This window comes from Salvelinus namaycush, chromosome 4 (assembly GCF_016432855.1).
Source record: "Salvelinus namaycush isolate Seneca chromosome 4, SaNama_1.0, whole genome shotgun sequence".
NCBI classification, from domain to species: domain Eukaryota; kingdom Metazoa; phylum Chordata; class Actinopteri; order Salmoniformes; family Salmonidae; genus Salvelinus; species Salvelinus namaycush.
Genome location: NC_052310.1, coordinates 39,456,711 through 39,738,003, shown reverse-complemented (window position 1 = coordinate 39,738,003; position 281,293 = coordinate 39,456,711). Strand labels below are relative to the sequence as shown.

The following is a 281,293-nucleotide window of genomic DNA, read 5'->3' as shown; positions in this document are numbered from 1 at the left end:
GGGCTAGGGCCATTACCCCCCAGAAATGTCTGGGAACTTGCAGGTGTCTTGGTGGAAGAGTGGGGTAACATCTCACAGCAAGAACTGGCACAACTGGTGCAGTCCATGAGGAGGAGATGCACTGCAGTACTTAATGCCGCTTGTGGCCCCACCAGATACTGACTGTTACTTTTGATTTTGTCCCCCCCCCCCTTTGTTAAGGGACGCATTATTCCATTGCTGTTAGTCACATGTCTCAGTTGTATGAACATAACAAGATTCAACAAATATTTTCACATGTTAAGTTTGCTGAAAATAAATGCAGTTGACAGTGATAGGACATTTCTTTTTTTGCTGAGTTTATATATACTATTTTTTTGCCTGTTATTTTGGCATTCATTTGTGTCACATCAATTTGCTAACAATGTAAAAAAAAAAAATGACAATAATAATTTTCCTTGCGTTAATAAAGCCGCATACAAACATGGTCTCTTTCTTAAGGCAGCTCCAAAATGCAGGTGTTTCAGGCTAGCTCAGTGCTTTCTGTGGTGGTGGTGGGGCAGCCAGCGAAATATACGGAGCGTAGGGGTTGGTAATGTTCTCTAGTTGCGCTGTGATTGGCTCAGTGTTCTGTCGCTCATGTGGACACCACATCACTGCCAAATCTACAAGGAGAGCTAGGCAGTTCAAGACCCTGTGGCTGCTGCCATAGATTTACATTAAAAGTGCCCATCCAAGAAGGCTCAAGTTCATTGGCCACAGATAAAATGAGGGCAAATCACGTTGTAGCTTTGATTGGACTGATCATGTCAACGTCATACTTTCACAAGCTCAGCTAGCAAGCCAGACAAGCAGTCATCATCATGAATCACTTTGACAATCTACTGGCAAATGCTTTTCAATCCTTGTCATTTTGAAGATAAATTCTAGATAAAACGTATAGGTGCTCATCGGCCATTGGACATAAACATTACACAACAAGTCAGAAATCGCTAATTCAACAATGAGTGGTTTGGAAGGAATCGATGACTACCTGCAAGCCGCAAAGCAATCACTATTTTTCTTCCCCTGCCTGCTATTCGGTGGAGAAGCAGTGTGGTCCAAGTCTGGGTTTAAGGATTTAAACCATCTGTCTGAAGGGGTCTCTCTTTTTCAAGCTTAAAAGTATAAACATTTACACATAACACCATGGGCCAGAAAATATTTTATACATTGGCCATGCTGTCAATCCAGCATGACTTCTGCTGTGTTCCAAACAACTGGAAACTCGGAACTGGGAAATCTCAGACTTCAGTGAGTTCAAGATAACTGGGAACTTGGGAAAAAACAAGCTCGTACTGAACGGTTAGAACGGTCATCCAACTCGGAATTCCAGGTTGGGAACTCGGGCCTCTTTTCTAGAGCGCCGACATGAAGATCGCTGATGTCATGATTCGATCTTGTTTTTTTACAAGTTCCCAGTTGTCTTGAAAGCACCATCAATCCAGAGAATGCCAGGTTAATTACAAAGTTTGCCCACAATTTGCGATACAGGCATTTGGAATATAGGACAAAAACATAAATTAGAATGAATTCGATATATCGCCCAGCCCTAGTTACAGACTGAATTTAAAATAGATTTATATTAAGATTTTGGCATATAGACAATAGCCCCTAATTTCAAAGTGAAATTGTTTTAGAATTGTCTTGCTTCAATAAGTATTCAACCCCTTTGTTATGGCAAGCCTAAATAAGTTCAGGGGTAATAATTGGCTTAACAAGTCACATAATACGTTGCATGGACTCACTCTGTGTAATAATTTAGTTTAACATTCTTTCCATCTCTGTATCCCAGACATGCAATTATCTATAAGGTCCCTCAGTCGAGCAGTGAATTTCAAACACAGATTCAACCACAAAGACCAGGCAGATTTTCAATGCCTCGCAAAGAAGGGCAACTATTAATAGATCGTGGGAGAAAACAAAATAAAAAAACAGACATTGAATATCCCTTTGAGCATTGTGAAATTATTAATTACACATTGAATGGTGTAAAAATACACCCAGCCACTACAAAGATACAGGTGTCCTTCCTAAATCAGAAGGACACCGCTTAGGGATTTCACCATGAGGCCAATGGTGACTTTAAAAACGGAGGATAAATCAACAACATTGTAATTACTAACCTAATTGACAGAGAAAAGAAGGAAGCCTGTACAGAATAAAAATATTCTAAAACATGCATCCTGTTTGCAATAAGGCACTAAAGTAATACTGCAAAAAAAATGGCTAAAAAAGTATTTTATGTGCTGAATACAAAGCGTTATGTTTGGGGAAAATCCAACACATCACTGAATACCACTCTTCGTATTTTCAAGCATGGTTATGGCTGCATCATGTTATGGGTATGCTTGTCATCGGCAAGAACTACAGCATTTTTTGGGGGGGGATAAAAATAAATGGAAAAGAGCTAAGCACAAACAAAATCCTAGAGGAAAACCTGGTTCTGTCTGCTTTCCAACAGAGACTGGGAGACAAATTCACCTTTCAGCAGGACAATAACCTAAAACAGAAGTCCAAATATACACTGGTGTTGCTTACCAAGACATTGAATGTTTCTGAGTGGCCTAGTTACTGTTTTGACCGCTTTAAAATTGTTGTATAGCAATGATCAACTATCAGCTGGAAGAATATTTAAAAGAATGTGCAAATATTGTACAATCCAGGTGTACAAAGCCCTTGGAGACGTACTCAGAAAGACTCACAGCTGTAAATCGCTAACATGTATTGACTCAGGTCTATTGTATTGACTCAAACCAGAAACCATGGATAGATGGCAGCATTCACCCAAAACTGAAAGCGCAAACTACCGCATTTAACCAGGGCAAGGTGACAGGGAATATGGCCGAATACAAACGGTGTAGTTATTCCCCCCATAAGGCAACCAAAAAGGCAAAGCGTCAGTACAGAGACAAAGTAGAGTCGCAATTCAACAGCTCAGACACGAGACGCATGTGGCAGGGTCTACAGACAATCACAAAGGGAAAACCAGCCACGTCGCGGACACTGATGTCTTGCTTCCGGACAAGCTAAACACCTTCTTTGAGGATAACACAGTGCCACCGATGTGGCACGCTACCAAGAACTGTGGGCTCTCCTTCTCTGTGGCTGATGTAAGTAAGACGTTTAAGCGTGTTAACCCTCGCAAGGCTGCTGGCCTAGACGGCATCCCTAGTCGCGTCCTCAGAGCATGTGCAGACCAGCTGGCTGGAGTATTTACCGACATATTCAATCTCTCCCTATCCCACTCTGCTGTCCCCACTTGCTTCAAGATGTCCACCATTGTTCCTGTACACAAGAAAGCAAAGGTAACTGAACTAAATGACTATCGCCCTGTAGCACTCACTTTTGTCATCATGAAGTGCTTTGAGAGGCTAGTTAAGGATCATATCACCTCTACCTTACCTGACAGCCTAGGTCCACTTCAATTTGTTTACCGCCCCAATAGATCCACAGACGATGCAATCGCCATCGCACTGCACACTGCTCTATCCCATCTGTACAAGAGGAAAACCTATGTAAGAATGCTGTTCATTGACTATAGCTTAGCTTAGCATTCAACACCATAGTACCCTTCAAGCTCATCATTAAGCTTGGGGCCCTGGATCTGAACCCCACCATGTGCAACTGGGTCCTGGACTTCCTGATGGGCTGCCACCAGGTGGTGAAAGTAGGAAATAACATCTCCACTTCGCTGACCCTCAACACTGGGGCCCCACAAGGGTGCGTGCTCAGCCTCCTCCAGGACTCCCTGTTCACCCATGACTGCGTGGACACGCACACCTCCAACTCAATCATCAAGTGTGCAGACGACACAACAGTAGTAGGCCTGATGACCAACAATGACCAGACAGCCTACATGGAGGAGATGAGGGCCCAGGGAGAATGGTGCCAGGAAAATAACCTCTCACTCAACGTCAACAAAACAAAAGGAGCTGATCGTGGACTTCAGGAAACAGCAGAGGGAGCACGCCCCTATCCACATCGACGGGACCGCAGTGGAGAAGGTGGAAAGCTTAAGTTCCTCAGCGTAGACATCACTGACAATCTGAAAGGGTCCACCCACACAGACAGTGAGGTGAAGAAGGTGCAACAGCGCTTTTTCAACTTTAGGAGGCTAAAGAAATTTGTCTTGGCCCCTAAAACCCTCACAAACTTTTACAGATGCACAATTGAGAGCATCCTGTGGGGCTGTATCACCGCCTGATACAACAACTGCATCGCCCGCAACCGCAGGGCTCACCAGAGGGTAGTGCAGTCTGCCAAACGCATCACAGGGGGTAAACTACCTGCCCTCCGGGACACCTACAGCATCCGATGTCACAGGAAGGCCAAAAGGATCATCAAGGACATCAACCACCCGAGCCACGGCCTGTTCACCCCGCTATCATCCAGAAGGCGAGGTCAGTACAGGTGCATCAAAGCTGGGACCGAGAGACTGAAAAACAGCTTCTATCTCAAGGCCATCAGACTGTTAAATAGCCATCACTAGCACATTAGAGGCTGCTGCCCTATATACATATAATTAGAATCACTGGCCACTTTAATAATGGAACACTAGTCACTTGAATAATGGTTACATACTGCTTTAGTCATCTCATATGTATATACTGTATTCTATTCTACTGCATTTGTCAATGCCATTCCGACATTGAGCAATCTAATATTTATATATTTACTTTTAGATTTGTGTGAATTGTTAGATACTGCTTCACTGTTGGAGCTATGAACACAAGCATTTCGCTACACCTGCAAAAACGTCTGCTAAATGTGTGTGTGACCAATACAATTTGATTTGATTTTGTGTGAATACTTATGTAAATGAGATGGGGTTTTTTGCAAAAATTTCTAAAAACATGCCTTCACCTTTTAACTATGAGGTATTGTGTGTAAATGGGTGAGACAAAATCTATGTAATCCATTTTGAATTCAGGCTGTAACACAACAAAATTTGGAATAAATCAAGGGCTATGAATACTTTCGGAAGACACTGTACTTCTACTGGTAACCATTTCACTGTTTGTTTAATTTGTCACCAGGGAGGTTGGACTTTCTTCGTGAAATGTTTAGTATAAAATTGAAACGGCTATGCCACTAATAAGAAAAAGGATTGCTTCCTTTTCTAGCCTATTAAATACATATGTAGGCCTACATCACAATGATATAGCTGTGAAGGTGGACATATGTGAGTAAAGTGTGGTGTCAGACTATCGATCATGGTTATGCCGTTCAGGACACCCCTTATGTTCCTGAACACAACTACACTGTGATGGAATCACCCAGAACACTCAAGTGTAACTTGAGGTCAGTAGGAGACAAACTGGAAACATTTGATTTGGTGAATCGCTTTAACGCATCAATGTTCTTAACACAGGAGGCCGGTGGCACCTTTAATTGGGAGGATGGGCTCCTCGTAATGGCTGGAGTTAAATGAATGGAATGGTATCAAACACATCACACACTTGGTTTCCATGTGTTCGATACCATTCCATTACTCCATTCCAGCCATTATTTTGAGCCGTCCTCCCCTCACCAACCTCCTGTGGTTCTTAACTAACATTTTGTTTTTGTCTACTACCTTGACGTGGTGAGTGGGCTTCAAACCAAGAAAGACCATTCTTTTATCATCTCTTTAAAATGCTCAGATAACCACCTGTGTGTGTGTGTGTGTGTGTGCCCTTTCCCTCTCCCTTCTGCAGGACTACTTACTGTATTGTGTGACTGTCGCAGCTGCAACATAACTATTCAACATGAGTAGTAATTGGACATTGAGTGTGAATTGAACTATGAATACTGCTCCAGTGTTAATGTTATTGTGTGGCACTGGGTGTGCTGCGGTTTGATATGTATTCAGGTGATCTGACTCAGACGCAGCATGTCAGCCCTACCCACCTGGCGACCTTTAATTGGTTGGTATCTTATCTGCAATAAGAATGGAGGAAACAAAGACAACGGTAGGATGCCGCCCAGGAGGAAGCCCTGCAAAGAAGGATGATTTTTACCATACTTCCTCATTGGCGTGAGTGTCATGTCCTCTCTCTCTCTCGCTCCTCTCCTCTCTGTCACTCCTCTCCTGTCTCTTCTGTCCTCTCTTCTCTGTCTCTTCGACAGCACATGGCCTCCTGATCAAGTTCAACAAATGTGTGAATGCCACAGACATGTCAGCCTTCAACCCTCTCCACAAGGCAGCTCAGAAGGTAAACAGAGTGAATGTATGCATGTGTTATATCTCTCTAGTTGCACAAGTGTTTGACTTACAATGGCGTAGTCTGGTCATAATTCCCATCCAATATATTTTGACACAATTGGCTAGGGAAACCCCTTTTCACCCAGTAACTCTCCCTCTGACCATATTCTCCTCCTACCTCAGGCTGATGATATGTGCCCTGTTTACACCATGCCCCCAGATGCAGAGAAGAGGGATCACCAGCTCAGCTCATCAAACTGTCCAATTTCTGCAGGGGACAACAGACTAGATAGAGGTCTTCACGGTACAAAAAGCCTGATAAATGACCTGATAAATCCTACCCCCACAAACCTATGTGAACTTTTAAGTTTGTGGCATATTTCAGAGATAAAATAACAAACATTAGGCAGGTTATCAGTCAGGCAAGACCTGATGAGAAGTTTGATATGTGCCCTAGCCTACCACGCAAAGGCACTATGGATTTATTTTCCCTGGTTGATACAGACATGCTCAGGAAAGTGATATCATAACTTGAGCTTTCAACCTGCCTTCTCAATCCTATCCCCACCACCTTCTTCAAAACAGTTTTTAATTGCATATCTGAAAAAGTCCAAGCTATTTTTAATCACTTCCTAAAAACTGCTATGGTGAAACCCCTTCTGAAGAAAAGAAACCTAGATTCTTCAGCTCTTGTCAATTTTCATCTCCAACCTTACATTCTTAAGCAAAATTCTGGAGAAATTTGTTTTCGAAGTGCAAAATGATTTAAGTGCCAACTGTATTTGAATTTTTTGTTGTTGAAAAATTCCAATATGGTTTTCTGGCCCACCACAGCACAGAGACAGCCTTAGTTAAAGTGGTAAATGATCTTAGAGCCAACACAGATGCCAAACAAATCTCTGTTCATGTACTCTTGGATTTAAGTGCCGCATTCAACACTGTTGACCATGATGTCCTTCTAGACAGACTGAAGTGATGGGTTGGCCTCTGCGGTCCAGTTCTAAATTGGTTTAGGACCTATTTAACTGGTCGAGAGTTTTTTTTATCACCCTTTGTGACAAAAAATGGCGCCGAAGGAGATGGCTGCCGTTTTACGATCCCGTAACCAATTGTGCGGTTGTGTATGTTTTTTTGCAAGTTATTTTGTACATAATGTTTCTGCCACTGTGTCTTATGACCAAAAAGAGCTTCTAGATATCAAAACAGCGATTACTCACCCCGTACTGGAGGAATACTTTTTCTTCAACAAGTCTGACGAGAATGATTTACTTCAGATGCCCCACAAGGCCCTCATCCCCGTAATTCGCAGGAGAAAGAGACGGAGGTATCGTGGACGAAGATCCAGGTGCCTTGTTAGTATCCGCCGCCGAGATGGTAATCTACCTTCACCATCCGTCCTATTAGCCAATGTACAATCAATCGATAATAAAATAGACGAACTATGATCACGTGTATATACTACCAACAGGACATTAAAAAACTGTATCTTATGTTTCACCAAGTCGTGGCTGAAAGACGACAACAAAAACATACGGCTAGCGGGTTTTAAGCTTTTTCGGCAGTGTCACGTTCCTGACCTGTTTTCTGTTGTTTGGTATGTGTTTATTGGTCAGGGCGTGAGTTTTGGGTGGGCAGTCTATGTTTTCTGTTTCTATGTTGGTTTTGGGTTGCCTGGTATGGCTCTCAATTAGAGGCAGGTGTTTGACGTTTCCTCTGATTGAGAGTCATATTAAGGTAGGTTGTTCTCACTGTTTGTTTGTGGGTGATTGTTCCTGTGTCTGTGTAATCCACATGGGACTGTTTCGTTTGTTCGTTCGTGTTAGGTAGTCTGTTCCTGTTCTTGCGTCCTTCGTCTATATGTAAGTTCGTTTGTTTCAGGTCTGTTGCCTTCGTTTATTGTTTTGTAGTTTGTTCTAGTGTTTTGTCAGTGTTTCGTCTTGTAAATAAATTCAGTTATGTATTCATCACCCGCTGCGCCTTGGTCCGTTCATACACCACCAGACGAACGTTACAGAATCACCCACCAAACCCAGATCAAGCAGCGGGTTAACGGACAGCAACGACAGCAGCAGTGGGTCAAGGAGGATTGGACATGGGAAGAGATTCTGGACGGAGAAGGACCCTGGGCAGAGCCAGAGGAGTGTCGCCGTCCCAAGGCGGAGCTGGAGGCATCTAAAGCGGAGAGGCGACGATATGAGGAGGCAGCACGGAAGCAAGGCTGGAAGCCCGCAAGTACAACCCAAAAATTTCTTGGGGGGGGGGGGGGCTAAAGGGTAGTGTGGCGAAGTCAGGTAGGAGACCTGCGCCAACTTCCCGGGCTTACCGTGGAGAGCGAGAGTACGGGCAGACACCGTGTTACGCAGTAGAGCGCATGGTGTCTCCTGTACGTGTTCATAGCCCGGTGCGGGTTATTCCACCTCCCCGCACTAGCCGGGCTAGAGTGAGCATTGAGCCAAGTGCCATGAAGCCGGCTCAACATATCTGGCCTCCAGTACGTCTCCTCGGGCCGGTGTACATGGCACCAGCCTTACGCATGGTGTCCCCGGTTCGCCAACACAGCCCAGTGCGGGTTATTCCACCTCCCCGCACTGGACGGGCTACGGGGAGCATGCAACCAGGTAAGGTTGGGCAGGCTCAGTGCTCAAGGGAGCCAGTACGCCTGCACGGTCCGGTATATCCGGCGCCACCTTCCCGCCCCAGCTCAGTACCACCAGTGCCTACACCACGCACCAGGCTTCCAGTGCGTCTCCAGAGTCCTGTTCCTCCTCCACGCACTCTTCCTGTGGTGCGTGTCTCAAGCTCAGTGCCTCCAGTTTCGGCACCACGCAGCAAGCCTCCTGTGCGTCTCCAGAGCCCTGTACGCACTGTTCCTTCTCCCCGCACTCGCCCTGAGGTGCGTGCCCTCAGCCCGGTACCTCCAGTTCCGGTACCACGCACCAGGCCTATAGTGCTCATCGAGAGTCCAGTGTGCCCTGTTCCTGCTCCCCGCACTAGCCTTGAGGTGCGTGTCTCCAGTCCGGTACCACTAGTTCCGGCACCACGCACCAGGCCTACTGTGCGCCTCAGCGGGTCAGAGTCGGCCGTCTCCCCAACGCCTTCTGCACTGCCTGTCTGCCCAGCTCCGTCTGAGCCATCCGTCTGTCCAGTGCCATCTGAGCCATCTGTCTGCCCAGCGCCGTCTGAGCCATCTGTCTGCCCAGCGCCTTCTGAGCCATCCGTCTGCCCAGCGCCTTCTGAGCCATCCGTCTGCCCAGCGCCTTCTGAGCCATCCGTCTGCCCAGCGCCTTCTGAGCCATCCGTCTGCCCAGCGCCTTCTGAGCCATCCGTCTGCCACGAGCCATTAGAGCCGCCCGTCTGTCCCGAGCCATTAGAGCCGTCCGTCAGTCAGGAGCCGCTAGAGCCGTCCGTCAGTCAGGAGCTGCCAGAGCCGCCAGCCAGTCAGGAGCTGCCAGAGCCGCCAGCCAGTCAGGAGCTGCCAGAGCCGCCAGCCAGTCAGGAGCTGCCAGATCCGCCAGCCAGTCAGGAGCTGCCAGATCCGCCAGCCAGTCAGGAGCTGCCAGAACCGCCAGCCAGTCAGGAGCTGCGAGAGCTGCCCTTCAGTCAGGGGCTGCCCTCCAGTCATGAGCTGCCCTCCAGTCATGAGCTGCCCTCCAGTCATGAGCTGCCCTCCAGTCATGAGCTGCCCTCCAGTCAGGAGCTGCCACTCAGTCATGAGCTGCCACTCAGTCATGAGCTGCCACTCAGTCATGAGCTGCCACCCAGTCCGGAGCTGCCACCCAGTCCGGAGCTACCACTCAGTCCGGAGCTGCCACTCAGTCTGGAGCTGCCACTCAGTCCGGAGCTGCCATTAGTACAGAGTTGTCCCTCTGTCCTAAGCTACCTCTCTGTCCGGAGCTACCTCTCTGTCCTGAGCTACCTCTCTGTCCTGAGCTACCTCTCTGTCCTGAGCTACCTCTCTGTCCTGAGCTACCTCTCTGTCCTGAGCTGTCTCCTCTATGTAGGAGGGGCCTTAGTGAAGGTTCCTGGACCATGGTCGGGGGCGAGGGTCGCCACTCAAAGGACGCTAAGGAGGGGGACAAAGACAGTGGTGGAGTGGTGTCCTCGTCCACCGCCGGAGCCGCCACCGCGGACAGATGCCCACCCAGACCCTCCCCTTGAGTTGTAGGGGTGCGCCCGGAGTTCGCACCTTGAGGGGGGGGTTCTGTCACGTTCCTGACCTGTTTTCTGTTGTTTGGTATGTGTTTATTGGTCAGGGCGTGAGTTTTGGGTGGGCAGTCTATGTTTTCTGTTTCTATGTTGGTTTTGGGTTGCCTGGTATGGCTCTCAATTAGAGGCAGGTGTTTGACGTTTCCTCTGATTGAGAGTCATATTAAGGTAGGTTGTTCTCACTGTTTGTTTGTGGGTGATTGTTCCTGTGTCTGTGTAATCCACATGGGACTGTTTCGTTTGTTCGTTCGTTTTAGGTAGTCTGTTCCTGTTCTTGCGTCCTTCGTCTATATGTAAGTTCGTTTGTTTCAGGTCTGTTGCCTTCGTTTATTGTTTTGTAGTTTGTTCTAGTGTTTTGTCAGTGTTTCGTCTTGTAAATAAATTCAGTTATGTATTCATCACCCGCTGCGCCTTGGTCCGTTCATACACCACCAGACGAACGTTACAGGCAGGACAGAACAGCGGCCTCTGGTAAGACAAGGGGTGGCGGTCTATGTATATTTGTAAACAACAGCAGGTGCACAAAATCTAAGGAAGTCTCAAGGCTTTGCTCGCCTGAGGTAGAGTATCTCATGATAAGCTGTAGACCACATTATTTACCAAGAGAGTTTTCATCTGTATTTTTCTGAGCTGTCTACATACCACCACAAACCGATGCTGGCACTAAGACCGCACTCAATGAGCAGTATATGGCCATAAGTAAACAGAAAAATGCTCACCTAGAGGCGGCACTCCTAGTGCCTGGGGACTTTAATGCAGGAAAACTCATCTGTTTTACTTAATTTCTACCAGCATGTTAAATGTGCAACCAGAGGGAAAACAACTCTAGACCATCTTTACTCCACACACAGAGACGCGTACAAAACTCTCCCTCACCCTCCATTTGACAAATCTGACCATAATTATATCCTCCTGATTCCTGCTTACAAACAAACAACTAAAGCAGGAAGCACCAGTGGCTCGGTCAATAAGAAAGTGGTCAGGTGAAGCAGATGTTAAGCTACAGGACTGTTTTGTTAGCACAGACTGGAATATGTTCCGGGATTCTTCTGATGGAGGAGTACACCACATCAGTCACTGGCTTCATCAATAAGTGCATCGAGGACGTCGTCCCCACAGTGACCGTACGTACTTACCCCAACCAGAAGCCATGGATTACAGGCAACATACGCACTGAGCTAAAGGGTAGAGCTGCCGCTTTCAAGGAGCGGGACTCTAACCTGGAAGATTATAAGAAATTGCGCTATGCCCGCCGACGGACAATCAAACAGGCAAAGCGTCAATACAGGACTAAGATTGAATCGTACTACATCGGCTCTAACGCTCGTCAGATGTGGCAGGGCTTGCAAACCATTAGACTACACAGGGAAACCCAGCTGCGAGCTGCCCAGTGACGCGAGCCTACCAGATGAGCTAAATGCCTTTTATGCTCGCTTCGAGGCTCTCGGTAGTCGATGTCAGCTAGACCTTTAAACAGGTCAACATTCACAAAGCCGCGGTGCCAGAAGGGTTTATCAGGACGTGGACTCAAAGCATGCGCAGACCAACTGGCAAGTGTCTTCACTGACATTTTCAACCTCTCCCTGACCGAGTCTGTAGTACCTACATGTTTCAAGCAGACCACCATAGTCCCTGTGCCCAAGGAGGTGAAGGTAACCCGCCTAAATGATTACCGCCCGTAGCACTCACGTCGGTAGTCATGAAGTGCTTTGAAAAGCTGGTCATGGCTCACATCAACAGCATCATCCTGGATGCCCGAGACCCACTCCAATTAGCATACTGCACCAACAGATCCACAGATGACCGAATCTCAATCGCACTCCACACTGCCCTTTCCCACCTGGACAAAAGAAACACCTATGTGAGAATGCTGTTCATTGACTACAGCTCAGCGTTCAACACCATAGTGCCCACAAAGCTCATCCGTAAGCTAAGGACCCTGGGACTCAACACCTCCCTCTGCAACTGGATCCTGGACTTCCTGACGGGCTGCCCCCCAGGTGGTAAGAGTAGGCAACAACACGTGTGCCACGCTGATCCTCAACACTGGGGCCCCTCAGGGGTGTGTGTTTAGTCCCCTCCTGTACCCGCTGTTCACCCACGACTGCGTGGCCAAACACGACTCCAACACCATCATTAAGTTTGCAGACGACACAACAGTTGTAGGCCTGATCACCAACAACGATGAGACAGCCTATAGGGAGTAGGTCAGAGACATGGCAAGTGGTGCAAGGACAACAACCTCTCCCTCAATGTGGACAAGACAAAGGAGCTGATCGTGGACTACAGGAAAAGGCAGGGCCGAACAGGCCCCCATTTAACATCGACGGGGTTGTGCTTCTGATTATGCTTCTGGTTCCGACAGTGCAGCAGTATCTAACAAGTAATCTAACAATTCCACAACAGAACTCTAATACACACAAATCTAAGTAAAGGAATGGAATAAGAATATATAAATATAAGGATGAGATAAAAATACACTATCCCAGGATAGGTGCAACATCCGAGATGACGTACAATGGTTCCAGACACTCCCCCACACATCTTGTCTCAGAATTTATCTCTATGGTAGAAAATTGCAAAATTATGTTATAATACTTTTATTGCATCAAATGGTTGCTTTATGCAACAGAATAAGGGGTTGTTAGAACGCTCATCTGTGTGTGTGCTCTACTGAGGATGGGCCTCTGGGAGATAACACTGACAGGAGATTTACAATGTCTTTTGGGTGATAAAACCTAAAGAGACCGCATTCCAGAGCATGAGTTACTGTTTCTGTTCTCTATGGTACCAGGGAGAGATGACCCCAGGGCCATACCCTGGTCTGAACAATGAAAGAAAACTGTTGACACAGCAGATACTGTCTGCTGTGAATTATAAGTATCTTTCATACAAATCTTAACCTTGTGACCCATTCTATACATCTGTTGTTCGTCATGTAGGTTGAAAGAGGTGTATCTTGGCTATAAAATGCCTTTCTACTTTTGTCTCGGGGCTAACTCTGACTTGTGTGATAAGTTTGTCTCTCCTATTTTGATAGTAAAGAAATTAACCACCACTTCTCCCCCAAGTCCAAAGGAGGGAGTGAATGGCGCACAGACATTGTGGAGACAAGTAATTGGTTCCCCATGAATCACATGGTTTAAAATAGGTAAAGACACATTCACATATGAAGACAATGTTCCCTCCTGTCCTCTTCTCTTTCTGATATTCTGCATAGCACCAGGGACATGTGATAGACAAGCCTGACTTCTCCCCTCTCTGGGCCCCAGGTGACTGAGGCCCATATGAGGGAGGAAGTGCAACTGCCAACGCCAGAGTCCGAAGGGATACGTTCTAATAACAAGAGTTCAACAGTTCAATCATATAAGCATATTATGTAGATAAGACATCTTAATTATCTATGCCACAAATGTCTCACAGAAATGTGTTCTTTATTTTCCTGTAAGAATTTGTGTAGTTTGCTACCAGCTTGAGCTCAACTTGCTTGTTGTTTTCTGGACAGTTAAGTATTTTTTGACTAATTCTTTTTTTTTTTTTTTTTTTTTTTTTTTTTTTTGTTGGGGTGACTAATTTATTGCATTATGACTAAACTGTGTACTGTGGTGGTTATGAACTTGTCAACATTGGTTTGAACCTTGCGCCCAGATTGTCCTAACTGAGGATGCTGTGTAGGACGGAGAGAAGTTGATCCACAACAAGATATGGAATGGCTTGTGATGTCTGGTGGTGAGGACAAGTTTGCCTAAAATGAAAATGATTCAATGTCTTGTCTTTTTTTTTAAATTGAATGTGCATTTTAGTGATCTACTCTTGTCAGTATTAATTTCAAGAGATTTATTTCAGAATAGCGAAGTTTGGCTCTATCATTCAGTTACAAGTAAATGGTTCAAAGCTAGCTAAACTTCACTCTTCTCTGATGTGAGTGATAATAGCTGAAGTGACACAGCCTTCTCTTGGAGTCGGGTACGAGCTGGGAAGGGCACTGGACATGCACAAGAAGATCCTCTTTCTTCTGGAAAATGTAAGATTACAGTAAGACTTTGAGAAAAAATACCTAGTAACCAGTAACGATTAGTATTTGGTGCGTCATTGATTTTAAAATTAGTATCATAAGTGTAATTTAATTCCATATTAAATATCACGGCAAGCTGTAAACAGTTAAACAATCACACATTTGAAACAGTCACAACTTTATGTTGATTTGACCTTGTATGATATGTCTTCTATCTTCATGTCCAGCGGCATGATCAGAGGGGCCGATGACGGGTCCCTGTTCCGGGTGCGAGACTACAATGAGGAGGAGGTGCAAGGCACCCTGGACGAGTACTTAAACACACTCGCCAAAGTCTGAGACGGTCAAACTGCACATCTAAGGTGCCGTCAAAGTATAAGAAAATATATAGTTATGATTCCCACTTTGCTGTCTCTCAATGGTTTCTCAAAAATGGTTATGAATCAAGGTTTTTGTAGAGATTTCATACATATGACGTATTATGAATACATGTTCTACATACTGTAAGTACATGTTTTGTCTTTTTACTGATTTCATGTCACTTTGTTGAAGGCTTGTAAACCTAAATCATAAAGCTCACTTCCATGGCGCATGGGCTATTTTGCTCATTGTAGTTTGCTTCATGTGGTAATCAGTAGATGCGAGTACCTCTTTTTTCCACTGGGTGTCACTTGCTCCCTTTTAAAAACCAAGCAGGGCTCTTTCATATAAAGATTCATGATATCCTAAAATGGACAGATGGTTGACACATTGAGTTTGTGAGCTATATCTCACTGACACAACAAGAAAATGTGCTTAGTACCAGAACAGGTGAATGATTCATTCAGTATTTCAAGCTTGGGCTCTATTTAGACTACTACCTTAGAGCTCTGTATTCCTATAAGGATAGATTTAATCGTGGAGTGGTGGCAGCTTGACTTGAATGTTAACAGGCAGCGGAGCTGTGGAAGGATGGCAGTGGCCTTTTTACACAGGGGAATACATTTCTGCCATATGTCCCTAAAGAGGCAGCTGCCATTGTGGCACAAGCGTTGTTGCCCACACAGACTGAGTTGTCAGTACTCTGCACTCCCATCACCTCTGAAACTGTATCATAATCCTCTCCCAAGTCCTTGTTTCATTCCTAAACTGTGACAGGTGACCAAGGAACCAGCCGGGCTTTAGAGAAAGAAGAAATAGTTTTTGGTTCACACTAGGCCCGTCTCTGGCAGTCTTGAGTATCATAACCGTCTGTGTTTATTACAAAGTTAAGACATTCATTGTCATTGCTGCCAATAACAGGCCTTAGAAGAGTAATATCAGCCAAGGAGGGATGTTGCACCTCTCTCCTAAAAAAAACTTGATTGGTCTTCTCAAGTTCACTCGCTCATATTTTATGGGATCTGAATGCCATGGCTGTTTATGGACCATCAGTAAACAGTTCCCATTTGTTTCACATCAGTACCAGTTGACAGAGCACAGTGATGAGGCTGTACCCAGTTGGAGGCACACCATTAGGCTCGCGTAGCAAACCATCTGCTTCAGGGATAAATCCTCATCAGCGGTGATTAGGCATAGAATATCTGGCCTTTGGTCAGTGAAAACCTCAATGATAGTAAGGACAACTCCACTACCCTGTGCGGCTGCTAGTTTAGGGATTCTCATGTTGTTCCATTTTTTAAAATATAATTTTTGTATGGTCCGATCCCTGACTTTTCAATTGGTAAAATTATATTCATTTTGGTGTGTTGCAACAATGCTATCTTACAGTAACTTGTGTTGCAATGACATGCATGTTACAGAGTAGCTCTCACTCTCTTGTGTGGTGAACCTGAGGAGGGAAACTGTCTGGAGCTCTTTCCTACAGGAAGTGAGGACTCTAGTTTCAGGTTATTCTTGGGATCTCCATAACTTCCTCTGTTGGATATTATGCCAGGGTGGGGTCAGGTCACATTTCACCTCCGCCAGTCATGATTTGGCAAATTAAGGGTTTTGAGAGTTGAGGAAATGTTGATGGTGGGATAAGAGCGCTGAGATTCAGGGAAGCTACACGGGTAAGTCGTGAAAATTATGTAAAAACGACTGCAGGTCACCTATTACAGTAGTGGCATGAAGAGCTGAGTCTGCACAATTGGTGGTTGTCTCCTGGAAAATAGAGTTTCAGAATTCAGTTTTTATATTTGACACTTCGTAGCAAAGGGACAGTAGCTAGATTTCCATCCAATTGGCGACAGATTTTCATGTGAATATTCTAAAATCGACAAAAACAGAATGCACATTTTCCCACCAGAAATGTTTCCATCAAATTGACTTGTGTATATCAAAGGCTGTGCGTTAATAATGTAGTGGACATAAAATACGTTTTGCGCTTAAATTCCCATGTACTGAATAAAAAGCATAAGTTAAATCGCATTTTCAACTCTACTGATGGTTTTGTCACAAAAAAATGTTATGATATATAGTGAATGTGCCCGCGCGCTCTAGCCACAGCGCGCTCTAGCCAACAGCTCGCAGAAACAGTGCGGGTATAACCTACACATGATGAGATCGTTGTGGACAAATTGAGCGAGATTTTTATTTGTCAAACCGCAGCCAAGCATCTATCATCATGTCACCAGAATAAGACCATAGGTATTTATTGGAAAGGAGCATCGAGCTCACCACCGTGCACTTTCACCACCCTGTGAAGTTCATTTTAACTTGTTTAATCTGTAACCTAATAAACTGCAAGCTTTCCTGAGTCGTAGTGGGCGGACCACACAGCATCCCACTTTGTCTAGCGTATTTAGTTTAGTCGACATTTGGAAAGTTTACCGATAAAATTAGCTGTTTCCATCAGGACTGTCGTGACATTTTTTCATCCTACATGTACTTTACTCGCATAAAAGGGTTGGATAGAAACCTGGTTTGTGTCAAAGGTAAATGGACAATACATTTGTGGTTTTCAGTTGCTTGATAGAATTGAGCTGTCACGCTGTGGTCATGTAATTTAGGGATAAAGACAGGTATGGTACGTGTTCTTAGATCTTCTGTAACTGTTACCTGTTGTCTGTATCATATCTACACTGAAGTGGAAGCATTTGGGCAGTTATACCAGCACTGTGTACAGGAAATAGTTCACAACTTTATTGCACACAATTCAGTATAAAAAAATAAGACTCATTGCAAAAAAGAACACATACACATTCCACAAATAAATTGCAGACAATAAATTACATTTACAACTTCAAAATACAGTTGCGCAAATCCATATTCTTATTCGCTATTACAGATTTAGGATCTTAATTTAGGAAATGGAAGGGAATTTGATTACACTGTTTTTGGGGAACTTTGCTGCAACGTAGAACATGTAAAACGTGTGTATTTTAAGTTTAAATAGGCGTCTGAAGTTTAATTTCCATTTAGTAATTTCAGACTTGATTTTCCCTCACAAAAATGTCCATTAATTATAATCCACATAATAATTCACATTTCTTTGTTGCTGCAAGATTATTTTCCTACTGTAGCAAACTGGCTCAAATTAAGATCCTACATCTGTAACCATCATACAGCAATAGCAGATCTCAATTAGGTTTCAATGTTGACATAATAGACATTACTTTTTACAAAATAATACAATTATAATTTAACAAAGTATATGTTGCAGTTCTTTAGCCAATCATATAAAAAGTACAGTGTTGAAACATGACACGAACTCAGGTAATATTTGTTTCTGTCTGAATTCTGTACACTGCAGAGCTGTAAGCAGGGAATTTGTTCAGGCTGTGATGTCTGAGCCCATTTGGAAATATATGGGCGGATTGCACATCTGCATTCAAGCCTAACATTTTGGCCTAATATTGTGACTACAACAGCATTGACAAATACCGGTACACCAATTTGGTTGACATGGCAAGGGCATTGTCTCGGCTAACATTCCAAAGCTGTCTGTCAGTACGCCTATCTCACATGCAGTTCATGCCAAGTAACCGCAACAGCAGATTTTGAGAATGGACAAATTACACATTAATTGTCCGTGACAAAAGTCACCAAAAAACTTGAGTATATTTTATCGTTATGCACCTCTTACCCCTGTGGTCAAGCAATAATCCGTCATATTAGGACTATGCTCTTTTTGTTAGGAGTGTCAAACACATTCCCCTACCATTTCTCCTTGAACATACCCACTGGTCTCTTCTTGGTCCTGCGTCTTTCTAGGTATCGATACCTAGATTGGTATGTTGTCTGTATTTTGACTGTCAGTACTGAAGACAATCAGTCATGGAGGCAGGATTGGGATTTAGAACATGGCTTTCCCTCTGCTGAAAGCAGTCTGTTCTCTGCTCCTGTCCTGTGTTCAGTGCTATGGAGATGGTAAATCTAGCCTAAATCAACTCAGTGTTCAGTTTCTTCTTCTCCAGTTCGGGGGCCGTGGGCGTGTGCAGGAAGCTGATCTTACACTCCTGCTCCACTGTGACTAGGTGGCTCTGCGGGGTCGGCTGGCAGTCTCTGTGTCTCAGCGGGTGCAGGCGGGGGTTGGGACCGCACCGGCAGCTGGCACAGCGGTCCTGCCAATACCCCCTCAGCACCAGGCTAGCTGTGAGAGCCACCACGCCCAGCGTCATACCCCCCAGCACCAGCAAGGTGATGAGCTGCACCTCCGACAGGCCAGACGACCCCCACTGGGTCACCACCTCCTTCACAGAGATCTTCAGCAGCCTGTCTCCACTATTACTGTTACTGCTGCCCTGAGAATGGTTCCCCCCTGTTGTGATCTGGTCTGGCCTGGCCTGAGTCACCCTGCCCCAGCCCTCTCCTCCCCCAGCCCAGCCATGGGAGCTCCTGATGGGTGATTGGCTCTCTGGGCTCCGTAGGGGAACCTCGCAGGTCTTGCCAGTGAACCCAGCTTTGCAGAGGCAGTGGAAGGTGCTGGCACGGTCCAGGCAGCGCCCTCCGTTGAGGCAGGGCTGACTGGCACAGTCATCGAGGTTGATGGTGCAGAACCGGCCCGTGAAGCCCTCGGGACAGAGGCAGGAGAAGCGGTTGATGCCATCCAGGCAGGTGGCACCATTGGCACAGGGACGCATTAGGCAGTCGTCCATGTTGGTCTCGCAACGCGGCCCACTGAAGCCTGCCAGGCAGCGGCAGGAGAGTTCTGGTGCATAGCCGCTACTGTCCTCACATTGCCCTCTATTCTTACATGGAGACCTGAAAAATAAAAACAGAAGCACTAAAAACCCAGAGGGAATGTTCTGAATAGATTTTCGATGCTGAATTGATTCCTCAACCCAAGCCTTTTCATATGGACCTGGGCCTCCAACTGATTTGTAAGTAAATGTGTGGCGCTTACTCTGTGATGATCACTGTTTACATTCAATCAGGCATTGATTTGGCACCTTAAGACAAATCTACCCCAGAGTCTGTCCCTTTGGCCTGCATGGTTTCCCTGGTAACAGCCAGTGATTTGGGGACTCCATGGAGGCTGTAGTGTAGATAACTTGCTACAATGTGTTTGTTAGTACTAGAGGCCACTCACTTGGCCGACAATGAGCCCATTAACTCACATGATTGCTCTCCAGTGGATACAAATTGAACAGGCTGCTACACGGCCAGTGCCAGTCTGCATGTGTTTGACTGCCATCAGGGGACCGGCTGGGATGCCAGAGTCAAAACACACACACTAACACACACACTGAAACACACTCATCGAACAGGCTCTGAGAGAAATACTGATTATCGAAATTCACACACTAGTTTCCCGTGTGATAGTCTGAGATGTCCACTCATTCCTATACACGTGTGTTTTGAGCCACTGGTTGGGATTGAACTTGTTGTTCACAGTGATTTGTTTTGATTAAGACAGAAGCAGTAGGCCTGAGAGAAAATTGTTCCATAGATTGTTTTCTGGTGTGTTGGTAATTGACCTCACCTGCCGATCTTATGACAGGGTCCTGTCTTGTGCTCACAGTTCCTCCCGTAAAATCCATTGGGGCAGAGGCAGGAGTATTCCCCTGAAATGTTTGTGTAACAAGTGGCGCCGTTCTGGCAAGGTGCCTCATTTGTACACACATGGATATCTGAAGCAGAGGAGAGAAGTGGTGAATAAGTACTGCGCTACCACTCACTCAACAAATAAGATTAGGATTGTCGGATACATACAAATGTTTTCTGTCACCTTTGTCGCAGAAGCGTCCCGTCCATCCAGGCTCGCATGTGCATTGCCAGGGTTGGTGACATGATCCATGGACACAGCCTGGCATTCTAACACAGACGTCGCACTGCTGCCCCTCCCAACCCGGGTCACAGCTGGAATACAGCACAGCCAATTAGATCAGCTCTCAACTCTGTAGCCGACACACCCTCATGATCAGGGAGATATACTCTTATATACAGTGGCATTGTCAAATAATGCGGAGCCGCTCCACGATGGACACAGGAGGGCGCCCATACTTAACAAAATAACTTCTGCAATGCCCTGCTCTGTACGGTACTTTATCTGTTATTTCGTAGAAACACTCATATATTTTGAGTGTGACCTTCTCTAGAGAGTGATAAGGATATAGGCTTGACACCAGACAATTGTGGGCCTGAATGATGGCTTTATAGGTTTGGCATATATGCTTGAGAAAGAAAAAGAGAACCGTACACTCTAGGAACTCGGATGCAATAATTGAATAACAACGTCTCGACAGCCAAGCTGTCTACAGCAGGGTATTGTCATATACTGTATGCTTGACATAGTTAACATATTCATATCTGAAATACGATGGAGTCATCACTACCAGTGTACCATCTTTTACCCTGTCAACATATTCAAATATATATTTTTAGAAACATGCTTTAGTAAGATACATATCACTGTTCAGATGCTGTTCAGCGTCGTGTTTCACCTCACCTGCACACCGCATTCTCCTCACACCGACTGTTGGTCACATTACACGTGCAATTTAGAACTGTAAGAGAAAGCAAACACTTGCTTCAGAGACAGATCCAAGATTTACCCTGACATTCAGACTTAATAGTTGTCATTAATTAGATATGCCTATTCATTGAACAGATGAATGTTCCTTATCTGTAATATTTCAACTTTTTGTAAGCATTTACCCCACAGCTGTATTCCTCCAGCAGCAAGCTGGAAACAACAAAATGTTATGCACTATAAAGCTTAATTGAGATCATGACAGTGCTGTATTTCAAACAGTATTTGTGATGTAGGCAGGTCGACAGAATGTTTTAATTCAGGGAGTTTATTCCTCACAATTCTACCACAATTGCTGAGAAGTATACTGGTGGTTCAGTAATTGTCAAGTCAGAATATAAGCATGTCTGTATGACAGCCGTTTGTGTATTTGAGGGATTTCAGGGCTCGATCGGATGTTAATGGCACTATGACCTCTAACCCAAGACAGATGGTCGTCCACGTGTGTGGTGTTTCCTTACAACATCATGGATTTTTTCTGCCGTTGAAATCCTTAGCCGGGCCGCCTAAGCATTTTTTTAAACATTTTTTGTTGTGTGTGTGTGTATGTACAGTACCAGTCAAAAGTTTGGACACACCTACTCATTCAAGTGTTTTTCTTTATTTTTACTATTTTCTACATTGTAGAATAATAGTGAAGACATCAACACTATGAAATAACGCATATGGTATCATGTAGTAACCAAAAAAGTGTTAAACAAATCAAAATATATTTTATATGTGAGATTCTTCAAAGTAGCCACCCTTTGCCTTGATGACCGCTTTGCACACTCTTGGCATTCTCTCAACCAGCTTCACCTGGAATTATTTTCCAACACTCTTGAAGGAGTTCCCACATGTGCTGAGCACATTTTGGTTGCTTTTCCTTCACTCTGCGGTCCAACTCATCCCAAAACATCTCAATTGGGTTGAGGTCGGGTGATTGTGGAGGCCAGGTCATCTGATGCAGCACTCCATCACTCTCCTTCTTGGTCAAATAGCCCTTACACAGCCTGGAGGTGTGTTGGGTCATTGTCCTGTTGAAAAATATATATAGTCCCACTAAGTGCAAACCAGATGGGATGGCGTATCGCTGCAGAATGCTCTGATAGCCATGCTGGTTAAGTGTGCCTTGAATTCTAAATAAATCACTGACAGTGTCACCAGAAAAGCACCATCACACCTCCTCCTCCATGCTTCACGTTGGGAACCGCACATGCAGAGATCATCCGTTCACCTACTCTGCGTCTCACAAAGACACGGCGGTTGGAACCAAAACTCTCCAATTTGGACTCCAGACCAAAGGACTCTTGTTTCTTGTCCCAAACAAGTCTCTTCTTATTGGTGTCCTTTAGTAGTGCTTTCTTTGCAGCAATTCGACCATGAAGGCCTGATTCACGCAGTCTCCTCTGAACAGTTGATGTTGAGATGTGTCTGTTACTTGAACTCTGTGAAGCATTTATTTGGACTGCAATTTCTGAGACTGGTAACTCTAATGAACTTATCCTCTGCAGCAGAGGTAACTAGGTCTTCCTTTCCTGTGGCAGTCCTCATGAGAGCCAGTTTCATCATAGTGCTTGATGGTTTTTGCGACTGCACTTGAGGAAACTTTCAAAGTTCTTGAAATGTTCCGGATTGACTGACCTTCATGTCTTAAAGTATTGATGGACTGTAGTTTCTCTTTGCTTATTTGAGCTGTTCTTGCCATAACATGGACTTGGTCTTTTACCAAATAGTCCGATCTTCTGTATTTTTTTACCCTTTATTTAACTAGGCAAGTCAGTTAAGAACAAATTCTTATTTACAATGACAGCCTAGGAACAGTGGGTTAGCTGAGGGGGCAGAACAACAGATTTTTACCTTGTCAGCTCGGGGATTCGATCTTGCAACCATTCGGTTACCAGTCCAACGCTCTAACCACTAGGCTACATGCCCCCGCACTGTATTTCTGATCAATTTGATGTCATTTTAATAGACAAAAAAAAGTGCTTTTCTTTCAAAAACAAGGACATTTCTAAGTGACCCCAAAGTTTTGAACGATATTGTATACATTGAACTGGGTTTACATTGAACTGGGTGAAACAGTCATCCAATATGCTGTGATAGAAATAAGGCCATGTTCATGAGGGGAAAAAATGGTCCTCCATCTTAAATGGCACCGACTGTGTGTGTGTGTGTGTGTGTAATAATATCACTTAGAAATGTCCTTGTTTTTGAAAGAAAAGCCATTTCTTTTGTCTATTAAAATCAAATTGATCAGAAATACAGTGTAGACATTGTTCATGTTGTAAATGACTATTGTAGCTGGAAATAGTACCCGCAAAACACCAGTCTCAACGTCAACAGTGAAGAGGCGACTCCGGGATGCTGGCCTTCTAGGCAGTTGCAAAGATAAATCCATATCTCAGACTGGCCCATAAAAATAAAAGATTAAGATGGGCAAAAGAACACAGACACTGGACATAGGAACTCTGCCTAGAGGGCCAGCATCCCGGAGTCGCCTCTTCACTATTGATGTTGAGACTGGTGTTTTGCAGGTACTATTTAATGAAGCTGCCAGTTGAGGACTTGTGAGGCGTCTGTTTCTCAAACTAGACACTCTAATGTACTTGTCCTCTTGCTCAGTTGTGCAGCGGGGCCTCCCACTCCTCTTTCTATTCTGGTTAGAGCCAGTTTGTGCTGTTCTGTGAAGGGAATAGTACACAGCGTTGTACGAGCTCTTCAGTTTCTTGGCAATTTCTCACATGGAATAGCCTTCATTTCTCAGAACAAGAATAGACTGACGAGTTTCAGAAAAAAGTTATTTGTTTCTGTTGCTGATGCTCCAAATACTCAACTAGTCTAAAGAAGGCACGTTTTATTGCTTCTTTAATCAGAACAACAGTTTTCAGCTGTGCTAACATAATTGCAAAAGGGTTTTCTAATGATCAATTAGCCTTTTAAAATGATAAACTTGGATAAGCTAACACAACGTGCCATTGGAACACAGCAGTGATGGTTGCTGATAATGGGCCTCTGTATGCCTATGTAGATTTTTTATAAAAAATCTGCCGTTTCCAGCTACAATAGTCATTTACAACATTAACAATGTCTACACTGTATTCATGATCAATTTTATCTTATTTTAATGGACAAAAGAATTTGCTTTTCTTTCAAGAACAAGGACATTTCTAAGTGACCCCAAAGTTTTGAACAGTAGTGTGTGGGTGTGTGTATATATGTGTGTGTATATATATATATATATATATATACACATACAGTGGGGAGAACAAGTATTTGATACACTGCCGATTTTGCAGGTTTTCCTACTTACAAAGCATGTAGAGGTCTGTAATTTCTATCATAGGTACACTTCAACTGTGAGAGACGGAATCTAAAACAAAAATCCAGAAAATCATATTGTATGATTTTTAAGTAATTCATTTGCATTTTATTGCATGACATAAGTATTTGATCACCACAAACCAGTAAGAATTCCGGCTCTCACAGACCTGTTCGTTTTTCTTTAAGAAGCCCTCCTGTTCTCCACTCATTACCTGTATTAACTGCACCTGTTTGAACTCGTTACCTGTATAAAAGACACCTGTCCACACACTCAATCAAACAGACTCCAACCTCTCCACAATGGCCAAGACCAGAGAGCTGTGTAAGGACATCAGGGATACAATTGTAGACCTGCACAAGGCTGGGATGGGCTACAGGACAATAGGCAAGCAGCTTGGTGAGAAGGCAACAACTGTTGGCGCAATTATTAGAAAATGGAAGAAGTTCAAGATGACGGTCAATCACCCTCGGTCTGGGGCTCCACGGTCTGGGACCACAGTCTCAAAGAAAACCATTAGTAGCACACTACGCCGTCATGGATTAAAATCCTGCAGCGCACGCAAGGTCCCCCTGCTCAAGCCAGCGCATGTCCAGGCCCGTCTGAAGTTTGCCAATGACCATCTGGATGGTCCAGAGGAGGAATGGGAGAAGGTCATGTGGTCTGATGAGACAAAAATAGAGCTTTTTGGTCTGAACTCCACTCGCCGTGTTTGGAGGAAGAAGAAGGATGAGTACAACCCCAAGAACACCATCCCAACCGTGAAGCAAGGAGGTGGAAACATCATTCTTTGGGGATGCTTTTCTGCAAAGGGGACAGGACGACTGCACCGTATTGAGGGGAGGATGGATGGGGCCATGTATCGCGAGATCTTGGCCAACAACCTCCTTCCCTCAGTAAGAGCATTGAAGATGGGTCGTGGCTGGGTCTTCCAGCATGACAACGACCCGAAACACATAGCCAGGGCAACTAAGGAGTGGCTCCGTAAGAAGCATCTTAAGGTCCTGGAGTGGCCTAGCCAGTCTCCAGACCTGAACCCAATAGAAAATCTTTGGAGGGAGCTGAAAGTCCGTATTGCCCAGCGACAGCCCCGAAACCTGAAGGATCTGGAGAAGGTCTGTATGGAGGAGTGGGCCAAAATCCCTGCTACAGTGTGTGCAAACCTGGTCAAGAACTACAGGAAACGTATGATCTCTGTAATTGCAAACAAAGGTTTCTGTACCAAATATTAAGTTCTGCTTTTCAGATGTATCAAATACTTAAGTCATGCAATAAGATGCAAATTAATTACTTAAAAATCATACAATGTGATTTTCTGGATTTTTTTTTAGATTCCGTCTCTCACAGTTGAAGTGTACCTATGATAGAAATTACAGACCTCTACATGCTTTGTAAGTAGGAAAACCTGCAAAATCGGCAGTGTATCAAATACTTGTTCTCCCCACTGTATATACACACACACACTGGTGTACAAAATATTAGGAACACCTGCTATTTCCATGACATAGACTGACCAGGTGAATCCAGGTGAAAGCTATGATCCCTTATTGATGTCACTTCTTAAATCCACTTCAATCAGTGTAGATGAAGTGGAGGAGACAGGTTAATGAAGGATTTTTAAAAAACTTGGGACAAATGAGACATGGATTGTGTATGGGTACCATTCAGAGGGTGAATGGGCAAGACAAAAGATTTGCCTTTCAATGAGGTATGGTAGTAGGTACCAGGTGCACCAGTTTGAGTGTGTCAAGAACTGCAACGCTGCTAGGTTTTTCACAATGAACAGTTTCTGGTCCACCACCAAAGGACATCCAGCCAACTTGACACAACTGTGGGAAGTATTGGAGTCAACATGGGCCAGCATCCCTGTGGAACGCTTTCGACACTTTCTGGAGTCCATGCCCCAACGAATTGAGGCTGTTCTGAGGGCAAAAGGGGTGCAACAAAATATTGTGTATATTTAAGCAATAAGACACAAGTGGGTGTGATATATGGCCAATATACCACGGCTTAGGGCTGTTCTTATGCACCACACGACGCAACGCGGAGTGCCTGGATACAGCCCTTAGCTGTGGTATATTGGCCGTATTACATACTGCCCCAACAGATCCACAGATGATACTATCTCTATTGCACTCCACAATGCCCTTTCCCACCTGGACAAAAGGAACACCTATGTGAGAAGTGGGCCTGGGGGCTTTCCTGTCCAAACGACAAGGTAATCCACAAAAATTGTATCCATGTGCATATTACTCAAAGAAACTGTCTCCTGCAGAGGGGAACTAGCGATCGGGAGCTCCTGGCGTTGAAGTTGGCATTAGAGGAGTGTAGACACTGGCTGGAGGGCGCCAAGGACCCATTTCTCAAGTCGGATTTGAAGTCAAAATCGAGTTTAGTAACTGTCAATCTGATGTCCAGAAGTGCTTGGCGTCATATTTGATAATAGTATGAACTTTCTGCACAAAAAAACATAAATATTAACATGAAAAAGTCACTAAATAGCATCGATGGGTTGGAACTCGTAAGATGTCGGCCTTCTCTACGTTGGCGCCATCCTGACAATACCTTCTTCTCATTGACTCTCCAGGGTTGTGTCCTCAGTCCTCTGCTGTACTCCCTGTTCACCCACGGCTGTGTGGCTTTGCACGACGCCAACTCCATCATCAAGTTTGCTGACGACGCCACGGTTGTAGGCCTGATAACCGACAACGACGAGCTGGGGGAGGTAAGTGAACTAGCATTGTGGTGCCAGGACATCAACCTCTTCCTCAACATCAGCAAAACAAAGGAATATATTTTTGCCTTCAGGAAGCAGAGGAGGGAACACGCCCGATCCACATCCACGGGACTGCATTAGAGAGAGTCAGCAGTTTTAAGATCCTTGGTGTCCACGTCACCGATGACTTGACATGGACCATCAACACCACCACTCTAGTCAAGAGGGCGCAACAGCACCTCTGCTTCCTCAGACTGCTGAAGATATTCGGAATTCCACCCTGGGTCCTCTCCAAATATTACCCGCTGCACTATCCAGAGCCTCCTCACCAATTGCATCACGGCCTGGTACAGGAATTGCTTCGTCCACGACCGCAAGGACCTCCAGCGAGTAGTGAAGACAGCCCAGTACATCACTGGGGCCGTGTACCCACCCATCCAGGACAGATACTTGAAACAGTGCCTGAGGAAGTCCTGCAGCATCATCCCAGCTATGAGCTGTTCACTCCCTTACCGTCGGGCAGATGGTATTGGAGCATGAGGTCTGATATCAACAGGCTCAGAGACGGTTTCTATCTACAAACCATCACTGCTGAACACTTAATTAAACTGGACTAACAACCTGCACTGACTCTCCTCACCTTAGCACACATGCACTCACACACGCACACACCCACTCATTTACTCTTTCTAATACTGTTCAATTTAAACACTTTCCCCCCAATCCCTGATACATGTACATATTGCACTGTAAATTGTGCCTTCCTGTATTATACTTATGGTAAAATGTTTCTTCTTTTCTACTGAGCCGTTTACTTCATGTTTGTATTCTTATCTTTTATTATTTCTTATTGTCGTTGCATTGTGGAGAAGGAACCTACAATAAGCACTTTGTTGGACATTGTCTACCATGTGTATCCTGTACATTCGACTAATAAAACTTGAAACTTGAAACCTTGGGAGTGGGGACGAGGATAGACGAATGCCCACATGATGAGTCACACACTTTGATTTCACTTGGGGTTTTATATGATTCTGACTGAATTATATGCTATTGGTTTCAGAAAGGTAACTCAAGCTGCATTGCTGAGTTATTAAACATCCCCATGAACTGGCAAGCATTTACTACTAAAGGGATATGTGATTAATCTCTTATTGTCATCAGCTGTTGTTACTAGTTGATTTGGCTGGCCTTAGGCATACCTATGTACTGTCTGTACTTGGCTATAGTAAATAATGGGGGCTTGCCAGGTAGGGTGTGTGGGGTGCGTGTGGTAGCGGTGAGCCGCACGAGGGGAGCGCGTGCAGTGGGAGGAGAGGAATGCCGTACAGTCATGTCTCCGCCCGCACAAACTCTGCCCAAACACCACTGGAATTCACAATCACTCCTTGTCTCACCTCCCACACTGTAGTACTGTACCCGAACCCTGTCACTATATAGAGAGATTTGTAGAGCAGAGTTCTTGCAGTAAAACATTTATTCTCTTTGTTACCTGAGCAGTAATTTATACAAATTCTTTCTTTGATATACAATAGTACATTTTCTCGTATAGCCTAGTCTGTTAGCTTTAGTTTCTCAGCTCAACTGACTATTTTTCTTATCATTGTTGCGTCTTCACATCTCAACATTTAGAGTAGTGTAGCTTTGGCAATTATATGTACCGTAAGACAATAGAGATATCCTTCAGTTGTGAATGCATACAATGCTGCAGAAAGTCATTGGATTGATGTGGAATTGCAGGCATTTTCCATGAACAACACGACAGTTGGCTGCAGTAAGCCCCGTGTCCGTGGCAACAAAGCGGACCTTGAACAATGAAATGCGTTAGCTCATGTATTCTAAACAGGGAAGCTATAAAAATAAAAAATAAATCCCACAGACAATGGGAATATTGCAGTAAGCTGTTATTTTCAGAGACCTAATTTCTGTTTTTGACATGCAAAAATGAAACTGTGCTCTTTTAAAAGCACGTTTCGTTGAATATAACAACAGACTTGTCTCATCTTATATGACTTAAGGCTGAATTTAATTAAAACTGCCATTATATATCCGTGTCTATCTAGGAACGTTTTGCAATTTTATATGACCACCGGAAAGAAATATGTTAAAATGCTACTGTGTACGTAAAGCAAGTACAATTTAATTGAGCCGTGATCCAGCCATTTGCTTGTTCTGTTCGGCGTCATTAAATGGCATGGAGGATGTCACAGTAGACACCATCAACAATCCTTCAGGTGCAATTTACCCCATGCTGTCAGTGCCTCCGGTTTAGATGAGAGAATATTTCTGTAATTTCTCATCCCTAGTGGTAAAGTTGCGTGGAGGCCCTTTTCTTTCCAACTTTTTTCTGCATGGTTTATTAGAGTAAACTTCAAAGGCTCTTGAAGCGCTGTGTGAAGTGTGTTATATCTGGTAGGAAGAGAGACATATTGAGAAGTTAAGGGGATGGAAGTGGAACTAGCCTGCAGTTTGAGTTGGACCACAGTGAGCATCACAATGAGTGAGAAGAGTGAGAGGGACAGAGAGGAGAAGGAGTATGCAGGATGGGCGTGCGCCAAAGGCTTGGGTAGCCATACTGCACATATCATGCACATGTCCGTAGGGAGGGAATGAGCATGCCAGGGTAGACGGACAAACAGCCGTCTGATCACTGCAGAGTGTGGACAGACTGATGAGACAAGTCAGCCTGCTCTCAGAGGTCCAGGAAAGTACAGCAGCCCTCCCGTCTGCCTCTCATTCCTGCTGCTGGCCCTGCAGCAAGTCAGAGAAGACTAGTCCCAGCCACTGTCTGCCAGGGAAGCCTGTCTGGTCAGCCCCATTCCCTGTCCCTGTTGTGGGCTTTGTGTGTTTGTAGTAGGTTCCCTCCAGCTCTGCTAAGACTGGAACCATGAAGACACACATGCCCCAACTAGACCCAGGGCTCAGTATCAGCAACAGAATACATCCCGGAAGACTTGGAATCAGGAAAAATTGTCCTAAACTAATCAGTACGAAGTCCCCCAGCTGACTGATTATTGAGCAAGATAACAAAAAATTCTATACAGTATAAACATTGCCAGAATATTAACAATGACAACTGTGTATATGCAGTATACTGTAGTATTGTAGTAACTTATTCAGTTGTCAACTTGTCATTCGTAGAATGCTGGGTGGTGATATCGTATGTATCCAGGCTTTGGACCAGGGCCTTGTCACTAGCTTATGTATCACCAGATAATCATGGGAAATAATGACTGGACCACCAACTGTTAAACACACTGTCCTTTGTTTGGAGCAGTGTTCTTTAAGAGCTTCTGGTTTACCATCTAATCATGGGGGGACAGGTGCTGTTTTCTTCCCCAGTCTGGCCCTCAGGGCCTGCAAGCTGCCCAGTGCTTCTCTGGAGGGGTACTTTACACACCGGGCTTCACTGAGTCTCTTCATGTTAAAACCAGAGGGATCTAAATTTACTCCTGGCCATGAAACTTTATCCCCCCCTCCCATCCTCCCCTGCTCATGCCTCGGCAAGTGCTTTGGTGCCAGTTATACACGCAGCACAGGTTTTGGTTTCCTCCATTTTGATCCCAAGACGGGCCGCGTGCCGGCCGCCAGCCCACGCGCACGTGTGCCCTAAGTCCAGATTAAGGAGGAAGGGGGTGAGGAGGGACGTGCGAGGGGGCACCAGCGTCTGAAGGAGCTGAGAGAATCGTAACCAGATCCTTGAGAAATTAAGGATCATTCAATCTCTGTATCCACTCCAGCTGCTTGTGCCACTAGAAAAATATTTAGGTAGGACGGCCGAGCAGGGAGCATCAACTGCCTTATCCCATGGCTCCGAGGCTCTTGGCAAGGCTTGGAGACGTAGACAGGCCAGGATAGGCTCTATGATCCTTTATCCTTAAAGCAAACCCAATGGCTATTGACTACTGCTGTAACACAGAGGGCATTCCTGTCTTCTGACACGCGTGTCACACCTTTTGTCACAATGCCTCCTACCACATCACGGCTTCCCTTCTCACCCCAGGGGGCGACGCAAAAATGAATCACATTCTTTAACCAGACAGGAATTTCACAGCGAAGGGAGGAGAGAAAAAGCACCTCTGTTTGTGATATTGCACTCCGTACTGAGGGCAGATTATGACTGATTCAAGAACATGATTCTTCATGCACAGACAGCAATGTTCAAAGTTTAAATTGAATTGCGGTTAAGAATCTCTGTACTTCATGCTTTAAACGATGTTTTATTGAGTCTACACATTCGCTGTTTCACACAACGTTTTTCTTTTTTTTAAATGATGACGTGTCCTTGTTTCTTTTGATTGAAATGATGTATTTAATAATTCTATATCAAACTACTTCTGATGTATGTTTTGAACAGAGGTTTGTTTACTTTTATCAGCAGAAATCGTATTGATCCTTTGGCTTAAACCTGATAGTTACCCAGCATACAGTATCAGATGCACTCACATGCACAGTTGCCAGGGCTCTCTCTCTAGGAGTACATATTCCGTGGGATCCGAAATGATTGACATCCTTGATAAAGATGAGCAAAAAATGACTGGATAAAATAAATAATTCAAATACGGAGCTATATTGTATGCTAAAGAAATGGTTCATTGGCCACAAAATCAACATTTTGCAATGGCCATCCCAGGCTTCAAACCCATTGAAAACCTGTGGTTTGAATTGAAGAGGACAGTCCAGACGAAGGATATCAAGTATCTGGAAGGATTCTGTATGGAGGAATGGTCTAAGATCCCTCCCAGTGTGTTCTCAAACTCATAAAACATTTTACAAAAAGGCTCAGTGCCGTTATCCTCGCAAGGTGAGGTATTGAAAACGGGTGTGATTCATTTTGACCCCTATCTTTTTCAGATATATGTTTTTGTAATTTTTTGGACAAATGACAATCGATTTAGCATACAATCAATGTTCTCTCAAAAAAATGTTGTCACTGAGCTAATTTCAGGTCTGCTGAGTGCAAACTTGAACGTTGTGAATATTCTGTGCAACTTCCGGGCCCGTTTACTGTGAACACTGAGGTTGTACCTGCTTTAAGTTAGTTTAACAGTGGTCAAGTAGGCTACTGTGACTATTTGATCATAATGTAGGGCTACCAGAGTGGCCTACCATCAAAAACAATGGAAAAAATGCATCCCATAACATTTTAACATGGAAACAGCTGTTCTTTCATTCAGCCTACAGTGGCAGCCAATGTGTGGTGTTCAATGTAGGCCCATGAGATGTTTGAAAAAAAACATGCAGGGCTTGACATTAACCTGTTTATCCACTTGTCCTTCAGACAAGGAGGTGACTGAAAATGTTGTGTAGTTTGATGCAAGAAACCACTTCACAAAAAGTAAATGCATCATTATTCCAAATACACTTATTACAGAGAATCAGTCAACTTATGCTACCCTCTACGTATTGGCTACTTAGCTTATTCAAGGCTGTCTCAAAATGCAACACTACCCCTTTAAGACAAAATAAAATAAAAAATACAACTCTTTACCTGACTCACTTTTCAAAGCTGTCTAGAAATGTACACGTTTTATGCTCTTGTAGGAAACAATCACTCTCCCATTGAGGACTACAAATTATCTATAACTGGGCTAATAGCTCGCTAACTAGCAAAGGATATGAACATATGTACAAATGTGCACACGTCGCTACATTTAGCTCTCATTTTGATCTCAAAACAAGCGCATCTACTCATGACCGCTCACGCTGTAAAAACAGTCCAGTTCAAAGTGAATGGTACAGATCCATATATGGCAATGGTCTATTTGCATATAGGCCTACTGCAGCTCTGATTGGTTATGGCACTCTGGTCTGTGTAGAGTACAGGCCTGAGTTGTGCCTGTCAATGAAATAGAATCCTACTCCGATGCGTTCTGCCTACCAAATGTTTTCTTGCATAGTTAGTTTTGCATACTACTGTAAGTCTTGCATTGTTCGTTTTGTTTTTGGTATGTTGCATTGAATGTTGATTCAATCACAATTCCCACAGTAAATGATTTATTTTATACAGTCATTTTTGCTCATCTTCATCAAGGGTGTCAATAATTTCGGAACCCACTGTATGTACTATAGGATGTAGGGCACCGATTGACATGCAGCAAATGCCTTACCTTGACCCTCGCATTGGTGGACAAGCAGTAGTACGCAGCAACTCCAGAGCAGCAGCGTGACTGAGTCTCTCAGAGGCATGGTGCAAAGGGGATCTGAAATGGAGCACAGAAGATTCCTCCTTAGGCTTTAGGAGGTTAACCTTGTGCCGATACACAGGACTCGAATGATGGGACATCTATCTTTGGCATGCCATAAATCTCTACCATAAGGTAGAGCTTGGCGATATGGACAAAAATACATATTGCAATAAATTGTCTGAATTGATGCGATAACGATAAATAGAACGATACGTTTATAACATTAATGTGCACCAAATGTCCTTTAAACTACTACTTCTAGTTTGATGATTGTAGCCACCAATTGTCCCATTAACAATCACCCATATTAGCAAACTTGTTTCCTTTCAAAAGTTCACATTTCTGTAGTATAGTTCACATTTCTCTAGTTTAGGCTACTTATCGTAATGAACGATATCAGCAAAATGCCTGCAAAAAGTGATCCGTATGGTCGGTGTCGGTTTATCGTCCCAGCTCTACCATAAGGTGAACATGCTTTGTGGCCACAAAGGGGTCTCCAAAGGTTACAGAACAGGAGTGAGACATTCCGTCGCAGAGGCCTGCAGGTTTATTACATCTTGGCTCATAACTCTTATTCTGCTGTCATCGTTTCGATAAAGGACACTTAACCAGGTGTCCCAGTTATAAATCAGCTCAGACATGATGGCATTCAAGGACAAGGGTTGGTCCTGGAGAGAAACAGCTACAACTGTTGATGCCAACAAAACCTAGTATCATCTCCTTCCCCATACTACTTAGCTTTATTTCTCAGTAGTTCCAGAACTCAGAAGAGGGGCTTTGCTTACTCAGTCTTTGCTTACTCAGTATCATGCTGTTAGTCAGGAGTAAGTCAGGAGTGCTGAAACACTCCTCCAACTCCTCCAAAGATCAAACTGAAAGAAACCCGATCACCTCGACAGGCAACTGACACTCACTCAATAATTCACAACATTGTGTGAATCTTTAATACTGGACATTTACAACAAGACCACACCACTCCAGTGCCACCTCTCTCTCTCTCTCTCTCTCTCTCTCAGCACCACCCAACATACAAATCTACCCACTTACCATTATGTCTTCTTGAGATTATTGCAGTGATACTGCATCCAAGGTTACTGCATAAACCTGCTCCTCCAACCGTGTTGCATCGTTGCTATTAGTTACCTATCTGACATGTGACCGTGTTCTCTTTGCTTACAGCAGTCTGCTAAACCATTTAAATGGCTAGAGTATGCAGTGACTCAGGTATATCACATTTGCATAGCCGCCACACAGCACTTGAACTTACATTTTTGATATCCACTTGGCAGTCAGCCGACTCGACCCTATCCAGGTCCATCTAAATGTCTTATCCAGATGAAGGTGCTGTTCTCACTTTTCTATGCAATGGCAAGTTGACCTTTCCAGCTATCCCTGGAATGGAGCAAACTAAGAGCAAGGGGTCTGGAGCAATAGCTTTCAGCCTTACACTTGGCTCGAGTTTTCATTTACTTCTCAGTAATCTCCCAATTGTCATTCTGGGATTCCATTGAATTGCCGTTGTGAATGTGGCTGCTGGGCAACAACTGGCCCCTTCCCTGTTCCCGCTATAGCCTAATGGAACTTTGTGAGCTGCTAATGAGAGCCAACATGGGCCCTATTATTTTTTGTTACATTTTTTACCCATTTCTCTCCCCAATTTCGTGATATCCAATTGGTAGTTACAGTCTTGCCCACCACTGCAACTCCTGTACGGACTCGGGAGAGGTGAAGGTTGAGAGCCATACTTCCTCTGAAACACGACCCTGCCAAGCCGCACTGCTTCTTGACGCACTGCCCGCTTAACCCGGAAGCCAGCCGCACCATTCGCCCGGCCCACCACAGGAGCCGCTAGAGCGCGATGGGACAAGGACATCCAAACCCTCCCCTAACCCGGACGACGCTGGGCCAATTCTGCGCCACCTCATGGGTCTCCCGGTCGCTACCGGCTGCAATACAGCCCGGGATCGAACCCGGGTCTGTAGTGACGCCTCAAGCGCTGCGGTGCAGTGCCTTAGACGGCTGCGCCACTCGGAAGGCCGAGCCCTGCTTTGAACTGGAAACCCAAGAGGAGTTTTAATTCCATAATAGGAGGGCTATTTCCCCATGCCACATTAAATAGCCGCAGTCCATTGTCTTTGATGCGCTAGATTTCATGTAAATGATGAAGTACGCTGTCTCTTCTGGCTCAAGTGTTGACAAGAATGTGATAAATGTAAATATAAACCCAACAACTGAATCGTATGGATTTGTTTCCCACAAATCTCACCCACTAAACTAACGGTCAAAAGTTTTAGAACACCTACTCTTTCAAGTATTTTTCTGTATTTTGACTATTTTATACGTTGTAGAATAATAGTGAAGACATAAAAACTATGAAATAACACATATGGAATCATGTAGTAACCAAAAAAGTGTTAAACAAATCAAAATATATTTTATATTTGAGATTCTTCAAAGTTGCCACCTTTTGCATTGATGACAGCTTTGCACACTCTTGGCATTCTCTCAATCAGCTTCACCTGGAATGCTTTTCCAACAGTCTTGAAGAAGTTCCCACATATGCTGAGCACTTGTTGGCTGCTTTTCCTTCACTCTGTGGTCAGACTCATCCCAAACCATTTCAATTTGGTTGAGGTTGGGGGATTGTGGAGGCCAGGCCATCTGATGCAGCACTCCATCACTCTCCTTCTTGGTAAAATAGCCCTTACACAGCCTGGAGGTGTGTGGGGGTCATTGTCCTGTTGAAAAACTAATTATAGTCCAACTAAGCCCAAACCAGATGGGATGGCGTATCGCTGCAGAATGCTGTGGTAGCCATGCTGGTTAAGTGTGCCTTGAATTCTAAATAAATCACAGACAGTGTAACTCTAATTAACTTATCCTCTGCAGCAGAGGTAACTCTGGGTCTTCCTTTCTTGTGGTGGTCCTCATGAGAGCCAGTTTCATCATAGCACTTGATGGTTTTTGCAACTGCACTTGAAGAAACTTTCAAAGTTCTTGAAATGTTCCGTATTGACTGACCTTCAAGTCTTAAAGTAATGATGGACTGTCGTTTCTCTTTGCTTATTTGAGCTGTTCTTGCCATAATATGGACTTGGTCTTTTACCAAATAGGGCTATCTTCTGTATATCCCCCTATCTTGTCACATCACAACTGATTGGCTCAAACGCATTAAGAAGAAAATAAATTCCACAAATTAACTTTTAAGAAGGCACACCTGTTAATTTAAATGCATTCCAGGTGACTACCTCATAAATCTGGTTGAGAGAATGCCAATAGTGTGCAAAGCGGTCATCAAGGCAAAGGGTGGCTATTTGAAGAATCTCAAATATAAAATATATTTTGATTTGTTTAACACTTTTTTGGTTACTACATGATTCCGTATGTGTTATTTCATAGTTTTGATGTCTTCACTATTATTCTACAATGTAGAAAATAGTAAAAATAAAGAAAAACCCTTGAATGAGTAGGTGTGTCCAAACCTTTGAACGGTAGTGTACGTCAAATGTAACATGTACTGGCCTTTCTGACACAAAATCTACATCTATGACAATTAGATCCTTCCATCCTTCCATTTCTCACTTGTTCTCCTTTCTGAAGATACATTTTCCATGTCCCCTATGTGTTTCCCACAGGGATTTGGATAGGGACCATCTCTCTCAGTACATTGATAGAGTCTGGCAGAGAGATGTGAGGGTATTTCCTGTGGGCTCACAGCTAGAGCAGGGGACACATTCTAACATCAGGCAGCACGTCTCAGCCTGGCTCTTCATCAATCAGATACAGGTCCGACTTCAATAGACCTTCCACAAGATTACTCTGTTAGCTACTTTAAGTAGATACTTGAGTGCAGCTATCTTGATTAGGACCTACCTTCTGTCCCTTTTCTCCTTTTGGCTATAACATAAATGTTTTGTGATCAACGGCTGAATTAAAATCTGTTTTTCCGATCACAGTAATCAAAAACACTTTACCTGTACTTCACCTCACCTGCTCCTGTTCTCACTATATAGTAGTCTTAGGTAAATGTTGCTCTATCGCTGTGGTGACTGTAAATGACTGATTGTCTTTACGCTGCGTGTGTAGGAAATAGCCGAGGTGTGAGTTTAGGATCTCCTCTGATATTCTTGGCACCATCATATTCTTTCTTCACAATTAACCCTTTATTGGAAGTGCTATTTGTGTTAGGCTATTTGGAAGTGCGTCCTTATGTCACTGAACCACCAAATGGAGTGTCTAGGATAAAACATCCAGAAAGAACCTCCCTCACAGAATTCAGAATACTGACCGTAATCCATATTGCGTACATGGAAAATTAAATCATAACAAGACCACCGAGGTTGATTTTCAAATGCTAACAGTCATTGATTACTCCACCACTTTGTGTCGAATTCCATCAAACCCACACTGTGTAGGCGTCGAATCAAAATAAGGATGCACTTGGTTTTGTTTCATTCAGTCACTGCGATCTTACTTAATTACATTACTGTACTTGAAATTTGCGTTTCCCATGTAGGTTTGTGGCAAACATGTTTTTAATTCAGTTTTAAGTACAACAAGAAGAGAACAAGATGTTCTTTAAATATGCAAATTGCAGGCCACAATTTAGCATAAACATAAAATCACCATCTAACCAAGATTAGATAACTCACCAAGATGCACACACACATTTTCATGTACTGTATGCCACAACCATAATCAGCAATTCTGATTCTGGTTTATTTGCTGAACGATACAATATATTGCCTAAAGAAGGTTAAAATTACCTAGAATTGTATAGACACACACACACACACACACACACACACACACACACACACACACACACACACACACACTGTACGTATGTTACACACCTGTGCTGAAGGTGGTCACCTCACCACTGAATAAGAGTCCTCGGATAGAGCGAGTAGGTACACGTGCTCTCACAAACAGTAAAAAACACATGTTAGAGCTACACAGACACACGTTCAGGAGCAGGCAGCACGTTCAGGAGCAGGCAGCACGTTCAGGAGCAGGCAGCACGGAGGAGTTTGTTGATCAAAAAGCCTGTCAGAGAAACAAGAGGCAGAATAAAGACAGGCAGGGATCCACCTCCTCACTTATCAGCACAGACCTGCCAAGGACCAACTCTTAAAGAGACAGGCACCATTAATGTCTACATCCATTAGACAGCCATCACGTCTAATAATCACCTTTCTTTCTACTCGACAATGGACTCACAAACATAGATTGAGTGATCGATTTCTGTCGCTGTTTCTCAGAATCTCAACCTCCCAGACTAGAGAAACACATTTGAGATGAGTATCGGGCAAGCTCCCTTGTGTGTGCTTCTTGGTATTCTGTACCTCCTAGAAATGGGGAGCTAGTCAGTGGATGCCTGTTGCTGTAGCGACAGATCAGGCTCCTGAGGTTGGACGGTTGCTGTGCCCACACGTTCCACTGCAGGTGATAGTAAGAAAGGATCATTTTTCAGAGGATTATCTCCACAATATCACAACTGTGTGCCTTAGAAAACAGGCACCTACATGCCTGGATGACTGCCTTCTGCTGACGTGTGTGTGTGTGTGTGTGTGTGTGTGTGTGTGTGTGTGTGTGTGTGTGTGTGTGTGTGTGTGTGTGTGTGTGTGTGTGTGTGTGTGTGTGTGTGTGTGTGTGTGTGTGTGTGTGCGTGCGTGCGTGCGTGTGCGTGTGCGTGTGTGCGTGCACGTAGTGTACGTCTGCGTGTGTTTACTGTAAATGTGTGGCTGCCTGTTGACAGTGTGTCTTTGTACTTGTGTTTTACTGCACATTGTGAAAGAAAGAACATTTACCCGAAATATGTATTTTATCTTCCATGTCAATCAGAATTCTGTTGCACCTTTCGTGTTAACTTTACTGTCTGGTTTAGTCCAGTTAACGACGGCAAATCATTGTTTTTAAGAGACAATGGTTACAGGCGCATGTTTTTACAAGTGGCTGTAGTCCCATTTCACTTGTAAGAAGCACTGAAAGCCTGATTATAAATGAAATAAACCACATTATAATGCCAGTCACCCTGGGTGTGTAGCTTGCACATCTGCTGTAAATGGAATTTGACTCCTGGTTCCCACAACAGCTCCTGTGACACATCAATGAATTTCATCCACTTCACTCAACCCAAACAGCCTTCCCACTTGGCAAAACGTTGTTGAATCAACATTGTTTCCACGTCATTCCAACCCCCAAAAATCTATGCAATGATGAAAATTGATTGGATTTGCAAAAACTTAGCAACTTAAGGTAATTGTTGTCTTTTTTTCACCCAACTTTTGACATAAATCCAATGACAACATTACATTTTTTGTTGAATTCACGTGAGTTGAAAACTCAAGCAAATGTAAATCAAAACTAGACGTTGAACTGACGTCTGTGCCCAGTGGGTTCGTGCTGTCCTGGCTCCCTCTCCGTGTAGAAATAATATCCCTCCAAATTCAGATGAATGGAGAATCGCACTCAACTGTTCTGGTTTCTGCTGCCTGCCTACATTGTGTTTATATTGGGATAATGGCTTGCCTATTGTTGTACCCATCCGACCAGGCAATTTGATATCTACAGTTGAGGGACTCTCTTTTCAGACTGCATGATTATGATGCATCTGCTCCACATGAAAAACAAAAGTAATTGCATTCACTCTGTAGCTCTCTTCAGAGAGTATATGGCTTCTGTTAGTCTTTTATTCTCTAATAAGCCTGCCAAACCCCCTCAATTCTAAATAGCCACATTTGATGTCAATGACTGCAATTTTGAAAATTGCTAAATGAACACTTGCATGCATTACACACAACAAAAAGAGAGATTACAAAAGTTTGTTGTCATTTGTTTTGTTTTTCTCAGTTGTAATGCCTCCAAATGAAAATATGGTCACTTTGTTGTCATTCCTAATCAGCTGAGATAGGAAAACACACGCATTATATGTGTCCAATATATTGTTACCTGCTTTAATTCGGACTGAAATCACATTGTTTTGCCCACATTTCTGGGACAAAATGTATCACTGAGAGAAGTACGAGCCTTCACATCGTCAAGGGATGAAATGTTAAGAGTTGAGCGGCTACTCTCTGTGTGCTTTTCCCATAGTTGTCTTGGAATTACAATTGTTATCATTCAGACTAGGCTGATAGAACACCAGTGGGAAAACTGGAACAGACCTTCACATGCTATTGTCCTGTTATGTAACTCGACTTCACCAGAATACTTGACTTTATTGAATACATTTTCCCGTATGTTCTTTATACATGATGAATGATCTTTCTGGTTTACTCTGGCTTTTAAAGTTTTACTATCTGCCCAGAGCTATTCCAATCAAGGTGTGCTCAGGTTACACATGGCGTCAAGCTCAGGAAAATGGAAAGACATTTGTCAGGCCTCTAAATCCTCTAGGCATTACAAAAGCAACAGTAATGTCAAAAAAAAAATACTGAATACAAATCAATGTTTATGGAGTTACAGTTGAAGTCGGAAGTTTACATACACCTTAGCCAAATACATTTAATCTCAGTTTTTCACAATTCCTGACATTTAATCCTAGTAAAAAATTCCCTGTCTTAGGTCAGTTAGGATCACCACTTTATTTTAAGAATGTGAAATGTCAGAATAATAGTAGAGAGAATGATTTATTTCAGCTTTTATTTCTTTCATCACATTCCCAGTGGGTCAGAAGTTTACATACACTCAATTAGTATTTGGTAGCATTGCCTTTAAATTGTTTAACTTTGGTCAAACATTTCGGGTAGCCTTCCACAAGCTTCCCACAATAAATTGGGTGAATTTTGCCCCATTCCTCCTAACAGAACTTTTGTAACCGAGTCAGGTTTGTAGGCCTCCTTGCTCGCACACTTTTTCACTTCTGCCCACACATTTTCTATGGGATTCAGGTCAGTGCTTTGTGATGGCCACTCCAATACCTTGACTTTGTTGTCCTCAAGCCATTTTGCCACAACTTTGGAAGTATGCTTGGGGTCATTGTCCATTTGGAAGACCCATTTGCGACCAAGCTTTAACATCCTGACTGATGTCTTGAGATGTTGCTTCAATATATCCACATAATTTTCCTACCTCATGATGCCATCTATTTTGTGAAGTGCGCCAGTCCCTCCTGCAGCAAAGCACCCCCACAACATGATGCTGCCATCCCTGTGCTTCACGGTTGGGATGGTGTTCTTAGGCTTGCAAGCCTCCCTCTTTTTCCTTCAAACATAACGATGGTCATTATGGCCAAACATTTCTATTTTTGTTTCATCAGACCAGAGGACATTTCTCCAAAAAGTACGATCTTGTCCCCATGTGCAATTGCAAACCATGGTCTGGCTTTTTTATGGCGGTTTCGGAGCAGTGGCTTCTTCCTTGCTGAGCGGCCTTTCAGGTTACGTCGATATAGAACTCGTTTTACTGTGGATATAGATACTTTTGTACCCGTTTCCTCCAGTATCTTCACAAGGTCCTTTGTTGTTGTTCTTGGATAGATTTGCACTTTTCGCACCAAAGTACGTTCATCTCTAGGAGACAGAACGCATCTCCTTCGTGAGCGGTATGATGGCTGCGTGGTCCCATGGTGTTTATACTTGCGTACTATTGTTTGTACAGTTGAACGTGGTACTTTCAGGGATTTAGAAATTTCTCCCAAGGATGAACCAGACTTGTGGAGGTATACAATATTTTTCTGAGGTCTTGGCTGATTTCTTTTGATTTTCCAATGATGTCAAGCAAAGAGGCACTGAGTTTGAAAGTAGGCCTTGAAATACATCCACAGGACACCTCCAATTGACTCAAATTATGCCAATTAGCCTAACAGAAGCTTCTAAAGCCATGACATCATTTTCTGGAATTTTCCAAGCTGTTTAATGGCACAGTCAACTTAGTGTATGTAAACTTCTGACCCACTGGAATTGCGATACAGTGAATTATAAGTGAGATAATCTGTCTGTAAACAATTGTTGGAAAAATGACTTGTATCATGCACAAAGTAGATGTCCTAACCGACTTGCCAACACTATAGTTTGTTAACAAGAAATTTGTGGAGTGGTTGAAAAACGAGTTTTAATGACTCCAACCTAAGTGTATGTAAACTTCTGACGTCAACTGTATATACTTTGTGACATGCTCTTGGAGCACTACCATTGGCCCAAGTGCCAATTTCCTCTACAAGGCAGAACGTGAAGAGTTTGCCACTCCTTTGTAATTTCTAACTCCATAGACCTGCCCTGTTACGCACAGGTTTGTTGTGAAAGGTAACTCTACTCAGCTTTATAGTATGAGTCACTGCACTGCCACCTTTTATCCCTTTATTTTGGATTTGGAGGGAGAATACAGCGTCTGAGGGAGGAAAAGGCTTCTTGTGTAAACTGAATATCTGTCTTTATTGTTTGGGCAGTGTGGCTCATTCTCCATTTATCAGAACAGGAGTGCCTTGAAAGGCCTCTCCACATGCTATGAGCCTTGGAAGCGGATAATCCAGTTACTAGGAACCCCACCAGAACACTGGTTGATCTTCACAGGGGTCAGTGGCTGCTATGGCAACAGAGGACCGATGCTGCTAACATTTGGGAGGCAGTGCGAAAGAGAGGCCTTTCTGGCCAATCTCCACAAGGGTCTTCGGCATATTGCCTCATCGCAGGGCATGTGGTGCACGATGAGTCAATTCATTTTCACCTGCTTAATTTTCATAAAGCTGTAAAAGTAATGTCCTACAGACTTGGAGTCTGACATGCAGTCAATGACTGAGCCCGAGAATCCTTTGGGCCTGATATTGCCAATAACAACCCCTAAGTGTGTTACATACTCCCTGCCTTGGGTTCTGTCAGCTCCTACAAATCACTAGGAAGCATCTGTAGAGCATGAGAGATAGAGAGATGGGATTGTGTGACTGTGAAGGAGGATAGAGGATATCCAGCCCTGCACTGTTTCCGCCAGCAAATAACATGATAGAGCCTTGGCAAATGAGTGTCCCTGATACAGGATTTCTGTTGATGTGCCCTGCATGTCTACATTGCTGTTAATTAAAGGACAATAAATCAAAAGCAAGTGGGCTTACACAAGATCTGTGAGAACAGGAATTGTCCTTACCTCACGTATGCTGTAGACCAGTGGTTACCAACCTGTGGGGGTTCTGCAGGTGGTCTGCATTTCTTTGCTGATAAAATAAATCAACTAAAATCGTCCAACAATAATAACAGTTGGTAGTAGGTATTATAAGGAGTTTTACATACTTTTCACAATGCAAATAGTTTATAATAATAATAAAAATATCCCTTTAATTTGTTACATTCACTGGAAAAATGTACTAAATTTGATCACCAAGATACAGTATTTTATGTTAAAATAATTTTGTCGTGATTTGGTTGTCCCTGGAACAGAAAAGGGAACCGCTGCTACAGACAACTATGAAGTAGTTTCTCAAAAATACAAACTCTTTCTCTCACCAGCGCAACTCACAAACCCCCAAACAGACACTCGCACGTGTAGGCTACACACACACCTGCCTACACTAAGCCGTGTCGCCCCCCCGACTCCTAGTCTGGTTTCAGAGAATGCATTATGAGGGCCAGTGAAAGCAGATTATAGACTCGTTGCCTTTTTATTAGGAAGTATTTATTAACTGATTTACTGGCCACTGAGGTCCCCTTGTTACGGACACCACATTTGTTTGCCTGTGGCTTTCGATCTGGACAATGGATCCCAAGTGAGCAGAGCAAGTCAGTGGGCTTCAAATATAACTCGACCCCAGGAACCAGAAGCATGTCTCAACAGGGTAAAATACCTGAAACATTAGCATTTTTGCGCTTCATGTCCAAATCATCTTCAAGTAACTTAATTGAGTTACACAATCAATTTCTAAATACTTTAGGATGATTTGGACATGAAGCCAAAGATGTTAATATACAGTTGAAGTCGGTAGTTTACATACACCTTAGCCAAATACATTTAAACTCAGTTTTTCACAATTCCTGACATTATATCCTAGTAAAACATCCCTGTCTTAGGTCAGTTAGGATCACCATTATATTTTAAGAATGTGAAATGTCAGAATAACAGTAGAGAGAATTATTTATTTCAGCTTTTATTGCTTTCATCACATTCCCAGTGGGTCAGAAGTTTACATACACTCAATTAGTATTTGGTAGCATTGCCTTTAAATTGTTTAACTTGGGTCAAACATTTCGGGTAGCCTTCCACAAGCTTCCCACAATAAGTTGGGTGAATTTTGGCCCATTCCTCCTAACAGAGCTGGTGTAACTGAGTCAGGTTTGTAGACCTCCTTGAACGCACGCGCTTTTTAAGTTCTGCCCACAAATTTTCTATAGGATTGAGGTCAGGGCTTTGTGATGGCCACTCCAGTACCTTGACTTTGTTGTCCTTAAGCCATTGTGTCACAACTTTGGAAGTATGCTTGGGGTCATTGTCCATTTGGAAGACCCATTTGCGACCAAGCTTTAACATCCTGACTGATGTCTTGAGATGTTGCTTCAATATATCCACATAATTTTCCTATCTCATGATGCCATCTATTTTGTGAAGTGCACCAGTCCCTCCTGCAGCAAAGCATCCCCACAACATGATGCTACCACCCCCGTGCTTCACGGTTGGGATGGTGTTCTTCGGCTTGCAAGCGTCCCCCTTTTTCCTCCAAACATAACGATGGTCATTATGGCCAAACAGTTCTATTTTTGTTTCATCAGAACAGAGGACATTTCTACAAAAAGTACGATCTTTGTCCCCATGTGCAGTTGCAAACCATAGTCTGGCTTTTTTATGGCTGTTTTGGAACAGTGGCTTCTTCCATGCTGAGCGGCCTTTCGGGTTATGTCGATATAGGACTCGTTTTACTGTGGATATAGATACTTTTGTACCCGTTTCCTCCAGCATCTTCACAAGGTCCTTTGCTGTTGTTCTTGGATAGATTTGCACTTTTCGTACCAAAGTACGTTCATCTCTAGGAGACAGAACGCGTCTCCTTCGTGAGCAGTATGACGGCTGTGTGGTCCCATGGTGTTTATACTTGCGTACTATTATTTGTACAGATGAACGTGGTAGGTCTACAATTTTTTTCTGGGGTCTTGGCTGATTTCTTTTTATTTTCCCAAGATGTCAAGCAAAGAGGTACTGAGTTTGAAGGTAGGCCTTCAGTCAACTTCAGTCAACTTAGTGTATGTAAACTTCTGACCCACTGGAATTGTGATAGTGAATTATAAGTGAAATAATCTGTTTGTAAACAATTGTTGGAAAAATTACTTGTGTCATGCACAAAGTAGATGTCCTAACCGACTTACCAAAACTATAGTTTGTTAACAAGAAATTTGTGGAGTGGTTAAAAAACAAGTTTTAATGACTCCAACATAAGTGTATGTAAACTTCCGACTTCAACTGTAGGTACCGTTGACATGCTTTTGATTGTTGTCACACATGCTAAAAGGTTAGCATTTAACACAGTGGCCAGGTAAACAAAACTTGGATTGTTGTCATACCTTGTCCATAGACTGCGTACAGAAAACCAATACGCCATTTTGTAATTTGGGTGAACTCTCCCTTTAATATACTTAGTCGGTTGCTCTCAACCTTTTGCCCACAGACACTTTTGCAAGCAAAACACAATGATCTACATTAAATGTGTCTTTGTATTCTATGTGAAATGATTTCAGTTCTTACCTTGTTTGGCAAATAAACTCCGCTCAGTCCTTCACTCTGTAAAAGTAGAGAAAAGCTCTCCCGTAGTGTGCTCTTACACTCCAATCTATCAGTCTGGTGGTGGGCTCCTCTCTTGAAGTGTGTCCAGTCCTCACACCCGCTGGGCAGCAGCCTCCCTCTGGTGGGTGTTGGGTTATTTTAATGTGTGGTGAGCTGCAGACAGGCTGGAGAAACCACTGCTCCCCCTCTAGCTGGACGACAAGGAGACACACGTCCACCCCACTTCACACCCTCTCTGGCTGCTCCACGCCTCACCCTCTCCTCTGGGTGCAGACCTGACTCTCCAGGCCACACACTCTTGTCACTTCCTCATTGAGCTGAGAGAGAGAGCGAGAGAGAGAGTGAGGGAGGGTCACAGCTTTCTTTCTATCGCCTTTGCCGGATATCTTGTTTGTGGCAGTGTTAAATTAAGTTCAGATTAGATGGCAGTTCCGCACACCTGTGGCTATTTATTGCCCCTCCAAGTGGAAGAAATTGAGAGGAGAAGGAGTGAGAGAAAACAGACTGCAGCCACCAGCTCTCGGGGTCTTTGAACAGAAGTTGTTGGATTGCGCTGGTGGAAAGTTTCTGTCCCCGAGGACGGACGATAAGTGCTCACTCACTGACTCCACTATTCGCTCTCCTGTAGCTCACTCACTCACTCACTCCACTATTCGCTCTCCTGTAGCTCACTCACTCACTCACTCACTCTTCCTTTCCAGTCCTCAAACTCTTGCCATCCACGTTCTCTGATTGATTCTGTGTCAGACTGCTCTGGCGGCTGTATGGAATATCAGATAGCTAAGCTGGTTGTGTGGATATTTTATTGTCCATAAAACACCCGGCAAGTGTTTTTCTGTCAGCGTCAAACCACAGAGAAACCTCAGTTTAAACCTCTAACATTTTCCAAAGCCAGGTCCAGTGTTCATTCAAGGAAAGGAAAAAGGTGCCCAGTATCACCTCAACAGAGAGACTCAAGCTTGTCTGACTGGCCTTGATGTCAGGAATCAATTTTTATTACACGGGTCACTCCCCCCCAAAAAAGCAGAGGTCCCGAAGCCCTCTTAATCTGCCAGACATCTGACTATCCGCTTTGTCCCGACCCCTCTGTAAGCCGTCCTGGATAGGTGCAACCACACCACTCTGTTAACTGAAACCGAATAGATGGAGAGAGAGCAGCTGAACTCACATTCGGTTGCCCCACAGAGCTCAGGTAAGGTCCTCTTCAGAGAGATGCACAGCCTGAAGTAGTCACCTGACTGTCTGAAAGACATTTGAGACACAATGGCCAACAACTTTGATGCAACAAGTCCGAGCGGCCAGTTTTTGTTCTTCTTTGCTCTTTCCAGATATTTGTTTTGAAAGGAGATATCACTCTAGTCATTAACACCCTCCGTCCCCCTGTGTGCTACACGCAGGGAGCGAGAATTAACGTTCCATTGCTGGGATGCTCCGCTCCTGTCACTTTGAGGTGGGCCGGACGTGCCAGTGTCCCCCTGCTGCATTCTGGCAAATGTGTTGCCCGTCCCCTGCTCGAGGCAGAGGCGGGATGGTGTCCCAGGGGATGTGGCCTGTTTGTTGTAACCTAATCCCAGGGCTCATTGTTACGTTGGCTGAGGAGCGCTAAATTTGCTCATGCCCAGTGGTGACTTTGAAATAGCCGCTCATTTAAGGAGGGTTGAAAGGTAACACATTGAACCAGGCGGTGCAGCTGTGTGATGCTTTCTCCCTTAACCGCTAGTAATCTGCACACAATGCGGGGCGCGAGGGGCTATCTGTCAGCATGGAGAGACCTTGATAGCGGAGCTATTGAATGACTCCCGAATATGAGGGGACGGATATGCCCCCCCTGTCTAAAGCCACCTGGCCCGAAACGCTTGTCTGTTTATCTTGGGATGAGAATGGGGCTGAATGGCGGGAGGAGCAAACCACAAACATTCCACACCAGCAGCAGCCTTGACCTGGGAGCAGCTGGGGCTTGGGAACAATATTGCAGGGCCAGCAGGCATCTAAACGCCCTCGGTCTCCGGATGGCCGACATACATTCCGACTTTTTTTTTTTAACATGGCATGTTTACATGCCATGGCTGTAGAAACCCAGAATCTCTTGACTGTATGGATTCAACTCAGATATCCAATAAGCACTAAAGTCCTCTTAAGCTCTTGTCCCAAGTGCCTCATGCATTATGTCTTTACAGTTTTCACCATTACCAGTTGGAGGGGTTTTGAAGAGCCTGCGTGTCTTTGCGTGTTGAGTAAATCCTGGTATCGAAGATGAGGGTGAAGGTTTGCTTCTGTTCAGTGTGTGTGTACGAACATGCCTAGTTGTATACAGTATGTGTGTGAAAAGGAAGGAGGATAATTTGGGGCCCTGAGTGACGGGCCAGAGAGCAGTCGGCGTGGTAACTGGAGACACCGCTCCCCAAACAAGGAGACAAACGATCTGATCATCGTGTGTTTGACCTCTTCACCTTGACATGCGCCATTCCACTCCCAGGACAAACAGTGCCTTGCATGATGGATGGCCTCTTAAGACTGCAACAGTTGAGCCCACAAACCCTCCCTTGAGGCAACAAGACTGAACAGCACTATATCCAATTAATGAAACGGAATCATTAGAACAAACTAGTCTTATCCCTCAAGAACCACCCATTCTGATGCTGTGTTTGAAATCATAATGATCGATCTTGACTTCTCCCGTCTTTTGATTTTCAATGTTCTTTACGTGTCATAAACAGTACTACGCACACTTGGCTAAGAACTGTCTCACAAGTACCTCAAACCACAATAAACTACGGTATGTAAAACACAGATTGCCAGCCTTTTGTTCGGAAAACACTTCACTTTCACTGTTCTCTGATACCGCTGTTTCTCCCCTAGGGCTGTATAACGACTAAAGAGTGAATAACATCAGCTTTCAATGCAGTCTTCAGCCATGATCAAATATAGATAACTTGTGTACGCTGGACACATAGCCACTAGGGCAGTGCACAGCGGGAGTAATGTATACACACACAGAAGAACAGCCTGCACCTTGTTGGCATCTACTATAAGGGGTCTCGAGTCGACACCCGATCCACCCCCAACGCCACAATGAGCACACTCCAAGCTGCATTATTAATACCTGCCCAAGAGGTGATAAGAAAAGTGCTTCATGGAATAAAACCAATAAGCCTGTTTGTACGGTGCTGAGCGGGTGTGTGGGAGAGAACTCTGCGTTTTATCTGGATTAGAAAACGCCACGCTGTGTTACTGCTGGTGCAAACAGGAGGAGCAACAGGACTTCCTTGCTCCCCAGCGGTGCAGAGGTCTTTCAACGTGCAATGTGTGTCTCAGTCCGCTATTACGCGTAATTCAAATTTAGTGAGATGGGTGCTGAGACAACAGTGACAGGATTGCATCATGCCAATATCAACTGTATTTAAATGGAGACTATATATACTGGTTTGCAAATTGAGCAGAGGGTTAAGTTATTGTGCGTCCATAACATTATTGTGAGTCCAAAGTTGTATGTAGGCCTTCATTTCTTGGATACATTTTAAAATGATCTTAGCTATTATTATGAATATTAAGGCATTGCTATAGGATACACAGAACATGTATTTCAGACCATTTCTCTAACTTGCTTATTAAGGGTGACATGTCTGTGATGCTGCCACCAGGCTGATCACTCACGCAGGGCAACAGTTTTTTCAACTGTGCTCTATGACCACTAGCGATTATTAACATAATTGCAATGGTGTGCAATTACTGAGAATTGTTTCACCAAAGATGCACACAGCTCCTTCCAGACCATTCAGGCATCACAGAGACCGGAGAGGCTAAGAGAGAACACTGCAGGTTAGGGACCCATTTCCATTCATTAAGTGTCCTCCTTACAGAGAGGCTAATTGTTTCTACGAAGGAAATTAATTGATAATAGACTGGCCTTGAGCATGATGCAGTGAGTGCATTGTTGAGCTTCTTGGAAATGCAGCCATTCTCCTGTTTGCTGGTCTAAGCAAATATCCTGGGTTGGCAATCAAAGTCCACATTAGATATTCCAAATGCATAACATACATGGTCAGTTTGGTTCTTTTTCAAATACTCACTTCGATGTCTCTCAGTGGGATTCGCTCAGCGGATCACTGACTGCTGGGAGAACCAATCACACATCGTCTGTTGAAGACATACATGTCGAGTGGCGAATGAGGTGAACCCCTTTCCTCTTTAAGGAAAGGGGAAAGGGGCCCACTGTGGAAGAGATTAAGCTCTCCTCAGCATGACTAGATCCCTTTCCTTCTACTGAATGTTCTCCATAGAACTGTGAGGTTAACGCTGCAGAACATAGGACCTCAGCTTGATAGTGTTGAGTACTGACCGAAACTAAAGTTTTGCTTCGAGTAGAATTAATGTTCTACTCCTCAGTCTCCGTTGGTAGCTCACTTTTGCCAAATAATTGTATGTTTATTTCTCTACATTAAGCTGCCTCCAATGTCCTTTTAGAGAATTTGGCAGTACGTCCAACCAGCCTCACAACCGCTGACCACGTGTATGGCTTCGCGTGGCCGAGCAGTTTGCTAATGTCAACGTTGTGAACAGCGTGCCCCATGATGGTGCTGGGGTTATAGTATGGGCAGGCATACGCTACGGACAATGAACACAATTGCATTTTATCGATGGCAATGTACAGAGATACCGTGACGAGATCCTGAGGCCCATTGTCGTGCCATTCATCCGTCACCATCACCTCATATTTCCGCATGATAATGCACAGCCCCATGTCGCAAGGATCTGTACACAATTCCTGGAAGCTTGACAAATGTCCCACTTGTTCCATGGCCTGCCTACTCACTAGACATGTCACCCACTGAGCATGTTTGGGATGCTCTGGATCGACGTGTGCGACAGCGTGTTCCATTTCCTGCCAATATCCAGCAACTTCGCACAGCCATTGAAGAGGAGTGGGACATCATTCCACAGGCCACAATAAACAGCCTGATCAACTCTATGCGAAGGAGAGCTGTGTCGCGCTGCATGAAGCAAATGATGGTCACACCAGATACGGACTGGTTTTCTGATCCATGCCCCTACCTTTTAATTGAGGTATCTGTGACCAACAGATGAATACCTGTATTCCCAGTCATGTGAAATCCATAGATTAGGGCCAAATGAATTCATTTCAATTGACTGACTTCCTTATATGAACTGTAACTCAGGTAAATCTTTGAAATTGTTGCATGTTTTGTTTATATTTTTGTTCAGTGGCTCATAATAGCAAGGGTTTACAGACCCTGGTGGGCCTGAGGGCTCATTCCAACAGAGGTATGGCTAAGAGATTTGCGAGGCAGCATGTTGGACCACCCCTCATACAAATAATATCAGGTTTTCCTGACTGGATGTCACTGCACCTTTGTTGGCGCATATTGACCTCAATGCCAGGGCCTCTGAGGGGTGATGCTGTTAGGACTACCCTGGCTTCGGAAAGCACGTCTGCGATACGGGAGTTGGCCATATTCCATCATGAGACATCGGAACTAGTATTTGAAATAGGACTTAGGGTTACTTGCGTAACGCCGGTTCTATGATAATATGAGTGAGATCTCTCACCGCGTTTCCCTGCTTGCAAGAGCGCAAGGAAGAGAGGCATGCTTGAGAATGACCAGTGGGTGGGCAAGTGGCGCCTTATAAGGAGAAGAGGGGCTCACCTCATTCGCCGCTCGACCTGTCCATCTGCAACAGACGTTGTGTGATTGGTTTTTCGAGCTGTCAGTGATCCGCTGAGCGAATCCCATTGTGAGACATCTCACTCATATTACCATAGACCAGGGGTTACGCAAGTAACCCTACATTTCTTGTCATCAAAGGGTTATCCCCTCCTTATGTTCGTTCCATCTGGAAGGAAAACGTCCCATTTTACCTCACTATACGGAGCACTATCTGCAGTGTCATGGGAATTTCAGCTAGTGAAATAGATATCAATAAAGTGAGAAGTCTAATCCCTACATTTGATGGTAGACCCTTTCTCTCTTTAATAATCTCCAGGCCTAATCCGTCTACTCTCTTTTATTCATTCTGAGGGGCATTTAGCAGTGCGGTCTTACTCTTAGCTGGAGCCTGTGGTTTGTACAAAGAATTATGGACCCAGCTTGAATTTGTTAGGAGGTGATATTAGAGTTACTTTACTTGTTGTTAATTAAATCTCTATAGACTTGCTATATGTACATGTCATTATTTAATTACCGTTATTAACAGAGAAGTAGACTCTCTTTATTTATGTTTATAGCTTACAGTTTAATCGCCGTTAGTCAGCACCTCCACACAAAATATTTTTTTCTGGGTGTGCGCCAGCTCATGTTTATTTATTTTTATTTATTTAGTATTTTTTTTATATATATATATTTTTAGACTTTTTTAACCCTTTTCTCCCCAATTTCGTGATATCTATTGGTAGTTACAATCTTGTCCCATCGCTGCAACTCCCCTATGGACTCGGGAGAGGCAAAGGTCGAGAGCCGTTGGCCCCCTCGAAACCCTGCCAAGCCGCACTGCTTCTTGACACACTGCTCGCTTAACCCGGAAGCCAGCCGCACCAATGTGTCAGAGGAAACACCGTCCAACTGGCGACCGGAAGTCAACTTGCAGGCGCCCGGCCCGCCACAAGGAGTCGTTAGAGCGCGATGGGACAAGGAAATCCCGTCCGGCCAAACCCTCCCCTAACCCCTAACCCAGACGACGCTGGGCCAACGCTGGGCCAATTGTGTGCCACCTCATGAGTGCCACCTCATGCTCATGCTTTTTTTTAACAGAGAAGGAGACAACTGTGCAGATGTTACGATCAATGAGGAAAATTGTGAGGAGTCAGGCGCAGAGAGCAAAGATATGGGGAAAAACCACTCTTTAATGTCCAACCAGAAAAACAACTGGTAACGTCAAAACATTGGCGTAATAATCCACTTGAATAAAGTACACACTGGAAAAAATAATCCAGACTGTGGAAAACCCCAAATAAAACGAACAACCTCATACAAAACAGAAAGACATAATTAAGTTTATTAAAGTAAAGACGAAAACCGAAAACACTTCAACAAACTACAAAATAACAAACGAACGTAGACAGACCTGAACTATGTGAACTTACATATAACACGAAGAACGCACGAACAGGTACAGACTACAACAAACGAACGAACAAACCGAAACAGTCCCGTGTGGTGCAACATACACAGACACAGAAGACAATCACCCACAAACAAACAGTGTGAACAGCCTACCTTTATATGGTTCTCAATCAGAGGAAACGTCAAACACCTGTCCCTGATTGAGAACCATATAAGGCTAATTACACCTGACCTAAACATACAAACACAAAACATAGAATGCCCACCCCAACTCACGCCCTGACCAACTAAACACATACAAAAATAACAGAAAACAGGTCAGGAACGTGACAGAACCCCCCCTCAAGGTGCGAACTCCGGACGCACCACCAAAAGTCTAGGGGAGGGTCTGGGTGGGCATCTGTCCACGGTGGCGGCTCAGGCTCTGGGCGTGGTCCCCATCCCACCATAATAAATCCGGACGGCAGCACCGGACTGGATGGCGGATCCTGGCTGGCTGGCTCTGGCGGATCCTGGCTGGATGACGGCTCTGGCTGGTCATGGCTGGATGACGGCTCTGGCTGGTCATGGCTGGATGACGGCTCTGGCTGGTCTCTGGCGGATCCTGGCTGGATGACGGCTCTGGCTGGTCATGGCTGGATGACGGCTCTGGCTGGTCATGGCTGGATGACGGCTCTGGCTGGTCATGGCTGGATGACGGCTCTGGCTGGTCATGGCTGGATGACGGCTCTGGCTGGTCATGGCTCGCTGACGGCTCTGGCTGATCCTGTCTGACGGAAGGCTCTGGCTGATCCTGTCTGGCGGAAGACTCTGGCTGAGCCTGTCTGGCGGAAGACTCTGGCTGATCCTGTCTGGCGGAAGGCTTTGGCTGCTCCTGTCTGGCGGAAGGCTCTAGCGGCTCCTGTCTGGCGGAAGGCTCTAGCGGCTCCTGTCTGGCGGAAGGCTCTAGCGGCTCCTGTCTGGCGGACGGCTCTGTAGGCTCATGGCAGACGGGTGGCTTTTCAGGCTCATGGCAGACGGGCGGCTTTGAAGGCTCAGTACCGACGGGCAGTTCATGCGACGCTTGGCAGACGGACAGTTCAGACGGCGTTGGGCAGACGGGCAGTTCAGGCACCGCTGGGCAGACGGGCAGATCAGGCGCCGCTTGGCAGACGGGCAGTTCAGGCGCCGCTTGGCAGACGGCAGACTCTGGCCGGCTGAGACGCACTGTAGGCCCATCAGGCTAGTGCGGGGAACCCCATCAGGCTAGTGCGGGGAACAACAACAGGGCACACTGGACTCTCAAGGCGTACTATAGGCCTGGTGCGTGGTACCGGCACTGGTGTTACTGGGTTGAGGGCACGCACATCAGGGCGAGTACGGGGAGAAGGAACAGTGCGTACAGGGCTCTGGAGACACACAGGAGGCTTGGTGCGTGGTGTAGGCACTGGTGGTACTGGGCTGGAGACACGCACCATAGGGCTAGTGCGTGGAGGAGGAACAGGGCTCTGGAGACGCACTGGAAGCCTGGTGCGTGGTGTAGGCACAGGTGGTACTGGGCTGGAGCGGGGAGGTGGCGCCGGAAATACCGGACCGTGCAGGCGTACTGGCTCCCTTGAGCACTGAGCCTGCCCAACCTTACCTGGTTGTATGCACCCCGTCGCCCGACCAGTGCGGGGAGGTGGAATAACCCGCACCGGGCTATGTAGGCGAACCGGGGACACCATGCGTAAGGCTGGTGCCATGTAAGCCGGCCCAAGGAGACGTACTGGTGGCCAGATATGTAGGGCCGGCTTCATGACATCCGGCTCAATACTCAATCTAGCCCTGCCAGTGCGGGGAGGTGGAATAACCCGCACCGGGCTATGCACACGTACAGGAGACACCATGCGCTCTACTGCGTAACACGGTGTCTGCCCGTACTCTCGCTCTCCACGGTAAGTACAGGGAGTGGGCGCAGGTCTCCTACCTGACCTCGCCACTCTCCCTCTTAGCCTCCCCCCAATACATTTTTGGGGTTTACTCACAGGCTTCCTACCGCGTCGTCGTGCTGCCTCCATTCGCCGGTATCCCTCCTCGCACTGCGCCAGAGAATCCCAGGCGGGCTCCGGCACTCGCCCTGGGTTGATCGCCCACCTGTCGATCTCCTCCCACGTAGTGTAGCCCAGATCCTTCTCCTGCCTCCGAGCTAGCTCCTCGAAACGCCGCCTCTCTGCTTTCGCTGCCTCCAGCTCAGCTTTGGGGCGGCGATATTCTCCTGGTTGAGCCCAGGGTCCCTTTCCGTCCAATATTTCCTCCCAAGTCCACGAGTCCTGGTTCTTTGGCCGCTGCTGTTGGTTCCTCTCACGCTGCTTGGTCCATGGTTGGTGGGTGATTCTGTAACGGCTGTCCTCCTCCTCTTCGGACGAAGAGGAGGAGTAGGGATTGGACCAAAGCGCAGCGTGGAATGTAGACATAATTAAGTTTATTAAAGTAAAGACGAAAACCGAAAACACTTCAACAAACTACAAAATAACAAACGAACGTAGACAGACCTGAACTATGTGAACTTACATATAACACGAAGAACGCACGAACAGGTACAGACTACAACAAACGAACGAACAAACCGAAACAGTCCCGTGTGGTGCAACATACACAGACACAGAAGACAATCACCCACAAACAAACAGTGTGAACAGCCTACCTTTATATGGTTCTCAATCAGAGGAAACGTCAAACACCTGTCCCTGATTGAGAACCATATAAGGCTAATTACACCTGACCTAAACATACAAACACAAAACATAGAATGCCCACCCCAACTCACGCCCTGACCAACTAAACACATACAAAAATAACAGAAAACAGGTCAGGAACGTGACAGCAGAGAATAAGAAGATGGAGTGAAACTGCAGTGTCCATGAAATAAAGGTTTCAAAACAGCATTTACTTTCAGTCATGTGCAATTGTAAATATGGGAGGTCTTCATTATATATAATTTGAGATATTGCACATCAATGTTACATGAGGCACTGTATATAGAGCTGAAACCCAATTACGAAGTGTTGCTTATTGACAGCTTTCCATACAACTATTCAATGCACTGCTTAGAAGTGAAAACAGGTTTCTCCGGAGGCCTAATGACTGATCCTTCATTACTCAGCCTTTGCCCTCCAAATCGTATTAATTGATAGCGTAGATCAGGGATTATCACTGTGTTGGTTAGGTTAGGAAAGTTATGAGGGGAAGGTTGTGACAACAGGTGGTCAATAATCTAATAAACAGTACAATCCCATGACTGGGACATGACAATAGTTAGTTGTTACCTCTATCCCTGTCCTTAACTCACTGTTCCCATTATAGCAGGGAACAATAGCCTACTAAACTGATTGGACTGGAGAATGTGTTAGACCTCATATAGGCGAAGGAGCAGGAGAGCGACAGTATATACATCAAGTGTCTGGTTTCATACACTGCCGAGTGCTGGCCACTTCAAACAAGAGAGAGCTGAGGGCTTTAAATGTGACTGGGAAGAGGATCCAGGAACTGTCTGAAAGAGAGTGTGTGACATAGAACACCATAGTTTGACATGACAGTACGAGGCATGTACCTTCTAAAACCATACAAAAGACCATTCTAGTAAGGGTTGTAGTGTGTTGTTTCTATATAGCGGGTACGGTAACTCACCTCTTAGACATGGGTTTAACTTTCATATGCTCCATGGCCTGGAACAGATAGCATCAGCCTAATATTAATTTACGGTCAGCTTATGAATTGATGGTCTACGGTATTGTAGTTACTGAGGTATTGATTTCGCATAGCACCAAAAGAGTATGTTTAAAGTGACATACAGTATTGCTTGATTCTTTTACCTTCCTTCAGCCATGTACAGTATAGGATGAGCCACTATCACCCTCCTGCCCAGCCACCATTACCTCAGACATTAAACCAAGGCCATTTTTCATGGAGATGCACTTGTCAGCCAGTTCACATGTCAGACCTCTGATGTTTCTCTTTATAAATACCCCTCCAGCTATTTAAAAGAGGTGCCCGATTTCAAGGTGGACAGGGTGGTGAGAGGTGCTGCTGTGCTTCTCATGCGTGTTTTCTCCCCATTGACACCACAGCAAGAAGCCTGCGTCACCATCAGACGATGAGTTCCTTTAATAACTGGACACCTGATACACGACTTCTGAAGGAGGGGGAAAAGATCGCCTGTAAGACTGGGTATCAGTCATGCAGATGGTAAAGGTTTGGAACAAGGGCAGGGTGACACTGTTGATACACAGAACATCAACCGAGTGAACTCTCCAGGTCTGTAACGGGTTTCGTCCTCGTCTGAAGAGGAGTATGAAATGTCGGACCAATGTGCAGCGTGGTCAGTGTCCATTTTAATTATTATAAAACTGAACACTAAACAATACAAAATAACAAAGTGCAAAATACTGAAAAAACCCGAAACAGTCCCGTATGGTGAAAACACTAACACAGGAAACAACCACCCACAAAACCCAAAGGAAAAACAGGCTACCTAAATATGGCTCCCAATCAGAGACAACGACTGACACCTGCCTCTGATTGGGAACCATACTAGGCCAAACACAGAAACAGACAACCTAGACATACAACATAGAATGGCCACCCACATCACACCCTGACCAAACAAAACATAGAAACATACAAAGCAAATTATGGTCAGGGCGTGACAGTACCCCCCCCCCCCCCCCCCCCTCCCAAAGGTGCAGACTCCGGCCGCAAAACCTGAACCTATAGGGGAGGGTCCGCGGTGGCGGCTCTGGTGCGGGACGTGGACCCCACTCCACCATAGTCTTAGCCCGCTTAAGTGGCGTCTTTGGCGCGGCGACCCTCGCCGCCGACCTAGGACTGGGGACCCTAATAAAGGGCACCACTGGACTGAGGAGCACCTCTGGACTGAGGGCCTGAGCCACCCTTCAGTCCAGAGGCGCCTGAGCTCCGGACTGAAGGGCAGCTCCGGACTGAAGGGCAGCTCCGGACTGAGGGGCAGCTCCGGACTGAGGGGCAGCTCCGGACTGAGGGGCAGCTCCGGACTGAAGGGCAGCTCCGGACTGAAGGGCAGCTCCGGACTGAAGGGCAGCTCCGGACTGAGGGGCAGCTACGGACTGAAGGGCAGCTCCGGACTGAAGGGCAGCTCCGGACTGAAGGGCAGCTCAGGTGGCTCCTGACTGAAGGGCGGCTCAGGCGCCTCTGGACTGAATGGCGGCTCAGGCCCTCAGTCCAGAGGTGCTCCTCAGTCCAGTGGCGCCATATACAGTAGACAGCTTGATCATCTCTCACGCCGATAATACTATGAATTGAGGATATTGAATCCTTGAATAAATAAATTCAGCCAAGTTATTCCTCATAGCTGCTTAACCACACAAATACAAAATATCCCTTCTAACATAAACATGTCCAAAACAAAGACAGTTCTTGATTGATCTGATGATATCATAGTTTAGATGATAGGGTCTATTGTTGCCTCCAATGAACGATGAAGCAGGTGTGACTCAGTCAGTGTTCGTCACACACTGAGCATTAGCTGTCACTTCATCCTCTAGTGAGAAAACCAATTTCCGTCTCCACTCCGATAAACACCTGACGTGTGAAAAACAACACAGCCCCAAAGCATACATGAACCACCAAATATCTCGGAAGTCATGAGGTTAAAAAAACATCAAACAGAGCTGGAGAACGGGGTGTTTATTGAATAATATTCTCTCAGTGAAAAAACGTAACTCGATCGTAAACACTTTTGAGACCTTTATATTTGTCGCGTAGACGTAGGACTGGAGTTGTGGTTTTCCTGACATAGAGTTCTCTGGCTCTCTTGCTCCTGACGCTGTCTCATGGGTCGGCTGCACTCTACAGCAGGGGAGGCACCCGCTCAGTCAGTGGTAGCAGGAGGTGATGAAATGTGTCGCTATTTCAAGTCAGACGTGGGACACTGCCTTTGAAGTCTGAACTTCCCTGAGATTACACTTCTACCCGCGCTGTCATCTTCCACCACTACACACACTGTGACACATGCAGCACCCTGGCCTGTACTACACCAATACTCCATGTAGTCTACTCCCTAGAGTGCTATTCCATCAATAACATGAGCATTAGACAGAAAACAGCACTGCAGACAATCTAAAATAACGGTGTCGTAGAAACCATAATGACAAGAGCAGCTGCTAAAGTCAGGAGTGATTCACTAAACTAATGCACATACTTGCCATCGCTCCCATTGCTCCAGAGAGTGGAGATGGGCTTCACATTGTTTCTAAAGCAGCTGGGGCTGGGGCTGGGCATTGTCTTTCTTCCCACACCAGGATAGTGGACATAATCTACAGCCCACCAGGTCAGGGGTGGGGTGGTAGGGGACTGTAAGGTCCTTGTCATCGTCATTTATAAAAATAGAGCATCACACCCAATCCAGGGGTCCTCACAAACCAGCTGCCTCAGAGCAGCAGATCCTTAATCAGACGGGACAATAAAGGGCAATTTAGGAGCAGATTGCTGATTAGCAGTGTGTTCTGATAACAGGCAAACAGTTGTGTAATGATTACTAATTACTCCCCCCCCACCATCGCTGTGTGGGTAATTGAGGCAAGGATAATGAGTTATTAAGGGGGATTGTGTCCTCAGGGCAATCAAAGATGTTATTGCACTGTCTGTGGGGTTTAGGGGTGACCTCTTTTTGGCTTTTTATGGTTTGGTTTGGCGCTCTGAGGGTATGGCACTTTGGCACACTCAAGAGAATGGTGTTAAGATGAAGAATCGTCAAGATCACTAAACAGAAACTTCGTGCAAATCTAATGATGCTCATCAAGAAATGGTATCAAGGTATGATGAGTATGTGATGTGTCAATGGTGGACATATGCACCCCCACACAAATGTGAACAGTTTCTGAGAGAACTGGGGGAAACATTTTCCCTTCATGCCAGAGCTGTCCAGCCCAATAGATGGGTTTTGAGTTGAGGAGGCATGGGTTTTGAGTTGAGGTTCTTCCACGTTTCAAGGTATTATCAAGGTCAAGATGAGGCCCTGATCACAGTAACAATTTAGTGTATTAAACTTTAGTGGTTAAGAGTAAGATTAGACAGTCTATTAACCTGGATCTTTTAAATGGCCTCCAATGGTGTATTCGGGACTGGTACAGAATCCAATAGCTTATCAGTGTACAAAACACAAGTTGTCTAATATACTATCCCATAAAACATTGAAATAATTAGACTTTCTTTTTTTCATCTGACATTCCCTGTTTCCAGCGCTAAGGTGGAAAGCGAGTCTTTTTTAAATCCTTTAAATCAGAGGGGCCAGTGGCGGTTTGCATGTCTGTATGTCTATGCTTGTTATTTTCACGTTGAGATTTACAACCATGTTTTTCAATGGCTGAGCAATTAAAGCAGAGAAGTGTTACTGAGGAGCAGCTGATAACCTCTAATTAGTGGCTGTGTCTGACAGAAAATCTGACTTGAAAGAGAGGCATGAAGGAACATAATGAGACAGGTCTCGTCAATGAAACATTTCCTCTTACTGCGTTTTCATTAACCGTTCACATCTGAAGTGCAACATGAAGCACTTCCATGTCTCCATAATGCTTAAAGACTCTCCTCAGTTTTCGTCAAGCGAAAATGTCAGCTGTTGTTTTTATATTAATCGCCGTATTTACAGTGGTGGAAAAAATATCCAATTGTCATACCTGATTAAAAGTAAAGATAACTTCATAGAAAATGACTCAAGTAAAAGTGAAAGTCACCCAGTAAAATACTACTTGAGTAAAAGTTTAAAAGTATTTGGTTTTAAATATACTTAAGTATCAAATGTAATTGCTATAACATACTTAAGTGTCAAAAGTAAAAGTATAAATCGTTTCACATTCCTTATATTAAGCAAACCATAAGGCACTATTTTATTGTTTTTTAAATTTACAGATAGCCAGGGGTACACTCCAACACTCAGACATAATTGACAAAACAAGCATTTGTGTTTAGTGAGCCAGATCAGGGATGAACAGGGATGTTCTCTTGATAAATGTGTGAATTGGACCATTTTCCTGTCCTGCTAAGCATTCAAAATGTAATAAGTACTTTTGGGTGTCAGGGAAAATGTATGGAGAAAAACTGCATTATTTTCTTCAGCAATGTAGTGGAGTAAAAGTTGAAGTTGTCAACAAAAAAAAAATAGTCAAGTAAAGTACAGAAACCCCCAAAAACGATTTAAGTAGTACTTTAAATTATTATTACTTAAGTACTTTACACCTCTGAGTATTTAAATGTCACTAGATCCAAATACTGATTTCTCCAATAAAAATGTCCTAGATACTGTAGATTTTTGAATTGGTATCATCTTTTGTAGAACCAAACTCTTCCCACTAAATGTCTACCATCCATCCAATGTGTCCAAGATTATAAATACTGCCTCAATCAGTAGACTGCCTAGATTGGTGTGTCAGATGAGCATATTGATCTTCAGGAGAGGAATCTCTGTCACCTATCCTCCCCTTGTGGTTCTGTCTGGTAATGCTAGATATAAAGACAAGATAGTGACTTACCTCTCATTTATTTGAAGGCTGCATACAACTGTTGTCTCATTTAATCCTATTACAGATGTCCAGGAGTTACTTTCATTTACATTTTAGTCATTTACAGTAGTTACTGCATACATTTTCATACTTGTCCCCCATGGGAATCAAACCCACTACCCTGGCATTGCAAGCACCGTGCTCTACAAACTGAGATACTCGGGACAACTTTCAATCACTCTTCAGTGAAATGTAATGTCTGAGAGCTCTGAAACTGCAATTCAACAATCCCTCTTAGTTTACATTGGTGAATAACACTTCAAAGAGTGAGGATTGTAAGTAGTGAGTGGCCTTGCCACCACTTAAGCGAAACGGGCATGTTGGTTTTGTGAGCAATATGACGCTCCATCAGAAGCCAACGGGGGAGAAGATCTGGCAGGCCCTATCACTCTGCCCACATTAGTGACATGAAGCTCTGCCACGCTACGCTACGCCCCAGCGGAAGAGGAGCAGATTTTCCCGCTGTGGCACGAATGGGTTTTCCAGCAGCCCAGAACACTCTCCAACCAAGGAAAACAAACATAGCCTGGGGCTGAACCTGCTGGTGTGAACAGGGGAAATGGTAGCTCGCTCTCGAGGTTCAAGTTGGCTCTTCAAAAAAACATTGTACATTTTTCATCATGAGAGTATTGGAATACAAATGTTTGTACTTTTATGTGTGGCACACTAATAGAACCCTTCCTATCCAGTTAACACAAATAACCATCATTGCCTATTGCAGAATGGCTCCTAGTTTAAGTTTGGTTATTATAAGTTTGATTAGAATTTGTATTCTCTTTTAAACATAAAGATAAATATATTGAAAGTGGATGTAAGAACTAAACCACCATTTTAGCAGCTTAGTGCAGGGTTTCCTAAACTCGGTCCTGTGGCCCTCCCTGGGTGCACGTTTTGGTTTTAGAAGTATGCACTACACAGCTGATTCAAATTATCAAAGCTTGATGATGAGTTAGTTGGTTATTTGAATCAGCTTGTGTTGTGCTCGGGCAAAAAACAAAACAAAACCGAAACCCTGGCTTAGTGTATTAACACATAATATGCTTTCACCGTCAATATATTCAAAAAGTTGTTGGAGTAAAGACATAAAGCCTTGATGATGGTTGCATTATACCAACACAATGGTTTCCTCTGATGTTTGTAACTCAAACGATTGAATGACCAAAATTAAAGGCTGCAGTGTCACCAACAGTGTGCTAAATGTGTGCAGAGTTTAGTTTTCAGTAATACTTTTACAGAGCTTTGTGAAAGGTTTTTGGGCAAGTTCTACCATCAAATTGCATATTGTATTTGAGAAAGGATTGATCTTTTCATGCAATTCTTTTAAATATTCCTACATAAACAATAGAGCAACTACAGTCATTGAAATGTCTAATCCGCTTCTCTCTGCTGCTCAGGCCTAGGATAGATAGGGCACCCCTCCCCCACCTGTGCAGATTTGAGAGGATTAAGTTTGACAAGGAGACGCACTGGCTACAACGCTCTGGTTTGATGGTTTTTGCATGTGTAGGGGGGAAATTATTCATGCTGACTGTGCTTTTAATTCATTAGATTTTTTGTAGCTCCTCCACCTAAAATGCAAATAACTCTCTCCCCAGCCAGCTCCCCGTCATGATGTGAGGCCTGCTGGAGTGCTGTGCCAGTGGACTCTGACCCCTCTGGCGTGAAATGTGTTCTCTACCTTCTGTTCTCAGGTCAGCTGTCTGCTCTTCTGACAGGCAGGTAGAGCATTAGTATGCAACCTCCTGCTGGTGAACAACTTCAACCACAGCTAGCGCATTAGAATATAGAGAGATATGTAACTGCAGGAGCATTGTTTTGTTCTGTTGAGAGATGAATGCAGATTAATACATTTTCTTACTGGAGGGTATGAGAATGTGTGGTTGACAACACTGTTTAAAACATTTCTCAACAATTACTTCTGAGAAAAAGCATAAGTGGGGGCCTTATATAATTTACCTACTTTAGTCCTATATAATCATAATGTGATTCATAACTCAAAAACTATTTGTATTTGTCCAAATATAGCCTATGCCATTTCCAATTCCTGTGTAACAATTGAGTCAGTGTAAAAAGGTGGGGCGCCTGGAGTGAGCAATCATTGATTAAGTTCACTGAACAGTTTGTTTTGCTCTGAGGAGTGCCCGGCTTTGCTCATGGAACCACAGATGTGTCAACTAGGATCTAAGACTGCCACCTGCTGCTCAGCCTCTCTCTGTAACACAGCCCAGAGGACCCGATGCACTTTTTTCTCCCAACGCTTTGTTCTGGCTCTCTGGCTCACTTTGTCCAAAAAACAAAGATGTCTTTCCTGCTGTATTACTTGAAATATTTGGGGTTTGCTCTGTGTACCCTATCTTTTTAACAAAAGGATGAATTATTGTTTTGTCGTCTACTCTGGATCAATTGTTTTCGATGAATGAACACTAGCAGATCTGAAAGGTTTGTTTTCATTGACTGAGCATCCCTATAGCAAAAATAGCCTATGTTGGGCTTGCCAGAAGATACCGATCCTACCGTTATGCTTGTTTACACTGAGCTGCACTGGGGTCTGAATGCAATCATGGTTACATTAAGACACCATGGAGCCGGTGCAAGACATGGGTCAGAAAATGTAGCTTTATCCACACTGCTCCATCGAAAAGATTGAAATACTGCTAGTTTTTCCAGAAAACTGCCCTTTTCCTCCTCATGCTAGCTAGCAGTAGCCACAGCAGCCATTATAGAATGGCACATTGTGTTGAACAACAAAAGAGCTAATTGGCTGACACTGCCATTCCAAAATGGCTGCGGTGGCTACTGCTAGCTAACATGAGGACAGGGCAGTGGTCCGGGAAAACTTGCAGTATTTCAATCTTCTCGATACATGTATCAGTGTGTGGCTAAAGGTCAAATTTGGACTACAGGTTTGTTATCCCATACCTGCATTGAGGTACGTTTTCCGATCCATTTCTGGCGCCGGCTCCAAGGTGTCTTTATGTAACCATGATTGCATTCCGACCTCAGTGCAGCTCAGTGTAAACGACCATGATGGTAGGGTCAGTATCTTCTGGCAGATGTTGGGCAGGCCTCATTTATTTGACATCATGAAGTAGACTATTGGGCACTTTGCTGTAAACATTTAACATTTAAACATGTTAGCCTACTATTAAATGAATGCACTTCAATTGATATCAAAGATAGCACCTTTACTAATAGTGTGTCTAGTACCATGACACCACGCCAGGGGAAATTTATTGAGGAGCCTCGAATGCACCACCAGCTTGATTTTGTTTTATTTGAGGGACCTACGATGTTTTTGTTTGTTTTGAAGCTAATTTCCTGCAATTTTACGTAGTTTAACAAAACTCTTGACATATTTTAGGTAGGCTGTTTAATAATAATAATAATAATAGTGGATAAGGAAAATTAATTCTATCCCCAAATGTTATTCCTCTACCAAAAATGTTTAATTATAATAATTTATATGAACTCTCAATTTAATTATACATATTCTCTTTTACAAAAAGTGAATAGATCAAATTCTTTCACTCCTTGACTTTAGAAGGTTGTAGCACAGCTTTTGAATGTCATATATATCATACAGTATATATCCCCCATGTGAATCAGAGTCGCTTCTTGCTCTGGCTTGACTAACCTAAAGCATCGCGGATGAATGCGTTGTTTTAGATCGGTAAAAAAAAAATATATATACTGCTCAAAAAAATAAAGGGAACACTTAAACAACACAATGTAACTCCAAGTCAATCACACTTCTGTGAAATCAAACTGTCCACTTAGGAAGCAACACTGATTGACAATACATTTCACATGCTGTTGTGCAAATGGAATAGACAAAAGGTGGAAATTATAGGCAATTAGCAAGACACCCCCAATAAAGGAATGGTTCTGCAGGTGGTGACCACAGACCACTTCTCAGTTCCTATGCTTCCTGGCTGATGTTTTGGTCACTTTTGAATGCTGGCGGTGCTTTCACTCTAGTGGTAGCATGAGACGGAGTCTACAACCCACACAAGTGGCTCAGGTAGTGCAGTTCATCCAGGATGGCACATCAATGCGAGCTGTGGCAAAAAGGTTTGCTGTGTCTGTCAGCGTAGTGTCCAGAGCATGGAGGCGCTACCAGGAGACAGGCCAGTACATCAGGAGACGTGGAGGAGGCCGTAGGAGGGCAACAACCCAGCAGCAGGACCGCTACCTCCGCCTTTGTGCAAGGAGGTGCACTGCCAGAGCCCTGCAAAATGACCTCCAGCAGGCCACAAATGGGCATGTGTCTGCTCAAACGGTCAGAAACAGACTCCATGAGGGTGGGATGAGGGCCCGACGTCCACAGGTGGGGGTTGTGCTTACAGCCCAACACCGTGCAGGACGTTTGGCATTTGCCAGAGAACACCAAGATTGGCAAATTCGCCACTGGCGCCCTGTGCTCTTCACAGATGAAAGCAGGTTCACACTGAGCACATGAGCACATGTGACAGACGTGACAGAGTCTGGAGACGCCGTGGCGAACGTTCTGCTGCCTGCAACATCCTCCAGCATGACCGGTTTGGCGGTGGGTCAGTCATGGTGTGGGGTGGCATTTCTTTGTGGGGCCGCACAGCCCTCCATGTGCTCGCCAGAGGTAGCCTGACTGCCATTAGGTACCGAGATGAGATCCTCAGACCCCTTGTGAGACCATATGCTGACACATGCCCATTTGTGGCCTGCTGGAGGTCATTTTGCAGGGCTCTGGCAGTGCACCTCCTTGCACAAAGGCGGAGGTAGCGGTCCTGCTGCTGGGTTGTTGCCCTCCTACGGCCTCCTCCACGTCTCCTGATGTACTGGCCTGTCTCCTGGTAGCGCCTCCATGCTCTGGACACTACGCTGACAGACACAGCAAACCTTTTTGCCACAGCTCGCATTGATGTGCCATCCTGGATGAACTGCACTACCTGAGCCACTTGTGTGGGTTGTAGACTCCGTCTCATGCTACCACTAGAGTGAAAGCACCGCCAGCATTCAAAAGTGACCAAAACATCAGCCAGGAAGCATAGGAACTGAGAAGTGGTCTGTGGTCACCACCTGCAGAACCATTCCTTTATTGGGGGTGTCTTGCTAATTGCCTATAATTTCCACCTTTTGTCTATTCCATTTGCACAACAGCATGTGAAATTTATTGTCAATCAGTGTTGCTTCCTAAGTGGACTGTTTGATTTCACAGAAGTGTGATTGACTTGGAGTTACATTGTGTTGTTTAAGTGTTCCCTTTATTTTTTTGAGCAGTGTATATAGAGTACCAGTCAAAAGTTTGGACACACCTACTCATTCAAGGGTTTTTCATTATTTTTGGAATTTTCTACATTGTAGAATAATAGTGAAGACATCAACACTATGAAATAACACATGGAATCATGTAGTAACCACCCAGCTAGCACATTCATACCAAATGTGATTTCATAGTGTTGATGTCTTCACTATTATTCTACAATGAATAACACTTTAATTGCCCAGCTAGCAACGAGGCATCGGCCCAGAAGCGGCCCTCTTCCATGGGGCCGGAACTGATTGAATCGGCCCGGACTCGGGTGTCGGATTTGGCCGGGAATCAAAATGAATGACTGCCCAGAATCAGCCCAAGTACATCGGGCCGTTTTCGTCTACCGAAATTCCGCCGACTTTGCCTACATCTTACCAGAATCCCCCCAGAAGCGGCCCGATGCAAATTTAAATAAATGTATACAAAATTACCCGATTTAGTCATTTTAAATATTGCTATTATAAATGTTATACATACAAATTATACCCATCCACAAAAATACTACACAGGATTCTTAAAGAATGGCATTTAAATGTTAATTGTATTTTTTGATCACAGAAACAATGAGAAAATATGGGGAAAATAAATAATGAAATGTTATATATATAAAGCAGCCCGTGTAATCATCTGCCAGAGTAGCCCCAATCGGCCCGAGCCCCAAGTAATACATTTGGGCCAGATAACTCTCAATGGAATTGGGCCGAGCCCCAACTAATACATTTGGGCCAGATACCTCACACCGGAATCGACCCGAGCTCAATCCCCGCATCCTAGCCATAAGTAATACTGCTGAAGGCGGCCCAGACTCGGGCCACATGACGTTGGACGAGTCTGACGCTCAGCCGAGTGCCCCGACTCTCAGCCGGAATCGGCCCAGATCCACTGTGCTAGCTGGGTGGTTACTACATGATTCCATATGTGTTATTTCATAGTGTTGATGTCTTCACTATTATTCTACAACGTAGAAAATAGTAAAAATAAAGAAAAACCCTTGAATGACTAGGTGTGTCCAAACTTTTGACCGGTACTGTAATCATTTTTATTTGTTATTTTTATCAAGGAAGGTCCCCCCCCACGAATCGTTGGCGCCCCCTAGGTTGGGAACCCCTGCACTAGGCTATAAAGTGCTGCAGCTAGTGCAATTAAGTTGTAAAAATCCACCTGCCAGTCCTTCCCTTAATAGCCTATTTTGAACGTCAGGACGCTCAGTACGTGGGGATTCCTAAGGATTACCCAGTGTACCCCGCGGGTAAAGATGGCGATAGAAGAGGGTAGGAGATCAACTTTATCCGTGAACAATCGTTGCTGAATGTCGGGTTGAGAGAGAATAAACCGTTAGTTACCGATTGTGTAGTTTAATGGCTAGCCACCTATTTCACTGTCATTCGTGAGTCCAGACTACGCAACGTGATCGAATAATCGAGTTGTGCCAGTGCACGAGCTTCCTTCCTTGCGACCAAACTGCAGAGTCCGTCCTGAGAAGAGCGGATAAAGTTTATTACGGATCTGACTCAACCCTCTGTTGACGCTGATTTTTTTGTTGTTGATTATTTGGCGTAACAGTCGGACACTAGCTAAACAGGTAAGATTGAAGTTTAACTGTCTGTTTCTAATAATGTAAACAAGCTATCGTTTTGTAGATATCTGTGAACAGAAGTCGATACAACCTTTGAAGTGGGCCACACAGAATCGAACTCGACAATGGATATTGACATTCGCTATCGCGTGACCGTCAATAATAACACCAAATCGACGATGGTATTTCTTAGCTAGCTAAATTGTTAACAGTGATATCAGAGAACATATTAGACATTTTGTTTTAACTGGATAAATCATTTGCAGCAGCTGAAAATCATTGAATGGGACATTATCGCAGGTTATGTCGTGTGTAACCCAGTATCGAGAGGTGCCTGTTTGCATACATATAGCCTACTGTTTTTATGATTTGACCGGATCCATAAATGCACCGTTTAATGATATTGATGACCCTGAGCTTGGTGTCATGCCAGTATGTTGTCAATGCATCGCTATCTCATTTGGTAAAATAATATGCCCTCAGATTTGCTGGCTCTGATTCGGCCAAATCGTTTGATCTAAGCACCTGTCATTTTTTTCACTTTGAAGAAAACCTCATGAAATGCGAGGTCTGGAGACAATTCATTATTTTAATGTTGAAATCAGAACTTTCATGTTCATGAACGCATAAAAAAAAAAAAATATTCCCGAAGAAGCAATAGAGGCGCATTTGTAATTTTTTCCAATGTTGCCTACAAAATGTCAAGCTGTTAGCTTCGGGATATAGGCTAATGGACAATCCTCGAAGCGCTTTAGTTTTGTTAGATTCTCCTACCCGAGGTATAACAAAGCACAACCATGTTTTTCAATATAAGGTCTCCCATATATGAAATGGATGGTTGCAGAAAAATGTTTTACAGTAAAAGTGATTAAATGTATAAATATTAGCTGTCCCCCCTTACATTTTTCAATCTTTACTAAAGACATGTTTTGAGTAAAGCCAGTGTGTCTGTATGCAGATGACTCAACACTGTACACACCAGCTACTACCAAAACTGAGGGACTTAAGACAATAGCAGTTGGCTCAGAACAGGGTAGCACCGCTTGCCCTTAAAAGTACATGGAGAGCTAACGTTAATGACATGCATGTCAATCTCTCATGGCTAAAAGTGGAAGAGAGATTGACTTCATCACTAGTTGTTTTTGTAAGAGGTATTGACATCCATGTATACCCCACAAGACATGCCACCAGAGGTCTCTTCACAGTCCCCAAGTCCAGAACAGACTAGGGACATTTTGAAGAGACTATATATATATATATCATTATTATTAATAATAATAATATATATTTTTTTAAATATAATAAATACATTTTTTATATATATATTTTTGGGGGTAATAATGACAATTACAACACTGAATGAACACATATTTTAACTTAATATAATACATCAATAAAATCAATTTAGCCTCAAATAAATAATGAAACATGTTCAATTTGGTTTAAATAATGCAAAAACAAAGTGTTGATGAAGAAAGTAAAAGTGCAATATGTGCCATGTAAGAAAGCTAACGTTTAAGTTCCTTGCTCAGAACATGAGAACATATGAAAGCTGGTGGTTCCTTTTAACATGAGTCTTCAATATTCCCAGGTAAGAAGTTTTAGGTTGTAGGAATTATAGGACTATTTCTGTCTCTACGATTTGTATTTCATATACCTTTGACTATTGGATGTTCTTATAGGCACTTTAGTGTAACAGTGTAGCTGTTTGAATGATGTCTGTGAGTATAACAGAACTCAAATGGCAGGCAAAACCTGAGAGAAAATCCAAACAGGAAGTGAGAATTCTGAGACTGGTCAATGTTCAGCTCATCGCCGATTCAATTCCCTGTAAGATATGGATCTGTTTGCACTTCCTACGCCTTCCACTAGATGTCAACAGTCTGTAGAACGTGGAATGAAGCCTCTAGTGTGATGTGGGGCCGGATGGGAGGTGTTTCAGTCATTGGTCTGGCAGAATGCCAGTTCCTGGTCACGCGCTTTCCTCATGATATCGCCTTGCGTTCCATAACTTCTACAGACATGAAGGAATGCTCCGGTTGGAACGTTATTGGATATATATGATAACAACATCCTGAAGATTGATTTTCTACTTAGTTTGACCAGTTTATTCGACCTGTTTATATAACTTTTTCAGAAGTTTTCGTCCGAGTTTGCCTGCATCTGCGCGAGCGTTTGGACATGTGCACTAAACATGCTAGCAAAAGTAGCTACTTAGACATAAGTAATGGACATTATCGAACAAAACAACGATTTATTGTGGAACTAGGATTCCTGGGAGTGCATTCTGATGAAGATGATCAAAGGTAAGGGAATATTTATGATGTAATTTCGTATTTCTGTTTACTCCAACATGGCGGAGAAATGTTGTTTTTATCTGAGCGCCGTCTCAGATTATTGCATGGTGTGCTTTTTACGTGAAGTTTTTTTGAAATCTGACACAGCGGTTGCATTAAGAACAAGTGTATCTTTAATTATATGTAAAACATGTATCTTTCATCAAAGTTTATGAGTATTTCTGTTATTTGACGTGGCTCTCTGCAATTTCTCCGGATATTTTGGAGGCGTTTCTGAACATGGCGCCAATGTAAACCGAGATTTGTGGATATAAATATGCACATTATCGAACAAAACATAAATGTATTGTGTAACATGATGTCCTATGAAGATCATCAAAGGTTAGTGATGAATTTTATCTCTATTTCTGCTTTTGCTGGGAAAATGGCTGTGTTTTTCTGTGGCTATGTACTGAGCTAACATAATTGTTTGGTGTGCTTTCCCCGTAAATCCTTTTTGAAATCAGACATGTTGGCTGGATTCACAACATGTGTAGCTTTAATTTGGTGTCTTTCATGTGTGATTTCATGAAAGATTGATTTTTATAGTAATATATTTGAATTTGGCGCGCTACATGTTTTTCTGGCGTTTGGCCAAGTGGGACGCTACCGTCCCACATATCCCAGAGAAGTTAACTTCTTGACGCTAGGAGGCAGAATTTTTATGTTTGGAAAAATAACGTTCCCAATGTAAACGGCCTATTTCTCAGGCCCAGATCCTAGAATATGCATATAATTGACAGATTAGGATAGAAAACACTCTAAAGCATTGTCTTGCATTAGGAGGAACCCAGGGCCAACCGCACCAGCATATGATCTCACAAGGGGTCTGAGGATCTCATCTCGGTACCTAATGGCAGTCAGGCTACCTCTGGCGAGCACATGGAGGGCTGTGCGGCCCCCCCCAAAGAAATGCCGACCCACCGCCAAACCGGTCATGCTGGAGGATGTTGCAGGCAGCAGAACGTTCGCCACGGCGTCTCCAGACTCTGTCACGTCTGTCACATGTGCTCATGTGCTCAGTGTGAACCTGCTTTCATCTGTGAAGAGCACAGGGCGCCAGTGGCGAATTTGCCAATCTTGGTGTTCTCTGGCAAATGCCAAACGTCCTGCACGGTGTTGGGCTGTAAGCACAACCCCCACCTGTGGACGTCGGGCCCTCATCCCACCCTCATGGAGTCTGTTTCTGACCGTTTGAGCAGACACATGCACATTTGTGGCCTGCTGGAGGTCATTTTGCAGGGCTCTGGCAGCGCTCCTCCTTGCACAAAGGCGGAGGTAGCGGTCCTGCTGCTGGGTTGTTGCCTTCCTACGGCCTCCTCCACGTCTCCTGATGTACTGGCCTGTCTCCTGGTAGCGCCTCCATGCTCTGGACACTACGCTGACAGACACAGCAAACCTTCTTGCCACAGCTCGCATTGATGTGCCATCCTGGATGAGCTGCACTACCTGAGCCACTTGTGTGGGTTGTAGACTCCGTCTCATGCTACCACTAGAGTGAAAGCACCGCCAGCATTCAAAAGTGACCAAAACATCAGCCAGGAAGCATAGGAACTGAGAAGTGGTCTGTGGTCACCACCTGCAGAACCACTCCTTTATTGGGGGTGTCTTGCTAATTGCCTATAATTTCCACCTTTTGTCTATTCCATTTGCACAACAGCATGTGAAATGTATTGTCAATCAGTGTTGCTTCCTAAGTGGACAGTTTGATTTCACAGAAGTGTGATTGACTTGGAGTTACATTGTGTTGTTTAAGTGTTCCCTTTATTTTTTTGAGCAGTGTATTATAGATTATTTATGTTAAAAACAACCTGAGGATTGATTATAAAAACGTTTGACATGTTTCTACGAACTTTACGGATACTATTTGGAATTTTCGTCTGCCTTCATGACCGGCACGAGCCTGTGGATTACTGAACATAACGCGCAAACCAAATGGAGGTTTTTGGATATAAAAATCATCTTTATCGAACAAAAGGAACATTTATTGTGTAACTGGGAGTCTCGTGAGTGCAAACATCTGAAGATCATCAAAGGTAAGTGATTAATTTTATTTTTTCACGAAAGTCAGAAAAGCAATCTACATTGCTGCTAGCTATTCGTAATGTTTTGACTAGTGATCGGTAAACTCACACAAACGCTTGGATTGCTTTCACTGTAAAGCATATTTTCAAAATCTGACACGACAGGTGGATTAACAACAAGCTAAGCTGTGTTTTGCTATATTGCACTTGTGATTTCATGAATATAAATATTTTTTGCAATTATTTTTGAATTTGGCGCTCTGCAATTCAGCGGTTGTTGATGACAATTAACCCGCTAAAGGGATCCGTGCGCCAAGAGGTTAATTAACTGACTTGCCTAGTTAAATAAAGGTGTAAAAAAAAAGAAATATCTGCAAAATCGGCGTCAAAAATGACCGATTTCCGATTGTTATGAAAACTTGAAATCGGCCCTAATTAATCGACCATTACGATTAATCGGTCGACCTATAATAAATACAAACTCAAACCATGAAGAAGAATGCCTGACAGGAGGGACTCATGTAAACGTCTGAAATATCAATTATTAATATTTATGCTGAATGTAAACTTCACTTTTTGGTAGCTGTTCAATAGACAACTTTCCAAGTCAAATATGCTCTCATTCAGTGCTGTATGGTCCTGCCTGACAGAAATGCATAGTCTCACATGTTTTTTTTGATGTTTTGGCTATTGTAATCAGGTCTATGGCAAGTGTGCTCATACTGAAAACTGTATATGCGTTATGTTTAGCCCCTACTTGCATTTACGTTAGGGGAACCCCCTAGATTTGAATCCAAATCCAATATGGTGTCTAAAATACAATATGGCTGCCATATTGCCATTAAATGGTGGTTTAATCACCTGTATATGTACACATTGTAAATGGGGTGGGGGGGATTTGTGTACTGTACTTATGACCTGTACTCACGGCTATTATTGTGTACTTCAACTATGTTAGAAATCCAATATGCCCACCATATACACTCAAACACCTTTGTCTGGATATATGTACACTGCTCAAAAAAATAAAGGGAACACTGAAACAACACAATGTAACTCCAAGTCAATCACACTTCTGTGAAATCAAACTGTCCACTTAGGAAGCAACACTGATTGACAATAAATTTCACATGCTGTTGTGCAAATGGAATAGACAAAAGGTGGAAATTATAGGCAATTAGCAAGACACCCCCAAAAAAGGAGTGATTCTGCAGGTGGTGACCACAGACCACTTCTCAGTTCCTATGCTTCCTGGCTGATGTTTTGGTCACTTTTGAATGCTGGCGGTGCTCTCACTCTAGTGGTAGCATGAGACGGAGTCTGCAACCCACACAAGTGGCTCAGGTAGTGCAGTTCATCCAGGATGGCACATCAATGCGAGCTGTGGCAAAAAGGTTTGCTGTGTCTGTCAGCGTAGTGTCCAGAGCATGGAGGCGCTACCAGGAGACAGGCCAGTACATCAGGAGACGTGGAGGAGGCCGTAGGAGGGCAACAACCCAGCAGCAGGACCGCTACCTCCGCCTTTGTGCAAGGAGGTGCACTGCCAGAGCCCTGCAAAATGACCTCCAGCAGGCCACAAATGTGCATGTGTCAGCATATGGTCTCACAAGGGGTCTGAGGATCTCATCTCGGTACCTAATGGCAGTCAGGCTACCTCTGGCGAGCACATGGAGGGCTGTGCGGCCCCACAAAGAGATGCCACCCCACACCATGACTGACCCATCGCCAAACCGGTCATGCTGGATGATGTTGCAGGCAGCAGAACGTTCTCCACGGCGTCTCCAGACTCTGTCACATGTGCTCATGTGCTCAGTGTGAACCTGCTTTCATCTGTGAAGAGCACAGGGCGCTAGTGGCGAATTTGCCAATCTTGGTGTTCTCTGGCAAATGCCAAACGTCCTGCACGGTGTTGGGCTGTAAGCACAACCCCCACCTGTGGACGTCGGGCCCTCATACCACCCTCATGGAGTCTGTTTCTGACCGTTTGAGCAGACACATGCACATTTGTGGCCTGCTGGAGGTCATTTTGCAGGGCGCTGGCAGTGCACCTCCTTGCACAAAGGCGGAGGTAGCGGTCCTGCTGCTGGGTTGTTGCCCTCCTACGGCCTCCTCCACGTCTCCTGATGTACTGGCCTGTCTCCTGGTAGCGTCTCCATGCTCTGGACACTACGCTGACAGACACAGCAAACCTTTTTGCCACAGCTCGCATTGATGTGCCATCCTGGATGAACTGCACTACCTGAGCCACTTGTGTGGGTTGTAGACTCCGTCTCATGCTACCACTAGAGTGAGAGCACCGCCAGCACTCAAAAGTGACCAAAACATCAGCCAGGAAGCATAGGAACTGAGAAGTGGTCTGTGGTCACCACCTGCAGAATCACTCCTTTTTTGGGGGTGTCTTGCTAATTGCCTATAATTTCCACCTTTTGTCTATTCCATTTGCACAACAGCATGTGAAATTTATTGTCAATCAGTGTTGCTTCCTAAGTGGACAGTTTGATTTCACAGAAGTGTGATTGACTTGGAGTTACATTGTGTTGTTTCAGTGTTCCCTTTATTTTTTTGAGCAGTGTATAAAAAGGCAGCAGACTGCTTGGCATGGCAACACCAAGTATTCTAAGTCACAAGCCTCTTTAGGGATCAACAATATAAACACAAAAATTATTTTACGGAGTTAGTTCATATAAGGAAATCAGTCACCTGAAATTAATTCATTATGCCCTAATCTATAGATTTCACATGATTGGGAATACAGATACCTTAAAGGTGGGGGCGTGGATCAGAAAACCAGTCAGTGTCTGGTGTGACCACCATTTGCTTCATGCAGCGCGACACAGCTCCTTTGCATAGAGTTGATCATGCTGTTGATTGTGGAATCTTGTCCCACTCCTCTTCAATGGCTGTGCGAAATTGCTGGATATTGGCGGGAACTGGAACACGCTGTCGTACACGTCGATCCAGAGGATCCCAAACATGCTCAATGGGTGACATGTCTGGTGAGTAGGCAGGCCATGGAAGAACTGGGACATTTTCAGCTTCCAGGAATTGTGTACAGATCTTTGCGACATGGGGCCGTGCGTTATCATGTTGAAACATGAGGTGATGGTGGCGGTTGACAATGGGCCTCAGGAGCTCAAATTTTATTGGTCACATACACATGGTTAGCAGATGTTAATACGAGTGTAGTGAAATGCTTGTGCTTCTAGTTCCGACCGTGTAGTAATATCTAACATGTAATCTAACCTAACAATTTCACAACAACTACCTTATACACACAAGTGTAAAGGAATGAACAAGAATATGTACGTAAAAATATATGAATGAGCAATGGCCGAACGGCATAGGCAAGATGCAGTAGATGGTATAGAGTACAGTATATACATATGAGATTGGTAATGTAAGGTATGTAAACATTATATAAAGTGGCATTGTTTAAAGTGGCTAGTGATACATTTATTACATCCATTTTTTTTCTTTATTAAAGTGGCTAGAGATGAGTCAGTATGTTGGCAGCAGCCACTCAATGTTAGTGATGGCTGTTTAACAGTCTGATGGCCTTGAGATAGAAGCTGTTTTTCAGTCTCCCGGTCCCTGCTTTGATGCACCTGTACTGACCTCGCCTTCTGGATGATAGCGGGGTGAACAGGCGGTGGCTCGGGTGGTTGTTGTCCTTGATGATCTTTTTGGCCTTCCTGTGAGATCGGGTGGTGTAGGTGTCCTGAAGGGCAGGTAGTTTGCCCCCGGTGATGCGTTGTGCAGACCTCACGACCCTCTGGAGAGCCTTACGGTTGTGGGCGGAGCAGTTGCCGTACCAGGTGGTGATACAGCCCGACAAGATGCTCTCGATGTAAAAGGTTGAGTGTTTTTGGTGACAAGCCTAATTTCTTCAGCCTCCTGAGGTTGAAGAGGCGCTTTCTTCACCACACTGCCTGTGTGGGTGGACCATTTCAGTTTGTCCGTGATGTGTACGCCAAGGAACTTAAAACTTTCCACCTTCTCCACTACTGTCCCGCCAATGTGGATAGGGCGCTCCCTTTGCTGTTTCCTGAAGTCCACAATCATCTCCTTTGTTTTGTTGACGTTGAGTGTGAGGTTATTTTCCTGACACCACACTCCGAGGGCCCTCACCGCCTCCCTGTAGGCCATCTCGTCGTTGTTGGTAATCAAGCCTCCCACTGTAGTATCCTCTGCAAACTTGATGATTGAGTTGGAGGTGTGCATGACCACGCAGTCATGGGTGAACAGGGAGTACAGGAGAGGGCTGAGAACGCACCCTTGTGGGGCACCAGTGTTGAGGATCAGCGGGGTGATGTTGTTTCCTACCCTCACCACCTGGGGGCGGCCCGTCAGAAAGACCAGGACCCAGTTGCACAGGGCGGGGTCGAGACCCAGGGTATCGAGCTTAATAACGAGTTTGGAGGGTACTATGGTGCTGAATGCTGAGCTGTAGTCGATGAACAGCATTCTTACATAGGTATTCCTCTTGTCCAGATAGGTTAGGGCAGTGTGATTGCGATTGCGTCGTCTGTGGACCTATTGGGGCGGTAAGCAAATTGGAGTGGGTGTGGGGTGTCAGGTAGGGTGGAGGTGATATGGTCCTTGACTAGACTCTCAAAGCACTTCATGATGACGGAAGTGAGTGCTACGGGACGATAATCATTTAGCTCAGTAACCTTCGCTTTCTTGGGAACAGGAACAATGGTGGCCCTCTTGAAGCAAGTGGGAACAGCAGACTGGGATAAGGATTGATTGAATATGTCCGTAAACACACCAGCCAGCTGGTCTGCGCATGCTCTGAGGATGCGGCTGGGGATGCCGTCTGGGCCGGCAGCCTTGCGAGGGTTAACACGTTTAAATGTTTTACTCACGTTGGCTGCAGTGAAGGAAAGCCCACAGGTTTTGGTAGCGGGCCTTGTCGGTGGCACTGTATTGTCCTGAAAGTGAGCAAAGAAGTTGTTTAGTTTGTCTGGGAGCAAGACATCGGGGTCCGCAACGGGGCTGGTTTTCTTTTTGTAGTCCGTGATTGACTGTAGACCCTGCCACATACCTCTCGTGTCTGAGCAATTGAATTGCGACTCTACTTTGTCTCTATACTGATGCTTAGCTTGTTTGATTGCTTTGCGTAGGGAATAGCTACACTGTTTGTATTTGGGCATGTTTCCGGTCGCCTTGCCCTGATTTAAAAGCAGTGGTTTGCGCTTTTAGTTTTGCGCGAATGCTTCCATCAATCCACTGTTTCTGGTTGGGGAAGGTTTTAATTGTCGCTGTGGGTACAACATCACCGATGCACTCGCTAATGAACTCGTTCACCCACTTTTTGCTTATGGAACATTTCAGGGATCTTTTATTTCTGCTTATGAAACATGGGACCAACACTTTACATGTTACGTTTTTATATTTTTGGTCAGTGTACATTGTTCGGTTCACTGTTATCCTGTTTGGGTTGAGCTGGCACATTTTCTTCCTCCAGACAATCATGTCCACCATCCTGGCTGTCTACCCTGGAGTTGCCATATATGTTGACTTGGTGACATTATGGTGTATGGGGAAGATGCAAGCACATAAGGCAGGTGTTCGCTACAATGAACCAACACAAGCACTCACTGACAAAAATGCCATCAACTTATTGGGCCTTCACATGGCATAGGAATTGCACATCTCCAATGTCAATTCCACTTTGAATCGCCCAAAATTGTCCTTGATCGGCCCACTTCACCATCAGGCTTCCCCTCAGCCAGTTACTAGAGACACCATGGAACTAGACATTTCTGGCGTGCATTGTACTCATGTACGTTTTTTGCTACCAACCATGGCTAGGGCTGTGGCGGTCAAGGTATTGATAACATTTAAAAGGGGGTGCTGGTCTTTGATCACTTTCTACCCTGAAGATGCTTTGTGAATACGGGACCAGGAAGAAAGCTGTTGCCCAATACCTTGCACAGCAGTCTTTCACCACATGACCCTAGTTATTACAGTCAATGCTTATAAACTGAGTATTTGTATGTGAATTTCCATATTTCAATGACACTAACAAAAGGGTTAAATTGTTTAAAAAAAAAGTATCTCTTGACCATAGCCTTATTTCTATTACAACATATTGGATGATTCTCATTCATATTCCCTTCACCCAGTTCAATATAACAGCGATATGTTTAGGCTACTACATGATACTAAAATCTTCCCTATGAGGTTGTTACAACTTAGCCTATGAATGAAGTTTACAACGTAGGTGCACACAGGTCGAGAGACAAATTTGAGGTAGCAGTGACACATTCATTATCGCTTTGCACACTCTTGCCTGCACCTGATATAGGGTGTATATTGTATTTTTTCCCAAGTCAAACAGTTTGCGATAGTTTGACTATGATTGGTGTTAAAACATTTCTAATTAAATTATTAAATGAAATCATACTCTACCTTAACCATAATGTATTTTAAAATGCATTGGTTTGTTATGAAAAAGAACGCTATTAAACATTTGCATTTAAAGTATAACTTTTGAATGTATATAAACAAAGTGCATATAAATATAACCATTCAAAACGAATACAATCTGAACAGCATAATAGAATATTGCACCATATCAAAGAATTAACAATAACAATGTGCAAAACTGGTTATAACCAGCAGCACACAGCAATGCTGACCATATTTTGCTTTTGAGAGATTAGCATTCAGAAATGCAAGCTGCCTCACTTTCGAGGGGCTGATGCGATTTCTTCTCTCAGTAATTATTTGTCCTGTTTTCGAGAAGACCCTTTCAGAGGGATCGGATGTGGCCACTATGCAGAGTCTCCCTGTCATGACTTTAACCGTGGGTAGCCTTGTTCTTCCACCAGCTCAGAGGATCTGCAAATCTTTGGAGGGGCTCCTCCAAATACGATCGGACCTCCATTATGGCATCTGCTGAGGGATTCCTTCATGCTGCATCCTCAGTTGCTCTCTCGTCAAACAGCATCCAAACAGCAGACGTTTGGGGCACTACTGCTGGTGCATCTGCTCATCTGATCCCTCTTCCTGGTGCCTGAGCCAGCTGACTGCTGGGGATGTCCCTCCCTGCTGCTGAGCTTATTCTTTGAAGAGCCTCATCAATCGCTCTGGCATCACTGAAGGCTAAATTCTTAAACCTGGGGTCAAATGCAGCGGTTTCTGATATTCCATTCTGTGGAACTTTCTGTCCATTGATGAGCATGGGGTGTCCAACTCTGTCACATGTCCTGTGGTTACATTTGCTTCTCTCTGGCGGCTGGCTGTGATTCGCTGCAGACCCTTACACAGGAGTGTCGTTTTTGAGGCTGTCACATAGCTGAAAAGAGAGAACAGTAACTTATTCGTTTTTTGTCTACTGATACTACGTTCTCATCTACTGCTCATATACATATATAATACTGGATTAAATAATGATGTAGTAAAAACTGCTTATTCTACCTCTCTCCACTGATCTCCACAGTGACCTGCTCAAAGGGTTCCAGGACTCTGCACACCACCACCTCCCATTCCTCTTGGGTCAGAGCATCAGCAGGTGCATTGACAATGGCCAGGGTAGAGATGATAGCATCCTTTGACTCACAAAACCGCTTCAACATATAAAATGTTGAATTCCACATTGTAGTACAGTCTTGTTTTAGGCCTCAGCTCAGGCATCCCCATCTGGTGTTGTGTAGACTTTTGTTTTTCAGCACCTACTGTGCTCCTGCGGAAGTATTCCACAGCTGCTTTCACTTTGTCCACAGTGGGCTTCATCACCTTCAGAGCATCTCTTACAATCAGGTTGATTGTGTGGGCTAGATTGATGATGGGTCCATTTCATTTTTGGGGGGGGTTATGTTAGCTGCATTGTCAGACCACTTTTCCATCTACTTGCAATTCTCTGGCCACTCTTAACAGTTCCTCTGCCAAGTTCTCTGAGGTGCGTCTGTCGCTGAACTCAAAGCAGTCCAGAAGACAGCTAGACATCGAAAAATCTTCAATGAAGTGACATGTAACCGACATGCAAGATGTGGTTACCCTTGATGTCCAGCAGTCAGTGGTAAGGCAAACTGCAGTAGCTTTTTGGAATCTTTCCCGCACTGATGCCTGTGTGCTCTCGTACAGTTGTGGAATAAGGGTTTTCCTGCTTGGAATTGTGTACATTGGATTTAGATTATTGCTATAATTTCTAAAACCTCTGTCCTCCGATCGAAAATGGCTGGAAATCAGTGGCAATAATTTTAGCCAATGCAATATCAATTTGGCCTTGTTTTGCTGCAGACATACACCTTAGCATAAACTGGTCCATAGAAGACTGCGTTACTGTGCGTCGCAGAGTAGGCCTACTTGACTGAGTGGATACATCGCCACGTGTGGAGGTGCTGGCTCTACCACTATGACTAGCTAGCTTCACAGTTGGGTGCACATTTCGCATATGCCGGTGTAGGTTGTGCGTAGAACCGGCTTTATAAAATGTTGTTTTGGCAAATTCTACGCTGTGCTCTAACATTGTCTACATTTATTAAAATGCATCCAAATGCTACTGTGCTTCCGACTCATTTTCCAGCTGTTGTTTTCACAGCTGTCCTTCCTCTCTCCTCGGATGCTAAGTGTGTGAGTGAGTTGGCATGGCCCTCCCTCACGCATCTTTGGTTCATTGGTTGAAACTGCGTGATTGACAGGAACAACAGGTGAGGCTGTTAGTCTGAGCAGACAGTCAGAACGAATGTGTGCGCTTGAGTATTTAGGCATATATATATATATATATATATTTTTTTTTTCTTTCATTCTTTAAATTAATTTTATTCATAAATCTTTTTGATTTATATCTTAATTGAAATATTTTTATAAATAGATTCGGCTCTTCTGATATGCGAGCCGGCTCCCAAAAGACTCGTTCGCGAACAACCCATCACTAAATGTAACTAAATCGTTAGTAAATCCACTACATTCATGCAGTAACGTTGGTGTACAATCAGTAAGCGGTTACACTGGCGGGCCCCGGTGGCAATAAATTAGTAATACCAAAAGCTTATCTTGACTTGGAAGAGTTCCAGTGTTGTGTTGGATAGTCATAGCCACCTAACTAACATAGCATCCCTCTGTTTGAGCAGGGTGTTTCAGTAGGCTAAACTAGCTAGCTGTATTTGCTAGCTAAGTAACTGAAAGTGTAAAAAAATGACACTCTTGCTTTTACTTCATTTTGGTAGAAATTAATTTGTTGAACTGTTCGTCTATTGTCTTTCTGAGTCAACTACTCGCTACATGTTGATACACTGCAGTGGTAGCTAGCTGTAGTTTATACTTTCAGATTAATTCTCTGATCCTTTGATTGTGTGGACAAAAAGTCAGCTCATGCTGCAAGAGCGCTGATCGGTTGGACGTTCTCTGGAAGTTTCATTGACTTACACTGTAATTATGACAAGGGGGTGAGAACCATGAGCCTCCTACAGTGGTTCCTCTTTTTAAAGTTGTGAGCTTGCACCGCGGGACTTAGAGGTACTCAGCGTCCCGGCTTCATTGCTCCAGACCACCACAAGGGGGAGTTAGAGTACTCTATGCATTTGGGTCCCAAGGTTTTTATATGACCAATCATATCGAGTGGTTCCAATGATGAATTTTGATGCGAGCCACCCTTGTGGCGTTCTTCAACAAAGATGGCTGACACAACATTATGGTGGAACCAGATGTAAGTTGTATTGTCATAATGAGTCGAGCAAAAAATGTACAATTGAGAGGAATATGTTAGTTAATGTAGAGACAAACGTTTGTGCATATTTATTTGTCAGTTAATTTACGAAAATCACTATTTTAGCAAGTTATCTGACTAGCTAACATTAGCCTGCTACCTAGTGTTAGGAGAATGAATTTGTAATTTGTGTTTTAATGTTTTAGTGACTCTTGAGAGAACCAGCAAACCAGGCTGTCGTCTTGTGAAACAGTGGATGTATAGAATCTAGCTAGCTAAAGCATTTACTGCAAATTGAATGTACAATTGTGTAAGCTTGCCTTGCAATGCAGCTGAAGTAACATAGCTAGCTAACTATTTACTTGCTTATTGTGTAGTGGAGGATAAAAATAACTAAGCCTATGGATGTGTAGCTAGCTACAGTATGTAGCTGATCTGTGTATGGACCCTAAAACGTTTGGTATGAATATTAGTTCAGAACCTATGAACCTCAGCTATCATAGTTGTTGTATCAACTTCAATTCTGAATGGCATAAATTAAGCATATGGATAGAGTAGAATATAATATCTTTATTGTTCCAAGGATGCAAGTCCTATTTACACATGTACTGTAGTTTACCACGCATGAGATTCCCACATTTTAGCCTGTACATTGAATATATTCATGTACTCTTCCTTGGCAACTAAAGGTGCGGTTCAGGTATGAATCTCAGACATTCTTTTTCAGTCATATCAAAATCCATTATTTGAATGCTGTGTCTGCATGTGTGTGTATTACAATTATACACTTCAACAGTGTTTACCGCTCCTGGAACATCTTACACATTGTAACTATGCAATAGACTAGAAACATGATTGATTTGTAATTCATATATACAGAAAAAAAAAAAACTACGCATATCTAACTCCCTTCACCTGCATTAATCTGAGGACACAGGATAGTATTTCAATGTGATACTTAATTTCAACCAATGTGAAACGCTTTATTGAAAGAAGTTCATTATCCAGTTGTTATAAATGCATTATAATTATGATAATTGTAATATTATAAATACAAGTTCAATCTGTACTTCAATGCACATATGGTGTGCATTATTAAACGAGGAAGAAAGACGAGGTGTATAAGACCGAAAGGGAAAGAGGTAAGAACAGCGGCAGACAGCATATGATTAATGAATTACAGTGCTACCCTAATATTCTCTCAGTTCATCACAATTGCGGTGTCTCCTGACCAGCCTTGGCCCAAAGGTTATCTTAAGAGCGGTTGAGGTGGCGATGATGGGACTGGCTTCCTCTCTCACATCAAAACATACCTGCAGATGAGAGAGCATGATTTAAGCCTTGTTTTTTAAAATTCTAACGCGGTCAGTCATCTTAAATCAGGAGGTGAAATGCAAAACTGACCTTGGATCATTAACTCTGGGACTACTACATCTGTCTGTATTTCTATGTAAAGCATCTCTTTAATAATACTTCCTGTTGACCCAACCAAGTGACATCTCACCTATGATCATGCTGTGCCCTCTGTCAGCCAGGACAGATGCGGGAGGGGTTCACCAAAACCGCTGGGATAACCTTGAGGGTTTAGGGAGAAGGAGGAGAGGGATGAAGTTAAGAAGAGACTGTTATTGTGTGTGTGTGTGGGGTCTCACCTGGTGTCCACACTAAGTGGCTACAGAGTACTTTATGCTGAAAAACAGACACATGAGGACAAACAATAGAAGATAATGTCAATAGGTGTCTGTGTCACATACAGTATCTTCTATCGGAGTGTACCTGAAACATTTTAAATATAGAGGGCTATGTGTCTCAGCACTTGGTTATTGCTAACTCCAGGGAAATTTTGACTTGGCAGCAACAGATAGTCCAGTGAAAATGGCTGTGTTTGTGGTGTAAATCTGAAAATTAGCAGCTGACATCTTAAGGGTTTTTAAATGAATGCAGGTGAGACAGGTTCCATGTACAACAAGACAGGCAGAGATGGAGAAAAAGAACACAGAATAGTTTAATTACCTCTGCTTATGGACACTTTTGCCAGCAATAATGCTTCCATGGCCTGTTCCTCGGACAGTGAACATCTGGCAAATCTACATTTTCGACCCCATGGTCAGCTCGCTTTCTGAAAGTAAAGAAAACAACTTATTTTTTATTGATAGGAAAACAATAACTGAGATATGACCGTTCAATCTAAAGCAGCAGATGTCATTTTTAGGATACGTTAATACAGCCCAGTGCGGCTTACCTGAGATGCCATCTTCGTAGTTGTCCGCTTTATTTTATTGAATATAAAGGTTTTTCTCTCGACCAAAAAGACACAAATGTACCTCCATAGCATAACAATTTGCCTGTGAATAACCACACCTTCATACAAACATGCTACTGTATGCAGAATTCTTGACGCACAACCGAAGATGCTGCCATATCCTGCCAGCACGCTCACAAGCGAGCCACTCACGAGCAGAATGATGACGCGTGGAAGAAGGAAAGGAATGAGATGAGAACAGCAATTTGTTGCAAGTTGGGGAGGAGAGCTAATAGCTGAACAATAGACTATTCAACCTTTACTAAAGAATAGTGTAATAGCTGAGCTAGGTGTGAAATGTAAAAAAAAAAAAAATCGCAGACCAGATTTGCCCTAACGACCAAGGGGTAGCTTGCTACTCAATGTAATAAAGTAATTACTTTTCAAATAAGTTACCTTACACTTTATGTTGGCTGACAATAGTTAGCTATGCTGTTCTTACGAACCACATAGAATATCATTACAGCAGTATGTACCGGTATGTTAGCTACCTAATGTTAGTAGTTATACAGTATATTAACTATAGGCTATTTAAATACCCAACGTTTATTGACTTGATTATTCTCGTCATTCTTAGCTTAGATAAATGGTATAGTCGTTGTGCTTTCTCAATGGACATTCGGGTGCTTTCGTATATTCACTCTGGCTATCTATAGGCTGGATAATAGAACGAGTCAAAATTCACCCAAGGCTGAAAAACGACTTCAGAATGTTGGCTAAACTGGAACACTAGCGTGAGCCCATAGCAAATGAATGAAATCGAATGTTCGCAGAGCCTGTTTTGACTGGAGTGATGCTTTAGAATTCCATAAATGTATCCCTTTTTATTTTACCACAATCTGTTCGTCGGACGACACTGGGAAAAAAATAACTTGTGTAGAAAGCAAACATCCACACCTCGATGGTGTCAACTGTGCTTATGTCTGCGTGGGGCAAAATAAAAACTTCTGACTATTTCTGGTCTAGCGATCGATGACAAACGAGCTCGCTGCCCAGACTTACATAATTACAAAGAGGAGATTATCCTGATTTTAAAATGGTGCACGTGTAACAGTTTTGCTTCCATTCCTCTCCTCATCCCTACCTGGGCTCGAACCAGGGACCCTCTGCACACAGACAACAGCCACCCTCGAAGCATCGTTATCCATCGCTCCACGAAAGTCGCGGCCCTTGCAGAGCATGGGGGACAACTACTTCAAGGTCTCAGAGTGAGTGACATCACCGATTGAAACGCTATTAGCGCACACCCGCTAACTAGCTAGTCATTTCACACCGGTTACACCTGACTTGAAAAAAATCTAAATATACACATTGCGAGATATTTGGCGAAATAGGCAGACGTGCCTATATTTCCCCCATAGGAAACAATGGGAAGACTGCAGAGTTCCAATGTTGTTTTTATAGTTAAAATGTAAACAAAAATAAAGTGAACATGTCTCATTGCCAGCAATAGCGAAGCAGGCATTGTGACATTGAACAATACGCTGGGAATAGAACGTTCGGAAGGCGAGTTGGTGCTCAATAGAACTAATAGGAGCTGTCAGGGTAAAAAATGCCCTAAAATAAGGCCTGCTTTTTTGCGATTACTTCAAAACGACGGCAAGCAGCTGGGAAATATGCTAATATTATGAAACTGAACTCTGCATTGAACTAGCTTTTATCAGAAAAAGTTCTTAAAAATTGTGTCCAGCCTACGATCTACACAGATTTCTGAGCACGCTCGTCTGAGTGTACCAGAGCGCAGAATAATTACTTTACGAGCGCTTGACACCCGTTGAATATGGCCGGTGTCAGTAATCGTCGGGAAAAAAGCGTAATTAAATTGTTTCCAGCAGCACATTTACAGTCACCAACGCTCTGGTTAAAACAAACTGCCTTACCAGCTCTGCTAGGGCGAGTAAAATGGTCAGAGTGGTCTCAGTTGTGTCTGGAAGTAGCTAGCCAACGTTAGCTTGGGTGCTTGACTGCCGTTGTAAGGCCAGAACACTCGAATCAACCCTACTTCTCGGCCCGAGCGTCCAGTGTGCGCTCCGAGAGCGAAACGGTCTGAATTTACAAACGGACAGTTTTTCTTCATAAACATTGATAAACGATACAAGTGTTAAGCATGTAATTATAGATAAACTTCTGCTTAATGCAACCGCTGAGTCAGATTTAAAAAATGCTTTACGGCGAAAGCACACTTTGCGATTATGTTAGGTCAGCTCCTAGCCACAGAAACCCATACAGCCATTTTCCAAACAAGAAGATGTGTCACAAAAGTCAGAAATAGCATTAAAATTAATCACTTACCTTTGATCTTCATCTGGTGGCACTCCCAGGTCTCCATGTTAGACAAATGTTTGTTTTGTTCGATAATGTCCCTCTTTATGACCAAAAACCTCCTTTTTTGTTTGCGCGTTTTGTCCAGTAATCCGAATGCAGAAGGCGCGAGCACTAATTCCAGACAAAGTTTTTAAAAAGTACAATAACAGTTAGTAGAAACATGCCAAATGATGTTTAAAATCAATCCTCCGGTTGTTTTTGTCATAAATAATCAATAATATTTCAACCGGACAAAAGCTTCGTCAATAGAAAAGGAGAAACAAGAAAGGCGCGTTCACGATCAGACGCATGGCTGATGAATGGAAATTTCCACTGGCCACTGATTGAAAGTGCTGTATGTCCCTCATTTTTCAGAGTAAAAACATGAAACAATGCCCAAAGACTGGTCACATGTTGAGGAAGCCACAGAGCTTGTGAACTGGGTCATAAGTCTTTGTATGGTGGATAGGCTTACAATGGAAAAACAGCCTTTCAAAATAATAGTACTTCCTGGTTGGATTTTCCTCTGGTTTTCGCCTGCTATATCAGTTCTGTTATGCTCACAGACATTATTTTAACAGTTTTGGAAACTTTAGAGTGTGTTCTATCAAAATCTACTAATTATATGCATATCCTATCTTCTGGGCATGAGTAGCAGGCAGTTTAATTTGGGCACGCTTTTCATCAAATTCCGAATGCTGCCCCCTACCTTAGTGAAGTTAAAGGAGGAACCACTGTAGGTTTTCTATTGAAGTCAATGTACCCAGAGGAGAACAGAAGCTAGATGGCCTCCGGCGACTACACCATGGTGCTACCCTGCAGAGTGCTGTTGAGGCTGCTGTAGACCTTTGCAAAATAGTGTTTTAATCAGTTATTTTGTGACGTGATTATATTTAGTATAATTTTATCTAAAAATTGTAACTTTATTTATACTATTTTTATTTTTATGAAATTCACTGAGGTGGATGTGCTCCCCTGTGCTTGAAAAAGAGCCCCTCAACTCTGACCTACCACTGGTCAAGGGCCTCCTGCCTAACCTTTTATCGCAGTCACTCTGACAGGGAGTTACTCCAGGAGTAGGTTGTTGTATGGTGCATAGGGCTTCTCCACTTCTTATGAAAGTAGTATTAGCTCTTAAAATGGTATAATGCAATCTAAAGGAAAACATTACATCATGGCTTACTGACATGGAGTGCTCCATGTTTCCTGCTGACAGTCATACATCCTGCCTATTTAAAAACATTTTTTGCGGCCTGTGATTGAGGCCGGGCTGATTTTGCAGGCCAACTGCTTCAAATAGGGTGATTAGCCAAGGTAGCCTAGCCAGCTAAATGATAACCACATTAATTCTAGAAGTATTGACTCTATTGCTTAATTCAGAAAGTAGGCTTCACCTCCGAGTTACGTCGGTAGGCATTAGTTCGCTAGCTAGCTAGTGTGATCTTTCTAACCAACATGCATTGTTTCTGACATGCCACCACCCTGCTTAACATCTGACAGATATTTCGCCACTGTAGCTAGTTAGATAAGGGTTTATGATAATTACAGTTCATTATTTAGCTAGCTAAGAGTAAAACAACTCCTTCTTGCCGACTCCAGTCTATAGGTCTTCTAGGTTCAAAACAATATGACTGTAGTTCGGTGCTTCATTATCAAAAGAAACCGCTCACACACTGACATCTGGTGCAGGCAGTCAATGGCTCAGCGTTCCAAAAGTATTCACCTGAATCTATGTCAAGCCAGGACAACGTTCAATGTTGAGTAAGGACGCTCACCTGACTACGCTTAGAAGTAGGCCTATAGGCTACCTGGCCTGCGTGCAAATGTAGGCATATCAATGTGCCCGTAGTATTTCTGATTGGCTTAACGCACCACCACTAATGAGCTGTGGAACTTCTCAAAGTAATATTTTCTTCACCCCAAACAGCAAGCAAACAAAGTCCTGTTTTAACACCCATTGAAAATGACAATAGTTCCTCAGTGTAATTAAAAAAAATATCTTTCCAGCTCTCCCTTTCGATAACCACTCGGCGTGAAAGGGAAAAATGTCATGCTCAGATCCAGTGGAAACATCATAAAATGGGCCTATCAGTGCTTGACTTGGACTGAAATAGGTTCCTGTACTCATTTTGGGTGCTGGTACTTTTTATATTTAAGTGCAGGAGCTCCACAATACTTCTGAGTTAATGTTCTATAAGAGGAACAGGAGCTCAAGCAGTAGAACAAGCACTTCTTCTTACGCAAACAGCCTACAGCTGTGTCTCTCCCGAGCTCACTTGCATGGGAAATGCTGAGGGCCAGGAATATTTTATAAGATGTTGCAAGTTAGCTAGCACAAGGTTCGGGCTGGACTCCTCGTGTAGCCCCTTACCGGCTACTTCAGGAGAGTAATGGCAGAATTGATTGGTCGAAAGAACAGACTACTTTCGGTCAACTAAAAATGTTTTTAGTATGGGACAGCCCTACACTGCCCCAATTTCTCACTTTCCCTTATGTGTTCTTATGTCAACATGCTGGAGGAAATTAACAATTTTAAGTACTATGTATTTTTCCTGAAATCTATTTAGGTGGTGCATTTATTCAAGCATGTCGCTGTAGAGAGCAGAAGTCTAGGAAAATCCTACTAGTGGCCAATGTATCTGTTGGCTAAGCATTCATCACATAGCTTTAAAAAAATGTTTTTATTATTATTTTACCCCTTTCTCTCCCCAATTTTGTGGTACCCAAATGGTAGTTAGTCTTGTCCCATCGCTGCAACTCTCGTACAGGCTCGGGAGAGGCGAAGGTGGAGAGCTGTGCGTCCTCCGAAACACAACCCAACCAAGCCGCACAGCTTCTTGACACAATGCCCCGCTTATCCCGGAAGCTAGCCACACCAATGCGCCGGAGGAAACACCGTACACTTGGCGACCGTGTCAGCGTGCATTGCGCATGTTATCTCGCTCTTCTCCATACTGCAGTGGAAAGGAACTGCAGCGAGAAGGCTGCTGTCCTTGCTGAAGCTGCAACAGAATTTCATCCGTTTAGTTGCTTTCTTGTTTCTTACTGAAAGGTTCTGTTACCGAAATCCCTAATTTGTTTATAAAAAAAACATTCCCTCAACCCTTGCTCTCTTTATGTGAAACATGTAAACATTGTATTCATGTGACCAATAGGACCTGACCTATAGCCTATCATAATCACATCAATAAATTGGTTATAACAAACTCTGAACACAGTAATGTCGACAGCAAAATAGACGTGGAGGAAGTGAAGAACTTGAAATGGGCGAATGTTTACTGGTTGCTAAGGAGGGAAAGGGGAAGTCAGATCTGTGGAAGACATTTGACTTAGTAGTGGAAGCTACTGGAGATCAAGATAAAGGTGGATATAGGAGAAAACGTTGCGTGAGTATTATGTGTGCCAAACAGTTGCTGTTAGATTACATATATTATTTTCGGACCATTTGGAGCAGTGTAAACAACACTAAATAAGTATACCAAATAGTATTTTCTAACGTAAAAAAACCATGCAGTACCAGTCAAAAGTTTGGACACCTACTCTTTCAAGGGTTTTTCTATTTAAATTTTTGTTACTTTTTTCTACGTTGTACAATAATAGTGAAGACATCAAAACTATGAAATAACACACACATGGAATCATTTAGTAACCAAAAAAAGTGTTAAACAAATAAAAATGTATGTTCAAATTGCCACTCTTTGCCTTGATGACAGCTTTACACACTCTTGGCATTCTCTCAACCTGCTTCAACTGGAATGCTTTTCCAACAGTCTTGAAGGAGTTCCCACATGCTGAGCACTTGTTGGCTGCTTTTCCTTCACTCTACGGTCCTACTCATCCTAAAACATCTCAATTAGGTTGAGGTTGGGTGATTGTGGAGGCCAGGTCATCTGATGCAGCACTCCATCACTCTCCTCCTTGGTTAAATAGCCCTTACACAGCCTAGAGGTGTGTTGGATCATTGTCTTGTTGAAAAACAAATGATAGTCTCACTAAGCGCAAACCAGATGAGATGGCGTATCGCTGCAGAATGCTGTGGTAGCCATGCTGGATAAGTGTGCCTTGAATTCTAAATAAATCACAGACCGTGTCACCAGCAAAGCACCCCCACACCATAACACCTCCTTCTCCATGCTTTACGGTGGGAACCACACATGCGGAGACCATCCGTTCACCTACTCTGCATCTCACAAAGACACGGTGGGTAGAGCCCAAAATCTCAAATTTGGACTCATCAGACCAAAGGACAAGTTTCCTCCGGTCTACTGTCTATTGGTCGTGTTTCTTTGCCCAAGTCAGTCTCTTCTTATTGGTGTCCTTTGGTAGTGGTTTCTTTGCAGCAATTTGACCATGAAGGCCATGAAGGTGTGTTACTTGAACTCTGAAGCATTTATTTGGGCTGGTAACTCTAATGAACTTAACCTCTGCAGCAGAGGTAACTAGTCCTTTCCTGTGGTGGTCCTCGTAAGAGCCAGTTCCATCATAACGCTTGATGGTTTTTGCAACTGCGCTTGAATAAACTTTCAAAGTTTTTGAAATTTTGAGGATTGACTGACCATGTCTTAAAGTAATAATGGACTGTCGTTTCTCTTTGCTTATTTAAGCTGTTCTTGCCATAATATGGACTTGGTCTTAGCCCTATTTGGTATATGTTCTGTATACCCACTAGAGGTTGACCGATTATGATTTTTCAATACCTATACCGTTTATTGGAGGACCAAAAAAAGCCGATACCGATTTAATCAGACTATTTTTATATATATATTTGTAATAATGACAATTCCAACAATACTGAATGAGCAATGAACACTTTTATTTTAACTTAATATAATGCATAAATAAAATCTATTTAGTGTAAAAAATAATAATAAATAGTTTAAATCATGCAAAAACAAAGTGTTGGAGAAGGAAGTAAAAGTGGAATATGTGCCATGTTGAGCGGTGGTAGCCGCAGCCTGCTGCTGCCTACCACCGCTCAGTCAGACTGCTCTATGAAATCATAGACTTAATTATAATATAATAACACACAGAAATACGAGCCTTAGGTCATTAATATGATCGAATCCGGAAACTATCATCTCGAAAACAAAACGTTTATTCTTTCAGTGAAATACGGAACCGTTCCGTATTTTATCGAACGGGTGGCATCCATAAGTCTAAATATTCTTGTTACATTGCACAACCTTCAATGTTATGTCATAAATATGTAAAATTCTGGCAAATTAGTTCGCAACGAGCCAGGCGTCCCAAACTGCTGCATATACCCGACTCTGTTGCACAGAACGCAAGAGAAGTGACACAATTTCCCTAGTTAAAAGAAAGTAATGTTAGCAGGCAATATTACCTAAATATGCAGGTTTAAAAATATATACTTGTGTATTGATTTTAAAGAAAGGCATTGATGATTATGGTTAGGTACACATTGGTGCAACGACAGTGCTTTTTTCGCGAATGCGCTTGTTAAATCACCCGTTTGGCGAACTAGGCTGTGATTCAATGATAAATTAACAGGCACCACATCGATTATATGCAACGCAGGACAAACTAGTAATATCATCAACCATGTGTAGTTAACTAGTGATTATGTTAAGATTGATTGTTTTTCGTAAGATAAGTTTAATGCTAGCTAGCACCTTACCTTGGCTCCTTGCTTCACTCGCATAACAGGTAATCAGCCTGCCACGCAGTCTCCTTGTGGAGTGCAATGTAATCGGCCATAATCGGTGTCCAAAAATGCCGATTACCGATTATGAACACTTGAAATTGGCCCTAATTAATTGGCCATTCCGATTAATCGGTCGACCTCTAATACCCATCCTACCTTGTCACAACATAACTGATTGGCTCAAACGCATTAAGAGGGAAAGAAATTCCAACAAATTAACTTTTAACAAATCACACTTTTTAATTCAAATCCATTCCAGGTGACTACCTCATGAAGCTGGTTGAGAAAATGCTAAAAGTGTGCACAGCTGTCATCAAGGCAAAGGATGGCTACTTTGAACAATCTAAAATTAGATTACAATATTATTTTTCTACCTGTTTTGAACAGTGTAAACACTAAATCAATTATAACTAATACCAGTCTGTTCTAACGCATTTTTTTTTGTTGTAAACCATTATTACAGCATAGCAAAGACCGATTTAAAAACAGCCAAGTCTGTAATTGCTTCATCCAAGATTTTGCCGTTGCATGAGTCTTGGTGCACACGGAATCAGTAGGATATTTAACAAACACTCAAACAGGCAACAGAATCCAGATCTGGATGATTTGTAAAGCCAGGCACATTTAAGTTAGGCTATTGATTATAGACCTAAATAAGTTGTTTTGCTCATTTTTTCCTCTTTCAAAATGGACCATTATGACAAGCCTGGAGGCTGTTGTAGGCGTGAAAATATTTCAAATGTCTAGGGATAGCCTAATGGCCTTAAATTCAGAGAAAGTTTAAATAATAATAATACATATCAATAAGAACCATGAACTGTAACCTATGGAGACATTTTAATTACCTGATGTATTTGGAAATGTATCAATTTATTGGCACTATCATCCACTTCATCTTTTACAAGAGATGTCACTAGGAATATTGATATTTGATAAAACACTTCATTCATCTGTTTTAAGTATACATTCCTTCCCATGTTCTGGGTGCAGCACCTGTTATTCTGTAATATCCCTCAACACAGGGATGACGATTCACAAGGGATACGTATTATCAGAGTAACGTTACCTGGGCGTTTTCAGAAAAGCAGTAGGTTTTTTAGGGCTGGGGGGATAACCTTCCTGCCAAGTAAAAATGACTGACGTGGCAGATTTGGATGGGACTAAAATTACGGATGTGGTGATTTGTGCTCGTGCAAGTAATTACGTTACTTGAGCTCCCCCAGTAAAACGTATCCCTTCCGAATAGGGCTTAAGACAATTAGGGTAAATCGTATTCGCACAGGACTAGTATTACTAGAGGACGCTGGTTATGTAATTTGTACCCTAGAATGTCCATTATTCCAGAGGACGATTCGGATGGGATTAGTTTTTCCGAACTGCCCCCTGTAATAAATAAAAAAATCCCAGTAAATTGACAGGAATGACGGAAGCCTGGAGTTTATTTTTCTAGGCGTGAAGATATTTAAACAAGTCCAGGCGATAACAAAACATCTTTGGTGTAGTGTTGCCATAATATTTGAATTGAGGAAGTGTGATCATTAGGCTATTTTAGCGATCCGCAGTAGACGTCCTAAATGGATGTGAAAGTGAATTTATCATTTCCAAAGGTTTAGGTCAGTTGTATGCTGCTTTGCGATCTATTAACAGCAAGAGTTACATATAAATATATTTTTTTACTGATGCATTTGGCAATATTAAATTAATACGCACAAAACCTATGAACAAAAGCATTCACTGTGAAAGTTGAGATATGAAGGGCCGAAATGTAAAGGCTACGCGCAGCACTTCGTTAAATTGATCGAATCTGTTTTCATGCTCAAACCGTGAGCAACACCTGTCAAACTCACACATGTCTATTAACACAGGGATGTCGATTCGCACGGGACTAGTGTTATCAGAGGACTTTGGAGTTTGCAAAAAAAAAAACAGGTTATTCTGGCTGGATTTGTTACTCTCCTGCCATGTACAAATTACTGACCTCGCAGATTTGGATGGGACTAAAATTACAGATGTGGTGTTTTGTGCTTGTGCACATAATTACATTACCTGGCCACCCCCAATAAAACTAATCCTGTCCGAATAGGGCTTAAGGTCAGGGCTGTTTCCTCATCTCTGCTGCTGGTGCTGCTTTATTGTCATAAATCCCAATATGCTGGTTCATTTTGCGATTTATTAGCAACATATGGAAAAGTGGCAATTCTAAGGCGCACTGAAGATTGTTTAAGAACTACGGTCAGCGACCATATCCATCGCGGGAGAAAGTGCATTTGTTATAAAATAATATTCGATTCATTAGTGTTTCACCATTATTTGTACATAATATAACCGTATACAGTTTCTGTATCATGTGTCTTTGAGTGATGGACTGTCATCTTAATGGCCTCGCAATGGATTAGTGCACTGAGACTGGCGCCAATCAGACGTGTCCTGTCCACCATGATTTTTTTTTTTCAATTGCGACTGCTCAACTAAAAAGGCTGTTGGTCAACCAAGATATCACCCAGTTGACTAAATGGGGTCTATAACATGGATCGGATGCACACTTCATGTGGTGTGCTGAAGGATGTATCTGACAGTGTGGTTTTGGCTGGCTATGCTAAGGCCATACACATTTTATTAAATGGTTAATGGATACAATTTTGTAAAAAGTGGACCTTGTTAAAGTAGTTTAGTGAACTTAGTACAACAACCTAGCGACATAATCAAGAGATTCTTGCTTCTTGGGACATTTGTATGGCCTAACAGGACGTTAGTGTGAATGCAAAGTGGGCAGCACTTCTGTTATCCTATGTGTCTGCTCCAGGAAAGAGAGGGGGGCTAAAGAGCTGTCAACACCGCTCGGTGTCTCTCCTGACCTCTCTCCCCTGAGAGGGAGCCTCTGCCACCAGTTCCAGAGAGCTGCAGCCGGGCTGAGTACTCCTCACTCTGGGGCCCACGTGGCAGGCACACACTCATGATTTGTGTGTGTAGTGGTGGAAGGATGAGCTTGGTAGTTCAATTGGATAAATCCAGCTTTGAGAGAAAGCAGAGTGGTTATTTTCAGGATGAGTGTGGTATGGTAATATAGAACTCTGTTTGGGTTTTGGAGAGAGGGAAGGACTTTTTAACTATGCAAGTCAGTTAAGAACTAATTATTATTTACAATGGCGGCCTAGTGCGAGTGAAAAGACGTTGGCCTATAGGCCTAGCCAAACACGGGATTGTTCTGCCTGTTCATTGTTAGACCTGAGCGATTCTTCAAATGAACATCAGAGTATAGCCGACACCTGGCAGCTGCTCGCTGACAACGCCACACTCGAGCTCATCTCCCGCCTTCTCTCATTTTTTATTTAAAGACTTAATTGGAGCTTGTAAAATAAAATGGTTCAACACTGCGTGGAAATGAAATCTGTTGCACGTGTGTGTGTTAGAGGAGAGCTGTGTCGGGAGCCTGTGCTCATCACCATGCCTCCTCTCCTGTTTTATTGAAAAATAATTGTTGCAGAAAAACAAAAGTCTGTGGGGGCAGGCTTTGTCATAAACCAGACATTCGAAGGCGAAGTCGTGGGTTGGACTTGGTAATAGAATTTGAGACTGATTTATATCCGCGATATTAATCATTTTCTGGAGACAGCGGAACTGGAATGTCTGGGGCAGTGGATTTCAGCTGAATTGGAGCCACCCTGACTACCGCACGATGGTTCATCATCCCTGCCGCTGGGCATTCAGAAAGCTGCTGCAAGCGCATGGAGGTGACGTGGACACTGGACAGTCCCTGCTGTTTACCAGAGAGCTCGGCAGACAATTGTTGATTTGTTGTGTGTGGAGGGGGAAGAGCCAGGGGGCTGGTGAAAGGGAGGCTATTCTCTGGGACACTCTTAGCCATGTGGAGCGAGTTGCCCCTCAGTGCCCCCATTTTGGTAGAATGCACTTCAGAAAGCAGCTCCAGGCGATTTATTGTGCAAATTTACCCTTCAGCCACATGCTCCTATTCTCATCCTGTCAGGACTCTCATTCTGTGTGTTTGCTTGAATCCAATTATCTGTGACGTGCCACATACTTTCCGGTTGGTCTGAGGTGAATATAAACAATATGCGCTATAGTGTTTGCAGGGCAGTTCAAGACAAATCGGCTCTAAGTCAGTGGTTCCCAAACTTTTATACAGTTGAAGTCGGAAGTTTACATACACTTAGGTTGGAGTCATTAAAACTCGTTTTTCAACCACTCCACAAATTTCTTGTTAACAACTGTAGTTTTGTCAAGTCGGTTAGGACATCTACTTTGTGCATGACACGTAATTCTTCCAACAATTGTTTGCAGACAGATTATTTCACTTATAAATTCACTGCATCACAATTCCAGTCGATCAGAAGTTTACAAACACAAAGTTGACTGAAGGCCTTTAAACAGCTTGGAAAATTCCAGAAAATTATGTCATGGCTTTAGAAGCTTCTGATATGCTAATTGACGTCAATTGGAGGTGTACCTGTGGATGTATTTCAAGGCCTACCTTCAAACTCAGTGCCTCTTTGCTTGACATCATGGGAAAATATAAAGAAATCAGCCAAGACCTCAGAAAATAAATTGTAGACCTCCACAAGTCTGGTTCATCCTTGGGAGCAATTTCCAAATGCCTGAAGGAACCACGTTCATCTGTACAAACAATTGTACGCAAGTATAAACACCAAGGGAGCACGCAGCCGTCATACCGCTCAGGAAGGGGACATGTTCTGTCTCCTAGAGATGAATGTTCTTTGGTGCGAAAAGTGCAAATCAATCCCAGAAGAACAGCAAAGGACCGTGTGAAGATGCTGGAGGAAGCAGGTACAAAAGTATCTATATCCACAGTAAAACGAGTCCTATATCGACATAACCTGAAAGGCTGCTCAACAAGGAAGAAGCCACTGTTCCAAAATCGCCATAAAAAAGCCAGACCTCGGTTTGCAACTGCACATGGGGACAAAGATCGTACTTATTGGAGAAATGTCCTCTGGTCTTATGAAACAAAAATAGAACTGTTTAGCCATAATGACCATTGTTATGTTTGGAGGAAAAAGGGGGATGCTTGCAAGCCAAAGAACACCATCCCAACCGTGACGCACGGGGGTAGCAGCATCATGTTGCGGGGGTGCTTTGCTGCAGGAGGGACTGGTGCATTTCACAAAATAGATGTCATGAGCAAGGAAAATTGTGGATATATTGAAGCGACATCAGTCAGGAAGTTAAAGCTTGGTTGCAATGGGGTCTTCCAAATGGACAATGACCCTAAGCATACTTCCAAAGTTGTGTTAAAATGGCTTAAGGACAACAAAGTCAAGGTAGTGGAGTGGCTATCGCAAAGCCCTGACCTCAAACATATAGAACATTTGTGGACAGAACTGAAAAAGCATGTGCGAGCAAGGAGGCCTTACAAACCTGACTCAGTTACACCAGCTCTGTCAGGAGGAATAGGCCAAAATTTACCCAATTTATTGTGGAAGGCTACCTGAAACGTTTGACCCAAGTTAAACAATTTAAAGGCAATGCTACCAAATACTAATTGAGTGTATGTAAACTTCTGACCCACTGGGAATTTGAAGAAATAAATAAAAGCTGAAATAAATCACTCTACTATTATTCTGACATTTCACATTCTTAAAATAAAGTGGTGATCCTAACTGACCTAAGACAGGGAATTCTTACTAGGATTAAATGTCAGGAATTGTAAAAAAATGTTTTTAAATGTATTTGGCTAAGGTGCATGTAAACTTCAGACTTCAACTTTAGTCCCGTACCCCTTCAAACATTCAACCTCCAGCTGCGTACCCCCTCTAGCACCAGGGTCAGCGCACTATCAAATGTTGTTTTTTGCCATCATTGTAAGCCTGCCACACACACACACACACACACACACACACACACACACACACACACACACACACACACACACACACACACACACACACACACACAGACTATACAATACATTTATTAAACATACAAATGAGTGAGTCTTTGTCACAACCTAACTTGTGGGAAGTGACAAAGAGCTCTTATAGAACCAGGGCACAAATAATAATTTTGCTCTTTATTTAACCATCTTTCATAAAACCTTAATCACAATTTTCAATGAACAAATAACTCACCACAGGTTAATGAGAAGGGTGTGCTTGAAAGGATGCACATAACTCTGCAATGTTGGGTTGTATTGGAGAGAGTCTCAGTCTTAAATAATTTTCCACACACAGTCTGTGCCTGTATTTAGTTTGCATGCTAGTGAGGGCCGAGAATCCACTCTCACGTAGGTACGTGGTTGCAAAGGGCATCAGTGTCCTAACAGCGCAATTTGCCAAGGCAGGATACTCTGAGCGCAGCCAATCCAGAAATCTGGCAGTGGCTTCTGATTTTAAATTATATTTTCACAGGAGCGCTTGTTGCAATTTTGATGAGGCTCTCTTGTTCAGATATCAGTAAGTGGACTGGAGGCAGGGCATGAAACGGATAATGAATTCAGTATTTTGTGTCATCCGTTTCGGGAAAGTACCTGCGTAATTGCATACCAACTCACTCAGGTGCTTCGCTCTATATCACATTTGATATTGTCCGTAAGCTTGTTCATTTGCACACAAAAAATCATACAACGATGGAAAGACCTGTGTGTTGTCCTTGTTAATGCAGACCGAGAAGAGCTCCAACTTCTTAGCCTCAATTTTGTCCCGCACATTGAATATAGTTGCGGAGAGTCCCTGTAATCCTAGATTCCGATCATTCAGGCGAGAAAAAACATCACCCAGATAGGCCAGTCGTGTGAAACTCGTCATCATGCAAGCGGTCAGACAAGTGAAAATTATGGTCATTAAAGAGAACTTTAAGCTCATCTCTCAATTTAAAATAACGTGTCAATACTTTGCCCCTTGATAACCAGCGCACTTCTGTGTGTTGTAAAAGCATTACATGGTCGCTGCCCATATCATTACATAGTGCAGAAAATACACGAGAGTTCAGGGTCCTTGCTTTAACAAAATTAACGTCTTTCAAGCTGTCAGGCATTCCTTTGGCAGCAAGGGCCTCTCGGTGGATGCTGCAGTGTACCCACGTGGCGTCGGGAGCAACTGCGTGTACGTGCGTTACCACTCTGTCTCCCTGTCATGGCTTTTGCGCCATCAGTACAGATACCAACATGAGCAGCAGCTACGTTTGGCTACATACAGACCGTTAGTGGAATTCCCGCGAGAGAGTAACGGTTACTGTGATTGGATGTTTAATTATTTGACTAGGCTACTAGAGGTCGACCGATTATGATTTTTCAACACCGATACCGATTATTGGAGGACCAAAAAAGCCGATACCGATTAATCTGCTGATTTTTTTTATTATTTTTTTATTTTTAATATTTAAAAAAAAAAAATAATAATAATTTTTTTTTTTTTTTTTGTAATAATGACAAATACAACAATACTGAATGAACACTTATTTTAACACATCAATAAAATCAATTTAGCCTCAAATAAATAATGAAACATGTTCAATTTGGTTTAAATAATGCAAAAACAAAGTGTTGGAGAAGAAAGTAAAAGTGCAATATGTGCCATGTAAGAAAGCTAACGTTCTGAGCAAGGAACTTAAACATGAGAACATATGAAAGCTGGTGGTTCCTTTTTAACATGCGTCTTCAATATTCCCAGGTAAGGAGTTTTAGGTTGTAGTTATTATAGGACTATTTCGCTCTATACGATTTGTATTTCATATACCTTTGACTATTGGATGTTCTTATAGGCACTTTAGTATTGCCAGTGTAACAGTATAGCTTCCGTCCCTCTCCTCGTTCCTACCTGGGCTCAAACCAGGAACACATCGACAACAGCCACCCTCGAAGCAGCGTTACCCATGCAGAGCAAGGGGAACAACTACTCCAAGTCTCAGAGCGAGTGACGTTTGAAACGCTATTAGCGCACACCCCGCTAACTAGCTAGCCATTTCACATCGGTTACACCAGCCTAATCTCGGGAGTTGATAGGCTTGAAGTCATAAACAGCGCAATGCTTGAAGCATTGCGAAGAGCTGCTGGTAAAACGCAGGAAAGTGCTGTTTGAATGAATGCTTACGAGCGTGCTGGTGCCTACCACCGCTCAGTCAGACTGCTCTATCAAATCAGACTTAATTATAATATAATAACACACAGAAATACGAGCCTTAGGTCATTAATATGGTCGAATCCGGAAACTATCATCTCGAAAACAAAACGTTTATTCTTTCAGTGAAATACGGAATCGTTCCGTATTTTATCTAACGGGTGGCATCCATAAGTCTAAATATTCCTGTTACATTGCACAACCTTCAATGTTATGTCATAATTACGTAAAATTCTGGCAAATTAGTTCCCAACGAGCCAGGTGGCCTAAACTGTTGCATATACCCTGACTCTACATGCAATGAAAGGAAGAGAAGTGACACAATTTCACCTGGTTAATATTGCCTGCTAACCTGGATTTCTTTTAGCTAAATATGCAGGTTTAAAAATATACACTTCTGTGTATTGATTTTAAGAAAGGCATTGGTGTTTATGGTTAGGTACAGTCGTGCAGCGATTGTGCTCTTTTCGCAAATGCGCCTTTGTTAAATCATCCCCCGTTTGGCGAATTTGGCTGTCTTTGTTAGGAAGAAATAGTCTTCACACAGTTCGCAACGAGCCAGGCGGCCCAAACTGCTGCATATACCCTGACTCTGTTGCAAGAGAAGTGACACAATTTTCCTAGTTAAAAGAAATTCATGTTAGCAGGCAATATTAACTAAATATGCAGGTTTAAAAATATATACTTGTGTATTGAGTTTAAGAAAGGCATTGATGTTTATGGTTAGGTACACGTTGGAGCAACGACAGTCCTTTTTCGCGAATGCGCACCGCATCGATTATATGCAACGCAGGACATGCTAGATAAACTAGTAATATCATCAACCATGTATAGTTAACTAGTGATTATGATTGATTGATTGTTTTTTATAAGATAAGTTTAATGCTAGCTAGCAACTTACCGTGGCTTCTTACTGCATTCGCATAACAGGCAGGCTCCTCGTGGAGTGCAAAGTAAGGCAGGTGGTTAGAGCATTGGACTAGTTAACCGTAAGGTTGCAAGATTGAATCCCCGAGCTGACAAGGTAATAATCTGTCGTTCTGCCCCCTAACCCACCGTTCCTAGGCTGTCATTGAAAATAAGAATGTGTTCTTAACTGACTTGCCTAGTTAAATAAAGGTGTAAAAAAACAATCGGCCAAATCGGTGTCCAAAAATACCGATTTTCATGAAAACTTGAAATCGGCCCTAATTAATCGGCCATTCTGATTAATCGGTCGACCTCTATAGGCTACCTGTATTTGACATTGTTTTGTTATTTCGCTGAACACTTGATGGTTTAATTTTATTTTTGGCAGTGAAACGGGGCTACTCAGGCAAGAAAAAAAACTCACCCAAATGTATAGCCCCATTGGAAAATATAAATGGAAATACCTGCTGTAAGTGATTGAATCTGGATCTTAACATCACCAAAGAATCAGCGACTTCTTTTAGAAGTCTCGAGGCTAGTTGTTTGTCCATCCTCTTACTATCCAGTGATTTGTTTTCTCCATGCTCATTATTGCTCTGTGATCACCTCTCCCTTCCTCATTCACATCTTGAATGCTTCTCAGGCATTATTAAAAGTTAGTTACTTGTTCCGTATTTATAACCTGTTGAAATGTCAGTGAAAGGTCATCACTTCAGTGGGGTCTCCTGATGTTGTTAAAGCATTGTTTTTCTATTAAAGTGTAAACCTGGAATAACTCTTTTATTTTGGGGAAAAACTGAACAGAAAAAGGCAAACACACACACTGTCTCTCTTAATCTGTTGATTACCTGGTAAGTCCAGTATTTCAAACTGAATGATTTATCTAGATGTTTTACAAATTTTGTGAGTATTTGAAATGGATTGTTGCCCTGCTGCAGTATTTTTACAATGACCTACAACCACAGCCATTCAAAATGCCCCACTTCTCCATACCCCCTCCATCAAGCCTTCCCTCTCTTATTCCTGCCTCTTACCTTCCCTTGAGTTGGTCCTGGCTGGCTGTGTCTCAGTGAGTCAGAGACTGGAAAGCCTTAATCCTCAGCACACAGTCACCTAAGCAGGCCTTAGCTAGCTAGGCTAACAGTGTACCTCTCTGTGCCTGCCTGCCTGCCACTGCTACCAGCTACCGGCATCCTGAGATCCTCCTTGAATGACTGCCTGTGTGGCCAGGCTGCTACTGCAGTATTGGCAGCTAGGACTGGTACAATTACTGTGTAACCGATGGGTTATGGATGAAGACCGTCATGATAACCGACTAACTGTTTGAATTTTTGTGTGTGTGTGTGGAACGAACAGCTGACTGATGACTGGACTGCTGGGCATTCATGCGGTTGAGTCCCTAAAGCCGTAACATGGACTCCCTAAAGCCGTAACATGGACTCTTAATAACGTGATTAAAATAGTTTTGCTTCTTGCTGAAACAAGCAAACGAGTCCTTGGTTGCCTAGGCAACACCCCCCACAATGCAGCAGTAGCACACTTCGAAATGTAATGAATAGAATGGGCTTGATTTTGTCCACCCACACCAGATGCGATCAGGACACGCAGATTGAAATATCAAAACAAACTCTGAACCAATTATATTAATTTGGGGACAGGTCGAAAAGCATTAAACATTTATGGCAATTTAGCTAGCTAGCTAAATATAAACATTGGGTTGTTATTTTACCTGAAATGCACAAGGTCCTCTACTCTGACAATTAATCCACAGCTAAAACAGTAAACCAAATTAATTTCTATTCATCTCTCCTCCTTCCTTCAGGCTTCTTCTTATTTTTGACTTTATATGGCAGTTGGCAACAAACTTTAGGTGCTTTACCACAACCGACAGGAGTGTTTACCTTAGTTCATCTTTCAATCACCCACGTGGGTATATGCTCCTAAAAACCAATGAGGAGATGGGAGAGGCCAGACTTGCAGTGCGTTGAGCATCACAAATAGAGCCAAATAATATTTTAGCGCACGGCCACGCAGACGCTCGCAAGCAGTGTGGGTGCAAAGATTGAATAACATGTATGTGTACATTTATTTTTTCAATGCTCGCGCACGCAACGTGAGTGGTGTAGTCAGCTTGTAACCCTGGCAATTTGACTGGTAAACTCATGGGTACATTCGCAACAGACGTTCCATTGACCAGATTGGCGCGCGTTCAACAAATATGATCTAATAAAGTGGATATTCGTCCGGTCCGTCATGCATTGTAACTTGTGCTTACTTAAGTCCGATTTTGATATATTTGGCTGTTTAGCATGTAGAAGTTGCTAAATGCTAACTCTCATTCGTATAAGCTGGTTAGCATAGCTAGCATACAGAAACCGTTGATGTTATTCAGTCGTTTTAACTGTAATGCAGTTGATTGGTAACGATGACATGAACGTGTTGGGGTTGACACCCATACAAGCATTATAGTGTGAAAATCAGTGGCGGTCAGTGCCGTAAGATGAGGACGATTTTGTTTTCAAGAGCATAGCCTTATTTCTATTACAGCATATTGGATGACTGTCATTCATATTCCATTCACCCAGTTCAATGTAACAGCGATAGGTTTAGGCTACTACGTGATACTCAAATTTTCCCTATACGCATCATGAGGTTGCTACAACCTAGCCTACGAATGAAAGTTTCAGATTTGAGGTGACACAGTGACATTTAATACCGCCTTGCACACTCTTGCCTGCATCTAGCTGATATAGAATGTTAACATTAGTTCAACAGTTGCAAACGAGAGTTTCTATTGGACAAATTCAGGTATGTTTATTATTGTTTTGTTCCATTTAAGAAACGTTTTTCAACAATCGGCGCAATGAATACACCCCTGATCACGCATAAACACACAGTCATGTTGTATTCCTTCTCGCATCTATGTGCTCTCCTCTCACCTCTTCCCTTTGCTTGTGGACTTCAATGCACATCAGCTGTATGTGACCGGGCGAAAAAACCTTTCCAAGCCAAACCGCTACACACAGCCTACATCGTCACCATCTTAGCTAAAGTAACGTCATAGTCAGCATAGCTAATATAACTAACACGTTAGTAAACCCACTACAGTAGGCTAAACTAGCTAGCTGCATTTGCTAGCTAAGTAAGTAAAACTTAAAGAAAAAAGACAATCTCTCTCTATATATACACAGTACCAGTCAAAAGGTTGGACACCTACTCATTCCAGGGTTTTTATTTTATTTTTACTATTTTATACATTGTAGAATAATAGTGACAACATCAAAACTATGACATAACACATGGAATCATGTAGTAACCAAAAAAGTGTTAATTTGTTTACCTTTTAACAAGGCACACCTGTTAATTGAAATGCATTACAGGTGACTACAGTACCTCATGAAGCTGGTTGAGAGAATGCCAAGAGTGTGCAAAGCTGTCATCTAGGCAAAGGGTGGCTACTTTGAAGAATCTAAAATATATTTTTAACACTTTTTTGTTGTTGTTGGTTACTACATGATTCCATATGTGTTATTTCATAGTGTTGATGTCTTCACTATTATTCTACAATGTAGAAAATAGTAAAATAAAGAAAAACCCTTGAATAAGTGTTCAAACCTTTGACTGTTACTGTATATAAGGTTTTGAATATTAATGCTCTGTATTTGCTTCATGAGTAGTGCATTTTAATGGTTCTTTCTCCATTGATTGTGATTCTTACATTTGTTGAAGTTGAACAGTATAGTATAGAACAAACTAATCTATAGACCGCTTGTGGATTAATATTAAGAAGCAAAGTGGAAACAACATTGTTGTCATGTGCTGCATTGACCATGCAGTCGCGAGTCTGTCGTGGTCAAGCAACAACAAATGCGCTCCTTGAGTGACGGGGCGGGGCTAGGTCTGTGTGGAAAGTGGCGGGGAGAGAAAGAGAGAGGAGAGCGTGTAAACTTTAAAAATGGACGTTACACACGGCATATCACATTTTAATAACCCAAACATTCAAATACCGTTGTAGAAGGTAAAGTAAAAACCCAAACCATTCGGTGCATGTATACCTGTGTGTGTGTGTGTAGTCAAATACAGTATACCGCCCAGCCCTGATCCCGTCTTAGAGCCCTCCTAGATGTCCCGATTTATTTTTCAAGCATGTTTGATTTTATCGGCACACAATCTGTGATGCACATCTCACACTACAGAAGCAATGACAAGTTTTGACAATGCTGATCAGCAATAGCCAATGAGAGAGCGCCATAGAAAAAGCCAGTGAGATGATTTTGTTCACCCACAATGTGTAGACTCTGGTGCAGTTGTAATGCCCAGTGACTCACTAGGGCTGAAACAGCCACCTGACCTCTCATGGATCCAGTGCAGTAAGACTGAGGTCAGTCATTCTAAAATAAATGTGAAGTGATTACCACTCACCCTTACAAGTGTATAGCAATGGGTTTTGTACACAGACACGCGCACACACAGTATCACTCTCCAGGGAATCTTCGTTTCCATAGTGAATAGCATATACTTCATTCTCCTCGCCTGCAGCAGTTGTTGGCCTTACATAGAGAAAATGAAAAATAATTTACAGGCACTCCTCTCTCTCTCTCTCTCGTGCAGAGTCTTTTCTTCAGTCCATCTCTTCCTCTACTACAGTCCTGTGTCCTGCCAGGCACTGTAGCCTCCGCAAGCTTTATTCAGACATCTTCATAGCTGAGTCATTTATAGCTCAATATTTTATGAATATTATTTGTTCTCCCTGCCACACATGTGGCTTTAACGATTTCCAGCTCCCTAGAGTGTTTGTGGGAGCACTTTGTCTGTGCAACCTGGTCTTTTCATTATGTCCACAGCTAATGCTCCAGAGAATATAGAGGAAGAGATGGCCAACATTAACTTTTTAATGAGACTCGGCGTGTTTGTTTTTCTTGAGCCTGCCTTGAAATGAAAAAGAATCCCACAATCAGAGGATGTTGTTTTTATCAGCCTTTTGTAGGCCAATTGGCAACTGTTTTACCCTTTATGATTTATCGAGAATTTTATACTGTTCTGTGTTCACTCGCTTGGTTGGTATTGCCTAGTGTGTGTGTGTGAGACTTGTTTTGTCAGTGCCTTGTGACGGGCAGAGGAGTGGGTCTGACTAGGGCTGGTACAATTTCCTCCCAACCGCCGGTTATGGATGAAATCCATTGTAAACGTAAAATAATATAAATTAATTGTGTGTGGAGCGAATCGGTCGGGCATTTTTGCGTCTGTTTGTTTTTGTGGTAATGTGGACTGTTAACAACGTTATGAAACTTTGTTGCTCCTTGCTGACACAAGCAAGATCTTGAAGCAAACTAGTTTTCGGTTGCCTAGGCACCCCCCCCTACAGCAGCACGCATAGAAATAGAATTAATAGGACGGGCTTGGAACCTCTAACAGTCAAACTCATGGGTACGCTGCTCGCAATGTCTGACTGGTATTGTGATTCAGTCATTTTCAGGGTAATATAGAATGTTCATTTGATTGATGTTAACTGGTGTGTGGCTGTTGCAATGGAATGTTTTTAACCGTCATCCAAAATGCCATGATCGTCACAGCCCTAGGTCTGACTCCAGAGTAGGAAAATAAAAGGAACTGCTTTAGCAATCTGCTCTGGATTAGAAGTGTCCATGTCCAATATTCTTGGTGGCCTCGAAGGGATTTTCAGACCCCTAGTTTTTATATGAAGTGGCGGTAAAGACTAGATGCCTCCTGGGGGTTTGTCTGTGATATTGGACTACTGATGAAAGGAGCTCAATCGTGTACTGCCCAGGCGGCTTTGTATCAGGAGTGTGGACTGGCATGCCTCAACAGAGCACCATTCCGATGGTACCGTGGGAGAGTTTCAGCTAGAGAGGGAGAGAGTCGGAGAGAGGGAGCCTGTAGCTGTCTTTGTCTGCTCTTCCACCAGTTTGCCCCCTGCAGCGTCTGTGAGTCCGGGACTGAGGATTTAAGATTCTGTCGGGTTTGTGGAATTCTGTGTTTATTTGGAAGAGCAGGGGCTTCATGTCGTTTGAGGCCATCATCTAAATTCCTTAAATCCTCTCGTACTAAGATACTCCAGGTCCAAGCCCTGTTCTCTTGGAAACCCAAAACAGAGTAAAACCCATTCAACATCAGTAATGAATGGTATATTTTTTTTGTAGCGGCTTCAGGGTGTTTAATTTAATTCTGAGGTGGATGAAAACAAACAAAGCAGAAACACATTTGCATTCCCTGATAATACGAATAACCTAATTTTGGAAGCTGTGTTTATAGGCCTACATACATAACTAAATAACCAAACGAACATGGTGTGTACCAGCAGGGGTTTGGCAGGCACAGCAAGCTGTCTGACAATGTTGTATTTTGCCTTCTATGTGGTCTCCACCCCCAGTATTCAAGCCCCTACAATCTTCTAGGGCTGGGCGGTTAAATGTATTTGACTATATACCGGTATTGATGCGCAGACCGGCTTGGATGTTTACTTAACCTCCTATAACGGTATTTTAATGTTTGCTTTGTTAAATGTGATAAGAGATGAAACTCGAAAAATGATGGCAATTGTCAGTTTTTTTTACCGCCAGTAAGAAACCTCTAACAGCTGAGAATGGCTAAGAGCTTCACGAGCACAGAGACAGATCCACGGAGGACGCAATCTCTATTGCACTCCACACTGCCCTTTCCCACCTGTACAAAAGGAACGCCTACGTGAGAATTCTGTTAATTGACTACAGCTCAGCGTTGGGACACCATGGTGCCCTCCAAGCTCATCACTAAGCTAAGGACCCTGGAACTGAACACCTCCCTCTGCAACTGGATCCTGGACTTCCTGACGGGCCGCCCCCCAGGTGGTGAGGGTAGGCAACAACACACCCGCCACACTGATCCTCAACATGGCTCCTTGGCTCCTTAAGTCCCCTCCTGTATTCCCTGTTCACCCACGACTGCGTGGCCATGCACGACTCCAACACCATCAAGTTTGCTGAAGACATGACGGTGGTAGGTTTGATCACTGACGACGATTAGAAAGCCTATAGGGAGGAGGTCAGAGACCTGGCAGTGTGGTGCCAGGACGACAACAACCTCTCCATCAATGTGGTCAAGACAAAGGAGCTGATCGTGGACTATTGGAAACGGGGGCCGGGCACGCCCACATTCTCATCGACGGGGCTGTAGTGGAGCGGCTCAAGGGCTTCAAGTTCCTTGGTGTCCACATCACTAAGGACCTATCATGGTCCAAACACACCAACGCAGTCATGAAGAGGGCACGACAGCGACTATTCTCCCTCAGGAGTCTGGAAAGATTTGGCATGGGACCTCAGATCCTCAAAATGTACTACAGCTGCAACGTCGAGAGCATCTTGACTGGTTGCATCACTTCTTGGTATGGCAACCGATTGGCATCCGACCGCAAGGTGCTACAGAGGGTAGTGCACTGACTCTCTTGCACAGGCTCGATGTACGCTCACTCGACAAACCACAGATTCACACATACGACACTGACACTCCAAAACACACACACATTCACATTTCTTCACACACTTCACACACGCTGCTGTTCCTCTCTTTATTAGCTATGCATAGTCACTTTCCCCCTACCTATATGTACATATTACCTTGACTAACCCGTACCCATGCACGTTGACTCGGTACCCCTTGTATATAGCCTTGTTATTGTAACTTTTTATTGTGTTACTGTTTTTCCTTTTTAGTTTATTTAGTACATGTTTCTATTTTAAAACTCTACATTGTTGCTTAAGGGCTCGAAAGCATTTCACGGTAAGGTCTACCTACGCCTGTTATGTGATGTAAAACAATATATATTTCCGTGAAGAGCTTGTTTTCATGTTTTCTTTTTGGTCTAGTCACAGTTTCTAAACCTTTTATCTTAAGTATAATTTCACAAGCCCTGAATTCATCAGATTATTGCTGACTGTTTGAAGTGCATTGTACAACAAAGCTTATTTGGAGAGAAAAAATAATATATAATTATATATATATTTTTAAAAGTAAGCTTTTAGCAGATGCTCTTATCCAGAGCAACTAGGGTTAAGTGCTTTGCTCAAGGGAAAATCGACAGAGATTTCACCTAGTTGGCTTGGGGATTTGAACCAGCCACCCTTACTGGCCCAACGCCTAGTTGAAGTTTTATTGAGGAGTATAAAATAAAAAACATTAAGATAAGTTAATGTAAAGAAAATGTAATGTAAAACGTTATATTTTTGAATGCGTCATTATCAGGTAAGTTTCACTTACCTACAAATGTGCAGAGCAGCAGCACTGCATACAGAAACAATCTTTGAAACTGGAAGTTAAAATGATATCGCACAGCCCAACTACACATACCTCTGGAAAATACAGAAATAATGTGAGATCACTCAAAGTAGTGTCAATCCTGTTGGATTGTGTTTATGGTTTACATACCAAATGTTATCGATTTCTTTGTAGAGAAGCCACTGCTGCTTTTATCACATGGGATGGCAGCAGCTTTCCATCAAAGTGTTTGTGTCCTGGGTGGCTTCCTGGTAATACTATTGCATTATCCTCTGCGTAGTTGTTGAAGTTCACCACTCGCTGCAAGTCCTCATGCTTCAGGTGTAACCTGTGCTTTCTTGGGCCAGCTCTCTTTTTGATGGGAGTCATTAGACCATTCTCCTTGTATGATTGGTGGAGTAGAGTCAGGCATGTTCTACTGATGCTGAAAGACAAATTCCGGATACAAATATTTTGGCATTATTATACAATAGATAGCCGTAATCACCTTCAGACACACCTGACTAACTTGATGGGTCATGTAATCATCTGGCGAAGTGGAGTCTTGTTTAGACATGCTAGCTAAACAATGAACTATAATCCTAATCCATAGAGTACTAGCTATGCAAACCGATTGTCATAGCTAGCTAAAGTTAACCAAATAGGTTCAATGTTAGTTAGCTAGCTAACATTAGGCTATAACTAGCACAGCGAAATGGCATTCTGAGTACATTACTACACACCGATCATAAATGTAATGTTAGCTAGCGAGCCAGTCATCTAACGTCAGCTAGTTAGCTAACAGCAAGCTTTAACTTGCAATGAAAACAACTTTCTGACAAAATTAGAAACGCATAATATCTGAAACTGTAGACTCTTACCCATAAACATGGATGAATGCTTCACATCAGACTGCAACCTCTTTCATTAAATAAGATGTCTTGTCGTTTCCGTTTTGTTTGACCCGTTGTTTGAAGTCACTCTGGTTCATACTGCCCGTGTGCAATTCCATAAGAATTATCTGAAGCTATAGCACCCACCCAAACTCTGACCATTTTACTCACCCTAGCAGAGCTGGAAAGGCTGTTTTCATGTTATCCAGAGTGTTGGTGACTAACTGGGCTCCTGGCAACAATTTATTTACGCTTTTATGCCGACGTTTACTGACACCGGCCATATTCAACCAGTGTTGAGCGTTCGTAAATTCATCAGTTACTCCGCGCTATGGTACACTCAGACGAGTGCTCAAACAGTTGTTGCAGTGATGTTCTATTGATATGGTTACTTGCATACTAAAGTCTTAAATTAATACGCAATACATTAAAAAAAAAAGCTGCGTTAGACAGGATTACCCTACACATACTGACCAGTTTAAATAGACAGAAGCGTGCTATATGGCAGACCAATCCAAACTCATCTCTCGGCATGTCTAGCCCACATCTCAGCCAAACATGGCCAGGTGGAAGGTTGCCCACTTTTTCTGTGGCTTAACCAACTAGGCTCGTAATTTAACAGTTGTATTCATATTTACAGATGGCATACAAGTTTGTTATTAAGGCACATGAAAGTTCACATGTTTGAGTAGTGAATCGCGACATACACCTAGTTTCCTGAAACGGGTCACATATGACAGTTGTGGTCTGCTATATATATATATATATTTATTTGAATGAAATAAGTAGGTGCTTCATCTGGCTCTCTCTCCTCAAACACTGAGCTAATGGCTAGACTGCCTAATGTTACTCCTCTAATTCTAAAACAAATAAAATAAAAATTCAACCGGTCTTTCACCTCTTCTGCTTCTCTTGCCCTGTGTCTTTCTCTCATTCTACTTCTTTGTTCTCTCACTTAATTTTTTGCCCACTTTCCTTCTTAATCTAAATGCTCATATTTTGGAAATTATACGTCTCCTTTAAACTCTGACATCACAAGCTGTTGTAACATCTGTTGAATGTCTTGATCAAAATACCGTCCTTAGAGCAGTCACTGTGAAGTTCCTCCTGTTTCCACTAAAGATTTAAGAGAGGCACTAGAAAGGACAAGACGGTGGAAGAGGGAAAGAGTGGGAGAGAAGTAGAAAAACTCAACATACTGTAAGCCTAATTGGGCTTAAGGCAGGTGTGTTTTGGTGTGTAGTTATAAAATGGTGCTGTGTGCCTATTTTCACTCAATTTTCTGATAAACGGCATGAGCCAGTGCAGGTAGGCAGTGTTTGTTTGCTCTTTCAGTGTCGGGTAATGAAAGAGAAACATGAGTTCACGCCTGGATGGGAGTCACTATCATGTCCTCGGGCTTTGGATGACATTGCTCAGGTAGATCAGCTTCCCTCCACTGCCTTTCTAAAAAGTGATACAGCCTTCTCCTTTTCTACCCCACTGCATTCCAGCAGAATGGTTCCTCTGGGCTGGTTGAATTGACCTGTAAATAAATATGTACTCTTCCATGCTATGAGTTTTTTGTTTTTTTCCCCTCTCTCTTTACAGACTAGCATGTTCACCAGGCTCTGATAGCCTTTGTTTATTTTTTGTGTTTATTTCCAATTCATAGGATACTGCTCTTTGTATAGTATGTTTAACATCTGGACAGACCGGTAATGTTGATACTGTGTTGAGCGATTGAGTGACAGACATGGTATTAGGCTACACTCAAATGCCCATTTTATAACATGGTATGTATGTATGTATTTTTCTTCAACCTTTTATATTCTGGTCTCACTGTTGGCCCTCACATGCAATGACGAGGGAGGTTTTTATTAATTATAGAAACCTTTTTACTTTGACATTTATGTACTTTATATTATTTCCATCGTAATGGCAGGGCACTTCGGGGCTGGTGATGGATTGCACACCAGGCCGGAGCTGGTGTCTCGGATAGGGCTGTTGCGATGACCGTATTATCAATCACATTTATTTATAAAGCCCTTTTTACATCAGCAGATGTCAAAAAGTGCTATACAGAAGCCCAGCCTAAAACCACAAACAGTAAGCAATGCATATGTAGAAGCACGGTGGCTAGGAAAAACTGCCTAAAAAGGCAGGAACCTAGGAAGAAACCTAGAGAGGAACCAGGCTCTGAGGGGTGGTCAGTCCTCTTCTGGCTGTGCCGGGTGGAGATTGTAAGAATACATGGCCGTTTAAGGCCAGATTACTCTTGTTCAAATGTTCATAGATGACCAGCAGGGTCAAATAATAATAATCAGTGGTTGTAGAGGGTGCAACATCTCAGTACCTCAGTTGGCTTTTCATAGCCAAGCATTCAGAGGTCGAGACAGCAGGTGCGGTAGAGAGTGAGTCGAAAACAGCAGGTCCAGGACAAGATAATAGGTCAGGGTTTCCTAGCCGCAGGCAGAACAGTTGAAACTGGAGCAGCAGCACGAGCAGGTGGACTGGGGACAGCCAGGAGTCATCAGGCCCAGTAGTCCTGAGGCCAGCCAGGCAGAGACGTCAAGGGCGGTTTGTCGCTCCAGTGCCTTGCCATTCACCTTCGCACTACTGGGACCTACTGAAGAGATGAGTCTTCAATAAAGACTTAAAGGTCAAGACTGCGTCTGCGTCTCTCACATGGATAGGCAGATCATTCCATAAAAATGTAGCTCTATAGGAGAAAGCCCTGCCTCCAGCTGTTTGCTTAGATATTCTAGTGACAATGAGGCCTGCGTCTTGTGACCGTAGCATACGTGTAGGTATGTACAGCAGTATGTACAAATCGGAGAGATAGGATCAAGCCCATGTAATGCTTTGTAGGTTAACAGTAAAACCTTAATCAGCCCTAGCCTTACCAGGAAGCCAATGTAGAGAGGCTAGCACATGAGTAATATAATGTGTTCTAGTCAGGATTTTTTGTTTTCTAGTCAGGATTCTAGCAGCCGTGTTTAGCACTAACTGAAGTTTATTTAGTGCTTTATCCGGGTAGCCAGAGAGTAGAGCATTGCAGTAGGCTAATCTAGTGACAAAAGCATGGAATACCTTTTCTGCATAAAAAGTTCTGCTTTTTGCAAAGTTACGATGATGGGGGGAAAAAAATCTGTCCTTGAAACAGTCTTGATATGTTTGTCAAAAGAGAGATCAGGGTCCAGAGTAACGCCGAGGTTCTTCAGTTTTATTTGAGACGACTGTACAACCAATCAGATTAATTGTCAGATCCAACAGCAGATCCTTTTGTTTTTTAGGATCTAGAACTAGCGTCTCTGTTTTGTCCGAGTTTATGAGTAAAACATTCGCTGCCATCCACTTCCTTATGTCTGAAGCACATGCTTCCAGGGTAGGCAATTTTGGGGCTTCACCATGTTTCATCGAAATGTACAGCTGTGTGTTGTCCGCATAGCAGTGGAAGTTGTCATTCGGAAACACAATGTCATCACCAAGAGGTAGAATATATAGTGAAAACAATAGTGGTCCTAAAATGGAACCTTGAGGAACTGCAAAACTTACAATTGATTTGTCAGAAACGTACAATTGATTTGTCATACTCGGAGATGAACTTATATCTTTCCGAAAGATAAGATCTAAACCAGGCTAGAACTTGTCCGTGTAGACCAATTAGGGTTTCTAATCTCTCCAAAAGAATATGGTGATCGGTGGTTTCAAATGCAGCACTAAGGTCTCGGCGCACGAGGACGGATGCAGAGCCTTGGTCTGATGTCATTTACCACCTTCAAGAGTGCTGTCTCAGTGCTATGAGGTCTAAAAACAGACTAAAGCATTTCATATATTTTTTGTCTTACCGCCACAACGGAGGTCATGAAGGCAGTCAAATTTCACGTGACCGTTTAGTCACGGTAATTAGGCTTCTCCAAGCTATGATGCTTCTGATGGTCATTCATAGCCTACCAAACTTGCTAACTGCCTGGTATTCAGCACTCTATTGTCCCTCTAATCACTCTGACATCAACGTAGTTGAAAATCTAATCAAACACTTCATCAGAGCCCATGAGCTCATGTTGCTCAACATTTCTATAGGCTATACAATTTCCTCGAAAACAGATATAAAAGGAGGCCTACTATATTTATTTTTCTATTTTCCTAATATTAAGCAAATATTAAGCACATTGCTTCTCTGTACAACAGGAGTATAGCCTACCTGGCTGGCATGAAAATGAACCACATGAGAAGCGTCCTCTATTCGGCCCTGTTTCGAGACACGTGCAGCATAATGGTCCATTCTAAATCAAAACGAATTTCGCACGTACTGTACAGTACCAGTCAAATTTGGACCCAGCTACTTATTCAAGGGTTTTTCTTTATTTGGACTATTTTCTGCATTGTACAATAATAGTGAAGACATCAAAACTATGAAATAACACACATGGAATCATGTAGTAACCAAAAAAGTGTTAAACAAATCAAAATATATTTGAGATTCTTCGAAGTTGCCACCTTTTGCCTTGATGACAGCTTTGCACACTCTTGGCATTCGCTCAATCAGATTCATGGAGTAGTCACCTGGAATGTATTTCAATTAACAGGTGTACCTTGTTAATTTGTGGAATTTCTTTACTTAATTTGTTTGAGCCAATCAGTTGTTGTGACAAGGTAGGGTGGGTATACAGAAGATATCCCTATTTGGTAAAAGACCAAGTCCATATTATGGCAAGAACAGCTCAAATAGGCAAAGAGAAATGACAGTCCGGAAAATTTCAAGAACTTTGAAAGTTTCTTCAAGTGCCGTTGCAAAAACCATCAAGCGTTATGATGAAACTGTCTCTCATGAGGACGCCACAGAAAAGGAAGACACAGAGTTACCTCTGCTGCAGAGGATGTGTTTATTAGAGTTACCAGTCTCAGAAATTGCAGCCCAAATAAATGCTTCAGAGTTAAAGTAACAGATGCATCTCAACATCAACTGATCTGAAGAGACTGTGAATCAGGCCTTCATGGTCGAGTTGCTGCAAAGAAACCACTACTAAAGAACACCAATAAGAAGACGAGACTTGCTTGGGCCAAGAAACACGAGCAATGGACATTAGACTGGTTGAAATTTGTCCTTTGTTCTGGATGAGTCCAAATTTGAGATTGTGTCCCCACGTGTAGTTACCACCGTGAGGCATGAAGGAGGTGTGATGGTGTGGGGGTGCTTTCTGGTGACACTCAGTGATTTATTTAGAATTCAAGGCACACTTAACCAGCATGGCTACCACAGCATTCTGCAGTGATACGCCATCCCATCTGGTTTGCGCTTTGTTGGACTGTCATTTGTTTTTCAACAGGACAATGACCCAACACACCTCCAGGCTGTGTAAGGGCTATTTGACCAAGAAGGAGAGTGATGGAGTGCTGCATCAGTTGACCTGGCCTCCACAATGACCCTACCTCAACCCAATTGAGATGGTTTGGGATGAGTTGGACCACAGAGTGATGGAAAAGCAGCCAGCAAGTTCTCAGCATATGTGGGACACTCCTTCAAGACTGTTGGAAAAGCATTCCAGGTGAGGCTGGTTGAGAGAATGCCAAGAGTGTGCAAAGCTGTCATCAAGGCAAACACTTTTTTTGGTTACTACATGATTCCATATGTGTTATTTCATAGTTTTGATGTCTTCACTATTATTCTACAATGTAGAACATTTTCAAAATAAAAACCTTTGAATGAATAGGTGTGTCCAAACTATTGACTGGTGCTGTATATTATTTAATATATGTAAAGACCAGATTAAGTCAAGAATGATTTGGGTGACAATATTAGCCTTTCACTGTGAATGATGCCCAGCTAAAGGCAATCAACAATGCTGTGAGTTTCAAGTTTGGGAAGATAATATTCACCTTTAAATACACCTTTTATAGTAAAAGCATTACATGCATTATTACATTTGCGGTCACTTTTGATAATGGTGTTTTCCCGCTAATGGAACATTCGTGCTTATAACCCACTGCCATGTGCGCATTGCTGCGCTTATGTGAATAAATAGCCTAATAGTTTATTTCCATTTTAAGCTAAACATTCTGAACTGTTGCGTCACCCTCATTGCATAAAAAAGTTTGATGCTAGTGGTTGTATTCATTTGGGATCTATCGCATCCCACAACTGTCCCAGACTGTTTGGTATATTTATTTCTCGCATAGAATAGGTCAACTTTTGTACTATGGGGATAGTAGCTTGACATACGCTTGTGCTTTTGCTGTTTGTTAGGCCTTCTCATCTTGTTGGCTGACGAAAAGTAAATGTGGACAAGTTCTTCCAATTTTTTTTATTTAACCTTTTATTTAACTAGGCAAATAAGTTAAGAACATTCTTATTTACAATGACAGCCAATCCCCAACCCGGACGACGCTGGGCCAATTGTGTGCCGCCCTATGGGACTCCAAATCACGGCTGGTTGTAATACAGCCTGGAATCAAACCAGGGTCTGTAGTGATGCCTCTAGTACTGAGATGCAGTGTTTTAGACCACTGCGCCACTCGGGAGCCCTTAAAGTAATTGAAGAATGTGGGCATCTTCAATTTGCACCTCGGAATTGCATAAGGATGTGATCAGTTGCATCCCCGATGTCTCTGTCTTCACTTGTAGCCTGTGATAAAATCCGATCATGTGATGTGGAGCCGTGTGAGTGAGATGAGAGGTGCTTCGGAGCAGGCATGGATTTTTTTTAGGGTTCGTTAAGGCCACAAAGAGGATGCCGCCGGGAAATTCAAGTCATTATCAAGTGCTTCTCAAATTGTGAATGAGAGACTGAAATTGTGTGTACAGCCTGTGCAAAAATCTAAGCAGAGCTCATGCCTTTCAAGTGACTTTTTTCAAAACATCATTAGTTGCATCATGCAGCCTTAGTGTATTAAAAATCAAAACATATAGCCCAACGTTTGTAGAACATCTAAAGTTACATTAATAACTCTAAATTAAGCAAATACGTGTACCTATTTCTTTGTTAACCGCTCAACACAGAATAGCTGCACGTGCGCACTCCCTCTAATTGTTTGGAGAAAATATCCTCTATTTTATTCAGCTTTGTTAAATTCTATTCTTCATACTATAGATTAATGCCACAAAATTCTAAGCGAATCTTGTCTGCTAAATGAACTAGTGTAGCCCACAGCAATATGGCATAGCCAGATCAGGAATTAACATAAGGACAACACAGAGTATTCTGTTCTTCTAAAATAGAAGTCTAAAACTGTCTACAATAAATTATGGATTTATTGTGAAGATGTAGGCTATAATACATGGATTTATTAGACTTTTTAAAATGTAGATGTTCCAATGGTCTGCATCAGTGGCGTGTAGGCTGTGTGGCAGCCAGGAGATGCTAATTGTTAATTAACCGTTAATTATCCGTCAATTACTGTGAGACCGACAGTTATTTGCATGACAATCACCAGTTGACGAAATTTTGTGACTGCCACAGTCTGACATTTATTTTTGCAGTCTTTTCCTCTCTGAGCCTATGCAAGACCACTAGCTTATGTTATTTGGTTAGCAGTTTACTGACACAGGACATGGTTAACTGTAAGGTTGCCAGTCTAAAAGCATTTAATTCAAAGGTCGGTGATGGAGAATAACCCCCCTTGGATGACAATACTGGAGGAAACCCTAGCTACATCAGAATAACAGACGGTTAACAGTAGAAAGTAACAAGCTGTCTGTGCGTGTCAAGGGGTGTGTGTGTGTGTGTGTGTGTTTTAAATGCTTTGTCTGCTTGTCTGTGCTGCCCATGACCACTGAGTCAAGTGCCCTCTAGATGCCAAGTCTCGACACAAATGGCGCAAGCTTCCGATTTGAAGACTCATCATGGAAGAAGAATCGCCTTTTAAGTCGGAGGACTGAAGCGTGCCGGTTTCAGCTCGCTGCTCACTGCTGCAGAAATTGATTTGGTCCATTTCAGTGGTTGTGTGAGAAGCATGCATTTTTCCCTTTCCATCCCTGTGGTTTCCTTCCAGTGTTTGAGCCTGTATAGCTCTGCACTCACCTTCTTTTAAGGCTCTGCTTTGGTACTTGGCTGCAGGTAAAGAGAAGGCAGAGCTGAGCCGCAGTATAGGGCGCACTGAAATGAGAATGGGAATACTCACTAATCCCAGGCTAGAGCCATCTCTTATGTCTGTTAGCCTTTTTTTTTTCTTTTTTTTCTGCTCACTGTAATCCCTGACTTCTCCTCCAGAGCCCAATATTATAGGTCTGAATCAGAATGAAGTATTTGAAGTGTATTGCCAAACATCTCATACCACAAACAACCCAGAGCCGCTACAGAAGGTACAGCTATCTGCCAATTTTGCCAAAGATATTATACCATCTACAAAGTTCCTAAACTCATCACAATGAAGCTAACGTATTGCTCCAAATGGAAATGTATGCAAACTACGTGTTGCGTCCATGTTTCTTGAAATGCATAATCAAGTTTCTTTTTTTTTTTTTTTTTTTTTTGGGGGGGGGGTGGATCAGCTTAATATTGCGGAAAGAATGTTGCTTCCAATGTAATTGTCTGCATCATTTCCAATCCCCCATATTTTTTTGGGTAAATATATATATCCATTCACGTATGCATACATATACACATATATACATACACATACCTACATAGACATACATACTTTTTTAAAGAGTATACCTTTATTATTATTCCCCGCAAACCCTACCACCGATCCCCCAATTGGAGTAAACTGATAAACATTTCTGTTTTTACCTTCAATTTATACATCTTATACACATTTTACAGACACAGTCTACTTTATAATAGTTCTCTCTTGTTTGTTCTTAGTCCTTCCTCTATTTCTGTTGTCCATCCAGTTTGATTTCCACTTGTAACTGTGCTATTTCACAATAGCTCCGCACCTATACACATTTCACAGATCCCGTATGCCCTACATTGTTTATCTTGTTATTAGTCCCACCCTTCAGCTCCACTCAACCTTTCCCATCTATCTTCCAACATCATCCATTTCGGATTTTTATTTGCCATATATTTTTCAACTGTGCTGTGATGCTTCACAAAAGATTTGAATCTTCCTATTCTCATAGCTTCCACGGATTGTAAATTAAAAATAAACATTTTTGCTAAAATAATTATTATATTATTGATTGATTGACTATGGCTTTTCAAATCCCCCAGTATTGCTATCTGTAGCGTTAGTTCTACGCAAATGTTGCAATTCTTCAACCATTCCTGGACCTGTGACCAAAAACGAGCTACATGCGGACAATACCAAAATAAATGGTCTAATGACTCTGCCTCCTCACAGCAGAATCTACAGAGCTGGGAAGATTGTATCCCCCATATATATAACATTCTATTAGTTGCAAGAATTTTGTACAATAATTTAAATTGAAAAATTCGAAGTTTTGAATCCGGCGTTGTTTTGCGTATCAATTCATAAACCATGTGCCATGGAATGGGTACATCGAAAATCTCTTCCCAACTATTTTGCAATTTATATGGCACAGCTGTAAGTTTTTTGGTCCTTAAATGAAATTGGTATATGTTTTTATTTATCACACTTTTCTTTAACCATTTATGTTCTTTAATATAAGGCCGACATACAAGTTCCTTACTTTTATCCCCTTCCACCTGCCTCTTCCATTTTTGTGGTAATGCCGCAATTAATTGGTTGTAATTTTGGGTAGAGCAGACATTTCCATATGTCTGTGTTAGCTGCATGTGTGACATTACTCCACCAGTCCTATTTATGATATCATTCACAAAAATTATACCTTTTTTAAACATTTCTTCGATAAATACAGTTTTTTTTATCAATTACTATATTTGAATTTAACCACAAGATTTGTTGTACTATTTGTTCCGTCCTTTCAGGTGGATTAAACTGAAATTGCAACCAACTTTCTAAGGCTTGTTTAAAAAATAAAGATATTTTGGAAATTATTTCCTTTTCAAGCAACCGAAAGTGAGCAGGTGTAATCTGAATAAAGGGAAAAAGGCCCTTCTTGAACATAGGATGAGACATTCGTACCAATCTACTAGAGAACCAGTTTGGATTTAAGTATAACTTTTGTATGACTGATGCCTTTAGTGAGAGGTCTAATGCTTTAATATTTAATAATTTCTGCCCTCCGAATTCATATTCGTTATATAAATAGGCCCTTTTAATTTTATCTGGCTTGCCGTTCCAAATAAAATTGAATATTTTTTGTTCATATAATTTAAAAAGCAGGTCACTAGGTGTAGGCAAAACCATAAGCAAATAGGTAAACTGTGATATGATTAAAGAGTTAATCAGGGTGATTTTCCCACAAATAGACAGGTATTTTCCTTTCCATGGTAGCAAGATCTTATCTATTTTTGCTAACTTTCTATAAAAATTTATTGGAGTGAGATCATTTCTTTCTTTTGGGATTTGTATACCGAGTATGTCCACATCACCGTCAGACCATTTAATTGGTAAACTACATGGCAATGTAAAATGTGTATTTTTTAGTGATCCAATACGTAATATGGTACATTTATCATAATTTGGTTTTAATCCAGAGAGGATAGCAAATGTATCTAGATCCTCTAAGAGGCCGTGGAGAGTTTCTAGTTGTGGTTTTAAAAGAAAACATGAATCATCAGCGTACAATGACACCTTAGTTTTTAGGCCCTGGATTTCTAATCCCTTAATATTAATGTTTGATCTAATTTTAACAGCTAACATTTCGATGGCAATAATAAATAGATATGCCGATAGTGGACAACCTTGTTTTACTCCTCTAGATAGTTTAAAACTTTCTGAGATGTAGCCATTATTTACTATTTTACACCTAGGGTTACTATACATAATTTTTACCCATTTTATAAGAGATTCCCCAAAATTGAAATATTCTAGGCATTTATATATAAACTCCAGTCGTACTTTATCAAAAGCCTTTTCAAAATCAGCTATGAAAACCAGGCCTGGTGTCCCCGATATTTCATAGTGTTCTATTGTTTCCAGTACTTGCCTTATATTATCTCCAATGTATCGTCCATGTAAAAAACCTGTCTGATTAGGATGAATAATATCTGACAAAACTTTTTTTATTCTATGCGCCAAGCATTTTGCTAGGATTTTTGCATCACAACACTGAAGTGTAAGAGGTCTCCAATTTTTTAAATGGACTGGATCTTTATATATACCACTTGGGTCCTGTTTCAGTAATAATGATATCACACCTTCTTGTTGCGTGTCTGATAATCTATCATTTATATAGGAGTGGTTAAAACAAGCTAATAATGGTCCTTTGAGTATATCAAAAAAATGTTTGTATACTTCCACTGGTATGCCATCCAGTCCTGGAGTTTTCCCATCCTTAAAGGCCCCAATTGCATCAAGTAGTTCCTCCTCTGTAATTAGGCCTTCACATGAGTCTTTCTGTACAGATGTTAATTTTACATTATTATTAGGGAAAAAATCCATACAATTAGTTTCAGTTAGTGGAGATGGAGGAGCCTGAAACGAAAATATATTCTTAAAGTACTTTACTTCCTCTTTCAAAATATCATTTGGTGAATCATGCGTGACTCCATCATTTGTAACAAGTTTTAATACGTTTTTTTTGGTAGCATTTCTATATTGACGATTGAAAAAGAATTTGGTGCATTTTTCCCCATATTCCATCCAGTTCGCTTTATTTTTGTAATATATTACACTGGATCTTTCTTGAATAAGTTCCTCCATTTCTTTTTGTTTTTCCTCTAACTTATTCTGTGCCTCTATGGTACCGTTTTTATTGTTATCTAACTGTACTGTTAGTCCTTCAATTTCCTTTGTTAATATGGACTCTTTTGATCGAAATTGCTTTTGTTTTATAGATGAGTACTGAATTGCATGGCCTCTAAAGGCACACTTAAAAGTGTCCCATACAATATGGGGATCTGCTGTACCTATGTTATGTCTAAAAAAGTCAGTTATAAATTCTTCTGTCCTAGTTCTAAACAATTTATCATCTAGTAGGCTTTGATTAAATTTCCAATATCCTCGCCCACGTGGAAATTCTGTAAGAGTAATATATATGCCAATTATGTGATGGTCCGACCGCATTCTGTCCCCTATCAAACACTTTTTAACTTTTGGTGCCAGAGAGAATGATATAAGAAAGTAGTCAAGGCGACTAGCTTGATTAAGCCTCCGCCATGTATATCTCACTAGGTCAGGGTATTTAAGTCTCCATATATCCACTAATTCCAATACATCCATGACATTCCTGATTTCCTTAAGTGCCTGAGGGTGATAGTTTGTAGTGTGATTTCCTTTCTGGTCCATAGAGGTATTTAAGACCGTATTAAAATCTCCCACTATAATAATAGAGTCTAGTGTTGCTTGTAGAGTTGATACATTCTTATATATATTGTCAAAGAAGCTTGGATCATCATTATTCGGACCGTATAGGTTAATAAGCCATATATGTTTATTGTCCAATAACATATTTAAAATAATCCATCTACCTTGAGGATCTGTTTGGACAAGTTGCACATTTGGATCAAAGTTATTATTAATTAAAACCATCACCCCTTTTGAATTTCTTTGCCCATGGGAGAAATATATTTTGCCCCCCCAGTTCTTTTTCCACAAAACTTCATCTAAAACTGTCGAATGGGTTTCCTGTAAACAGTAGATATTATAATCCTTCTCTTTTAGCCAGGTAAATACTGATCGTCTTTTCTTATTATCTGCTAAGCCATTACAATTGTAACTGGCTATACTTATTTCACCACTTACCATAATGAGACACACCTTTCAATTATTTTTATCAAAATATATGTTTGTAAACGTCCTATTAAAAAGTAACATAATGATTGAGTGTCTATATAGTTGTACCATGACATTTGCATCTCCACTAAGCAAACCTCCAATTGGTCCCCACTATTCCACCCGCCAAAAGCCCCCATCTCGAGTTGGGTTGTCATCCCAATGCCCGGCAGACCACCCCCGACCCCCCGCATCGCACAGCCCCGGACCGACTGGGATCCATCCTTCGAAAAGTGCACACAGCACCATCCACCGAACCGAAGCAGATCCATTGCCAAATGCATTTCCATCGCCCTCACCTCGATTTTTATTACATATTGCTGTGAATCATCCTCTATAGTCCCTAACATCTTTTACTTCTTCCTTCGCAACAGTTGTGGGATACACACATACACCCACACACATTCAGCCCTTACCCCCACACAACCATAAGCTCACCCTCTCAACAATTGCACCATCCCAGAGCCCAACTCAAGATGGGTCATGATTTACAAATGTACTTGCAGTTGCAGCTGCATGAGAAGGCCTGCAAGACCGCGCAAAAAAAGAGCGTAAATGTAGAGATTTATTTACCATTGTCACATCCTAGATGATGGAGGTCAAATGTACACCTTCTTCCTGAAACACCCACAATACGGTCATCCATTTTGACCATGTTCCCAAGCATCTCCATGCAGTCCGATTGGTTTCGTGCCACCAGGGGCACAATAATATACCCCCTCTCTGAATGTCCGAGTGTGACCCCCTCCCCATGGGTTACTGCAGCTAGTGTTGCCAGCACTGCCACTGCCTGGGTGGGGGCACCCCACCGGAATCCCCACCGGCTAGGTACAAGGTCGTCAAGGTTCTCATTAGCAGCTTTGAGAATTTCCTTGTTTATTATGCTCTCCCTTTAGGGGGCTTTGGCTTTGCAGGACCAACCCTGCCAAGCAGGCTCAGAATCTTGAGGGGGCAGTGCTGCTCATGGTCCCTGTCCTCATTTTGGCTGCATACAGACCGTTTACAGCATGCACATAAAACAGTTAGTGACTTCTCCTTAGTATCTGGGCCATTCATGTGGGTGTCTAGGGTATAGGGCCATGGACCGTACCATTAAAATAGGATAATAAATAATTAGATATAATTTATTTTAAAAATGTAGTTCCCCATGATAGGACAATAAATAAATAAGACGTATAATTCATTATAAAAGTGTATCCATCATTTGAACAACATTGAAAGCCCTCTCATACCCGGCCCACAGCAATACACTGGCTCTGGGATATGCAACTATTTCATTACTCACTCACTCGACTTTCCAAACATAACAAATAAAAATAAACACACACCACACCATCCACACATACTGTGCCTTCTGTTTACTTAGTTTTTATCTTCACTATGTAGAAATAGTGCTTGTGTTCAATTAGTTATATGTGAAGATTTATAGAAAAGCTATATTTTGTATTGTATTGTTACAATCAGTAACCGGGCTTGAATTGTGTTTATTTTCCTCATCTATGAGAACTTTGTAATTTTTAAAATAACCATGGAGTAATCTTTGTGTCTCTGAACAACTGGTTATCAATATATAGTTTATCCACGACGAGAGCTACTCGTTTCGCTTTTAATCTATTTTCTTTGAAAATTGGATACAGAACTTTGCGCCGTTCTGCAATTTCTTTCGGAAACTGATCATTCATGCCAATTTTGGTCCCAGCAAGTCTTTTACCCAGGCTTTTAACCATTATTTTATCTTTAAATGAAGCAAATTTGGCAACGATTGGGCGTTCGTACCTCTGCCCTCTCTGTCCGAGGCGGTGTACACGTTCAAGTTGGATCTTATCGATAACTTCGCGTGGAATCTGAAGCGCTGCAAAAAGGAACTCTCTAACTACAGATTCAGGAACCTCTCCTTCTTTCTCTTGGATACCTGTAAGTACCAAATTCTCTCTCATGGATCTAGTTTGTATGTCCAGTAAGCATTCTTTCAGAACGTTGTTCTCCTTTTTAAATTCATTCATTTCGGTTTCAATCTTATTGACCGTCACTTTTAGCGCGTGTGTTTCCTTCTCCAATGTCGCAGCTTTTTCATCACTCATCTCTAGGCTTGCCTTCAAGTCTTTTATATCTTTACTAACTAATTCAAGTATACCCAGTTTGTCATTTATTGATTTTAACAGATCGGTTTCGACCTTTACCATTGCTGGTGTTGAGAATATTAGATCATCCGTGTCGGTTGAGGAGTCACGTTTTCGTTTTTGATTCGGTTCCCCTGTCTTATTCTCCGTCATGTTTGGGTGTTGCTTGTTTTCGTAATATTTGTCGATAAATGTCTCTAGTCTTAGGATTTGTTTTGTGTTATTATCCAGATTGAAGGTTATCACCCACCAGATTATTTAGTGCTAATATTTTAGTCTAATTTAGCAGATATTTCGAATATTATGTTTTATCTTGAGGTGCTCTACATAACTTCGTTCAGTCCGCCATTACCTTTACGTCCGCCGTCTTACGTCCGCCGTCGCCCTTAATCAAGTTTCTTTATAACTTAGTCTATCAATTGCATACTGTAGAATATCCCCATGTCAGCTAATATTCCCCTGAGATTCGTATAAACCTAACCTGATAACCTAACCTGACAGTCCTACTGTCTCTTGCTATAGGCCACTCTCCCACCCTGGCATAGTTCTGCAGACTGGAGGTGTTTGCTTTGTTTGCGTGCTTGTGAAAAACGACTAGATACCACTTGTAAGTAATGTAAACTAAAATAAGTGCTGTCCATGTCTGCACAAGGTCGTGGCCGCCTGTTGGCAGTTATTTATTAGCGTAGTCCCGGTTGCCTGCAGGCTGACCTCGGTTGAACAGTGTTTCCCCCGACACCTTGGTGCGGCTGGCTTCCGGGTTAAGCGGGCGGGTGTTAAGAAGTGTGTTTTGGCGGGTCATGTTTCGGGAAGACGCATGACTCGACCTTCACCTCCCGAGCCCATTGGGGAGTTGCAGCGATGAGACGAGATCAAAATTGGGGAGGTAAAGGGGGTAAAAAATATATATATATATACGATGCCCATAGTGGCTGTCTCTAGAGACGATGGCTCTGTTAGAAGTTTCTGTCTTTGCCCAGAGGAGACGGGAGCAAAGGGATGAACAGAGGTTGTTACTGATTTAATTAAGACTGCTCTCTTTTATTAGCTGTCAAACTTGAGAGCCGAATTACCATGCATGAACATCACTTCAGCACTGCTTTTGAAAATTGCACTGTGCGACGCCGTGCCACTTGTGAGGCTGCTGTGTAGGCTAATCGGCATCCCTGTGACTACTGTCCCCGCCTTTGTGAACTAAACCTAAACTCTTAATGGTCAGTTAGTGGGGGGGGGTGGTATTTTTAGTTTTTTCTCCCATGCAGTTTAGTATTCTGCTGCGCCACTCTATACTTTTTGAGTTGTGGAGAATTGGAGATTGAGCGCTATACTGGGATGGAAATGGAACTCTTGCAAATCATATCTCTAGTTCCATAAATAAATAAAAAGTCAATTTAATCAGTGACGTCTGCCTTTCCTCGGGTTCTGACTAAGACCCTCATGGACCTTTTTTAATATAAGGATTGTGAATAATTTAGCTGTCTGATTCAGAAGTTATATATGTGATTCATGTTAATACCAAAGTCAAGTGTTGCTCATTTGTGAGAGCTTCCTGGGCTCTACAGGTGTGAGGAATTCCACATTCTCATTCAAAATAATGAGGTATGGAAGCAGCAGCAGACCAAAGCAGAGGGATCTTTAGGATTCAGAGGCAGCCAGACCTGAGCCAAAGGCTGGCTTTATGCTTAAACAGTGGTATTCTTTCAGATCATGATCGTTTTGTAGGCATTGAAAATCGGTCATTTTGAAAATATGTCTGAAATTCAATCTTTGAGAAGGAATGAGATGTACTGGGCCTGAGCATCAGGTTATCCAGGAGGGGATAAATCACCTGGCCTTTCTGGTCAAACCACATAGAGCCAGTCACCTAACCAGACCTTGGACCCCCGCAAGGAGTCTGTGGAATGGTACAATTGCTGTGGCTACAGCAATTAGGGAGTGTCTAACTTTGTATCACGTTTAGAAATGGCCCAGCTTCTAATCATGATTAAAGGATGGTACTTTCACTGGATGAAAGAGCCAGTGCCTGAGCTTCACAGATGCAGCTTTGAGTTGATAGACTTGTTAAAATGTCCATTTTGGAGTGGTAGCTTTTAAGATTCTGCTGGTCGTTAAAAACGCAATGGAGTAGAAATGCTAACCTTCTCACTAATTGTGATCAGATGACTGGATCTGTGGGCTCCTGAGCAGAATATTAAAACGTAAAGTGTTCATATGAGCAAAATCTCTCAAATGTATCATTGCCTCATTTCTATCAAGCCTAAAATAAACTGTACATTGACATATGTTCTGCTGTGTAAGACATGTATTCTTTGTACACTCTTCCTGCATTAGTCTTGAATAATTGAGGAGGAATGATTGTTTAAGATTTTACCATGAACTAATTTGCACAATGGTTTGGCTGTTCAGTTGGTCAAATCAAAGTTATTTATCACACGTTTCGTAAACAACAGGTGTAGTCTAACAGTGAAATGCTTACAGGCCCTTCCCAACAATGCAGAGAAAAAATAAATGGTAGAAAAATACAAAATGAGTAACGATAACTTTGCAATATAAACGGGTACCAGTACAGAGTCGATGCGCAGGGGTACGAGGTAATTGAGGTAGAATATATATATATGAAGGGATAAAGTGACTAGGCAACAGGATGCATAATAAGCAGCAGCGTATGTGATGAGTCAAGAGTTAGTGCAAAAAGGGTCAATGCAGATAGTCCTGGTAACTATTGGTTAGCTACACTGAACAAAAATATAAACGCAACATGTAAACTGTTGGTCCCATATTTCATGAGCTGAAATAAAAGATCCCAGTAAAAGCTTATTTCGCTCAAATTTTTGCACAAATTTGTTTACATCCCTGAGCATTTCTCTGTTGCTCATTTCTCCTTTGCCAAGATCCATTCACCTGACAGGTGTGGCATATCAAGAAACTGATTAAACAGCATGATCATTACACAGGTGCACCTTGTGCTGGGGACAATAAAAGGCTGTAGTTTTGTCAGAAAACACAATGCTACAGATGTCTCAAGTTTTGAGGGAGCGTGCAATTGGCATGCTTTCCGCAGGATTGTCCACCAGAGCTGTTGCAGAGAATTGAATGTTAATTTCTCTACCATAAACTACCTCCAATGTCGTTTTAGAGAATTTGGCAGTACGTCCAATCAGCCTCACAACCGCAGACCACGTGTATGGTGTCGTGTGGGCGAGCGGTTTGCTGATGTCAACGTTGTGAACAGAGTGCCCCATGGTGGGGTTATGGTATGGGCAGGCATAAGCTACGGACAACAAACACAATTGCATTTTATGCCGTGACGAGATCCTGAGGCCCATTGTCATGTCATTTAACCCCCGCCATCACCTCATGTTTCAGCATGATCAACTTTATGCGAAGGAGATGTGCTGCATGAGGCAAATGGTGGTCACACCAGATACTGACTGGTTTTCTGATCCACGCCCCTACCTTTTTTAAGGTATTTGTATTCCCAATCATGTGAAATCCTTCTATTAGGACCTAATTTATTTATTTCAATTGACTGACTTCCTTATATGAACGGTAACTCAACATTTTTTTTGCATGTTTACATTTTTTTTTTCATGTGTGTATTTTACCCTTTTTCTCTCCAATTTCGTGGTATCCAATTGGTAGTTAGAGTTGTCTCAGCGCTGCAACTCCCGTATGGACTCGGGAGAGGCGAAGGTCGAGAGCCGCGCGTCCTCCGACCTGGAAGCCAGCCGCAACAATGTGTCGGAGGGAAAATGCTGACACGGACGACGCTAGGCTAATTGTGCGCCGCCCCATGGGTCTCCCGATCACGGCCAGCTGCGACAGAGCCTGGACTCAAACCAGGATCTCTAGTGGCACAGCTAGCACTGAGACCCCTGCGCCACTCGGGAGGCCTTTTTTCAGTATATTTAACTAACTATTTAACAGTATTATAGCTTGGGGGTAAAAGCTGTTCAGGGTCCTGTTGGTTCCATACTTAGCTCATCGGTACCACTTGCCATGCAGTAGCTGATAGTCTATGACTTGGGTGGCTGGAGTATTTAACAATTTATAGGGCCTTCCTCTGTCAGCGCCTGGTATAGAGGTCCTGGATGGCAGGGAGCTCGTCCCCAGTGATGTACTGGGCTATACGCACTACCCTCTGTAGCGCCTTGCGGTCGGATGCCAAGCAGTTGCCATAACAAGTGGTGATGCAGCCAGTCAAGATGCTCTCAATGGTGCAACTGTAGAACTTTTTGAGGATCTGAGAGCCCATGCCAAATATTTTCAGCGTCTCAGTGCTGCCCTCTTTCAGCCTCTCTACATTCTACAATAGTAAAATGAATTGAATGTAGGTGTTCTAAAACTTTTGACTGGTTGTGGGGGTGTGTTTTTATTTGTTAGCTTGTTGCACGGTACTTTTTTGATACTTGAACTTGAAAAATGGTTTGGTACTAGCATTTTTGTCACGTTCGGTACTTCTGTCAAATGTCTCACGGATCAAGTCTGTATCAGCGCAGCCAGTGTTCCGTGCCTCCTCCACACACTCATTGCAAGCCTGCACTGGGAGTCTGGGCTGCATCATGTTTAGCTCCACACTCAGGCTGCACAGAAGTTAACACATTTGAATAATGAGACACTGCATGTTGAAACTGTTCATTACTGTTTGCAAAATAATGTCCATACAGGCTAGAATAACTTCACAATGCAAGAAGATACCGGTGGCTTCCGGCTTTTGTAGGCCAAGTTTCCTGGCTAGCTTACAGCCGATACTAACACCTTCACCACCCTAGTACTTTGTTTGTGATATGAAAACTATAATGCAAAAAATAATGATTTTCAAAGCTGATTTCCATCAAACTTTTCATTTAATCGTTCACCCTCACGTCTCTCCCTCAGGCAACGATGTATCGCCTCAGCGAACTGAGGGCTCCGACAGGCTGCACACCTCTAGGATCGTAAATGACGTCTTAAAGAGGGAGCTCGCACTTTTATAAAATAAACAACTTCTAAGCAAATGTTGTTGATCAGTACAATTTAAACTCAGTGCCACATGGAAGGGGAACATATTCTTTGTCATCTGTAGCGCCATCTAAATCAACCTCAATAGAATGCTCCTATTGCATATGCATTCGCCTGTATTGTGAATAGGCTTAGGGTACATCTTGATTTACCCAGTTTATCAATAGAGCTTTACCATTCAAATAAAGTATTACCATTATGTTATGTAGTTAGGATTGGTATAAAAAAAAAAAAGTCAAATTGAATGTATTGTGTAAAACATTTAAAAATGCAATGATATTGAACTCAAAAGATGCCCAACGATTGAACAGAGCAGTAGCTGAGTTTGTCTGGATCAAGTGCCATTCTGTGACTTTGGCTAATATGCCGTTTTTTTCAGTGGTATGGTTTTGATATTGAGTATCGCGATAATAAACCTGGTCTCGGTATTGAAGTCAAACTTCTGGTATCGTGACAACACTACATGCTTCCCCATTAATACAGAGTAAACTGCTCGTTTCTAATCCAAACAGTTCAAAATGACTACTATTTAGAATGCAAGTATGGGTATTCGGACACAGCCAATGACTTGACTGTGAACATCGTGTTTCAGAACACTGCTCTACTTGTAGGCTACATTGTACAGAGTTCCCTGACACAAAGTGTTTCAGAATGGCATATTTTATCTTTTGGTTTAGCTAACAGGTTGTTTAGCTTTTGGGCATTGTTAGTCAAGTCTTATCGTGAGAAAGTTGAGCTTCAATGTAATAGTCAAAGGAAAATCATAATTACCGTAGTCTAGATTGTATAACCACTTTATGGGAGTAGTTCAAAGCTTAAAACTGTATTAAAGTTTCTTTCAACATGGCAGTAATGAAACACACCCGTCAGCCTCTTGGTAATAGTTTCCCTGGGAACTGTGTTTGATTTATTGTTCTCATTTGTGTTTTAGTATGTCATTTTCAATTTCCTCCAAATGGCACGAATGATAATTATAGATGTTGAAAATCCAATTTTTATGCACAAAAGGTTGATTGCGTGGTGGTTGTGACCAGAAGATGAATACCAAGGTGATGGGAGACAATACATTATGGTAAAATACAATGAAAGATTATAGTTAAATGAATCTAGCAAGTAAGCCTATGTACTAAGGATGATGTTGTGTAGAAATGCACTGTCAGTCAACCAGTGACTCAGTTCTCTGCCACTGTGTGGTTCATGTCGGAAGCCTGGTGCCATATGCTCCGCGGGGAGACAGGAAGCCATGGCCTGAGAGTGAGGAGGCTACCACACATCGCGCTGACAGCTCCCAGACCCAGCCGAGTGCTCCCTCTGTACCACAGCCCTAAGGCCCCGATGAGTCAAACATGTCCTGGACCCTGGCCGAGGAACTGTTGTCACTATAGTATGGAAGACTACAATGACTGCATATGCCATTGATGACGAGACACACATTCCTATGTGATGACTCGATAGCACATTGAAGCCAAATTTAAGTTGTTTAAGATGGCTTCTCATGGATCAGTTTGAGCTACTCCAGGAAGTGATGTTGCAGGCTCGCCCTCATTGATGAACTCCAGTTGAAGGCCAACCGGGGTAGTGCAGGCTGCGATTAGCGACTAAATTAACTTCTTCTGTTTGCAATAAATACAAATCAGTTCAAGGTCATCTGTTGTATTAAAGCAACTATTGGTACCTTGATTGTCTAAGAAAGCATATTTTATTTAAACGGGTTGACCACTAAGCTTGCCATTTTTCCATTCACTAATGGGGGATCTGGTTTTCAGCAAACAATGCCTGCAGTACCGTGGTCGCCCTTTAACTTTCGTGGCTTCATTGAGAGGGGGTAGTCATTTCCCTTCGAAGACTCAGTCACACCTCAGAGGTGTGTCCACTGTCTCTGTCCAGGCCTGTCTGTCCATCTCTGAGTCTGTGATGTTCTACGAAGCGCAGAATTAGAGATGATGGGATTACACGTCACGCGGTTTAGCATAGACAGAGCTGGATTGTGGGAAGGGATCATAGGGCCGGGGTCAGGTGAGACAATATGGTGCATTCAGGAAGAAAAGTCCCATGGCAGCTCTCGCTGATGGGCCCCATTTTAATTATCTCCTGTCTTCTCTCTGCAGTCTCCCAAAAAGCAGTTAGAAAGAAATGGTTCATTACTAAACTGATTTTTTTATGCAGATTTATCCATTTCGATGCAGATTGATCCATCACATGTATGATATTTACAATTCCTTTTCATGTCTCCAATAAAGCAACATGGATTAACTAAATACACTTTGCTGTGGAGGTCCGGGCATGCACTCCAGGAGATTTATTTTGTAGAACAACTATGATAAGGTCACTTCTGGTGACTTAAAAAAAAATGCATGAAAATGTAATAGGTTGACACAATCTGAAATATAGAACTGATGTGTGCCCCAGCAATGTAGGGAGATGATTAGGAGCAAGCGGTGGCTGTGGCTCTCCTTCGTGCCACTGCTCGCACTGTTTGCTACAAATATACAGTACCAGTCAAAAGTTTGGACACACCTACTCATTCAAGGGTTTTTCTTTATCTTTCTATTTTCTACATTGCAGAATAATAGTGAAGACTTCAAAACTATTAAATAACACACATGGAATCATGTAGTAACCAAAAAAGTGTTAAACAAATCAAAATATATATTTTGATTCTTCAAAGTAGCCACCCTTTTCCTTGACAGCTTTGCACACTCTTGGCATTCTCTAAACCAGTGTTATGAGGTAGTCACCTGGAATGCATTTTAATTAACAGGTGTGCCTTGTTAAAAGTTAATTTGTAGAATTTATTTCCTCAATGCATTTGAGCCAATCAGTTGTTGTGACAAGGTAGGGTGTGTATACAGAAGATAGCCCTATTTGGTAAAAGACTCAAGTCCATATTATGTCAAGAACAGCTCAAATAAGCAAAGAAACGACAGTCCATCACTGACTGACCTTAATGTCTTAAAATCTGCAAAATTTCAAGAAATTTAAAAGTATTTTCAGAGTTCATCTGACTCTGGGTAAGTAGAAAAATGCTCATTGCCAAAATCTTACAGATCCCTTTAAAAGCATATCTCTGCAGATACATATATATATATATATATATATATATATATATACAGTTGAAGTCAGAAGTTTACATTCACCTAGGTTTGAGTCATTAAAACTAGTTTTTCAACAACTCCACAAATTTCTTAAACTATAGTTTTGGCAAGTCAGTTAGGACATCTACTATGTGCATGACAAGTCATTTTCCCAACAATTGTTTACAGACATATTATTTAACTTATAATTCACTGTATCACAATTCCAGTGGGTCAGAAGTTTGCATACACAAAGTTGACTGACTGTGCCTTTAAACAGCTTGGAAAATTCCAGAAAATTATATCATGACTATAGAAGCTTCTGATAGGCTAATTGACATCATTTGAGTCAATTTGGGGTGTACCTGTGGATGTATTTCAAGGTCTACCTTCAAACTCAGTGCCTCTTTGCTTGACATCATGGGGAAAATCGAAAGAAATCAGCCAAGGACACAGAAAAAAAATGTATCTCCACAAGTCTGGTTCATCCTTGGGAGCAATTTCCAAAACCCTGAAGGTACCACGTTCATCTGTACAAACAATAGTACGCAAGTATAAACACCATGGGACCACGCAGCCATCACACCGCTCAGGAAGGAGACGCGGTCTGTCTCCTAGAGATGAACGTACTTTGGTGCGAAAAGTGCAAATCAATCCAAGAACAACAGCAAAGGACCTTGTGAAGATGCTGGAGGAAGCTGGTACAAAAGTATCTATATCCACAGTAAAACGAGTCCTATATCAACATAACCTGAAAGGTCGCTCAGCAAGGAAGAAGCCACTGCTCCAATTCCGCCATAAAAAAGCCAGACTACGGTTTGCAACTGCACATGGGGACAAAGATCATACTTTTTGTAGAAATGTTCTCTGGTCTGATGAAACAAAAATAGAACTGTTTGGCCATAATGACCATTGTTATGTTTGGAGGAAAAAAGGGGACGCTTGCAAGCCGAAGAACACCATTCCAACCGTGAAGAACGGGGGTGGCAGCATCATGTTGTGGGGGTGCTTTGCGGCAGGAGGGACTGGTGCACTTCACAAAATAGATGGCATCATGAGGTAGGACAATTATGTGGATATATTGAAGCAACATCTCAAGACATCAGTCAGGAAGTTAAAGCTTGGTTGCAAATGGGTCTTTCGAAATGGACAATGACCCCAAGCATGCTTCCAAAGTTGTGGCAAAATGGCTTAAGGACAACAAAGTCAAGGTATTGGAGTGGCCATCACAAAGCCCTGACCTCAATCCCATAGAAAATGTGTGGGCAGAACTGAAAAAGCTTGTGTGAGCAAGGAGGCCTACAACCCTGACTCAGTTACACCAGCTCTGTCAGGAGGAATGGGCCAAAATTCACCCATTTTATTGTGGGAAGCTTGTGGAAGGCTACCTGAAACGTTTGACCAAAGTTAAACAATTTAAAGGCAATGCTACCAAATACTAATTGAGTGTATGTAAATGTCTGACCCACTGGTAATGTGATGAAATAAATAAAAGCTGAAATAATTAATTCTCTCTACTATTATTCTGACATTTCACATAATTAAAATAAAGTGGTGATCCTAACTGACCGAAGACAGGGATTTTTTACTAGGATTAAATGTCAGGAATTGTGAAAAACTGAGTTTAAATGTGTTTGGCTAAGGTGTGTGTAAACTTCCGACTTCAACTGTAGGTACTCTGACAAATCAGGGCTAACTTACTTAACGGTCTCTGCCAATCACAGAGAGTCATTGAGAGGTAAAGACAAAGCTATGGGGAAAAAAAGGCTCTCCGGGGTTAAAATGTGAGCTAATGCGGGTTGGAGAAGGTTCACAGTACACCTTGTACACCTTGGTTGAAGCGGAGATTAAAATCAATACTGGAGCCCACATGTAACCGATTGAAGTCTTAGAAAATCAATTTTCGGCACTGCAGTGCATTGGGATATAATAGGCTTCAGCATGTTTTTCATTGGGATTAATGGGCATGTTTGGGCAAGCTGCACAACTTTGTGGAGGCTGTAAAGTTCACCTCATCCTCAAACTCTGTCTTTCAGATTCATTTAAATGGTTCAGAGAGACCATGCAAAACACCAGTCATCAGTCAGGCCTAACACATACTGAAACGTCCAAAGCTGGGATAAGAATAACAGCATCAGGTGGAACGTCACCCTAAATGTCAGCAGCTTTCTTCTGACTGCAAGACACAGTGCTCTGTTCACCTTAGGCCTACATGGTTAAAGCATAGGTCATCATACAAAAGTGAGCGGGGTGTGAATCAAATCGTACAGTGTTATGCATGTGGGGGAGTGGCAAGGAAATCTGCAAATCCCTTTAAGTACCAACAAGACACCACAAGAGATAACACAATTAATTTCAGTCATATTGGATGTAATTACTGAAAAGGAGTAGAGTTCTCAGCCCGAACCCGACGGGGCCCGATGGTCTGGGCCTCAAATTCGGAGAATTGATTCGGGCAGGGCAGGTTGGGCTTGCTGCACTGTGTAAAAAAAATATATGAAAAAGACTGCGTGTCTTCACACCTTTTACTCCTGCTTTCTCGCAGCAACTAACAGTGCCAAGATTTCAAATTTGTCTGGGCCAGAGAAATGTGACCATGATGAAAAAAAAAATTCTGGTGATTTGAAATGTTTCAAATTGCGATATGAATAGGCTGGAGTGCACACAGGAGAATGATGATCCATGAGACCACGACAGATCGCACCTCTCGGAATCAAGGGGAAGACCATTTAAATGGCATCTGCTAACGCCAATACATCCTAATAAAATACATCCTATGACTGCCCTGCAAATGTGCCTTGCTGGACCTTCTAAACTATCAAAAGTCGACCCTTAATTGATCCAAAAGTTTTCCTCAATCAGGCATACATACGCTTGCAGTTATTTCAGAGTAAAACATGCATTTAAAAACAAGGAGCTTTTGTTTAATTATTCAAATGGTGGTTTGGCAGAAAATCTAGTTATTGTTTAATTACTCAAGGCTCCCTTTGTTCTCCTAATTCATTTTCAAAATACATTTTTTGATTGTATTTAAAAGGCATGAATGAATAGTATGCTGTGTAATGACATGAATGAGTTACGTTAAAGATGTTCTGGGACTTTGGCAACGACATAAGTATTTTTTAAAACCTTTTGCTTTGGGCTGGATGTGTCAATGTGTAGTTCATACATTAATAATCTATGAGCAGAATTACTGTCTGACCTCAATTAGCCACAAAATCCCTAGTTTGAAAGCGACTGCTGTCTGGAACCTGTGTGGTGCCATTTTGAGTACTGCAAGCTTGGCCCACATGGGCTAGCCCCCTAATAATTAAGAGTTCCAGCCAATGAGCTTCAGCCCCTCGTCATTTGAGTGACAGCTAGCAAGATGCACATTAACAAGTTGCACAGTGAAAGAAGGGTGGCCCAGGCATGCCCAGCATTATCCAATGAGATTGCAGGGCGGGCCCAACGGCTCAGTGACACAGCAGAGAGGGAGATGACGTACTGCCCATATCTGCAAATACTGTATTAGTGCACATATTTTACTTCCTGGATAGCTCCCATGTGTACACTCGCAAAGGCCGCAAGTCCACTCATTATGCGTTCATTGACTTGAATGGGGATGCCCATTCTATTAGTTTTACTTCAATTCCAGCACATGCAGTGAAGAGAAAATGTGTAAATTATACACGCACAATTGTTTTTGCTATTCTAATGTTTATTTCGGGGACTGCCGTCATTTGGATGGCCAATTACAGTCATCCAAAATTCCATGGCCGTCATAGCCCTAGTGGCAGCAGCACGGGGACCCGTTTTGTCTTGAGCAATACTTTAAAAACTCTGAAGTATGCAAATATTCCAGAAATGCAGGACGCACTCCCACAGCTTGATGGTGGATAGATTATATACGGCTACTTACTACAGCGAGTCGAGCAAAATAATACACTTGATTTAGTCTACATTATTGCATGCTAAATGTTTCTGATCAGTGAAATAATAATCTGTCTGTAAACAATTGTTGGAAAAATTACTTGTCATGCACACAGTAGATGTCCTAACCGACTTGCCAAAACTATAGTTTGTTAACTAGAAATTTGTGGAGCTGTTGAAAAACAAGTTTTAATGACTCCAACCTAAGTGTATATAAGCTTCGGACTTCAACTGTATGTAAACTACTGGCTCTTGTCTCCAGGAAAACATTTATCCGGGGTCATTGGCTACTCTTATTTCATAAATGTTATGTAAATGAAGGATTAGAAATCCCATTATATCCTAGGTAAGCCTTAATTAAATTGGAGGTGAGAAATATAGTCTGGTTTACTGTATTTATTGAGCTCAGCCTGGGGTATTAGTCACGCTCTTGACAGGGCTGTTTGGTTCCTGTGACCTTACTTGGAACAAATTAGTTTATGCACTCACTGCAGGGCTCATCCAAGGGAACAATGAAGTAGCCCAAATGTTAAACTTTATTTTAACCACCCTGCATGCTGACATTATGCAAATGTCACCCATTCATTTGAAGTCAGAGAAAAGAGCAGGAAAAAGTCAAAGATGGATGAAAATACTCATTCTGTACTGTGTTATTTACTGTAGAAATGTACGGGTTTGATGACATTTTTAGAGGTTGTCACTTAAAGGAAAATTCCACCCAAAAACTAGGTTTTGGTATTTGTTTCATTAGTCAATTGTTGACATAGTCCAAAAATGTTTTGCTTGTCAGCAATCAAGATGTCAAAATATAGAACTTTCAAAATACAGAAAACATGTTTTCTGTATTTTGAAAGTTACTCTGGATCTCTGTTTGAAAGGTACTGCGGTTTCTCTTCTGTTTGGTTCTAATTCTCAGAGTAAAAAAACTACGGACACTATGAAAGCTTAACCAAGTTTATTCTTCCCAGAGGATCAATACGGCTGCATTAGACAAAACATGTTTCCACCACAAGTTTTTAAACTCAGCAAAAAAAACGTCCCATTTTCAGTACCCTGTCTTTCAACGATAATTCATAAAAATCCAAATAACTTCACAGATCTTCATTGTAAAGGGTTTAAACACTGTTTCCCATGCTTGTTTAATGAACCATAAACAATTAATGAACATCCACCGGTGGAACGGTCGTTAAGACACTAACAGCTTACAGAAGGTAGGCAATTAACCTGTTGAGGACAGAGGGCGCTGTTTTCACTTTGGGGGAAAATCGTGCCCAATTTAAACGGCCTCGTACTCAATTCTTGCTCGTACAATATGCATATTATTATTACTATTGGATAGAAAACACTCTCTAGTTTCTAAAACCGTTTGAATTATATCTGTGAGTAAAACAGAACTCAAGTTGGAGCAAACTTCCTGACAGGAAGTGGAAAATCTGAAATCGATGCTCTGTTCTAGGGCCTGCCTATAAATGTCCTTGATATATATCAGTATACATGCACTTCATACGCCTTCCACTAGATGTCGACAGGCAGTGAGAGAAGAAATGGAGTGTATAACTTGATCTGGGGTCGAATAAAAGCTCTCGGCATGACGTGTCACCAGTTTCCTGTTTTCTGGAGAGCGCGTGAAGGGACCTGGTTTTGCCTTCTGAAAAGCTGCCGTTATAGACGACTAATATCTCCGGCTTTGATTTTATTTGATACATGTGACAATATCATCGTAAAGTATGTTTTTTCAATATAGTTTTATTAGATTATTGAAATTTATTCGGGACGTTAGGCGTGTTGCGTTGTGTGCCTTTGTTCAGGAAGGAGAGCTTTGCGCTACTTTGCTAGCTTTCCGTGCTAATTGACTGGAGAAGAGGACATTCTAAATCCAAACAACGATTGTTCTGGACAAAGGACCCCTTGTACAACATTCTGATGGACGATCATCAAAAGTAGGACCCATTTTATGATGCTATTTCATATATCTGTCGAACATGTGAAATAGTCCTTTGCGCACAGATTTTGGGTACTCTCTCGCTATAATAACTAAGCTGTATGTCGTAATGAAGTTATTTTTAGAATTCTAACACGGCGATTGCATTAAGAACTAGTGTATCTATCATTTCCTATACAACATGTATTTTCTAGTAACGTTTATGAATAGTTATTTGGTCAGAATAGTTGAGTGTCGTAAAAATATCCGCACATTCTGCGAAAAAGATGCTACGTTAGCACAATGTATAACCACTGATTTCAGCTCTAAATATGCACATTTTCGAACAAAACATAAGTGTATGTATAACCTGATGTTATAGGACTGTCATCTGATGAAGGTTTATGAAGGTTAGTGAAAATTAATATCTTTTGCTGGTTTATTCGCTATCGCTAACGTGCCTATTGCTATCGCTAACGTGCCTTGATGAATGAATGCGGTAGTGTGGTAGGCTATTGTAGTAAGCTAATATAATGCTATATTGTGTTTTCGCTGTAAAACACTTAAAAAATCGGAAATATTGGCTGGATTCACAAGATGTTTGTCTTTAATTTGCTGTACACCATCGATTTTTCAGAAATGTTTTATGATGAGTATTTAGGTATTTGACGTTGGTGTCTGTAATTACTCTGGCTGCTTCGGTTCTAATTCTGACGGTAGCTGTGATGGTAGCTGCAATGTAAAACTGATTTATACCTCAAATATGCACATTTTTCGAACAAAACATAGATTTATTGTATAACATGTTATAAGACTGTCATCTGATGAAGTTGTTTCTTGGTTAGTTTGGTTGGTTCTTGGTTAGTTAGGTTGGCTTTGTGCATGCTACCTGTGCTGTGAAAAATGTCTGTCCTTTTTTGTATTTGGTGGTGAGCTAACATAAATATATGTGGTGTTTTCGCTGTAAAACATTTTAAAAATCGGACATGTTGACTGGATTCACAAGATGTGTATCTTTCATTTGCTGTATTGGACTTGTTAATGTGTGAAAGTTAAATATTTCTCAAAAATATATTTTTAATTTCGCGCTCTGCCTTTTCAGTGGAATGTGGGAGGAGTTCTGCTAGCGGAACGCCGGAGCCAGACAGGTTCACAGTTATGAAAACTTAGGCCTTTCTACAGACTCTGAAAAACACCAAAAGATGCCCAGGGTCCCTGCCCATCGGTGTGAAAATGCCTTAGGCATGCTGCAAGGAGGCATGAGGACTGCAGATGTGGCCAGGGCAATAAATTGCCATGTCTGTACTGTGAGACACCTAAGACAGAGCTACAGGGAGGCAGGACGGACAGCTGATTGTCCTCGCAGTGGCAGACCACGTGTAACAACACCTGCACAGGATCAGTACATCCGAACATCACACCTGCGGGACAGGTACAGGATGGCAACAACTGCCCGAGTTACACCAGGAATGCACAATCCCTCCATCAGTGCTCAGACTGTCCGCAATAGGCTAAGAGAGGCTGGACTGAGGGCTTGTAGGCCTGTTGCAAGGCAGGTCCTCACCAGACATCACCGGCAACAACGTCACCTATGGGCACAAACCCACTGTTGCTGGACCAGATAGGACTGGCAAAAAGTGCTCTTTGACGGGTCACGGTTGTCTCACCAGGGGTGATGGTCGGATTCGCGTTTATCGTCGAAGAAATGTTCCTGCAGGCTCATCCTTGCAGGTGCCTTGGTGGAAGAGTGGGGTAACCTCTCCCAGCAAGAACTGGCAAATCTGGTGCAGTCACACAAGATACTGACTGTTACTTGTGACCCCCCCCTTTGTTCAGGGAAACATTATTCCATTTCTGTTAGTCACATGTCTGTGGAACTTGTTCAGTTTGTCTCAGTTGTTGAATCTTGTTATGTTCATACAAATATTTACACATGTTAAGTTTGCTGAAAATAAACGCAGTTGACAGTGAGGATGTTTGTTTTTTTGCAGAGTTTATATACTCCTATTTAGGCACTCCTCCTTCTCTCCAATAGTGACATCTATTGTGGTTCCCCCGTTTTGAACATTTGAACTCCGTACTGTTCCATATTACATACACTTGGAAATGACTTACAAATGAACAAACCATAATAATAAAACATGAAAAAAAAACATTAACATTCACAGTTAGGCTTATGGCCTCTGTTCTACATGCACTCTATTTCCATCACAACATAATGCCATTACAGCTGAAGCTGTTGGCTTCCACTTCAGCTGGAGCTGCTTTTAGTTTCTCCACTTTATCCTTCTGGTTCCTAAGAGAGATAGCATAAGACTTGGAAAACAACAAAAAAACACAACATAACAGTATTAACAATGTGGTAAACTATGCATAAGTATATATGCATGAAAACCAAAGTCTGAGACCATGACATTTCCCACTCTCTCTTCACCTGACTCTATGCCTCCAGGATACTTTTCTGCTGGATTCCATAAAAATGAAATGCTTTCGCCCAGTCTTCCCCTTTCTGGCCCCAGGTTCCGAGAGGTGTTCCCAATCCATGTCATTTTCACTTTGTTCCCCATCTCCTCCATTGCCACCTGATAGGCACGTCACCTGATAGGCAAGTGCTTATCCATAATCAATGCTACATCCTCTTGAGGTAACTCAACACTTTATATGCTTTGACATGACATTTGAAAAACAGCCCCCCCCAAACTCCCATCGGTCTCCCAGTTACCAATCCATGTGGCACGAGTCCTCATAAACTGATATCCCAACAATGCTTCTAAAATAACCCCTGGTACTACTAACATGGCCCATGACTATAGCCTCCTTCAATTACTGTCCCTACAGCGACTGCCGTGAGAATAACTACTACATGTAATCTGTCAAGTGTTCGCCGGCTGTTTGAAATTGGGAAAGAGATTAATGTGTTGGAAGAATAACCAACGGAACAAAGCTCAAACCACCTTTGATGCGACTAGAACTGGGGAAAGAACCGTCCATCCATTATGTTCTATGCCCATGTTATGCTGGTCCCCATGCCCTCTCCTTCATTTTCATCCTTGGGTGTTATCGCAAAACACAGACTATGAGCCTTGTATGCAATTAATTGTACTGTCTCATCCAGAAATCTCTATGTATCAATGCGATTCAACATAACAATTCTGATGACATGGTAAAACAAAAGAGAACAAAAAAAAGCCTTCATGGTTGATCCAAGCTATCATCTAGTGAGTTCTACTTAGAGATTAAGTTTCTAGAGCCTTCCTAGGCCTAATACATTTTAGCAGTGCCCCCACCCCTCACCGTTTGAAAGCAACTCTCTCTCGCTGTATCTGAATCATAACTAAAACATTTTATAAATTATCCAACCCAAATTCAGAATGGCAGTTCTTAGTGCTTACTTTGAGTATGACTTGAATTCAAGCTTCTCAACCTAGCACACATCATCCCTGTTAGAATGTACATTTCTAAACTGAACATTTTATTTATTTTATATAAATTTGTGGAGTGGTTGAAAAACGAGTTTTAATGACTCCAACCTAAGTGTATGTAAACTTCTGACTTCAGCTGTATGTCAGAGCATAACAAACATACTGTTACTGTTGAAACCATTTTCAAAATTAGTTCATACTCCCTTATTTTACTGGCGACCTCTCGGAAGAGTTACCAGATCAGGAAGTTAGCACCCTAACCCATCCGGGAATCCCACACTCCATAAATCCCAATCTTGTGAAATTTGTATCGAAACATGATCAAAAAATGAAATCAGCAATTCACATATCACAATCAATTTGGAGTAACTGTCATCCCTATTTAACATATATTTTTCCATCTCTATGCAGACTGAACAAAGTGAATTTGTATATTTACCCAAATACCAGGACCCCAGGGAACTGGTAACTTTCTTTACAAACACATGATTCACATTGTGATTCAAAAACATGTTAAATCAAAAATAACCGCATTCGAAATAACCAATCAACTTGGAATTACAACTCTTGATAACTCTTGATAAGGAAATAATAGTATCTCATAAAGCAATGGTAAAATCGAACAGAAACTGGTGTTTCTCATTCATTTTATAATTAAATCCCACCTGTTTCTATCATGTCTAATGAGATTGGTCAGGCCTTACCAGAAAGTCAGGATACAGGACATTCGACACCATTAAATATTTCCTCTCCCTTTACTTTTCCTGTCCTTCAGAAACCATTTAAAAACCTTCCAAACATTTCCATCCTTCTGCATACCCAATTTACAACTGAATTGAAAAGACCCCATCCAAAATAAATCCTCCGTATCAACACCACTAACACATATTCGTAACCGGTAAAGTGTGTTTTTGTGTGTGTGAAACCGTAGGTCAAAAACACACATGAACAAGCCTCACTTATCTGGAACTCCATTTATGGCCCACTCCATAATTTATGTATATTTTATTTAGTATGTACTATTCTCCATAACCACCGCACCACAATGTTCATGAACTTACAAAAAAAATTAAGTTAATTTTAGGTTTAGTAACCCCTTTGCTAATTCCTCGTTACCTTTCCACCCTTTCGTACATTCTCAAAATCTATTTCAGAATAAAAATACACAAAATGTCTCATTAGATCCCCCAAAAAAGAGTGTTTGGACAGATTATTTTAAATTTGTTACCTCTAGAATACATTCCCCTGGCATTTTGGCTAGATTCTTCAACCCAAAATATGTTTTCCTGTGTCAATTTTAGCCAATTTCTCATCCTAAGGAATCCTTGATATTTGATCCCTGGCCTCATATTGAACAGTTGGGTAAGACGTGATCTCATACGTGTTCCAACTAGAAACTGTAATCTCTATGAGCCGCTATCGATCGAACCGAAGCTATACACCGATATGTGACTTTTCCTCTCCTGCTACTCTCAAAAGGATTTGTTGTCGCTCTTTGGAAAAAGATGCAAATGCTTGTTTAGCGGAATTTCCTTTGAATGCAGCAGGCTCCAGTATCACCATACACTCATTCTTCCAATGTCCGATGCTCCCTGTTTTAGATGTGAGATTATCTCCTTACGCTTTGATGTTTTGTCGCTGCGTTTCTTTGTCTTACCTTGGCCATTGAAACCACTGTTAGTGACTTTCACTGTGCCTGTATTAACCCCTCGCACGTCTGCGAAGTGAGCGGATTTATATTCCACTCAAACATCTTGCTCTATTTTATCCTCAACCCCCATAATGGTCGTTTTGATCACAGGTTTCAAACCTGCCATCAAAGCCAAAGTACAAATTCTATCAATGTACTCACGTACCCAGTCTTTTTGTAGCTAAGTACCTCTATTAATTCCCCATATTCGAGCCGAATTGGTAGAATGCTTGTGCGCTTCTTTCAGTGACTCCATTGCTTTATTAAAATCCTCTAGCTCCGCTTGGAGAATCGAGTCTGTCGCCATATGAATAGTTATTATTCCCAAACTGTGTCTAGGGTGTTTTATATTTCTTCATTCCCGTCTATAATACACACCACCTATTAACTATTTTCTAAGGTAGCGCTACCCACTTCCATGGATAATAATTAATTGGTCACGGTACTTAACACCTTGTATTAGAACCTATACTATAGCGTCTACAAATGTATTACTGGAGAATACGGATGACTTAATGTCTTATTCCAGTATTGTGCCTCAAATATCACTGTTGTTGATAATCCACATTACCAAAATTATTCACACTTGTCTTCCTGTTTCCACATAATCTGTCATGGTTCTCCACCCAACAGAGCGTCTAACCAACCTCTCTTTATTGCTACTGCTAATACTCGTAACTCAGTGTTTGAATATCTTATTTTTCATTTTTTAAATTTTTGTTTTACTCACTAGCTTCTAGAACTGCCCCTACACTGTATTGTAACTCCTGGTTCTCGCAGAGGAAAACCTCCACTCGGGACCTGTCCTTTTGGAACCTACCCTGCACCAGATATTTGCGACCGGTCATTACACAATGGGCCTACCGAATAAACTCAGGCTCTCTAGGTCCGTGTCCTATAATTGTTCAGCCTACGATTCTCATCTCCCCAAGATGTCAAAATGAGTGGAAACAGGTGTCGGAACTGTGCCTTCCTTGTTTGTTGCCAGCTCCAGCTCCACTGATCTGGACTCTCTGGTTTGACTACAAATCGTGGTGAACCCTGCTTGCAGCGCCAAGTGTTTGGTTCTAATTCTCATAGTAGAAAAGTCAACGGACGTTATGAAAGCTTAAACAATTTTGTTCTTCCAAGAGGATCAATACAGCTGCATCAGACAAAACATGTTTCCACCACTACAAGTATATATATACTCCTATTAGGCACTCCTCCTTCTCTCCAATCCTTACATCTATTATGGTTCGACAGGAAGACAAAGTAATAGGGTAATAAACCATAATTTCTCCCTTAAGGGGATCTGACCTGACCTCAACCCCTCATTTGCCTAATCCAAAGATGTCCACCCATATCCCTACAGCAATCCTGTGACTTCCTCCCGTCCACCCAGCACATTCCAAAGCCATCTGGCTCCTACAGATAACCATTATCTTCTGATGTAAAAACCGGTCTCTAGGATAGCAATGTTCCAAGTTTACTCCAGAATCCAACACTTCCAGACAAAGTTCAATCCAAGCAAAAATGTATTATCAAGGCTAAATGTATTATCAAGGCCTTCTCCTTTCGCGTCGGATTCTGACAAATAGAGCACAGCGAGTCACTTTGAGAAGGCACAGTGGCTGTCTAAAGTTATATATTTTTCTCAATAGAATCCCCACGATCATTCTAGAGTAGAAGAGGAAGCTAGCTAGTGTGTGGCAGCAGTCAGTCAGTCAGACTGTGTAGGAGTGAATGTAAAGGACAGAGAATGAAACAGACTCCCTTATGAGGCTTGCTTCGCACACACTGTCCCCTGAGCCCCAGCTTCGTCTGGCTTGTTACCGTATCCGAAGAGTCGGGAGATTGACAGCCCAGAGGTACTAACACGGCTGTGTTTTTCCATCCACCTTCTTTTGTTTCAGGTTATCAGTAGTCCAGAGGTTCACATGCCAAGAGAGAGAGGACGAAGAGGGGACACACTCAGGACGATGAGTCTGGAGCACGCAGCATATACTCTTAAAGGTGAGGGGCTATTCATACGCGATTCTCTCTATAATCCTGCTTTCGTTCTCTCCCCCTTTCTCACTCTCTCTCCCCCTCTTGCTTGCTCTCTCTACCTCCTCACAGACACACCACACACACACAAAGTATGCTTTCCATCCATTACTCTCTGTCCTTGGTTTTTCTCTCTTCTGTATGAAAGATGCACATAATCACTCCAATTATACTGCTAAAATACACATTCATTTCCCTTCTGCACATTGTGGTGTTACTGTTTTGTGAATTGCTTTTAAGTTAAGTTTAGCGTGGCACACTGTGAACCTCCTGCTGTTTGGATTTTCTCCTATGGTTTCCGCAGGGAAGAATGCTTTTCACTCGTAGGTTTGAAATAGAGCCGGTTTAAACAGGTTTATTTGTTCATACAAGAGGATTATGTAATGGTTTTCTGTTTACTTCATGTAAATGAGACTGACGAGCCACTTCTTTTGTAAATGTTTGGTCTTTCGTTGTTGCGTTAGTACAGTAGCTCCAGCCTTATTATAATGGTGGAGAAAAGTCAGCCACCCAGGTTCCACCAAGTCAAGAGCCCTCAGTGGGACGTAATGACTTGGGTTATTTTTCTCTCTCCCATACGTGACGTCCTAGGATTTTTTGTATTTTTTTTATATATCTTTTTCCATGGGCTCAGTTATATGAACCGTAGCCATCTCTTCCTCCATTAAATTATTCAAGCTTCGCCCAAACAACACTGAACACGGCCATGTAGAGCACACCATCGCCCAGTCCAGGGGCTTGTTAATAATAGAGCACTACCCTCACCTCAGTGGAAACATTTGTTCATTTGGGTTTTTGCAAACAACCCTCACTAGACTCGCTTTATATGGAGCTGCATTTTCATTAGACCAATTCAGGCGACTAGTGCTGAGCGATTTAGTGCTTTTTGAGGTCTGTTTGATATATATATTTTTTTAATATGGTTTTTCGATGTTGATTTTTTTGTATTTTTTTTTTACGTTAAATGCACTATGCATTATGTGGGTTGAATGTTGTAACACAGAATAAAACAATACAAGTCCCATTAATGTAGTTGACTGCCCATTACTGCTTTATCACTTAACCATAATTTATTAACATTACTTTAATAAGATATTTCAGTTGTTGTGTATATTGTCTGTTTCATTCCAAGTCGTCTCATCTCTATAGAGCTGCTGCCTAGGCTGTCTGACAAATCACTATTTTAGTAGTTCTTCAAAGTAAATAAGGCATACTTTTATGACTTCTGAATACCAACTATTAATGACTTAGATCACGTATTTTCAGGTGGAGATGCATCTGCTCTCTCTCTCGAACACGTGTTCTCTTCTCTCCCTCTCCGTGTCTGCCCCACACCGACCGGACAAGTAGGCACGCGATGGTTTATGGTGATTATAGTTAATTACCACATTTTCTGCGCTCTACTATGTGGCATATTGACCTGTTGGAAACTACAACTCCCTACTACATCGCGTAGTTCGAGCTTGAGCCAATTCATCTTTAGAGAAACTGCGCATTGAGCTGACCAGAAAAAAACGGAACAAAATGGAATTCAAATAATTGAACCGATGTTGGTCAATTAGCTGTTTAAAAACCGAAAGATTGCTGAAATGTCGGTTAATCGCTTAGCACTACTGAGTACACAAGCTGTGTGCCTTCATCTCGCCCCTAAATCCACCCAATTATTGCCTCGGCACCAACAGCTGCTCTAATTGGTCACTATATTGGGTTGATGAGGCAAAATGGCGGTACAATCAATGAATTCAACTTTGTTAGTCGAGCACACTTTTCACAAAGTAATTTGTTACAGGAAGTTCAACAAAGCCAAGGCCTTAACCTCCCAAGAGCAAGCCTAGGGCCTTAGAAAAACTCTCCCAGAAGAAAGGAAGAAACCTGACAAGGAACCAGATATAGGGGAGAGTCCATCTCCCTCGATTCAGCTGTTCAGGTAATGTCAGTTAAGGTCAGCCAATTGTCCTCGTTAAAAGCAGTCAATAGAAGGCTGAAAATAGAAGGATGTTGGACAAAGCAGGGTGACCACTGGTAACTGGATGCAAGACATGGAGTTAAGAGGCATGGAACGAGACACATTCGCACAAAATGACAGCAGGGGTTTGCACCGATAAGGAGGAGCAACGTCCCATCAGTTATAAACAGAGTGCTGCCAGGGCAGAGGCATAAGAAACACATCACCGTTAGGGTTCTCCTAAATCAACCCACTGTTCAGAGTGGCCGTAAAGATGGCTCTTAAAATAATAATAATATTTCTATGGCTCATAACATCATAAAGCTCTATGGTAGTGCTCTTCCCATAGCTGTGCCCTTAGGCTGTGAGCCTAATTTAGATTTTAAAAATGGAATCTGATTCCCTAATGTTGACTGGCTTGTTCAATAGTAAATGAGCCCTTAAACACTGTGGGTGACCTTGGAGAGGAAGACACTATGGCTGTGTTTAGACAGTCAACACAATTCTTATATTTTTGTCACTAATTGGTCAATCGCAACAGATCTTTTCACATTAGCTCTTTTCCAGAGCTGATCTGATTGGTCAAAAGACCAATTAGTGAAAACAAGATCAGAATTGGTCTGCTTGTGTAAAAGCAGCCTGTGTTCCATTTTCTCCTAGTCTGTAATCATCATGATTTTCAATTAAGTAAAATATCACACACTGCTGTGTACCCCTTTTTAGAAGCAGCCCTCTTTACTGTCTCTGGTCCTCAGATAAATATTAACCCCTGTCGGTTAGCCATGGCACTGTGAATATTTTATTAAAACATGGAATACTTTATGATGAGTAATGGCCTTGCTGTGTCTCCTAGCCTGTGGGGCAAATACGGATGATGGTGGTCTGAGGTAGTGCCATTGGAGAGTGTGAGACTGTGTTGGAGCTGAAGTGTGTGTGCGCGTACGTGTTTGCACTTTGCAGACTTGTGTGTGGCTGTATGCGCGTGAGGCTGTATGCGCGTGAGGCTGTATTCAACAGCACCACAGGCTGATTGTCACGCATGGCTGGCGGCCATAGCACAGGCCTTCATGTGTTATTCTATGCCACATCCCCCTGCAGGGCTTGCTTATCCACAGCAAAAGGCCCTGAACGGCACAAAAGAAAGAGCACTTTTACACTGAATAAATATTGTATTGGATCAGGTCAAGGCAGATACAGACTCTGAGAGAACAGAAGAGGCAGTGGAAAATATTTAACTGGAAAGCTGTAATTGCCAGTAAAACATTTAAAATTTGTTTTACGCTGGATTTCTTTAGATAAATAAATAAATATATATATATATATATATATATATATATAGCCTTTGAGATCTTACAACAATATGAAACACTCGCTGTGTTAAACTAGAGTATTCTCCATTTAAACACATGCTACCTGACACCGATATTTACATTTTGTGCGGCCTTTTAAGCGTTCTAGTACAGTTAAATAGTTGAAACGCACACACTGACTAAAAAGTTATTTTGTTGGCATTTTACGTATGTCCCCATTACCAGTAAAACATAATCAAAACATATTTCTTTCACGTACTTGCTGTGCTGTTTCGTTGTTCATTTGTTCAGTCGTTTCATTCTCAACCAGGATTTCATCATACATGTCAAGCAGTGAAGTTTCACCTCTGTTTGTCACGTGCGCCGAATACAACCGGTGTAGACCTTAGAGTGAAATGCTTACTTGCAAGCCCTTAACCAACAGTGTAGTTTTTAAGTAAAATAAAAAAGGTATTAGGTAAACAATAGATAAGTAAATAAATAAAAAAACACAGTAAAAAATAACAGTAGCGAGGCTATATACAGGTGGTACTGGTACAGAGTCAATGTGCGGGTGCACCGGTTAGTCGGGCTATTTGAGGAAATATGTACATGTAGGATAAGTTAAAGTGACTATGCATAGAGGATAAACAGAGAGTAGCAACAGCTTAAAAGAGGGGTTGTTGGGAGGGGGGGTGGCATATGCATAGTTCGGGTAGCCATTTGATTAGCTGTCGTGGGTCCTCTAACTCGGTGCGCACTGTCACTGTGTCTGTTTCCGTCTTCCATCCAGCTGTGTCTAACAAGTAGCGGTCCAGGTACCTAGCATCGAGGATGGTGGCGAAACAGTAAAGACACTGTTGCCGAGAATTGAATGTTCATTGCTCTACCATAAGCTGCCTCCAATGTCGTTTTAGAGAATTTGGCAGTACGTCCAACCAGCCTTACAAACACGGACCACGTGTAACCACGCCAGAAATGCACTTCCACATCCGGCTTCTTGACCTGCGGGATAGTCTGATACCAGCCACCCTGGTATCCCCAGAAACTGAGGAGTATTTCTGTCTTATCTTAAAGCCCCTTTGTTTAAAGCCCCTTTGTTTGGAAAAACTAATAGTGATTGGCTGATACTTTCTCCCAAGTGGGTGGACCTGGCTCCCAAGTGGGTGGGCCTATGCCTTCCCAGGCGAACCCATGGCTGCGCCCCTGCCCAGTCATGTGAAATCCATAGATTAGGGCCTGTTGAATTAAATTCAATAGACTTATTTCCTTACATGACCTGTGACTCAGTAAAATCGTTGACATTTTTGCATGTTGCGTTTTATACTTTTGTTCAGTATATAACTGCCACCAAATCAACGGTAATTGAAGATCAGAAAAGTGTAGCACTGAATGTTGTGGGAAGAGTCCTGCTATCAACCATGTGTGAATTTCCACTTGTCACACTGCTCAATATTTGATTGAACATTTTCGTGAGGGGGCCTCAGAACAGTTTTGAGTGTGTGAAAAGTTCTTGGATTTTCAGTGACCCATTTTTGAAACCCGTTATCATTGTGAGCAATGTCACTCAAATCCCAGTGGACGTCATTACAGAATGTTTGTAGGGTTGTCTCAGGTGAGTGAGTCCCCTGGTGCTTCACGATTCTAGAGGAGGGAACCCAGCATAGCAGCACATGCACGGAATCCTTTCTATCACGTGTGAAATGAAATCGCTAACTATTGGCTACTTTTCTCTAACCCTTTGATCTAAATTCAGCCTGCTCCTTTGTGTGTTTCAGAATGCCTGTGACTTAGGAACCTGTGGATGAGGACATCGCTGGAATAACTCAGAATTTGGGTATGGCTCTTATTTTCATAGAATCATTATCTAGATTTATTTCAGTACAGTATGTTTAGGTGTGTGGGTTTAACAAAATAAAATCACAGTGCAGTTATCACAACCATATTATGTACCCTGTTATAGCCTAACTAGACGATAGGCTATAAAGTTGTGTAATTGAAATAAAATTGGAGTGTAAGAGGCGAACTTTAGGTTACTTTGGTAAATTTGCGAGGAATGCAAGTCAAGACGTTGCGAGAGAGAGATTACCAAGAATTTTTACAAACCTTTTATTTAACTAGGCATGTCAGTTAAGAACAAATTCTATTTACAATGACGGCCTACCGGGGAACAGTGGGTTTAACTGCCTTGTACAGGGGCAGAACGACAGATTTCTACCTTGTCAGCTCGGGGATTCGATCTAGCAACCTTACTGGCCCAATGCTCTAACCACTAGGCTACCTGTCGCTCCGAAATATACAGTGCATTCGGAAAGTTTTCAAACCCCTTGACTTTTTCCAAATTTTTTGTTATTCTAAAATGTATTAACTTTTTTCCCCTCGTCAATCTACAATCTACACCCATAATGACAAAGCAAAAACTGGTTTTTAGATTTTTTGCAAATGTATAAAATAAAAATCATATCACATTTACATAAGTATTCAGACCCTCTACTCAGTACTTTGTTGAAGCACCTTTGGTAGTGATTACAGCCTTGAGTCTTCTTGGGTATGACGCTACAAGCTTGGCACACGTGTATTTGGGGAGTTTCTCCCATTCCTCTCAGAAGATCCTCTCAAGCTCTGTCAGGTTGGATGAGGAGTGTTGCTGCACAGCTATTTTCAGGTCTCTCCAGAGATGTTCGATTAAGTTCAAGTCCGGGCTCTGGCTGGGCCACTCAAGGACGTTCAGAGACTTGTCCCGAAGCCACTTCTGCGTTGTCTTGGCTGTGTGCTAAGGATCGTTGTCCTGTATGAAGGTGAACCTTTGCTCCAGTCTGAGGTCCTGAGCCCTCTGGAGCAGGTTTTCATCAAGGATCTCTCTGTACTTTGCTCCGTTCATCATTCTGACTAGTCTCCCAGTCCCTGCTGCAGAAAAACATCCCCACAGCGTGATGCTACCACCACCATGTTTCACCATAGGGATGGTGCCAGGTTTCCTCCAGACGTGACTGACGCTTGGCATTCAGGCCAAAGAGTTCAATCTTGGTTTCATCAGATCAGAGAGTCTTGTTTCATGGTCTGAGAGTCTTTAGGTGCCTTTTGAGAAACTCCAAGCGGGATGTCATGTGCCTTTTTACTGAGGTGTGGCTTCTGTACGGCCACTCCACCATAAAGGCCTGATTGGTGAAGTGCTGCGGAGATTGTTGTCCTTCTGGAAGGTTTTCCCATCTCCACAGAGGAACTCTGGAGCTCTGTTAGTGACCATCGGGTTCTTGGTCACCTCCTTGACTAAGGCCCTTCTTCCGCGATTGCTCAGTTTGGTCGGGCGGCCAGCTCTAGGAAGAATGTTGGTTGTTCCAAACCTCTTCCATTTAAGAATGATGGAGGCCTCTGTGTTCTTGGGGACCTTCAATCCTGCAGAAATATTTTGGTACCCTTCCCCAGATCTGTGCCTTGGCACAATCCTGTTTCGGAGCTGTGGGACATTATATAGACAGGTGTGTGCCTTAACAATCATGTCCAATCAATTGAATTTACCAGAGCTGATCTCAAGGATGATCAATGGAAACAGGATGCACCTGAGCTCAATTTCGAGTCTCATAGCAAAGGGTCTGAATACTTATTAAAAATAAAAAACAGAAATACCTTATTTATACATCAATCATATATTTATGTAGCCCTTTTTACATCAGCCGATGTCACAAAGTACTATACAGAAACACAGCCTAAAACCCCAAACAGCAAGCAATGCAGATGTAGAAACACGGTGGCTAGAAAAAACTCCCTAGAAAGGCTAAACCTAGAGAGGAACCAGGCTCTGAGGGATGGCCAGTCCTTTTCTGGCTGTGCCGGGTGGAGATTATAACAGTACATGGCCAAGATGTTCAAATGTTCATAGATGACCAGCAGGGTCAAATAATATTAATAATAATAGTCATCCTCAGTGGTTGTAGAGGGTGCAACAGATCAGCACCTCAGGAGTAAATGTAATTTGGCTTTTCATAGCCGAGCATTCAGAGTTAGAGACAGCAGGTGCGGTGGAGTGAGCGAGTCGAAAACAGCAGGTCCGGGACAAGGTAGCACGTGCAGTGAACAGGTCAGGGTTCCATAGCCGCAGGCAGAATAGTTGAATCTGGAGCAGCAGCACGACCAGGTGTACTGGGGACAGCAAGGAGTCATCAGGCCAGGTAGTCCTGAGGCATAGTCACAGGGCTCAGGTCCTCTGGGAAGAGAGGGAGAGAGAGAATTAGAGGGTGCATACATAAATTCACACAGGACACAAGATACGACTCTGACCGAAAATAAATAACTTCTGGACATCAGGACTGCGATTACTCACCACGGACTGGCAGAAATCTTTTTATTTTTTTCCTTTTAACAAGTCTGATGAGCCCGAAGCGAATTATATTCTGCTTTCTCGGGAACAGGCCCAGATTCCCATGATTTGCGTGAAGAGGCGGAGAAAAAGGGGCCAGAGAGCAGGCTGCCTTCTGAGAATTTGTAGGCAATCGAATAAACCCCCACTACCTTTTATTCTGCTAGCAAACGTGCAATCTTGGGAGAACAACGGGACATTCAAAACTGTAATCTTATGCTTCACGGAGTCGTGGCTGAACGATGACATTATGAACATACTGGCTGGTTATACTCTGTACCGGCAGGATAGAACAGCGGCGTCTGGTAGGACAAGGGACTATGCATTTTTGTAAATAACAGCTGGTGCACGATATCTAAGGAAGTCTCGAGCTATTGCTCGCCTGAGATAGAGAGTATCTCATGATAAGCTGTAGACCACACCATCTACCTAGAGAGTTTATCTGTATTTTTCGTAGCTATTTACATACAACCACAGACTGCGGCTGGCACTAAGACAGGATTGAATGAGTTGTATTCCGCCATAAGCAAACAAGAAAATGCTCACCCAGAGGCGGCGCTCCTAGTAGCCGGGGACTTTAATGCAGGGAAACTTAAATCTGTTTTTACAAATGACTAGATCAATAAAATAGTGGTCAGATGAAGCAGATGCTAAGCTACAGAACTGTTTTGCTAGCACAGACTGGAATATGTTCCGGGATTCCTCCGATGGCATTGAGGAGTACACCATATCAGTCAATGGCTTCATCAATAAGTGCATCGAAGACGTCGTCCCCACGGTAACCGTACATACCCCAACCAGAAGCCATGGATTACAGGCAACATCCGCACTGAGCTAAAGGCTAGAGCTGCCGCTTTCAAGGAGTGGGACTCTAACCCGGAAGATTATAAGAAATCCCGCTATGCCCTCTGACGAACCATCAAACAGGCAAAGCGTCAATACAGGACTAAGATCGAATCGTACTACACCGGCTCTGATGCTTGTCAGATGTGGCAGGGCTTGCAAACCATTAGACTACAAAGGGAAGCACAGCCAAGAGCTGCCCAGTGACACGAGCGTACCGGACGAGCTAAACTACTATGCTCGCTTCGAGGCAAATAACACTGAAACATGCATGAGAGCATCAGCTGTTCCGGAAGACTGTGTGATCACGCTCTCCACAGCCGATGTGAGTAAGACCTTTAAACAGGTCAATCAATATTCACAAGGCCGCAGGGCCAGACGGATTACCAGGACGTGTACTACGCGCATGCGCTGACCAACTGGCAAGTGCCTTCACTGACATTTTCAACCTCTCGCTGTCCGAGTCTATAATACCAACATGTTTTAAGCAGACCACCATAGTCCCTGTCCCCAAGAACACGAAGGTAACCTGCCTAAATGACTACCGACCCGTAGCACTCACGTCTGTAGCCATGAAGTGCTTTGAATGGTTGGTCGTTGCTCACATCAACACCATTATCCCAGAAACCCTAGACCCACTCCAATTTGCATACCGCCCCAACAGATCCACAGATGTCATCTCTATTGCACTCCACACTGCTCTATCCCACCTGGACAAAAGGAACACCTATGTGAGAGTGCTATTCATTGACTACTGCTCAGCATTCAACACCATAGTGCCCTCAAAGCTCATCAATAAGCGAAGGACACTGGGACTAAACACCTCCCTCTGCAACTGGATCCTGGATTTCCTGACGGGCCGCCCCCAGGTGGTAAGGGTAGGTAACAACACATCCGCCACGCTGATCCTCAACTCAGGGGTGCGTGCTCAGTCCCCTCTTGTACTCCCTGTTCACTCATGACTGCACAGCCAGGCACGACTCCAACACCAAGTTTGCCGATGACACAACAGTGGTAGGCCTGATCCCCGACGAGACTGCTTATAGGGAGGAGGTCAGAGACCTTGCCATGTGGTGCCAGGACAACAACCTCTCCCTCAACATGATCAAGACAAAGGAGATGATTGTGGACTACAGGAAAAAGAGGGCTGCGCACGCCCCCATTCTCATTGATGGGGCTGCAGTGGAGCAGGTTGAGAGCTTCAAGTTCCTTGGTGTCCACATCACCTACAAACTAACATGGTCCAAGCACACCAAGACAGTCGTGAAGAGGGCACGACAAAGCCTATTCCCCTTCAAGAGACTGAAAAAATGTGGCATTGGTCCTCAGATCCTCAAAAGGTTCTACACCTGCACCATCAAGAGCATCCTGACTGGTTTGTTCACTGCCTGGTATGGCAACTGCTCGGCCTCCAACTGCAAGGCACTACAGAGGGTAGTGCCAATGGCCCAGTACATCACTGGGACCAAGCTTCCTGCCATCCAGGACCTCTATACCAGGCAGCGTCAGAGGAAGGCCCAAAATATTATCAAAGACTCCAGCCACCCTAGTCATAGACTGTTCTCTCTGCTAAGCACGGCAAGCGGTACTGGAGCGACAAGTCTAGGTACAAGAGGCTTCTAAACAGCTTCTACCCCCAAGCCATAAGACTCCTGAACATCTAATCAAATGGTGACCCAGACTATTTGCATTGCCCCCCCCCCCCCTCCCTCTTTTACGCCGCTGCTACTCTCTGTTGTTATCATCAATGCATAGTCACTTTAATAACTGTACCTACATGTACATATTACCTCAACTAACCGTCTGCCCCGCACATTGACTCTTTAACGGTACCCACCTGTATATAGTCTCGCGATTGTTATTTTATTGCAGCTCTTTAATTACTTGTTACTTTTATTTCTTATTCTTATCTGTATTTTTTTTAACTTCATTGTTGTTTAGGGGCTCGTAAGTAAGCATTTCAATGTTGTATTCATCACATGTGACTAATAAAATTTGATTTGAAGACAGGAGAAATACTCCAGATATAAGACTGACCCTAGCCCCCCGATACACAAACTATTGCAGCATAAATACTGGAAGCTGAGACCGGAGGGGTCGGGAGACACCGTGGCCCCATCCGATGAAACCCCCTGACAGGGCCGACCAGGCAGGATACAAACCCACCCACTTTGCCAAAACACAGCCCCCACACCACTAGAGGGATATATTCAAACCACCAACTTACTACCCTGAGACAAGGCTATATCCCACAAAGATCTCCCCCACGGCATGAACCCAAAGGGGGCGCAAACACGGACTCAAGTGACGCACCCTTCCTAATGTGAAAACATTTCTATAAACCTGTTTTCACTTTGTCATTTTGGGGTATTGTGTGTAGATTGCTGAGGAATTGTTATTTATTTAATACATTTTGGAATAAGGCTGTGAAGTAACAAAATGTGGAAAAAGTCAAGGGGTCTTAATACTTTACAAAGGCACTGCATGTGCACGGTTCTTTCTGCCGGCACCCTCCCCTCTCTCCCTTGCGATGGCTCGCCTGCTCTTTCTCTTTGCTTATGATGCGAGTGTGTTAAGTTTTCATTCTGTGCTTGTAGAATTTCCTATTCATTGATGATAGGCCCTGCTGTACTGAAGTTGCAAAACATTGCAAGCCAAGAAATTGTGAGATACAGCGTTTGTTTGCCGATAGATAGGCCTAGTACATGGTTCTGACGCTGTCTGTCTTGTGGCCGACCTGCCTATACTGTGCCCCTCCCCTCTCTCTCCATCCCTAGCTAGCTTGCTATGAATGATGCAGGTGTTTGTTCTTGGAAGTACACGGGAACTAATCAGTCTCCTCCGTACCCAAAATACTCAATCTTAGGAGTCAATTCCTTGTGGACTCGAATCTTGACACTCAGAAATGGGAGTCGACGTGCAAGAAGTTGGAGTCAATTATTTTGGAGTCGACTCTCCACCCACTACATCATCGTTGTTAACAGTTGGAAAAATGGCAGAGAAAGGCAAGCGACAGCAGTGAAATCCTATATGGTATTTCTATGAGAAGTTAAATGAGGAAATGTAAACTTTGCAGTAGTGATGCACCGATATGACATTTTTGGCCGATACCAATATCCAATATTTTCCTTGCCAAAAAAAAACGATACCTATAACCGATATTTTAAATTTTAGCGGCCTTTTAAGCATTGTAGTACAGTTGAATAGTTAACACACACACATGGATGCAGAGGTCTAAGGCACTGCATCTCAGTGCAAGAGGCGTCACTACAGTCCCTGGTTCGAATCCAGGCTGTATCACATCCAGCCGTGATTGGGAGTCCCATAGGGCAGCGCACAATTGGCTCAACATCGTCCGGGTTTGGCCGGGGTAGGCCGTCATTGTAAATAAGAATTTGTTCTTAACTGACTTGTCCACTCAAATAAAGGTTACACACCACACTGACCAAAAAGTTATTTTGTTGCCATTTACGTATGTCCCCGTTACCAGTAAAACAATCAAAACCTATTTCTTTCAATTTACTTGCTGTGCTGTTTCATTGTTCATTTGTTCAGTCATTTCATTCTCAACCAGGATGTCTATGGAACGCCGTTTGGGTCTTTGCGTGTCAATAAAGATACACTATTTGACGTGTCAAATAACACTATTTGACCAATCAGGACCTGAATATGACAGCACGTCACATAATTTAACGCGTTCATTAATTTTCTACATAGTTATTGCACATTGATTACGCTATCACTCGTATTTCATATGTCACAACGGTTCATCGATAAGTATGCTAGGATGCTAGCTCATGTATGCAAACAATGTTCTTCCCCATAAACATAGAAAAACGACAATTTGTTATAGTAGCATAGCTAGGTGTCATCTAAAATAACCCTAATTTATAAGACCGTTCTTATTTGATGAATGGTGGTCGGACCCATCTATGTGAAGCTAGTAGACTTTGCGGTTAGCATTCAAAATCAAAGTATGGCATAATTATACTATTTGTATTAATTTGCATCACTGTTAATTATATACTCTTATTTTGAAGGAAAACCGCAAATTCCACTATTGTGCTTAATCCTTATTGTGGCTAGCTTCACAACACATAACCCGGTCCGGTCGAGCATCACTAGCCAGATGAAGCTAGCTGGCTGCTTATAACGTTAGCTTTGGGCAAAAGGGTTAAGTAGCTGGCTAGCTATTTATTTTCATGAACTGAAGTTCATTTTCAATAGGTGAACAAGTGGCAACCTAGCTAATACTTACCCACAAGGATTCCTAAATCATTGCTAAGAATAATGAAAATGACTGCAGTTTCTACTGGTCATTGTTTTCAGGCTGGTTGTAGGTCGTTGTTTTCAGGCTGTTTGTATTGGTGCTAGCTAGGTACCAAGCTAAAGCTAGCTAGCCCAGAAGTTGCGGTAGAACAAATTATGCTTTATTACCAGCACGGTATTGTAAACACATTGTTTGCGGCCGGTGTTTGCTTGTTTGTAGACTTTTTTTGTACAGCTTTGACAGTGCTACTGTATATTATTTGACACGCAATGACCCAAACGGCGTTCCATAGTATATGTTGTGAAGCTAATAGCAGTGACTTTATTACTGTGTAACTCCAGTAGGGCAACGTCTGAAAAATAGCTCACTTGGTAGCGTGTACCGGTGCTCGACCAGTCGGCGAAAGCCAACATCACCCACGACAGAGAACGGTTGATTGTCAAGGGCAATGAATTCCATTATCTTGGCTTTAATGGATTTCGCCTTTGAGTTGACTCGCTGAAATTTTCTTACTCTTTCAATTGACTGCTCGACTTGTTGACTGCTCACTCCACACAGCAGACATTGTGGGCTAGGTTAGGAATGCTGTGTTGTACGTGTAACGCCAAATTTTTACGTGGCGTCATTACGTCATGTACCTACGTTATATAGGTATCCACGTCAGCTTTGACATCGGCGTTAAACTAGACATCGGGCCGATGTTGGCATTTTTAGCTAATTTCGGCCGACTCCAATATGTTCACCGATTTATATTGTGCATCCCTACTTTGCAGTAATGGTAGTACAGGTGCAAGGTTTAAACTTTTTGAAAGGAACGCAGTGTGAGACCCAAACCGTTGCTGGCAGCAGGATTGTGAATTGAGACATGGAATTTTCTGATCTTTTCGTATGGTTTTGATGAAAAACTGATGATAGAAAAATGGCGGTTTAAACACTAAGATATTTTCCATTTGTCACATCCCTAATATGTATCTGCTCCTGTTTGTCATTATTTTAAGGTGGAAGAGCTCTGTTTTCTCATAATGATGATGCCGTTTTTTTTTTTTAAGTCCTTTTAGAAACTGGGATCTTGTGGTGTGAAAATCTTCTTCGTTTTTTAATGATTAAAAAATATATATATATTTTACCTTACTTATTTTACCATACTTAAATAAAACAATGAATGTTTTATGGTGTGCGAGTGTTGCGCCTTTTCCTTTTCAATGATGTTGGCTTGTGGCATTTATTTAATGTCTTGCATGTCAGTATCATCATGTATCAGCTCAGAATAGCTTGTTAGATTTCATGTCATGTACACAAGTATGTTAGTGACTAGGCTTTGCTATAGTGTGGTATAGTCAATTTGACTCTATGTTCTAAATACCACTGTACCTGCTAGCAATCTAGTATTGAGATGTCATCCTCCTTTAGCTCAGATTGCTTAATCAGAATCCTTTCATTTGATGTGCTCTAATTTCAGACATACACTCACGGTTCCTCTACCTGACTGGCTCTGTGCTGTAATTGCGTCTGATCATTCATTCCAAGACTGATTAACTCATGCACTCATTTTACCCAGAGACTCCCTGTGGCTCATTCAAATACTGTCTTCAGGTAAATGGCATTCCAAAATGTTCATGTTCCAATTGAGGGCTGTCACCTTCAGATTCACTATTGGTGATTTCATCTCTGATGAGCTGAAGTTTGACTTCCTTTTATAAGATATCGTAAACGTGGCCTTAGTCGGTTATAATAATGGTGTTTTTCAGGCAGAGCTTTAACTTAGAAGACCCATCTGAGTGATTCCGCATGAAACCAGGACAGAAAAAAATACTGATTTGGGGGATTTTCACAAAATGTAATGAATTGAATGGTCATTTGGAGGAAGGATTGTTGACGTTTGACATTTTGTATCTAAAAGCATAATTGAGAAATAATTCATCAAAGTTGGCATATGACATTTTGGCCTTACCCAGGCCTCCTTTTAGACTCCATAATGTTTTATCTCTCTGCAATCTTACTCCATGCCGTTGACCTTCTGATGTTGTCTGTATTCTAGCAACGCAACATTATATAGAATTGGAAAACAAGACATAGCGATGATTGGCTTTCCTCCATCTTTTTTAGTTTTTGCTTGCCCGGAAAAAATTACAGGCAGATCTATGTTTCATGAGTGGAAGATAATCAAGCAAACATCTGCTCAGTTGGCAATGGTGGTTGTGGGAAATTTGCATAAAGTAGAGCTCAACTTTTTCTACTGCTCTGCTGCTAGTAGGGTTCTCGCCGCTCACCTTCCCACAATCCCCTGCACATTTCTCAGCGTGCCCTCGCTGAAAATGAATGGGGGCAGTACTTCTCTTGCTGACGCCGTGTCTGGTAAAAACACGCTGTTAGACTGAAGAGGGGGGGTTGAGACCTTACTATATTCCACAATAACGTTTTCCTAATCATTATTTATTTCAGAATGCTCTCATCAGGGATACAAATGGTTGTCCTTCAATCTACCTTTTTTCTATCTGAACCTCTTAAAATGATTTCTATGGCTTACACTGCAATGAGTGCATCAGACTGGCATAAGCAACATGTATAATGGATATAGAGAGGACTACAGTGTCCTAGTCTGTGCTGGCAGGAAGCATAGGCAGCTCTATGGTGTTTCTCCACTCACTGGCAATTGGATCCACAGGGCTATAGAGTGACTCAGCGGAAGCCAAGTTATCAATCAGAATGGATATAGTGACGCGTCCTTCTCTTGTTCAGCTTAAGCTTCATTTATTTTCATTTCAGCTTCATTTATGACCACTAGTGTGGGTGTCGGTGTGCCTGTGCTCCTAAAAGTGCCTTCCGGTGCATCAGTGTGTGTTTGTGGTCCATGGTTTAGATTTTGGGAGGAAATGAATCCACACCCCCTAACGAATGTGGCTTGTTTTCACATTCTAAACTTAGCCCACTATAATCAATTCTGCCAGCCCGTGGACTGGAGTTTAAGAGTTCCTCTATTGGAAACATACTTCTGCTTGTAATCAATCGTAGGCTTGAGGGCATGATCAGATTTTCCTCTCTTTCTATTGCACATACACACATACTCTGCAGGCAGAATTCTGAGAGCAGATATTTTAAAAGCCCTCCACATCACAACACATAAATTGACATGTGTATGATGTTCATTTGAAGTGGCATCCCAAACCCCTCCCTCCACTCTCCACCACTAACAGTCTGCACCAGGCAGCCACTTTCTTTACTGTCCAATGCTGCTGCTCTCAAAGCCCTATTGATGCAAACCACTTTTTCGTTCCAGCCACTTTAGGAGAGAGCGAGAGCAGCAGAGTAGAGAGCCAGGGAGAGAGAATGGTTGTGTGAGAGAGGGAGAGAAAGACTGGGGAACTGGACACAGACCTTAACAGCTGGCTTTTTGCACAGAGCAGGACTCAGGGCTGCTGCTACTACTTCCACCGCATCTAATGCTTGTCTCCTGGCAGGAATAACAGAACGGACAGACAGACGGACGCTGAGCGCCAAGGATGACGAGCGCTGCCCCGGCCAGGAAGCCGTACCGCAAGGCTCCGCCTCAGCACCGCGAGACACGCAACAGCCTGCCCTTGTTTCGGGAGGACCTTAGTGGGAGCACGCCGCCTGTCCACACCGCTGGCCCCAACCTGCCTGACCCCTGCCAGGTAATTCGCATTCCAAACCATACCCCAGGTTTTCAGCGATCAAGGTTCACAGACCCCTACCCGAAATGCCCAGTTAGTCCTGAGGGCCGCAATATATTCTCCCCCTCCTGGTCTCTGCTCTCGGACAGCGAACTGGACGTCTCCAGCCTGTCCAGCCTGGAGCTTACCGTCCTGCCCCCACCCCGCATCTTCAGCCATGGAGGCATCACCATGGGCGTCACTGCCAACCAGACAGCCAGGGATCTACAGGGGATGAGCCACTTCTTGAGCCACAGTGAGGGCTTACTCGCCCTATCTGGAGACGAGGACCTCAGCTCAGAGGACTCCCAGCGAGGTGGCCACTCCGCCTCCATAGCCCAGTCCAGTCGTAGCATGGAGCGCTCGCTGGCCTTCAAGGACAATGCAGAGATCCTGGTGCCTAGAGGTGGTCAGCACCACCAGCAGACATCCTTCCAGAGACCGGCCCTCCCTCCTAAGGGGATCCTAAAGCAGCCCAACCAGCTGGGCGCCCACTTCTCAGACCTCAGGAAGTCCAAGTCTGTTGAAATGCTGGGCCAGAGCCGTGGCCGGAAACCCGAGAGCAAGTCTCTGGACAGGGAGACTGAGAGGAAGGATCTGGGCAAGACCTCTTCTATCAGACAGGTTTCCCCATCTTCCACTTCATCCAGCTCAGCGCCCTCAGAGAGAAAGATACAGTTTCTGGAAAATAAGCTGAAATTCTCCAACTTCCTGAATGATGTCACCACTAGGGTCATCTGCCCTGCCAGAATGCAGATGTTGGGTGGAAAAAAGAAAGAGGCCCCAAGACCAGCTAAGGGTAACCAGTACCAGGCACAGAATGCCCCCCAGACTCCTGAAGTGAAGAAGCGAGGAGCCGAGAGGAAGTCTGAGAAGAGCCGGCCGTGGGACGAGTGGCCCTCGGCGCTGAACAGGGACAGGCCTTCCAGGAAGGACAAAGAGGGCCAGCCCAAGACCTGGCGCATCCCCCTTAGGAAGGACAGCACCGACCAGGATGGAAAGAAGCGTAGGGCAGACCCCCATCGAGAGGGAGCAAGGCCCAAATCGGAGGGGCCCATCTACAGTCATGTGGGGGGCGGAGGGGACTCCAGCTCCCGACGCAGCAGTGAGACTGATTGGGAGGACAAGAGTCGGCAAGGGGACCATCACGAGCAACAACAGCACCAGCCCTCTCAGCTGGAGACCAGGACACAGCACAAAGACACTATGAGTAGACCCACAGCTAAATACATGCCCCAGCCTCCTCACTCTGAGAGGGAACAAGTGACAACTGTATCACAACACAGCTCTTTTTCAATTTTATCACAGATCAAGGTATGTGAGGAGAATTTCTCCTTCTTTCCCCCGTTCATTGTTGTACACCTTCCAGAAAAATAATTGGAAGCCTTCTCAACCAATTTCTGTGTATTGTGTCGCGAGATGATTCAACCTGCGAGTTGCTTAGCTACAACTCTCGTTATATTATAAATAGAAATGACATTCGCCATTAACTGAAGGTAAGTCATCTCCCTAGATGGCTTGAAAGAGCGTTCAAGTGGCATTCACTAGCCAGCGTTCTAGTTCAATTCAAACTGAAAAGTTCAGTCTTGTGCAGCTGTGTCATGTGAGTCTATCATTTTACTTTTAGATATCTTTATTTTATTGCACGGTATTCTGCTGTAGCTACAGTTGCAGCCAAATATATTGACACACTTGCACTTTTCTTAAAAATAAAAAAAAATCCCATTTTTTTCCTAAAATAATTAGAAATGGAAAAGTTTGTTCTCATCTTGTTATTTGATTGTCAACATTGCAGAACCAATTTTATTTTTGTTAAATTAAGACAATTAGATATATTTTTGTAACCCGGAGCTAGTACATGGTTTCACAGCTTTTTGCCAACAAATGCTTCTTGGAGTCACCAATGAGCTTGCTGGACCTTTCTACTGACAATTTTGCCCACTTTTCTGCAGCAAACTGCTCTAATTCTTCAATGTTGGAGGGGTACCCTCCACAAACTGCTGTTTTCAGCTCTCGCCATAGGTTATGGACTCTCCTCTGGCCACTCCAGAACAGTCCAATGTTTTTTATTGAACTATTCCAGTGTGCTTTTGATGTTTCTTTGGAGTTGTCCTGCTGGAAGACCCACAACCTTCAACAGACAGCTTTTGGACACTAGGTTGAACATTACACTCAAACACCTTCATAATTGGCTGATTTCATGATGTCTTGCACACATTCAAGGCCCACAGTACCAGAGGCAGCAAAGCAACCCCACAGCATTGTCGAACCTCCCTCATGTTTGATTTTAGGGAGGGTGTTCATTTCTTTGAATGCTTCATTTGGTTGTTGGTTAACATAGGAAGACCCCACTGTGGAAGGAGACACAAGAAAGACCGATTTGATGCATGAAACCCACCTAAACCAGCCTAAATCCTGGGGGAAATGTTCTATGGACCAATTCAACTAAATTCAAGTTCTTTGGCTGTAGAGATCAGCACTGTGTTTACTGACGACTAAATTAAGCATTCAATTTAAGAAAAACACCCTCCCTACAATCAAGCATGGGGGAGGTTCGATAAGGCTGTGGCGTTGCTTTGCTGCCTCTGGTAGTGGGTGCATTTTAACGTGTGCAAGACATGAAACCAGCAGATCATGTGTTTTAGGGTCCTGTGTTCAACCCAGTGTCCAAAAACTGGGTCTCCATGGATGGTTTTGGGTCTTGCACCAAGCCAACGACCCCAAACACACATCAAAAAGCACCCAGGAATGGTACAAAAAGAGATGCTGGACTGTTGGAGTGGCCAGCAAAGAGTCCAGATCTAAATCACATCCATAACCTATGGCAAGAGCTGAAAACAGCAGTTGGTGGAGGGCACACCTCAAACATTGAAGAACTAGACCAATTTGCTGCTAAAAATCTGCAAAATTGCCAGTAGAAAGGTGCAGCAAGCTCAAAGATGGCTAAAAGTAGAGTTGGTCTGCTGTTATCTTGGCCAAAGGCTGTGCAACCAAGTACTAGCTCCAGGGTGCCAAAATTTTGTCCATGCAGTTTGTCTTTATTTTCTAAATTTAAAATAGTCAATTTAAGTTTACAAAAATATAATTGGTTCTGCAATGATGAAAATCGAATAACAAGGTGTGGGGACCAAATGTTTTTTTAAATTATGCCTGTAACGATTATTCTTAATTATTAAAGTGCAATTATCCTACAGAGATGAGACTACCATATTCTTAAATATAATGCTGATAACTAGCCTCTTAAGTGCTGTAGATGTGCAGATGGACCCTCTGTGTAAACTGATGGCTTTTTTAGTTGGCAGAATGACAGGGGCTGTCAAATTGATTTCATAGCTCCATGAGGCGTGTACGTATTGACCTATGCAGCTAAGAGAGACACAATTTAAAATTCTGCCCCGGCTGCTCATCTCTAACCCTTTGGCTTCAACAGAAATGTGGCTAACACTGTGGCTACCAAGGAATCTGTGCAGTGCAAAATTCTTTATTATAAACATAGAACCTGTGTACAATTTATGCTTCAAGTTCTACCTTGAAAGCCAGTGATTGTTGACATTGTGGATTGTTGTCAGAGTGCATCTCAGCTTTTTCCAAGGTCTGCTCACTGCCGGTCTCGCTCAATGCCTCAAGGTTGTAGATAGCCTTTTTAAAAGTAATTACCAATGTTTCCCCCATATGGCAGAGTTTGCCAGGGCAGCTGAGATTTTATGTGTTTTTTTTTCTTGACAATGCTTTATTCTCAGGAAATGACAGCCAGTCCAACAAAATCTCTTTTGTTGCAAACATATCCACAATGGCCAAATTTAATGGGATGTTTCTGTTGTTGCAGGACTCCTTATCAGATGCAGACAGGATCAAGTAAGTGGTTATTTTATATCCTCATGCTTACCTTGATAAATATATGTTGTATTTTCTGTGAAATGCTTCAGCCACAGGATTGAAAATACCCACATTTGACTTAGTTTAATGAAACAGAAAAAAGTGAACTTATGCATGTCTTGGAATGGTTCTTTGGCGATGGGTTTCTGTGTCTATTTGCCTGCCTCACTTTGAGCCCAGTGTTGACACCTCTACAGTGTACTGTATAACTCAATCTTTACTGTGTGGGAAGCTGTAGCCCTGGGTGGCATGACCTGATTGGCAGTGGGTAGATAGGCTGCTTCTAGTGGACAGCCAGGTTGGCACCGAACCATGGCCACCCGTTCACTGGAACCCCCCAGCTGCTCCGGTCGAGACGCTTCCTGGGGAGAGGGAGCCTGGCAGGCTACTTTTACATGTAGTACTCTTTAAAACAGCCGATCCCAGTCCTCTTTAAAGTGAACTCTGGGTTGGGCCTTCCAAGTGGCGCAGCGGTCTAAGGCACTGTAGTAATGCCGCAGGGCTAGAGGCGTTACTACAGACCCAGGTTCATTCCCGGGCTGTGTCACAACTGGCCGTGGCCGGGAGTCCCATAGGACGCCGCACAATTGGCCCATCGTCGCCCGGGTTAGGGGAGGGTTTGGCCGGGGGGGCTATACTTGGCTCACCGTGCCCTAGCGACTCCTTGTGGCAGGCCAGGCGCCTATAGGCTGACGCCAGTTGAATGGTGTTTCCTCTGACACATTGGTGCGGACTGGCTGCCGGGTTAAGCTGGCGGGTGTTAAGGGTAATTTTTTTGGAGGACTCATGACTCCCCCCTTCGCCTCTCCTCAGCCCGTTGGGGAGTTGCAGCGATGAGACACGATCGAAATTGGGGAGAAAAAGGGGGGTAAAAAATAAGCTAAATAACTAAAGTCCTTGTATTCACACTGCCCTTGCCTTTATAAGAGGACACGACTCTTTTGCCAGTTCACTTCACCTATTTTGTGGTCCGAGTCCTCTTTGCATTCACATTGCTATGTTTAGAGAGGAACCAAGATCTTTTTCCAACATTCACTCAATGTACTGTGGGTTTTTACGAAGTGCAGGACAAGCCATTCCATCAGAATGTGTTATGGGACAGCTAAATATACCTACTTACAGTGCATTCGGAAAGTGTTCAGACCCCTTGACTTTTTAATTTATGTTACAGCCTTATTCTAAAATGTATTAAATATGTTGTTTTCCTCATCAATCTAAACACAATACCTCATAATGACAAAGCGAAAACAGGTCTTTAGAAATGTTTGCAAATGTATTAAAAATAAAAACAGATAGCTTACTTACTTAACTATTCAGACCCTTTGCTATGAGACTCGAAATTGAGCTCTGGTGTATCCTGTTTCCATTGATCATCCTTGAGATGTTTCTACAACTCGGAGTCCACCTGTGGTAAATTAAATTGATTGGACATGATTTGGAAAGGCACAGACCTGTCTATATAAGGTCCCGCAGTTGACGGTGCATATCAGAGCAAAAACCAAGCCATAAGGTCGAAGTAATTGTGCATAGAGCTCAGAGACAGGATTGTGTCGAAAGCACATATCTGGGGAAAGATACCAAAACATTTCTGCAGCATTGAAGGTCCCCAAGAACACAGTGGCCTCCATCATTCTCAAGTAGAAGAAGTTTGGAACCAACAAGACTCTTCTTAGAGCTGGCCGCCTGACCAAACTGCGCAATTGGGGAAGAATGGCCTTGGTCAAGGAGGTGACCAAGAACCCGATGGTCACTCTGACAGAGCTCCAGAGTTCCTCTGTGGAGATGGGAGAACCTTCCAGAAGGACAGCCATCTCTGCAGCACTCCAATAATCAGGCCTTTTTAGAGGGGCCAGACGGAAGCCACTCCTCAGTAAAAGGCACATGACAGCCTGCTTGGAGTTTGAAAAAAGGCACCTTAATGACTCTGACCATGAGAAACAAGATTCTTTGGTCTGATGGAACCAAGATTGAACTCTTTGGCCTGAATGCCAAGCGTCACATCTGGAGGAAACCTGGCACCATCGCTATGGTGAAGCATGGTGGTGGCAGCATCATGCTGTGGGGATGTTTTTCAGCAGCAGGGACTGGGAGACATAACAGGATCGAGGGAGAGATGAACGGAGCAAAGTACAGAAAGATCCTTGCTGAAAAACTGCTCCAAAGTGTTCAGGACCTCAGACTGGGGCGAAGGTTCACCTTCCAACAGAACAACGACCCTAAGCACGCAGCCAAGACAACGCAGGAGTGGCTTCGGGACAAGTCTCAATGTCCTTGAGTGGCCCAGCCAGAGCCCGGACTTGAACCCGATTTGAACATCTCTGGAGAGACCTAAAAATAGCTGTGCAACAACACTCCCCATCCAACCAGACCGAGCTTGAGAGGATCTGCATAGAAGAATATGAGAGACTCCCCAAATACAGGTGTTGGCACACCTGCGGTTTTACTTTAATTTAACTATTTTCTACATTTATAGGAAAGTAGTGAAGACATCGAAACTATGAAATAACACTTATAGAATCATGTAGTAATCAAAAAAGTGTTTCACAAATCAAGATATGTTTTATATTTGAGATTCTTCAAAGTAGCCACCCTTTGCCTTGACAGCTTTGCACACTCTTGGTATTATTATTATTATATTGTATTATATACAATGTAGAAAATAGTGAAAATAAAGGAAAACCCTTAGGTAGGTGTGTCTAAACATTTGACTGGTACTGTATGTAAATGCCATATTTCATTTTTTTATTTTTATTAATCTATAAACCCGTCTTTGCTTCATCATTATGGGGCATTGTGTCTAGATTGATGAGGAAATAAAAATGTAATACATTTTAGAATAAGGCTGTAACGCAACAAAATATTGAAAAAGTCCAGGGGTCTGAATACTTTCCAAATGCATAGCAAATAGATTGCATTTAGTTAAAATATGAGACATAATATTTATAATCAGAAAATACTATTAAAATTGTAAATATTATTGGTAACAGAATAAATAGCATAAGAATAACCACTGATTAAATAATGCTGTAATTGAAAATTGTACACCCATTGTAGGCCCCTTTAAGAGCTAGAAATGATTTTGTACCCAATGCTGTGATTCTCACCAAATATGTTAGTATCTTCTCACACTATTTAAATCCCACATTCAAATAAACGATTTATGAAGCTCTTAGCCTATAGATCACATATTGCAAACAAATAATCTGAACTAAAAACTTTTAAAAAATTACTTTCTGTGCATCCTTGACAATCGCTAATCAATATCCCAAAATAGCACAAGTTTTTTTCAGCGAACATGGGGTGTAATCATTGGCCAAACAGTGAACTAATACAAGAGTTTCTATTGGACAAATTCAGGTAGGTTTCTTCCCGTTCCGTCTGCTTCCGTTTAAGAAATGCTTCGCAACAGAATTTGCATAATGAATACGACCCTGCATATCATCTTCTCTCTTTTGTGGCACCGATGTAAAGGGTTATGGCAGGGGAAATGGTGTTGCAGTAATCTAGTGTGTATGCGGGGAAAAATGACAAGGGAACCTGCGGAGCTTTGTGTTCACATTGCCTAAAAAATAGGGAACCGGACCATGGAATTCAAGTGAAACGAACTCTCGAGATGGTCTCAGTTCGGTTTGCTTCGTGGGCTCTTTTGAAGGGTCTGAGTTCCTTTTGGAGTCTTCACGCTGCACAAAAAAATAAGCGAATTGCACCGAGTTCACAAAAATTGGCTGAAAGTGACCAAGTGTGAATACGCCCTCAGACACCCAGCCTCTGCGTCAGTAGCACTGAGGGGGAGGGGAGGGAGGGTTCATAGAGATATGGGAGATCCCATCTGGTGCGATGATGACTAGGCCCTGCGGTGTGGTCGGATGGGCGCTGCACAGGTGGGCGAATGGAAGAGGAGCAGGTTGCTGTTAGCGCCAACATCTGTCAACCACACCGCCCTCCTCCCTCTCCTCCTCCCTCCCCAGACTGGGCTCAGAGTGAATCTGTGTGATCAGTGCCTTCTCCCTGCCGGACCTCCCTGAGAGCCTCGGCAGTCCAGGCTGTGAAAGCACACACCTGCTGCTGCCACACAGCTAATGATGAGTCAAAGCAGAGACCGACCACTAGTTCTAGTTACAGATGGCACTCTCACCTCCATCAGTCCTCCTGTCCTCCTCCGCTCCACTTCCTCTCCCACAGGAATCCCTATACTCAGCTAATTACTACTAAATCTATCAAGTGTGTGACAGTGCCTGTGTTTTTGAAGTTTCATCTTATCCTCTCATAGTGAAGTCTAGCGCAGTCTCTGTCTCTGTGGTACGCTACACGTGAAGTGCCCTTTGGTGTCAGTGAACAAGCTGTGACGTGCGCGCTAGGGTAAATGTTGTCAGGCCACTATCCACACGTATGGGCATCAGACCGCAATGCTTAATGAATTTCCGCTGACGTAGTGGCTGTTGGATCCTCCCTCCCTCTCTCTTCCCTGTGGTGGGAAATGCTGGTAAGCTGCTTTGTGGCACACAGGCAACATAATCGATTGGCCTAGATGCCCCTGTGCTCGTGTGGGATGTTGAATAATTCTGTGGGAGATGACCTGTGTCTGACTGAATACAACCGGACCTGAGCTGAGTGCTGCTGTTAATGAGTACCGCCCAGTTGCCCACTCTTGCCCTGGAATTCCTCAAGGCACCAAGCCTCTACAGAGGCTAGAGCTTGTTCTGTCTCCCCAGTAGTAGAGCGGTTTTGTCATGCTGAATCTTAGCTGTTGGTCTACTGCATATGCTGCAGAGGACTGTGAGGAGCAAATCTCCCAACATGTGTTTCTCAGATGAATGGGATTACCGACACGTCGCTTGACAGACAGATCTTCATCCTCTCTCTCCCTCCTTCCATCATACCCCTCCGAATGGGGAACAGGTCAGAAAAGTCCAGCTCGGCCAGGAATTGTTTCCCATTCTCCGCTGGAACCTTGCTGTGCCTCCGAGTTTTAAACGGCCTCTGCCTCTCGACCAGCCATGCTCAACCATGCTTATTTTAATTAGAGGCGCTTTGTTTACCTCTCTTTCCATATGCCGGGTCTTATTTTCTGTTTGGTTGACTAGACATAACACACAAATGCATCCTTCCAGCCCTTATCTCGAGACGTGTACCTGTTGTATTCTGTCACTCAGTGTCAAGTTGTGACTACCATGGGATAAGGGGCCTATGAAAGACAGATAAGAAGTGACAGTGATGAGATGACTGACGATGTTGTTGCCATGAAGCAGTCAGGGAAATAGACATCAGAGGCCTAGCGATGGCTGTCGTTCTGTTGGCCATCCTAAGCGTTGCTGTTGGGTGTTTCGCTGTAGGCCTATTGCAAATGTTGTTTTTTTGTTCCATTTTTAATAGCATTTCACATTTTTTCAGCTCACTATGATGCACACGCCTACCTCTCTGATCACAAGGACAAAGTTTAATGCTTGTAAAAAATTAAAAATAAACTGGCCTCTGAGAACATCTTACAATCTCAGTCTATCAAATTACTTTCTGAAAGCTTTTGAATCTCTGGGGAAATAACTGCGATAAGAGAAAACAATGTGCCTTTGCCACTCTCCTCCACCTCTTTGTTGGCTCCTGTGGAGCATCTCAGTGTGCAAGGCTGTTAGAGCTGTTTGTAACACAGCCAAAAAAGTATCCCAACCACTGTGGACTCGGGTGCTAGGTTGTCTGAAATTGCAAGACCCTTTTATGCTGTGACATGCTCATTTTGCTTTGCTGTTGTAAATCATCCAGGTTAGAGCCAAAGTTCCTGATACCTTGCTTTTATATACACACTGTGCATTAGTTGGCAGGAGTTGAGTTCTGTGCAAATCTTGTATTGTACCATATAATGCATCTACATTTTTCCTCAATGCTTACATTTACAGCAGAATAGAGTGGAAAGCTTAGCTTCTTATAAAGGTCAAAGGTCAAATAGGAGGCGCTTATATTTGTAACCTGTGCGTTGTGAAATTAAAATGTTGCCGTCATTGACGCTGACCCTGGAGCAATTGGGGTTACGTGCCTTGTAAATGTAAATTTTTCACCTAGTCGACTCTGGGATTTGAACTAGCAACCTTTCTGTTACTGGCCTAACGCTCTTACCGCTAGGCTATCTGCCGCCTCACACTGTGTGCTTAGGGTCGTTGTCCTGTTGGAAGGCGAACCTTTGCTCCAGCATGAGGTCCAGAGCGCTCTGGAGCAGGTTTTCATCAAGGATTTCTATTACTTTGCTCTGTAAATCTTTCCTTTTGATCCTGACTAGTCACTAGTCAGGGAGCTACAAAGGAAGGAGCAGGACCTTGGTCAGCTCCAGTCCCTGCCTGCTGAAAAATATCCCCACAGCATGATACTGGCACCATCATGTTTCACCATAGGGATGGCCAGATTTCATCCAGACATGGCGCTTTGCATGCAGGCCAAAGAGTTCAATTTTGGTTTCATCAGATCAGAAAATCTTGCTTCTCATGGTCTGAGAGTTCTTTAGGTGTCTTTTGGCAAACTCCAAGCGGGCTGTCGTGCATTTTTACTGAGGGGTGGCTTCCGTCTGGCCTGGTTCATGGAGTGCTGCAGAGATGGTTGTCTTTTTGGAAGGTTCTCCCATCTCCACAGAGGAACTCTGGAGCGTTGTCAGAGTGACCATCGGATTCTTGGTCAGTTCCCTAAACAAGGCCCTTCTCCCCCGATTGCTCAGTTTGGCCGGGCGGCCAGCTCTAGGAAGGGTCTTGGTGGTTCCAAACTTCTCCCATTTAAGAATGTTGGAGGCCATTGTGTTCTTGGACCTTCAATGCTGCAGAAATATTTTGGTACCCTTCCCCAGATCTGTGCCTCGATGCAATCCTGTCTCGGAGCTCGATGGACAATTCCTTTGACCTCATGGCTTTGTTTTTGCTCTGACATGCACTGTCATCTGTGGGACCTTATATAGACAGGTGTGTGTGCCTTTCCAAATCATGTCCAATCAATTGAATTTACCACAGGTGTTCTCCAATCACTTTGTAGAAACATCTCAAGGATGATCAATGGAAACAGGATGCATCTGAGCTCAATTTCGAGTCTCATAGCAAAGGGTCTGAATACTTATGTAAATGAGATATTTATGGTTTACATTTTTAATATCAATCAATCAAATGTATTTATGAAGTCTCAATTTCTAAAACCTATTTTTGATTTGTCATTATGGGGTATTGTGTGTAGATTGAGGGGAAAAATATTTAATCAATTTTAGAATAAGGCTATAACGTAATAAATTGGGGTCTGAATACTTTCCGTATGTGATGTGTACATGCATACTGAGCACACATACTTCTCAAGCAAACTTGTACAGGATTACAGGGTATTACCTAATCAAAAGAGAACAATCACGCTCGCCCAGAAGCTTGGCTGTTGCGTAAAACCTGCGAATTCAGACAAATTAAAAGGGTTTGCGCTCAAGATGTCGCATAAAGCTTATTCTATGCTTTTCATTATTTTCACTGCAACAGGGATAGCATACACAGACGTTTCGGCTTTACAGCCTTTAGTGTGTAGGTACAATTTTATTTTAATTCAAAACAGCATTTGTAAAGAACAACAGATGAGCAGCAGGTCCTTCTGATCACGGTTGCCATTCATCTGCCAATCAGGGATGTGGCTTTTCTGGTCTACCTGTATAGAAATTAGTCACAAAGAAATAGAGTTATAGGGTATGGGAGTTGGCACAAAGGGCAACTCAAATCATTACCGCCCCCGGTGTTTGCTCACCTAATTACATCATATCAATTCATGAGCCAGCCCACCACAAAGTACAGTTGCAAAGAAAAAGCCATATCTCAGACTGGCCTATAAAAAGGAAAATATTAAGATGGGCTAAAGAACAGACACTGGACAGAGGAATTCTGCCTAGAAGGCCAGCATCCCGGGGTCGCCTCTTCACTGTTGACGTTGAGACTGGTGTTTTGCGGGTACTATTTAATGAAGCTGCCAGTTGAGGACTTGTGAGGCATCTGTTTCTCAAACTAGACACTCTAATGTACTTGCTCAGTTGTGCACCGGGGCCTCCCGCTCCTCTTTTTATTCTGGTTAGGGCCAGTTTGTGCTGTTCTGTGAAGGAAATAGTACACAGCTTTGTACGAGATCTTCAGTTTCTTGGCAATTTCTCACATGGAATAGCCTTCATTTTTCAGAACAAGAATAGACTGACGAGTTTCATTAGAAAGTTCTTTATTTCTAGCCATTTTGAGCCTGTAATCGAACCCACAAATGCTGATGCTCCAGATCCTCAACTAGTCAAAAGAAGGCCAGTTTTATTGCTTCTTTAATCAGAACAACAGTTTTCAGCTGTGCTAACATAATTGCAAAAGTGTTTTCTAATGATCAATTAGCCTTTTAAAATGATAAACTTGGATTAGCTAACACAATGTGCCATTGGAACACAGGAGTGAGTGATGGTTGCTGATAATGGGCCTCTGTACGCCTATGTAGATATTCCATTAGAAATCAGCCGTTTCCAGCTACAATAGTCATGTACAACATAAACAATGTCTACACTGTATTTCCGATCAATATGATGTTATTTTAATGGACAAAAAATTTGCTTTTCTTTCAAGGACATTTCTAAGTGACCCCAAACTTTTGAACGGTAATGTATGTTAGATTCTGGAAGGAAGAATTTAAATAGGAGTCTGTGTCAATGTTTATTGACAATACACTTGATGCCATTACGGCTATCATTGAAAGTAAGTATATAGTTTACAGAAAACTTGATTCTGTTTTTGTTATTTATTAAGTAACTGGTTTCTGTTTAAACTTGTGTTTTGAGCTTTATCAAGCCAGGCATCAGGGTATCCTCTCAATTGAAAATGCTCAAGGAGAGGGCGATAACTATCTGTAGGTTTTCTGTAAACTGTAGTACTTGTTACAAAAGGGACAATCTATATCTAAGAAATCTATAGTTAATGCTATTTTCCATAGTGAAGGAAATTGTTTGATTGTAGTTAAGAAGTACATTTAATGTCGGAACCTGTCCAGATCATAAAGCAATCTTCTGTATATCGGGTCCAATATTTAACACGATCTTTAAGGATTATTTTCATGAATAAAATCCAATTCGAATTTTGCCAAGATTGATTTGCGTAGTTGGAAGCTAATGGAGTTCCCGTTGCTGTTTCTAAAGTCTCTAGGTAGTGATATTTTTCAAATAGAAAATAGTTTTTAGTAAGCATTAGTTGTGCAAGCTCAATTATGTAATTTGTAGGCACATTGCTTAAGCGGTTGGAGAGGAAGAATTTGAGGGCCTCATCATTCGCAATATTGGTGTTATGGAAAACCAGGGGCCAGCAGGCCTCTACAAAGGAAGGAGCAGGACCTTGGTCAGCTCCAGAGGGCTCGAGAGGCCAAGGTGAGTCGGCACCATGGACAGCTCTACAGGCACCAACTGGGTCTGGTGATTCATGGAAGACACTGTAACTCAGCTGGTGCAAGCCCAAAGCCTCCTTGCCCTTCAGGAGGCCTTCACACAGCTTAGCCAAGCCATGGTTTGGCCGAATCGAATGACGGAACCAGTCAAGATCCTCGCCAAGCTAATTGCTGAAGATGACATTGAAGTTTAGCTAGAGGTTTTTGAGCGCACCACAGAGAAAGAGCGATGTCCCTAGGAGGACTTGGCTGTCAAAGTGGCCCCTTTCTGACTGGAGAAGCCCAGAAGGCCTGTAGGGACTTGGCACGGGCGGATGTCGACAACTATGCTGCTCTGAAAACTGCCATCTTGGCCCATTATAGGCACAACCATTCCACTCCTGGGCCTATGATGGCCACGCCCCGGTAAGACCTCAAATAGCCGCGCCGGTTAGATTAACTAGAAGTTGGCTTACCACGTGGGACGGGCCATCAGCTATAGATCGACTGGTAATAGACAAATGTATCCTCCCCACCGACGCAAAGCGCCATGCTGCCCAGAGCAACCCCCGTTAGTTGATGCCCTGCTTGCTTTTAATAGAAAATCACCAGGTTACTGTAGAGGTGTTTACGAAGGCCAGAGCCCAGTAGGCCTGAAGTCAAGGCTGAACCAACGCGTGGTAGAAAGGGAGACACCTATTTGAGCCCCGCTTCAAGACGGCCTCCTATTACTGAACCCAGATCACTCCTGAGGCGGTGGCGGCTGCTTGTTAGCGGGAGCCAGAGAAGGTGTTACAACTGTGGCCAGAAGGGACACCTGGCCTGGAGCTGCCCGGGAAACGAGTCTTTGCCGACGGCCAGTCACTACCTGCTGGGCCCATGAAGCAACTGCAGCCCCCCAGATCCTAAAGCAACGGGTCTCCCGCTGTCTTATTTTATTGTGAGTGTCACCTCTCCCCTGAGTCCCCTGAGCTGCCACAGTATATAGCTATGAGACATCAAGAGCAACTGTTTGACTAATGGATAAATGTGTAAGTCCACATAACGAGACACTTTCTGTTTGGGAGCCAGTACCTGAAACGATAGGTCTTAATGGAGGGTCTGTGGTTGATTTGTGTCTAAACTGTAGGTTTTGGGACAAAGATATTTAAATTCCTGTTCTGTCAACCATTTATTTTTGTAGTCATTTAACGAGGACTTTATTACTCGAAAATCTGTTTCTTGTAACATTTTTAATCATCCAACATACACATTTTTCGATATACATGTTGGTATTAGAAATCACAATTCCACCTCCCTTATCTGATCTCTGTATCGGTAAGTCATCAAGAGCGTTTTTTTTTTTTTTTACTCCTGGAAAGGTATTGTTTACGTTGTAAATGTGGACATTCACTTTTGGATTTGTTGGATGTCAATTACATTTCCTACCAGTCTGCAGAATTTACTAACTGATGGGTTATTTACAAAAGGACTGAAGGTACTGGGTAATACCCACAGACTGTGCCAAATACCAATTTTCTGCCTGTTACTCAAACCTGTGCCCTGAAAGAGCCCAGAAGAAAGCGTGAAATCCTGTGTATATTTATAGAGTAAAACATTGGTCGTCGCCCCCCCCACCAACCAGAACATACCATAAATCATTGATGTTCTCTTTTCTTGAGCCGTTCTGGTTGGCATGCGTGTCTGCATGTGTGTGCGTTCCTTCCTTCCCCTCTCTTAAGCAGTAGACTTAGTGAAGAGGACTACCCTCTGGCTCTGGGAGTGTCAGGATGGGACCTCACGTCGATTTTAAAGATTTAGTGTCCGCAAGCTGTTAGGTGTGGAAAAAGTCCAATTGATCTTTGCAGACGCAGCACGGCGGAGCAGACAGCGGTGTGAGGGCTAATTTGATTCCACACGGTCACACCCAATCACACCCTGTCACAGGGTAACGCACCTGGATGCTGCTGATGTGGTCTGCCTAATCAATTGCCTGGCTCTCACAACCTAATCTGAGCCTACTGGAAGTCACAGCCTAAACGTACGTCAGTGGACGGTAGTTATGAGCTTTCTGCTGCTAACTAGCTGGCCGTATCTGCATATCCTCCTCTTTCCTCCTTTCTCCCTGCTTTCATTGTGCTTTTTATTGAGCTATCTGTTGTTGCTGGTTGGATGTGTCAGTGACGTGTTGAAAAAAACATGTGGTCTTGTTTTAACCGCTGTCATGCATCTGAGCCAGATTGGACAGACTCTGAGAGAACTGTGGTTTTAATAGACGTGTGCAGCCTGCAGTGAGTGTGTGGCTGGATGCTGCGTGGTGTGATGCGCTGTGTGGTGACAGGATTGGGGACATTGGGTTGTGGCAGATAGCAGATGTGTCCTGTCCCATGTCAGCTGCTCCGTCCCCTCCCGTCCCCCCAGCATCCTGACAGTATCTCCCATTAAATCCACAGACACACTAGGACAAAGGGACCTGGGCAAAGTCAGGCAATCACCCAAGACACAGGCTACTCGCCTTCCCGCTGCAGACACACACAGAGGGCTGTGGTCAACCATGTGCTCTCTCTCGCACACCCAAAAAATGTGTATGTCATAAATATGCATGCACCAGCGAAATGAATGACTTTCTATCGCATACCAGTTTTCCCTTATTATGCTTATCATAGTTGTTAATTGTGATTTTTCTTTATTTCCCGTTTTGATATTTTGTCAGTCGCTCAATTTCAGTTTGTCAGTTAACTCTGTCTCCCTGAATTCTGTGGCTGAAGCAAGTTCTCATGGCTCTCTGTTCGTCTTGTCAGTCTAGTCACTGTGAAATACGATACTGTCTGTGAATCATTCCACTGCACCTGGGCTGACTGTCTGACTCTCCCCCCCCCACCCCCCTCTCCACCCGTCCCTCCCCTCCAGGATCCTGCAGCAGCAGAATGAAGACCTGCGCCGGCGGCTCTCCCACACCACCCACAAGATGGAGGCCATGGAGACGGAGTTTGAGACCAGCCGCCACTACATGCGGGAGGAGATGGGTCGTACCCGCGACGACCTGGAGAAGATGAGAGACAAGTTCCGCAGGTGACGAGTTCGACCTCCCTCGTATTCTGAGCCAGTTGTCAGTGTCATGGAAAGCGCTCTCAGTATCTCATAACACAGATAATATTCCCTTACACCGCGCTCACTCACTTCCTCTCCCCACCACACTTTTTTCCCCACACAGAAAGATTAAATGAATACCTTCCCCGGCAATCAATTTTTAATGAATTTGATCAAAGCTGTTGAATTAATGAGATCTTAGCTGTCTGATTATGCATCTAGTTGTTACTTTAATTCCCTCAACCTCCGGGCATGTTGGATTGCCTATTTGAGAATGTTATGTTAAGTTTCTGCCACATGGATCATTGCCAGGAAGTCTGTGCTGTTTTATCTACACACAAGTTGTCTGGATGTTGTTTGGGTGGTGGTCCATTCTCAATACACACGGGAAACTGTTGAGTGTGAAAAACACAGCAGGGGTACAATTCTTGACACAAACCGGTGCGCTTGGCACCTACTACCATACCCTGTTCAAAGGCCCTTAAATCTTTTGTCTTGCCCCAATCCATGTCTCAGTTGTCTCAAGGCTTACAAATCCTTCTCTAACCCGTCTCCTCCCCTTCATCTACACTGATCTGAAGTGGATTTAACAAGTGACATCCAATAAGAGATCATAGCTTTCACCTGGATTCACCTGGTCAGTCTATGTCATGGAAAGAGTTCTTCATGTTTTGTACACTCAGTGCATATCTATATTTCATAATGTTGTTGTTCAATCGGAGGATGTTGCCCCAGGGCTCTTCTGTGCCCCACCACACTTTCTCTGTCAGCCCCAGGTGATAACACCAGGCCTTCCTCTACAATATATGGCCACCAGTCTTTCAGAACCTGATTTAAAAGCAAATGCTTCTCCTACATATTATTATTCTGGTTTGCTGTGTTTGCTTTCCCTGGCGACGCACTTGCAACCCACCTCCCAGCTCTTGATTAAGAAATTCATCTTTACACATCTGCTTGTCTATCCAGTTCATTCTGAAGTAAAAGGCAAGCCAAGTCCCATCTGTGTTCAACTTGTAGCTTGTTAAATAATGATTTACATTATTCTCCGTTTACAGTTAACGTTTCAAAGCGTATTGACAGATCAAATAGATTTGAGTTTAACACTAGAACCGCTAAAGCTGTCATTTGGACTTTTCATGATAAAAAAAAAAAGTCACTTCTGTCCTTGACTTTTTCTAAGTAAGTCTATATAACACACGGTCCTTGTTAGAATCTTAATATCACAAACAGAACTGGAGTTATAACCAGTTTTAAGAGGGCTTATAATTTTTTTAATAGTGCCTGCCCCTCTCCTTCTCCCTACAGTTGCCGTGTCCAGTTGATAATCACCCCAATAATTGTTTCGAAACTGAACCTAAACTATGCCTAAACTAATTTCACACATATAACAACAGATTAAATAAATGAAGTAAAGTATGATGGGGGAGAATGGGTGAGTTGATGAGCGAGGAGAAGCGAACAATGCAGAATTATGTAATCACCAATTGGGAATGAAGAACAGGCCGGGCCATTCTATTATATTGGTCTATTCAGATTTTTATCTCAAAATGGTATGTACCTTATATCAGTCCATCAAATCCAAGCAGTCTTTATCAGTCTACTCTGGCCTACGTGGAGTACGTCATTTACAATGGCGAGAAGACCAAGACGAAAGCACATGCCATGTTAGCGTCGCTCTAAAATCTGACTGAACTACTGACGGTGGGGAAGAAATGAATCATGACATGTCTGATGATTATTCATCTGATTCTGAACCTCAGCCTGAACATACACCTCCGAGGCCTAAGGGCAAAAAAAATCGAGTACGTTGCGCCTCGAAGATGCGCCCACCACCAAATGAAACGGGGAGATGGGAAAGAGGAAGAGGCGGCACCGTTGGATAGAACAAAGTCAGTGACGACGCCATGGGCCGATTATCAGCACAAAATGTCACCACTGACAGAGAATCCCCTACATCGCAAGCAAGTAACATTAGCACTGCATTCACCAGCTGTCGTTTGTGACATGAGCTGCCAATAATTGATTATTATTCATAATGTGCTTTTGTACTGATTTTCACTTTTATCAAGCACACTTGGCACTTATGTTTAGGCTATTGATGTTGTCATCGCTTGGCTGCGCGTCTTGCTGACCGTGCATGTTGGCGGTATTATTTTCATTTTTTTTGTATAAAAAAAGCTGTTACCGCATTCCATCACACATGCGTTCTGTTTCATAGTTGTAACAATGGCACTCCACGAATAAAATGTATTGAACACTTGAATTTTTTAAATTTATTTTTTACATAGACTACAGTAACATACATTTATTTTAAAAAGCTATTGTTATTTTAGGGGGAAAAAATTGGATTCTGATGTTACCTAAGTAAGTAAGTTAAAGGTTAAATAAAAATTAAGCACAACCAAATGATTATTTTTGCTATAGCATATATGAAATGTATTGATAACACTGTTAGAATTTTGCAGTCAGAATGCGTTCGAAGGGGGTTCCCTCGAGGCCCAGCGATTCTAGTGTTAATGGCAGGAAAAAAATAGCCAACAAAATGACAAGCGTGTACTGGTGGGGGGTATGCCTAATCCATATTTTAATGAGACAAGAAACTGTCTCGTGGGCCTCCTGAGTGGCGCAGCGGTCTAAGCCACTGCATCACAGTGCATAAGGCGTCACTACAGACCCAAGTTCGATCCCGGGCTGTATCACAACCGGCTGTGATCGGGGGTCCCATAGGGCGCCGCCCTAATTTGCCCAGTCCGGGTTAGGTTAGTGGAGTTTGGCTGGGGGGGGGGGGCTTTACTTGGCTCATCGCGCTCTAGCGACTCCTTGTGGCGAGCCTGGCGCCTGCAGGCTAACCTCGGTCGTCAGTTGAACTGTGTTTCCTCCAACACATTGGTGCGGCTGGCTTCCGGGTTAAGCGGGCGGGTGTTAAGAAGTGCGGTTTGGCTGGTCATGTTTTGGAGGACGCATGACTTGACTTTAGCCTCCCGAGCCCGTTGGGGAGTTGCACGATGAGACCAGATCGAATTTGGGGAGAAAAGGGGGATGAAATACAAAAGAAAAGAATGAGATTGTAAAGCTAATGTCATTATGAAGTGAAATGGTATTGATCAATGAGGTTCCCACCACCACACTGAGAAGGGTTCTAGGCTGACCTTTTTTACAAGGAGCAGGTGTGCGCCTAAGTTGAAAAATGTAGGCGCACACAAAGAAATTTAGGAGCACAATGAAAAATAGTTGAGGTAATAAAGCTAGAATCCTTAATTTTTCAAGGCGCACTGGTGCTCCTAAATAAAAATTCCAGGTCACGCAGCAAAATATTTAGGCGCTTTATGCGCGTAAAATTGTAGCGCTGTAGAGCCCTGCTTAGGAAACTAAAACTCTGTCAGAGGCAGGACACAGGTCTGCAGCTAATGCTGGTTAACAGAACTTGGCGGGAAAACCATTTCCCGATTTGGTGTCGGGTGATAATGTTTGCCATTCTGTTTCTTATGCACAAGATGTCTTTTAAATCGTAAAATATGTTGCATCCATTTGAAATATTTTCCAATACATTTCCCATATCTTTCTTTATATGTAAATGTACCATTTCGTTTTTATCTTGCGGTCAACATGTACAGTGGGGAGAACAAGTATTTGATACACTGCTGATTTTGCAGGTTTTCCTACTTACAAAGCATGTAGAGGTCCGTCATTTTTTATCATAGGTACACTTCAACTGTGAGAGACGGAATCTAAAACAAAAATCCAGAAAATCACATTGTATGATTTTTAAGTAATTAATTTGCATTGTATTGCATGACATAAGTATTTGATACATCAGAAAAGCAGAACTTAATATTTGGTACAGAAACCTTTGTTTGCAATTACAGAGATCATACGTTTCCTGTAGTTCTTGACCAGGTTTGCACACACTGCAGCAGGGATTTTGGCCCACTCCTCCATACAGACCTTCTCCAGATCCTTCATGTTTCGGGGCTGTCGCTGGGCAATACGGACTTTCAGCTCCCTCCAAAGATTTTCTATTGGGTTCAGGTCTGGAGACTGGCTAGGCCACTCCAGGACCTTGAGATGCTTCTTACTTCTTACGCAACTCCTTAGTTGCCCTGGCTGTGTGTTTCGGGTCGTTGTCATGCTGGAAGACCCAGCCACGACCCATCTTCAATGCTCTTACTGAGGGAAGGAGGTTGTTGGCCAAGATCTCGCAATACATGGCCCCATCCATCCTCCCCTCAATACGGTGCAGTCCTGTCCCCTTTGCAGAAAAGCATCCCCAAATAATGATGTTTCCACCTCCATACTTCACGGTTGGGATGGTGTTCTTGGGGTTGTACTCATCCTTCTTCTTCCTCCAAACACGGCGAGTGGAGTTTAGACCAAAAAGCTCTATTTTTGTCTCATCAGACCACATGACCTTCTCCCATTCCTCCTCTGGATCATCCAGATGGTCATTGGCAAACTTCAGACGGGCCTGGACATGCGCTGGCTTGAGCAGGCGGACCTTGCGTGCGCTGCATGATTTTAATCCATGACGGCGTAGTGTGTTACTAATGGTTTTCTTTGAGACTGTGGTCCCAGCTCTCTTCAGGTCATTGACCAGGTCCTGCCGTGTAGTTCTGGGCTGATCCCTCACCTTCCTCATGATCATTGATGCCCCACGAGGTGAGATCTTGCATGGAGCCCCAGACCGAGGGTGATTGACCGTCATCTTGAACTTCTTCCATTTTCTAATAATTGCGCCAACAGTTGTTGCCTTCTCACCAAGCTGCTTGTCTATTGTCCTGTAGCCCATCCCAGCCTTGTGCAGGTCTACAATTTTATCCCTGATGTCCTTACACAGCCCTCTGGTCTTGGCCATTGTGGAGAGGTTGGAGTCTGTTTGATTGAGTGTGTGGACAGGTGTCTTTTATACAGGTACAGAGTTCAAACAGGTGCAGTTAATACAGGTAATGAGTGGAGAACAACTAACAGGTCTGTGAGAGCTGTAATTCTTACTGGTTAGTAGGTGATCAAATACTTATGTCATGCAATAAAATGCAAATGAATTACTTAAAAATCATACAATGTGATTTTCTGGATTTTTGTTTAAGATTCCGTCTCTCACAGTTGATGTGTACCTATGATAAAAAAAAATGACGGACCTCTACATGCTTTGTAAGTAGGAAAACCTGCAAAAGCGGCAGTGTATCAAATACTTGTTCTCCCCACTGTATATGGAAAAACAGCTTTGTCATTTACTGTTCATGTGCATATAGAAATGGTTTTGCTCTGGGGTGCAGTAATGTAAAAAAATGCACATGTTTAATTCAAGATTCCAGGAAAAAACACATGGCTGCTTATTTCAAATCCCCTGTGTGTGTGTGGAATTCAAAAGCAATCATCCCAGTTTATCTCCAATCAAGAGGCGTCTCTTCCTGTTTTTTGGTCAGAGCAGCCAGTCACTTTCAATTATCCCTGCAGTGTTTCCATCATAAATCGGAGCATGAGGCTACATGCCTATGTGGGATGCGCTGGTCCATCTGCGTGTCCATACTAGATGATCACACATTACAATGCGGCCTCAGCAAAGGTAATGGTTCAATTGGATCACCGTTGTTTAATGAGTATGCTCCACTCCTATGTCCTATCTGATTATCACCGAGCAGCACCATTACATGGATGCTTTTAGAGATCACTCTGCATGGAGAAAAGGCTCTGGGAATGAGAAGCCAATTGTTGTATTTACGACTACAATTTTACCCAACCCAGGAGCAGCCTTCACATGTGAATTACTCTCTGAGGACTTGATTTAATTTGTTTACGGCAGCCAGACTATTCAATTCGACTTCTTGGTGGATCTATCAAGTGACTTTAATTGCTCTGCCTATTTTTTCTGAATTCCATCAGCTCTAAATAAAATTAATCACTATCCTCTGAACACTGAAATACAGCGGGAGTTTACCACTGTGGTCTCGGTGGGAATCAGTGAGCTTTGCTCAAATGTGTTTATGAATTTTTGATTGGGACAAAGAGAGCGAAAATCATCGGTGGTGATTTGCAGTGAACACTTTTTAATTAGTGAGGAATGAGAAGGATGTGCCAGAGGGTAATAAGAAATGCTGGTGTTATTGAGAGGGAATTATGTCAGTCAAATCCAGGTGTTTTTGGAGTATGAATCCAATTGATACGCAATGGTAGCGCTGATACATGCTGGACACTGCAATAGCTTTAGTGTCATTGCAGTGGGGTTGTAATCAGGGCAAGGTTACACCAGTGTGTGTGTCCTTATGCAATATTGTTCGATCGATGAATCAATCACTTGGCCAGTTGGCCCGGGAGAGGCAGTTGTTGTAACATGTCCACATCTGCATGGTCAAATGAGCAAACGGTATGGCTCAGGGCAGAGAGAGGAGATGAGACTAACAGGCTAGAGAGGATGGCCCTGGTGCACTGTGCAGACCTCACTACCGGGGAAAGGATCACAAGCTGCTAGACTGTGGCCTTGTAATCCGTTCTCAATGGGAAGGGTGACGGGCAGAGTGCTTTGTGAGCATCATCGGTGTGCTTTTTTTTTGACACTTCTATTGGATTTCAGATGTTGGATTTTCAGTCATAGTCCTGAATCATATGCTCCGGGGTTTCTGTGAGATGGGGTTTGAACCATACAAAGGTTAACAAAGGCAAAATTACTAATATAACAATGGACATAGAGAGGTGATTAGAAATTACTGGTATTGAAAGATTCGCAGGTTGGTATTTATTGTCGTGAAACTTGCCCTGGTGGCAGCTCTGCAGTAGGGCCACTAGCTGGCACAGCCACAAAGTCATGAAATCTGATTTGAAACCTAACCTTAACCACACTGCTAACCATAATACCTAACCCTTAGCCAATTTTGACTTTGCAGCTGGCCCAACTAGCGGAAACCACTCAGTTCTACTTGCAGGGCAAGATTCATGACGATAAACGTCAACCTGCGAAAGATTCATGACACCTTTCAAATACAGATTTTCAAAAAAAAATTTGGGGGGGTGTTTCTTTGTTCAAAAAGTCTCACATGGAGTTGACTTGCACGTAATTTCTCATGAGTCACACTCACTGAAAGATTTCACTGAAAGCAGTGTGCTTTGGTGCCCTGAACTTCCTGATTCCCACACCTCTTTACTGTTGCTCACCATTACACATTGTGAGCGTGACTGATGAGGATTGTGCACCACCATTATCCTAATCAGGGGTTGTAAGCTATTTCTATAGAACAGGAACATCAATACCTGTACAGTACATGACTGCAGGGCCCATCTCATCCATTAAAAGCAAAACTATGTGTAAAATTGTTACGTTGCCATTTTAGCACTTTGAATTTCTTCTGCATCATAATTGCATTCGGCATAAAATCCACAACCTCTCATTTTAGAGTGGAATTTATCTAGCAAATTTAGGAGGCAGTGGATACAGTGGGAAAGTAATTGCCCTTGGCCCTATTGAAATGGGTTTAGTTCAGACTCCTCTCTCTCCCCTTTCCTCCCATCTCTCGTAATTTGTGCCGAATGTCTAACCTGTTGAAAAACTCTGACGGCGTCATTAAATTGCTCTGAGAAAATTCGTACCGCTCTGCTGTTGAATGCGAATGGAAATAAACCAAACTAAATGTACGGATATGTGACTGCCAAAAGAACAGTGTGCGTACTTCAGGACGTGCCCATTTTCTGGTGCCTTATTGCGGCAATAACTCTGGTCTATATGGCCAGTTTCTTTAATTTATTTGACGACCAGTCTGAGACGAGACGCACATGAGAAGACAATACATCATCTGAACTATGATGGGAGTTGATTGCATACATTTAAAAAATGATTATTTCTTTTTTTTAAAGCTGAAGTGTTTGAAGAGTTCTTACTGCAGTGCTACGTTCTGTACCAGTGGGCTCATATCAGTCAGCAGCATACCACCTGTGGATTTCCGATTTAACCTTTCTATCTGTAGGCACTGCACTATTAACTGAGACACATTCTGTTTTCTGCTCTTCTCCACAGACTGCAGAACAGCTACACTGCCTCCCAGCGGGCCAACCAGGACCTGGAGGAGAAGCTTCATGCCCTGGTAACCTTTCACCTCTTTCAGCTGTCCTCTGAGCTTTTTATATAGGTTTTCATTGGTCAATACACATTACGTGTACTTCTGGTGACTACTTTTGAACGGAAACCTTTACGCACAACTTGTACCATGAAGTTAAAGGGGCAATCTGCGGTTGCTACATACATTTTTGAATTTTTTGAATGAATGATATGTAGTCTCTACATCTACTTATGCACATATGAATGAATGATATCTATCCATTGATTATTTAAGAATAGAACTTATAAATGCCTCATTAGCTTAGTTCAACTGTCATACCACATCAGAACCCCAAATACATGTTTGCATTACTCCAACGTTTGTAAACAAACAGTATGGCCTCAAAACATGGTTAAACTATATTTTTGATATCATGGATGGTCAGTCCTTCCATTCATAGCTCAAAATATTAATTTTCCTTTTGACCTTACCCTGGTCAAACGTATTATGGAATTGCAAACACTACAACTTCCAATTGCAGGTTTCTATGTCACTGAATTTCCCAGTATACCAGGTCAGTGGATCTATTCTGTATTGGGGAACAGTCTTTCCCATACAGCTGTGTGTGTATTATCTAAAGTGCACTCTCATGCCATTATCCCACACCTGTTAGCCATTTATGTTGCAGGATTTTGTTTTGGAAGGTTCTGTGGTACTGCAAGGGATTAGCACGGAGGGAATTGACTTGATTGCCAAATTATTCTATCACGCATGTCTCTGCCAGACCCCTTGGGAAATGGGAAGGTCCACAACTCTGCTATTCCCTGTGGCAGCACACCAGGGAAAACCTGTGTGCGCGCACGCTCCAAACCCACCACAAGTGACAACTATGGAATTTATGTGCAAAGAGAGGGACAGTTGTATATATTCCCACAATGGCAAATCCCAGACCGTCCCTTTAAAACATGGTTAACTAGGTATGATGCTTGTTATAGGTTTATCAGGAGATTCACAATATGACTCGCCCAACCATACATGACAAACATGAATTCACATCATCATGGTTTCGCCACTAACATCAATCATGTATTAAATATCAGGACATAAAGTATGCGTGGATGTTAGATGTGCGCTCCCCACACGTCTGATGGTTGTTTGATTAGCCTCTCAATTCAATTGAAATGTGCTTTATTGTGGATGACATCCTGATACGTATTGCCAAAGCACAATGTTACTATAGAACTAGTCATTAACAATCGAAAATAAAAAATCAACAGGTCTTGGAAATCAACAGAATAATACTAACAATGTTAATTGGGAGGGGTGGGGGGAGGGTATTTGTGTGTCGGTGTGTGTGTCGGTGGTATGTGTGTGCATACTTTATGTCCATTCTTTCCAAACACATTGTCAAAGGAAACGTGCCCCCTGGCCCAATGTTGTTTTCCCATAAAATGTAGATGGACTGTCAGAATAGTTTTTTAGATAGATAGATAGACAGACAGACAGACAGACACAGTTGAAGTCGGACGTTTACATACACTTAGGTTGGAGTCATTAAAACTCGTTTTTCAACCACACCACAAATTTTTTGTTAACAAACTGTAGTTTTGGCAAGTCGGTTAGGACATCTACTTCGTGCATGACACACGTAATTTTCCCAACAATTATTTACAGACAGATTATTTCACTTATAATTCACTGTATCACAATTCCAGTGGGTCAGAAGTTTACATACACTAAGTTGACTGTGCATTTAAACAGCTTGGAAAATTCCAGAGAATGTAATGGCTTTAGAAGCTTCTGTTAGGCTAATTGACATAATTGGAGGTGTACCTGTGGATGTTTTTCATGGCCTACCTTCAAACACAGTGCCTCTTTGCTTGACATCATGGGAAAATCAAAAGAAATCAGCCAAGACCTCAGAAAAAGAATTGTAGATCTCCACAAGTCAAACGCCTGAAGTTACCACATTCCTCTGTACAAACAACAGTATGCAAGTATAAACAAATGTTGTGGGGCTGCTTTCCTGCAGGAGGGACTGGTGCACTTAACAAAATAGATGGCATCATGGGGAAGGGAAATTATGTGGATATATTGAAGCAACATCTCAAGACATCAGTCAGGAAGTTAAAGCTTGGTCGCAAATGGGTCTTCCAAATGGACAATGACCCCAAGCACACTTCCAAAGTTGTGGCAAAATGGCTTAAGGACAACAAAGTCAAGGTATTGGAGTGGCCATCACAAAGCCCTGACCTCAATCCCATAGAAAATGTGTGGGCAGAAGTGAAAAAGTGTGTGCGAGCAAGGAGGCCTACAAACCTGACTCGGTTACACCAGCTCTGTCAGGAGGAATGGGCCAAAATTCACCCAACTTATTGTGGAAGGCTACCTGAAACGTTTGACCCAAATTAAACAATTAAAAGGCAATGCTACCAAATACTAATTGAGTGTATGTAAACGTCTGACCCACTGGGAATGTGGTGAAAGAAATAAAAGCTGAAATAAATCATTCTCTCTACTATTATTCTGACATTTCACATTCTTACAATAAAGTGGTGATCCTAACTGACCGAAGACAGGGAATTTTTACTTGGATTAAATGTCAGGAATTGTGAAAAACGTGAGTTTAAATGTATTTGGCTAAGGTGTATGTAAACTTCCAACTTCAACTGTACATATCACACACACACACACACACACACACACAGTGCCTTCAGAAAGTATTTGTACCGCTTTACTTTTTCAACATTTTGTTGTTTCAGCCTGAATTTAAAATAGATAAAATGTAGATATTGTGTCGCTGGCCTACACACAATAAATACTCCACAATGTCAGTGGAATTATGTTTTTAGAAATGTTTCAAATTAATAAAAAAAAAATGAAAAGCTGAAATATTTTGTTCAATAACTATTCAACTCCTTTGTTATGGCAAGCTTTAATGTTGTTCCCTCTAAGCTTCGCTTGTGCGCAGTCGCGCACTTCCTGCAGGACTGCCATACAGAAGAAATGCGATGCCACGCGGAGACGCATTCATTTGCACTATATAGATCAACTTTTTTTCTGTGCCTGAATCAACATTACAGTGCATTCGGAAAGTATTCAGACACCTTGACTTTTTCCACATTTTGTTACGTTACAACCTTATTCTACAATGGATAAAATACATATTTTATTTACTCATCAATCTATAGACAATAGTGTGAAAAGTGGAGAGGATTTTAGAAATGTTTGCAAAAGTATAAAAAAACGTAAGTATTCAGACCCTTTGCAATGAGACTCGAAATTGAACTCAGGTGCATCCTGTTATTATTGATCATCCTTGAGATGTTTCTACAACTTGGAGTACACTTGTGGTAAATTCAATTGTTTGGACATGATTTGGAAAGACACACAACCGTCTATATAAGGTCCCACAGTTGACAGTGCATATCAGAGCAAAACCAAGCCATAAGGTCGAAGGAATTGTCCGTAGAGCTCTGAATCAGGATTGTGTCGAGGCACAGATCTGGGGAAGGGTACCAAAACATTTCTGCAGGATGGAAGGTCCCCAAGAACACAGTGGCCTCCATCATTCTTAAATGGGAGAAGTTTGGAACAACCAAGACTCTTCCTAGAGCTGGCCGCCCAGCCAAACTGAGCAATCGGGGGAGAAAGGTCTTTGTCAGGGAGGTGACCAAGAACCCGATGGTCACTCTGATGAAGCTCCAGAGTTCCTCTGTGAAGATGGGAGAACCTTCCAGAAGGACAATCATCTCTGCAGCACTCCACCAATCAGGCCTTTATGGTAGAGTGGCCAGACGGAAGCGTCTGAATACTTATGTAAATGTGATATTTCAGTTTTGTATTTTTTTTAATACATTTGCAAAAATGTCTTAACCTGTTTTTGCTTTAGCATTATAGGGTATTGTGTGTAGATTGATGTGGGGAAAAAACGTTTTAATACATTTTAGAATAAGGCTGTAATGTGGAAAAAGTCAAGGCGTCTGAATACTTTCCAACTACACTAGACACTGAAGTAGCTTACCAAGACGACACTGAATGTTCCTGAGTGGCCTAGTTACAGTTTTGACTTAAATCGCCTTGAAAATCTATGGCAAGACTTGAAAATGACTATCTAGCAATGACCAACAACCCCACAGAGCTTGAAGAATTTGTAAATGTACAATCCAGGTGTAGAAAGCTCTTGGAGACTTACCCAGAAAGACTCACAGCTGTAATCGCTGTCAAAGGTGACTCTAACATGTTTTGACTAAGGGGTGTGAATACTTCTGTAAATTTTATTTTCAATAAATGTGTGAATTTCTAGAAACATGTTTTCACTATATGGGTATTGTGTGTAGATGGGTGAGAAAAATAAATACATTTAATCCATTTTGAATTCGGGCTGTAACAACAATGTGGAATAAGTCAAGGGGTATGAATACTTTCTGAAGGCACTGTGTGTGTGTGTGTGTGTGTGTGTATGCATACGGTAGTGTATGTATGTATGTATGTATGTATGTACAGTGGGGAGAACAAGTATTTGATACACTGCCGATTTTGCAGGTTTTCCTACTTACAAAGCATGTAGAGGTCTGTAAACTGTGAAAGACGGAATCTAAAACAAAAATCCAGAAAATCACATTGTATGATTTTTTAAGTAATTAATTTGCATTTTATTGCATGACATTTGAAGTATTTGATCACCTACCAACCAGTAAGAATTCCGGCTCTCACAGACCTGTTAGTTTTTCTTTAAGAATCCCTCCTGTTCTCCACTCATTACCTGTATTAACTGCACCTGTTTGAACTCTGTACCTGTATAAAAGACACCTGTCCACACACTCAATCAAACAGACTCCAACCTCTCCACAATGGCCAAGACCAGAGAGCTGTGTAAGGACATCAGGGATATAATTGTAGACCTGCACAAGGCTGGGATGGGCTACAGGACAATAGACAAGCAGCTTGGTGAGAAGGCAACAACTGTTGGCGCAATTATTAGAAAATGGAAGAAGTTCAAGATGACGGTCAATCACCCTCGGTCTGGGGCTCCATGCAAGATCTCACCTCGTGGGGCATCAATGATCATGAGGAAGGTGAGGGATCAGCCCAGAACTACACGGCAGGACCTGGTCAATGACCTGAAGAGAGCTGGGACCACAGTCTCAAAGAAAACCATTAGTAACACACTACGCCATCATGGATTAAAATCCTGCAGCGCACGCAAGGTCCCCCTGCTCAAGCCAGCGCATGTCCAGGCCCATCTGAAGTTTGCCAATGACCATCTGGATGATCCAGAGGAGGAATGGGAGAAGGTCATGTGGTCTGATGAGACAAAAATAGAGCTTTTTGGTCTGAACTCCACTCGCCGTGTTTGGAGGAAGAAGAAGGATGAGTACAACCCCAAGAACACCATCCCAACCGTGAAGCATGGAGGTGGAAACATTATTCTTTGGGGATGCTTTTCTGCAAAGGGGACAGGACGACTGCACCGTATTGAGGGGAGGATGGATGGGGCCATGTATTGCGAGATCTTGGCCAACAACCTCCTTCCCTCAGTAAGAGCATTGAAGATTTTTTATTTATTTTTTATTTTTTTATTTTATTTTTTTTTTTTTTTTTTTTAATTTTTTTTATTTAACCTTTATTTAACCAGGTAGGCAAATTGAGAACACGTTCTCATTTACAATTGCGACCTGGCCAAGATAAAGCAAAGCAGTTCGACACATACAACAACACATAGTTACACATGGAGTAAAAACAAACATATAGTCAATAATACAGTGAAAAAAAATAAGTCTATATACAATGTGAGCAAGTGAGGTGAGATAAGGGAGGTGAAGGCAAACAGATATATGTATAAATAAATAAAAATATAAAAAGGCCATGGAGGCGAAGTGAGTACAACACAGCAAGTAAAATAAAAACTAAAAAAAACACTGGAATGGTTGGTTTGCATTGGAAGAAAGTGCAAAGTAGAGACAGAAATAATGGGGTGCAAAGGAGCAAAATAAATTAATAAATAAATACAGTAGGTAAAGAGGTAGTTGTTTGGGCTAAATTGTAGATGGGTTATGTACAGGTGCAGTAATCTATGAGCTGCTCTGACAGCTGGTGCTTAAAGCTAGTGAGGGAGATAGGTGTTTCCAGTTTCAGAGATTTTTGTAGTTCGTTCCAGTCATTGGCAGCAGAGAACTGGAAGGAGAGGCGTCCAAAGGAAGAATTGGTTTTGGGGGTGACTAGAGAGATATACCTGCTGGAGCGCGTGCTACAGGTAGGTGCTGCTATGGTGACCAGCGAGCTGAGATAAGGGGGGACTTTACCTAGCAGGGTCTTGTAGATGACCTGGAACCAGTGGGTTTGGCGACGAGTATGAAGCGAGGGCCAGCCAACGAGAGTGTACAGGTCGCAGTGGTGGGTAGTATATGGGGCTTTGGTGACAAAACGGATGGCACTGTGATAGACTGCATCCAATTTATTGAGTAGGGTTTTGGAGGCTATTTTGTAAATGACATCACCGAAGTCGAGGATTGGTAGGATGGTCAGTTTTACAAGGGGTATGTTTGGCAGCATGAGTAAAGGATGCTTTGTTGCGGAATAGGAAGCCAATTCTAGATTTGACTTTGGATTGGAGATGTTTGATGTGGGTCTGGAAGGAGAGTTTACAGTCTAACCAGACACCTAGGTATTTGTAGTTGTCCACATATTCTAAGTCAGAGCCGTCCAAAGTAGTGATGTTGGACAGGCGGGCAGGAGCAGGCAGCGATCGGTTGAAGAGCATGCATTTGGTTTTACTTGTATTTAAGAGCAGTTGGAGGCCACGGAAGGAGAGTTGTATGGCATTGAAGCTCGCCTGGAGGGTTGTTAACACAGTGTCAAAAGAAGGGCCAGAAGTATACAGAATAGTGTCGTCTGCGTAGAGGTGGATCAGAGAATCACCAGCAGCAAGAGCGACATCATTGATGTAAACAGAGAACAGAGTCGGTCCAAGAATTGAACCCTGTGGCACCCCCATAGAGACTGCCAGAGGCCCGGACAACAGACCCTCCGATTTGACACACTGAACTCTATCAGAGAAGTAGTTGGTGAACCAGGCGAGGCAATCATTAGAGAAACCAAGGCTGTCGAGTCTGCCAATGAGGATGTGGTGATTGACAGAGTCAAAAGCCTTGGCCAGGTCAATGAATACGGCTGCACAGTATTGTTTCCTATCGATGGCGGTTACGATATCGTTTATGACCTTGAGCGTGGCTGAGGTGCACCCATGACCAGCTCTGAAACCAGATTGCATAGCGGAGAAGGTGTGGTGTGATTCGAAATGGTCGGTAATCTGTTTGTTGACTTGGCTTTCGAAGACCTTAGAAAGGCAGGGTAGGATAGATATAGGTCTGTAGCAGTTAGGGTCAAGGGTGTCCCCCCCTTTGAAGAGGGGGATAACCGCAGCTGCTTTCCAATCTTTGGGGATCTCAGACGACACGAAAGAGAGGTTGAAGAGGCTAGTAATAGGGGTGGCAACAATTTCAGCAGATAGTTTTAGAAAGAAAGGGTCCAGATTATCTAGCCCGGCTGATTTGTAAGGGTCCAGATTTTGCAGCTCATTAAGAACATCAGCTGACTGTATTTGGGAGAAAGAGAAATGGGGAAGGCTTGGGCGAGTAGCAGAGGGGAGGGCAGTGCTGTTGTCCGGGGTAGGGGTAGCCAGGTGGAAAGCATGGCCAGCCGTAGAAAAATGCTTATTGAAATTCTCAATTATAGTGGATTTGTCGGTGGTGACAGTGTTTCCTATCTTCAGAGCGGTTGGAAGCTGGGAGGAGGTGTTCTTATTCTCCATGGACTTTACGGTGTCCCAGAACTTTTTTGAATTTGTGTTGCAGGAAGCAAATTTCTGCTTGAAAAAGCTAGCCTTGGCTGTTCTAACTGCCTGTGTATATTGGTTTCTGGCTTCCCTGAAAAGTTGCATATCACGGGGGCTGTTCGATGCTAATGCAGAACGCCATAGGATGTTTTTCTGTTGGTTAAGGGCAGTCAGGTCAGGAGAGAACCAAGGGCTATATCTGTTCCTGGTTCTAAATTTCTTGAATGGGGCATGCTTATTCAAGATGGTGAGGAAGGCATTTTTAAAAAATGACCAGGCATCCTCTACTGACGGGATGAGATCAATATCCTTCCAGGATACCCCGGCCAGGTCGATTAGGAAGGCCTGCTCGCTGAAGTGTTTCAGGGAGCGTTTGACAGTGATGAGTGGAGGTCGTTTGACCGCTGACCCATTACGGATGCAGGCAATGAGGCAGTGATCGCTGAGATCTTGGTTGAAAACAGCAGAGGTGTATTTGGAGGGCAAGTTTGTTAGGATGATATCTATGAGGGTACCCGTGTTTACGGAATTGGGGTGGTACCTGGTAGGTTCATTGATAATTTGTGTGAGATTGAGGGCATCAAGCTTAGATTGTAGGGTGGCTGGGGTGTTGAGCATGTTCAAATTTAGGTCGCCTAGCAGCACGAGCTCTGAAGATAGATGGGGGGCAATCAGTTCACATATAGTGTCCAGAGCACAGCTGGGGGCAGAGGGTGGTCTATAGCAGGCGGCAACGGTGAGAGACTTGTTTTTAGAGAGGTGGATTTTTAAAAGTAGAAGTTCAAATTGTTTGGGAACAGACCTGGATAGTATAACAGAACTCTGCAGGCAGTCTTTGCAGTAGATTGCAACACCGCCCCCTTTGGCCGTTCTATCTTGTCTGAAAATATTGTAATTGGGGATAAAAATGTCTGAATTTTTGGTGGTCTTTCTAAGCCAGGATTCAGACACGGCTAAAACATCCGGGTTGGTAGAGTGTGCTAAAGCAGTGAACAAAACAAACTTAGGGAGGAGGCTTCTAATGTTAACATGCATGAAGCCAAGGCTATTACGGTTACAGAAGTCATCAAAAGAGAGCGCCTGGGGAATAGGAGTGGAGCCAGGTACTGCAGGGCCTGGATTCACCTCTACATCACCAGAGGAACAGAGGAGAAGTAGGATAAGGGTACGGCTAAAAGCTATGAGAATTGGTCGCCTAGAGCTATTAGAGCAGAGAGTAAAAGGAAGTTTCTGGGGGCGATAAAATAGTTTAAAGGAATAATGTACAGACAAAGGTATGGTAGGATGTGAATACAGTGGAGGTAAACCTAGGTATTGAGTGATGATGAGAGAGATCTTGTCTCTAGAAACATCATTGAAACCAGGTGATGTCATCGCATATGTGGGTGGTGGAACTGAGAGGTTGGATATGGTATAGAGAGCAGGGCTAGAATCTCTACAGTGAAATAAGCCAATAAACACTAACCAGAACAGCAATGGACAAGGCATATTTACATTAAGGAGAGGCATGCTTAATCGAGTGATCAATAAGGGTCCAGTGAGTAGAGGTTGGTTGGGGTCGTGGCGATCCAGACAGCTGGCCGGGTATATGGCTATCGGTAGCAGCATAGGATGGAGGTCTGTTTGTAGATACCTCGTGCGTTTCCGTCGGTAGGTTCCGTGTAGTGGGGTTTTGTTCAGATAGCAGCCGATAAGACAGCTAACGATTAGCGGGCCTCAGATGAGCGTTCAGGTAACGTCGGGACGGAGGTGCCGGTTGGATAAATCCCTCGGGCAGATAACGTCGGCAGTCAGTCGTGAAGGCCCGGTGGGGTTCCGTATCTGCAGCAGCAACAAAAGAAACGGGTCCGGATGGTGATGGAACTCCTCAGCTGGCTAGCTCCAGCATGATTTGAGTTTGCTCCGGGGTCGACGTAAGCCAATAGTCACACGGTATGCAGCTAGCTAGCTGCGAAATCAAGGTGCAAGTGTCCAGAGCCTGCGGTTGGAATCCGGGGAAACTGAGAGAAAAAAAAGTCCCGGAATGCTCCGGTCCGAGTCGCGTTGCACAAAAGTGCCGGTAGATTATCGAGCTAAAGGAATAGCTGATGACCGCAAAACGTGGGCAGCTGAAACACCAACGCTAGCCAGCAAACCGGCTAATTTCGGGGCAGCTACAGATTAGCTTCTGGCTAGCTATCGGAGTAGCTTCTGGTTAGCTTTCAGGCTAGCTTCTGAATTAGCCCCTGGCTATCTTCCACGATGGATTTTCAGATTGAGGTAAATAATACTTATTGTAATTGGTGAAGCGGGTTGCAGGAAAGCTTTTGCAGGAAAGCTTTTGTAGTTGAGTTCTTGGATAATAAAATAAATTAAAGATATGTGAAGAAAAGGTGTAAATATATATACATACAGGACACGACACGACAATACGGAAAAAGACGTCTGAACTGCTAAGCCACCTTGGAATGAAGATGGGTCGTGGCTGGGTCTTCCAGCATGACAACGACCCGAAACACACAGCCAGGGCAACTAAGGAGTTGCGTAAGAAGTAAGAAGCATCTCAAGGTCCTGGAGTGGCCTAGCCAGTCTCCAGACCTGAACCCAATAGAAAATCTTTGGAGGGAGCTGAAAGTCCGTATAGCACAGCGACAGCCCCGAAACTTGAAGGATCTGGAGAAGGTCTGTATGGAGGAGTGGGCCAAAATCCCTGCTGCAGTGTGTGCAAACCTGGTCAAGAACTACAGGAAACGTATGATCTCTGTAATTGCAAACAAAGGTTTCTGTACCAAATATTAAGTTCTGCTTTTCTGATGTATCAAATACTTATGTCATGCAATAAAATGCAAATTAATTACTTAAAAATCATACAATGTGATCTTCTGGATTTTTGTTTTAGATTCCGTCTCTCACAGTTGAAGTGTACCTATGATAAAAATTACAGACCTCTACATGCTTTGTAAGTAGGAAAGCCTGCAAAATCGGCAGTGTATCAAATACTTGTTCTCCCCACTGTATGTATGTATGTATATATATATACACTGCTCAAAAAAATAAAGGGAACACTAAAATAACACATCCTAGATCTGAATGAATGAAATATTCTTATTAAATACTTTTTTCTTTACATAGTTGAATGTGCTGACAACAAAATCACAAAAATTATCAATGGAAATCAAATTTATCAACCCATGGAGGTCTGGATTTGGAGTCACACTCAAAATTAAAGTGGAAAACCACACTACAAGCTGATCCAACTTTGATGTAATGTCCTTAAAACAAGTCAAAATGAGGCTCAGTAGTGTGTGTGGCCTCCACGTGCCTGTATGACCTCCCTACAACGCCTGGGCATGCTCCTGATGAGGTGGCGGATGGTCTCCTGAGGGATCTCCTCCCAGACCTGGACTAAAGCATCCGCCAACTCCTGGACAGTCTGTGGTGCAACGTGGCGTTGGTGGATGGAGCGAGACATGATGTCCCAGATGTGCTCAATTGGATTCAGGTCTGGGGAACGGGCGGGCCAGTCCATAGCATCAATGCCTTCCTCTTGCAGGAACTGCTGACACACTCCAGCCACATGAGGTCTAGCATTGTCTTGCATTAGGAGGAACCCAGGGCCAACCGCACCAGCACATGGTCTCACAAGGGGTCTGAGGATCTCATCTCGGTACCTAATGGCAGTCAGGCTACCTCTGGCGAGCACATGGAGGGCTGTGCAGCCCCCAAAGAAATGCCACGCCACACCATGACTGACCCACCGCCAAACCGGTCATGCTGGAGGATGTTGCAGGCAGCAGAACGTTCTCCACGGCGTCTCCAGACTCTGTCACGTCTGTCACATGTGCTCAGTGTGAACCTGCTTTCATCTGTGAAGAGCACAGGGCGCCAGTGGCGAATTTGCCAATCTTGGTGTTCTCTGGCAAATGCCAAACGTCCTGCACGGTGTTGGGTTGTAAGCACAACCCCCACCTGTGGACGTCGGGCCCTCATACCACCCTCATGGAGTCTGTTTCTGACCGTTTGAGCAGACACATGCACATTTGTGGCCTGCTGGAGGTCATTTTGCAGGGCTCTGGCAGTGCTCCTCCTGCTCCTCCTTGCACAAAGGCGGAGGTAGCTGTCCTGCTGCTGGGTTGTTGCCCTCCTACGGCCTCCTTCACGTCTCCTGATGTACTGGCCTGTCTCCTGGTAGCGCCTCCATGCTCTGGACACTACGCTGACAGACACAGCAAACCTTCTTGCCACAGCTCGCATTGATGTGCCATCCTGGATGAGCTGCACTACCTGAGCCACTTGTGTGGGTTGTAGACTCCGTCTCATGCTACCACTAGAGTGAAAGCACCGCCAGCATTCAAATGTGACCAAAACATCAGCCAGGAAGCATAGGAACTGAGAAGTGGTCTGTGGTCACCACCTGCAGAACCACTCCTTTATTGGGGGTGTCTTGCTAATTGCCTATAATTTCCACCTGTTGTCTATTCCATTTGCACAACAGCATGTGAAATTTATTGTCAATCAGTGTTGCTTCCTAAGTGGACAGTTTGATTTCACAGAAGTGTGATTGACTTGGAGTTACATTGTGTTGATTAAGTGTTCCCTTTATTTTTTTGAGCAGTGTATATATGTATATATATACTACCGTTCAAAAGTTTGGTGTCACTTACAAAAGGCCTTGTTCTTGAAAGAAAAGCACCTTTTTTTGTCCATTAAATAACATCAAATTGATCAGAAATACAGTGTAGATATTGTTCATGTTTAAATTACTAGTGTAGCTGAAAACGGCAATTTTTTTCTGGAATATCTACATAGGCGTACGGAGGCCCATTATCATCAAACATCACTCCTGTGTTCCAATGGCACGTTGTGTTAGCTAATCCAAGTTTATCATTTTAAAAGGCTAATTGATCATTAGAAAACCCTTTCGCAATTGTTAGCACAGCTGAAAACCGTTGTTCTGATTTAAAGAAGCAATAAAACTGTCCTTCTTTAGACTAGTTGAGTATCTGGAGCATCAGCGGGTTTGATTACACGCTCGATTACAGGAGGTGTGATGGTGTGGGGGTGCTTTGCTGGTGACACGGTCTGTGATTTATTTAGAATTCAAGGCACACTTAACCAGCATGGCTACCACAGCATTCTGCAGCGATACGCCATCCCATCTGGTTTTTGCTTAGTGGGATTATCATTTGTTTTTCACCAGGACAATGACCCAACACACCTCCAGGCTGTGTAAGGGCTATTTGACCAAGGAGAGTGATGGAGTGCTGCATCAGATGACCTGGCCTCCACAATCACCCGACCTCAATCCAATTGAGATGGTTTGGAATGAGTTGGACTACAGAGTGAAGGAAAAGCGGCCAACAAGTGCTCAGCATATGTGGGAACTGTTGGGAAATCATTCCTCATGAAGCTGGTTGAGAAAATGCCAAGAGTGTGCAAAGCTGTCATCAAGGCAAAGAGTTGCTACTTGGAAGAGTCTAAAATATATTTAGATTTTTTTAAACACATATTTGGTTACTACATGATTCCATATCTTCTCTATTCTTCTACAATGTAGAAAATAGCAAAAAGAAAAACCCTTGAATGACTAGGTGTGTCCTGTATATACACTAAGTAGTAGCCAGTTTATTATGTACACCACCCCGTTCACGAACATGGTTCGCTCCTGCAGACAGTGAGTCACGTGGCCGTGGTTTGCTGTATAAAGCAGGCAGACCGGCCTCCTGGGCTTTTCACGAACGACATTGTCTAGTCTTTACTGAGAATGGTATGACAAACATCCAGTCAGCGTCAGTCCTGTGGGCGAAAATAGCTTGTTGATGAGAATGGCAAGAATTAAGCTGACAGGCGGGCCACAAATAGTCATATAACGGCACAGTACAACAGTGTGCAAAACGGCATCTCAGAACGCACAACTCGTCGGTCCTTGAATTTGGCGAAGTGGCATGAGTTTATGGCCCCATCCAGCCTGATGTCAACGGTACAGGCTGGTATCGGTGGTGTAATGGTGTGGGTAATGTTTTCCTAGGTCCGTTCATACCAATTGAGCAACGCTTCCATGCCTGAAGAAATGAGGCTGTTCTGGAGGCAAAGGAGGGTTTGACCCGGTACTAGATGGGTGTACCTAATAAACTGGCATCTGGGTGTATATAGCTGTGATCCTTTGCTGGTGACTGTCGTATGGTCCCCTGTCCCCTCTGATAGCTGTGTGACAATCAAAAGTCAAGCTGCACTGTGTTACTAGGGAAAGACCAACTATGTTGCTGTGAAACTGCCATCTCTCTGCATGGCATGTGATCTGAGTAGAACTACAAGCAGTTTCCATTGACTGCCCGTTAACCAGAGGCTAGCCCTCCCAGAATGGATTCACACCACATAGGCCTATTTACTGTCGTATTATCTACCAACATTCTACTGTCTGATTTTAGTCCAGCCCTGCTGTCAGTGTAGAAGAGGTAGCTTTAGCAAAATAGATGATAGAGGATGAATGGGCTGGTCGGAGCTTTGAGGATGGGACGGTGTGTGTGTGTGTGTGGGGGGGGGGGGGGGGGAGGGAGACTGGCCCTGATGTGAAGTAATCTCTTTTAACTGGCCAGAGGATTACTCTGCCCAAAACATGCTCTGTCCCCACACTCACTCGGTCAAAGGTGGCCTTTAGCCAGGGGATGGGCAGTTGAAAGAGTATCGGTGTTTTGTGTTGCTGGCCTAAAATAATTTTGAATACTCGCATCTCAGCGTGAAACGGGGTTGAAGGGGAAAAGTTTGCGGTAATTGTTCCAATTACTGGTTGTTCTGATACACAACTCAACACATTATTTTCAAAGCGATTGACATACTCCAGACAAACACAACTTAGTTAGACATTTTGCCAGTGCTTATAAATTTAACGAGCAGAATAGTTCAAAATGTAGTACTTCTATTCAATTATAAGTAAACAAATTGCAAACCTTGAATCGAGTACTCGCGGTCACCCCTAGTACACAGCTTTAAAATCCTCCTTCCTCATCCTTGGGGATTCTATTATTTTTGTGTTGAGCCTAAATTGATGAGATTTCCCAGTTCTCTTTAGAGGTCTATTGATAGTGTGATTGGGAATAGGCCTAAATTGGCGAACAGTTGAGGCCCTAAATTGCATGCCTGTTTCAACATATGCTGACGTGTTGCGGTAGAGGAGTTTGCAATCAGGAACCTTATTAGCCGATGAAGCACTGGCGATCTCGTGTAAAAGAGACCAAAATGTCCTGTCTTGTTGTCTTTGTTCTCACCAGCCGTCTGTCTTATTTTTTTTCTGTCTTTCTCTCATTCTCTTCCTCTCTCTCCTCATGCTGCCGATTCGTGACGGGCTGTCTCATCATCAGGCTGCGATCAGTCAAACCTGGGTCTACGCAGTTGCGTTATCATTCTTTTTCTCTCCCGACTACCTCCCCCATCACCCCCCCTCCGATCATTTATTACTGTTGTCATTTTCATTACTGCTCTGCTTGTTGTTTCTGAATAAGAAGTCTCTCCATCCTCCTGTCTTGTCCTGGCAAACTGCTCCTAGATGTCCCGCATCCTGTCTGTAGCGCTGCTATGGGGGGTTGAGGTTGGGGGGGAAATAATGTGTTTCTAGCGGTTCAAACTTTACTTTTCTAGTGTCAAGTCCCCCACCTCTCTATATATCCCCTTTTTGAGTTACTGTAGGCTTGTTATGCGCTGCTGCACAAGTGCTGTAGTAGAGATCACTAAGGTGTTTTATGGCCGTGTCTTTGCCCAGTTGAGCTGCGTCTCTGCATGGCAATGAGGCGCTGACTGGCTTCTTTTCTCTGTGCTTTTATTTATTTATTTTTCTCCTCAGACTCTCCAGTTGAGAATATACCGTACAGATAATTGGTTCATTTTTGACATGGCAAGCAATGGAGCAGGAGCTACAGTCTGGGTCTCATTCTGTGTAAATGTCTCACAGTAACTCCCTTTCTCACTGATTCTCTATCCTCTCTTCAAGCAGGTGTGATTTAATGTTAGTGGCTATAGCCTATCCCTTGGTGAGGATTTGGATCTGAAACAACCGGACAGAGCTCTGTGTCGGCTTCAGTTAACATCCAGTAAATTTACAATATGTCAGATATAAGCTGCAGGTAGGGCCCCCCCGAACAGAACAGCAAGCCTGATCAGGGTGGCGCTCGGCTGGTGGGCTTACAGGGGTGTCGGTGCAGGTCCAAGCCACTCGCAGTGGGTTCGCTGGAGGCTCTAATGAACCTGTGGTGAATATTAATGCACAATATTGATGTATTCCAAATTCTTGTCCAATCTGGACCTGCTCTCGCTTACAAACACAAACGCACTACACATACACACGCAGGAGTCACAGAATCTGGATCCGCACTCTTAATTGGTTTGGAAGTTCTCCAGCTCGGGTTTGGGGGATCATTTGCCGCGAGAGAATGTTCAGAAACACAGAGAAAACCGGTGGTTTGTTTTTCCAATTTGAAATGGGGAAATCTTCTGTTGTTCACTCAACTTGACAGGTGTATTGCACATATAGTGTGAGGTCCCTACTGTACCAAGCACAATTTGTAGGCTAAATCTTACTTAAATGATAGTCACCACAGCTACTCAGGACCACAGGCTATTCCTGTGGTACCTCTGAAATCAGAGACATCTTTTTATATTAGAGAATCCCTTAAATCCTGATTTATAACAATACATCAGATAATGTTAGCGCTGAAGCTACAGAGAATTTGATCAATTGTTGCCTGTCATGGCCCTTGCGTAATCTACCTGTCACTCACCTAACTGTATAATAACTGAGGCGATTCGCTAGCCCTCTAAAAAAAATACAATTGGCATGTCACCTGCCCAGGTGTTTTCCTAAAGTTATCGGTCGTTTTCCCCTTAACATATTGCATGGGTGAGTAGGAGAGGGAGTAACTACATATTAGGGGGACTCGGCACAGACTCAGACCCAGAGTCATTTGAGTTCACACTGTGTTACTTCATAATGTGCTATCGATCTGTTTATATAGGACACGTCCTGCCCCTGTGTGTTTTTTGTTCTCTAACCACACTGCTGAGCTGAGAACAAAAGCAGCAGCCTCCGTCTCTGTGCTGCTGTGTCAGCTAGCGGAGAGGATGAAGGAGGAGACATGCTTTAACTTTAATCAATGAGGAAATCAGTCATGTGTACTTCAGAGGAGGCCGGTGGGAGGAGCCATAAAAGGACGGCGTCATTGTGATGGCCGGAATGGAATAAAATCGAACCGAGTCAAACGTGTGGTCCCCATGCGCTTGGTCTGTTTTGATACCGTTCCATTTATTCCATTACAATGAGCCCGTCCTCCTATAGCTCCTCCCACCAGCCGCCTCTGGTGTACTTACTCAAACAGAGAGTCCAGCAGCTAGTGCACCGCTACATTGGCTATGGTTATCCCTGTGTGAATGATGCGTGATGCTGCTCTCTAACATTATTCTCCCCTCACCATTCTCGTTCTGCAGCTCCGTAAAGTGGAGAGGGACAAGAAGACAATGGACCAGGAGATAGTGGAGCTCACCAACAAACTCCTGGACGCCAAGAACACCATTGACAAGCTGGAGGAGTTGAACGTGGGTGTTATCTCACGGTCCCTCTTTGAGTTATCGCATGCCAGATATTAAGTTGTGTATAATGTAGGACCACGGTGTGTGGTAAGATTAAGACATTGAGCAGATCAACCACACCGTTCTGCGAATAAAGTGTGTCGGAGTGTTGTGTGAGAAATGGCCTTGTTGATTCTTCTCCCTGACAGGAACGCTATCGGCAAGATTGCAATTTGGCCGTGCAGCTGTTGAAGTGCAATAAGTCCCATTTCAGAAACCACAAGTTTGCAGATGTAAGTATAGCTCTGATCGTTTAGTGGAAATGATTGAGGCTTGTATATAAAACGTATTCCACTTTTCACCGTGGCATTGTTGGAGCTTGAATGTGTTTTTCACTCCGTAGTGGCACTCTTGGATGTGGGAGAGGGAGAAATGGGGAGAGAGCGGTCACCTGGGTGATTTTAAAAAAGGTTGCGGAGCTCTTCACATGTTTTGTCTGACCCTGGCGTCAGAGAGGACTAGGCAAAGAGAAAAACAAAGAGAATCGAAAGTGGATAAAAAAGCTGAGGTTTGCCTGCCCACTTAATCACAGCTTGTGTGTGTGTTTGAGTGCTGTACATCATAGTATTGATTGCCCATGTGTGTACAATACAGTGCATTCGGAAACTATTCAGACATCTTGACTTTTTCCACATTTTGTTACGTTACAGCCTTATTCTAAAATTGATTAAATCGTTTTTTTCTCTCATCATTCTACACACAATACCCCATAATAGCAAAGCAACAGGTCTTTAGACATTTTTGCAAATTTGTTCAAAATAAATACTTACATAATTATTCAGACCCTTTACTCAGTACTTTGTTGACGCACCTTTGGCAGCGATTACAGCCTCGAGTCTTCTTGGGTATGACGCTACAAGGTTGGCACACCTGTATTTGGGTAGTTTCTCCCATATTTCTCTGCAGATCCTCTTAAGCTCTGTCAGGTTGGATGGGGAGTGTCACTGAACAGCTATTTTCAGGTCTCTCCAGAGAAGTTCGATCGGGTTCAAGTCTGGGCTTTGGCTGGGCCACTCAAGGACATTCAGAGACTTGTCCCGAAGCCACTCCTGCGTTGTCTTGGCTGTGTGCTTAGGGTCGTTGTCCTGTTGGAAGGTGAACCTTCTCCCCAGTCTGAGGTCCTGAGCACTCTAGAGCAGGTTTTCATCAAGGATCTCTCTGTAATTTGCTCCGTTAATCTTGGGCTATCAAATTGCGCAAAGGTCTAAGGCACTGAATCTCAGTGCTAGTGGCGTCACTATAGACCCTGATTTGATTCCAGGCTGTATCACAACTGGCCGTGATTGGGAGTCCCATAGGGCGGCGCACAATTGGCCCAGCATCGTTAGGGTTTGGCCGGGGTAGGCCGTCATTGTAAATAAGAATTTGTTCTTAACTGACTTGCATAGTTAAATAAAGGTTAAATAAAAAATAACTTATCTTTCCCTCGATCCTGACTAGTGTCCCAGTCCATGCTGCTGAACAACATCCCACAGCATGATGCTGCCCCCACCATGCTTCACCTTAGGGATGGTGCCAGGTTTCCTCAAGATGTGACGCTTGGCATTCAGGCCAAAGAGTTCAATCTTGGTTTCATCAGACCAGTGAATTCTCATGGTCTGAGAGACCTTTAGGTGCCTTTTTGGCAAACTCCAAGCGGGCTGTCCTGTGCCTTTTACTGAGGGGTGGCTTCCGTCTGGCCACTCTACCATAAAGGCCTGATTGGTGGAGTGCTGCAGAGATGGTTGTCCTTTTGGAAGGTTCTCCCATCTCCACAGAGGAACTCGAGAGCTCAGTCAGTGACCATCGGGTTCTTGGTCACCACCCTGACCAAGGCCCTTCTCCCCTGATTGCTCAGTTTGGCCGGGCGGCCAGCTCTAGGAAGAGTTGGTTGTTCCAGACTTCTTCCATTTAAGAATGATGGAAGCCGCTGTGTTCTTGGACATTTAAGGCTGCAGAAATGTTTGATACCCAGATCTGTTTCTCGACACAATCCTGTCTCGGAGCTCTACGGACAATTCCTTCGACCTTATGGCATGGTTTTTGCTCTGACATGGACTGTCACCTGTGGGACCTTTATATAGACAGGTGTGTGCCTTTCCAAATCATGTCCAATGAATTGAATTTACCAAAGGTGAACTCCAAGTTGTAGAAACATCTCAAGGATGATCAATGGAGACAGGATGCACCTGAGCTCAATTTCAAGGTCTCATAGCAAAGGGTATGAAAACTTAGGTAAATAAGGCATTTTTCTTTATACATTTTTGCACATTTATCGTCATTTTTAAACTGTTTTTGCTTTGTCATTATGTGGTATTTTGTTTAGATTGAGGTAAAAATGTATTCTATCCATTTTAGAATAAGGCTGTAACGTAACAAAATGTGGGAAAAGGGGAAGGATTCTGAATACTTTCCGAGACTTTCTTAGTCTGGAACTGCTATTGATAGCAATGATGTCAGCAAAACTCGAAGCACCCCTGTCTCTGTTCCCACCTCTGGGTGAGATTTTCTGGGTGAGATCAAGAGCTACTGAGTGCAGAGCCTGCTGGGTAATCAATACATCAGCAAACAAAGGACTTGAAGTCAGTATGATTAAAAGAAATCCATCGAAACCAAAGTGTTGTGCTATGACTAAGTCTCTTCAATTTAAATGTTTTTCTCGATTGTAAAATCCATTTGATTCTTATTTCTCCCCTAATTTCACTCCCTAAGACTCGATTAAAGAAAATGTTTTCGCTACGTGCCAATTGTTTTGAACAATGCCATTACGAAGTTCAACACGGATTATGAAGGACAAGGCTCCTCTGGGCATCACGTCCATAACCAACAAATGTTTCAAGTTTTACTGAGTATGTTTACATGCACACTAATATTTCAATATTAAATACACTGCTCAAAAAAATAAAGGGACATTTGTGGCCTGCTGGAGGTCATTTTGCAAGGCTCTGGCAGTGCTCCTCCTGCTCAAAGGCGGAGGTAGCGGTCCTGCTGCTGGGTTGTTGCCCTCCTACGGCCTCCTCCACGTCTCCTGATGTACTGGCCTGTCTCCTGGTAGCGCCTCCATGCTCTGGACACTACGCTGACAGACACAGCAAACCTTCTTGCCACAGCTCGCATTGATGTGCCATCCTGGATGAGCTGCACTACCTGAGCCACTTGTGTGGGTTGTAGACTCCGTCTCATGCTACCACTAGAGTGAGAGCACCGCCAGCATTCAAAAGTGACCAAAACATCAGCCAGGAAGCATAGGAACTGAGAAGTGGTCTGTGGTCACCACCTGCAGAATCACTCCTTTATTGGGGGTGTCTTGCTAATTGCCTATAATTTCCACCTTTTGTCTATTCCATTTGCACAACAGCATGTGAAATTTATTGTCAATCAGTGTTGCTTCCTAAGTGGACAGTTTGATTTCACAGAAGTGTGATTGACTTGGAGTTACATTGTGTTGTTTAAGTGTTCCCTTTATTTTTTTGAGCAGTGTATATTATGGCAGTAAGCAGACTATGGAATAGTCATGTAAACACCTTACTCTGCTTAATCGGCGTACGGTCAAAATCGAGGTAAGCATACGCTGATTAAAATACCTGGTTTTCTCAGCAATCTTTCAAATTATTAGGAGATGTACACACCTTAATCAGCGTTCCAGCTGTGTATTTGATCAGCGCATGTGCTAGCACCAGCCGAGTGAGCCTCCCTCCTTTAGTGAATTCGGAAACAACTGAAAAGTATGTGTAGTAGAACTAGTAATCACATACAAACTTCATATGTGACCGACCGGCTCGATTCGGTCTTATGTAGCAAAATTTGAAATGGTATTTTTTACATAAAAATAGACAGCATCATACACTGTAGTTGAGAAACAATGGGAAAGTAATTTTGCTTTGAAAGTTGATCAACTAGTAACCCCACTTTTGAGAAAATGGCCCTTTAATGTTTTGGTACACCTACTGGAGAGCTCTTATTTGTCTACACCCATTCAGCATCGTTCACACTATCTTAAACCCATCTCATTAAGGATTCACATTGTGAGGCCATGTGGTAAATACACGCTATATCAAATAAAATATTTGTCACATGCATAGGATACAGAAGGTGTAAATGGTACAGTGAACTGATTACTTGCATAGTAGCAATATCAAAAACAAAGTGTCCAGATAAAGATATTTTATCTTTATTAGATCACGCTTACCTGACACACTTGTCTAAATTGATGGGTCATGTGAAGGAAATTCTATAACCACCCCCCAGCTACATCTAGCTAAGTATGGGTCGCAATTGTCTAGACATGTACACATATTCATGAAATACAATAGATGGCCGTAATCACCCCCAGACATACCTGGCTAATTTGATGGGTCATGTAGTAATCTGGCCGAAGTGGAGTCTTTTGTTTAGACGTGTCGCGAGCTGGCTAAAAAATGAACCGGCATAATCCTAACTCATACTATTACCAATACAAACATTGTCATAGCTGTAGTATGAATCTGCAGGTAGCTAAAGCTAACAAACTGGGTTCAATGTTAGCTAGCTAACATTAGCCTATAACTAGCAATGCAAATGGTTTTCTGATTCGAATAATATTACTACATATTCCTACATACATACAAGTTAACATTTGCTAACTAACTAACAGCACGCTTCAACTTTCTGACAAAATTAGAAACTTATATCTGAAAATGTAGCTAGACTCTAACCCGTATACAGTTGAAGTAGGAAGTTTACATACACTTAGGTTGGAGTCATGAAAACTCGTTTTTCAACCACTCCATACATTTCTTGTTAACAAACTATAGTTTTTGCAAGTTGGTTAGGACATCTACTTTGTGCATGACACGTAATTTTTCCAACAATTGTTTAGACAGATTATTTCACTTATAATTCACTGTATCACAATTCCAGTGGGTCAGAAGTTTACATACACTAAGTTGACTGCCTTTCAACAGCTTGGAAAATTCCAGAAAATTGTCATGGCTTTAGAAACTTCTGATAGGCTAACTGACATAATTTGAGTCAATTGGGGGTGTCCTGTGGATGTATTTCAAGGCCTACCTTCAAACTCAGTGCCTCTTTGCTTGACATCATGGGAAAATCAGAAGAAATCAGCCAAGACCTCAGAAAATAAATTGTAGACCTCCACAAGTCTAGTTCATCCTTGGGAGCAATTTCCAAACGCCTGAAGGTACCACGTTCATCTGTACAAACAATAGTACGCAAGTATAAACGCCATGGGACCATGCAGCCGTCATACCGCTCAGGAAGGAGACGCATTTTGTCTCCTAGAGATGAACGTACTTTGGTGCGAAAAATGCAAATCAATCCCAGAACGACAGCAAAGGACCTTGTGAAGATGCTGGAGAAAACAGGTAGAAAAGTATCTATATCCACAGTAAAACGAGTTCTATATCGACATAACCTGAAAGGCCACTCAGCAAGGAAGAAGCCACTGCTCCAAAACCGCCATAAAAAAGCCAGACTACGGTTTGCAATTGCACATGGGGACAAAGATTGTACTTTTTCGAGACATGTCCTTTGGTCCGATGAAACAAAAATAGAACTGTTTGGCCATAATGACCATTGTTATGTTTGGAGGAAAAAGGGGGAGGCTTTCAAGCCGAAGAACACCATCCCAACCGTGAAGCACGGGGGTAGCAGCATCATGTTGCGGGGGTGCTTTGCTGCAGGAGGGACTGGTGGACTTCACAAAATAGATAGCATCATGAGGCATGAAAATGATTTGGATATATTGAAGCAACAACTCAAAACATCAGTCAGGAAGTTAAAGCTTGGTCGCAAATGGGTCTTCCAAATGGACAATGACCCCAAGCATACTTCCAAAGTAATGGCAAAATGGCTTAAGGACAACAAAGTCCAGGTATTGGAGTGGCCAACACAAAGCCCTGACCTCAATCCCATAGAAAATGTGTGGGCAGAACTGAGAAAGTGTGTGTGAGCAAGAAGGCCTACAAACCTGACTCAGTTACACCAGCTCTGTCTGGAGGAATGGGCCAAAATTCACCCAACTTATTGTGGGAAGCTTGTGGAAGGCTACCTGAAACGTTTGACCCAAGTTAAACAATTTAAAGGCAATGCTACCAAATACTAATGGAGTGTATGTAAAATTCTGACCCACTGGGAATGTGATAAAATAAATAAAAGCTGAAATAAATCATTCTCTCTACTATTATTCTGACATTTCACATTCTTAAAATAAAGTGGTGATCCTAACTGACCTAAGACATGGAATTTTTACTAGGATTAAATGTCAGGAATTGTGAAAAACTGTTTAAATATGTTTGGCTAAGGTGTATGTAATCTTCCGACTTCAACTGTACATGGATGAACGCTTCACGGCATACTGGAACCATTTAACTTTGTAGCTACATCTTGTTTGTCACTTCGGTTTACACTGACCGTGGAATGTGCAGAAAGTAGCCCATTACTTTTTCCACCTGATCTGTCGATAGTGCCGGCTAAATTCAGGGCAACAATGTTGAGAAAAGTAACAACTTTTGTTGTTCTCGATGGATAATGTTAGATCTTTCAAAAATGACGCGGTGGTAAGGACTGTCAACACATACTGAACAGCTCACGTTATAGACAGAAGCATGCTACATGACAGACCAATTGTTCTTTTTGCAAAGCATGTAAACGTTTTTATCGAGCTATTATATTAATCTTACTATCCACAAAAATAGCATTAGTGTACATTTAACCGTACTCAATGTCAGATGCACAAATACAGTGAAATACTGTAGTGAAAGCAGTAGACATGTATAGGTAAGGTGAATAGGCATCAGGATATATGATAAACAGAGTAGCAACAGTGTATATGATGATTGTATGTGAGTGGTTGTGCGTAGAGTCAGTATAAATATGTGTGTGTGAGCAAATGATGGCGTGAGTGTTTGTGTGTTAAAGTGTCCGTGGGTGAGTGTTTAGGGCCCTGTGAGTGTGCAAAGAGACGGTGCGAAAATAAAATTGTTTGTGTAGCCATTTAGTTATCTATTTAGCTGTCTTATAGCTTGGGGATACAAGCTGTTCAGGAGCCTGTTGGTGTCAGACTTGATGCACCGGGACTGCTTGCTGTGCGGATGCAGAGAGAACAGTCTGTGGCTTGGGTTGCTGGAGTCTTTAGTTGTTCCGTGCCTTCCTTTCACACCGGCTGATATAGAGGTCCTGGATGGCAGGGAGCTCGGACCCAGTGATGTACTGGGCTGTCCGCACCACCCTCTATAGCGCCATGCTATCGATGGCAGTGCTATTGACATACCAAGCAGTCATGCAGCCTGTCAAGGTGCTCTGTGGTACAGCTGTATAACGTTTTTGGGGCCCATGCAAAACCTTTTCGATCTCCTGAGGGGAAAGAGGCACTGTCGCACCTTCACGACTGTGCATGTGGACCATCTTAAGTCCTTAGTGATTTGGACACCGAGGAACTTGAAGAAACTGGGATGATTGAGTTTGTGTGCCATAACCAGCCTCTCAAAGCACTTCATGATTACAGATGTGAGTGCTACAGGGTGGTACTTATTGTGGCATGAAGCCTTAGAGCATTTGTCTGGTAGAGAGGCATCATTGGGCAGCTTGGTCTTCCTTTGTAATCCGTAATGGACTGTAGCCCCTGCCACATGCAGCAGGCATTGGAGCCTGTGTAGTATGATTTTACCTCCTATATTGTCCTTTTGTTTGTTTTAATGACTCTGCGGAGGTCATATGTGGACTTCTTGTTCCTGTCCTCATCCGTAGCCTCAGGGTTGTCTACGATATCCCTGTGTGCAGTAGCCCTGTCCTTTAGCGCCAACCTCCGTGTTAATCCAGGGCTTTTGATTAGGGAAGCAGCGAACCTTCACTGTGGGGACAACGCCGCCGATTCATTTCCTAATGAAGCCGGTGACAGGTGGTTAGCTCGTCAATGTTATCGCCGCAGTCTCAAAACATATTCCAATCAGCGCTAGGAAAGCAGTCCTGTAGCAAAGTCTCTGATTCTGGTGACCATTTCTCACCTGAGCGAGTCACTGGTGCTTCCTGTTTGAGCTTCTGATGTAAACAGGAAGCAGGAGTACAGAGTTATGATCTGATTTGCCGAATGACGGCCGAGAGAGGGCCTTGTATGCTTTCTTGTGGGTAGTATAACAGTGGTCTAGGACTTAATCGCCCTAGTGGCGAAGAAGACTTGTTAATTGGAAGTTGGGCATCACATGTTAAACATTGCTGTCAATACTATCATGTTGGTTGTAAGAAATGAACAACTAGTGCGTATGTCTGGATACACTTGATTTGCAGTTAAGATTTGAATTACATTTAAAATGTAACAGTTTATTTATCATTCAGTTGAACAGAAAGTATAAACTCATAGACGCCTAATTTTAGTGCCAAAGTCCGACCCTTTTCAGTGAATTGTAGTTACATCATGGTCTCCACTACCTGTGATATTAACAATCCAATCCCTCTCAGTAAATGAGAGACAGCGTTTGAATGTGCGCCTTAGGGATTTAAGTTATTTTCCCTCGTTCATTGATCCACAGGGCTACCTGCTGCTCGAACTCCTTCAGTTAGTTAGTGTATGAATTGACGGTGCCGTCTTAATGCCTGATGCTCTGGTCTCCAGAGGACTATTACTGCCGATGTGACAACCATGCTGTCGCTGCAGGGCAGCCAGGGGGCTATTTTTAAGGGATGTATAATTCTTGCCTGAATTCATACACTGCTCTGTTCGCTACATACTTCAGTCCGAGACTGCCATCGTTGAAGTTGTTTGTGTTGATGTCAAAATGAGGGGTGTTGGACAAAACAAAGTCATCTCTGATTAGATCATGTCTAACTAATCAGAGGATCAAAGACACATTTTCAAAATGCAGCTTTACCCACGTGTGTCTTGGCTGTGGCCCAACCCATTGGTTTCTGGGAGGTTCAGACTAATTGCGGAGAAGAAACTAACGTCTGTGGGCGTGGTGTAGCGTAGCGTTTGGCCGGAGCAAAGGAATTTTGGCAGCCAGGCAAGTGTAATTCATCTGAGCAGAATGATCTCCCAGTCCTGCCATAATTGAATACTGCTGGGAAACCCAACAATCTGCCACAAGCTGCAGATCTGTTCGCACACCTCATTTTATTCCTTTGTTTTATGATCAGTTTATTTATTTGGGAACTATTTTATTCTCTCTCTATTTGTCAAGCATTAGTTGAAAGAGTGAGCGTTTTGCTTACCTGGTGGTTCTACACCAAAGGCAACTTTTGTACTTAAACACACATTTCACATGATCTACTTTAAACTTCTCAAGTATTCAAATGCATCCAGATTCAGCAGCTAGTTCAAACACTTGCTGATTGCATGTACTCATGCCCTTATTCAACAAGAGAGCTAGCAATTTACCCCCTCATTTTGTCTGAGCTTGTGAGACTGATTTTGTTATATACAGTATATGCCACTTACTAGAAGCTTTTTCCCCATGCGACATCCCCCTAGAGTCTTAAGTCATGGGGGGGGGGGGGGTTTAAGATGGTCATACCAAGAATCATCAGGCTATTTGATTTAGAATTTTAGGAGCCCTTTAGGTGTGTGTGTGTGTATTAAAACATTATTTGATGGAACATTGAATCAGGCTTTACTGCCATTAGCCCATAGAAACACATTGAATAACAGATTCATACATGGAAAAATAGATGGTCAACAAAAAATATCTAAAGGACGTTTGTTTTCAAGTCTCTCTCCTATATCTGAGCGATATAAGATCATGAAACTACTTTTTAAAAAGTTTTACACATATTTAACCCCTTTTTTACATGCACTAAACTACCTCCATACTGCCATTCATTTTTCAAACTGGTACCGGGCTACATTCAGTCGAGGCTTGTGAGGCTTGTGGGCGTCCTAGAGCAAAACAACCGTTCGGATGCCAAACATGTTTTCATGGCCAATTTTCGGGACGTCTCATGGTCTGACAAGCACTGCTGTAGCTCTGCCACCTTTCACCGCAGATGGGGCCGGCGGAGGCGGTGAATTGAGACGCAGCCCATGCAAAACTGAGATCTCTACTTTAAACAGGCAGATTTGTATGTGGATTTTTTTATTACGCTAGTTAGATTCTCGCGGGGCCGTGGACATCAACTGTGGGGGGTTTGGTACAATGAGTGCATACATTTGTAGCATCTTGGCATTTCAAACATCTTAGCACTACCAGCGCCAACCTCTTACCAACTAAGCCACTCAGGACCTAGATGAAAACATAGTCGCAGAAAGTGGTAGTTCTTGAAATGGGTCTACAGACTGAGATCCAATTGCTGCAGTGAGCTATTTTTGCAAATACAAACAAGTGAAGAGTCTTGAAGATGACATATTTTTGAAAATCAAAGCATTGGCCATAAGGCAATGTCCCCTTGACAGTCCTTATCCATTATGAGAGAGAAAGGAAGACCGAGAGGAAGCATGATAAAAGTACACCAAAGGGAAACCTGGATAACCATGGTTATAGAGTCCTCCTTGCAAAAGATCTGGCAGTATGGACATGGAGAGGCAAGCAGACAGGCAGGCGGGCAGAGAGACAAACAGGCTGGCAGGCAGAAAGCATTGAGTCATCCTGTGTCCAAGTGAGCTGCTCCCTAGGAGGGGGTTGCAAAAGTAGCCGTGTATACAAATCATCTTATCAGGCAGGCAGCAGCCATCTGTGGGAGATTTGATGGATTCTGAAGATTGGCTAAGGAAACACAAGTCAATTATACAGCATGGCAGGAGTTGCCCAGCAGCCCAGTCCTGAAGCTTATCACTAGAGTGGATTGGCTGTCTGTGAGCACCAATTCACACTGCTGCACATGTGATTGTTCTAAGAAAGCTATGCTTTTGTCTCCCCAGGCATTATGCCATATATAGTATACCCACTTTGCCTCAAACTGTTCCTCTGTTGTGGAGTTTATGCGTATTGATATAATTTGCAGTGAGTAAGCAGTTAGCACAATAGCATGTAAAATGACCATGACTGAGGCCATCAATGGACCCATGCAGATTTGCATCACAATGGTTGTCTGCGGTGCTTATAATAATACAGCCAATGTTCTATAGGAAAGAATGGTGCTAAAAAAAGGTCTCTCACTCACTGAAGAATGAAACACTTCTTGCTACAGCTATTGTGTGCCTTTTTAGTTCAGGCTCTATAACACAGTACTGTACAGTCGTGGCCAAAAGTTTTGAGAATGACACAAATATACATTTTCACCAGTCTGCTGCCTCAGTGTCTTTTAGATATTTTTGTCAGATGTTACTATGGAATACTGAAGTATAATTACAAGCATTTCATAAGTGTCAAAGGCTTTTATTGACAATGACATGAAGTTGATGCGAAGAGTCAATATTTGCAGTGTTGACCCTTCTTTTTCAAGACCTCTGCAATCCGCCCTGGCATGCTGTCAATTAACTTCTGGGCCACATCCTGACTGATGGCAGCCCATTCTTGCATAATCAATGCTTGGAGTTTGTCAGAATTTGTGGGTTTTTGTTTGTCCACCTGCCTCTTGAGGATTGACCACAAGTTCTCAATGGGATTAAGGTCTGGGGAGTTTCCTGGCCATGGACCCAAAATATCGACATTTAGTTCTTCGTGCCACTTAGTTATCACTTTTGCCTTATGGCAAGGTGCTCCATCATGCTGGAAAAGGCATTGTTCGTCACCAAACTGTTCCTGGATGGTTGGGAGAAGTTGCTCTCGGAGGGTGTGTACCATTCTTTATTCATGGCTGTGTTCTTAGGCAAAATTGTGAGTGAGCCCACTCCCTTGGCTGAGAAGCAACCCCACACATGAATGGTCTCAGGATGCTTTACTGTTGGCATGACACAGGACTGATGGTAGCGCTCACCTTGTCTTCTCCGAACAAGCTTTTTTCCAAACAATCGGAAAGGGGATTCGTCAGAGAAAATGACTTTACCCCAGTCCTCAGCAGTCCAATCCTTGTACCTTTTGCAGAATATCAGTCTGTCCCTGATGTTTTTCCTGGAGAGAAGTGGCTTCTTTGCTGCCCTTCTTGACACCAGGCCATCCTCCAAAAGTCTTCGCCTCACTGTGCATGCAGATGCACTCACACCTGCCTGCTGCCATTCCTGAGCAAGCTCTGTACTGGTGGTGCCCTGATCCCGCAGCTGAATCAACTTTAGGAGACGGTCCTAGCGCTTGCTGGACTTTCTTGGGCGCCCTGAAGCCACCTTCACAACAATTGAACCGCTCTCCTTGAAGTTCTTGATGATCCGATAAATGGTTGATTTAGGTGCAATCTTACTAGGAGCAATATCCTTGCCCGTGAAGCCCTTTTTGTGCAAAGCAATGATGACCACGTGTTTCCTTGCAGGTAACCATGGTTGACAGAGGAAGAACAATGATTCCAAGCACCACCCTCCTTTTGAAGCTTCCAGTCTGTTATTTGAACTCAATCAGCATAACAGAGTGATCTCCAGCCTTGTCCTCGTCAACACTCACACCTGTGTTAATGAGAGATTCACTGACATGATGTCAGCTGGTCCTTTTGTGGCAGGGCTGAAATGCAGTGGAAATGTTTTTTGGGGATTCAGTTCATTTGCATGGCAAAGAGGGACTTTGCAATTCATCTAATCACTCTTCATAACATTCTGGAGTATATGCAAATTGCCACCATACAAACTGAGGCAGCAGACCTTGTGAAAATTTATATTTGTGTCATTCTCAAAACTTTTGGCCACGACTGTATATAACCTTTGTGTCCACATGGATGTGATACAGGAGCTGCTTGTAAGCTCATCATGAGTTTGATCGCTATACGTAATTGGGCAGAGGTCAGGGGTATGTCGTGTAAAATTCTGACCAGTAGAGGAGTCACCTGGCAGCCCTATACAGTTGTATTGATCCTGCCTGGCCCACCCCACTGACCAGAGGAAATGAAGGGGAGGCGGGCGTGCCGATCGTTGCTCACCAGGATCGTTAGGGCATCAGCGAGCGGGGACTGTGGAATCACTTATTCTCTCTCTGCCCATTTTCCACATATCAATATCACAGCCATGGCTCGTCACACCCAGTATCACCGTGATAGAAGGGCCCTAGATGCCAGCCTTTTTTTCTTTACTTCCTCTCCTCACTTTCTTTCTTTCTCACCCCCCTTCAATCATCTCATTGGAGGTGAGCCTTTTATTCTCGTTCTCTCTGCTTTTTGTTCCTGTGAACATGGAGTCAGGGACAAGGAGACATTTGGTGGCCAGGGAAGAAAGGCAGCAGGAGACGGTCTCCTTCACAGCGCTGACTGAAGTTTAGATAGATCACACTGTTCTCTTCCATTCACATATCAAGCATCAGACACCCCAGTGATGTCTAACCTGGCAGCCGTGTGTTAGTGTCATTCACTGCTCTTACACAGAGAGACTGATCCACTACAGGATCACATCAGCTCTTTTAGAAATCCTCTGGAACTGTAATTGACAATCGGGACGCCACTCGTATCCCACTGAGATGTACCGCTTTCTAATTTGGATCGGAGCACAAAGTCCTTGCATGGGAGAGATATGAGTGCTAAGTCTTTGCCACTCGGTTATAGGGAAAGTTAAAGCTTAATGCATTTGACATGATAATCTAAATACTCCCACTGCGAGCTCTTAAAGTGGAATCACATGCTGTTTAAAAGCGCAGCAAGTCGGGAAAGATTTGTCAGCCCTTGTGAGATGCAGATTTTTAAAGGCCCAGTGCAGTCAAAATGTGATTTTCATGTGTTTTATATATATATTTCCACACTATGAGGTTGGAATAGTTCTGTGAAATTGTGAATATGATAATGCCCTTTTTAGTGTAAGAGCTGTTTGAAAAGACTGGCAAGAATTTCAGCCTGTTTTGGTGGGATGGAATTTACATGACCAATAAGAAAGAGTTCCCAAAATTCTCTGCCAATAACAGCTAGTTTTCAGTTTTCCCCTCCCCACTCAGACAACTCCCAGACAGTCCTAGCAAAATTCTTGCTTGAGAAATTGCTCTTTGCAAAGAAGCTATTTTTGTTTTCTTTTTGACCATTTTAATTGAAAACAAGCATAGTACGGTACTTAATTGTTACCTAGAAATTATTTGATATTGAGATAAAAACAGCTGCATTGGACCTTTTTTAAAGTTGTTCCAGTTAATTGAGGGAATTGGGGAAGACTGCAGGTGGAGGAGTTGTTCTCATTATTAAGTAACATGTTTTCTTTACAAGTTATATCTAATATTAAGTACTTTAGTGTTCCAAACTCCATTCTGAGTTTGACAAGCCTGTGACTTTTGATTTTAACATGATGTCTTTGCCCATCTGTGAAACCTGTCACGTTTTGTATTCGTCTTCTCTTGTCTTCCAGCTGCCCTATGAGCTGCAGGACATGGTGAACAAGCACATGAAGGCCAGTCTGCCGGATAAGAGTTCCCAGGGGGCCCAGGGCCAGGACTCCGACACCATGAGCCTGACGCCCGCCGACGTGGTGCCCACCTCAGTCATTGCCCGCGTCCTGGAGAAGCCTGAGCCTCTGGTACTCAACTCTGCCCAGTCCAGCAGCAGCGCAGGCCGGCCCCAGGCAGAGGATGTGTTTGTGCATGTGGACATGACTGGGCCCCAGGCAGGAGGAGGGGGTAGAGAGAACGGGGGTCCCGGTCACAGCAGCAGGGCCCCAGCCCAGAGCAGCCAGGCCCAGGAGCTCCTCCAGCAGAACGGCATGTGTCGGAGCCAGAGCAGCCTGTCAGCAGACGGCCAATCAGGAGAGGAGGGTAGAGAGGGTGGTGCCTTCGAGAAGCTCAACCCCTACCCAGCCCCCCCTCCGCCCCACCCCCTCTATCCCGGCCGCAAGGTGATCGAGTTCTCCTCGGACGACAAGGTGAAGATCCCCAAGAATAGCCCCCTGCCCAACTGCACCTACGCAACACGCCAGGCCATCTCCCTCAGCCTGGTGCAGAACGACGAGGAGAACGAGCGCCAGCGCACCGTGCCAAACAGCCCCGCTGTGTCGGACGGGGGCTGGCGATCCGGGACGTCCTCCTCCTCAGGGGGAGGGGGGCAGCGTGACCCCTGCCGCACCCCTACTCAGCTGGACACAACAGACCCCCTCTCCAACCAGTCCAGCCCCTTCAGCAGCCCCCCTCAGCCCCCCAGCGCCTTTGCCAGCTCAGGTAGCTCCGAGGAGGACCTGCTGGCCAACTGGCAGCGCATGTTTGTGGAGAAGATGGCACCATCCTCTGAGGGCACCCTGGTCAACCGCACCTCCTTCAGCAGCGAGACGGTCAAGGACCTGGAGGGGACCCGGACCAGCAAGCCAGTGGGCGGGGGTTCCGACAGGGGGGCACTACGGGGGGCCTACTCGGACGGGGAGGAGGGGTCCTCCACCCGCAGCTGGACAGCAAGCCGAGAGTCCAGCCTGGACACTGACACCAGCAGCATGGCTGACCTCCGCACCAGGAGGGGGCATTACGGAGCAGACTTCTCCACAGAGGAGAGCGAGCAGCTGCTGATGGCCCTGGACCCACTGGACAACGACCGAGACAACACCAGTGGCGACACCGTGTCAACGGCCATCACTGTGGAGACCAGCCCGGCGGAGGCCAAAAGGAATGATTTTGTGGACGAGACTGGGTCTGTAGGCAGCTCTGCAGAGGAGAGAGACATCCTACCACAGGACTTCCCCGTCATAGCCCCCCGGGTCCTGGCAGGGCTAGAGGACTACACAAAGAACACCACTCCCCTTCCCGCAAACTCCTCCACTTCCACCCCCGGCCGACCCCTGAAGAGCCCAAAGAGGATGGGAGTCCACCACCTGCACCGCAAAGACAGCCTGACCCGGGCACAGGAGCATGGTAACCTGCTGGACTGAGACTACGGGACTTTACTCCTCTCACTTCATCTGTCATCTGACAGACTAACTCTTCAATGGTCTGTGGACTCTTTATCTTACCAGAAAAGAGAGCGATGATTCGTGTCGGTCCTCCCTTTGTCCGTGCTGCCGTCTCTCATGAGTTTAGTCAGGAAATACACACATTCTCTAGTAACCACATTCAAGAGCTGACTGTTCTTCAGAAGATATGTGCGATGCCTGGCTGCCGGTTGAATGGTCAAGTTTGCGGCGTTCTTTCCTTTGTTTTCCACTGTAAACCGCAATCTCCTCCAGTAGCAGAACAAAGGGTCCTACAGGGGTTTCTGAATGAGGTTAGTTTTCTGTCTCTCAAACACTCCAAAACTATTGCAGAGAGGAGAATGGAGCCATGCAGAGCCATTTCCTGTGTGTAAACATCCAGCCAGTGTGTGTTCTCATGGAACAGCCCAGATGGTGCAAAGTTTCATCTCGTCACTTGAGATGATCGGCGATATGCAGGATGGATGGAGTTGTTGCCTTCTCCCTTGTTTGTTCTCTTTTGCCCTGGATCCCCTGCTCCCCCCTAGAGAAATGATATGTCATGCAGGAATCTGATAACATGAGAACTTTACCTCCATCTCTGAATGGACGAATGGTGAAGAGGGCAAGCACTTGCAAGCGCATGCTGTTGTCTGGTGTGAGCGGATGGTGGAACGGACCCCCACACAGACTCTCAGTGCCTATCCCTCTCTGTCGGAGGGGGTTTCTAACCCCCCAATTCCCAGAAAAGATATATTCTGATGCCCCTCTGAAGAGTCTGAAGTGTGCAGCAGTCTGTTGAGCACCCACTCTTAAGGGCTCTCTTCTCTGTAATTGGTCACCTACACAAGAACGAGGAAGGTCACCCTCAAAGAATTCCTGAAATTGTAGGTCTCACTCAAGTTTGTTTTCTCAATAACACATACAGTTTTCATTGATTTGTCTTTCTATTATCGTAAGTGTTACCTTTTATTTCTTCAATCGCTTCTTCATTCAAATAATTTTCATTTAGATTTTTATGCAACTTTTATGGCTGATGTCTGGACATATTATGACGTTGATGATCTACTCTCTCACTTTTATTCTGTTATTGATCTGTCATTGGATTTAGTCATCTGTATTTTCATTTCAAGAAACAAACAGGCCTATAGTTCTATTGTTAACTCTGGTACTTTACATGGGGTATTACAAAGGAAGACCTAAATGGCATGAAACACAGTGTTTTTCAGAAGAACCACAACAATCTTCGAGGCATTTTTGTGGATGTGTTTTGGAAATATTCACTGGGCCCTGGGGGGGGGGGAATAATTCTCCTTGTGTACCACTTCTGTTAGCAATGTATTCAGTAACAACAGTATGTTTCCAGAATATCAAAGTGACAAGGAATAATCGAAGGCAAAAGGTCTGCATGGTATGACAGGGCTGGTTGATGATGAGATTTTTGGTATTTCTTTACCGTTGATAATTTCCTGATCAGGAAAGTATTTTTGTTGGTGTACTACTCAGTCTCCGTTGTGGGGGTTCACAGAGGATGTTATACTAGTAACTAGTAAACTGTGAAGAGGAGAATGATTTGACAGGTTTTCCTCTGTGTTCAGCCAACCTTTTAAGTATTTCATCAGTTTGCTTATCAGATGTCCCCACCCCTAGATATTCTGGTCGATAGAGTTCAGATCAATTGAAAAAATGCAAAGTTGTTTTAATCTTTGGCTCTTTCTAAATACAATACCTAATCTGGAATGTAATCATGGCTCTACAGTATTTGGTGTTTATTTTCGCTATAGGTCCATTTTCATCTACATGCTTTTTGTATGGATAGGGAATGTTGGTTCATTCAAGATATTATAATTTTTGATTTTATGGATTGATTTTTGATTGTGTGCATGTGTTCCTTTTGGACTTTCATTCGGTCCAGTATATTCAATTCACTTACCGTTCTGTATTTAGCAATGTTGAATTTATGTCTTAATTGTAATCCATAAAATGTGTTCAGCATCAGACATGCTCTATGTACAGTTGAAGTCGGAAGTTTACATACACTTAGGTTGGAGTCATTAAATCTCGTTTTTCAACCACTCCACAGTATAGTTAAAGTTTTGGCAAGTGGGTTAGGACATCTACTTTGTGCATGACGCAAGTAATTTTTCCAACAATTGTTTACAGACAGATTATCTCACTTATAATTCATTGTATCACAATTCCAGTGGGTCAGAAGTTTACATACACTAAGTTGACTGTGCCTTTAAACAGCTTGGAAAATTCCAGAAAATGATGTCATGGCTTTAGAAGCTTCTGATAGGCTAATTGACATAATTTGAGTCAATTGGAGGTGTACCTGTGGATGTATTTCAAGGCCTACCTTCAAACTCAGTGCCTCTTTGCTTGACATCATGGGAAAAATTGTAGACCTCCAAGTCTGGTTCAACCTTGGGAGCAATTTCCAAACGCCTAAAGGTACCACGTTCATCTGTACAAACACCAGCCGTCATACCGCTCAGGAAGGAGACGCGTTCTGTCTCCTAGAGATAAACGTACTTTGGTGCGAAAAGAGCGACTCAATCCCAGAACAGCAAAAGACCTTGTGAAGATGCTGGAGGAAACAGGTACAAAAGTATCTATATCCACAGTAAAATGAGTCCTATATTGACATAACCTGAAAGGCCGCTCAGCAAGGAAGAAGCCACTGCTCCAAAACCGCCATAAAAAAGCCAGACTACGGTTTGCAACTGCACATGGGGACAAAGATTGTACTTCTTGGAGAAATGTCCTCTGGTCCGATGAAACAAAAATAGAACTGTTTGGCCATAATGACCATCGTTATGTTTGGAGGAAAAAGGGGGAGGCTTGCAAGCCGAAGAACACCATCCCAACCGTGAAGCAAGGGGGTGGCAGCATGATGTTGTGTGGGTGCTTTGCTGCAGGAGGGACTGGTGCACTTCACAAAATAGATGGCATCATGAGGCAGGAAAATTATGTGGATATATTGAAGCAACGTCAAGACATCAGTCAGGAAGTTGAAGCTTGGTCGCAAATGAGTCTTCCAAATGGACAATGACCCCAAGCATACTTCCAAAGTTGTGGCAAAATGGCTTAAGGACAACAAAGTCAAGGTATTGGAGTGGCCATCACAAAGCCCTGACCTCAATCCTATAGAAAATTGGTGGGCAGAACTGAAAAAGCGTGTACCAGCAAGGAGGCCTACAAACCTGACTCAGTTGCACCAGCTCTGTCAGGAGGAATGGGCCAAAATTCACCCAACTTATTGTGGGAAGCTTGTGGAAGGCTACCCGAAACGTTTGACCCAAGTTAAACAATTTAAAGGCAATGCTACCAAATACTAATTGAGTGTATGTAAAATTCTGACCCACTTGGAATGTGATGAAAGAAATAAAAGCTGAAATAAATCCTTCTCTCTACTATTATTCTGACATTTCACATTCTTAAAATAAAGTGGTGATCCTAACTGACCTAAAACAGGGCATTTTTATTAGGATTAAATGTCAGGAATTGTGAAAAACTGAGTTTAAATGTATTTGGCTAAGGTGTATGTAAACTTCCGACTTCAACTGTAGCTTTAGTACATAATAAGGATGATTGACTGAGGCAAAAGTCTGCATTTTCATTTATGTAATTGTTTGCCTTTCTAATGGCTCTTTGATTGCGTGGTTATGAAGTCGGATACTGTCCTGCTGTTTTATTGATCCCAGATTGACAGCTCACAGTGAAAGCCCTTCAGTATAAGGCAGTAATCCAGTATGAAGTCACACGCCTCATGCAGTGTTCTTAACTCTCTGAGTCAGACTCTGCTTGTATTTGTTCATGCAACCCTCTGTGGGCTGAAGACAGTGTAATATCATATACGGTGCATTCTGAAAGTATTCAGACCCCTTCACTTTTTCCACATTTTGTGACGTCACAGCCTTATTCTAAAATGGATTAAATATTTTTTTCCCCTCATCAATCTACACACAATACCTCATAATGACAAAACAAAAACAGTTTTGTTTGCAAATGTATTAAAAATAAAAAACTGATCTCACACTTACATAAGTATTCAGACTCAGTACTTTGTTGACGCACCTTTGGCAGCGATTACAGCCTTGTATGACGCTACAAGCTTGGCAAACCAGTATTTGGGGAGTTTCTCCCATTCTTCTCTGCAGATTCTCTCAAGCTCTGTCAGGTTGGATGGGGAGCATCGCTGCACAGCTATTTTCAGGTCTCTCCAGAGATGTTCGATCGGGTTCAAGTCCGGGCTCTGGCTGGGCCACTCAAGGACATTCAGAGACTTGTCCCGAAGCCACTCCTGCGTTGTCTTGGCTGTGTGCTTAGGGTCGTTGTCCTGTTGGAAGGTGAACCTTCGCCCCAGTCTGAGGTCCGTGACACTAGGCATTCAGGCCAACGAGTTCAATCTGGGTTTTATCAGACTGCTCTGGAGCAGATTTTCATCAAGGATCTCTCTGTACTTTGCGCCGTTCATCTTTCCGTTGATCCTGACTAGTCTCCCAGTCCCTGCCGCTGAAAAACATCCACACAGCCTGGCCACTCTACAATAAAGGCCTGATTGGTGGCGTGCTGCAGAGATGGTTGTCCTTCTGGAAAGTTCTCTCATCTCCACAGATGAACTCTGGAGCTTTTCAGAGTGACCATCGGATTCTTGGTCACCTCCCTGACCAAGGCCCTTCTCCCCCGATTGCTCAGTTTGGCCGGGCGGCCAGCTCTAGGAAGAGTCTTGGTGGTTCCAAACTTCTTCAATTTAAGAATGATGGAGCCCACTGTGTTCTTGGGGACCTTCAATGCTGCAGAAATGTACCCTTTACCAGATCTGTTCCTCGACACAATCCTCTGAGCGCTACTGACAATTCCTTTGACCTCATGGCTTGGTTTTTGCTCTGACATGCACTGTCAACTGTGGGACCATATAGACAATTGTATGCCTTTCCAAATCATGTCCAATCAATTGAATTTACCACAGGTGGACTCCAATCAAGTTGTAGCAACATCGCAAGGATGATCAGTGGAAATAGGATGCACCCGAGCTCAATTTCAAGTTTCATAGCAAAGGTTCTGTATACTTATGTAAATAAGGTATTTCTGTTTATTTTTTATTTGCAACAATTTCTAAAAACCTGTTTTCGCTTTGTCATTATGGGGTATTGTGTGTAGATTGATGAGGAAAAACTTTATTTAATCCATTTTAGAATAAGGCTGTAACATAACACAATGTGGAAAAAATGAAGGGGTCTGAATACTTTCTGAATTGCCTGCACTTACATTTTGAAGACAAATTAAATGATCAAAGATGATAAATACAACTTCATGATTACGACTGAGGGCTTTTGCCAAGTACTGTGTTTCCACAAGGTTAGAAAAGATGCGCCAGTAAACTGTCCATACAACATTATAAAAATGCCCTCCCTCCCACCTAATTCTGATCTGGAAACAAGGACACCACCTACAAATGTTCATCCTTGATGTCTCTTGAGCCTGCCTTCTCACTATATATGTATAGATGTGGGTCTTAGTCCCCCCCTCCCCTGTTTAAACCTCTATTCTTAGACCAACAAATAAAAGCCACATATCAAGGAACTGGCAACATTGTGCTGTAAAGTACTGTGTCGCCGCCAGTCACTGGGGTCATACGAGGTAACTGTGTTCCCTCCCGAGCGAGATGAGTCACCAGATCCCGGTATAAAAGTCTCTCCTCATACTATATCCAACACGCTGAAGGCTTTCTGCTGCACTCCTGGTCCCTGAATAATTCAACGCCATTTTCTTCAGTGTAAACGGACCGGGACCCTGGATTGCGGGCCCCCAAAATCCACACGGTTCACGTCACTCCACCCTCACACTTTTTAAACCTCTTTTCTTTCGCTTGCAGTCTGCTTATTGGTCTTTTTCATTAGTATAGATGAAGTGTTAATAGCCCATAATTAAGAGTTGTAACAAGCCCTTTACTAAATTATTCATGTTTTATTACCCTCAGAAATAGGTCTCTAATACTTCAAAAGGAGTAGAGCAGTCTGTCATGGTCTTCAACATGGACATTTACGTTTTGAATATTGCATGGGCTCATCAGATAGACAAGGTTTCGTGCAAATACAAAAACGGAAATGGAAAAAAAAAGAGGGAATTAAATGTGCAGGCTCTAATGTACTAAGCAGTATAAATAGGCCTTTATATCTGGTCTCCTGCAACTTTAATGAATCCTCTTTCGTGAATATAATTGAACACATCTCTGCTGACGCGTCGCTGCTTTGATCCAAGGTCGCCTTCCCAAGACGCTCCACTCATGTGGAGCCTTTTTAAATTTAGTCTGAGAAATGTTGAAAAATGTCGGCTTCGTCACTCCTGTTATCTGATGCGGTGGAATAAACACACTGGTCATGACGGTAATCCATCTGTGACGGTGACCTTTTAACAGGTAGCTAGCTCAGTTATTTTCCCTCTATAGGTTTTAGTCTGAGCATGATTTAAACAGCATGCCAGTTGGTTCACAGGAGCCTTGTCTCCATTGTGACAGTGTTGAGACAGCGCCAGGGGTTTATTGGAAATATTTATCATCTGCAAGAATATTTGAACTGGAGTGTAAAGTATTCCATTATACAATTAGAAAACCCTGGCTCTACATATGAATACAGTGACGGGGTTTTACTGTGTAATATCCCACACAGACGGTGTAATCACACAATCTGAGCTTGATGACAAAGCCAGTCCCTGCACAAGGGAGGTGTCATTGCAATGAGATGGTTCAGGAATACTAATAAAGATGCTGTCACTGTCTTCTCACGTCAATATATGCCTCCATTGTTGTTTGTTATTTACATCTTATCTTATTCATGTCTACATGTATGGTGTTGAGTCGTTGAATTCTCCCATTGACATGAATGAAATGCATGTTATATGCTAGGGCTGCCCCAAAGCCTCTTCCTGGAGATCTACTGTCCTGTAGGTTTTCAGTCCAACCCTAATTTAGCATATGATTCAGCTAGTTAAGGTCTGGTTGAGCAGCTAATTAGTAGAATCAGGTGTGTTAAATTAGGGTTGGACTGAAAACCCACAGGACTGTAGATCTCCAGGAGGGTTTGGGGCAGCCCTGTTACATGCCTAATTCAGCACTTTATTTTATTTGGCTGCAGGTGAATTTTAATGTATATAAAATTATGTATCCAGTGTTTGTGTGATTTGTGCTTAATGGGGATAAATACTGGTATACCTATAACTTTTTTGATTCTAGGAGACACTGCAGTTTGTGGTACCTGATGGACGCCATTGCGAGGAGACTGTTGTAGGGTCCCAAGTCCAGACTCACCCAACCATGAATCCAGTTCTGTTGCTGGGTTCATTCACACAAACCATGTCTACCAGTCTTGCATGGAGTTAAGTGGCAATCTGATTATTCTCTCATACTGAGAAAAGTGGGCTCCGTTGTGTTTTTCTTTGGTTGAATATTCATCACACTCCCGATGCAGTGCCTGTTCTTTCATGGCTTTGTAGATGTCCTTTCTTTTTGTGTGCAAGCGGGCTAAAAATGTTCTCCCTGTTAAAAAATGACTTCAAAGACAATATTATACACAAGACTGTTAAACCTGTACTAATTTTATTTTCTGAATTTGTAAACTGATGTATATTTTAAAACAAATAAAATATTTTAATCTTTACTTTTGTGGTCTGGTTATGTAAGGGGAATGTAGCCATGGTTGTTAATTTAGGCAATGTTACGTCAACGCTTTGACTTTCAACGATATGACGTGCCACTTTTCCCTTGTAAGATTAGAACTCTTATCCAAGGGTGCCCCCTTCTGATAATAACTGTCATCCTGGACTTGCAATTGAGGAACACTTTCAAAATGTTAGTCCAGTTGGAGGTTGAGGTTTTTCCCCTCCAATGATTAACTGATATGAATACAAACATACAAACCAAAAGACTTTACCCTCTTGTGATGTGTGAATGATTTAGACGTTATTTGGTAGACAATCAAAGGTTAAACCTAGGTGATTAGAGCTGCATCAAAAGAATACAATCTGCTTTCAGCTCAGATCCGATTTCATTGAGAAAGGGGACAGCGACGAAAAAGGAACCCTAATCTAATTAAACGCCTGTATTAGACAGGAGATTCTTCACCTCACAGAGGCATCTGATTGCATAGCAGACAATTTTATGTATTGCAGCTTTCATGTTTGGCATGGTCCAGCAGTGAAACAGACTGCCTCCCTGTGAGCATTCTATCCTCCTCTCTATAGGAATCTCTTTGTGTGGCATCCAATGATGTTGACTGCAAGAAGGTCAACAATCTGCTCATGAACAACACGTCTGTAAGAAGCCTACTTACAGCTGCCGTCAGTCCATCACATTGATATGATAACATTGAAACTAATGGCTGTGCCCTTGATGCCAATTGTATTATGCCACCAGGTGTTGGGCCCTCGGAGCACATGTCCAGCGAGGGGTTGCGTATAGTGATACACTGGAAAACAGGCTTCTGTTTGTCCTGATCACTTAGCAACTTGGGAAATTGATCTGAGATGTCCATTAATTATGGATATCTGTTTCCACTCATTATTTAGCTGTCCTATGGGAATGGAGTACTTTTTATTTATGCTACCCAACATCAGAAACCTGCCTCACTGGATTACTCAGTAGATCAGTGATAGATAAGATAAGTGTGCTTGGGAATTGATTACCAACCAAACTGAATGTGAGTTGTGGAGAGTGATTGATTTACGCTTACATGAGAATGTGCTGTTCTGCAACGTGCATCGAAATGAATGGCCTCTAATTCCCGCTCTCTATTTCTCTTTCATGCAGAGATTCTGTATCTTCGAAGCCTTCATGCCTTAACGTGTTGTCCAAAACATCACAAAGAAAACAGATGTGTTAATGATAATAGAATATAAAATGTCATAATAACGTAGTTAAAGTTATGTCCATAACGTCACCGAACACACTGGAGAGAGACGGTAAGATGTATTGATGTCAAGGTTTCTTGCAAACCTCAATAGAATATCATAACTAACGTAACGATATGGGCCAGGCTAGAAATGCATGTAGGCACAAGGGGCTCAAACAAGGGGATTTGATGGGGATAATGGCTGTCCTAGTAAGCACCACTTTGACTGAAGGCTGTGGGGATGATGAGGATGGGGTCAATGTATTATATAGGGCGAGGAATGAGAACACTGCTGCATTGTCATGGTGTGATTTTTGCTGATTTACCATGGGCTCTCATGCTCGTTACATTCAATTCCGATGTTCTGTATGTGACGTTTAAGTGCTGATCCCAGAAACATCCTGTGGCTATTCAATATCAAAATCGTGTTCATATGAGGCATTAGTATAGCATTCAGTGGAGAGAAAAGGCCATTTAGGTCAAAGGAAAAACAGTTTTCAGTGAGCTACTGTTCAGTGCTATACAGGAATTGTCATGCCAATATGTTAATTGCATTCATAAGTAGGCTATTCCAATCAGGAAATAACAGAAGAATCCAAATGTCTTTAAGAAGATGTAAACAGATTTATTCTGACATCACATCAGACCATCACAACAATCCTATCTAGTCGATCTATCAACATACTTTCATTGCTTACATAAACCTTTAAATATGAACTATAAATAGACTGTACATAATTAAAATAAATAATTCCCCATAAGACACTTGGTGTGTGTGTGTGTTAAGGATTTTGTGCCTGCTCCAAAATGTATTCTGTTGCTACAGGTCATGCAAAAAGTGTGATTGATTGCACACTACCAGGTGATACTGCAACTCTATTACATACAGACTAGCAGAAAGAAAAGAGGTAAAAAAACAAAAAAGGTAGGAAGGCTGTGGAATCACATCTCAGTCTCAGCCAGTAGGCTCTCACCTAGACCTGACGTCAGCAGGACCATCTGGGGGTGGGAGTCTGCAAAGGGCAGAGACAACGGAAACGAGTTTAGGACTTCTACAACTCTACGACTAGCCTGGTTGCTAGCTCTGTTAGTGCTTTATCCAACTCCTTTGTTCCTTGTAAGGGATGACAACGAGCAAGTTGGCCAAAGCACACACAGATCTGACCATTGGTTGTTCCCCCCCAATTCTACAGATTGATTGAGTCATAATTTGAGGTCATCACCTACACCGATGTTTCAGGTTTACAGACGCTTATTATACTAAATGATTTATTTATAAATCTGCAAGACTCCAGAACAGAGCGCCCCAGTGGAACTGTCCTGTCTAGAATATGACTAAGATGGGACAGGGAAGGAGAGCATTTTGGTTGGCCAGGTCAGCCCTTACTGCTGTGGGGGATCCACGCGGTTTTCTCCCTGGTGGGGATGGCAGCGCTGCCTCGTGCCTCGCCCTCCTTGTCGTCCTCCTCCTCTCCCTCGGAGAGCAGGTCGGAAATCTGCTGCTGCAGCTCGGGGCTGATGGCATTCTCAGCCAGGACCAGCACGCGCAGACAGGTGGGGTAGTTCTCCACCATTTCAAGGAAGACCTGAAGGTACAGGGGAGGGAGATTCTGTCATGAAGCACAGACAGGCTACAGTAGGGGTTGATAAGAAAACTTGATGGGTTTGTAGGTGTAGGTAGTTCTGCTTCCCAGTGGGGATTGATATTCCAGGTTATGAACTTACATTTAAGTGGTTTGTTTTTCTTGAATTACTTCCGCACGTAACAAGTCACTGCAATCCAGTGAAGTGCGGTGGCGAGGTGAGCACGGGCTATTATCAAAGCAAGATTTACTCACAAAAAAAACCTTGATGAAGCCCATGTTCACTATACAACGGAACTCCAACAACCAGTGGCATAGGCTACTAACCCGAAATTGACAAACAATTTTCACCAAATGTAAATACCAATGTAGCCAAAATAAGCAAACGACAGCCTCCGATGGCGGCATGTTGCATATCATCTGACAAAATGACACACTGCTCAACTCAGCCATACAGTACGTCGATGTAGCATCCACAGTTACAACTGATAGGTGGCCAGTGGCGACACGTCATGCAGGGCAGGTGCATGTTATTTTGGCATTAATACATGTCACATATCAGTTTGCAAACAATGTAAAAAATTAAGCCGCATACAAACATGGTCTCTTTTTTTCGCTTTCTTGAGCAAGGCAGCTCCTAAAATGCAGGTGTTTCAGCCTAGCTCAGTGCTTTCTGTGGAGGTGGGGCTGCCAGACGAAAATGTGGAGCATAGGGGTTGGTAATGTTCTCTAGTTGCGCCGTGATTGGCTCAGTGTTCTGTCACTCATGGGGAGACTACGTCACCGTAAAATCTACGGGTAGAGGTAAAAAATTCAAGCCCCTTGGGTGCTACCATTGAGTGACATTAGAAGTGGCCATCCAAGAAGGCTTAAGGTCATTGGCCACAGATAACGTGATTTGACGTAATTTTATATCTACATTAGCTTTGATTGGACTGATCATGTCAACATCATACTTGAAAAATCTTAGCTAGCAGTCATCATTATGAATCAAGTCGACAACCTACTGGCAAATCCTTTTCATATGAAGAGAAATTATGAATAGAAATTATAGATAAAATGTATCGGTGCTCATCGGCCATTGGACATTACAAAAGAAGTTGGAAATCGAAAATTCAACAAGGAGTGGATTGGAAGTAATCAGTGGCTAACTGCAAGCGTTGCAAAGCAATCACTAGCCTGCTATTCAGTGGAGTGGGTGTTTTTAAAAGTCTGGGTTTAAGGGTTTCTTAAAAGGATAAACATTCAACACCATGTGACAGAAAAGGTTGAATACATTGGCCATGCTGTCAATCCAGCATGACTTCTGCCGTGTTCAAAACAACTGGAAACGAAGGAAATGTGAAATCTCAGACTTCAGTGAGTTCAAGACTACTGGAAACTCGAGCTCCAACTGGGAAAATACATTTTGAACAGTCATCTAACTCGGAATTCCAAGTCGGGAACTCGGACCTCTTTCTAGAGCTCCGACATGAAAATCACTGACGCCATGATTCAACCTTGTTTTTTTCAGTTCCCAGTTGTCTTGAAAGCACCAAAAATCCAGAGAATGCCAGACTTTGATGACAAAATTAGCCCAGGAAGGACCGAAAAGGGAGAATACTGTAAGAATGGCCCATGTTATGAATTATATTGCTGTACATTTCAAAAGGGCTGAACAAATAGTTATATTGACTGCGTCCGTCCTAGCTCGCTCATTGTCTTAATTGAAAATGACGGATTGCCTCTTATCTGCTAGTCGTCTCTTTATGCCATATCAAATCAAATTTGATTGGTCACATGCAGATGTTATTGCGAGTGCAGCGAAATGCCTGTGCCATAGCTTGTACATATCAATTGTCAGTAGAAATCATATTTGTTTAAGCAAGACAGCCATATCAGCTTTGTTTTTTTTAAAGGCAGTAAATGAGGCTGAATGTACTGTTTTGCTGTCAGACAAGGCTCCGCTGATAGCCAGGTGTAGCAGTGGTAAGGATTCACTCCATGGTGCTGAAAGGAAAGCTCTGTTGTTGGGACTGCTTTATGTAGGCCCTAACTGTTTGTGGGCACCGTTTGTCACCGTTATAGAGCAACTAATGTATTGTTTAGTGTTGTGTTGTGTAGTGGCTTTGCTGGCCAGCATCCCACAAAACACCAGTCTCAACGTCAACAGTGAAGAGGCAACTCCGGGATGCTGGCCTTCTAGGCAGAGTTGCAAAGAAAAAGCCATATCTCAGAATGGCCAATAAAAAGAAAAGATTAAGATGGGCAAAAAAACAGACACTATCCAGAGGAACTCTGCCTAGAAGGCCAGCATCCCGGAGTCGCCTCTTCACTGTTGACATTAAGACTGGTGCGGTTGCGGGTACTATTTAATGAAGATGCCAGTTGAGGACTTGTTAGGTGTCTGTTTCTCAAACTAGACACTCTAATGTAATTGTCCTCTTGCTCAGTTGTGCACCGGGGCCTCCGACTCCTCTTTCTATTCTAGTTAGATCCAGTTTGTGCTGTTCTGTGAAGGGAGTAGTACAGTGGCTTGCGAAAGTATTCATCCCCCTTGGCATTTTTCCTATTTTGTTGCCTTACAACCTGGAATTAAAATATATTTTTGTGGGGTTTGTATCATTTGATTTACACAACATGCCTACCACTATGAAGATGCAAAATATTTTTTATTGTGATACAAACAAGAAATAAGACAAAAAAACAGAACTTGAGCGTGCATAACTATTCACCACCCCAAAGTCAATACTTTGTAGAGCCACCTTTTGCAGCAATTACAGCTGCATGTCTCTTGGGGTATGTCTCTATAAGCGTGACACATCTAGCCACTGAGATTTTTGCCCATTCTTCAAGGCAAAACTGCTCCCGCTCCTTCAAGTTGGATGGGTTCTGCTGGTGTACAGCAATCTTTAAGTCATACTACAGTTTATCAATTGGATTGAGGTCTGGGCTTTGACTAGGCCATTCCAAGACATTTAAATGTTTCCCCTTAAACCACTCGAGTGTTGCTTTAGCAGTATGCTTAGGGTCATTGTCCTGCTGGAAGGTGAACCTCCATCTCAGTCTCAAATCTCTGGAAGACTGAAACAGGTTTCCCTCAACAATTTCTCTGTATTTAGCGCCATCCATCATTCCTTCAATTCTGACCAGTTTCCCAGTCCCTGCCGATTAAAAAACATGATGCTGCCACCACCATGCTTCACTGTGGGGATGGTGTTCTCGGGGTGATGAGCGGTGTTAGGTTTGTGCCAGACACATTCATTGATGGCCAAAAAGCTACATTTTAGTCTCATTTGAGCAGAGTACCTTCTTCCATGTTTGGGGAGTCTCCCACATGCCTTTTGGTCGAACACCAAACGTGTTTGCTTATTTTCTTCTTTAAGCAATGACTTTTTCTGGCCACTCTTCCATAAAGCCCAGCTCTGTGGAGTTTATGGCTTAAAGTGGTCCTATGGATAGATACTCCAATCTCCGCTGTGGAGCTTTGCAGCTCCTTCAGGTTTATCATTGGTCTCTTTGTTGCCTCTCTGATTAATGCCCTCCTTGGGCGGCCCTCTCTTGGAAGGGTTGTTGTTGTCCCATATTCTTTCCATTTTATAATATAGGATTTAATGGTGGTCCGTGGGATGCTCAAAGTTTTGGATATTTTTTATAACCCAACCCTGATCTGTACTTCTCCACAACTTTGTCCCTGACCTGTTTGGAGAGCTCCTTGGTCTTCATGGTGCCGCTTGCTTGGTTGTGCCCCTTGCTTAGTGATGTTGCAGACTCTGGGGCCTTTCAGAATAGGTATATATATACTGAGATCATGTGACAGATCATGTGAAACTTAGATTGCACAGGGGTGAACTTTATTTAACTAATTATGGGACTTCTGAAGGTAATTGGTTGCACCAGATCTTATTTTAGGGGCTTCATGGCAAAGGGGGTGAATACATATGCACACACCACTTTTCCATTTTGGATTTTTTGAAACATGTTATTTTTTTCATTTCACATTTTGTGTATGTCCATTACATGAAATCCAAATAAAAATTAATTTTAAATTACAGGTTGTAATGCAACAAAATAGGAAAAACGCCAAGGGGGATGAATACTTTTGCAAGGCACTGTACACAGCGTTGTACAAGATCTTCAGTTTCTTGGCAATTTCTCGCATGGAATAAATAGCCTTAATTTCTCAGAAAAATAATAGACTGACGAGTTTCAGAAGAAAGTTATTTGTTTCTGGCCATTTTGAGCCTGTAATCGAACCCACAAATGCTGATGGTCCAGATACTCAACTAATCTAAAGAAGGCCAGTTTTATTGCGTCTTTAATCAGGACAACTGTTTTCAGCTGTGCTAACAATTGTAAAAGGGTTTTCTAATGATCAATTAGCCTTTTAAAATGATAAACTTGGATTAGCTAACACAACGTGCCATTGGAACACAGGAGTGATGGTTGCTGATAATGGGCCTCTGTACGCCTATGTAGATATTCCATTAAAAATCAGCCGTTTCCAGCTACAATAGTCATTTACAACATTAACAATGTCTACACTGTATTTCTGATCAATTTTATGTTATTTTAAAAATGGACAATTTTTTTTGCTTTTATTTCAAAAACCAGGCCATTTCTAAGTGATCGCAAACTTAGTGACCCCAAACTGTTGAACGCTAGTGTATATATAATAAGGTTCTAACAAAATGCTCTTAACAATCAAAATGGCTGAAAAATGCAGTTCTAAACATAAAAAAAATGTCTCATCAAAAATGCATTGTACATTTTGTAACTTTTTTTCATTTAGCAGAAGCTCTTATCTATAGAGACTTATAGAAGGCGCAATTAGGGTTAAGTACCTTGCTCAAGGGCACATTGGCAGATTTTTTCACCCAGTCGCCTCGGGGATTCTAACCAGCAACCTTTTGGTTACTGGCCCAACACTCTTAACCACTAGACTACCTGACGCAAAAAGATGTCTATTCTCACGATTCAACAGTAACATAACCCACAAATTGCAAAGGAAAATGCATTTTGGCCTACCTTTACTTATAAAGTATGTCCATTAGTCTGGTGAACCTCTCAGTCACAGCATTGTAGAAGTCACAGCAGACGCATCCCCATTCCATTTTCACACCGACACAAAAAGTAATTCCCATTCCCATTATCCACAATGCAAAAGTAAATGTCTCAGATGTGTAAAAGCCTGGGTAAAAAGTATTAATTGGTAATGACGTTTCTGATAAGTGGACAGTCCAGTACTCACTGTTTGCCTACCCAACAGCTAGCAGAGTTGCCTGTCATGTCACGTTTTGTCACTAGAGCTCCTGAATGCTGCCTCTGTCTGGTCTTAACTTTCACTATAGTAGACGTTCCACTCTTCGAACCCTCCAAACCGTGTGTTCAGGTTGTTTTTGCTAGCTAGCTAGCTAGCACAGCATGCACTTTTCACAAACCAACAGCGTTATGGCATTTTGGTACACCAGAATTACATCAATTTCCAATGAAACGCTGCATTTGCCTTTCAGCATTGCGTTGCAGAGGCAGTGCGTTCTGTGTGGTGCATACCTTGGATTTATCGAAGTATGGGTCAAACTGTATGTGTTCACGGCTTGGCAGAAATGGTAGCAGAAGGGGAATGTTGAACTTTTGTTGCACACATATACAGATGATGCTGCATACTATTTTGCGCAATGACGCTGTCGGTGTGATCAATAACGTTAGGCGATACCCACAACATGTTAAGGCAATACGCATGCGCAAAATATGAAATCGGCTCAATGCAACGAATTATGCTTCGAACATACCGACAGTGTCATTGCGCAAAATAGTATGCAGCATCATCTGGACCACACCGAACGCACTGCAACTGCCTCTGCAACGCTGCAAGGCAAAGGCAGTGTTTCATTGGAAATGAATGCAATTCTGATGTACCAAAATGCCAGAACATTGTCTGTGTTTATTTATTTTATTTCACCTTTATTTAACCAGGTAGGCAAATTGAGAACACATTCTCATTTACAATTGCGACCTGTGTGTTCGAAGCATTAAGCTACTTCAAGCTAGGCAGAGCAGTATGCTGGCCCTATCCATTAACAGTGACTGGAGTCAGGAACGGCTGTGGCATAAACAATTTGAATGGCTGGAAATGAAGGCATGAATACCCTGGCGCCTTTCCTGAGATTTTGAGCATAAAAACCACCAGAATCATTGAGAAAATCGTTAGATGAGAAAAAAATAATTATCATATTTTTAAATAATTGTATTTTTCATTTGGCTTTTCATAACAGCTTTTTTTATTAGATTATCACAGAGTAAGCACCGCCTGTCCTGCCTAACCTGACTACCCTGCCTGCTTCAATGTCAATACATATATGTATTTATTTGCTCGGATACACAGATTTACTCAGATTTAGTATCTGTCTTAAAAGCTGTGTACAAATTGTTTTTCTTAGTGTGAATTACATGTAAAGCCAATCTCTTTATAAATCAGCTAGCTTTAAACTGGAGAGGGACCAGCTAGAAAACGAATTAAACGTTTTGAAATGGATAAGTTGTCCATAAGGGCAACTATCTGAGATTTGCTATCCGAGATCCTTGGGATTTCCCTACACCATTGAAGTTGAAATGTAAAATGGTTAAGGTTACGGTTTAGGGTAGGGACATCCCAAAGTTTCCAGATAGCACTAACCGTACGTAAACCTTGAGCACTTTTCAATAGGCAGTAAACAAGCCACAGCTGGCGAAGTGCTTTGTGGGAGAAGAGTATCGTCCCACAGCTGGGAGTAAGCACATCTTCACTGCAAATGAGATTCAGGGTCATGGATCAATAACAGTGAGAATGTGAGAGGGAGACATGGGGCAAATCTTGATTGCATACTCCTCACGTCCTCTCTCCTCGCCTCCGTCTCAAAACCCATTGGAGGAGCAGGTTGGAGGGGAGGGACCTCGGGCTTTCTCATCCAATGGGCTTCATCTCCTAAGAAAGTGGACTGACTTCAAAATTAGACCATCATAAGAAGAGGTCTCTGCTATGACGACTGTTCAGTTGGGTGATTTGATATGCAGCGGCTTCAATTAGTGGATGTAACTCACAGTTAAATCTACAAAATAAGTGGGATGGCAAAATGTAAATGTTTACATTCACATTAAAGGTCATTTTTAAAAGGGATTGTAAGAGGGTAGGTAAAAAGCTAACTGATTAACATTTCTGAAAATAAATGAAAGTCCATCAAAAACGATATCTTTCAACTGATGATTGGCATGAGTATTGCTGGAAAATGGCACCACATTTAAGGGTCATTGAACATTAATTAGGTAGTGAGGAACGTAAACCAGATCATTTAGAGTGAAAAAAAAGAGTATAACTCCCCTAATAGAATGAGTTTTAAGTCATAATGAAACTACATCAGATTTCTTCTCACTGTCTTTGTAAATGTTTTTCCACACACTCTGTGGTGCTGATGACGTTGCTCTGGTGGTGGTGATGTTGATGATGTTACAGACCTGTGCTGACTGATTTGTGAGTCCTGTTCCCTCCAGATCCAACACCTCCAGAGTTCTGCTGGATGCCACAGCCACTGCTAGCATACCTGCAATCTGGTCCCCTGGAACCCCAACACAACCAAAACATGAGTGAGTTCAGAAGGTGAGTCTGTCGATTGAGCATTACAGAAAGCTGATTGATGTGTTTGTTGTCATTGACCCTGAACGACAGATTTGGACCGGACACAGATTAGTAATTGCATAATCTGTTAATTTATTCCTAAAGCATACACTATGTTTCGGCTTTCACCTTCCTCAGGCATATGCACATCATTTCAACATGATACCTATTGTAGCAACCATAACTCAACACCTAGCGACCTCATGAAGGGGTTTGGATATCTTGGCGTAATGGCTAAGGTTGTTGGGTTGACAGTAGCTAGAGCCGGGTTCGAGTCCCGTATTCCGTACATTGGTGTCAGAAGTGGGATGGTTTCGATTAGTTTATTAGGATACCCATGCACATGCAGCAGCTACTCTTCCTGGGGTCCACATAAAACACAAAAATACATGATAAAGTACAGAACAGTAATAGACAAAAACAACATAAGATATTACATTTAATTCAAAATAACAACATTGGCTCAAACGCATTAAGAAAGAAAGAAATTACACAAATTAACTTTTAACAAGGCTCACCTTTTAATTGAAATGCATTCCAGGTGACTACATCATGAAGCTGGTTGAGAGAATGCCAAGAGTGTGCAAAGCTGTCATCAAGGCAAAGGGTTGCTACTTTGAAGAATCTCAAATGTGAAATATATTTTGATTTGTTTTTACACTTTTTTGGTTACTACATGGTATTTAATAGTTTTGATGTCTTCAGTATTATTCTACAATGTAGAAAATAGTCAAAAATAAAGAAAAGCCCTTGAATGAGTAGGTGTGCCCAAACTTTTGACTGGTACTGTAAATATTAGGAGGAGCAATGTCGGAGTGGCATTGACTAAAATACAGTATATACTAATGAAATTATTTATATATATATATTCATATTGTTATATACAGTACAGTTAAATTAGATCTTTAGAAAGAGGAGCGGCTATGATAAAATATCAGGTTTTTTTAAGCTAAACTTGCTTTTTGCCTGAGTATCCTCTGGTGGCAGACCATTCCAGGATGACATGGCTCTATACATAACAGAGTGACGCATTAAAAGTGTTTTTGGTTTGGGTATTGTAAAGAACCCCATAATGGCATGTCTGGTGTGGTATGTAAATCTGTTTGAAGTGTATGCAAATAGATTATACAAGTGGTTAGGCATTTTCAACACAAAAATGTTTCTTAAAAAGACTAATAAAAGTAGTATATTTCTCCTAAACCAAGAAAGACTATCATGCATGTTGTTGATGTTAGTTGTGTGTGTGTAGTTAAGGGCAAGGAGTGCTGCTTTGTTTTGAGCCAGCTGAAGCTTTGCCAGGTCTTTCTTTGCTGCACATGACCATATTACCAGCAGAAGCGGTGCGCGGGTAAAATCACTGGGTAAAAAAGCTATTTTACAACCTTTGTTGTAATAATTGTGTTGTTTGCTCTATAACCCACTCGTTCATACACCACCGTGATATACAATAAGGCAGTGACAACAAAAAGAAAACAGTGACACAGTGACAAAACCGGAGAGAAACATCTGTCCGGTGAAGTCCACAAAGCAAATATTTAATGTGACCAACAGTTATATCACCTGCAGCATTGTCAAGCATGTTAATGTTTGACAGTTTACTCATCAACTACTGATTTAGAACCACAGAGTTACCGCAAGTCAGCACAAAGACAACAGGCGCACTGCCTCCGCTATTCCAGCACCATTTAAACATCATCGAATCAACAAGGCTATAAATGTTTAGTTTAATACACTGAAAACAAACTTAAAGATACCAAAACCAGGGGCGCAACTTTGGTTTTAGAAGTGGGGGGGGCATAATTTATTTTTTTTCTAGTTGGATAAACACTCCAAACAGCCTAACCGACCGTTCGGAGGCCTCCGCATGGTCCTAAAGCACACCATTGCCTCATTTTGTATTACATTTCAATGATAAAACTGTGGGGGACAAAAATGTCATTTCAGAATTTTGGGGGGACATGTCCCCCCCGTCCCTAGTGGAAGTTGCGCCCCTGCCAAAAACGATTTAGTCCAATCAATGTTGATAAATATCATGTGGCTGTCCATGCTAATGATTTCCGTCTGTATGTGCACGCGCAAGTATAACAAAAAACATTGACACCTACTTGTAGTCTAGTTGAACGCTCTCTTTCATGTTGGCAAAACTGTCTATGGCTCTGTCATACAGTACACTTTCAGTTTGTGTTGTCCAAGGCTGCCGAGCTACAATGCTTGCTAGCCAAACTTCCTCGCATGAGCAACAAAGTCCAAATCCCCATTTCCATCCATGGCTAAGGAAAGGGACGATTTAGCGAGCTAGCTACTGCAGGACATCAACACATACAGAACCTCTCCCCATCTTCGTCAAAATATGACTCGACCATGATACTGACCATCCTATGTTACTCCTAGTTCAGGTTCTTCAACGTGTTCAATGGTCACATCCTTTGTGCACAATTCCAGTTGAGGTTTAGCTCTAAGAGAATGTTTTGAACCAAATAATATGCTTTTGGTTTTAGATATATTGTAATAAACAATGAACTGATCTTAAATACATCAAATGGTGCCCGTGAGGCCATTCGAGAGGCGGTTCACGTGAGGGACTTGGTATAGAAAATAGTAGGGACACGCTCTCCCGAAGAAAGGGGGTAGTGTAACCACCTTAACCCAACACCTAGCGACATCGTAGAGGGATTCGGATCTCATGGCTTAACAGCTAAGGTGTTGGGTTGGCAGTAGCCAAACTCGGGGTTGAGTCCTGGTTGGGGCTACCCCCAAGTAATTAGGAATGTCATTGACAACCCATATTTCAGATGGATGAAATGGAATCTGAACGTTTTACCCTGTATACTTGCTCCAAAATGACCATAGACGTATAATTCTGTATCAAGTGTGCCCTCTAAAATTCTATCTAAACTTAAATGGGGACAACATGACTGCGTTCACACAGGCAGCCCAATTCTGATATTTTTTCCACTAATTGGCCTTTTGACTAATCAAATCAGAATTGGGCTGCCTTTGTTAACACAGCCTATGTTCCTAAAATGACCTCCTTTCCTATTTCTCTGTAGTGCAAGCAGCCAGGGGGTTGTCATGGAGACACACCTGAATAATTAAAATACAAAATGGTAATGCAGGAGGCAACTGGCCCATAAAATGGACATCTTTGGTATCTCAGGAGTGTTTCACCTCTGAAAAAGTCCCATTACACAAAATGACACAAAAGTTATTTTTTCCAATACTTAAAGTTCATATTGATTATCCAAAGTTAACTGAGATGCAAATCTTTTTATGGCAACACTTGTGGTTGAGTGCAATATTCATTAAAAAATGTTAATAAGAATCTGATTCCTTTTAAGCTGATTCCATATTAAGAAACTCACCAATATCAAGTACAGTAATTGGTTTTGTGTCCTGGTGATTGGTTCTTACCCAGGGGGTTGTAGTCCAGGTTGAGGACTCGGAGCTGGGAGCTGTGGGCCACAGCGATGGCCAGGCGGGCCCATCCCTTGGTTGTGATGCTGGGGTTCGCACTAAGAGTCAGCTCTCTAAGCCCTGTGGGACAGGCTGTCCATCACCATCAAATGACCATCAACTGAGTATAGGCAGAGCCAGCATATAACCATATATTATAAGTATTATACTCCATTATCGTGTAACTTGAGTCTAATTGTTAACACTAGATGCTTCAGAAATCACTCATAAGCAAATGTCATGCTACACAAAGGACGGCAAAAGACCATTGTGACAGATCTATGTCGTGTTCAATAACAACTTTATGAATGTTCTATAAACCCTTCATGAGTTGTACATTTGTCTGGACTGTATTTTCTATCATCAAAAAATGTGTTTCCCCACACACGCACTTAGAGAGGACTTCTACACTAGCCATTTTGTTTCCAACCACTGTCCCCCAGCAGGCCAGGTTCAGAGTCTGACAGCCCAGTAACAGTGAGAGCAGTGTCGAGTGGCTGTACCTGATTTGGCCCCATCCGGAGGCAGCATGGCACAGATGAGCCGCAGTGCCTCATCCCCCAGCATACAGTCCCCCAGGTCCAGAGACACCAGTGAAGGGTGAGTGGACAATGCAGTGTTGAGTGTGACCAATCCTGCATCTAGGAGGGGGCTTCCATGGAGACTGTGGCATAGGAGAGATGGGAGGAGAGAGAAATGCAGAATTTCAGTCAATACAAAAGTTCCAATGAAGACCATCCAATTAATTCACCTTTCAATCTGGATAAGGCATCATCAAATTGACATCAACTTGAGTTCATGCTCATGTGCATAATCATGGTAATTAGGGTCAGGTCCCCCATTTAATGTCATGGAGAGCTTTTACTGGATCACAAATTGAGGGACCCATACTGATTACAATTAGTTAATAGACTACAGTAGCCATATCAACCACTAACATCAACCAATCAATCAGTCAGACCGACACACCTTATTCATTGTGATCTACGAGGCTACTTACAAAAGGGTCTGGATCGATCTGTTTGTCTTGAGTGCATCTGCGAGATGCTTGGTTCGGCTGATGGTGGAGACCACGCCGAGGTTCATGTTGAGTTGCGCCAGTGAGTGAGACTCTGCCACACCACGACACACCCGTCCAAAGTCACGGTCCGAAAGCTGACATCCCCTGATAGACAGAAGCCTCACACTGTTCTCTTTCAGGCTGTCACAAATATCCTTGATCTCAGCTCCCGACAGTGTCTCTCCCGTTATTTGAATAGAACCTGGTAGCATTTTGGTAAATGTGTCTACTAGGCTACATGACATTCAATGGTTGTGCCCAGCTAAGAAATACGTGCATTTTAAGCATAGGCATACAACTATCCAACGTCGGTAGGCTGTTAAATGACATCTCAAACTCAATATGCTATTGTTTAGGATATACGATATTTACCACAAATCTGCAAGGCTCTCAGTGTTGCAGCTGGTTTAATTGAACATTTCTTATTAGGCTATGGATAGGGGAAAAGCACGCAAGGTGGGTTTTCTGAAGTTAAATCGATCATAAACCCCATGCGCTGTTTCAAGCCCTGACATCATAACCTACTGCTACAATGTAGCTAAATACTTAGCGATTCTTCTTCTGTACCCCGCAGGCCATGGATTGATACATTCGTCGATACATACTAGACACGTTCAAATAAAATATAATGTGCCGTTTTCCAGGTCCTCATGCATAACAAACGGTTTGCGTTCCTGTCATGTTTAGAGCTTCGGTTTATAGCGCTGAAGCGAATGCGATCGTTTGTTTGCCACGGTTGCAGTTATCGGGTTATGCACACACTTCTCGATGTCATCAGAAACAGCATTGCAATAGTGACTGTCACATGTTGTTCTCAATTAGCTTACTATACTAATGCAGTCTTCCTCATTCAGGGCGCGTGCGCGCACCCTCTTCCCCGAAGCGTCTGTGTGGCTGCAGTGACCTCAGGAAATATTGCAGGGCTGAGCAAACGTTTCTCCAGAAGGAAAAATGCAAGTCGAGGGCAAAGATGGCCGTGGTCTCAATACAGTATGGCTATGGCTATTGATCACGTGCAGTGCTGGTCTGCCCTGCCCAAATACATCACCTGGCTGTCTATACCACACCCAAAGCCCTTGGTCTTTACATTGGATTTCCTGAAATTAGTGCGTAATGTAACATGATCACCAAATAGATAGGCATGTTATAAAACTTTTCCCAATTAAAAAGTTTAGAAATATTACCAGAATTATTACACTACATTGTGTTTTTACTTTAGCAGTAAAAGTACCTCAATAGGCCTATAATAAACTCTCATGAGAACCGTAACCTTCCATTGCACTGTTCTCTGGGTCAAACACACAATGGCCCCTTAAATAATATATATGCAATGGATTACTGAATAAGCCAAGCCTGCTCTACCTCATTGATAGTCACCCAGGTTGAGGTCGTGGAAGCGGAGTATTGAGACCCTCCCACTGTGCCACTCTCATGTCTCCTTGCAGAGCCACATCCCACAGCTCCCCTAGTGAGAGGAGAGTGAAAACGGAGAACTAATGGAGGGCATGGCTATGGTGCATCCAAGTCTCCATTGTTCAATGTTGGAAATAATTCACCTTGCCATAACCCATTTATTTATACATTCTACAGTCAAACACAGAATTTAATTTCTCTGAACAGTTGATGTTGAGATGTGTCTGTTACTTGAACTCTGTGAAGCATTTATTTGGGCTGCAATTTCTGAGGCTGGTAACTCTAATGAACTTATCCTCTGCAGCAGAGGTCACTCTGGGGCTGCATTCCAAACACTTAAGACACACCCTCTCCCCTCAAACTAAGTGGACACTTCTGATGACGTATCATGATGTCTAACGAGTATACACTTGCAGGGCAAGTGTATGCCCGGAAATTGGTCCCTCGTTCATCCCGCGAAGATTGTGTTTTCAGCCAACGGTATCTTGTGGGTGCTTTATATGATTGCATGTCTACTTAAATTAAATATATAATTACTAATATATGCCTACTGTATGATAGCGAGCAAATTAATTATCTAACTAACGTTAGCCTGCCTAGCTGGAACTTCTGAAGATGGAAAATGTTTTATTTCTACAATTTCCAAAAACGAACCAAACAAAAACATCATTATTTTTACGAGACGTGTTTGTGCCGTCATGTGCATTAGTGGCACAATTTCTAACTTATTTATATTTGTTTTTACTTACACTTGTATGTTGACTCCATATTGACGTTGAGGTTTTAAGTTTTGGCTGACTTTTCTTAGCCGATGTACAATCATCGCAAATTGAATTATGGGGCGTTTCAGGCCCCGAAGTGAACATAGTTATACACTCGCAAACTCCATTAAAAACGAGGGCTGAGGGGCTTACGTTGCAAACTTCCCTTGCTTGGACTGACGACAAATATGGCCGTGGGGATTCCCCCAAGGGCATAAGGTGAGAGTAAGTGGAGGAGGGTGTTTCTTTTATTAGTTTGAAACGCAGCCTGGGTCTTCCTTTCCTGTGGCGGTCCTCATGAGACCCAGTTTCATCAAAGCACTTGATGGTTTTTGCAACTACACTTGAAGAAACTTTAAGTTCTTGACATTTCCAGATTGACTGACCTTCATGTCTTAAAGTACTGATGGACTGTCATTTCTCTTTGCTTATTTGAGCTGTTCTTGCCATAAAATGGACTTAGCCCTATTTGGTAAAAGACCATCTTCTGTAAACCACCCCTACCTTGTCACAACGCAACTGATTGGCTCAAACGCATTAAGAAGGAAATAAATTACACAAATTAACTTTTAACAAGGCACACCTGTTCATTGAAATGCATTCCAGGTGACTACCTCACCTGGAATGAGTGTGCAAAGCTGTCATCATGGTGGCTAGTTTGAAGAATATCAAATATATTTTGATTTGTTTAATACTTTTTTGGTTACTACATGATTCCATGTGTTATTTCATAGTTTTAATGTCTTCACTGTTATTCTACAATGTATAAAATAGCAAAAATAAAGAAAAACCCTTGAATGAGTAGGTGTGTCCAAACTTTTGACTGGTACTGTATATATTTCTTAATTCGATTATTTTACTTTTAGATTTGTGTGTATTGTTAGATACTACTGCACTGTTGGAGCTAGGAACACAAGCATTTCGCTACACCCGCAATTACATCTGCTAAATATGTGTATGTGACCTAACATCAAGGCGGTGACCCGTTCCTGTAGGTTCATGCTCTACAACATTCGCAGAGTACGACCCTGCCTCACACAGGAAGCGGCGCAGGTCCTAATCCAGGCACTTGTCATCTCCCGTCTGGATTACTGCAACTCACTGTTGGCTGGGCTCCCTGCCTGTGCCATTAAACCCCTACAACTCATCCAGAACGCCGCAGCCCGTCTGGTGTTCAACCTTCCCAAGTTCTCTCACGTCACCCCGCTCCTCCGCTCTCTCCACTGGCTTCCAGTTGAAGCTCGCATCCGCTACAAGACCATGGTGCTTGCCTACGGAGCTGTGAGGGGAACGGCACCTCCGTACCTTCAGGCTCTGATCAGGCCCTACACCCAAACAAGGGCACTGCGTTCATCCACCTCTGGCCTGCTCGCCTCCCTACCTCTGAGGAAGTACAGTTCCCGCTCAGCCCAGTCAAAACTGTTCGCTGCTCTGGCACCCCAATGGTGGAACAAACTCCCTCACGACGCCAGGTCAGCGGAGTCAATCACCACCTTCCGGAGACACCTGAAACCCCACCTCTTTAAGGAATACCTAGGATAGGATAAAGTAATCCTTCTAACCCCCCCCCCCCCCCCCCCCCCTAAAATATTTAGATGCACTATTGTAAAGTGGTTGTTCCACTGGATATCATAAGGTGAATGCACCAATTTGTAAGTCGCTCTGGATAAGAGCGTCTGCTAAATGACTTAAATGTAAATGTAAATGTGACCAATAGCATTTGATTTGATTTATTCAAATGAGAAATGTAGGCCTATCGGTGTTGTCTCCAGGTGTGGTCTCCGACATTAACTAGCTATTGGTCACAGGGGGTCAATCTGAACAGTGGGCTCTGAGTGCTTTGGCAGGGCCATGTCCCCACACTCACACTTCTGCTCTCCTTCTTGCTCCAGGCACTGTGCCAGCACTCCATGTTGGCCAAACGTTTTAGATGCGTATCAGAAGAACTTGCTCTTCTGATAGGCATCTAAATCATTCTTCATGAAGGCCACAATTTTGCCATCCACCATGCTCTCTTGTAGAGCTGCGAGTGAGAACTTCATGACTGAAAGATGCCACGTGTCCCTGAAGAACTGCTTAAGGGTCAGCTGGATGATAGAGAGGGTTGTTTCTCAGGCTGAACTGTAATCTTCTTGAAGGAGGCCATTTCTTTCCTGAAATGCCAGGGTCACCTGGTAAATACTGGTTGGTCCACATTGGTGTTTAGTAGCACCTGCAGATTGCACTCTGGGGCCTTCTTCTCTTGCTCCTTTCCTCTGGTGCATTCTTCTCTTGCTCATCTCCATGGTGAACCTGACATTTGACCTTTGCTTGTCTATACAGGTAACAATCTCTCCAAGAAATCAGTTCTTCATACACAATTCTCCACAGCTGATCAGCCACTATCTACGTGGCTCTCCCAGGAGAGACATATTGTCTACTCTACAGTAACCATTATACTATTCAAACTTGAAACTATCCATCCTCTGAAAACAATTGTTATAAAGTGAGTTATTGCAGGATTTCTTGATTTTGTCTTGAGTATGAACATAGACACAGCTAGTTGGGGGGGGGGAAGCAACTCTCACAGTCTCACGTCAGAATTAAAAGTTCATCCATGTTTCTCAAACGTCAGATTCCGAAGTGTTTAAGGTTAAGTTTAGGCATTAACTCCAAATGGTTAAGGTAAGGGTTAAGGATCGGTTTAAAACAAACATAACTTTCTATCACTGGATTTGAACTTACAACCTCTGGAATCGGAGGCAGATGCTTACGCCCATCTTCCATCCCCAACACCATACCAAAACATACTTTAAGGTAACAACGCTCGCTGTTACCCCTAGTGGCCGGTTTCCTCATCTCCTTGACGTCCTCAGACATGGCTGGACATCAAATATTGACTTGCATCACGGGTGACCTGGCTGTTTTTTCCCCCCAGGGTCAGTGTTAAAAGACGTGTCTTAGGTCGATAAAGTTTATTTCCATTGTATCTTTCTGTACAATAACCCTATAAATACATTTTCACATGTAAAATAAAAAAAGAGGTCACCTTGCATCCCACCCAAAAACAATGTTGTTAGGAAGTACAAATAATGCACAAAACAAATGATTGGATGAAACAAAAGGTGCTTAGAAGGAACAATATTCATAAGATAACGCACTATTACATATCTCATATGACATGTCAACTGCATTTCTCGTTATTTTTTCTGGTTAGGTTATTAAAACTACAGACAATGGATGTGCATTGTGTAAAACAAGAGATTAAACTCTAATTTACCCCATATCATACATGATAATAAATCCTTCGAAAAACAATAGAAGGCACCACACACTGCTTTAGAACCTTCCTCCCATTGAACGTCTAGAACGTTAAAACATCAATTGATGTTATCGCCATAACCCGTGTAACAAAGCCTACAAGAGGAGAGAAAGTGTCGAGTTGGAGATGAATTGGTCTTAACATGAGTACAAATGCAAACAGCTGGGAATCTTAGTGCACTCATGCTGCTTTAACAAATACAAGACCCCTATGAAAAGGTGGAGGCAATTTGCTATCGTTTGAAAAGAGTCACAGCACCAGCATGACATCTCACTCCATCATTTAGTTCTTTTGATTAAGTACAATATAAACATCCAGGGTAAGCATGTCATTTCCCATGGAGAATGAAAGTTGTAAGAGTTGTTGTGAACTGATGGCGATGCGTTTACTGAGACAATGTTCATGTTTAATGATGAAGGTCAAATGTCAACTATAACCAGCCACCATAATGGTCTTTGACCTTCACTTCAGTCTGTATTACCTACACAACACCACCACTGTGGAATTCAGGCTCATGAGCCTGTGGTATCATCTTTGATGTTGGACACACCATCACTGTGACTGTAGGATAACACCAAGGGTCTTCACTGTGGCATTCACAGCATTCATAGCAGCGGTGGCCACCACAGGCAAATCTCTAGCCACTCTCTGGATGGGGGGCATGTTGGGGCCTTCCAATGTGTCCAGGATACCTTCAGACAACATTGTTTTTAAACAAAATGTCAAATTCTTATTTATTTAATCATACAGAAATTCAAGACCCAGTTTAAGAATATACCTTTGAGGGTCTTTGAATAGAAGCAATTAAAATGTGTTTAAAATTGGACCAGGGGAGTCAACTCAATTACCCGAGTTCACGTTATTGGCTTTCGTTACTCTGAAAGACGCATGTCCACTGCAATGAAATACTTTTGTGGATGACCTCATTTTATTAGTCTCTCTCTCACACACACACACACACACACACACACACACACACACACACACACACACACACACACACACACACACACACACACACACACACACACACACACACACACACACAGACAGACAGACAGACAGTACCAATCAAACGTTTGGAAACACTTACTCATTCAAGGGTTTTTCTTTATTTTTACTATTTTCTACATTGTTGAATAATAGTGAAGACATCAAAACTATGGAATAATGTAGTAACTGTCGTTTCTCTTTGCTTATTTGAGCTGTTCTTGCCATAATATGGACTTGGTCTTTTAGGGCCATCTTCTGTATACCAACCCTACCTTGTCACAACACAACTGTCTCAAATGCATTAAGAAGGAAAGAAATTCCACAAATTAACAATGCACACCTGTTAATTGAAATGCATTTCAGGTGACTACCTCATGAAGATGGTTGAGAGAGTGCAAAGCTGTCATCAAGGCAAAGGGTGGCTAGTTTGAAGAATCTCAAATTCAAAATATATTTTGATTTGTTTAACACTTTTTTGGTTACTACATGATTCCATATGTTATTTCATAGTTTTAATGTCTTTACTATTATTCTACAATGTAGAAAATAGTAAAAAATAAAGAAAAACCCTTGAATGAGTAGGTGTGGCCAAACTTTTGACTGGTACTATATATATAGCGAGAGATCGCTCGATCCTGGGTCACATACAATATGCAAAACAACAAAACTAAAGTGTCCTAATTGCACACACTTTGGGGAGTACAGTTCCTTCAAAAAGTATTCACACCCCTTCACTTACTCAAAAAAATCACACCCATCTGCACACATTACCCCATACTGACAAAGTGAACATGTTTTTAGAAATGTTTGCAATTGACATAAGCATTCACACCCCTGAGTCAATACTTTGCAGCGATTACATCTGTGAGTCTTTCTGGGTAAGTCTCTAAGAGCTTTCCACACCTGGATTGTGCAACATTTGCCCATTATTATAAAAAAAGATTATTCAATCTCTGTCAAAACTGTAACTCGGCCACTCAGGAACATTCACTGTCTTCTTGGTAAGCAAATCCAGTGTAGATTTGGTCATTCCATTTATTTTTTTATCCTGAAAAACTCCCCAGTCCTTAACAATTACAAGCATTCCAATAACATGATGCAGCCCCCACTATGCGTGAAAATTTGGAGCGTGGTACTCAGTAATGTGTTGTATTGGATTTTCCCCAAACAGAATTTCTTTGCCACATTTTTTGCAGTATTACTTTAGTGCCTTGTTGCAAACAGGATTCATGTTTTGGAATATTTGTATTCTGTACAGGCTTCCTTCTTTTCACTCAGTCAATTAGGTTAGTATTGTAGAGTAACTACAATATTGTTGATCCATCCTCAGTTCTCTCTTATAACAGCCATTAAACTGTTTTTAAGTCACCATCCAAAGTGTAATTAGTAACTTCACCATGCTCAAAGGGATATTCATTGTCTGATTTTTTTTTTTTTTACCTATCTACCAATAGCTGCACTTCTTTGCAAGGCATTGGAAAACCTCTCTGGTCTTTGTGGTTGAATCTGGTTTTGAAATTCACTGCTTCGACTGAGGGACATTATCGATAATTGTATGTGTGGGTTACAGAGATGTGTGGGGTACAGAGGTAGTCAGAAAAAAAATCATCTTAAACACTATTTATTATTGCACACAGAGTGAGTCCATGCAACTTATTATGTGACTTGTTAAGCACATTTTTACTCCTGAACTTATTCCGGCTTGCCTTAACAATCGGGTTGAATACTTGACTCAAAACATTTCAGCTTTTCATTTTTAATGAATTTGTAAAAAATAAATAAAAAACATCCACTTTGTCATTATGGGGTATTGTGTGTAGGGAAGTGACACCTCTACGCCTGAACCCATTAAGAGTCTCAAAGTAGGAGCGCTGATCTAAGATCAGGTCCACTCTATATTCATTATGATTTAAAAAGTCAAAAATGATCTCAGGTCAGCACCCCTACTCTGAGACGCTTTATGAATACGGGCCCTGGTTTGCTTAGTGAGGAATCTTACCTTCAACAATCTTGTGATAAGCGAAGTGCAGGTAGAGCAGAAAGAGCATATGCAGAGCACCCAGTGTTCCACAGAGGATGAGGCGTGGGGTCTGTCCCACGGTCCGAGAGATGAGAGCAGCCACCTGAGAGAGAACGAGAGCGAGGGATAATGTGAGCAAGTGGGACAGACTGACTATTCCTGACATAGTGGGCACGTTCAAGCGGATACAGTTTTTGCAACGTTTGTTGCATTATGGGGATAAAAATTGCCCCGACTTGCACCTACATGTCGACTGCATGAAATGTACAAAAATCACGTGATCAAAAGTCATGAAGTTGACTGCAGTCTACTGCAAGTTTCTGCAGTTGCTCTTCGCCAACTTTATCCAACTTTATCCAGCCATCGCCTGCATTGTAGAAGGCTCTATTGTCAACCAGTCATTACGGTGTTTTTGTTTGACCCACGCAAACCTGACCAAAGACATGACTGAAAAGGGAACCAACTTTGCCACGATTCATGTAAGCCTATACAGTGGTTATACAGTGCCCTCAGACAGTATCACACCCCTTGACTCATTTTGTTGTATTACAGCCTGAATAGCCTGGATTTTTTTCCACTGGCCTCCAAATAATACAACAACCTAAACACAAGGCCAAATCTACACTGGAGTTGCTTACCAAGAAGGTGAATGTTCCTGAGTGGCCGAGTCACAGTTTTGCCTTAAATCTACTTAAAAATCTATGGCAAGACCTGAAAATGGTTGTTTAGTAATGATCAACAACAAATTTGACAGAGCGTGAATAATTTTGAAAATAATAATGGGCAAATGTTGCGCAATCCAGGTGTGGAAAGCTCTTAGAGACTTACCCTGAGACACAGCTGTAATTACTGCCAAAGGTGCTTCTAGGTATTGACTCATGGGTGTGAATACTTAGGTAAATTTGATATTTCTGTATTTCATTTTCAATAAATTTTAAACAAAATCTAAAACATGTTCTCACTTAAGTCTTTATGGGGTATTGTGTGTAGATGGGTGAGACAAAAATATATTTAATTCATTTTGAATTCAGGCTGTGTAACAGCAAAAAGTTTAATAAGTCAAGGGGTATGAATACTTTCTGAAGGCACTGTATACAAAATGAATGTGATATTTGAGGCTCTCTCCCACTAATTGATTGTATAACGTGCACACATGATTTCAGTTTGTGAGTGTGTAATATGGGGGTTGGAGACATGTTCATTTCAACATTATAAAGAAAAACTTTTCTAACCAATGGCAACACTGCCATGTTGATCTGAGCCTTGCTGTTGGAAAAACCACATTAGTGTCCGTCTTTCAGCTGTCGCGGTTGCACCTCCCCTGACTTCGCTCCTCGACTTTTGTCTAGTTGGTTGCTTTAGCCTGACCACTCAAACGTGCCCAGTGTGAACGTCAGCAAGTGTCTAAGTGTCAAGGGGCTCTTGGGACTTGTAGTAATTGACCTGCTTATTTACCATCCGCAGTGTGGAGAGCCCTCCTACGACCAGCCACAGGATGTAGAACAGGGAGTGGAAGTGGACGTTGTAGGTGACGAAGAGAACCACGCAGTGTCCGAAAAGACCATAACCCTGTTGGGGGCACATAGAACAGACAGTGAGATTTCACACTGCATTTATAACAGACTGATTACACAGGGATGCTGTGAGGGGAGTGATGGTCATTGTTCACTCACCAGCAGAGACAGCGTCTGGACCATGGTGATCTGAGCGTTGCACAGATATGCCAGGAAGTATATGAAGGAGGAAACTCCCAGCCAGTAACCGAAGCACGTCCCTATGGCTGTGCCCATCAGAGTACCCTCTCTCTGTCCAGGGAGGAAGAACAATGTATTAGGCCTAATCAAGGTCAGATAGACAACATACAGTGCCTTCAGAAACTATTCAAACCCCTTGACTTATTCCACATTTTGTTGTTACAGCCTTTATTCAAAATTGATTAAATATGTTTTTTTCTCACCCATCTACACACAATACCCCATAACGATCAAGTGAAAGCGCTTTTTTGGAAATTTGTGTAACTTCATTGAAAATGAAACAGAAATACATAATTTACATAAGTATTCACACCCATGAGTCAATACTTTGTAGAATCACCTTTGGCAGCGATTACAGCTGTGAGTCTTTCTGGGTAAGTCTCTAAGGGCTTTGCACACCTGGATTGTACAATATTTGCAATTTTTTTTCTAAATTCTTCAAGCTCTGTCAAGCTGGTTGTTGTTGATCGTTGCTAGACAGATGTTTTCTTTTTTTTAAAAGCCAATTTAAGTCAAAACTGTAACTAGACCACTCAGGCACATTCAATGTCCTCTTGGTAAGCAACTCCAGTGTATATTTGACCTTGTGTTTTAGGTTAATGTCCTGCTGAAATGTGAATTCATCTCCCAGTGTCGGGTGGAAAGGAGACTGAACCAGTTTTTCCTCTAGGAATTTGCCTGTGCTTAGCTCGATTCCGTTTCTTTTTTTATCCTGAACATCTACACAGTCCTTAACCATTACAAGCATGCCAGCAGCATATCACCCTGCATCCCACTGCTGGCTTGCTTCTGAAACTAAGCAGGGTTGGTCCTGGTCAGTCTCTGGATGGGAGACCAGATGCTGCTGGAAGTGGTGTTGGAGGGCCAGTAGGAGGCACTCTTTCCTCTGGTCTAAAAAATATCCCAGGGCAGTGATTGGGGATGCTGCCCTGTGTAGGGTGCCGTCTTTCGGATGGGATGTTAAACAGGTGTCCTGACTCTCTGAGGTCATTAAAGAGCCCATGGCACTTATCGTAAGAGTAGGGGCGTTAACCCCAGTGTCCTGGCTAAATTCCCAAGCTGTCCTTCATACCATCATGGTCACCTAATCATCCCCAGCTTACAATTGGCTCATTCATCCCCCTCCTCTCCCCTGTAACTATACCGCAGGTCGTTGCTGTAAATGAGAATGTGTTCTCAGTCAATTTACCTGGTAAAATAATGATATAAATAACATGATGCAGCCACCACTATGCTTGAAAATATGAAGAGTGGTACACAATGTTGTATTGGATTGGCCCCAAACATAACACTTTGTATTAAGGACAAAAAGTGAATTGTTTTGCAGTATTACTTTAGTGCCTTGTTGCAAACAGGATTCATGTTTTGGAATATTTGTATTCTGTACAGGCTTCCTTATTTTCACTCTGTCAATTAGGTTAGTATTGTGGAGTAACTACAATGCTGTTGATCTATCCTCAGTTATTTTATCAGTCATTAAACTCTGTTTTAAAGTCACCATTGGCCTCATTGTGAAATCCCTGAGAGGTTTCCTTCCTCTCTGGCAACTGGGTGTATTGCTACACCATCCAAAGTGTAATTCATAATTTCACCATGCTCAAAGGGACATTCAATGTCATCTTTTTTATTTTTACCCATCTGCCAACAGGTGCCCTTCTTTGCAAGGCATTACTGCTCGACTGAGGGAACATACAGATAATTTTACGTGTAGGGTACAGGGATGAGGTAGTCATTAACAAATCATTTTATTGTCTATAGTGAGTCCATGCAACTTATTATGTCACTTGTTAAGCACATTCTTACTCCTGAACCTATTTAGATTTGCCATAACAAAGGGGTTGAATACGTATTGACTCAAGACATTTCAGCTTTTCATTTGTAATAACTTAGTAAAAACAATATTCTATTTTTATGAAATGGGGTATTGTGTGTAGGCAGTGACACAACATTTTTATTGAACCAATTTTAAATTCAGGCTATAACACAACAAAATCTGGATTAAGTCAAGAAGTGTGAATATTTTCTGACGACACTTATCACAATTCGATGGAGATCTACGGACAGTTCCTTGGACTTAGTTCCTTCTCTGACATGCACTGTCAACTGTGGGACCTTATATAGACAGGTGTGTTTCTTTTCTAAATCCTGTCCAAACATTTGAATTGGCCACAGGTGGACTCCAATCAAGTTGTATCGACGTCTCAATGATGATCAAAGGAAATTGGATGCACCTGAGCTCAATTTGGAGTGTCATCGCAAATAAGTATTTAACCACATGAGTGCTATATGAGCAGTCATTTATATCTTTGAGCAGCAAAAGCTGAACAGATGGCTTTCGGTTTCATAATGTCAAAAGGGTTTTGAGTTGATGGCTACCCCCATTTCCAGTTTTAATTCATCTACCGTCGGTATCCCTGAGCTTCATAAGAAATGTTCATCTATACATACTGTATATTAACATGCATTTACAAAGCCGGTATAAGTTGAGCTCTCTTACAATAACTGTTCCTGATGTCTTCATTCCATGCAGGAGGATGGCCACCAGCGTGAACACCAGCATCATGGGCCCATAGAGCTCCCCAGCAATCTTCTATAGTTGGAAAATAGGAGCAGGGAAAACATTTCATATTTCCTTTTAATTGGCTAGGTAAGCGCCCGAAAGCCTCTAGATTTAAATCTCCTCTCGGCCTGTGAAAATAGTACGGGAAAAGAAAATGCCACTCACCTGTGGAAAATGTATCATGCGGATGGGTATCATTGATTCAATCAACCTCGGGTAGAACAGAGGAGGAAATGTCAGGAATCTTGTTTTAAAATGTGACTCCGCGAGACTATTTTACAAGTTACACGTTGTGATTACAAGCACATTCGTGACCGACTCTCACCTGTTCCTGACTTGCATAGGCTCTACATCAAAGTACGGCCGGAGAATATCTATGTTGGCATATAGGTTGAAAGCTTTGGAAGCCTGACGCTTTCCTGCTTGCCACACCTAAGAGGGGACGGGACGACTGCAACATTAACCAGACAAGGCTATTGAGATGTAACTTATAATATCGGGTTATGGCAAACGCCCATTTTCATGACAAAGGGAATGTTGTGTGTGACAGGTTGTTGCCCATCATAAGCATCACAAAGTACTCTCATCTCACCTCATCTGCCACCTGTCTCCTCAGCTGGCCCTTGATACCCTTCATGCCCAGAAACTCGCCATCTTCTCCAGTCTCCTCTTCAGTTGCTTCCGCCTCCTCTGCCACCTCTTCCTCCTCCTTCATGCGCTGGTGCATCTCCCCCATGTCCTCAAAGCTGGAGCCTGATGTGTCATCCATGTTCTCTATGTCAATCACTGCTGACCCAGTGCCCTGGTAAGACAGTTTATTAGATATAACTACTGTACATCCATGTATGTGAAATGATGTTTGACAAGCAAATTGTCAATGTTTCCTTTGACACAAGTCAGTCACCACGTGAGACGAATAAGGAAGAAACAAAAAGGCTCTTTCCAGTTTATGGTCAGCTAACTAGCTAACCCGGTTCATAGACTATAACTGTAGTATCTTCTGACCGGAGGTGGTTTGTTAAGAGCCCGGACATTTGAGCTAAACATTAACACGCATCGCTTGCCGTACGGCTTTGGAAACATATCAGCAAGAAATCATAAAAAAATATGTTTTAAAAAGGTTACATTACTACACGCCTTTATAGGGTTCCCACGCGGTCATGTTTCAGTGCACTACGTGTGCCAATTAGCTGTCTGTGCCTCTGAACACTGTGTGTAACGTTAAATGGAAGACTGATGCTAAAATACTGTCGGCTGAAACTGTTTAAAACCGGTTAAGTGTACAGTAAGTGTGTTTATGATTTGTGAAATGATTTTGCGAGAGGGATGTTTGTTTCTAGAACCGTACCACAATTAACCCTCCTGTTGTGTTCGTTTCATGTTAATTAATTCTGTGTCCCCTGTCCAAAATGACCGCCCCATTATAGCGGATTATAAATCCATAATAATACATATTATCACCTAATGTTGAGTTACATCTTTTTAATCAACTTAAGTTCTTGTGAACATTACAAGTTTTGAACTTCTATTTGCTATTTATGGCCTGTAGGCCTCATTGACCTGAGCTCAGAACTCATTAGTAAAAAAAAAATAAAAAAAAGAATGTATGATTTATTTTGACTATAATAAATACTCAGATGAAACATTGTGCTATTTATCACAGACTACTTTGCATCAAAGTTTAACAAGGACATTTGTTTTGAAACCATTTCAAATGTTTAAATAGTCACAAAATAACATCTGTTGTGTTCCTGGTCAAAACTGACCGGTATGATTTTATTAGTAAAGAAAGGACATAGGCCCAAAACTACACATGAAAACTTTACCATATTACAAAATGAATGTCTGAGCACATTAAAGAACAGTATTACTAACAATCAATGGTGGTTACATTTTGTGTGTTCTCATGTACATGTTGGCCAATACGTGGTGGTTGATGCATGTGCCTTGCAAATATATGCACTGCATTTATGGCACATAATGCTCGTTTTGACAACTCTTGTTGCACACAGATTGCACCTTTTCCTTCTGTCTCTGGCGGACGTAGATCTTGCTTCTGGCCCTTGTACAGCTCTCACCAATCCAGCAGAGGATGATGTTGGAGGAAGGTGTTGGCGCCTTTGAATGAGGGGTGCCACCATGGCTTTCCCCAACTCTTCTAGGAGTAGTTTCCTCTTGAAGAATTTCCCCTGCTTCCAGCCTGGATTCACTTCCATCCACACCACAAACGCGTTGTAGACCGACATGTCTAGGATGTTGAAGAACACCACCATCGGCCAAAGTGCCGTCATCCTCTTACAAGAGTATGGGCAAGTGACCTGCAAAAGCGCAACAATCAGTGAATAAAATAATGAGTACATACAAGTGATACTTCATGTCTTGCATAGTAACGTGAGAAATTGCATCAAAGCGTAATTTTAATTGATCACATCTAAAACATATTTACATATTCAAATGAATATAATTGACTCCATATTGTTCAAAGTCAATGAGCCTTTCACCAAACAACATGTCTTATTTTTAATGGTGTAGATAAAACAATCTGGTAATAGAAAAATAAAGTACATGAGAAAGATAAAAAGTAACATACCTTATCAAGGTTGTCAACTCCCCCTTTGTTCCTGTTGTAATCCAGGACAGCGTTGGACTTCCTGTCCTCCCTGGAACTCACAGCGGCATCCCTACGCAGAGTTGTCATCAGGAGCACATTCTTCTTTTTCTTCGGGCAGTAGGACACGAGTGTGTGTATCGGTGAAGGCAAACTTAGAGGGGAAAAAAAACAATCCCTGTCCTTGGTAGTGAGTGAGGCAAGAGGCAAATGAGGCTTGTTCCTTTGACCATCCCCACCATGGTCATTTTTGGGGGGAGCAGCTCCTGACCAAGAGCATATGAGGTGAAGAAATTGTCACGTTATGTTGTGCCCCTGGATACCTGCAGTCATTTCCAGGACCACCCGCTTCCCCTGGTTCCTTTCCGGAACACCGCCAGAAGGCTTCCCGGTGTGAACATGCATGTTCCATGTATAACTTGCCCAGGCATCACATGCTGCCCATATCTTTATTCCATATTTAGACGGTTTGCTTGGCATGTACTGTTTGAATGGGCAGCGTCCCCTAAAAGCGACCAGACACTCATCCACTGTGATGTCTGGACTTGGGTTATAGATGAGTGGCAGGCGCTCCACCCACTTGTGCCAAACCTCTCTGATAGGTGCCAGCTTGTCTTGTTGACGGCGGCCTGGTCTTGTATCACGGTTGTCGTAGCGAATCAAAAAATAATAATTGCCCGACCAGACTCTGCATCCCATAAACTGGTGGTATGTTCGTTTCTGGATCTGTACACACCAGCCAAAATCAAGAGATCCACGTATGCTTCGACGGCTGTCCGGTCTACCTCGTTCCAGTTGTCTTTGTAAACGCTTCTCCCCTCCAAGTTGGTCATGTTTATCACTATAGTTTTGATTGACTCTGTCAGGAACAGTTCGAAGCAGGATTTTGTCATCAACCTGGGATATGGCGTATCTCGTTGGCCCTAGGGTCATCCTGATAACAGCCGACAGCCAACCTCTCCTCTCAGGTGGGGATGCAGACCAGGACAAATTCCCATTCTTTGACCAGAATGTAACAACCTCAGCAGGGTCCTCTTCCTCATCACTGGATTGTTCCACATCAGTTGTCTCTTGGTCTGGATCATATTCTGTGTTGTCTTCAACTTCTGACATTTCCTCCTTTAACTTCTCTGTCAGTGTAACTTCACTGTCAGTTTCCTGGCCTCTCTCCTCCTCACCAGTGTCATGACCAAAGATATGATCAAGAGCCTCACATAGTGTATCGTTTGGTCATTGTGCTGCCACAGAATGAATTGTGAGCAAGGCCTCAAAAAAGCTTTATATACCAGAGCTGCAAGAAAAGTTTTATGTATTATTGAAACAATGTTGCGATTGTTTGTGAGAATGCCAACAGGTGTGGATCCTGTGGGGGAAATATTCTATTGGGGAAAGGTTCCTGTGGGGTTTGCCATGGAAGACAAGAAGGGGAGTGAGGTGTGTGTGCTCTCACACACATGTATGTGGGGGTCTGGTTGAGGAAGTGTGTCCATCTGATGAATGGGCATGTGCCTGAACTCAATTTTATACACTAATTGTAGTCTCACCCATTCATTTCTAATGACCGGTCATTTTTGACCAGGAACACCACAGGTGTACAAAAGTTAAATAAAACACCCAACATTTTATTAAAATCATCTAAATGTATTTTGTGTGTTCAGATGCCCTATGTGGACAAAGTCATGGAACCGTATGACAATCAGATTAAATGAACTAAATGAGCGGCAGGTAGCCTAGTGGTTAGGGCGTTGGGCCAGTAACCTAAAGTTTGCTGGATCTAATTCCCGATCTAGCAGGTATCCCTGATCTAGCAGGTAAAAATCTGTCGTTCTGCCCCTGAACAAGGCAGTTAACCCACTGTTCCTAGGCCGTCATTGTAAATAAGAATTTGTTCTTAACTGACTTGTCTAGTTAAACAAAAATAATAAAACATTTTTTCAGAGTACTTGTAAATCGGTCCAATTCGACTGTAACACAACAGGAGGGTTAAGAATTATTCACGTTTAGATGAGCCAATTCGCCTTAAACAGAACATGTAGCTATGGTCCTTTGACTAAGGAGTAACGTTAGGTTCATTTAGCTAGTCCATTATTGGGCTAGTTTACTAACTACCACAACATTGTGGGACAAGTGCCCATATACAGTAGGATGATATGTACTGCAACACTAAAGTCCGATGTACAGTGATGTTATCAAATAAGTCGATACATATTAAGCATTTTCTTGGATAGCTATAGCTAACTTCTAGCTAGTATGGTAGCGTTACCTGGATAATGTTGTCATCAAAACCGCCCCATGGTTCCGTGTTTTTGTTTCCATCAGACGAAGCCATCTTTTAGAGCAAGAGAACGTGTTCTTGATTTCTTGTAAAAAAATTAAACTGCACTTTCAATCTCACATACAACCAACGAATGGTTAATTATAGCATCAGAGGTGCTTTAAAGATAAACGTTTGTTCCCAAAAGCATTAAGCTGCCTGGTAATATTCCACGCACAACAACACGTCGTGCGTACGACGTGGACACTTCTCCTTTGTGTGAATTTCCGGCAGACTAGATGATTTTTGGCGTATTGCTGCCATTCTCAGCCCGGAGTATGCATTACACATTGTGACAAAACAAAAGAAGGGAACGGAAAAATACAAATTGCATCTTCCATAACCCTGCAACTCTAACACCAACACACGCCCCTTATTCCACTACTTCGCCAAGAAACCAACCTTGCTAAAACACAAACTATTCAGGTCACTCAGTCCTGGCCTACTACTTACTGGTATCCTCTCATGATACCTTAGCCCACCATCCTCTACTTCCCTCACCGCCTCAGCAAATGACAATCTGCACTGCTCGAACCTGGGCAACCTCAACCTCTCAATCGCACAGGACATTTCTGATCCCCAGCAACATTGGCTCCCCCACAATTGAAACTCACTAATTTTTCTTCAAACTACACACTGCTGCTACATGACCATAACCTTGGCACCTGAAACATCAAACGGATTCGGAACAAACGCTATCACGGGATAGCTCATATATCCTAGCATGACTTTCAGGCAAACACTCAATATCAAAACTCAAAAGGATAGACAGGGTCTCCTCAGTCTCGTGCTCACCACCAGGTCTGCTTTTCACCAAACAGCATGCATCACAGACACCAGGGATCCTCAACTTCAGTTGATCCATCTTCACACTCAAAGCCACCCCCCAAAATCACTCCTTTCAGCGGTGTTCTGGTCTGAAGAGAAAAGCAAGACAGCTCTTGTCCTGTGGCGTGTGAAGCAGAGCGCCCGCTCCTTCTGGGTGGAAGACGCACAGAAAATCTACTTTGACAGAGTTAACACCCACCTTCTCCACCCAGCCCGATACCACAAATTAAAAAAAATATATCTAAATTTGAACTCATCAGACCAAAGGACAGATTTCCCCCGGTCTAATGTCCATTGCTCGTGTTTCTTGGCCCAAGCAAGTATCTTCTTCTTATTGGTGTCCTTTAGTAGTTTTTTTGCTGTTGCAGCAATTCGACCATGGAGGTCTGACTCATGCAATTTCCTCTGAACAGTTGATGCTGATGTGTCTGTTACTTGAACTCTGCGATGCATTTGTGTCTTTGGCATCATTAAAAGTGAAGACTACTATTTTATCAAATCAATTCTCTGTAATTATTATTAATTGATTAAACTAATCATGTAAATGTAATTAACTAGGAAGTCGGGGCACCACGGAAAATCTTCAGATTACAAAGTTATAATTTTCCGAATATAACTCTTCAGATATTTTAATATGATAAATTAGTCTAATATTAATGAATTATTCTTTACCTCACGTCAGTCTCATTCCAAATGTCGTAAATTGTTGGTTATCTGCACGAACCCAGCATTTACTGTAAATCATCCATACACCAATTGGCCTAATCATTTATTTACTAACTAACTAAATAATCACAGAAATGCCTAAACAAACAAACAAACAGTAGATATTGGTTACTAACAAATGATAGGGAAGATTTCCTAGTGGGCTAAGCCGATATGCGGCTTGGTGGACAAAGGGGGCGTGGACTGAGAGAGCGGGAAAGACAATGGATCACTACACACAGTGGATAATTATATTAATTGAAATTCTAATCCTTTGCAGATGAACGCTCGCTCATTTGGGAATAATTGCAATCAATATATTTACGCCAATATGTCGTTGTCTTCTCTGTTGGAATCGTCAGTCCGTCTGCTGGAGAGTCAGTTCATCAGAGTCTCTGGCTACTCATGGTGGCGGCTCCTGATAGTGTCTGTTGTAATGGATACGTCAGGCGTCTGTTGGGGTTCATTCCTTGGTCCTTGTCAATCATTGGCTCATTTGTGAAATTAGCATTCAGACATATCTTCAAGTAAATCAATCAAAAACCTTTATTAATGCAATTGCAGACAGAAGTTGACAACAGGAACATAGCAGTAGCTTCTCTGAATTTATTAGCATTGTCTACTGTCACACAAGATCAAAATGTCTAAACCAGACAGTGGTTACTTCTCTTGATCCAGTTTCGGTCTGACTCAGACCTAGACAGTTTACACATTCTCCAAAATATGGATATTGTTCAGTTCTCAAATTCTGTGATGTAATAGAAGTTCCTTTGTTCTACTGTGAAACTCTCTCCATACTGCATGGCCAGGGAAGGAGAGTCTCCGCCAGGAATGCATGACCTGAGAGAACAACCTGGGTGTAGGAGAGAGTGAGAGAGGGGGAAGCCACGATCTATACCCAGAAAGGGCCACGTCATGACACATTTATTTGGGCTGCAATCTGAGGTGCAGTTAATTCTAATGAACTTATTCTCTGCAGCAGAGGTAACTCTGGGTCTTCCTTTCCTGTGGCGGTCCTCATGAGAGCCAGTTTCATCATAGCGCTTGATGGTTTTTGCAACTGACCTTGAAGAAACTTTCAAAGTTCTTAAAGTAATGACAGACTGTCGTTTCTTTTTGCTTATTTGAGCTGTTCTTGCCATAATATGGACTTGGTATTTTACCAAATAGCGCTATCTTCTGTATACCCACCGTACCTTGTCACAACTGATTGGCTCAAACACATTAAGAAGGAAAGAAATTCCACAAATTAACTTTTAACAAGGCACACCTGTTCATTGAAATGCATTCCAGGTGACTACCTCACCTGCCATGAGTGTGCAAAGCTGTCAAGGCAAACTGTGGCTAGTTTGAAGAATCTCAAATATATAAAATATATTTTTATTTAACACTTTTTTTGGTTACTATATGATTCCATATGTGTTCTTTCGTAGTTTTGATGTCTTCACTACTATTCTACAATGTAAAAATAAAGAAAAACCCTGGAATGAGTAGGTGTGTCCAAAACTGGTACTCTATGATCAAAAGTATGTAGACCCCTGTCAAACATCTCATTCCAAAATAATGAGCATTAGTATGGAGTTGGTCCCCCCCTTTGCTGCTATAACAGCTTCCACTCTTCTGGGAAGGCTTTCCACTAGATGTTTTAACAATTCTGCAGGGACTTGCTTCCATTCAGCCACGAGTATTAGTGAGGTCGGGCACTGATATAGGGCGATTAGGCCTGGCTCGCGGTCGGCGTTCGAATTCATCCCAAAGGTTTGATGGGGTTGAGGTCAGGGCTCTGTGCAGTTTATTCAATTTCTTCCACACTGATCTCAACAAACCTTATACACTGCTCAAAAAAATAAAGGGAACACTTAAACAACACAATGTAACTCCAAGTCAATCACACTTCTGTGAAATCAAACTGTCCACTTAGGAAGCAACACTGATTGACAATAAATTTCACATGCTGTTGTGCAAATGGAATAGACAAAAGGTGGAAATTATAGGCAATTAGCAAGACACCCACAATAAAAGAGTGATTCTGCAGGTGGTGACCACACACCACTTCTCAGTTCCTATGCTTCCTGGCTGATGTTTTGGTCACTTTTGAATGCTGGCGGTGCTCTCACTCTAGTGGTAGCATGAGACGGAGTCTACAACCCACACAAGTGGCTCAGGTAGTGCAGCTCATCCAGGATGGCACATCAATGCGAGCTGTGGCAAGAAGGTTTGCTGTGTCTGTCAGCGTAGTGTCCAGAGCATGGAGGCGCTACCAGGAGACAGGCCAGTACATCAGGAGACGTGGAGGAGGCCGTAGGAGGGCAACAACCCAGCAGCAGGACCGCTACCTCCGCCTTTGTGCAAGGAGTAGCACTGCCAGAGCCCTGCAAAATGACCTCCAGCAGGCCACAAATGTGCATGTGTCTGCTCAAACGGCCAGAAACAGACTCCATGAGGGTGGTATGAGGGCCCGACGTCCACAGGTGGGGGTTGTGCTTACAGCCCAACACCGTGCAGGACGTTTGGCATTTGCCAGAGAACACCAAGATTGGCAAATTTGCCACTGGCGCCCTGTGCTCTTCACAGATGAAAGCAGGTTCACACTGAGCACATGAGCACATGTGACAGACGTGACAGAGTCTGGAGACGCCGTGGAGAACGTTCTGCTGCCTGCAACATCCTCCAGCATGACCGGTTTGGCGGTGGGTCAGTCATGATGTGGGGTGGCATTTCTTTGTGGGGCCGCACAGCCCTCCATGTGCTCGCCAGAGGTAGCCTGACTGCCATTAGGTACCGAGATGAGATCCTCAGAGCCCTTGTGAGACCATATGCTGACACATGCACATTTGTGGCCTGCTGGAGGTCATTTTGCAGGGTAATTGCCTATAATTTTGTAGATAATTGCCTATAATATCCACCTTTTGTCTATTCCATTTGCACAACAGCATGTGAAATGTATTGTCAATCAGTGTTGCTTCCTAAGTGGACAGTTTGATTTCACAGAAGTGTGATTGACTTGGAGTTACATTGTGTTGTTTAAGTGTTCCCTTTATTTTTTTGAGCAGTGTATATATATTTTTTTTTTACTACCCCTTTTTCTCCACAATTTTGTGAAATACAATTGGTAGTTAGTCTTTTCTCATCGCTGCAACTCCCCTACAGACTCGGGAGAGGCGAAGGTCGAGAGACATGCGTCCTCCAAAACACAACCCTGCCAAGCCACACTGCTTCTTGACACACTGCTCGCTTAACCCAGAAGCACCAATGTGTCGGAGGAAACACCGTCCAGCTGGCGACAAAAGTCAGCTTGCGGGCGCCTGGTCCGCCACAAGGAGTCGCTAAAGTGTGATGAGTCAAGGAAATCCCGGGCGGCCAAACCCTCCCCTAACCCGGAACAACGCTGGGCCAACTGTGTGCCGCCTCATGGGTCTCCTGGTCACGACCAGCTGTGACACAGCTTGAGATTGAACCCGGGGCCGTAGTGACGCAATACAGTGCTCAAGCACTGCAATACAGTGCCTTAGACCACTGCGCCACTCGGGAGGCTCTGACAAACCATTTCTGTATGGACCTTGCTTTGTGCACAGGGGCATTGTCATGCTGAAACAGCAAAGGGCCTTTCCCAAACTGTTGTCGCAAAGTCGGAAGCACAGAATCGTCTAGAATGTCATTGTATGCTGTAGCATTAAGATTTCCCTTCACTGGAACTAAGGGGCCTAGCCCGAACCATGAAAAACAGCCCCAGACCATTATTCCTCATCCACCAAACTTTACAGTTGGCACTACGCATTCGGGCAAGTAGGACTGCCAGATGGTGAAGCGTGATTCATCACTCCAGAAAATGTGTTTCCATTCCATACCATTTTTACTAGCTTCTTGCTTCAGCACTTGGCTATCCCATTCTGTGAGCTTGTGTGGCCTACCACTTTGCGGCTGAGCCGTTGTTGCTCCTAGACGTTGCCACTTCACAATAACAGCACTTACAGTTGACTTGGGCAGCTCTAGCACAGCAGAAATTTGACGAACTGACTTGTTGGAAAGGTAGCATCCTATGACGGTACCACGTTGAAAGTCACTGAGCTCTTCAGTAAGGCCATTCTACAGCCAATGTTTGTCTATGAAGATTACAAGGCTGTGTGCCTGATTTTATACACCTGTCAGCTGTGACTGAAATAGCTGAATCCACTCATTTGTAGGGGTGTCCACATACTTTTGTATATATAGTGCATCTTGCTGCGCTTTGTAAAAGCAGATCAAAAATGCTTCTTATTATAGTTTCTGCTTTGCATCAGACTAATTTTGTGCTTCAGATGAAAATTCCCGAATTGCATTATAATCAGCAGACAGCACTCTGACTGTGTAGCTACATTTCCCCGGTACTTTTCTCTGGTAAACTGCAAGATTAACTTAGAGAAAAACATTAGGAAATGTAGCTTGCTGCATTCTTTCTATGGTAATCATTACAAATATGATGGTCATGCATCATTTTTTGCAAAAAAGTCCTTGCTTTTTAATTGTAAGCTCATTTACTTGTGTGGCTGCTAGCCAAATAGCATAGCACTTCTGTTGCCAGCCAGACCTGCAGCCACTGGTGTTTGAGCCAGCACCCCAACCCACACTGCAGCTAATGTCTCGTCTAGACCAGATTTAATTGGATTTAATTCCAGTGCTGGTCCCTAGACTACCTTCTGCCCTTGCAGACCTGCTTGGCTTGGACCTGATGCCCAAGCTGACTCGCTAGCTAGTGTCTCAGTCGGGGTCCAATCGAGCACCTGATCCTTCACGGTCTTTCCTGGACCTAGCAGCAGCAGATACTGTGAGCAGGTCGTCCCTCACTGCCCGCTCCATCCATGCCACTGAAAGGGTGGAGACATGGGGAGGCAGGGCTTACAAGCACCAGACATCACGGGCGGCGAAGATGACACAAGGCTGTGCCGCCGCACAAGGATTTTCTTGACATTTAAAAATGTACTTCATACATTTTGGGGTGGCTTTGTAGAAAATCCCCTCTCTTAGCCTCCATTCAAAGACACAAGCTCTGAGACACTTTACACAAGCAGAGGTACTGGGAGGATGGACTTTCCATTTTTTACAGAGCTCTGCACCCCCAACTTTCACACCTTTGCTCCTGGAACCAATGACCGTATATATGAATGGACAAAGCCATTGATCACGTGACATGATTAATTCCTATGTGAAGACTCAATGAAGTCGGTTAAGATGGCGTGTCATGGAGACATAACATGCATAGTTTGAGCTACTGCAGGAAGTGATGTTGCAGGCTAGCTCAGTGCTGCCACCTCTCATTGATTAATGAGAGGGGCAGCACCTCCCGGCCGGCTCGGCCCTCCCTTCCTGCTCTGAGTGACTAAGAACAGAGCTACGGGCAGCTGAGCGAAATTTTAGGAAAACTAAACTCCTGGAGGACCTATCATCCTTTCACTCCCTCCTCTCTACCTTCTCTTCCTCTGTGTCCACTGCTAAAGCTACCACTATACATTTCAAGCTTATGCCTCTAACACTAGGAAACTCTCTTCCACCTTCTCCTCCGTCCTTATTCCTCCACCCCCCCCCCCCCCCTCTCTGTGGACGAGTTTGTCAACCACTTTGAAAAGAAGGTTGACGAAATCTGCTATTCATTCAATCAGCATATTGAGTCCACTGGTTTCACTCACACAGAACTCCCCTATGCCTTGACCTCTTTCTCCCCTCTCTCTCCAGATGAAATCCTGCGACTAGTGCGGTCTGGCCGCCCGACAACATGCCTGCTCAACCCCATCCCCTCCTCCCTTCTCCAGACCATCTCTGGAGACCTTCTCTGTCCTGGCACCCCAATGGTGGAACCAGCTTCCCCCTGAAGTTAGACAGTAGCGTCCCTGCTCATCTTCCCGAAAACATCTGAAACCCTAACTCTTCAAATAGTTTCTTAAATAATCTTCCTCACATCGACCCCCCCCCCCCCCCCCAAAATAATCAAAGAATATTAATTAACCTGAACCAGCACTTGCACTTGATTCCCCCCCCCACTCCCCCTCCATTTCTAGCTCTGACTCGACTGATAGCTACTTTATTGAGGGAAAATGTACTTTCTATTCCTGTGATATGTGGTTGTCCCACCTAGCTATCTTAAGATGAATGCACTAACTGTAAGTCGCTCTGGATAAGAGCATCAGCTAAATGACAAAAATGTAAATGTAAAAGGCAGACTGCAGGCTGCCATTAGCAACTAAATTCTCCTTAACTTCTTCTGTGCCATTTTTTTTTTAAATGATCGGTTTAAGGACATACAATGAGTGTACAAAAAATTAAGAACACCTGTTCTTTCCATGACAGACTGACCAGGTGAATCCAGGTGAAATCTATGATCCCTTATTGATGTCACTTTTAAAATCCACTTCAATCAGTGTAGATTAAGGGGAGGATACAGGTTAAAGAAGGATTTTTAAGCCTTGAGACATGGATTGTGTATATCAGAGGGTGAATGGGCAAGACAAAAGATGTAAGTGCCTTTGAACTGGGTATGGTAGTAGGTGTTTGTCTCAAGAACTCCAACACTGCTGGGTTAACGCTTAACAGTTTCCTTGTATGTATCAAGAATGGTCCACCACCCAAAGGAAATCCAGCCAACTTGACACAATTGTGGGAAGGATTGGAGTGTACATGGGCCAGCATCCCTGTTGAACACGTTCAATACTTTGAAGAGTCCATGCCCCGATGAATTGAGGCTGTTCTGAGGGCAAACGGGAGGAGTGCAATTCAATATTAGGAAGGTGCTCCTAATGTTTGGTATACTCAGTGTACATCTGGTGTATTAGAAACAATTATTAGTACCATGATTGTCTTTAAAACCATTTTTTTTTATATACACGAAGATTGACCAAGATTGCCATTTTTCCATTCACTTCAGTGGCTTCAATGAGAGGGGGCAGTCGTTCTCCCCTGCCTGGAACATTCTGTTGCTATGGGCAACTCTGCTGATTAAGTCAGCTGACAGATGTCAGTTAAACAGGCCTGGTCCTAAAGCACACTGTTCCCTTGTTTTTTATCACATTCCAACGATAAAACTGGGGGGGGGGGGGGGGCAAAAATGCTATTTCAGAATGTGGGGGGGACAAATTGATCCGACGGATGGCAGCCCTCATGGCCAAATTATTTTTTACACGCTAGCCTAGCAACAGTAGCTTAGCATACTACTGCTAGCTGTTATTGTGTATATACTGGTCTATTGTATGCTATGCTAGCCCTCCTGTGTAATATGCTACCATTACTGCTATGTAGCATGTTAGCCCACTAGCCCTAGCTATTACACCTATTGCTCATACTATACTGTATACTATAGTCTTAGTGTGCCCTGACCATACTGTGCATATATACGGTTTGATCGTGTGTTGTTTTAGGCTATACATTGGTAGCTAATAGCAGTAGCATATGTGCCATTTCCTGCTGTTTCCTGTTTACATATGTAGCTATTTATGCCATATCACAATACTATTTACTATACAGTTATTATTCATTCTAGTGCTACCGTTATGCATAGCCATAACAGACTGTGCATGTGTAATACATGCACTCTATTTCTGTTCTCTATACAGAACAGAGAACCACTTCCACGACTAGTATATCCTCCTTATTTGCTGTGTGTCTGTTTGGTGTGTGGCAATAAAGTGTGAATTGTATCTCTGTCTCCTGCTGGTCATTATCAGTTCTCTTACTGGGACTCTAGGACAATTGTAGCCTATCAAAAATCTAAACTGGCAGTTCTTTCGAGACCACCACCCATTTGTGGAGCTCTTTCTCAGGCTGTACTTGACCAACATTAGAACGGGAAACTACGTGTAATAGGGTATGGGTCCAGAACTCTAACTCCAGCAGAGAAAAACGACCACCATTCTGGCAAACTTGAGTCTTTAGCGCTGAAGTAGGCGATCTGTGACAAGTTTAGTAACCACCTACCTACCTTTACAGACTACTAACCATTGACCTATGTTCTGAGCACAACAAAACTCAATGCAGTAGGTCACTGCTGGGTCGGGGAGTTGGCTGACTTCCACTTCGACTTTAAGTACAGATCTGGGAAGAAAAATGCAGACGCTGACATGCTGTGACATTGTCCTGTCAATCTCCACAGCCACGTGGGTGAATACACGAAAGCTATGCTACCAGAAGTCGGCTCAAATCAAATATTAGTTGTCACATGATTACTTACAACAATGCAGAATACTTTTTTTTGTTATAATATAAAGGCCTGGACTATTTTAATTTGAGAATATCTTATACAACGGGTTAAAGTTCTGTGTAGTAACCCCAGGTGTAAAACAGTAAATAATCAAATCAAAGTTTATTTGTCACGTGCGCCGAATACAACAAGTGTAGACCTTACAGTGAAATGCTTACTTAACCAATAGTGCAAAAAAGGTGTTAGGTGAACAATAGGTAAGTAAAGAAATAAAACAACAGTAAAAAGACAGGCTATATACAGTAGCGAGGCTATGAAAGTAGCGAAGCTACACACAGACACCGGTTAGTCAGGCTGATTGAGGTAGTATGTACATGTAGATATGGTTAAAGTGACTATGCATATATGATGAACAGAGAGTAGCAGTAGCGTAAAAGAGGGGTTGGCGGGTGGTGAGTGGCGGGACACAATGCAGATAGCCAGGTTAGCCAATGTGAGGGAGCACTGGTTGGTCGGCCCAATTGAGGTAGTATGTACATGAATGTATAGTTAGTGACTATGCATATATGATAAACAGAGAGTAGCAGCAGCGTAAAAAGAGGGGTTGGGGGGGGTTGGGGGGGCACACAATGCAAATAGTCCGGGTAGCCATTTGATTACCTGTTCAGGAGTCTTATGGCTTGGGGGTAAAAAACTGAGAAGCCTTTTTGTCCTAGACTTGGCACTCCGGTACCGCTTGCCATGCGGTAGTAGAGGGGTGGCTGGGGTCTTTGACAATTTTTAGGGCCTTCCTCTGACACTGCCTGGTGTAGAGGTCCTGGATGGCAGGCAGCTTAGCCCCAGTGATGTACTGGGCCGTACGCACTACCCTCTGTAGTGCCTTGCGGTCAGAGGCCGAGCAATTGCCGTACCAGGCAGTGATGCAACCAGTCAGGACGCTCTCGATGTTGCAGCTGTAGAACCTTTTGAGGATCTCAGGACCCATGCCAAATATTTTTAGTTTCCTGGCTACTTCTCAAAGTATTCAATTGTCAAGAGGATTAAAACAAGGCTGTTTATTATCGGCATATCTATTTATGATGGACAGCATCTCTAAGCCTGAGCGAGATCTTAGAATCGTCCAGCAGCAACAAGGACACGGAAGGAAAGGAGAGTGAAGAGGAGAAGGAGGTGCTAAGGGTGGTCACGTCACCATGGTGTCCTACCTCGTCAACAACCCCAACAACATACTGTCGGTCCCCGCACCAGACCTACAGTATCTCAGCTCACACACCCACTCCCATGACATCTCTCAGGTAGGGACCGCTGGATTACTAACATACAACTACTCTACTTCTACAAACATGTTTGTTTATTTGTCTGGATGGAGTTGTATTGACATTAAGTTGATACCAAATATACTTTTGTAATATCTCCTTACATCTTACCGAACCCAAACAGGCTCCAAGAGTTCCATTCCTAGCCCTGGCCATGGTGGAGCGAGACTCCAACATCACAACACTTCTACCCATCATCACAAAAAGGTCAGTCCAACAGTAAATATAGGTCCAACTTTGATAATTCCCAGACCAAGACGACAACTAGACATCAGTTGATTGCACAAGGCATCAAAGCGTTATAATGATTACTGTAATTTGGGATGCTAAAACCTTGTAGCTAACTAGTTGTATTGTCCTGTGTGGCTGTCTCCGGAAGCTCCAAGCAGAGGCTGAGTCCCCTACAGCATAGCCGCATCACTGCAGACGGTCTAGACAGCCCCTGCCACCTGTACCAGCTCCTGGAGTGCATTATGGAAGAGGCGGAGGGCAAGCTGAATGAGCTGGGCCTATGTGAAGGTCTTACATGTGTTGACTAATACTGCTTTTTTAAATAACTTTGCATGGGTGAGCTGGATAGATGACACACACCACTTCCTCAAGCTGAACTGGAAGAGGTAGCTGCAGCTACAGTATGGTCCATTTTGTGTCTTCAACAGTTTCCAACACTGACAGGAAAAGACATGCACTGCTGTGAAGGATCCTGCCTGACACAAATACTTCAAATGGCACAATTACATAAGAGGCTGTCTGTTTGACAGGTGTTTATCGAAAGGAAACCACAAGAACACTATCCCTCACAAGATAGACTAAAAACAGTGAGTAAAGTGATTGTTTGATTGAAACGGTTTTATCATAAACTAATAATTAATTACATGTTGACTACATACAGTATTTTATGTTACCCTTTCCTGATATGATTTAATAAATGCTGACTGCTGTCTCTAGGTTAGTCTCGTCTGGCACAAACACTTAGACCGAGTGGCACTGCGGTCTAAGGCACTGCATCTCAGTGCTAGAGGCGTCACTACAGACCCCGGTTTGATTCCAGGCTGTATCACAACCGGCCGTGATTGGGAGTCTCATAGTTCGGCGCACAATTGGCCCAGCGTCGTCCGGGTTAGGGTTTGGCCGGGGTAGGCGGTCATTGTACTTCGAATTTGTTCTTAATTGACTTGCCTAGATAAATAAACGTAACAAAAAAAGCTGTCATCAAGGCAAAGGGTGGCTACTTTGAGGAATCTAAAATATAAGATACAGTTTGATGTGTTTAACACTTTTTTGGTTACATGATTCCATATGTGTTATTTCATAGTTTTGATGTCTTCACTATTATTCTACAATGTAGAAAATAGTAAAAATAGAGAAAAACCCTTGAATGAGTCGTTGTGTCCAAACTTTTGACTGGTACTGTATATCTTTGCCTTGACAATTTTATGACATTCCCCCTTTTTATATTACTATTGAAATAAAATATACGTTCAAAAAACATGACAAATTGTGAGAATTATTTAAAAATTAGAAATGCAGGACTTATTTTGGCATGACTAATCAACACTTATTTTGAAATCGGAAAAGAACAGAATTTGATTTTTTCATTAAAATAAGGCACTATAGAGCACCACAGTGGAGGTGTCATGATAATACCCATAAAACGTAGCTGTCAAACAGGGAAATGGTTCCATTCTTTTTCCACCATTCATTTGTCCCACAGAGGATTTTATAAATGCTTAAAATAAGGGCTGTGTTTCGTGTAGGCTGTCGTGACTTTACTTTCATTAATCTGATGATTAAAATTAATCATGTAACAATTAACTCATTAGGAATTGGGGCACCACGAGCGGTTCTTTAGAGTTAACATCTCCCGAATTAAACTCTAAAAGGTCTTTACCTATCACATCCATAAACAGTCAACATAATCATAACCTCAAATTATATCATCATTCTGAACAGTCGTAACCTCCTGCATCTGCAAAAAAAACAGCCTTACTTATGATTCAGTCCTACACAAATTGGTTTAATTATTTGTTTACTAGTTAGCTAAATGGTAACACGGGATAAACATACACACTTAATACAATAGAAACAGGTCCCTAGCGGACTGACACAATATGGCGGCTTGTTACAAAGAGATGGAGAGAGAGACAGACACTTAACGTTGGTACATTTTAGACACTACTCTCACAGTAATCATATACTTTACACACAAACCACAGCCTATTTGGAGTAAGGAATCATGAATGTATTTACCTGTAAATGTCTTGGTTCTTCGCGTATTTCTGTCGGAGCCAGGCCTTCTTGGAGAGGGTATTGGGCCTTTTCACGGCACGCTTGTAAGGCTTTGATTGTCCAAAAGGGGTCCCCACCACCTTGTTATTCTTCCATTCGCTCTGGAAGATGATTCTTTGAAGATTGACACGCCTGGCTAGCCTATGATTCCCAGTGGGGTGATGAGTAGTAAAATATGATGGTTTGAAGAGAGTAGTAGAATGCTCCCACTTAATTTAGCTTTTCTAGATACTTTACTTAGGACATCTAATCAGCCATACCAGTGATTGTCTGGGAGATGACGTTATCGTCTCTACCTCGTGTTGAGATTGAATTCGAACCACTTGGACGTGAGCTGCAGCTACACATCTCTCTGGTCTGAAATTAATTCTTAACCCATGGTTTTATACAGTTTGTTCAAAAGGGGGCGGTTCGTGAGGCTGACACGCTCTCTGACCTCACTCAAGTGGGTGGTGACTACTTGTACAAAGTTATAGAAACAATTTCCTCTTATAGTTTCTAAGATCACATCACTTTCTTATTGCCCCTACCCTGACTGACAGTCCCCTCACCCTATCACCCTCCCCTGTCCAATCCCCCTCCAACAGAGACAGGACTCCTTCACCACCTTTAAATACACAGACCTGTCACTAATCAGTGCGGTAGACCTTACCATTTCAGTTTGCAAGTGTTTTGTTACAAGACACCTTATTGCTTGTAACCCTTTCCTTTGTGTATTTTGAATGTGTTTAGGACCAAGAAAGTTTGTTCTTATTTCTTAATTTAGATTATCATTTGATTAAGAACATTTACTGTTTGTTTGCTTTATGCATTTCCTTTACTCATGTTTAAACCTATTGCCTAAGTTTCTTCACTGTAAAATGATTTTAATGTTAGAGATTCATGAGTATATTAGTTTATCTGCGTATGGTTTATATGAAATCACTACCATGTATGTTTTTTGTTTCCTAGTTAATCATTCCATCCTTACATCCTCAATCTTGTTGTCATTATCTTCAATTCAACTGAAGTAATAAACTGGGCATCAGCCCTTTGAACTGCAAACCACCATCTGTGTTTTAATGGACACCACCATGATAGCCCTAACTCAAACCAACAGTTACAGCAAGATGCAGTCCTTTTACCACCACAACTGTGATCCGTTTTTAGAATTATTTAGAAAATAGGAAATTGCTGGAGTTTTTATTTTTGCATGACAAAGTGAGGGACACAAATTTTGAAATAAGGGCTGAGGACTGCCTTGTGGTGGTTGAGGCGCATCTACAGCGGGCGTGGGGTCTCTGTTTGCAGATCTTCACAGATGGATCAAGGGACCCAGGCAGTGGGAGAGCAGGGTTTGGGATGCGGCTGTCTGATGGAGCTTCAGTCTTTGCTGAAATGCTAGCACAAGTGTGGGCATTGGGATGGGGGGGAAGAAGTGGGGCATAAAAGGGTAATTTTGTGTTCAGACTCTGCTGCTAGCTTGGTTCCGCTGAGAGAAGGGATGTCAACGTCATGTCCAAACCTGATAGAGCTGTTGGTGGCACTTTAGGTAGGGGGAAATGAGGCACCAGATAAGGCAACTCTGAAGACAGAGGTAGATCTGGTGGTCCTGTTGGGGGGGGATAGGAGCATCGAAGCATAGGGGTTGACCCAGGAGTGGCAACATGAGTGGATGAACGGGGAAGGCACATCATAATTCTTAAGAAGGTCCATAGGTATCTGGGGATGGAAAGGAGGGCTGAGGTTCTGTTGACAAGGCTGAGGTTGGGTCATTGTGGGTTATTGTTACTGGGGAAACACCCAGAAAGGAAGAGTGAGGAATGTGGGGAGGTAGACTTAAGCATGTCCTCTTATATTGCAGGTGGTATGCTGAGGACAATTCTCTGTGAGCTGGCTGAGTTGTATGTAACCACATTTTCGCTTGTAACAATTTTGGCCTCAAATGACAGGCAGCGCGAAATAGCAAGGAAGCTGTTGTTTCTCTATTCCACCGGCCTGCACCTACAGGTGTGAAGCTATTCAAATATTTATATGTATAATTCGCACTCCGATTTGAGAAAGGCAGCAATACAGCGTCTAATAGTCTGTGGGAACGCAAACTCATGGATCTACATACAAAAATATTGTGGGTGGAGTAAATCCTCTCGCTTTGCCTCTTTCTGTCTGGTTTTACCAACGATATGTATAAACCCTGGATGACTAACGGGGATGCTGTATTGAATCCACCGCGGAGACATATTTTTTTATTTTACCTTTATTTAACTAGGCAAGCCAGTTAAGAACAAATTCTTATTTACAATGACGGCCTACCAAAAGGCAAAAGACCTACTGCGGGGAAGGGGGCTGGGATAAAAAAACAACAAAAAAAAACAACATAAATATAGGACAAAACTACATAAAGAGAGACCTAAGACAACACCATTGCAAGGCAGTAACACATGACAACACATCATGGTAGCAGCATAAAACATGGTACAAACATTATTGGGAACAGACAACATCACAAAGGGTAAGAAGGTAGAGGCAACAATACACCACGCAAAGCAGCCACAACTGTCAGTAAGAGTGTCCATGACTGAGTCTTTGAATGAAGAGATTGAGATAAAACTGTCCAGTTTGAGTGTTTGTTGCAGCTCGTTCCAGTAGCTAGCTGCAGCGAACTGAAAAGACGAGCGACCCAGGGACCTTTGACCTTTAACAGAATGTGACTGGTAGAACGGTAGAATCTTGGCACACCTCAATTGTAAAACATTTTAGAAGCTATAGAAATGCATTTATTAATGTCTACATTCGTTTTTGACACGTTTATTCTTAGACCCCATAAGGCATTGTTTTACATTATACTGTGCGCTAAACATAAAATAAAAAATGTTCCTTTGTATTTTTTTGTAATGTTACTGTCCCCACTACAACAAAATACTTATTTGTAATTTTGTCCTTAACATTTCATTGAATTACTGTAGAATTCGATTCATTCCTATGGAGGATGCTCCTACTAGGAAGTGCCAATATGGCCGACCGGCGGCTTCAAATCCTCACTATAGCCAATAGATATGCAATCCAGGGTTTATATACCTGATTGGGTTTTTCCCGGTGAAAAGAGGAGCAGTTGACTTTGCCGGGGTTCATTATATTTTTAAAACCACTGAGCTAGTTACATCGATGTCTTCTAAGTCAAAAGTGCAATACAAGGGGAAAAGGTAGGTGCTGCCGGTGGCATGTAAACATTTAGCTACTAAGTAATGAAACAACGGCAGCTGTCTAACTCTGTTAGCTGTTTTAGCTAACGACCTTTGCGCATACAAATTAGCTAAGGTGAAGTTAGTTGCTACAATAATGCTAACGAGTAGCTAAACGTATTTCGACTTCATTGAGCGGGCAAGCGGTATGAAACAGCCAAGAGACTGCATTTGTTTAAGTATACTAGGTATCTATAGATAACATGCTGGTAATAATCGATAGTGTTCGGCGTTATCTGGGATCCCTACCCTCACCCAGGCAGTGTTTCGCCTCGTCCTGGAGGTGAACATATCGCAACACCCGCAATAACATCTGCTACACACGTAACGTTATGTGACAAATACAATTTGATTTCATTATTTTTAGCCCTAACACCAGATTCCACCAATCAAATGTTTAATGAGTTGATTAGTGGAATTAGATGTGTCGTGTTAGGGCAAAAATAAAAATGTGTACCCTTTGGAGACCCCAGGATCAGGATTTCGCTACACGCGCAATGACATCTGCTAACCATGTGTATGTGACCAATAAAATTATTTATATCACTATAAAACACCGAATCATGATCACTATGGGAAAATAAGCAGCTGTTATATTTGTGCAATTTTTACATTCATATGAAATAGTGAGTCTGGAACTATTCGCCTTTCTGGTGGTGGCTGGCACTGGTAACTTGGAAGTGTATTTCCAACATGGAAAATCATTCGTGTGTTCCTCGCGCATTGGGCCTGTACATTTTTGGGGTTGTGTGACAAAAGCTGAAAAAGATTCGCTTGTCTGTCTTGAACCCACTTTTGAAGGGCCCTTCTCTTTCTACTAGTGGTGGTGTACGTGTGGAATGCGAAACTGATGCAGGTTGTTCCATTAGAAATATAATAAAGGGTTGCTCTGCGCACTATCTGACGGAAACAACCTATGACGTAGCAACCAGCCTTGGTTCGTGGCTTGATAAATAAATGGCACATGAAAGCAAACAAGGGAACTACATCAAAGGATTTAAACTGAGAGATATCACTGGAGACCCAGCAGCACGAGGTAGCTATAACCTTAGGAGTTCGTGGTTGACGTTGTACGTCTGTTTTTCAAGAATACGCCATGTTCTTACATGGCCAGCTCAACGATTCGAGCCTCGTCGAGACAAGCGCCTCCATTTTTACCGGAGTTATAACGTTACATGACATTTAAACCCGCATAAATGTATTGACCAACCGGTTAATTGTCAAAGACGGTACTGTTTTAAAATGAGAAGCACTGACATGTGTTGTCCTATAATGATCAAAGAAGAAGTAAAACCAGCTGCCTGGTGAAGGCTTACTTTTATAACAAAAAACGTCTCGAAAGCTTCCATTTGTATCAGTTAACGTTACTTTGTTGCAAGAGATCATTGCAAGGGACTGGTTACATGCTATATATTAGCCGGTCAAGGCCAGAGGTAGGAAACTCGATTCACTGGTGGGACGATTTTTGTCGAAGCGAATGCTTGTTTGGGGGGCTGGATTATAATTGTCAATTTGTAGTGTACAAATTATTATAATTATGTCCAAAAAGAGATTGTATTTGAAAATAACAATAATTTCATCATACCTTGTTTGCATTGAGATACGATCACATACGTCTTTATGTGGGAATACTTGGGAACCGATATCCTAAATTAAACTAATCTGTCAAAAACCCAGCACGATGGCTATGACAGATAGTGATTGAGCAAACATTTTAGGATGCGGTTTTGTGGGCTCAATAATGACAGAGTGAGGGATATTATGTGAGATACCTCAAAGCTGGTGTTGGGCTGAGTCAACAAGAAGCTATGAGACCAATTCAGAACTAATAGCCTATCCTAAACATTTCTTCCAACTTAATGCCCTTGCTAAAATGAACAATTTTCGGTAGTCTCCACACATGCTAGTTAGTGATTAACAGTATACAGCACTCAGTATATTTTGAAGTATAGTAGGATCTCCCTGTGGAGCCTGGACCCTGATCATGAATCTGTTGGTGGTCACGGTGACAATTAGTCTACTGTAATGGTAGAATGCACCTTGTTTAATTTCCTAAATCTGACTTACTTTCCCCAAAATTCTCTCTGTTTGTTAAGAGATGTAAAGCAGAAGTGAAAATGGAGAGAGAGCAGGAAAGTGAGAGTTGATGTGGCGGTTTCACAGCAAAAGGGAACAGAAATGTAACTTCAGTGCTGACAGTAACCTATTTCCATTCCATGTAATATTTAGACTAGGGGAAGCACTCACTTTACTAGTGCATAGCCAATGAATTTAGTTGATTGTTCAAGCGCAACCCCCTATTCGGCTCACAGTTGATCCCTGAAAGCAGACAGTAGTTCACTGAACAAAGGGAAGATTTAAGTCTTTGGAAAGAAAACACAAAGAAATGCTGTTCTGTCAAAGTAACATAGTATGTCTCAAAGGCTAACCCTGTAACAACTGTGCCTCTGCAGAATGTTTACTGTGGAGGAGCGAGAGAAGGCCACCCTCAGGCAGTGTGTGCAGGCCCGCTGTCAGCTGGAGGAGGCCATCGACGGGGTGACGAGGGCTGAGGTCCAGCTCAAGGATAACTCCAGAGAGGTGAGTCGGAAGACCCTCTTACAACCCTTGGCCCCACCCAGGAATGACACAGTTCTAGTGGCTCAGGAGGAACCATCACTGGGTCAGTCTTTGTGCTCCGGTTATGTCAGGACATACAATGGGCTCTATGTTCTAAACAAAGTAGTTTTCAAGGATTTAGGACAAGCACCATGGTTAGTCACCCCAGGCCTCAGGAAGGCAGATGGCTTTTGGGTGTATGTTTTGATGTGCTGGGAAGCCTAGTACACCTTGGCAGGGTAATCATTAGTGTTCTACAAAGTGATCCATGGCATTATTGTATGTCATAACTGTGGCAGAGAGGCTAAGCCCTGATATGTTAGATGTGTTGTTAAAATGGGTCTTTGTCCTCCTGTCGTGACCACAGTTAATGACTAGTATGTGGCTCATGTTATGAGGGTGAGAAGGGGAACCGGAGAGACCAATAATTGAAACATGACTACGGGATAGAGTTCCCCAGACCTGCCTTTTTATAAGGCAGCAGCAGGGGGTGAGGCTGGTCATTGCAGTCGGAGAGTACATCGACAGCAGAGCATCCACTACTGCAGCAGCTCACTTCTCACTGCGTCTTAGAGAATCATTCAACCTTTTTATGACTAACCAGCTGAGGAATAGGTAGATCCTTATGTTATTGCCCTTCTTCTTTGCCCTTATGCTTGGAGCAGATTGCAGATGGGTGTATAGGTCAGTGTGCATCTGACCTTGCTTAGTGTCAGCAGCAGGAGATTAAAGAAGCTAC

The 281,293-nt window shown here is 43.0% G+C and overlaps 5 protein-coding genes across 11 annotated transcripts in view; 2 read left to right on the top strand and 3 right to left on the bottom strand.

Annotated features, from left to right (window-relative positions):
* Positions 1-18,769: 18,769 nt before the first annotated feature.
* On the bottom strand, positions 18,770-33,504 carry LOC120045858 (protein delta homolog 2-like). Its single transcript, XM_038990791.1, has 5 exons — positions 33,491-33,504; positions 21,280-21,306; positions 20,560-20,690; positions 20,314-20,461; positions 18,770-19,592 (listed from the first exon to the last, which is right to left on the bottom strand). The coding sequence occupies exons 1-5, from the start codon at positions 33,502-33,504 to the stop codon at positions 18,770-18,772; spliced, it is 1,143 nt and encodes a 380-aa protein (XP_038846719.1).
* A 34,937-nt stretch (positions 33,505-68,441) lies between these two features.
* On the top strand, positions 68,442-228,420 carry LOC120046513 (tight junction-associated protein 1-like). Its single transcript, XM_038991813.1, has 12 exons — positions 68,442-68,773; positions 146,984-147,083; positions 152,129-152,187; positions 161,280-161,413; positions 163,279-163,473; positions 167,318-167,346; positions 179,635-179,796; positions 187,817-187,883; positions 205,129-205,236; positions 205,419-205,502; positions 219,575-221,406; positions 228,330-228,420. The coding sequence occupies exons 5-11, from the start codon at positions 163,321-163,323 to the stop codon at positions 221,072-221,074; spliced, it is 2,103 nt and encodes a 700-aa protein (XP_038847741.1). The 5' UTR covers positions 68,442-68,773; positions 146,984-147,083; positions 152,129-152,187; positions 161,280-161,413; positions 163,279-163,320; the 3' UTR covers positions 221,075-221,406; positions 228,330-228,420.
* A 2,173-nt stretch (positions 228,421-230,593) lies between these two features.
* LOC120046512 (leucine-rich repeat-containing protein 73-like) lies at positions 230,594-244,523 on the bottom strand. 2 transcript variants are annotated; one of them, XM_038991811.1, is made up of 6 exons: positions 243,650-244,523; positions 243,153-243,313; positions 242,608-242,742; positions 239,037-239,137; positions 231,371-231,569; positions 230,594-230,996 (listed from the first exon to the last, which is right to left on the bottom strand). In XM_038991811.1, exons 1-6 carry the CDS (start codon positions 243,952-243,954, stop codon positions 230,926-230,928), a joined length of 972 nt encoding a protein of 323 aa, XP_038847739.1. In that variant the 5' UTR covers positions 243,955-244,523; the 3' UTR covers positions 230,594-230,925. The 2 variants fall into 2 exon arrangements, with proteins under 2 accessions (XP_038847739.1, XP_038847740.1); XM_038991812.1 differs by having other exon boundaries at positions 242,608-242,730.
* Positions 244,524-248,822: 4,299 nt separating this feature from the next.
* LOC120046511 (protein YIPF3-like) lies at positions 248,823-275,072 on the bottom strand. 4 transcript variants are annotated; one of them, XM_038991809.1, is made up of 10 exons: positions 259,102-260,368; positions 258,531-258,829; positions 257,104-257,313; positions 256,837-256,943; positions 256,677-256,722; positions 256,449-256,541; positions 253,871-254,002; positions 253,641-253,766; positions 252,177-252,300; positions 248,823-249,876 (listed from the first exon to the last, which is right to left on the bottom strand). In XM_038991809.1, the coding sequence occupies exons 3-10, from the start codon at positions 257,278-257,280 to the stop codon at positions 249,737-249,739; spliced, it is 945 nt and encodes a 314-aa protein (XP_038847737.1). In that variant the 5' UTR covers positions 257,281-257,313; positions 258,531-258,829; positions 259,102-260,368; the 3' UTR covers positions 248,823-249,736. The 4 variants fall into 4 exon arrangements, with proteins under 4 accessions (XP_038847737.1, XP_038847738.1, XP_038847734.1 ...); XM_038991810.1 differs by lacking the exons at positions 258,531-258,829; positions 259,102-260,368 and adding an exon at positions 274,697-275,072; XM_038991806.1 differs by lacking the exons at positions 258,531-258,829; positions 259,102-260,368 and adding an exon at positions 261,383-261,666.
* A 2,710-nt stretch (positions 275,073-277,782) lies between these two features.
* Positions 277,783-281,293, top strand: part of LOC120046510 (nuclear receptor coactivator 4-like) — an 8,551-nt gene continuing 5,040 nt past the window's right edge. Inside the window, exons 1-2 of one of the 3 annotated variants that reach the window (XM_038991803.1) lie at positions 277,783-277,917; positions 280,410-280,536. In XM_038991803.1, coding sequence (XP_038847731.1) covers positions 277,880-277,917; positions 280,410-280,536 — 165 coding nt within the window. In that variant the 5' untranslated portion in view covers positions 277,783-277,879. Of the gene's footprint in view, positions 277,918-278,820; positions 278,993-279,014; positions 279,390-280,409; positions 280,537-281,293 lie in introns of those variants that run through there. The other 2 variants (XM_038991804.1, XM_038991805.1) reach the window with 2 other exon arrangements.

Bases quoted from the DNA above. Each gene is read 5' to 3' on its own strand.
- LOC120046511 (XM_038991806.1), bottom strand. From the start codon at position 261,448: ATGGCTTCGTCTGATGGAAACAAAAACACGGAACCATGGGGCGGTTTT. The intron at 257,314-261,382 runs GTAACGCTACCA...CTGTCTTACCAG, and splicing joins TTGATGACAACATTATCCAG to GGCACTGGGTCAGCAGTGAT. The intron at 249,877-252,176 runs GTAAGATTCCTC...TGTTGTCTGAAG, and splicing joins TTATCACAAGATTGTTGAAG to GTATCCTGGACACATTGGAA.
- LOC120046512 (XM_038991811.1), bottom strand. From the start codon at position 243,954: ATGTCATGTAGCCTAGTAGACACATTTACCAAAATGCTACCAGGTTCT. The intron at 231,570-239,036 runs GTCTGTAACATC...CTGTACCTTCAG, and splicing joins TCACAAATCAGTCAGCACAG to GTCTTCCTTGAAATGGTGGA. The intron at 230,997-231,370 runs GTAAGGGCTGAC...TGCCCTTTGCAG, and splicing joins CGCGTGGATCCCCCACAGCA to ACTCCCACCCCCAGATGGTC.
- LOC120045858 (XM_038990791.1), bottom strand. The intron at 20,691-21,279 runs GTGAGGTGAAAC...GCTGTATTCCAG, and splicing joins GAGGAGAATGCGGTGTGCAG to CTGTGACCCGGGTTGGGAGG. The intron at 19,593-20,313 runs GTGAGGTCAATT...TTTATTTTTCAG, and splicing joins CCCTGTCATAAGATCGGCAG to GTCTCCATGTAAGAATAGAG.
- LOC120046513 (XM_038991813.1), top strand. From the start codon at position 163,321: ATGACGAGCGCTGCCCCGGCCAGGAAGCCGTACCGCAAGGCTCCGCCT. The intron at 163,474-167,317 runs GTAATTCGCATT...CTGTTGTTGCAG, and splicing joins ACCTGCCTGACCCCTGCCAG to GACTCCTTATCAGATGCAGA. The intron at 167,347-179,634 runs GTAAGTGGTTAT...CCTCCCCTCCAG, and splicing joins TCAGATGCAGACAGGATCAA to GATCCTGCAGCAGCAGAATG.